General features: G+C 41.8%; 1 protein-coding gene across 2 annotated transcripts; it reads right to left on the bottom strand.

Annotated features, from left to right (window-relative positions):
• Positions 1 to 21264: 21264 nt before the first annotated feature.
• Positions 21265 to 179314, bottom strand: LOC128782892 (nipped-B-like protein). 2 transcript variants are annotated; one of them, XM_053933401.1, is made up of 47 exons: positions 178887 to 179314; positions 146636 to 146779; positions 144805 to 144970; positions 143560 to 143690; positions 136996 to 137095; positions 135893 to 136044; positions 134654 to 134814; positions 128056 to 128149; positions 107351 to 107983; positions 83632 to 85134; positions 68802 to 68984; positions 66273 to 66470; positions 66054 to 66125; positions 65880 to 65969; positions 63805 to 63908; positions 62213 to 62299; positions 59831 to 60062; positions 59392 to 59543; positions 58954 to 59034; positions 57789 to 57889; positions 54653 to 54791; positions 54356 to 54438; positions 53195 to 53327; positions 51233 to 51376; positions 46977 to 47066; positions 46522 to 46736; positions 46322 to 46424; positions 45462 to 45560; positions 45210 to 45356; positions 43318 to 43452; positions 41811 to 41909; positions 40568 to 40621; positions 40155 to 40263; positions 39460 to 39596; positions 38005 to 38145; positions 37585 to 37678; positions 37320 to 37474; positions 36965 to 37055; positions 33528 to 33701; positions 32806 to 32996; positions 30912 to 31019; positions 26521 to 26721; positions 25971 to 26117; positions 24106 to 24401; positions 23607 to 23781; positions 22778 to 22963; positions 21265 to 22215 (listed from the first exon to the last, which is right to left on the bottom strand). In XM_053933401.1, exons 2-47 carry the CDS (start codon positions 146697 to 146699, stop codon positions 21850 to 21852), a joined length of 8316 nt encoding a protein of 2771 aa, XP_053789376.1. In that variant the 5' UTR covers positions 146700 to 146779; positions 178887 to 179314; the 3' UTR covers positions 21265 to 21849. The 2 variants fall into 2 exon arrangements, with proteins under 2 accessions (XP_053789376.1, XP_053789377.1); XM_053933402.1 differs by lacking the exon at positions 21265 to 22215 and having other exon boundaries at positions 22257 to 22963.
• Between the last annotated feature and the right edge of the window lie 85398 nt (positions 179315 to 264712).

The following is a 264712-nucleotide window of genomic DNA, read 5'->3' as shown; positions in this document are numbered from 1 at the left end:
GGGGCTTTGCCGCAGATCGAATGTATAGCTCGGCAGGACGTTCGACCTTACCACGGCAGGGAGACCAAGCTTTCAAAGCCTACTAGTGGCCTCAGGCAGGGGGGCTTGGCCGGAGTTAGAGTGTAAGGCTCGGCAGGACGTTCGATCTTGCCTCGGCAGGGAGACCAAGATTCCCAAGCCTAGTAGGAGAGTCAGGGAAGGGGGCTTGGCGGGTGTTCGAGTGCAAGGCTCGACAGCGAGACCAAGCTTCCCAAGCCTAGTCGGAGAGTCACGCAAAAGCGCTTGGCCGGAGCTCGAGTGTAAGGCTCGGCAGGACGTTCGACCTTACCTCGGCAGGAAGACCAAGCTTCCCAAGCCCAGTAGGAGATGCAGGCAAGGGGGCTTGGCCGGAGATCGAGTGTATAGCTCGGCAGGACGTTCGATTTTACCACGGCAGGGAGACCAAGCTTTCCAAGCCTACCAGTAGCATCAGGCAGGGGAGCTTGGCCGGAGTTCTAGTGTAAGGCTCGGCAGGACGTTCAAACTTACCTCGGCAGGAAGACCAAGCTTCCCAAGCCTAGTAGGAGAGTCAGGAAAGGGGGCTTGGCCGGAGTTCGAGTGTAAGGCTCGGCAGGACGTTTGATCATATCTCGGCAGGGAGACCAAGATTCCCAAGCCTAGTAGGACAGTCAGGCAGCAGTGCTTGCCGGAGTTCGAGTGTAAGGCTCGGCAGGACGTTCGACCTTACCACGGCTGGGAGACCAAGCCTTCAAAGCCTACTAGTAGGGTCAGTCAAAGGGGCTTGGCAGGAGTTCGAGTGGAAGGCTCAGCAGGACGTTTGATCTTAACTCGGCACGAAGACCAAGCTGCCCAAGCCTAGTAGGAGACTCAGGAAAGGGTGCTTGACCGGAGTTCGAGTGTATGGCTGGGCAGGACATTCGACCTTACCTTGGCAGGGAGACCAAGCTTCCCAAGCCTAGTAGGAGTGTGCGGCAAGTGGGCTTGGCTGGAGATCGGGTGTATAGCTCGGCAGGACATTCGACCTTGCCTCGGCAGGGAGACCAAGCTTCCCAAGCCTAGTCGGAGAGTCAGGCGAGTGGGCTTGGTCGGAGATCGATTGTAAGGCTCGGCAGGACGATCAAACTTACCACGGCTGGGAGACCAAGCTTTCAAAGCCGCGTAGGAGAGTCAGGCAAGGGGGCTTGGCCGGAGTTCGAGTGTAAAACTCGGCAGGACGTTCGACCTTACCTCGGCAGGGAGACCAAGCTTCCCAAACTTAGTAGGAGTGTGCGGCAAGGGGGCTTGGCCGGAGATCGGGTGTACAGCTCGGCAGGACGTTCGACCTTACCTCGGCAGGGAGACCAAGCTTTCAAAGCCTACCAGTAGCATCAGGCAGGGGAGCGTGGCCGGAGTTCGAGTGTAAGGCTTTGCAGGACGTTCGACCTTGCCTCGGCAGGGAGACCAAGCTTCCCAAACCTAGAAGGACAGTCAGGCAAGGGGGCTTGGCTGGAGTTCGAGTGTAAGGCTCGGCAGGATGCTCAGCCTTGCCTCGACAGGACGTTCAGCCTTGCCTCGACAAGGAGACCAAGCGTCCCAAGCCTAGTAGGAGAGTCAGGGAGGGGGGCTTGGCAGGAGTTCGAGTGTAAGGCTCGGCAGGACTTTCGACCTTGCCTCAGCAGGAAGACCAACCTGCCCAAGCCTAGGAGGAGAGGCAGGCAAGGACGCTTGGCCGGAGTTCAAGTGCAAGGCTCGACAGCTAGACCAAGCTTCCCAAGCCTAGTAGGAGAGTCAGGCAAGGGGCTTGGCCGGAGTTCGAGTGTAAGGGTCGACAGGACGTTCGACCTTACCTCGGCAGGGAGACCAAGCTTCCCAAGCATAGTAAGCCTGTCAGGCAATGGGGCTTGGCCGGAGTTAGGGTGTAAGGCTCGGCAGGACGTTTGATCTTTCCTCGGCACGAAGAATAAGATGTCCAAGCCTAGTAGGAGAGGCAGGCGAGGAGGTTTGGCCGGAGTTCGAGTGCAAGGCTCGACTGCGAGACCAAGCTTCCCAAGCCTAGTAGGAGAGTCAGGCAAGGGGGCTTGCCCGGAGTTCGAGTGTAAGGCTCGGCAGGACGTTCGACCTTAACTCGGCAGGAAGACCAAGCTTCCCAAGCGTAGTAGGAGAGCCAGGCAAGGGGGCTTGGCCGGAGATCGAGTGTATAGCTCGGCAGGACGTTCGACCTTACCTTGGCAGGAAGACCAAGCTTCCCAAGCCTAGTAGGAGAGTCAGGCAAGGGGGCTTGGCCGGAGTTCGAGTGCAAGGCTCAGCAGGACTTTCGACCTGACCTCAGCAGGGAGACCAAGCTTTCCAAGCCTAGTAGGAGAGTCAGGCAAGGGGGCTTGGCCAGAGATCGAGTGTATAGCTCGGCAGGACATTCGACCTTACCACGGCAGGGAGACCAAGCTTTCAAAGCCTACTAATAGCGTCAGGCAGGGGAGCTAGGCCGGTGTTCGAGTGCAAGGCTGGGCAGGACGTTCAAACCTACCTCGGCAGGAAGACCAAGATTCCCAAGCCTAGTAGGAGAGTCAGGCAAGGGGGCTTGGCCGGAGTTCGAGTGTATAGCTAGGTGAAATGTTCAAACTTACCACGGTAGGGAGACCAAGCTTTCAAAGCCTACTAGTAGGACAGTCATGCAGGGGGGCTTGGCTGGAGTTCGAGTGTAAGTCTCGGCAGGACGTTCGACCTTACCTCGGCATGATGACCAAGCTTCCCAAGCCTAGTAGGAGAGTCAGGAAAGGGGGCTTGGCCGGAGTTCGAGTGTAAGGCTCGGCAGGACGTTTGATCATACCTCGGCAGGAAGACCAAGATTCCCAAGCCTAGTAGGACAGTCAGGCAACAGTGCTTGGCCGGAGTTCGAGTGTAAGGCTCGGCAGGACGTTCGCCCTTACCTCGGCAGGGAGACCAAGCCTCCCAAGCATAGTAAGCCTGTCAGGTAAGGGGACTTGACCTGAGTTTGAATGTAAGGCTGGGCAGGACATTCGACCTTACCTCGGCAGGGAGACCAAGCTTCCCAAGCATAGTAGGAGAGTCAGGCAAGGGGGCTTGGCCGGAGTTCGAGTGCAAGGCTCAGCAAGACTTCCGACCTTACCTCGGCAGGGAGACCAAGCTTCCCAAGCCTAGGAGGAGAGTCAGGCAAGGGGGCTTTGCCGCAGATCGAATGTATAGCTCGGCAGGACGTTCGACCTTACCACGGCAGGGAGACCAAGCTTTCAAAGCCTACTAGTGGCCTCAGGCAGGGGGGCTTGGCCGGAGTTAGAGTGTAAGGCTCGGCAGGACGTTCGATCTTGCCTCGGCAGGGAGACCAAGATTCCCAAGCCTAGTAGGAGAGTCAGGGAAGGGGGCTTGGCGGGTGTTCGAGTGCAAGGCTCGACAGCGAGACCAAGCTTCCCAAGCCTAGTCGGAGAGTCACGCAAGGGCGCTTGGCCGGAGCTCGAGTGTAAGGCTCGGCAGGACGTTCGACCTTACCTCGGCAGGAAGACCAAGCTTCCCAAGCCTAGTAGGAGATGCAGGCAAGGGGGCTTGGCCGGAGATCGAGTGTATAGCTCGGCAGGACGTTCGATTTTACCACGGCAGGGAGACCAAGCTTTCAAAGCCTACCAGTAGCATCAGGCAGGGGAGCTTGGCCGGAGTTCTAGTGTAAGGCTCGGCAGGACGTTCAAACTTACCTCGGCAGGAAGACCAAGCTTCCCAAGCCTAGTAGGAGAGTCAGGAAAGGGGGCTTGGCCGGAGTTCGAGTGTAAGGCTCGGCAGGACGTTTGATCATATCTCGGCAGGGAGACCAAGATTCCCAAGCCTAGTAGGACAGTCAGGCAGCAGTGCTTGCCGGAGTTCGAGTGTAAGGCTCGGCAGGACGTTCGACCTTACCACGGCTGGGAGACCAAGCCTTCAAAGCCTACTAGTAGGGTCAGTCAAAGGGGCTTGGCAGGAGTTCGAGTGGAAGGCTCAGGAGGACGTTTGATCTTAACTCGGCACGAAGACCAAGCTGCCCAAGCCTAGTAGGAGACTCAGGAAAGGGTGCTTGACCGGAGTTCGAGTGTATGGCTGGGCAGGACATTCGACCTTACCTTGGCAGGGAGACCAAGCTTCCCAAGCCTAGTAGGAGTGTGCGGCAAGTGGGCTTGGCTGGAGATCGGGTGTATAGCTCGGCAGGACATTCGACCTTGCCTCGGCAGGGAGACCAAGCTTCCCAAGCCTAGTCGGAGAGTCAGGCGAGTGGGCTTGGTCGGAGATCGATTGTAAGGCTCGGCAGGACGATCAAACTTACCACGGCTGGGAGACCAAGCTTTCAAAGCCGCGTAGGAGAGTCAGGCAAGGGGGCTTGGCCGGAGTTCGAGTGTAAAGCTCGGCAGGACGTTCGACCTTACCTCGGCAGGGAGACCAAGCTTCCCAAGACTAGTAGGAGAGTCAGGCAAAGGGGGCTTGGCCGGAGATCGAGTGTAAGGCTCGGCAGGACGTTCGACCTTGCCAAGGAAGGGAGACCAAGCTTTCAAATCCTACTAGTAGCGTCAGGCAGGGGGGCGTGGCTGGAGTTCGAGTGTAAGGCTGGGCAGGACGTTCGACCTTGCCTCGGCAGGGAGACCAAGCTTCCCAAACCTAGTAGGAGAGTCAGGCAAGGGGGCTTGGCTGGAGTTCGAGTGTAAGGCTCGGCAGGATGCTCAGCCTTGCCTCGACAGGACGTTCAGCCTTGCCTCGACAAGGAGACCAAGCGTCCCAAGCCTAGTAGGAGAGTCAGGGAAGGGGGCTTGGCAGGAGTTCGAGTGTAAGGCTCGGCAGGACTTTCGACCTTACCTCGGCAGGAAGACCAAGCTGCCCAAGCCTAGGAGGAGAGGCAGGCAAGGACGCTTGGCCGGAGTTCAAGTGCAAGGCTCGACAGCTAGACCAAGCTTCCCAAGCCTAGTAGGAGAGTCAGGCAAGGGGGCTTGGCCGGAGTTCGAGTGTAAGGGTCGACAGGACGTTCGACCTTACCTCGGCAGGGAGACCAAGCTTCCCAAGCATAGTAAGCCTGTCAGGCAATGGGGCTTGGCCGGAGTTAGGGTGTAAGGCTCGGCAGGACGTTTGATCTTTCCTCGGCACGAAGAATAAGATGTCCAAGCCTAGTAGGAGAGGCAGGCGAGGAGGTTTGGCCGGAGTTCGAGTGCAAGGCTCGACTGCGAGACCAAGCTTCCCAAGCCTAGTAGGAGAGTCAGGCAAGGGGGCTTGCCCGGAGTTCGAGTGTAAGGCTCGGCAGGACGTTCGACCTTAACTCGGCAGGAAGACCAAGCTTCCCAAGCGTAGTAGGAGAGCCAGGCAAGGGGGCTTGGCCGGAGATCGAGTGTATAGCTCGGCAGGACGTTCGACCTTACCTTGGCAGGAAGACCAAGCTTCCCAAGCCTAGTAGGAGAGTCAGGCAAGGGGGCTTGGCCGGAGTTCGAGTGCAAGGCTCAGCAGGACTTTCGACCTGACCTCAGCAGGGAGACCAAGCTTTCCAAGCCTAGTAGGAGAGTCAGGCAAGGGGGCTTGGCCAGAGATCGAGTGTATAGCTCGGCAGGACATTCGACCTTACCACGGCAGGGAGACCAAGCTTTCAAAGCCTACTAATAGCGTCAGGCAGGGGAGCTAGGCCGGTGTTCGAGTGCAAGGCTGGGCAGGACGTTCAAACCTACCTCGGCAGGAAGACCAAGATTCCCAAGCCTAGTAGGAGAGTCAGGCAAGGGGGCTTGGCCGGAGTTCGAGTGTATAGCTAGGTGAAATGTTCAAACTTACCACGGTAGGGAGACCAAGCTTTCAAAGCCTACTAGTAGGACAGTCATGCAGGGGGGCTTGGCTGGAGTTCGAGTGTAAGTCTCGGCAGGACGTTCGACCTTACCTCGGCATGATGACCAAGCTTCCCAAGCCTAGTAGGAGAGTCAGGAAAGGGGGCTTGGCCGGAGTTCGAGTGTAAGGCTCGGCAGGACGTTTGATCATACCTCGGCAGGAAGACCAAGATTCCCAAGCCTAGTAGGACAGTCAGGCAACAGTGCTTGGCCGGAGTTCGAGTGTAAGGCTCGGCAGGACGTTCGCCCTTACCTCGGCAGGGAGACCAAGCCTCCCAAGCATAGTAAGCCTGTCAGGTAAGGGGACTTGACCTGAGTTTGAATGTAAGGCTGGGCAGGACATTCGACCTTACCTCGGCAGGGAGACCAAGCTTCCCAAGCATAGTAGGAGAGTCAGGCAAGGGGGCTTGGCCGGAGTTCGAGTGCAAGGCTCAGCAGGACTTTCGACCTTACCTCGGCAGGGAGACCAAGCTTCCCAAGCCTAGGAGGAGAGTCAGGCAAGGGGGCTTTGCCGGAGATCGAGTGTATAGCTCGGCAGGACGTTCAACCTTACCACGGCAGGGAGACCAAGCTTCCAAAGCCTAGTAGGAGAGTCAGGCAGGGGGGCTTGGCCGGAGTTCGTGTGTAAGGCTCGGCAGGACGTTCGACCTTGCCTCGGCAGGGAGACCAAGCTTCCCAAGCCTAGTAGGAGAGTCAGGCAAGGGGGCTTGGCCGGAGTTCGAGTGCAAGGCTCGGCAGCGAGACCAAGCTTCCCAAGCCTAGTAGGAGAGTCAGGCAAGGGGGCTTGGCCGGAGCTCGAGTGTAAGGCTCGGCAGGACGTTCGACCTTACCTCGGCAGGAAGACCAAGCTTCCCAAGCCTAGTAGGAGATCAGGCAAGGGGGCTTGGCCGGAGATCGAGTGTAAGGCTCGGCAGGAAATCCGACTATACCTCGGCAGGGAGACCAAGCTTTCCAAGCCTAGTAGGAGAGTCAGGCAGGGGGGCTTGGCCGGAGTTCGAGTGTAAGGCTCGGCAGGACGTTCGACCTTACCTCGGCAGGAAGACCAAGCTTCCCAAGCCTAGTAGGAGAGTCAGGAAAGGGGGCTTGGCCGGAGTTCGAGTGTAAGGCTCGGCAGGACGTTTGATCATACCTCGGCAGGGAGACCAAGATTCCCAAGCCTAGTAGGACAGTCAGGCAGCAGTGCTTGCCGGAGTTCGAGTGTAAGGCTCGGCAGGACGTTCGACCTTACCACGGCTGGGAGACCAAGCTTTCAAAGCCTACTAGTAGGGTCAGTCAAAGGGGCTTGGCAGGAGTTCGAGTGGAAGGCTCAGGAGGACGTTTGATCTTAACTCGGCACGAAGACCAAGCTGCCCAAGCCTAGTAGGAGACTCAGGAAAGGGTGCTTGACCGGAGTTCGAGTGTATGGCTGGGCAGGACATTCGACCTTACCTTGGCAGGGAGACCAAGCTTCCCAAGCCTAGTAGGAGTGTGCGGCAAGTGGGCTTGGCTGGAGATCGGGTGTATAGCTCAGCAGGACATTCGACCTTGCCTCGGCAGGGAGACCAAGCTTCCCAAGCCTAGTCGGAGAGTCAGGCGAGTGGGCTTGGTCGGAGATCGATTGTAAGGCTCGGCAGGACGATCAAACTTACCACGGCTGGGAGACCAAGCTTTCAAAGCCGCGTAGGAGAGTCAGGCAAGGGGCTTGGCCGGAGTTCGAGTGTAAAACTCGGCAGGACGTTCGACCTTACCTCGGCAGGGAGACCAAGCTTCCCAAACTTAGTAGGAGTGTGCGGCAAGGGGGCTTGGCCGGAGATCGGGTGTACAGCTCGGCAGGACGTTCGACCTTACCTCGGCAGGGAGACCAAGCTTTCAAAGCCTACCAGTAGCATCAGGCAGGGGAGCGTGGCCGGAGTTCGAGTGTAAGGCTTTGCAGGACGTTCGACCTTGCCTCGGCAGGGAGACCAAGCTTCCCAAACCTAGAAGGACAGTCAGGCAAGGGGGCTTGGCTGGAGTTCGAGTGTAAGGCTCGGCAGGATGCTCAGCCTTGCCTCGACAGGACGTTCAGCCTTGCCTCGACAAGGAGACCAAGCGTCCCAAGCCTAGTAGGAGAGTCAGGGAGGGGGGCTTGGCAGGAGTTCGAGTGTAAGGCTCGGCAGGACTTTCGACCTTGCCTCAGCAGGAAGACCAACCTGCCCAAGCCTAGGAGGAGAGGCAGGCAAGGACGCTTGGCCGGAGTTCAAGTGCAAGGCTCGACAGGGAGACCAAGCTTCCCAAGCCTAGTAGGAGAGTCAGGCAAGGGGGCTTGGCCGGAGTTCGAGTGTAAGGGTCGACAGGACGTTCGACCTTACCTCGGCAGGGAGACCAAGCTTCCCAAGCATAGTAAGCCTGTCAGGCAATGGGGCTTGGCCGGAGTTAGGGTGTAAGGCTCGGCAGGACGTTTGATCTTTCCTCGGCACGAAGAATAAGATGTCCAAGCCTAGTAGGAGAGGCAGGCGAGGAGGTTTGGCCGGAGTTCGAGTGCAAGGCTCGACTGCGAGACCAAGCTTCCCAAGCCTAGTAGGAGAGTCAGGCAAGGGGGCTTGCCCGGAGTTCGAGTGTATAGCTCGGCAGGACGTTCGACCTTACCACGGCAGGGAGACCAAGCTTCCCAAGCCTAGTAGGACAGTCAGGCAAGGGCGCTTGGCCGGAGTTCGAGTGTAAGACTCGTCAGGACGTTCGACCTTACCTCGGCAGGAAGACCAAGATTCCCAAGCCTAGTAGGAGAGTCAGGAAAGGGTGCTTGGCCGGAGTTCGAGCGTAAGGCTCGGCAGGACGTTTGATCATACCTCGGCAGGGAGAACAAGCTTCCCAAGCCTAGTAGGATAATCAGGCAACAGGGCTTGGCCGGAGTTCGAGTGTAAGGCTCGGCAGGACGTTCGACCTTGCCTTGGCAGGGAGACCAAGCTCCCCAAACCTAGAAGGATAGTCAGGCAAGGGGGCTTGGCTGGATTTCGAGTGTAAGGCTCGGCAGGACGTTCGACCTTGCCTTGGCAGGGAGACCAAGCTCCCCAAACCTAGAAGGATAGTCAGGCAAGGGGGCTTGGCTGGATTTCGAGTGTAAGGCTCAGCAGGACTTTCGACCTTACCTCGGCAGGGAGACCAAGCTTCCCAAGCCTAGTCGGACAGTCAGGCAAGGGCGCTTGGCCGGAGTTCGAGTGTAAGACTCGTCAGGACGTTCGACCTTACCTCGGCAGGAAGACCAAGATTCCCAAGCCTAGTAGGAGAGTCAGGAAAGGGTGCTTGGCCGGAGTTCGAGCGTAAGGCTCGGCAGGACGTTTGATCATACCTCGGCAGGGAGACCAAGCTTTCAAAGCCTACCAGTAGCATCAGGCAGGGGAGCGTGGCCGGAGTTCGAGTGTAAGGCTTTGCAGGACGTTCGACCTTGCCTCGGCAGGGAGACCAAGCTTCCCAAACCTGGAAGGACACTCAGGCAAGGAAGCTTGGCTGGACTTCAAGTGTAAGGCTCGGCAGGGAGACCAAGCTTTCAAAGCCTACTAGTAGGGTCAGGCAGGGGGCCTTGCCCGGAGTTCGAGTGTAAGGGTCGACAGGACGTTCGACCTTACCTCGGCAGGGAGACCAAGCTTCCCAAGCATAGTAGGAGTGTCAGGCAAGGGGAGTTGGCCAGATTTCAAATGTAAGGCTCGGCAGGATGTTTGACCTTACCTCGGCAGGGAGACCAAGCTTCCCAAGCCTAGTAGGAGAGTCAGGCACGGGGGCTTGGCCGAAGTTCGAGTGTAAGGCTCGGCAGGACGTTCGACCTTACCACGGCAGGGAGACCAAGCTTCCCAAACCTAGTAGGACAGTCAGGCAAGGGGGCTTGGCCGGAGTTCACGTGTAAGGCTCGGCAGGACGTTCGACCTTACCTCGGCAGGAAGACCAAGCTTCCCAAGCCTAGTAGGAGAGTCAGGCAAGGGGGCTTGGCCGAAGTTCGAGTGTAAGGCTCGGCAGGACCTTCGACCTTACATCGGCAGGGAGACCAAGCTTCCCAAGCCTAGTAGGAGAGTCAGGAAAGGGGGCTTGGTCGGAGTTCGGGTGTAAGGCTTGGCAGGAAGTTCGACCTTAATTCGGCAGGGAGACCAAGCTTCCCAAGCCTGGTAGGAGGTTAGGCAAAAGGCCAATTAAGCATTTGGGCGGGACTTATTAGGAGTCCAAGCCTAGAAAGTTCATCAAGAAGTTCAAAACTTAAGCCAAAGTGCAAAAGATCAGAAGACAGTAGATGCGAGTGTGACTAGTGATTGTTCTGGCCAAGAGACAATGTAAAGTGCCAAGAAGGTAGGACCAAGAGTGGGAATTTAGTTAAAAGTGATTAAGTTTAGTCAAGTGATTGAAAATACTGAGTTGGGAGGGGCCAGATGAGCTTTAGCTGCCGATCAGTATATTCCATTTTAGGTAGGAGCACCATTTAAGGTCTGTATTTTTTTTCTTTTTGAGGCCTTTAAATGGGAAGAGGTTATAGTAAATGAGCAAATCCTTGCAAAGCAAAGATAATTCCCCCTAACAGGCCCTTGGGGCAACTGTTATACTAATGGGATTCTCGGGAGACCACGAAGGGTCTAGACAAGAGCAAGATGATACATTACAGTATAGAAGTATGGCTGAAGTTGGAATTACAGGGAAAGTGGCCATGCTATGGAACCCGAGATCAGTGGATGTGTAATCAGTTAAACCAACACAAAAAAAACAAAACAAAACAAAAAAACAACAAAAAAAACCACACAAAAAAAAACCAACCCCCCCCAAAAACAAACAAACAACAAAAAAAACCAAAACCAAAACCAAAAACAAAACAAACCAATAATGAGACTGAGAATATGCAAGTTGCAAAGAAAGAGAAAGGAAGACAAAGAGAATAGAGAGGGGGAGACTAGAAAGGAATGGGACTCCCTTGATTGCCTGCCCCCTTCTGCTCCTGTAACTTGTCCAACAGTTTCCCCACTTGGTCCTTCAGCCCCTCCTATTGAGTCCCTGATTCCTTTCCCCTGTTTTTCCACCTCTGTTCCATCGTCCCTTCCCCTAGTTTCCTCAGCCATCTCCCCAACTCCCTCTTCCTCTTCTCCAGCTGGAGTTTCCTTGCCTCCTCCCACTTGGGAGCTGAAGCCACTCTTGCCCAGGGTTGGTTCACCACCCGACATGCCCCCTGGCCTCCAGTGTCTGTCTCCACTACTATTTCCCTGCCTGGTGTCTTAGAAAAAGGGCCGTATTGTAGCACCCAGTCCAAAGCACCAAGGGTGGAGGGGCTCTTTCCCGTTAGAGGGGTTCCTATGGGTAGAGCAGCTGGGGGAGTTAGGTTTGTGGATGCACCTTTCGCAGCTTCCGAAGTCCGGGGATTTGAGAAAGAGCTAAGAAATTTAGTGGAAGACCCCACTGGAATATCTAGCCAGTTGGACCAATTTCTAGGGCTGAGTATTTGTACCTGGGGAGACCTGAGCTATTCTAAGCATTCTGTTCTCTCCGAGAGAGGTCCAGATGATCCGAGCGGCAGGGGTGAAGATATGGGAAAGAGAGGGTGGATTGGGGCCCCCAGAGAACCAGGGGATGCCCTTGGTTGGACCCAAACTGGAGTCCCAGCCAGCAAGAAGGTAGGCAAAATATGAGAGACTATAGGTCCCTCATGATAAGAGGGATCAAAGAGTATCCCTAGGGGAAGCAACACCAAATTGGCCTTTGATGGTACTCAGGAGAAGGATGAGACCCCGGCAATTTGGCTTAACCAACTAAAACGAAAATTCCAGTTATATTCAAATATAGACCAAATAGCCCAGAGGGTCAAGTCCTCTTAAAGGTCTAGTTTGTCACCAAATCCTGGCCTGATATTAGACAAAAACTAGAAAAGATAGAGGACTGGCAAGAAAAGAACATGAATGAGTTGCTCAAAGAAGCCCTAAGAATGTATTTGAGTGGGAAAGAAAAAAAAAAGCCAATAGCCTACCTCTCAAAACTACTAGACCCAGTAGCCAGAGGATGGCCAACTTGCCTGCAAGTAATTGCAGCAGCAGCAGCTATCCTGATAAAAGAAGCCCAAAAGTTGACCCTGCAAGGGAAAATTAAAGTACAAACATTTACTAGTGATCATAGATCACCTCACTCACTGGGTGGAGGCTTTCCCAACCAAAAAGGAAACTGCGCAGAAAGTTGCAAGAATAATCTTAGAAAACATCATATCACGATACGGGCTAGTCAATAACATTGACTTGGACCGAGGTCCACATTTTGTCGCTCAAACTTTACATCAAGTAACAAAAGCTCTGGGGATAAGGTGGAGGTTGCACACCCCATGACATCCTCAAAGCTCTAGAAGAGAGGAAAGGATGAATAGAACTCTTAAAAATGTGTTAATTAATTGAAGAAACAAAGATGAATTGGCTCAGGTGTTTACCTCTCGCTCTCTTGCGCATCAGAACCAGACCTTGGTCTGACATAGGGGTCTCTCCCTATGAAATAATGTTTGGACTCCCTTTTTTTAATCACCCCTTTCAGTACAGCAGATTATCTGGAAGGGGAGGCAGCAACTCAGAAATATTTAGAGGTCATAGGAAAATCTCTAGAAGGCCTCCGAACGAAGGGGTATCTCTCCCAAACTTCCCCTCTGGACGCCAATGCCCACAACATCAGTCCTGGGGATTGGGTGTTGATAAAGTCCTGGAACACTACCACTCCATTAACCCCCAAATTCGAAGGACCTTTCCAGGTGCTACTCACCACACACACTGTGGTGCGGGCCCAAGAAAAAGGCTGGACCCACGTCACCAGAGTCAAAGGACCTGTCCCACCCCCGGATGCCAGACCAGACCCAACAGTGTCACCCGCCTCCTCTTGTGCATGGACAGTAATTAAGAAACCAGAGGACCTAAAATTAACTTTAAAGAAGACTTGCTAGAGACTGATATACAGTAAGGTGTTAATAACTGTTTCTGAGTTAAAGTACCATAGTAAAGGTTTAAGTACTTGGTAATTGTTTAATAAGACTAAGTGTTCTTTAGCCAAAGGAGTTAAGTGAAAAAAATTTAATTAGAATATTATTAAGTCTTACTTGCTTTCTAAAGAACAGGAGAATTACCATCAGACATAAGTAAAAGCATACAAATGCCAGAAGAAGGTAGCCCTCAAAAGCCAAAGACTGTAAGTTGATGTGGGCTTAAGCCCGATCAAAGAAATAGAGGAGGGATTTGTAATGAACAGTTTCCACGTGTTCCCCAGAGATGCGGGCAGGGCCTTCTTAGTTCCCATGGCAACGCTAAAAAAAAACTACTAACTCTAGCTAAGTACCGATATTGAAATACTAATTAGCTAATTGCTCTGTTTGTTTTCTCTAAATTACCTGGAGATAACTGGCCTCCCACCCCTCCACGCTGCCATTCTGGGACTAACATGCAAATAAAAAAACCCTTAAGATCATGGGAGTATTTTTAGGAGATAAAAAGACTATAAATCAAAAACTGAACACAGTAGAGGAGTCTAGACAAATGCCCTAGCTGAGGGCACAGGGAAACACATCCCCTGATTGACTTTTACCCGTCGCCATCACCTAAGAAAGAATAGACTAGGTTAGGCTATGAGAAGCAGTGAGACAGAGACAGAGAGAGAGCCCTGGTGCTGCCACCAGGGAAGGAGCGGGGACAGCTGTTGTTCTGGACTTCAGCAACAGACTCTGCATGCCACGCCTCCTCACCCTCTGGCCACCGGTGTGCCACAAGGAAAGAAGAAGGGACAGCTGCTGCTCTGGACTTCAGTGACAGACTCTGCACGCCTCCTTCCTTTTGGCCATCTGGGAAAGCTACAACCGCGGGGGCGAGCTCCATGTCGAGCCCTCTGCCCAGCTGATCTTTTTAATAAAGAGCTGAACATTAATAAAGGCATTAGCCCTGTTCATTTCAGTGGGGAGGGTGTTTGCTTTAAATACAGAGGATCGCTTGCTGTGTTGTTTCCTTTTTTCTCTCTCTCAGCCATGTGGTCCAGAGATGGGACTCTGCCATCTTGTCTTTTGTCCTCTGGGCCACATGGGCTGCCTGGGTGGCTGCCACCTTGTTTTCTTTGTTTCTGGGGGAGGCACGTGACTCAGCACCTTTGTATAGATTGGTTATTGCTATTTTATTTAAGTAAACTGTTATTTTTTCACTTATATATTTCCACATTTGTCTCTCCTCATTGGTAGAGGAGAGAGGTTGAAAACTAAGGGGAGGTAACTTATTTCAGAGTTTCCGCCTCATAAAATTGTCTAAAATTAAGACAAGAACATAATCTCCCCCCTTCCTTGTGGTGTTTTGGTTTTAAAATACCACTGATACTTTGAGAACATGGCAGACAGAATTTTTGGAGGAGTCAATTATTTCATGAATAAGTTATTTAAGGAATAAATTTCTACCTTTCTAGAAATCCCTGACAACTGGGCACAAGTTTAATCAAATGTGATAAACACATAGTTTTGACTTTCACAAATATTAAAGTGGATGCCATGCGCTGTGCATTATAATATAATGTTAACTCTTGCAGAAGTAGCTATAGTTGTGAAATAATTAATTGTGAAAAATGCATATTTTATGACTGGCTCTTTGCAAATATTAAATTGAATACCATATGTATTATGGAGGGTTATTTTGTAATACTGTATCCATCCTTTTTAAGTAGTGTGTTAAATATAGCTTTAGGTTACAACATAATGTTAAAATAGAAACTCTGCGATGTAAGATATTTTTTTACTAGATCAAGAAAGAGATGAGATAATCAAGAAACTCTTCACACAGAGATAACAGCAACACAAAACCTGAAGAGTTACAGCCTCCTTATCAGAAAGGCAAACATTCTTCCACCTTCTCTCCGTCTTTATGGAACCATGAGGATTAAGGGGAAGAAGTTGACAAAAACCAGAAAAATTCTTAATTTGCAAGGAATTTATGCATCATGTATGAGATATATGAATATGCAACAGGCTATTGCTTTTAAGGGTTATTCCTTTGTTCATAAGGCATGTTTTTGGCAGCTTAGTGCCCAAAAACATCCGGATGTCCGCAATTCTTTGCTTTTTATTGTCTCGTCGTGTCCTAATCCTCATTGTCCAAATTTTTATTACTCTAATTTTATTACTATTTTTAATAACTATTTTATTACTAATAAACTTTTAAGATTTTAAAAAACAAGTGATTGGTGTTTTTCACACTAATGCTTTTATTTTTGTAGCTAACTGGCAATAATTAAAATAACCCAGACATATTTGTAAAGTAGCTGATGTTGATTTAGAGTACTTGTGGTTAACTTGCAATAACTGAAATAGCTAAACTGTCTGCGTGGTCAGATAACATTTGAGGAACGGGCGTGATGAGGGCCCCTGCTACTGACACTTCAGCTATCAACAACTCTCACCTGCTGAAACCATGGAACAGGAGGCCATTGTGGGGGGTGACACATGACCCTCAAAACCACATCCAAGATTACTGCACATGCTCTAAAAAGGCAGCTCAGAGGAGGGGCCATGCTAAAGAGTTCCTGGAACATGTAAACGAGTTCAAAGAAATGTTTTAATATGCATAATCCTTATGAATATGTATTTGACCAATGAAATAGAAAGGGTCTATAAGAAGGGTTGCTATGGTTAGCTGGTGTGCCTCTGGCTACAGCTACGCACCCAGCGCTGTGACTTTTGCTTTATTGATTTTGTCCCCTATTGTCCTTTATTAATTTTTTTAAAATTCAACTTAAGTGTGGACTTAATTTCTCATATCAAATAATCACAAATGGTGATGGATTCTAAAATATTTTTTTTTTGTTAAAATTTTGAGTTTTCTGACCTACTACCAAGCTGGTTGGAACAAAGAATTTTATAAAATGTGTAAATATTCCTATGTTCATTTTTATTTCCAACCAGTAGTTTTGGACAGTGTGGCAGGACCTTTCACCCCCTGATACAGCAAAACCTTATCTCCCCACCACATATGGCTAAAATCAGACTGGAATGGTTTGTCATGTGATGAATTATCTCTGCTGAGAACCTCCTTAGCCAGCAATACACATCCTGACTTGAATGGTGAGAAAGGAAAAACTAAAATTAGTGACTGCAGAACACAAGCATTTTTACAACTATAAAAGACCACTATGATTTTCATGAAATCAGAAATCTCTTCTACACTCTCTGAGTGTTAGAGAATTCTTCTTGATGACAAAGACAGTCACATCAAGTTACTTCCCTGGGGGATTGAGAGAAATTAGGAGATTCTCTGCACACCGCTATCATTTGTTGATAAGTGACATTGACTCTTAATCTATACTATTTCTTTACTAGTTGTAACATAAGGTACCTCTATAATCGTGCACTGTATCTTTACTAGTAGTTCTTTTTGTGCTATCCTGGTAGTAAGTCTGTCTAAGTCTTATGTCCGTTTTCCTTGGTCTATTCAATAAATCATGTTGTAGTAGGCCTGATAAGTCATTATTAAGAACTTGTGAGCAAGAGTGGTTTTGGGGTGCTGGACGCCTCAGTAAAGCTACTGTCTCCTGCCAGAGGCATGGACTTGTCCAAGCTCTCCCGTCTCCCTTCATAACAGACAGCAAATAAAAAGAAGAGATGAGTTATGGGTATTCTCAGTTCAGTCAGAGAGAAAGAGAGAGGTTTCTAACCAGGCTGGGCCTGGGAAAGTGTTTCAAAGGAATGTAAATAATTCTCTATCTCTCTTGTTGTTCACATTGTTTATAGATATGTTCTGCCACCGTGCGTCATTCAGAGTGCACCAATGGTGTGAGATGTTTTTACTTTAAGAACAATGAAATTGGTCTGCACGATGTTCCCTATAAAAGAGCGGTGCATTTGAAATAAATCAGTTCATTTCTTGCCTTCTGAATTGGAGTCATTCTGTTTCCATCCTGCCTCAACGGTGACAATGAGTCATCCAAAACACGGAGAATTTAGTACTACTTGAATCTGACCTATTGTTTTCTATGTAGATTAAGTGGTACTGTTCAGAACTGCAGGGATGCATCAGATGGGAGATGCTCAAGGCTGACATTGAATTTAAAAATTCATCTCCACATAGAACTCTTCAGAATAAAAAAATTCTCATGAATATGAAACAAATTGATTTTCTCAAGGAATTGCACTTTCTTTGCCTGTGCTCAAAGACCACATTTAGTCTAAGCAGGAAGCACAAATCCATTAAATTTCTTCTCTACATATGTATTTCTGGCTTATAGCCATTTAAGTGCCATTCAGGTTCTGTATTTTTTCTGTACTAGCAGAAACCCTTACAAGAGAAGTAAACAAGTAAAAGAGAGATAGAAGGCTGTTGTCCAAATAATGGATAATTCTTCAGTCTGTACTTCTGTACTTATTAATTCAAAATAAGAAAGAGATGAGTCCCTGTATGGTTTCTTAAAACTAACTGTAGTGACAGACATGGGTTATTTCCAACAAATTTTGTAGCCTTCTATAATTGAGTAGAGTACTGCAAATAAGGGAAAGGTAAAAAAAAATGCAGAAGATATTTTGGAGGAAGAGCAAGAAGGAAGTGCTTTGAAAATGAACTGACCAAAAAAATGTGGGGGGGTTTCTATCCAAACCTGGCAGTCAAAGCCATGTGAAATGGTTTAGTGCTCATAACTACAGCTTCCAAAAGACAGGCTACCTTACAAACACAGAAGTAGGATTCTGTTTAATAGTCAATCCCGTGGGGAGGTAGAAATCAGTTAAATCACTGTTCTAGCTTTTAGGAACTAGGATACCTTTTTTTCAAAACAAAAATATGTGCCTTTCAGCACAGCTTCACTAAGTATAGTTATGGAGAAAAGCTCTTTTGAAGTCAAAACAATTTTTTAAAATAGTCACTGAAATACTGATAAAGACTTGCCATTCCATTTTTGTATTTGTCATGTTGATATTTCAGGGATGTTTTCATTATTGCTGAACAGCACTTACACGGATCCAAGGCCTTTTCTGCTCCTTGTACAGCCAAATTGGGGAGGAGACTAGGAGTATGTGGGAGGTTGGGAGGGGACACAGCCTGGACAGGTGACCCCAACTAACCAAAGGGATATTTCAGACCATGTGACATCATGCTTAGTATATATAATGGGGGGAAGAAGGAGAAAGGGGGGGACATTTGGAGTGATGGTGTTCATCTTCCCAAGTCACCGTTCCACAGGATGGGGCCCTGCTCTCCTGGAGGTGGCTGAACACCTGCCTGCCCTTGGGAAGGGCTCAATGAATTTCTTGTTTTGCTTTGCCTGTGTGTGCAGCTTTTGCTTTCCTCGTTAAACTGACATTCTCTCAACCCAGGAGTTTTCTGACTTTTACCCTTCTGATTTTCTCCCCATTACACTCAAGGGAAAGTGAGTGAGCATCCATTTGGGGCTTAGTTAAACCATGACAACGAGGCTCTTCAGTGAGTGGAAGAAAATTTGTGCCTTGGGTTCTTGCTATTTCTATCACATGAGACTTCGGAGTGCTGGGCACATAACAAAAGTGCTTGAGTTCAACTCCATTAATATCTGTCTGTGGGTCAGAGTTAAAATGTTTTATCTTTACAGTAAGAATCAATTGAACTGATCCATTCATTACCTTAGAGCATTAACACCTGCATTTAGGCAGAACATCCTTCTGTTTCACTAACACCAGATGAGTCAGACCCGATCACAATTTTTTTTTGTCATGAGCCACAAATACATTTAAGGACTATTTCAGTCTTAAAAGGTACTTTGTGTTGGAGCTAATGTTTAGCAGAATCCAATTATTTCACAGTGACAATATTCTCACTGGTGACACAACAGCAAAACAAAGGGTGCAGTTTGATTTAAATTTTAAATAGCTTTTTAATGGCCACACCTCACTAAAATACTTATGCGAAATATTGTCCACGCCTACCTTTATACATGTTGGGAGCCGTTAATATAAGCAATAGAGAACTTAAAAAAATACAGAAGGGCATACTGAATCATTTAGAAAAATACTTATTTGTAATTAGTTTTGTCATAATTGTGGTTTTTTAATAGCTGCAGATAATGAAAATAATAATTATTCTGCAATTTTACAGCACTGAAGTGGAAGATTTGAGATAATAATTATTATTTATTTAGATTGTGGAATTGTCTGTCTTTTCTTAAAGAGTACAATATGGTTAGTGTTAATTCTAAAACCTTGAAAATATCCCTTTGTTAGGTAAGCTATTGCAACAAGTTTCCATGTACAGAACTTGTACTCAAAGACAAAAAAACCCAATAATTTTTATAGTTATGTATGTAAAAATCTATAGCCATACAGTGAAAAAAATACTATAAGGCTATGTAAACACAAAGGGGTAAAATGTTATTGTGTCAATTACTGCAATGCAGCACTTTTTTAAAAATCTTTTTTTTATGTTAAAACCCCCCTAATCTTGGTATGTGCTGCTGTCAACAATGTGGTTCATGTTGGTAAAATCCACGACTGCTACTCAGAGACTGAGTGCGCTGCATAGATTACAGCTGCAGCCTTGGGCTTTCTATTTCAAATCTCTGAAAATAATCAGCCCATGTTATACATAGCTAACAGGAATTTGATTTGCTTGCCAAAAATTAACTCTGCTGCATTTTTTTTCCACAGCAAGTAATCTGAATGCTTGTGATAGGCAAAACAAAGTTAGATATTACTCTGGGTAGTACAGAAGGGGAAAATTCAACTCTTAACTAGTGAAAATATTATTCAATAGTCTAGAGTTAATTTTATAAGTTTATATTATTTAGTATAGCTAACAGATACTATCAAGGAGCATGTATGCCCTTTGACATATTACACAATATAGTAATTGTCCAAATCCTTTCAACTAAGACAGCTTTAGACTTCAGGTTTCTATTGTTTAATTATAATTTATTTCTGATAATTTTATTCTAATAAATACCAAACAATTTGAAATAAAAAGCCACTCTTTGCTATTGGGAAAGTCACATGACCAGGAAACAAATTGTTTATGAACAAGGAAACATCTGTATTACCTATTAAAAATAAGATTCTGTAATATAAATAGCATCAGAAATGTCTAACAGACTAGTGACATCATTTTAGACTGCATCTGTTTGAAATTCTTTTTCTTAATCATTGAGTAGTTTCCTTGTGAAGTATTTTTAACTCTTCCTACTAGTAATGTGACATATCATACGACATATTCTCAAAGTATGAAATGCCCACTATAAAAGCCGCTCCTAGCCCTGAGAAATACAGTATTTCATCGTTTGGTACAAAAATGTCCTGCTTCCAGAACTGCAGGGGTAACATCTGTTTTTTCTGCTTCTCCCTACTTTAAGAACCTCCATTTTAGCATAAGATACGGCTTTTTGCATGGTGAAGAAAACACCATTAATTGTGAAAACAAAATGGAGAGAAAATATTTCTGTTTAGAAAAATTTCAGTGGTGAAACAGTAAAAAGGCATTTCCCATGGGGACAATTACTAACTAGATTCTGAGGAGTTATTAATCAATTAGGTTTAATGCTTTTTCTGTACATGAGAATATTTTGGAATACTGATACTATTCCTCACAAATCGAATAATGTATTAGAATTACGCAAGCTAGTTTAATTAAAAGTCTCCTACCACATATTAAATTCATAAAAGAAAATAAACATAAGAGAAAGCTTTACTTAATAAGGAACAACTGTTTTAGATAAACATATTTGAAAACACAGCAGGGTTTATATGTCCCTAGAAAGTTCAGTTGTTTTAGATTTTTTTGTTTGAAAATCTGCTGGTTTTGTTACTCTCTGGATAGGCAAACTGCTTGTGAAAGGCTTGTGGCAACGTAGTCAAAACAAATGCTTCTGAAAGTTTTCAGTAGTACTTTTTCAATTTACAAAATGTGAGAGCATCTTTCAATTAGTAAAAAAAATAGGCTAATATACAAATATTTTTTAAAAAATTCATTTGTGAAGGAATGTAACATAATTGCCCAGACTCATACCCATTCACTCCTCAGATACTGGTAGCTAGCTCTTCTTGACACAAGCCTCTCTATATTAACCCAGAGAAATGCGTACATGGCCAGTTAGCCTAAGCAAAATAGTCATTCAGCTTTCCCCAAATTTAAACTATCATAAATTACCATTTGGACAGCATTAGAAAGAAATTGAAGCATACAAGGAATAAACTATATTTTCTTTTCATATCAAAATGTACTCTTGAAAATGTGTTTGGCACAGTGCTAAATCATATAGTTAATACTAAATACTGCAGGATACAATAAATCCCTGGAGTTAACTTGTGTTTACACCCTTTAAGGGATAAAAATAATAAAAAGATATCAGTTATTAAGAAAGCCTATAAAACTGTGTAAACAATATTTTGTCTTGTTTTGAAAACCACTAATATAGTAAATTTTACATAAAAGACCGCAAAATAATATAAATGGATTTAAACAGATCTTTACAATAAGAAATTCAAATGGAAACAGACAAGTAACAAAGAGAAGTAAAAAAATTTATTGCAGTATGCATTCCACCAGATTTGCTGGGGATCCCTTTTCTTGTATTATTTCAGGGTGACCTAATACATCAAAATCTACATTTACAAAAACTCCTCCTGCAGATAGGTCATAGATACTGCATGCGGGTTTTTTTTCCCTCAACAGAAAAAATTATATATCCGGGAGATTCTGCCAGTTTACAGCCTGTAAAAACAATGCTTCCCTGGAAACTGGGCTACGCTAAAGAAAGCCATCCGCTGCTAGGTTAAACTCCAAGAACACTTTATTAAGAACATTAACAGACTAATTTCCAACATTCACTTGTTTATTTTTTTTAACAGAAAGGTTTTTTTCAAGGTATAAACAATTTTTTAAACTATAATACAGTGGGAGTAAAAATGAACTGAGAAGTTTCTGCTGCACAACAGCGAAGGAAGCTCCCACATAAATGTTTACCAAATATTTCCTTCTTTTTTCTTGCGTCCCAGATTCCATTCTTACTCTTCATTTAACTGATTTCTTTTTTTTTTTTTTTTTGCCAGAAAGTTGATATCTCAAGTTTTTCTGTTATTTCAATTCTTGTAAATTTGGCTGTGTGTACAAATTCATTAGCTGGTAGTTCCATCCTTGGCAGCATACAGCGATCGTAAATTTTGAACAACTTTATTAGTCAGCTTATTAGCACTCGTTAGAGCAATTTTTTTGTAAATAATGTCTGACTCTTTAATAGTGTCTACCCAAGGCACCAGTTTGCGGCCATCACGGCGCTTAGCCTCAGTCCAGGAGCCACTGTAGGAGCCTGCCATCCACTGAACACTGAAGCCATTGCTGGTTTTCTGTACTACTCTTGCAATTTGTGGTCGGTCTTTGTACTTTGGACAGCAAATAGCGATGACATCCATGACATCAACACTTTCATTCATCTGTGCTGCCAACTCTGTAGAGTCTGAATTTCGTTTTGACCTTCTCAATGACTAAAACATTGGGGGGAAAAAAGACCAAGTGTTACACAAAAGAACTTTAGTGAAATTATTGCTTTTATTGCTTTTAATCCCTTGACGCCGGGAGTTGGGATTCCCCGGCACACATTCCATTGCCGGCAATGAGACGCACCGCGACCGCCAGCGCCAAGGGGTTAACATATCCTTGTAAAACCACATACTCTTAATTTGTACCCGTGTCTTTATCTCTTATTGATATATAAAATTATATATACACACGAATCATAAAGCTACATAAAAACTTGGCAACAATAAAAAGGATAACACACAGTACATTCCAAAGGAAAATTAATAAATTTTTATATGGGATAAATCTCATTTTCTAGTTTGTGTTTTTTTTATTGTCTTTTCTGTTAAACTTTCTACAAAACTTGTATAAATGGTTAAGTAGAGAATCTCTATCTACAAAATGCTTTTTTTCATGTTGATTACATTACTTGGTGTACATTTAATATAATAGACTGACATTTATAATCACATAAAAATAATTTTACGTAATACGCTGTGAAATACGTTGACTCCTCCTCCGCCTCACCCCTGAAGTGCCTCCTCCTCTATCCTCCCCATCACTTTCATCATCCTCTGTCTCAGCTGCATTGTTTTTAGGGCTGCCTCCCCCAAGAAGTGAGGTAATTGCTTTGTTCCGAGCATTTGTGCTAGCTGACACCTCTCCATCTTCTTCCTCTTCATCAGGATCCAAATGTTCCATAAGGAGCTTGAACTATTAAATAAACCCCCCAAAAAACAGAGAAGTTTACATTCAAACTTTAGAACCAGACATTCATATCACATGACATTAAATAAAAAACAAATGAAAAGTTAAAGAAACAGTGTAAAACAAATGGCAGAAAATGTCCAACTTCAACAGCTTGTGTTTTGTTCTACAAATATTTTACTTTCATTTTCTAGTAGATATGTAAAACCTTTCTTCCTGTGTTTCCAAAATTGCAAGTTTTCTCTAGTTAATATTTTAAAGAATTGGAAAAGAAAAAAGAAAAAAAAAGGGTAAATACACTAGATCTAGTCTCTGTTCCTATGACAGAAACAGTCAGGGATAAAGTGAACAAGTTATATGGTAGAGTTATACAAGATGGATACCAGAAATTAGAAAATACTCTGCAAAGATAAATATCCTTCAGTTGAAATTAAGTTTTATTGTGTTTAACTTTATTAGAATACTTTGAAAGGTAATACTGTTAAACATCCTGAAAGGAAATTGCGAGTTATCATAGATCCATCACAAAAGATTACCAGAAATGTAACATTTTGAAATCTTCTTCCAATACATCAGCATCTACTTTCAAGTTTACACTGTTACCTAGTTTGAAAGGATTTCAGATTTTCTGCAAAGCAATTTTACTTACATCTAAGTACTGTTTTACTATACTCCTCTTCACTTCTTCAGTGATCTTAGAATTAGCCATATCACTCCGCAGAAAATCCAGAGTTTGTTTTGGATGGAAATGTACTCCTGTCTTCCTGTTTATAGCTTTATCATACACTTTTGCAGATTCAGATGGAGAATATTTCTGAATTTTACTGTTTAAAGAAAACAAAAGGGAAGAAAGAGCTTTTAAGCAAAGTCCAAAACTATTTCAAGGAAAAGTTTTTTAAAATATTCAATATAAGTAGTTATATTTTAACCATTCTGTATGTAATAGACATCCTGGTAAGAAATGAAATCATTACGTTTTCTAAGCCAGTTTCATTACATCCAACCAATTCTATTTATGTTTTTCTCTTATACAAATCTACTGCAATTATTAACAATCAACTAAACACCTCCCTCCAACTTCTTCCAAACTTAATCCTTACGAAGAACTCACTAGATAACAAGACGGCCTATTGTCTAAATATCCTTACCTATCAGAGAATCCACAGAGGTTCTTTAAATGCTGTTTCAGCATCAAAAGTAATAATATGCCTTGGGAGACATTTGCAAATTCAATTAAAGGAGCTGAATTTTCTGGTAAACATTTCATCACAGCATTTATATCATTTTCTTCATCAGAATCTGAATCAGAGTTTACTCGTTTCCGTAACCTCCGAGGCTTAGAAGCTTCCTCCTCACTTTTGCTCTCACTACCACTGTTACTGTCACTGTCAGTCTCCTCGTCTGATGAAGGCTTTCTTTCCTTTTTTTTGTCTTTCACCATAGACTGTGAGACAGAGAAGTTAACACACATTCCAAAATTAGGGTAAGTAGCATCATGTACATTTCTAAAAAATCATTATTGACTTAAATTAGGAAAAATTCCCTGAACAATGTTATTAATTCATAACTTGATTTTCACAACTTTATATTCAAAGATTAAAATAATTTATGACAAAAAAAAAGCTGAATTCAAGGTCCCTGAAAAATTGATCCAAAGTCCACTTTTTTTTGCAAGGTGGTTACAGAAAGAACTGAAGCAAGAAGTACTCCACTGGTATGTTATTCTTAAAAAGACTGCTCAAGTTTGTTATCGGAGACAGTAAAATGAAGTAAAAGCCAAATAAAATAAATCATGAAGAAAATTTCTTTTTTTTTCACCTGAATATAATTTTTGCATGTTACATATATTTCCATATGTACATTGGTACAAACTAGTCCAAGCTGGTTTTAATCCTTCTCTCTGTTAAAATCCTATGACACTAATTACACTGCTGACCAGAGAGCCCCTCAAATCAGCATATACAGTATTAATAATATCCAGTTCTACTACTTGTAGAGCTACAGAATTTCATACCTGCATTATTACTGCACATAGTATGCTTTTTCATAACACAGAACTTAAGATGTCCCAAGCAGGATTTCATCCTCTACATACTGGTCCCCCATTTAAAGGATGTGCTGTCTTTTTCTAGCAAATTAAAAATTGACTTTGGTAGGGTGAGAATTCAAAGCAGTGTTCTTTCCAGGTATCAACTCTGACTTGTACTTACTAGTCAGATTCGAAATTCTAGAAATGGGTTTGTTTCCTGACAGTTTGGACCTTCTACTGTTAAAGTTGTCCAGGAAATGAAGACACTGAAGTCTTTAAGAATCACAGAATAAGGTCCCCTGACAGATGACTCCTCTTGAGGCTGAACAGCCCCAACTCCCTCAGCCTTTCCTCATAAGAGAGGTACTCCAGTCCCTTAATCATCCTCACAGCCTCTGCCGGACCCACTCCAGGAGCTCCATATCTCTCCTGTCCTAAGCAGCCCAAAACTGGACACAGTACAAGAAACAAAGGCCTTTTTCTTACAGGATTGTGTATTGCCATAGCAACAGATGCTATACCATTACTGGGGTTCTTATATGCTACCTTAAGAAAATACATATTGCATACTCTTTTCTTGCAATAAATAATGTATTTAAATTCTCCTAGGTGACACACTTGGCACTGCCATCAGCTACTTGACAACAAAAGAAAAAGAAAATGGGATTTTGTTATTAAAATTATGCATGCAATTATTATTAATTCCAATTCAGAAATATTAGGGAATTATATAATTTAATATTAATATCTCAAAAATTGTCATTCATTTTTAATAACATAAGCAGCAATATAAGGAAAAATTTCAACTAGTGTCTGCCAGATACAGGTCAGAACAGAAAGGGTTGTTTTTTAACTACCAGTTACAAACTAACAATACTGGTCCATATCATAATAATGGTACTGTATTCACTGAAAAATTGACCAAATTATATAGAAGCTTATGCTGCCACCATAATAAATATACTAAAATATAAATGCACATACCTCTTTAAATGACTGTAGTAGGTTGCTACCAGAAACTGATAATGTAATGTCTATATGATGCATTATAAACAGTGGCTCTTCCTGTGTTTGATAAGGAAAACAGGCTAGATTGTCTGCTATATACAAGAGCATATTCACCTCTGTTTTCTGGAAGTTAAAAAAAAGTACATATAAATATACATACAAATATCTTATTATACACTTATCCTGTGTTCCTAACAGTTTAAAACAAAACAAACAAACAAAAAAAATCACAAATTTTATTCTACATTCCCCCCAAACGCACTCTAAACAACATATATATATGTGCAAAATTTAATCATACCTAAAGATACATTATTCCTAAACAACCTAAACTGAGTACAGAAAGATATTGAATGATGCAAAAGTGAGTAATGCATTCTATTAGGTAAATACCTTATATTATAAAGCAAAACAAAGTACCTTAGAGAAATAAAGCTATCAATAATTATGTCATAAAAATATATTACAAAAGGAGAATTTAAGCTTGCAATGGTATTTTTTTAAGTGAAGGAAATGTGGTGCTTACTGCAGTATCATCAAAGAGGTTGAGTAAGGAAATGAGAAATGCTCGTCTGTGTTGACGGTTCCCTCGAATCATGGAGTATAGGTGTGAACACAATGCATTGGATGATTCATCATGTCTAAAACCTCTCACAGGATCCTGTGGGCAGGTATTGATTGCCTGTTGTACCTGGTAAGACATCTTCATACCAGCCACTGCTTTCATCTGAAATGGAAAAGTACTTATTTTTATTTAAATCATTGCTTTCAAGCAGTAACACTGAAAGTGGAAAGTAAACAAATGCCAGACAACAGAAACTTCTAGCCACTTTTTAATCTTTTTTCCCTTTAAGTGGTTCCTCATCTGAAGTTTAACTTTTAAACACGCACTGAGGTGCACTACTGCCTTTTGAGAAAGCATACAGATTTAAACAGAATTTGTGGTAGAGATCAAAATGTATTGTGAACTGCTTCTGTGTTAGAAACATACAGATGATCTGTTTACCAACTACAGCCAGGTACCCAAATTTAAAGAATTTTCAAGAATCATAGATTCATAGAATATCCTGAATTGGAAGAGACTCACAAGGATCATCAAGTCCACCTCCCGGCCCTGCGCAGGACACCCCAATAATCCCACACTGTGCCTGAGAGTTTGTCCAAACAGTTCTTAAACTCTGGTAGTGTTGGGGCCATGACGACTGCTCTGGGGAGCCTGTTCAGTTCCTGACCACCCTCTGGGTGAAGAACCTTTTCCTACTATCCAACTTAACCTTCCCCTGACACAGCTCCAGCTCTTCCCTTAAGTCCTGTCACTGGTCACCACAGAAGAGAGATCAGTGTTTGCCCCTCCTCTTCCCTTAATGAGGAAGTTATAGACTGCAATGAGGTTTCCCCTCAGCTGAACAGACCAAGCGCCCTCAGCTGCACCTCATATGGCTTCCTCTCAAGGCCCTTCACCATCCTTGTGCTCTCCTTTGGATGGTCTCTAATAGCTTTATATCCTTATATTGTGGTGACCAAAATTGTCCCCAGGACTTAAGATGAGGCTTCCCCAGTGCAGAGCAGAGTGGGACAATCCCCTCTGACCTGCTGGTGATGCTGTGCCTGATGCCCCCCAGGACACAGTTGGCCCTCCTGGCTGCCAGGGCACCGCTGACTCATATTCAACTTGTCAACGATCAGGACCCTCAGGTCCCTTCCCACAGCTGCTCTCCAGCCTCTCATTCCCCAGTCTGTCTGTACATCCACAGTTGCCCCATCCCAGGAGAAGAATTTGGCACTTGCCCTTGTTAAACTTCATATGGTTGGTGACTGCCTAGTCCTCTAATTGGTCAAGGTCTCTCTGCAGGGCTTCCCTGCCTTCAGTGGGGTCAACAGTTCCTCCCAGTTTTGTATTGTCTGCGATCTTGCTCAGTATCCCTTCCAGTCCTGTGTCCAGGTCATTAATGAAGATGTTGAAGAGCTCAGGGCCAAGGATAGAGCCCTGTGGAACCCCACTAGTGACAGGCCGCCAGTCTGATGTCACTCCATTCACTATAACCATTTGTGCCCCACCCGTGAGCCAGTTGCTCACCCAACCGCATGATGTGTTTATCCAGCTGGGGTCTGGACATTTTGTCTAGAAGGATCCTGGGAGAGACAGTATCGAAAGCTTTGCTCAAATCCAAAAAGATTATATCAACTGGCTTCCCTTGATCAACCAGGTGGGTTACCTTGTCATAAAAGGAAATCAGGTTTGATAAGCAGGACTTTCCCCTCATGAAGCTGTGCTGGCTGTGACTGATGACTGCACTGTCCTTCAGGTGCTTTTCAATACCTCCCAGAATAATCTCCTCCATAACTCTACAAGGCACTGAAGTGAGACTGACAGGCGAGACTGGAGGCCTCCTTCTTGCCCTTCTTGAAAATCGAGACAACATTCCCCAGCTTCCAGTCAGCTGGGACCTCTCCAGATTCCCAAGACCACTCACAAATCATTGAGAGAGGTTTTGGAATCACATCAGCAGCTCTGAGTAGCCTGGGATGAATCCCATCACACCCCATAGACTTATAGGGATCCAGCTGGAACAGCAGAACCCACACATTTTCAGGGTTGACTGGGAGTTGATCATTCTCACAGTCATGGTCCTTCAGCTCAGGGCACTGGGACCCCCTTAGTCTGTCACTGGTGTTGAAAAGAGAGGCAAAGAAAGCATTAAACATCTCTGTCTTGTCCATGTCCCTGTTTGTGAGGTGACCATTCTCATAATGGAATGGGCTGATGTCATTTTTGCGCTGCCATTTACTACTGACATTTAAAAGGGCTCTTTTTATTGCCCTCCACAATCGTGGTTTAAGCCAAGCTGGAAACTAAGCACCATGCAGCTGCTTGCTCAACCCCCCTCTCCACCCCCACCCTGGTGGAATGGGAAGGAGAATCAGAAGGGTAAAAGCCAGAAAACTCCTGGTTTGAAAGAAAGTCAGTTTAACAAGAAAAGCAAAAGCCACGCACACAAGCAAAGCAAAACAAGAAATTCATTGAGCCCTTCCCAAGGGCAGGCAGGTGTTCAGCCACCTCCAGGAGAGCAGGGCCCCATCCTGTGTGTTGTGGAACGGTGACTTGGGAAGATGAACACCATCATTCCAAATGTCCCCCCCTTCCTCCTTCTTCCCCCCACTTTACATACTGAGCATAATGCCATATGGTCTGGAATATTCCTTGGGTCAGTTGGGGTCACTTGTCCAGGCTGTGTCCCCTCCCAACTTCCCATTCATCCCCAGCTCCCTCCCCAGCGTACAAAGAGCAGAAAAGGCCTTGGCTCTGTGCAAGCTCAGCAATAACAAAAACATCTCTGTATTATCAACTCTGTGTTCAACACAAACCCCAACACAGCCCAATGCCAGCCTCTGGGAAGGAAATTAACTCTACCCCAGCCAGAACCAGCACAACTGTCCAACTCCAGTTGAGCTTTGTCCACAAAGATTTTCTCCCTACAGTGGCGAGCAGCATCTCTGTATTCTTCCCATACCACCTGACCTTGCATCCACTGGGTACACACCTTCCTTTATAGCCTTATTTCCAAGAGAAGATTCCTGTTCAGCCACGCTGGCCTTCTGCCTTGCCTGCCTGACTTCTGACATCTGGGAATTGCCTGCTCCTGTGCCCTTAGGACGAGATGCTTAAAAAGTGAGCAGCACTGATGGACCCAGCACCTGCAAAAGTATTTTCCCAGGGGACCTTACTTGATATTTCCCTGAGCAGCCCGAAGTTTGCTCTCCTCATGACTAGAGTTGAGGTTTTGCTGGCACTTTCCCTCCTGGCAACAGAGATTTTAAATTTGATTGCTGAGTGGTCATTGTGGCCAAGATGGCCGCCAATCACCACTTAATTCACAGAATCACAGAATATGGTGAGTTGGAAGGGACTCACAAGGATCATCGAGTCCAAATCCTGGCCATGCACAGCACCATCTCCAAGAATCACATCATGTGCCAAGAGAGTTGTCCAAATGCTTCTTGAACTCTGTCAGGCTTGATGCTGTGACCAGTTCCCAGTGGAGCCTGTTCCAGTGCTTGACCAGCCTCTGGGTAAAGGACCTTTTCCTGATATCCAACCTAAACCTCCCTTGACACAGCTCCAGCTGTTCGTTCGAGTCCTGTCACTGGTCACAAAGAGATCAGTGTCTGCCCCTCTTCTTCCCCTCACAAGGGAGTTGTAGACTGTGATGAGGTCTGACTTCAGTTAGGTATCTCTTTAGATGCCATGAACAATGCAATGCTCAAATTTCAGTGGAATACAATTAGATTTATAAAGTCCCACAATGTAGTATACACTCTGAACTAAGACTGAGGCCTTCTGAAATAAGGAGGGGGTGCTGCAACTCAATTTCAGATCTTTAGCAGAACTATCGTCACCATGCCAGAACTCCATAAGTCTTCACTTATCCCTCAGATTTTCCTTTCAGCAAGATCCCTCAGTTCTTAAAATCTTCCTATGTTCCTTCTGCTTAGATTATAATTTATAAAGCATTGATGTCTTAAAGTTTTAATACATATATATATACTGACCTCTACTTTTACAAAGTGCTCTCTCTTAATACAGGAAAATCATTGCTAAACATTATGAAACAGCTGTCCTTACCTCTTATCAAATAAATGCTCTTAACATACTATTCAGTGAGGAAAACACTACTGTGGATTATAAATTAAAGGAATTTTTAGACTGGAAGAGATGCTTCAAATTATTATATCCTTTCTATTTCTACAAACAGAAATCTCCAATCAGGGGAAAGAGCTGGGATCTTCTTTACAACTGCTTATAGTTATTGTTATTCTTTGTTATTTATATTATTTTTCTGCAGCTGAGGCCTATCCAAGTGTTGAGTCACCAGAGAATGCAACAGTATTTTGTAAAATGATAAAAGAATTACTTACATGAATGAACCCAGCATACTTTTTGTCTATTTCCACCAATTGCTGGTCAGCTTTGTTTCGCATAGAAGGCTCTGGATCTGTGCCCATAGCAATTAAGTACGGCACACACTTGAAAAAAAACCAAATGAGATTATTATTTAGAGTCATTGTATCTTGTCTTTCTCACTCTTTGCTCTTTTATTACAGTATTTTTTATGTTATATTCTGACTACTGCAGAAACTAGAATAGGAAGCTTTATGCAACTTACTACCTGACTACTTTTTTCAAACAAATAGTACAAAATACACAAAATACCAGTGTTATCATAGAATCATAGAATAGTTTGGGTTGGAAAGGACCTTAAAGGTCATCTAGTTCCAACCCTCTGCCATGGGCAGGGACACCTTCCACTAGACCAGGTTGTTCCAAGCCCTGTTCAACCTGGCCTTGAATGCTTCCAGGGATGGGGCAGCCACAGCTTCTTTGGGCAACCTGTTCCAGGGCCTCACCATCCTCATAGGGAAGAATTTCTTCCTAATAGCTAATCTAATCCTACTCCCTGTCACTTTGAAGCCATTTCTCCTCATCCTTTTACTATATGCTCTTGTAAAAGTCCCTCTCCATCTTTCTTGTTAGCTCCCTTCAGGTCCTGGAAGTTCACAGTTAGGTCACCCCAAAGCTTCCCTTCTCCAAGCTGAACAATCCCAATTCTCTCAGCCTTTCCTCATAGCAGAGGTGCTCAATCCCTCTGATCATCTTGGTGCCTCCACTGGACTTGCTCCAACAGGTCCATGTCCTTTCTCTGTTGGGGACCCCAGAGCTGGAGGCAGCACTGCAGGTGGGGTCTCACCAGAGCAGAGGGGCAGAATCCCCTCCTTCTCTGCTCCCCACACTGTGGGATCAGTCCAGCCCACAGGGGGTTTCTGAGTGCCAGCACACACGGACGAGGCATGTCCAGACTCTCACCAACCAGCACCCCCAAGTCTCTCTCCCCAGGGCTGCTCTCGATCTGTTCATCCTCCAGCCTGGATTAATCCTGGGGATTGTCCGACCAAGGTGCAGCACCAGCACTTGGTCTTGTTAAACCTCATGAGATTCCAATGGGCCACTTCTTGAGCTTGTCCAGGTCCCTCTGGATGGCCCTGTCCTTCAGGTGTGTCACCTCCACCACTCAGCTTCATGTCATCTGCAAACCTGCTGAGGGTACTGTCAATCCCTTTGTATGTGTCATTAATGAAGATATTAAATAACACTGATCCCAATATAGACCTCTGAGAGACACCACTGGTCACTGATATCCATTGAGACTTGGAGGTATTATAAGTGACAGAAGTTGTGTGAAGTTTCAGGTAGTATTTCCAGTTCTCTCAAACTCTAAAGTCAATTTACACTACAAAAAATGCCATTTAAAAAAACCCCAAACCACACACCACCAGTTATGACTGAACATGTACAATGGTTGTGTTATAAACAAATAATTACAAAAATATTATGTAAGCAAAGAATAATGGTGATGATAACTCAAGTTCTGACATTGACTCTGGAATTCCATAGTGTTTGGAGGACATGGGAATTGAGGTGGAGACAAGCTGTCACAGTTTTCAGGATAAAGAATTAAAGAAAAGAGCTTGGCATACACATGAAATTCGTAACAGAAATATGCTCCAATGTACATTTGCACATGCACTTTAGGCACTCGCTGGGCTTTTAGATCTTGATCCAAAGACAAGAAAATACAGCATTTGGAATCTAAATTTCAAAATATGCTTTCTGTAAAGGCCCCTTGCTACAATAAGAGATTACTGTAACATAGCTGCAAGAGAAAAACTAAATATATATCTAGCAAGTGTAAAAAGCCCTGAAACCTGAAGACCAAAAAAAAAAAAAAATCCACATCATAAAAGGTTACCATACCTGAACAGGATGGATGAGACCCTGGTTTAATGTCAATGCAATGACATTTAGAGCAAAGTGGCGTACACTGGACTGGGTATGAAAGAAAGCCTCAAGGACCTGTTTGAGATATAGCTGCATGATGGAACTACTCATCCCTGAGGAAATATCACCCATTTCTTTCAGATCTTCCTGCTTTGCTACTTTTTTCCCTGTAAAAAGGATGAAAGCAATAGCACACTCACCACAGTATAATAATTTACTTTGCTATTATTTGATGCATACTTATCGTTAAGCTTTATAATACGAAGACATTTCAGCCATCTTAGAATGGGTTTATGATCTCATGAAACATAAAGCAGTCTGATAGCAAATATACTTAAAAAAATTAAAGTCACACAAATTTAAAGTCTCGTTCCTCGATAAAGGTTTTATTTTTTACAATTTCTTATTTTGTATCTGCTAATTAACCTTAGAGAATATTTTGATAAAATGTATTACTACCATCATTACAGCAATTATGCATTCTGGATTGCTTTCAGGATTTATACATCCTGAAAGTAAATAATAAGCTACATACCTCAATATACCTATGGACATAATGAATTCTTGAAAATTATTCTAAGATATCTTGTGTACAATATTACTAATTAGATAACAAATTACTCAGTTCATGTATATAGTAATTGTATGCAAGAAAGTTAGATTTTGCCTGCCTCAGCACAGAAGAACTCAGCACTTACAGTCTCTGTCTGCCTGCTGCATACGTGTATCCTCCTCCTGCAAGTAGGTCTGAAGGTTTTTTAACACCTGGATTTTTAAGTTTACTGAACAGTTCTTGTCTGAAAGAATGCTGTTGTACAGGGTCTTCACTTCCTGTTCAAACATTAAACTTGGGTGTTGTATAAATGCAAATCCTAAGGGTGGAAGAAAAAAGGAAATATTCCATATTATTAACTAGAAATTGTATTTCTGCTTCTTAAGTCTTTCTTCAAAATAGAGGTATGAAATTTATCTCCTCCCAAGTGTAGTGCTAACAAACAATATTGCTTTTTCATATGGACACCATTCTAAACTTATAAGGAGTTCTATTATCTGTCTGATAGATAAAGATGGGGTCTCAACCCAGGGCAGTTGAACTAAGAGTTATATAGGTCTGGAAGCATGTCCAGTGTACTGGTCTGCATCTCAATGACTAGGAGGTCTCCCAAGAGCAAGGGAGGAACATTGCTAAAATATTACTCATTGTTTTTCTAACACATTTGGAGAAAAACATTGTGCTGAAGCTATGAAGAGTTATTCATATGGAGACAGAGAAAATGTGGAAAAATTGCTAAATATCCTGGGTATTTAAACAATAAAATCTTAAAAGAAAAAATATAGCAAACACAATAAAATAAAATTTAGACCTCTCGCTGTTATTATTCATAAAGGTCTTGTCTTGAAAATTACCTGAAGCATTCCCAAGACTACATCTGTTAGAAGATACACACTATAGAACTGCTTTTAGCTGCAGCCTTACCCTTGACAAAGAACTGGTTATTCTTAGTCAGGGAAGTCTTTATTTCATAAAAAGTTTGATCTAAATATGTAACAGCATATATAATTTTAGATCACATATGTAGATTTAGGAGTGCTGCCAACAGACTCTTATAGAGTATCATAAAAAACGGTAATGGGAACATAACTTCCCAATTTAAACTATATTTAACTACTTGATTAATTTTTTTAAGACTGTGAGAAAAGCAAATATTAAGTGTATTTTTCATGACCATAGGAAACTAAGATTCTGAATGAACACACAGAAAACATAAAGATAAACATAAAAGAAGAATGGGGGGAAAATGAAAGCAAATAAAATTATGTGAAAGCAATGTATAAAAGTGGGTGTAACAAAGGGAAGACTGAGTCAGGTTTTTAAAACTGGCTCTGTGCACACAGAAAAGACAGTGTAGGTAAAGGCTAAGTCTAGGGCAAGACCTAAGTGCATTTAAGATCTCATTTCAATTTCAAAACAGGAAAAGGAAAGAAGGCAGGGGAGATGGAGGGGAAAGAGGTGAAAGCAAAACGAATGATGCTCCTCTTTGAAGTACGTAGTATAATTGTCCACTCTATACAGGTGTATTTTGATGTTTATAACTTGACCACCTCTGAGAAAGTCCAATCAATTTCTTAAGTTTAATTTTGAAAATGGAAAGCACTTGCATGTATGTGTAACAATCCATAACTCTCTTTCTTTCATTCACTTATTTAAAAGAATCTAAAACCACCAGTACTCTTAGGGAAATTATTATTTTTCCATCCCCTGTAAGCAGGGAAGAAATTTTACTTGGCATAAGAATTTGTCATAGGGGATGGAAAAAAGGCAACTGCTGTGTTCATTTAAGGACTGACTTCACATCTTGGGGCTGCTCTCACACAACTTCTCTTCATACCTTTGTTTTCACTCTGTTAAGGTTAAGCACTGAACTTGGCTGAGTAAGACATTACCTGTTAGCTACTAACAAAATTTTTTATCCTCAATCTGCCTTGCAAGTACACATCTGGAAGAGAAGCATAACCATAACGCTTTATGGTTAAACTCAATCTCTCAACAGCAGTGACACATCCCAAAGCAAAGGTTAAAACTGTTGAGTGTCCTTACTGTAAGGACACACTAATAATTACCAAAAGGAAAGTACACACTCTTCATCTGATGCCTTCAGTGTGTATAAATTTTGAATTAGCTTGTTAGTAATTTTCACCTTATTGCTGCACATAAATGTTGAATGCATTTGACAACTTGATTCAGTATTACCAGCCTGTAAAACAGAGCTTTGCACTGCCTACTACATCTCTGTAAACCCAAGCAGCTACCTTCAAAGTGGAACCAGTACTTAGATGAGACTAATATACCACTGAAAACAGTTGCCTGAGGTTTAATTAAGATAAAGACTGACATGTTTACAGGCAGAGAAAAAAGAATTAAAAAATCTGAAGAATGCCTACTGATAGTCACTTCTGTTTTCTCCTCTTCCCCAAACTGGTCACAGTTCAGTCTGTAATTCAGGAACATTTCTGATGAATACAACACTCAGCCTCCATGAGTAAAGCAATCATGTCTATGGTTAGGAAGGCAGCCCCTATCCCATGTGCAATATTTTGTATAGAACAATTAAATTAGAATGGACTACAGTAAGTGTTGTGCATCTTGATACAATGCCTAGAAAAACCTCCAGCTAGTTGTTAGCACCATAGCACTGTTCCTGCAACAGAGGCAACTCTAAAGCCATTAATCCCACTCAGCTGTCGGCAATGGTTTCCTCACAGAATATCAAATCAAGATTCAGTCTCAGTCCTTATCCTCAGTCCTCCCTAGCCTGAACTGTACCAGGCTATCTAAAAAGTCACCTAAACAGCGGCATAAGGAGGAAAATTAACAGTTAAACCATACAATGCAAGCTCACACACATAGGAGACAACTTTCTTTAGACTAAGCCATAACCATGAACTGAACTCTTCCAGAAACCAAGGCCTACCTGTCCAAACAAGATGCTCTTACATGTACAGTTTTGGTCCTTGAGCAGAGGATGAACATGATACACACCACTCAATGTCAGTTCATGCATTACTGTAAGTCACTGAGATACTATACTAATGCCTTCAGACAAAGAATCTATTTAAAATTGAAATACTGCCAAAGACCCAAAATAAGCCACAATATTTAGACTATGGCATCATCTCAATGCGTCATGAAATTTCACAGAGCATCTCTCAGTTGGTATAAACTGCCAGAGCTTCCTCAATTTCTGTGGAATTTCTGCCCCTGCACTTAAAATTCTCAAAGTTTTTCCATCATTTTTTCTAGTTATTCTTTAACCATACCTTGAGGACTGAAAAACAATATTTGGAGTTACAACATATTTGCATATGGGAAAAAAAAACCCATCTCCATTTACTTTGGAAACTTGATGCTTTTTAAGACTCGGTCATACATCAAAAAGGTATTCACTGTCAAAAGCATCCACTCTGCTGCAGAAGTATGCAACTTCCAAGTATCCCTTTCACTACATTCCTATAGCCAGGTCTCAAATAAAACATGTGGTGAACTTTGATTTTAAACAAACTTCCCTGTCACTACACAAATAAATGCATGGATTTCTACAACAGCAGAATAATAAAAACTATTAATATTTCTTACCAAGGCCAATAATGGCTTTTGTCTGTACTTCTTCATCTGAATGCTTTGTAAAATACATCAGCAGTTCGAGTACTTTATCCTTAATGTTAACCTGAGGAAATTAAAACACAAATAATAGCTATTTGAAGATGAAACAGGTATTTTTAATCTCTTATAAAAAGCATATATATCAAAATGGAGAAGCACAATCTTACTGCATTGTCTTTGCAAAACCATGTATTTACAACCCAAAAATGATACCATATGTATTATGAAGAAATGCATAGCTTTGAGGGCCTAGGAATACTGTGTTCTCAAATTGAAGTGGAGCATTCAATAGACACAAGGCATGGAGAATAAATACAAGTTATTTTACCTTACTGTTGCCCTTAAAATCTTCTTGATCAAAATCAAAATGTCGACACAGTGCTCCAACAGTGAAAAGTGATCTAAGGAGTGCTGGTTTATTGGCAGTAAGTATTGTACTGTTGGGGTCTTCTTGGTGTTGACTTTTTAATTTTGAAAGCGCACCTACAGTAAGATAAAAGTTTTGATCACAGTATTTAATCATGGTGTACCCCTAAAATAAGACTTGTAGGTGAAACTGAAGAGTGACATCTACATCTTGTGATTTTACTTACCATAGTATCTATTAAAACAGGCCCACACAAATTTATAGTTCTGAGTGACCTTGTTCACAACAGCCCCAAGACAGCTCACACAATGCTGAACAACCTAGGTGCAAAAAAGAACAAATGAATTATATATTTAGAATTTAAACCTGAGACTTTTGTGATGTTATGCAGGGAAAAGGTACGTAGAACTAAAAGTAACTATCTAACAGATGCAATGTCCATCTCCTAGACTGCTCTGAAAACATGCCCAAACTTATAATTGTTAAAATATAGCAACAACACATACAAACACAAGTAAACCAAGAACATTGATTTTTCATGGCTCAAAAGTTATCTTCATAATGAAGACAGACTTTCTTTAAAACAAAACTATCTATTTCACAATGTGAAATGGAATTAACCGAATAGTAGCAATTAAAAGCTTACTGTCATGCCATATTTGATGATGAGTTTCATAAGGTCTTCCTCAATAGTGGCAAGAAACGTCTCACTTGGGTGTTCCATTAGTGGCACTACAAGTTCTAAGATTTTTGCAACATTGCAGATCACCATGAAATCATTCTGGGTCTGAAACAACAGCATTTATAGCATTTAATATTTCTGGCTGTGTTACCTCTAAGTATTATTAATATGTATTATGCAATACATATATAATACATATTAATATAATACAATTACATAATAGTATGATACAATTATGTATCTTATGCAAGTTATTTGGTAAAGATTTTAAATAATATATAGTTTACATCTGCTTTTAAGTTACATACTATTTTGAAAGCAAGTTCTTGTTTTCTACAGAACTTTTGTAAAAAAAAAAAAAATCAGTAGAAGCAGAATTCACCTGTCATCAAGGCTGTGACAGACCCGAAAACTTTTGGTCATGAAAATTTTTTGGAGTCCTAAAACAAATTGAGGAACTCTTCCTGACACACACAGAGTAGAGAATGCACAACACCTGGCAACAGGTATTGGCAGCAAGTAAATAATCAGAGAACCTTTTCCTATACTGTTTGATCAGAAGCAGCTCTACGTCTGTTGTAGATATGCCTAGGGAATGCTCTAGGGCTGAAACTGTAAAATTCTAGTCTATACCTGCAAGCTAAGCTGATAACAAGCATTCTCAGGCCTGCTCTTCCCTGGGCAGCTGACCTAATGTAATGGATTGCTGCACCCCACTCAGTCAAGCTCCTTCTTGAGCCATGGCTGCATGATCCTGCTCTGCTCCTGCCAGATGAGGGGTTCATCACAACTTTCACTGAGTCAACTGTGCTAATCAAAATAGAAGAAAGCAATGCAATGTTTCAGAGGAGGGGGCCAATTTCCTGGACTGGGGGGATTCAGCACTGTAGCTCTCTATCATTTCTGTGAGCTAAATTGTCTTACAGAGAAATACAAAAACACCAGAGCTAGGGTAGAGAGAGGTGAACTGCTGAAGAGGATAGAGCAGGACATTTTCCTTCTAATATTTATGCTATATATTAAATCACTCTATCTTATGGAACCATACTTTAGTCTTAAGATTCATTTATTAAATCTTAAGACTTTTAAGACTGTGACTATAAAATAAAACAATTTTAAGAACTTATTTCATAACAGGTGGAAAACTGTGTTTTAGTCTTTAAGAGAAAGAAGTACAGGTTTCAGTTTCATTTGAGTGTAAAATGTGAAGGCAAAGGGTGAGGAACAGCATCTTGGAAGCTATAGAGATCATCAAAGGACCTAATATCTTTAGAAGATATGATCATGAATCATAGAAACATAATTTTTATTTCTCTTTTCCTACCTTCAATTTCATCAAGCATACAAGACAGCCATTAATTTCCATGCTTAATTATCTGGGAGAAAGAAAAGACTGATTTTCTAATTTTCTCTACTTACACTACATTTAGTGGTCAGGTATGGCTGCATGGTCATGGCATGTTTGACCATTAGCTGGGGCCTGATTTTGCTGAATAAGAACAAAGTGGTTATGCAAGCAACCAAGCGACCAGAATTCACACCTTTGTTGTCAGAATCTGCAAAAAAATTAGAAAATACAAAACGTAATGTTTGAGCAATGAAAAACATATAGCAAAAACATCATATGAATATCTCATATCTTTCAAGATCAATACAGAATATTATTATTAGATTAGAGATGAGAACATAATGTGCTAACATTTGTATGTGATCACAACATATGTAAAATAAGCAAAGATGCTTCAAAAATATCACTAGTTTTTAACCTAATTACTGTACACAGAACACTGGCCTAGCCAATGATTCCTATTACAACTGTAGAATGTATTAATACAAATAAAGCTTGACATATTTGTTTTGTTTTTAGTGATCTAGAAGTCTGAAAAAGTTATTTTAAAATTAGCTCTGTTGTTGTGATTAGCTAGAGAAAATTAGGAAAGCTTTATTATTACACAGTGCTCAAAGGTTCACAATCAAAATAAATGCAATAACTCATTACCATCAGTTTTGTAACAGGAATTCTGTAACAGTCACTTTACACAATAGTCATTTGAACCACCACTGTTACAGTATCATAAAATTCAAAGAAGCTACTGGGTTGTAAACACTATTACCTGACAAGGATTCCTCATATTTAAGAATGTGCTCAACCAAATTGTCAACAAGTTGAGTACAGGCTTTCTTCACAGGTTTATATGAGGCATCCTCTTCTGACTTCAACAGCTTTAGCAGATTAAACAGAAAATTATTTAGTATTCAGGGTGCATTCATTTACATTGGATATGTACTGGTTTTATAAAAATTACTACAGATACACAAGGATTTTGCACTACAAAAATATTTAACTTCTCCATAAAAGTTACACCAGTGGAGAATTAAAGAAAGGTCAGATGTTTAAAGGGCATGGATTGAATTTGTTTACTGTAAAGGACTGGTCTTGCAGTCTCCCTCCAATATGTTTTAGTACCAAAAGAATTTTTAAAATTCTTACAATGATTGTGCCATACATTCAAAATTCATTACTTACATTTTGAAGAAGCTGTTCAAACCAATCATAGCCAGTATCTCTACAAGCTGCAACCTAAAAGTAGTTTTGAGAATAAACTGGTTAATAAAGGCATCTGAAGAAAAATTACTTCAATATAGATGCCATCTTAAAAGATCAGTAAACATGCTCAGATATATTTTCATAAATATTTGGTACGATATCTTTGGAGACCAGAAACTTTTTCCTGCATTTGAAAAAGAGTTCTCACCATTTAAATGGTCTCAGAATTTGTATCTCATATAATACAAGGCCTATACATTTTCCCGGAGATTGCTACCTCTAATGACAACCACATTTTTGGTTCATAGAACATTTTGTACAGATTAAAGCACAAATACAAGTCTGACATATTAAAAATGAACATATATATATATATATATATGCATGAGCATATTTTTATATAAACAAACTAAGCCTTCACTGGTATCATGCGTCAGGAACAGCTCAGAGATGCTCCAAGAAAGAATTGGCAGGAGAACTGAGAATTAAACTGAAGTCAAATAAAGTGACTGGTCATTCTGGAAAAATGCACAATACACTACAATTTAGTAAAAATATTAAAAAGCAGTTTTAACTCATATCTTTAAGTCATGAGGAGAGTACTTTTATTTGATATTTACATCTTGATATAATTGATATTAAAATACCTTTTCAGTAAAGTGGCTTTATCAATACATTTTCACTACAAATGCAAAAGCATTTTATTTGAAACAGATTTTTGAGACATGCAATTTAATTTGCTGCTCCTAAAAAGTAGATAACATTATGCAGATACTGGTTTACCTTGGGTGAGAACATGACCTTGCATTTGTTGAAACAGCTTGATAACTTTTCAAAATAAATGTTATCAAGTGCGTAAATTTTTCTTTTAAGAGACTACTTCTTAGTTAGGGTTAATTATATGCTGCTACTAGCATTTCCTGGAAAATGTTAAATATAACAGAAACTTGTGGTGGTTTAACTGAACAAGTATTTTCCACAACCTGAATATAATGTGGTCTCAGTTATCACCGCCAGCAGATTAGTGAGCATTTAAAGTTTCTTATAGCCTGTTCCATCAGATTAATAATTCTAGCATGTATTCAATGTCAGGAGACATATAAAAATTAATCTGATAATTAAATTACTTGTATATTTCTAAAATACTACAGACAATATTCCAAAGATAATAAAAACATAATGAATTTTTACATGCAACTTAATTAAAATTTGTTTAACATACCACATCAGTGATGTTTAGTATTTTCCTAGTCATTGCTTCTTTGTCATGATGTAGAGTTGGAGTGAACCAAAGTTTCTGGAATGTCTCATTTACTAATTTCTGAAGGAAAAAAAAAATTAGCATAAATAAATATTTTTATCTTTTCACATAGGTATTATTACTAATACATCCGTACAATAAATTTTTTTACAATATGTGTCCGTAAGGAATTATTCAACCTATGTGATACTGTTGTAGAGAATGTTATCTGAGATAGATCCAGATTACTATTACAGCAGTTATACTGGTCTCTAAGCAAGCTTCACTAAAATGATCACTGGGAAAGTGATGCTACAGGAAATAGAGTTACCATTTTCCTGCGCTAATCTGCATTCCTCAGGAAAGCATAGTACCCCTGAGAAACTGACAACTGAACACAAGACTACAATTTCTAGAGCAGAATTAGCAGCAATTGTAGATTACTTTGGCATTTTCAGAACAGCTGTGACAAGGCAAAGAAGAGAGAGAAGTCAAGTCTCTCTACCCAAACATAGGAAGTTGGATCCCTGACAATGTTTTTGTATAGAGGAAAAGATGGAATAGAATGAAAGTGAACTATTCCCAAATTACTTATAAAGCATATGCTTGTAGGAAGCATTCCTCATCCATGGAGACTTAAAAAACCCATTGCAGATACTGCCTCATCTTTATGAGGTTGTTGGAAAGGCAAGGGAAAGGTCATCCTCCTTTCCTAGCAGCATCTTAGATCCAGCTGTTCATGTACTTCCTGATTAACAGTCTGCCCTGAAAGCCACTTGGCATTAACATATCTCAAGTGGTAAAATTATATGTTGCAGCTTTAAAGTTCCAGACTTCAAATCCCACTGAAAGTGTGATACAAAATTATTACAGGTGTATTCTTAATTACCCAACAATTTAAAAATTATTTTTGCCAAATCAAACAAAAAACATCAGTGTCAGGTTTATGATTCAACACATAATCTTAGGTTTTTACCCTTCTGCATATACATCACACAAAGATAATATGATGACATAAGTAACATTTTAGGGGAATAACTGATTCATTAAACATACAGAATTAATGCAAAAGTTTCACAGATTAATACTTTATATTTTTTATATGCAGAACTTATAAATCTGGCATATAATAACATCAAGTACTTAATTTTGACTTAAAGTTTATTTTGTTTTCAGAAAGGAATTTTATATACTAATTTTACTTGTTAGAAAAGTATCAGAGACAATACTTGCAAAGAGAAAAAACCCCAAAACTCTAGATAACAACTTTTAAAAATCCTTTGAGTGTCAGCAAGAACTTGAAGAAAATAGAAGAAAGAAAACCAAGTCAGACAGCAATGTAGAAAGCTATTTGCTCTTAAAAATTAAAAATAAATAAAAATAATAAAAATTACAAAGGAGCAATGAAATACTCTTTTGATTGTTTTTGCATCAAAATATAGAAACCAATTATGATAATTTAAATCCTGAAGGATATGTTTCATTCTACCTTAATGCCTTCTTCATCATTGACTCTCCGAATCATTTTTACACACATCTCAGTAATTTTGGGAAATGTTGGTTGTTCAATGCAGATATCCCTAAGTATCTTTATGACTCTTTTTCTGACACTGATACCAGTATCCTGTGAGGAGAAAAACGTTATGCTCTTGAAAAGAAATCAGACATATTATTAATGTATTATATAAATTATATTTGAAGATCACATAATCTGACCTGAAAAATGCATTCAGAAAATGCAGGTAAAATATTCTGGAGTATATTTATATGAAAGGTCAGCATAATTTTATTTGCAACAATCCTAAAGGTTTGGGCTGAGTCCTCAAAACATTGAAACACTTCCTCCATTTATATAATCCCAATTAGGAACTCATGATGTTGCAAATGTATAATGCCATTTCTTAATTCAAGATCTTACAAGCTAGATGCGCTGATGCTTTAGCTACTGTTTATGAACACCCAAGACACTTTGTAAGTCTGGACTGTAATACTTCAAAAGCCTTTGAATAAAGCTTATGGATGATATGTGCAGCAAATATTTTCCATTTTCCTAGGCATCATCTAAGGAGAAGGATGAGTAGCTTCATTTCATATTACTTAATTCAAAATATGTTTAATCTAAATGCCAGGATGAGCGCCTTTATGCATGCTCATATGGACATTTCCAAAACACATTACAAACATGTTTTATCATGTAACGCTAGCAAATGAGTAGTATTTGACTAAAAACCTAACATGAATGCTAAAAGCTAGTGTTATCTTAAATTAACACTGTATTTTATCTGATCATTCAGGCAAAACCCACTTTTTATACAAAAACTCTAATAAAAAGCCTTTTAAAGCACTAAAACATAGCATAAAAAAACAAAGTAGTTTTATCTTTTATTTTCTTTTGGATTACAAATGGCAACTTTAAATTACTATGTTACAGACTCTTTTCATCACCCACACTACTGAACTGCCCTCAATAACCCATATCTGAGACTTCAGAGATGTGGCAAAATTCCTCATTTCATCTAATCTGTGCCTCAATAAAGGAACAAAAAGGAATATAATTCTGGTTCTGTTGCAGTACAACTTTCTATGTATATTTACTTATTGATGTATATGCTGGTTCTGGCTGGGGTAGAGTTAATTTCCTTCCCAGAGGCTGGCATTGGGCTGTGTTGGGGTTTGTGTTGAACACAGAGTTGATAATACAGAGATGTTTTTGTTATTGCTGAGCTTGCACAGAGCCAAGGCCTTTTCTGCTCTTTGTACGCTGGGGAGGGAGCTGGGGATGAATGGGAAGTTGGGAGGGGACACAGCCTGGACAAGTGACCCCAACTGACCCAAGGAATATTCCAGACCATATGGCATTATGCTCAGTATGTAAAGTGGGGGGAAGAAGGAGGAAGGGGGGGACATTTGGAATGATGGTGTTCATCTTCCCAAGTCACCGTTCCACAACACACAGGATGGGGCCCTGCTCTCCTGGAGGTGGCTGAACACCTGCCTGCCCTTGGGAAGGGCTCAATGAATTTCTTGTTTTGCTTTGCTTGTGTGCGTGGCTTTTGCTTTTCTTGTTAAATTGACTTTCTTTCAAACCAGGAGTTTTCTGGCTTTTACTCTTCTGATTTTCTCCCCAGTCCTGATGGTGGGGGTATTAGTGAGCGACTGCGTGGGGCTTGGCTGCTGGCTGGGGTGAAATCACAACAGTGTAACAAAGCCTCACTGACAAGCAATGCATTTTAGAAGGTTGGTCTTAAAAGCATGATGCTCCCCATTAAAATAATAACATATATATAACATACTCTTGGAATCATCATTCCATATTATTAAACATCTAAACTCAGTTGAAAATAAGTTTTCCAATGGCACATCATACATAAGCCACCATACCAATATTCTTTCAATCAGCATATCATAATACTGCTCAGCAAGCTGAGGACGACAGAGCACAAATCGGCCAAGAAGCTCCACTGCTGCTTCTCTTACACTAGTGGAGTTATCCATTAGCCGCCCATGAACTCCTCGTTGCATATCCAGCTAAAAAGAAACAAATAAAACACAAATCCAAAATAAGAATTAAAGATTTCTTTTAAGTGTGACAGAAGAATGCATATACGTGATGGATATTTCAGATTTTTTTACCCTGGCTAGAATACTGGGGTCTACAGCAACAACCTCAGACAGACACTTCATGGCTTTTGTTCGAACAGCAATTGCATTTTCACCAAGTACACGCAGAATCTAGAAAAGAACAAAAACAAAGATTCATTTGCTTTGGGAAGGTAGCAAATTGTTTAACAGGCAACAATGCAGCAGAATAACATGCAAATGAAGTAACTAAAATAAGAAGTCCCTTAATTTTAAACTCTACTTTTGCCATTCACTTGTGGCTTTTCATAGTTCTTTCAATGGAAGAGGTGGATTTGGGCACTATCATTTTAAGAATGGTTGTGTATGCAGATCACTATAAGCAACAGAACCTAAACTAAGCTAAACCAAACCAGTACTGGAGTCCAAACATGCTGCCATGACAACACGTTAGTGCTCTTCTCCCAGAAAAAGGAAAGAAAACACACTGGTTAAACAACAGCTTCCAAAGTGACAGTAACATGCATGGCAAGCAAGTAGCTAAGCTGGCTTGTATTTTCAAATTAAGATCAATTTAATGAGTTAATATCACCAGATGAGCATGCATTTGGCAGAAATTGTAAGAGATTTCAACATTTTGCAATTATTTTTTTACTGTGTACATCTAAGATATTGATTTTGCCATCTACATCCATTAACAAATAAAATAATGCACGTACAATATGACATATAAAATGTATGCAAGAAAAAGAAACATAAGCACTTATGTCATTAATACAGAAAGCACATGGTGTTATCGTGGCCTGTTAAATACCCATGCTCAACAATGAACAGATATGGCACACTACCACAAAAGTGTTTGGAATCAGAAACCAACTGCATTTCACTGTACTAAGACTTTCAGCACAGTTTACCTGTGTCAAATAAATATCGAAGCTCTGGGCAAATGGCCTCATAGAGGCCAAGTAGCGAACAATCAAACATGCATCTTCATAGTCCACAGTATCAGAATTCATCCTGCAACAAATTCAAAGTTTTAATTAGGACATGTTTCATCAAAAACTATTAAAAATGTCAAATGCATGTTTAATAAAGCACCGGTGCTCAAACGTACTTTAATGTACTGAACTGAGATGGAGCAGTTTTAATGATGCTGCGAAGAAATGTTTTGCGGCTTTCCGCTCTATGCATGATCTGCCCCGTGGTCTCAACATCTTTTGCATGATGAGTTCCTTCAGATGAATCCTCATCCTTCTGAGATTTAATTGCTTTCTCTGTCTCCATAGTTGTATCACGGAACCACTGAGCTATATAAAACTTCCGAGAAAACTGGAGAAATACAGCAGGATACACAAAAAACAAAAACAACAGATGTAGAAGAGTGAAATTAATGGATATATGAGATTGAGTTTAATGCATCAATCATATTTCAGAAAACACAACCAACATTATACATTAGGGTGACAATTTAATTGAATCTCTAATATGCATGACCAAAAATAGTTTTATTCAGTACATGTTACTAAAATGATTTTTATATAAATTTGACATCAGAAAGCTGAAATTTACCACTAAGGATGCATCAGTTTCTGTGTTCTCATCTAGATAATCTAGCAAAGCCTTTTGCAGCTGTTGAATTTCATCTTCTCCTCCTGAAACCTATCGGAAATAGAAAGATAGTTTTAAAATAGAATATTGCACAGTGGTGATTATCATCTGAAAATCTGTATGTCCACATATAAAATACACTGAAGTTAATGTTCTGCAATTATAAATACAACTAATAATTTTTTAATCAATTACTTCTAAACTTTATAGAGACTAAACCAAATTAGACTGTAGCTCCAAAGTCAAAAAAATATTAGCAGCAGAATAAGACATGTTTTAAAACAGACTGACTGATTTGATTAATGTTCATTCTATGATCTTGGGTGAAGATCCTCTGTTCCCAAGGAAAAACAAAGGGCTGAAATCACACATAGTAGACTGAAAAAAGTTTTAACCTATAAAAGACATCATTAGCTCTCTCAACAATATTAAACACTGAAACAATTACTTTATAGGTGAACAAGGGATAAAAGGCAAAAAAGTCAAATGAACATAAATATGAAACACAGACAACAGTAAAAACATATGGGAAGTGTCAAAGAAATAAAAATAACTTATCCCTCTGCAAAATATTCGGTATAACTGTTTTCAGGTTTAAAGCATCGATACAGAGAAAGTGCAGCAAGTATGCTCAATTCATTTAGCAAAGAACTTACAGAGGTTATTCCCAAACACCCCTGAACTCTAGCACTAAAGAATCATACTCTCTGAGACTCAATTAAGTTTCTATCAGGTCAAAAACCTTGAGAACAAACATACATTTTATAAAAATTCCACTTAGTGCATAAAGTCTATCTACAGAATAGGACAATATTAATTTTCCTGTGAAGCACTTTTAAGATGCACAAAAAGGATTACATATGAAATATTATTCTGAGAACTATGCATCAGATTTGTAAATATCTAAAATGTATGAATGTTAAAACCAGAATATTTTTACAAGAGGCTATTTTATAGGAAATATGTATATCCTGATCTCTTAAATAATTCTAGCCTATGTAAATTGAACAATGATTTTGTATATGACCATCAGACAATGTACTTTTCCCCATATAGAGGTTAGAGATCAAATCAGTATCAATTAACTTGTTAATGAATCAGAAATTAACTTTCTCAACACCTACAAGACAGCATAAACCCAAACCCATAAACCACTCTTTTTTCCTTAGTATTATACTGAAATGGGCAGGTCCTTGCAATCGCTGATGCTACAGCAGAAAAAAAGGGGTTTTTTTTCCCCTCAAATTAATGAGTTCAAGAATTCAAAACACGTCTACAGTAGACATAATGCTAATGTAGGTTTGGCGGAGTCTTCCCCGGATTTGGGTGACTCCGGATGGTGGTAAAGTCTCTCCTCCAACCCGTGCCTTCAAAGAAAGACTCAGTAGTCTTCAGTCGTCCGGTCTCAAGGCAGTTTATTGCATATTATCTCAAGGCACACAGACTCCCTGACATTGTCCCTGACTCTGTCTGTCCGTCTCTGGCTGTCCCCATCTCTGGCTGTCCCCGTCTCCGGCTGTCCTCGTCTCTGGCTGTCCCCGTCTCTCCTCCCCGAGGGGCTGGTGCCATCTTTTATATCACACATTACGTATTAGGTGTTTATAGTTTTTTCCCAATGCCTACTACCTATGTTGAACAGTGACTTTCTACTCTAAACCAATCTGTGAGTGCCAACACCACCAAGAACATGGAGAATAGGAAGAAGAAAGAAGGAGGACAGGGCACGCCCAAATCCCTCCATCTTAGAACCTCTGACCCCCGTGTACAAAACTCAGACCCCCCTGTACAAGGCCTAAAACCCCCCTGTACAGCACTCAAAAATCCTACCTTTCACTTTGTGACTACTTCTATTATAATATCTAAACTTTTGTGATTTCTTGTTCTTCCTGCAAGGTTGGTAAATTGTTCCATGGGTCAAGCTCAAGACCACAGGGGTCCCTGGCCGCCTGCCAGGGTCTCAGAGGCTTCTGCCCTGGGCCCAGAACATCCAAGAGTGTCTGAGGGACACCTTGGGTTCCGACAGGTTTATTAATTTATATTTGGCGCCCTATGACATGTGCAAATTGTGATTTGAAAGTCTGGCCTTCAACCAATGTTAAATTCTGTGGATAAAAAGGCTGAGAAAGTTGCTTGATGAACCTTAACTGCCAAATTATTTTAAAAAGTAAAAAACCCAGAACAAACAGAAAGAAACTGTGAAGCCCACAACAAATCATATTCAATACTGATAATAAAAGTAGAAGAATCATTTCTGGCTTAAGCTTCTTCAGCTACAAAACATTTTTCTTCTTCAGCAATAAAACCTATAACTTCTAACCATCAACTTCTGTATGAACAGCATAGATTGATAATCTTGTCACAAATGTAGCACACAATATAGCTTGCAAACAACAGCAAGTGGAAAAAGGTACAAGTCCAGAAGATCAGCATATCAAGAGATAAATTAATGAAAACCATGCACAAGTGTTCCAATCAACTTGACAATCTATGACAGATGTCTATGAAAAAAATCTGTTAAAAAATGTCAAAACAGAACAGATTTTCTCTTAAATCTAATTATATAATTCATGAGTCCAAAGCACAACAGACAGAGTCATAAGCACTCATTGATCATTGGGGATTATCCTGGTAATGATATCAGAGGGTAGAAGGAAATATCCAACAGTCGAAGTATTCAATTCAGCAGGAAAGAAAAATCTGTAGAGATATATGTTCATTTCTGAATGAAAAGAATAATTTAAGATATTTCTAATGACTAAAGCGGAACATGTCTACCAATGGATCTTATTTTCTTGCCATTTGAGCAACAAAGTGAAGCTTAGGTGTCATGCACATTTTCAAGTAGTTATTTGTTCGTATGTTACAAATAATTTATAAACAACACAGTCTACCCTGAGTGATTGTACTGTATAATATACACTTTTCACAATGCCATCATTTATCTTAAGCTTCCTGAGTAACTGAAAAAAGCTTTAAGTGCTCAATTGCCCACAGCTATTTTATTTTCTGCGGATGCCAATGCCTAGTTTCTGCCTGATCCTGTAAAAAACTCAAAACAAATAGAAAAATTCAGGTCACCACTCAGGTATGTATCTTTTTAGAATATCTTTCAATATTATTAAATAACTTGTGGAGATAAGGAAAGAGAAAAGGATTCTTCTAAAATATTTCCCTATGAAGTCTAATGTACAATTGTCAAAATCACTGCAAACGGAGAATTACACCCCCTTAGCACAAAGAAGTATAAATTATAATAAGCCATGAACATAAAGATTTGACACTATACATAGTAAAATATTCCAATTGACAAAAGTCATGGGAAGTATCAGCCTCATGGAGTAGATGAATTTTGATTCTTTATCTGAATGCCTGTAAATTGCACGAGTTTTACCTTCAAAATAAGTCTGTAACAGTCACCATAAAATACATATAGTAGATCTGGAGTCTTTTCAGGTTTTCAGGGAAACCAACATGATATGATTACTCAACTTTAGATCTCACCATGCTGAGAACAATTAGTAGTTCAGAAAGAAAAGTATTGCATCCATAAGAAATGTAAAAGTTCACATTTTTAAAAATACCCATAAGGCCCAAGATTTTCTTAATGTACTATAGAGAGCTCAAATGCACATACAGCTTTGTTAATTGCTGCCAATCTTGCAGATTTGGAAACATTTTGGTAAGGAGCATTAACAGAAATGCAAATATGTATTCTCCAATGAAAGATATATGCAATTCCAGTAAAAACCCCCACAAAAATAACAACTCCCCCTACACACACAACCAATACCAGTTCCATCACATAAAAACCTACCTTATAGGCCTAACAGTTTAACTCTCAAAAGTCTCTATATGAGTGCCATAAGCTCAATTACCATTTTGCAATAGCAAATGCACATACATGCATACACACACATATATATTTTAAGGCCTCTTAAGATATAATCCAACTGTCACTCCATTATTTCATCTACATCCTCACCAGAAAATTGGTTTCACCATTTTAATTAACCATTTAAAATGATCACTAGGAAGATGGTGTGAGAAAGACATGAATTAACAAATGTGATAGTTATAAACTGAGTATATTTGATTCAGAAATCTGAACAACAATGAAAACTCATTCCCCATAATGCCAGTTTTTCACACATCTTTAAAATGTTTAGGCTTTTAAATAGATACATCTCAATCCAACTGGCATGGGATCTTTCACACACCTGTTTGAGTATTCTGGCTATAGAACCTTGATCCATTTTGCTAGTGACTGCATCTTTCCTGAGCCTTGCAGCTACAGTTCCAAGATAGTCAAGCGATGCAACTCTTAATGCCATTTCTGTAGATTTGTTACTGAACTGGTGAACCTAAGAAAAGCAGAATAAGCTGTTATAAAAATTATTTATTTCTGCAACTGAGATTCTTCTTACAAGACAGTTTGACCTTATTAAAAAGTCCACCTAATTTCCATGCTGCTTAAAGTTATGTAATTTACTATTACATCACAGATACAGTCCTTACTTTACAATAATGTTTTTTTCCTTTATTGAGTCTTTTGCTTTACAAATATGCCTGTTATAAATATATATATTTTTAAAAAACTAAAATAAACCAGACATCTAGTAAAGCAGATATCCTTTGCAATAGCATAGCACCATAATACATCTTCCTCATTACTCACACAAGTATAAAGAAAGCTACATTTTACCAGGAACACGACCAAACATATTTTCCAAATAAAAAGCTCAAAGTACTGTATTAATTGCATTTTAATACTGAAGAACAACTCTCAAAAAAAAATTACTACAAAAATATTCACATTCTGTAAAATGTCACAATCTGTAAGTAAATGTACCACTTTAAGACCAAACTTATAAAAGACCAAACTACTTAATTGTTTTCAGGTTCTGTGCTAAAGGAATAGTCCAGAGAAGTATGGGACTGGGAGAGCAAAGTCCCTCCCATTCTAAGTGAAGATGAGGCTCATGACCACCTGAGGAACCTGAATGTCCATAAAACCTAAGAGAACCTTCCAGTTCCTGAAGAGGGCCTATAAGAAAGCTGGAGAGGGACTATTTGCAAGGGCAGGGAGTGATAGGACAAGGGGGAATGGCTTCCCACTGCCAGAGGGCAGGGTTAGATGGGATATTGAGAAGAAATTTTTCGCTGTGAGAATGGTGAGGCACTGGCACAGGTTGCCCAGAGAAGTTGTGGCTGCCCCTGGAAGTGTTCAAGGCTAGGTTGGACAGGGCTTGGAGCAACCTGGTCTAGTGAAAGGTGTCCCTGCCTGTCCACTGCAGGGATGTGGAATGAGATGAGCTTTAAAGTCCCTTCCAACCCAAACCATTCTATGATTCTATGAATAATTACAAGTATTAGTCTGACTTTATTCCCAATGAATATGAATGAAACTATTGGATAGCATCCAAAGGAGGGTAATGAAGATGGTGAAGGGTTTAGAGGGGAAGCTGTACAAGGAGTGGCTGAGGGCATTTGGTCTCTTCAGCCTGGAGAAGAGGAGACTGAGGTTAGACCTCACTGTGGTCTACAACTTCCTTGTGAGGGGCAGTGGAGGGGAAGACACTGATCTCTTCTCTGGTGACCAGTGACAGGACCTGAGGGAATGGTTGGAGCTGTGTCAGGGAGGTTTAGGTTGGATATCAGGAAAAGGTTCTGTCCTCAGAGGGTGGTCAGGCACTGAACAGGCTCCCCAGGGAAGTGGCCACAGCACCAAGGCTGCCAGAGCTCAAGGAGTGTTTGGACAATGCTCTCAGGCACAGGGTGGGATTGCTGGGGTGTCCTGTGCAAGACCAGGAGTTGGACTCAATGATCCTTGTGGGTCCCTTCCAGCTCAGCATATTCTACGGTTCTATGAATATATGAACTTATTAGATGCTATAGAATGGCATTTTTTAATGTGGAAAAAGTCATGGAGTATTAGAAGAGGACATTAATGAGAAACTGTATACATATGACCTTTACTAAGTTCCATATCAATGATCTTCTGACCTAAATTTTATTTTCCATGCATTACGTAATAGTGATACATGTAAGAATATCCTTACATGCTGCATGCATGTGTCAACAATCAGAAAGCACTCCCGCAATAGTTTGAGCTGAAATAAATACGTTTCATTGTAATAAGAAATAAATTAATATAATAGTTAAGAACAAGTATCCCTTACCAATAGCCTTCCTAATAAGCTAAGTAGCAACTCTGCAGCTGGCCATTCTGGTTTATTGACTGTGGAAAGAAGATCTTGAATAAAGTTCTCAAACAGTGGTCTGTAATCTTCTTCTCCTTGTTTACTGCCACACCTGTTTAAATAAAAATGCACATTTGCAAGTGAATTTAAGAGGCATTTAAGCTTTTCTTCTGATGCAAAGAGAACTAATCCTATTTTTAGCCAGAAAAACAGTTTTATGCGATTAAAAAAAAAATCCAAAAAATTAGCAGAATTTTTTTTTCCATTTACAGACAAATAGTTCAAACATTTTATCACTCCGAGTTGCACTGCAAGTAAAGCAGTTAATCCAGGGTAGTAGAATTTTGTTCCTAAGTTTTTTTATTTATTGTTTTGAGGTAAAGTCTGCATTAACTTGGCTAAACAAAGAAAGTAAAATTTCAAAGCTCAAGTGAGAGTGGGGTATTTAGAAGGTGTTGTGTCCTTAAACCTGGTCTGACTTAACTCACAGTGATAAGGCATCTCAGTATTATGTTCCAGAAAGGTTAAAATCAGAATGTTAAAAAAATCAAAAGATAACATATGTGATAGTGTTTCACCTATATGTGGCATCCCTAACTTTAATTATACTAGAAGTATGCAGAGAAATGGCTAGATAGCTCATAAACAGCATTTTGACTTAACAACAGAAATCAACATAATAAAAACCTCAGGACTTCTTACAAATCCTTTGGTTATTCAGGTTTGTTGGTTTTTTTTTTCCTGCTGATCTATTGACATTCCTAACTTTATCTAAATGAAAGTAATTTTAGGGTTTTTATATTTTGGTCATTTTGATGACTGAAATAATCTGGTTTCATCACTTAAATATTTACTCAGCCTTCTCCTCCATGTTTCAAATGAGTAAAAGATCCCTGATAAAAGGATCCTATATAAATTATCAGACAAATTCTTAAATGTGTTCTTAAACTCTGCAGACTGTCTGTTACATAATTTTTTTTTCCAGACAGGTAGCTCTCTCAGAGATTTATAAAATATATTGTTATAAGTAACTTTATTAGTAGTTGTTTAGGATTGCAAAGTGGTTTGGTTTGTCTTAAGGTGTGACATTTTATTTGGAGTTGGCTTCATCAATACACTAAAGAATGCAACAGTACTTACTTCTTAAGGAAAATAGAAAGGAAGTTTTGTGCTGTTCTCATGGCTGTTTCATATGAGTTAGTCATAAGCACATCTTGATCCACCTAAAAATAACAAGATGTATTTTTCTAATATTTTAGCATGCACAGAAATATAATTTCCAGACCAGCATTTCTCATTCATCAAATAATTAGAGTTGACATAAAATTAAAAGGCTTGATTAGTAGAGCACCATCATAAAATATTATACCTACAAAGTAATTCCTGTAGCAAAAAAAAAAAAAAAAAATATGGCTCTTTAAAAAAAAAACAACTTACTTTTTTGTTTGATTCCTCCTCTGAATTGGAATCTTTTTCTGTTGATGGCAAATGTACCACACACTGAATAAGCTGCAGAACTAGTGCTGTTACCATCTGAATATACATAGGCTCTCCATCAGTGTCACTGCTGTTTAATCTGTTAATAAGACAGCATTAGCACTAAAACTAAACAAAAAAAAAACCCTAGAATTTTTTTGTCCTAAATAACATCTTTCTAAAATAATAATCAAAGCTAGGAATCTGTGTTATACACATTTATCTTGTCATTTGCTTCTCTCTTATGCAGTGAAAGATTTGGTCTAACTAAAATGGTAAGCAGTATTCTCAGTCCAAAGAGATGAACTGAAACAGCTCACAGAAGGGACATCAGAGTGTCTGTGAAGTTCAGCAGCAGAAAAATCTTCAGAAATATTTAATAAATCAAACACATCCATGCAAAGGCACTTACTAATAGGCTTATTCTATATAATGCCATATCCATTTCCAACACAACATTAAAAAAATAGACCAAGTTTGTAATAATAATTTATTACTTATAGATTATTTAATGTATCTTAAATGTGCAGGAATTTTAAATGAGAAATTAGTGACCATGACCTAGACTGGCTTCTACAAGAGTTATACCTATGGTAATCTCAGGTAGTGCAACAGACAATAAACTTCAGCATGTAAGACTGCCTTTTAAGTTGGTATGACCAGCATGAATACATTCTACATCACATTTCTCCCTTTCCAAGTGATTTAACCTGATAAATAGTGTGGTGTTTACTACCCATATGTACATCAACACAACTTAATGTTGCCTTTAACAATATGAAAAGGTGATAATCTCTGACATCATTCTCCCTAAATTATCAAAATAATAACTAGACACAAAACAGATTGCAATTATTATCTTTATGAAGTTATCTCTAACTACTTGTACAGAGAGAATATTTTCCTATAAAATTTTAGGTAAGCTGCACCCTTCATGACTATAGCCACAGACAGGGAATGTCCTTCAACAAGTTAGAGCTAGGACTCTAGAGATAAGCAGTGCAGTCACGGCCTTGAGACAGTAACTTCCTTATAGTAAGGGTCTCAAATCAAAGAGGGTGTCTACCATTTATGCTCCTATGCCTAACACCTTCCTATTTACTAGGTCTATCTGATGTCTATAAACAAAACAATAGGAAATACTAGGAATAAGCACTCATGTTAACATTAGAATTGCTGAATTCAACTTCAAAGTTTCCATGAATTTATTTTCCTGGATATTTCCTGTTCATCCACCCTGGGTCAGACAACCTATTTCATTGACAACTTGTCTGTCTCCAGGGAAAAGATGTATGGAAGCAAGGAACAAAATCAATAGTAAAACCAAATGTTTTAGAATAATTTGCAGTGTCCAACCTCAATTTTAACTAAAATCCATCCCAGGTCAGGTTCTTTCTCTAATTTAACCTCAATCTACACTATTATTCAGAAGATGAAGTCCAGCTGAAGCACTTAAAAGACAGTTAAAGCGAACTGAGTAGTTTCTAAATGAGACTCATTCAAAAGAGTATTAGACTGATTTCATGGAAAGAGTGCTCTGAGCATGTCCTCAAAGAAATTCAGCCAGAATTTTCCTATTAAGCTTTAGCAATGACATTGTTTAAAATCTATATAAAGAGAACCAAAGAATTTTCCAGTAAAAAACGTTTGAATTCATAATAACATTACAGTCATTTACATACTTAGACAGATAAGATATTGCAATTAGTTTGTCTTGGGGTTTAGGATTCTTCTGTTTCTTTCTCGAGAACTTTTCCCCATATGTGTTGCTAGGAGACAATAACGACCGTGTACTTAAAAGAGACAGAAGAAGTGGCCACAGATCAGGGTAGGGGTGGAGCTGGCTACTCTCTCTTTTTACCTGGGGGTTTCTCTGAAAAGGGTAAGAGATACCGCGAGAATCGGGGTGGGGAAAAGGGGTTGGGTGCAGCCCCTAGCTCTCTTGTGCTCTCGGCATTCGGGGGGGAGAGAGGCTGCTGTTGCTGTGGGGAGAATTCGTCACCACTGCGGGGTTCAGTCTCCTGCTGCCTTTCTTCTACTGTGAGTGGAGCTCTGCTTGTAAGAGTGGCCCCGTTGCACTGGGACCTCATTAACACTCTACTTCACCAAACAAAGGACCCGTCACTATCTGCTCAGGTGCCTCAGGGGAAAACCTGCGATCCCCGAGCCCTTTTCCCCCCCCAAGGGAGCCTGCTGTGCTCAGGAGCGGGGCTGTTGCTGCCCAGCCCCCTGCCGTATCTTTGCCACTGCTTCAGGTTTTTGCTACACTGTAGCCCCCGCATCCCCTGCCTGCCAAGACGTCCCAGCTACAGCTGCGGAGTTTCTGATACATCTCATCTACCACCCCGGGATTTTGCTTGTTCCTGCCGTGCCAACTTGCTACTTCCGAGAGTCCTGCTGGGGCACCGGGATTGACTGCTCCTGGGGGTTTGTAAAGCAAGCCCCTCTCCCATCCCTTCCCGTCTCGGTCAAGCCGCCATTACTCGTGTGGTCTCCAAGCTCGCATCACAGCGCCCCCTGCAGCCGCGGGGAAATCATCACATCTGCCCTGCCCACCGGGAGCCACCAGCGCCCCTGCCGGCTGTGACCAATACTACACCAAAGGGGAAATTGTTTAAAGAGCAGGGAAGAGACAGTTTATTGGGTTTTCTGTTCTTGTTTGTTGTTGTTACCATTGTTGTTGTTTGTTTGCCTTGTTATATATATACATACTAGTAAAGAACCGTTATATTCCTTTTCCCATATCTTTGCCCAAAAGCCCCTTAATTTCAAAGTTATAATAATTTGGAGAGAAGGGAGTCATATTTTCCATTCCAAGGGAGGTTCCCACCCTCCATGGCAGACACCTGTCTTTCAAACCAAGACATTTTAAAAGCAGGCATAAATATGATGGCATAAGAAAGTGATTATTACAAAATACATTTGTCAGACAATTCTGCTCTCACTGTAGAGGTTTTGAAATATCAACCTCTAACAAAACATAGCTCATGTAGTCACAGATTTTTAAAGAACAAGTTAATACTGAAGCCTAAAATCCTACATCTAAAAAACTGTGAATGTTGCTGTCTACAAATTATTAATCTATGTCAGAATTTACCTGAAATTTCTCAAACTCCTCTTGCTGGTTGGTAGTCTTGCGAGGGAAGTGAAAATTTCTTCTAGTATTAGCTGTCTATGTTTTTCATACCTGGAGAACACCTATTTAACAGTATCAGAATTGTTAAAAAACTATTTGTTGTTACATAAAATATCACTTGTTAAACAGATTTTAAAATTATATATAGAAAAATACTGTTTACGTGACATTTAAATAACTTATATTTAATGCATACGTTGCTTTAAATGCATTGCTTTGTTTTTTCAAAGCAAGCATTTCTTTATAAAATACATAAAACCCTTTTCAAATATAGCTTTTTTAATCTTCAAATAGCATAAATGTGTAATAGCTCTTAAAAATATAATGTGTTTTAAATTTTGCTGCCAATAGTACAATACACTGAAAGTCAAACAGTGTAATGCTACACTATCAGACTCCAGTATAGAGCAAAAGTCTGTGGTAACATACATTATATGTGAACACATGTATAGTTTTAGAGCACATTTGAGAAAACTAAGCTTTGATGTTTGCCTAACATGAAATATTAATTCATTTTATGGGGTCAAGATTGTAGAGTTTGCTTCTCCTTCTGTTCAGGCAGAATTACTTTTATAAATACTGGAGTACATAATCCTTACAAAGATGAAAAACTTTCACTTGAACAAACACATCTGTGTTGCACTGCAGTTTTCCTGAAAAAATATTTTATTTGCCCCATGAATTTTTCACATAGCCACCTCTTCTGAGGAAAAGGACTTGTTCTATTATATATTTTATAGAACTATCCTACTAGTTCTATGGCTTATACCATCACATAAACTAATCTTAACAAAGGAGGTAAGAAAAATCACACTGTTAAGATTTCTTAAGACAAGAAAGAACAGGTAAGAGGAAGGGGTTTGTGTTTACACTTTAAACGGCATAATCAAAATTAAGTAAATTCCTTGGCTTATATAGGCTATTTCTTCCTATAGAGTACTCTGCAAATGGGAGAAGCTCAAGTAGCTTTAATATTGTTCCTAGATTTTGATACCAAACTGTAAAAACATGCAAGAATAAAATTAGTTCTAAGCTCCAATTCTCTACCAACAAAAATATAGCCTATGTAAATGCCCTAATAACTCTCAGAAGAACATGAAACTACTGCAAATTAAAAATTACTTACTGCAGTCACTAATTTGATGGCACATAGCTGTAGTTCACTGACATTTTCTACAAAGAAAGGTGTTATTCCCATAGATGATATCTATCAACAGAAACAAGTTATTGTAAGTATATTTGACTATTAAACTGTTATTTATGCATTTTCACAAGTAGATTATTCATTCATCAGGTAAGGTATTCAACAACATGTATTCAATCATATGGTTTACAAATAAAATTATTAAAGGATATTTTAATACGATCAGATTCAACTTTTCTTAAGTGTACAATAAAAGCTATTTAAGATGTGAACATTACTACAGAACAAACTAGTCACTGCTGTTAATAATTCAAAAGTTTGTACTGGTTTCATATTTCATGTCATTGAGACAATTACACTTTACAGTCGCTCTGGAAAAATAAAAAATTCTCAGACAAAATTTTTTCTGATAAAACTTACTTGAAGAATAGTTGTATCAGTGAGAAGCTGTATCTCTAGCAACTCTGACAAACTGCTGACAATGTCACAAACTTTGTTATATAACATCACTATAACTCTTTGCTTGTGGGTGGAACACTTGGCACGTTTTGCTTTTGAACTTAAAACACCACCTGGAAAATAAAATATATCTTCAATTTTTTCAGTATTTCACATCAGATATTAGAAAGATGATCATCTTCTTCAAAAAATGTCTCCAAAACAAGTCCATTACTACAGCTTTGTAAATGAAATTTTTTACAAAAGAAAAACTATTTAGTAAAATCAGCTGGAAATCAAGAATTTCATAATTTCATAATTGCTTTGAATTCTGGATCGAAGATTCTTAAAACCGTTCTTGAATACCTGCACCTCAAGATAGGCATATGACAACAAAATGCAAAACATTTAGCATACTAACCACCATGAGGATCCACTCTATAAACAGGATCATACTGAGGATAGAGAGTGTTCTGCAAATGAAATTTTGTGTATTGAATAACTCTTTCTATTACATCTTCAATATATACAGCTTTTGGCATATTTGGTGATGTCATAATATTGATAGCAGTAAGACAAGCATCAGCAGATTTTGTCACTCTCTCCATAATAAGATCTCTCCATAATCTCTCCTCATCTTCAGTGTCATTGTTCTGTAATAGGTGATAGAAAACAAGACTGTAAACAAGTTAAATTTTTTTCCTTACCAAGTAAAATATAACATTATTTTAATACACTTACACACACACATACAAAATGCAGTATTACCTTTATGATACAAAAATAGTTTGGTTTAGAAATCAACAAATCTTTGTTTTACTAGCAAAAGGTTTGTAACCCTGCTGGGGGTTAGGTTTCTTTCCTTTTGTTCCTTTTTACTTATAGCATTTTTTTTCCGTTGCTAGGAAACACTAACAACTGGGTACTTCAGAAAACAAAAGAAGTGATCAAGCTCAGGGGAGGAGAGCATCTGGTTGCACTTCTCTTATCTGGGAGTTTCTCTCTGAGGGGTAGAGATACTGCGAGAATTGGGCAGGTAAAAGAAGGGGCTGGGGCAGCTGCAAGCGTTTTCTCTCTCTCGGCTTTGGAGGAGGACGGTTGGAGGTGCTGCTTGGGGAAGGGAATTCGCTGCTGCTGCTGGAGCCTCTGCTTGTGAGAGCAGCCACTGAACTGGAACCATATTAACACCTACCTCACTAAAAGAGGGACCTATCACCGTCTGCTCAGGTGCCCGGGATCCTGAGTTCGCCTCTCCCTGCCCTGCTGAGAGCCAGGCTGCCACTTCCCCGCCCCCACTGCTTCTTCGGCACTACTCCGAGCTTTTCGCTGCACTGTAGCACTGCATCCCCTGCCTCCCGAGACATCTTGCGGGCCCAGCTTGGTGCTTCCAAGAGTCCTGCTGGGGCACTGGGATCGGCTGCCCCAGGGGTTTGAGAAGTGAAGCCTCTCTTCCATCCCTTCCTGTCTCGGCCGAGCCGCCATTACTGTGTGCTCCCCGAGCTCGCGCCACAGTGCTCCCTGCAGCCGCATGGGGATCATCACACCTGCCCTGCCCACCAGGAGCCACCAGCGCCCCTGCCGGCTGTGACCATCACTACACCAAAGGGGAAAGTGCCTGTGGCCGAGAAGGCTGTTACTGGGTTTGTGGTTCTGTTTGTTGTTAATGCCGTAGTTGTTGTTGTTTGTTTGCTTTATTATACATACTAGTAAAGAACTGTTATTCCTATTCCCATATCTTTGCCTAAGAGCCCCTTAATTATAATTAATTCGGAGGGAGGGGGTTTACATGTTCCATTCCAAGGGAGGCTCCTGCCTTCCTTAGCAGACACCTGTCTTTCAAACCAAGACAAACCCTAAGTTACAGGTCTTCAATATCTCACTGTGTTCTTCTGGTAAATCACAAAGAACCTTTCTGTGTATCATTGAGAAGCACTATGAAGGAAGACTGTCACATTCTCTACTTAAGAATGATGTACCTTAATCAAAATCTAAACTCATTCATCTAGTGTTTTCTTCAGTGGCCTATACATACCAGTTGCTGCTTTGATCAGTCTAATTTTTGCCACTAGAGAGAATCCTTACACAAAAAGACTGTTAAGTCACACAAAACTCATGAGAATACAACTTTCTCCAGAGACCAACTCATCTATATCAATGGGTTTAAAACATGTCTTATCAAATATGACCATATAAGGACTCCATGATCCTTGGGGGTCTCTTCCAACTCAGCAGATTCTGTGATTTAGATTTAGCACAGGGTATGGAATCTCTGTATTTCTGTGTTTGCACAAGTCATAAAACATACATAAGGTTAATTATGACCACACAGCACTACTGAAATATTGTAATAATGTTATTAATAGCAAAACCAGGTGAAATTTTTAATAACTTCTCTGGTACAGAAAAAAATAATCTTTCTTGCCTGTATAAAAACACAGGCTGTTATATTTCTTCCACTGTGAAAGGAATGTTTTATGGACACGTAGAAAAAAAAAATGCCCAATAGTGCAAGTTACAGCAGTTACCATGAATATTTCAGGATGAAACTATCATATTTAAAATTAGGTCCAAAGATAACCTAATTGCTCTGAATACATGTTTACTATAGTAAAACATACTGAAATAATATAAACAATATAATTTTACTTCAAATCTTAAAATTTGGCAATCTTTTAAGCACATACATATTAAATCGAATTCCTTTCAGACACACGCAGTATTTGAAACTATCACTATATGGGATTCAAGTGAAGAAAACCCTATTCTACACAATGGTGTGAAACGATGTAATTTGAAAACTCACATGGTTAAATAATGTGGAAAGTTTTGATCCATCTTGAATATTCTTCTCCAAAATATTCAAGACTTTTACTGTTTTATCTGTTGAGAGCTAAAACAAGAAACAAAACACATCAAACAACCGTAGGAACATCAAGGCTTCCAAATAGCGGAAAAAAAGTCCAATCTAAGTATTGGATCATGATTTGTCAGGTTTCTGACATAGCATGATTTAGAATGCTGATAATAGAATTAAACTAGTGAAAATATGTTCTAAGACTGCAATCAAACTTCATTTTCAACCAGAAAAATACATAGAAATGTATTTAAAATTGCATAACTGTAATTAATGTTGTATAGTTATATGCTTTTGCATTTGCTTCTAGAAACAGAAATTTACCAAATCCGAGTATCAATCCCAAATTCTAGCTGACTATATAGATCTTTATTAAGACAAAATCCAAGTTCTATGGACAAGCAGAAATAAAATTCCCTGATACTTGAGTTCTAATAAAAAGGAAACATATTCTCAATAACGGTTAATTTTAAAAATTAGCATGTTGAAAAAAGTAGCTCAAATTTACTTGCTGATGTTCTACAGAATTGTGATTCAATAATCTGTAGAATACGCTAAACTCCAGGAGAATCAGTTTAATTCATCCAGATACTATTGGTGCTCACCTTTAGAAGCAACAAAATTCTGTTTTTATGCATACATGTAAGTATGTATGTGAATAAAACAGGTAACAGAGGTTAAGGGTGAGAACTATCAGGAAACAGAAACACTCACGCTAATATCATGCTACAAAGGAAGGTAGAGAGAACAAAGAAAGAGCCATGAAGAACATCTAAATCTCAGACTAAAGAAAACCCTTCAGTGTGACTTGTATAAGTGGCTTCACAGACACTTCATAAACATAATAAATGGTCGTGAGGAGGCAAAGTAAGAATTTAATACAAGACTGCCCAAAGCCAATAGTTCTAGGAAGATAAGGAAAGCAAGAATACTGTTTCTAAAGGTGTGATACCAACAGTTTGTGCCAACAGAAAGTTCCCTTGAAAAGAAGGTGGAAAGAGTATGGCAAAGAAATCACAATATGCAGTATACAAAAAATTAATCTTATTATCAGCTTAAGCATTAAATCTTTTAAGTTTGAAAGGACTCTTAGGAGAGAGGAAGGGAGTGGGCAACTCAGTGTGATGCTGGATGGACATCATATATTTACACTGCACTAATGGCATATATCAGCAAGGGTGGACTTTTTGACTTTGCCAGCAGGTTCTTTACTGTGGTTGCTCAACAGTAGCTGTAAGGAGCAAATTATGTGCTTCTGTGAAAGTAGATTAATTATTAGATTTTACTGCTCAGGCATGTGTTACCTATTGGCATATAGTGCTCCGAGTAAGCCCTAACACAGAAGACCATTTAAGTCTTGGCTTCAGAGACAGTAACAGTTAAGATGTGGGAACTTTTTAAGCACTTCAGCAGAAGCACAACTGTTCACAGTATTTGTCACAGATACACCTGAAGAGGATGGAATATTAGAGGGGGCACAAGTTTTTGTATGTTTAACAAAATTAAATGTTCAAGAAGAGTTAAATACTATGAAGATGTACCTTGTCCATAATTCCCATTGCCTTGATTTTTGCAGATTCACTCCCCAACTCACTAAGCTGATGCTTTCCCAGTAGCAGTTCTTGTGGAATCTCATCATCATCACCTTAAAAGAAATTAATTTAAAAATATCAATCACATTTCTAATAAGACTTCAAGGAAACCAGTATTTTACAGTCAATATGAAAAAGCCAACTGAAGAAAAAGAACTCAGTTTCCAAATAGCTAGCATATCGTAGTTCCATCTAATGAAGACTGATGATGACAACTTTTGGTGGTGCTAAAACGACTACTTGTTAAATACGACTGAAAGTCATAGATTAAAAATATTTTTAATCCAAGGATGTAGACACCATATCTGTAGTGATTTGCTTATTAAGGTGCTCCCTTTGTTCTAGTTCTAAAAAAATTAACAAATGATCTGTTATCCATTTCAAAATAAAGTCATGTTGGTCAACCTGAATTACTTCATCAGACACTTAGGCTAAATTGGCTTAGTTTCTACTGAAATGGATAAGGAGCATATAGTGATTCAGTGCCCCATCCCTAAGAGAATAAGCACTCTGCTGCTGAATTGAATAATCAATCTCTGTCGGACCAAAGGCCACAACAGATGCAAATTTATGTGCCTCAGAAATTACCAGTGTATTTGGTGTATATGTCCAGGTTTTGGTAGCGGGGGGACTACAGGGGTGGCTTCTGTGAGAAGCTGCTGGAAGCTTCCCCCATGTCTAACAGAGCCAATGCCAGCCGGCTCCAGGATGGACTTGCCACTGGCCAAGGCTGGGTCAGAGATGGCAGTGATGCCACGGGGATAATGTAGTTAAGAACAAAAAAAAGTTACTGCGCAGATGTAATTGGGGCGAGAGGAGAGTGGGGTGAGAATATGTGAGAGGAACAACTCTGCAGACACCAAGGTCACTGCAGAAGTAGGGACAGGAAGTGCACCAGGTGCCAGACCTGAGATTCCCCTGCAGCCCATGGTAGAAGACCATGGTGAGGCAGCTGTGCCCTTGCAGCCCAGGGAGGGCCACAGGGATGCAGAGATCCACCTGCAACCTGTGTAGGAGCCCATGCTGGAGCAGGGGAATGCCTGAGAGGAGGCTGTGACCCTGTGAGATGTCTGTGCTATAGCAGGGTCCTGGCAGGGACCTGCAGACATGTGGGGAGAGGAGCCCACACTGGAGCAGGTTTCCTGGTAGGACTTGTGACTCTGTGAGGGACCCACACTGAAGCAGGCTGTGCCTGAAACCAACCCCATATAAGAGTGATCCATGTTGCAGCAGTTTGTGGAGAACTGTAGCCCTTGGGAAGGACCCATGTTGGAGAAGTTCATGGAGAACTGTCTCCCATGGGAGGGACCCCATGCTAGAGCAGGGGAAAGACTCCAACTCCTCTCCCTGAGAAGTGGCAGGAACAATGGACAATGAACTGACCATAAACCCCATTTCTGTTTCCCTGTGCCACTGGGAGGGAGGAGGCAGATCTGAGAAAGTGGGGGAAAGGTGTTTTTAAGGTCTTATTTTACTTCCCATTATTCTGCTCTGATTTTGTCAGCAACAAATTCAATTAATACCTCTAATTCAAGCCTGTTTTGCCTGTGATGGTATTTGATGAGGGATCTCTCTTGGTCCTTATCTCAACCCATGAACCCTTTGTTGAATTTTCTCTCCCCTGTCCAGCTGTGGAGGGGAGTGAGAGAGATGCTTTGGTGGGTGCCTGGCATCCAGCCATCTTACATTAGCATTCTTTACAAAGATATGTTTGACAGAAGATACCCTAATGATGTCCCAAAGAGGTATCCTTTCCACTCCAAGGGACTATTATTTGTCTCATTGTGATTTATGTCCCTTTTGGATTCTGCAGGGAGGAAGGAGGATATTCTTCCTGTAGTAGCAAATTAAATTGGAAAGGTAAAGGCCTCCACTAAAGGTAGAAGCCATATAAATGCGGTATACTGCAGTGTGTTTCACAGGCTATTAAATCACAAAGAAGGAAGTTTGAAAATACGGAGATGCAAATTCCTTTCTTGTGTTTTTAACTGGGGGAAGCATTTTGAAAATTTTTGCCATATTACCAAAAGCTGTAAAATCCATGTCTTCTAAATTTTCCAAAATATTCTCTATTGAAGCAGCAAATCTTTTGAAAGTAGAAGAATCCATCATTTCTGGTGAAAAAGAAATGTATATATAATTATTTTATATACAAACCAGAAAATACAAACTATAGAAAATAAATATTCTAGAATTACCTTCAGGTGTTAGTTTAGGTTCATAAGCTTTCCTCTTCTTTTGTTTTTCTTTTTTCTTCATTTTTCTAGCTACTAATTAAGAGAATAAAGGATTGTTTACACTTTTTATGCTTATATTCAATACTGCATGTAAACATGTTTATTTTGAAATGTTTAACATATCCTTTAAAAATTAACTAGTGTTATGGAAGAAATTATTTTTTTTAAACAATCAGTTACCCTCACTGAGGCTAGGAAGAGGAGAACAATCATCCATCTCAGAGTCATTGGGACTGCGATTACGATAACGGCCACTACCAGAAGTCCTCCTTGCTTCATGACAATAGCCACTTCTCCTATGGTCACCAGAACTTCTTCTATCATGTTCTTCATACTCCCAAGCTTCATCTCTATCCTTTTTATGTCTTTTACGAGAAGCTAGAAATAAAATGCATTTTCATTATAAGGACAAAAATTCTACTTTTAATAGCTAAAATTTATACATCTGCAAGTTAAACACTATCATATAGATGTTCTGTAAAACAAGCAAACACTCTAAAACTATCATATAAAAATCTGTTATGGCATTATTCTAACAATTTCTACAATTCTAACAATTTTGAATTACATGAAAAAAGTACCTAAAACTGGGAAAGATGAGCAAACATTTAAAAATAAAAATTTATAGGGCATTGTCTTTTTTTTACAAAGGAAAGTAGAACAAATCAAAATAAGTTGCATCCTTTCATAAGAGAACACTAAGGTTGTCTAAATTCTATTATCTCGTGTCCATGTTCCAATTCAGTGATTGCCCATCTAACACAGTGAGGTCCAATGAGACTTGGTAACCTAGTTACTTAAAGATATTCTGTTTTGCCAAGACAACTAAAATTTTGTCTTGATATATATTGCAGGAGATTCAGTGTAAAGGAGAAAGATGGAGTCACAATCCTGGGCCAGGCAGCAAGTATATACCACAGAAGGTTATTAAAATCCGTTTTTAGTTAGGATCAAAAAGCCTTGCACAACTGAATGTTGAAAGACTGGGATAAATGTTCTATACAAAACCAGAAACTTGATGGAAATAAAGTGTGTGTGTAGAGGAGAATGGAGATTTCTTTGTTTTCAAATATAGTCCTGAAGGGCAAAGAGTGCTAAGATGTAATAGAAAAAGGATATGGAGAAAGGAGGTAATTTCATCCATGAAATCAGCCAACTCTCCATTATTTAAGGTAACAGGAAAGCAAAGAGATGTCTAATGCAGACTTTGCTATGAAGATCAAAATGGCTCCAAAACATTACATTCTACACTAGAAGAGTTTATTATTCATGTGAACTTGCATATAACAGCCCTGACATCTCTGTGTCTCTACCAAAGCCTCCTGAAGTTTAGAGAGGTATGACTGTACAGTGGGTTGTTTCTGAGTAAAATGGCTCCAAGCATTCAGACAGAACTGGAACAGAATTGACAAGTCCTTTCCACAACCTCAGTTTATTGAGAAGAATAGGAAACATACCAGGATATAGTCAATAGTCAGCCCAGGCTCAGAACTAATGAAACCAATATTAAGAGGTGATAGTAATGCTCTGCACTGCACCCTAGAGGGCTTCCACTTTTGAAAACTGCACAGAGGTGGTTCAAGTGTTAAAGGTAATAACTTAGTTCATGTTTTTGAGGTGTTCTGCTTATGGATCAGACTTGCTTCTGGAGACAGTATAGTCATGTACACAAGGCCTGAGCTACTAACACTCAATTTTAAAATGTTTGAGAGTTAACTGCAACTGAAGAAACAAAGAGCTGTCTGGGATAACTGAAGTGAGCATATTGGAGAAGAAAAGTAGGGGGTTTATGGGAAAAGACTTAACACATTTCAACTGATTCTTTTCCCTCATGAGGCAGTATTTTGTGGAGGTAGATTAAATCTGTCTCCAGAGTTTACAAATCATCAGTATCAATTTATGCTCTGTAGGACAAATTCTGACCCCAGCTATATCTCCATGAGGAAAGTAACTTCCAATATTGCTTTCCAGCAGAAAGTTAAACTGATCCGTTTATCAATGCTGCACAACAAAATAGAACGTGTTACAGTTGTGCTGGCTCTGCAAGGCAAATACCATGAACATGGGAACAGCTATTCACAATCAGTTATTGCTCTACAAAGTTTATTTTGAAGCAGATAAAAATGACTAAAATGTAAGTACTAATAATATTAAATAGTTAGCATTAATTTTTATACGTAAAGACTACTCAGAATATAAACATCCAATTTCCTTCTAAACTTTGCCAAACATTTATGCAATAACGCAGTTATCACTCATTGAATGAGATTTAATCAATTTTTAATTCTCATAATTTAATTTAATGAAATGCCCTTTCTTCATGAGATACTCAAAGAAATTTATCTGCTATAACAATAACTATTCCATATTTTTAAAGTTCAATTTTGGACAACCAAAAGAATTCTGAAATACATATTTGTAACACTACAAATCTATTCAGTGTACTTGTCACAGATCTTTCATTCTCTTAATCATTTTGTCTTGTTTTACCTGAATTCAGTTTTACAGTAATCTTTGAGAAATATTATAATTTATTTTTAACCCAGATGTCCTCAATGAATTGTTTAGAAAGATGACCAGATCTCTTGAGTGGTTGCAATGAACCTAGAATCCCTTAAAGCATATAATTACTGTGAAAGTTTTCCATAATTTACTTTACTCCACATATAAGAATTTCAACAGCCACTGGGGCTTACATGTATTACTTACATTCAAAAGCTTCTTCACTGTCATTGTCTTCATCAGAACTGATTTCGGCATATTTTGGTTTCTCATTAACCGTGCTACGTTTGCGCTTGTTCATTTTCACACGTTCACAAAGTGGCATGGTGGATTCAATTTCTGCCAGGAGATCAGGAGGTAATTCCTTTAACACTGACTCATCTATGCTACCTATTAGTGAAGAGTAAGAAGAACAAATGTGAACCTGAAGATAATAATAAAGGCTCAACACTACAGTCCTTTCTCAGGAGCTGCTTAAAGTATATCCACTAATAAATAATAGTACAATGAGATATACTTGTATGTATTTGACAGCCCTTTCTAAAGTTACATTTATTGTTCACATTGCAACTAGAAATTAACACAATACATTGCATACACATCTCCTTCAATAAAATATTTTGTTAGGCATATAAACAAATTCTAATTGGTGAATTTCCTTTGTAAAAAGACATTCTTGCTCTATTTCCACAAAATTTAGTCTTATTTTGGTTCATTCTCTGAATTCAGCAGGTTTTCTAACAGTGTATGTAATTTAAGGATTCATTATGCCTAATTAACAGTTCTGTTTATTCTCATTCAAATTGTTTAGTGCACACAAGACAGTAATCTTCCTAGTTCCAGCAGTCAGAGAAAATCTATGGCAGAATCCGTGGGGTCTTATACCTAAATACAGACAAAATCATTGACATTTCAATCTCTGCTTCAGATTTTTTTTCTTACCTCTTACTAGTAGTTTTATAATGCAACCCAAATTTTTGCTTGATTTTGTTACAAAGCATAACTGAAATATTTTCATTTAATATAGAAAAACAGCAAGCTGAAACACATTGGGTTTCTTTTCCACAGAGGTAAATACTTAGATATCATCACATGATTCTCAGCACATTTTGAAACTATGATTAGGCCCATTTGGTCACTAAAAAGGAATTTGCAGTCAAAATATTTTACAAGTGACACAAGGAAACCAAATTAATTCAGAAGTATTTATTGGGGGTTTGTTTGATGTCTTTATTTTTCAAAGAACCTATTGCACAGATTTCAAGATTATTGGACTAAACTGTTAACCTTTTTCCAACAACAGAACAAATGTCTTTGTCATAAGTGCCTCTCTCTCCTTCCCAAGAAATAGAGAGAAAATCACCTGCCAATTGCTATACTCACACACAAATTCTCCAAGAAATCATCTTCTGGATGATAATTCACTTTTTAAATTACATTAACTATATCACTAACATAACTTTCTAAAATTTACTTAAATTTTTAGACAAATATTCCATCTTCTAATCCAAGTTTAGTTTCTCCCCCACTTTAAACAACTTAAACTGGAATTAGAAGAGCCTGGATAAGAGAAAATAGTTTCCAGCAATAAAATGTTTTTAAGGTCTCATATATTACTGGTTTCACATATCTCTACAATGAAACTAATGATCAGAACATTATTTTTCTACAATTCTCAGGTATATTCATCAAGTCATCCAATTTAAGTGCATTTTAAAAAGGATTTAACTTAAAATATTGGGGTTTTCAAACTGAGGTAGGAAAAGTTATTTGAGGATAGCAAAAGTTGTTCCTTCTTCCCCCACGCTGTAGTCACTCGTTTATTTGCTTTAAATTTCCATCCTTTGATAGTCACCACCTGACAAAGTTCTAAAATTCATAATATTGCTTTTAAAAATGCTAGAAAACATTTCAAAGTGTGGTTTACCATGGTGCTTTGAAATGATTAGTCTTTGTGGACTGAACACTAGATTGAAGGTCGGCAGAAATAAGACAGCATGGACAGATCAGTTCCTCTGTGCACATCAGCAGCTGACTGGATGCCAGCCAGGTCTAATCTGGATGCTGCGTAGTCATGTCTGAGCAGTGGTATCCCTACATTAATACTCTTTGCATGCCTATGCAATGTCTGAAGAGAGTTAGCATACATTCAGCCTCAGACTAGAGAAAAATTTGCACATACATGTTCAAGACAATTTCTACAGGTGAAATTGCTAGAGGGTCTCAGATTCTGGGTTATTTTAACATGGATTCTCCATGCACTGTTGGTAATTTCATTGAAATCAGGGGGACAATACACAAGAGCATAAAGCCTATAGGAAATCTGACCAAATATACTGCAAAAACCAGCTGCAAGGAAAGGAACAAAAGTTGTGTTATGATTCATACAGATGCTTAAATGCTAGATGGGCTACATGTACTTACACTAGCAGGAGTATTTTTTACAAATATATCTTTAAGCCTTTCCTAGTCTACAATGAAAAGTAAATTTAAAACCAGAATAATTAGTAAGACAGATTGCTTGGAAAGGAAATAAGAAAAGGAAACAAATCAGTAATGGATTGTATACCAATCTTGGCAAGAGTTCCATAACCAAATTCTAATTCAATTCAATTTCAAATTCAGTTTTAAAACTATGCCTGAATGTTTCATGATGTAATTTTAAGATTGTGAACATTTTGAGGAACTGCTAGAACAGAATTCATTCTTATTTTCTTTATACCATGCACAAAGAACATATCAGTAAAAAATTATATATTTTAAGTAAGAAAACCCAAAAAACCCACTAATCAAAACAAGAAGTAAAAAATCACAAGCTACTACTCTCATACCTCCTAGGAATATCTATTCTTGTTTTCCTTATTGATTTTGTTCTGGAGGTAGAACACTACTCAGTCTTTAAGCCAATTACCACAGTGTTAATTATACATAAATGAAAAATAAAAATGCAAGTACTGTAAATATGTGGAAAAATAACTTTATTTCCTTTTCAAAAGTTCTAAGTATTCTATGTTCTCCAATATAATTTAAACTAATGCTTAAACTGTACTCTGTCCTGTTACAGATATTTCAGATGACAGTATAAGCTTCTCCCTTTTTCTTTTATTAGGGAATATGAAAAGCTTTCTGGAATAAAGAAGGAAATAGCAGAACAGAGAACAATAAATTATTGCAAAGAGCTCCATAATCTATCTATAAAGTGTTTTTGTCACATTGCTCCCTGGAATGAGTCTGCTGAATGCCCAGTTTCCTTAGCTGCTGAGGACTGTAAATAACCAAATCTAATAAGTGTTTTACTCATGCAGTACACATGAGTTGAGCATGACTGCATATGTATGAACAATTCTGATATACATGGGAAAGGACTCCCTATCTTTTCTGAAGAATTTCAGGGATACTATATACTGTGAAACTTTAGTCAAGATTTTAAAAATATTTTACTTTATTACTTATGTTATCTTGAGTCAGGGCAACCCAATCTTCACTAGAAACATCTTACTAAATTCCATTTTTATAGCTCCATATTTTATAATAAATGTACTATTTGTACAGAGTAATATAGAAATACTTAATGTATCCAGTTCACCATAAGAATCCAGTCACATGGCAACAAACATTAGGTTATAAACCCCATACTAATGTCTTTTCATTTTACAGGATATTTTTCAAAAACATTTAAAAGACAATAGAACACAAAACCATTTGAAGGCATCTATAAAAACATGTATGATCAACTTAAGTTTTTCAATTTGTTTAATAAGTTTGCGAAGAGCTGGTACCTACTTTCCTGTTACTCTACTTTCTGAAAAATTTTCCTTGTCAACAGAATAACTCAAATTTTTGCAATGTGCGTGATCAGCATATATGGTATGCCTGAAATGGACTATAGGCATCAGTGTTCTTCAGACATCACTTCAGTATACTCTCAATGCTGCTGCTATTATTAAAATAAACAAGCAAAACCCACAAAGAATGCCATCGCAACCAAATCTTTGTTCCACTGTAAGGAATCACAATGCTGATAAACTCCACATTAGTGAAACTGAAGGATGAATCACAGAGTAGCTGTAAGAACAGTTCATATTGACGAACCACGTACATCAACAACCACTTCTTCAGTGCTTTTCTAAACCTATGCAATGCTGTTCATGACTTACTAGCAGCTTGCTGAAGGAAGAACATATGTTTGGTTTTATTTGATTGCTATTATAAAAAGATTTCTTAGAGAAGATATTCTAGAATCTTCAGCTGTTAGTGACTATCCACTGACCATCAAGATGCTTGTTGCTCACCAAGCAATCCTTGACAAAATATAATACAGCTAAAAACCAGCCAGAGAAACTCAGCTAAAAATGAGGTCTGTAAACCTCCTCCCATATTCTATTTTAATCTGGGAAGCTTTTCAAAGGGTTTTGCCATGTACAGTGAAAAGAGTTCTATAAATGTCTAGTGGATATAGTATTTCCCTTCTTCATGTATGGCTTAAAAAAAGAATGGCAAGGCAAGGATCTAATTCAAAGTTCAGTATTGGTTTTTGTTCATAACTTGATGGATGGTTTCAAGTTTGTACAACAGTCTTTATCTAATATTTATGCAAATCTAATCTTTAGAATGATCCAAAATATCTTTGCCTTGAAGTCAAATAGATCTCCCTGATTCAGGCAGATGCACCCATCACCAGAATGCCTTCAAAAGAGGTTGAACATAAAAAAACCCCACCAAAAACCTAACATTATTTTGGACATTTATTAGATCCATTCAGTATGGAAAGCACAACTATATTCTGACATAACAAATAGTGTGTTCATATTAGTTTCACCTGGCTTGATATGGTAACTTCAAACAAGCAGCTATGGAAAAGGGGATGATGTTTAGGTCAGCTTTCCAGGATCAGAGAGGCTGTTACTGCCATAAAATCAAAACCAAATCTTCTCAGTAATGATTTATTTTGCTTTTCAAACTATGGAAAGCAGATGTATGGTTTACATTCTGCTGTAATTTCCTATTAATTGACAAGTCATCAAGATTCATAAATTTTTATAAACCTAAACTCTGATTTGCTACTTCCATAAGAGATGGTTAGTACAGTGGAAACAATCCATATCAGTTTGCTTATATGATTACTTTGAAATAACCATGACATCAAAATTTCCTGTTTGCACATATATCTATTGCAACAAATGAACAAGTGCTTGAAGAAAAACTGCCCCTGAAGTTAATTTAAAAACTAAGATTATGTTAATGAAATCTTTTGTATAAATTAGCTTCCCATAAATGCTCTTTTCTCTTTCTGTGTGCTAATACTTTGTAATAAGCAAAGCTGCAGTTAATGCAATTTCATATTTTTAATCTATATATACCTTGTATTTTAAAGTGCAAATTTTTCCACATATCAAGACATTATAGAAAAGAACACACAAGAGTTTAAGAAGGAACAATGACACCTGTTTGGGGTGTGGATATGAATCTTAATTTTGTATATCTCAGTGTTTAGAAATTTAAGTTTAGCCACTCCCCACATTCTGGAACTTCAACACTAATGAATTGCCACACATCTTCATTTGGACATTAATAATGAAAACTTACATATTACAGCTCAGTTTTGCTTTCCCCTCACTCCTTTTTAGTCACAGAAGACATTAAATGCTTACTGGACTCTTTTTATTTTGCCAATGCCTAGTATATCCAGTCTTGCCGTTCTTCCCAGATACCAAACTCACCTTACATGCCCTCTCTGAGCATTTGATAGAGGATGTTCCAGTGATTTTAGGTCTACCTCTCTTATGTATGACTAGGTTACTGTCTAACTCTTTCAAGTCATTTTGGCTCATCATTATAACTACACTGATAAAACATCCCGTGTCAGACATATATACAGGAAGGAAAGCAGTTTCTTTCTGGATTAGCTCACCAAACCTTCAAACTCTGCTAAATCAAATAAAATATACTCTTACTCCATAACAAGAGTGCCACCTTCTTGTTGTTGGATAGCCATATAATTGTAACTACAACAGCACAGACTCACAGCTTAGGTCTATTACAACCACTTGTGCAGATAAGGTTCTATTTTAGATTAAGAACTAAAAGCAAAACGATGGGATAAAAGTACTTCCCTGCTTTATATAGATGTTTGGAAAATAAACACTCTTTAAAAATAGTTAAGTACTGTTACAGTATAGCACTCAGTGCAAAGGGCCACATGACTACCTGTGATTGATGAATAGCTTACTGGTTAAAGCTGAAAATTTTCAGCTATCCCTTAGTGTGAAAATTTAATTACATCCTTTCCATTGTGCTCTCCCTTAAAATGCTCCATTACGTCTTTACATCTCAGTCCGTGGTGATCAGAGTCCCCTGCTCAACAGCATCACACGACTCCAAATAATTCTGTGCCCTGGAGAGTTTTAAGAACAGAAGGGGAAACACAGGGAAAAAACTATCCTTTTATCAAAATGGAATTTAAGGCATGAGGAAAGTACATCTGCTCATAGGACAGAAGTTACACTTTTATCTCAGTACCATATCATCAGCTGAAACACACCATCAAGATGAATACTGATGAAAATTATCTGAGTAGTCATGCATTTACTTTTCTCTTTTCCATTCTCTGCCTTAAGGATTGTGGAAGGTGTGGAAAGTATGGCAGGAGCATCCCCTGGCAGGAGGGAGAGAAGTACTGTTTGGAAGTATGTCCTATATAATTTCATAGAACCTGCTTGAACACATCTTTCAAAATAATTTTTCCTCATCTACCCTAATACTGACACAAAAGGAAAGCTCTAAGCCTCGAGATAAGCAAAAGGAGAGGTTTAAGCTCTCTGGTTATATTCCAGTCGTTACCTCTGACTTTAAGAAATGGGACACGGTCAGGTTGGTGGGTCAGAGAAGAATCTGGACACAGAAACGGAATAATTCCATGATGTAGTAGATGTCATCATTACCCATGGCTAAGCAGCACAGATTCAAAAAGGATTTTCCAATTGCACAAAGTACTCTTAGAAGAAAGAAATATTTGACAGAGGGAAGAGGTTTCCAAAGAGCACCCTGAAGGATTCAAAGATCAAGGAATATACCCAATACATATTCTCCAAAGATGCCAAGAAGCATGAGAACTCACTTTACATCAATATTAATTATTTCCTCAAACTGATTTCTGCAGCAACTATAGCCACGAGTTATTTTATTCCTTATTGCTATTCCTTGACTTCTCATCTTTATAAAAATTGATAAAAGAAGGCTAGAGTAGTTTTGCAAGATACTTCACAAAAAATATAGCGGTACTCAGCAAAAATGGAGCAAGGTCAACAATTTAAATAAATGCAGTGCTGCACAAAGAACCTCACTTTTATGAATCTACTATTAATGCTTGCAATCTGGAATTTATGACTGATGCATTTTCCCAACCATGTATCTTGATTAATTTAAAAACTGAGATATGGGGCCTCACCTAAGAAAAAAGATCTTCATTAAATATAATCAAATCAAACCTCAATTTTTTTTTCTCATCAAACTCCTATATAATCAATATAATACAACCAAGATCTTTGCAGAGAACAAGCAAAACAAATTCCATTATTTATATCTGTTTTGTGACTATAGGCACATCATCTGTTTTACCTTGCTCTATCATGGAAAGATTCTCATACTTTATCACTGAAAATATCACATCTTGTTTTACTTCTTCAAAGTAACTTAATTATATTAACAACAAGAACAAAAAATTGCTGATATTTTAGATTTTAATATAAAATACTACAGGAAATACTCAAAAGATAATTAAACAATAAGCATATTTAAGCAACCTTTATTTGATGCAAACAACAATTTGGTAATTTGAAGAACAAAAAAGGTCTCATCTTTTTCTTTTCTGTTCATTGGTAATATTACCATGAAGCAAATATAAATTGCAAATTTCAAGTAAATAGTCTAAATTTTCCTACACAGAAACAGCCACTTTAAATGGTTGAAAATGTCGAGCAACAGAAAAGTTCATTTACCAGAAGCAAAAGTGAGGGTTTTCCTTATTTGTATTTTGCCAAATTTACCCTTTGTCTAGAAGAAAATTCATACCAAAAATTTTGATCACATATCCCTGCACATATCCCTGCACATATGCCAAGAAATAACATCCATATTTAGATACTTACTTATGCACATTAACAAATCAAACAAATTGCTGACCCACATGTTTACATATTGCAGTGCATTGTTGCAAAAAATAATTATGCAAAATAGCTTCAGCTTTTCCCAAAAATAAGAGGAACCTGATCAATCATCCATACCCATGAACCAAAGGCAGTTTCAGACTTTCAATAAATTGCTGACAAATTAGACAATAAATTTCTATCACTTACATGCACCAAAATAATTTTTCAAAATTGAACTAGTTAAACAATGCATTCCTAAATCTGCAAACAAAACAAAATATTTCAGATGAACCAAAGAACAATGAAATTATTAGATTTGGTCAAGTTTACTGTTGCTGCTAAGAAGTAGATGTGCAAGAAGTAAATTTCACTCCTAGTATCAAGAGAAGACTTAAGAACAACTGTGAGAGCAAGAATCAAAATATTTACCTTAGTGGCAAAGACAAAAATAGGAAATAATTCAAGCAACTTCCAGGCACAGCAGTGTGCTGAAAACGTCTCCTATTGTACTGGTAACAGATCAACACAAGAAAGGACTCCAGTGTGCAACTGCTAAATTCCTTCTGTCTACCTGATATCAGTTTATGCAACATCTACCAATAGTAGCTTATCCAACATCTACTTCTGAAAAACTGACATCAAAGCCAAAGGCCCCAGAGAGTATGTACAATGCCCACACATCCCAGCACACTTTTTGGAATAGAAGAGATGCACCATACTTGAAAAAATCCCTGCAAGTGGGAACAATCCATGCTAGAAAACCAAGATCTTCCCAGACTATTGGATTTAACTGATGTTTTATATATATATATATATATATATATATATATATATATATACACCTCAAATATTTTTCAAACCATGAACCTATTCATTCCAGAAAGGAGAAAAAAATTGAGCTAAGTGAACAAAGAGTATATTAAACTGGATACTTTGAAAACCCAACATACCTTTAAATAGTTCTAATGTCGTGAGGAACAGCCAGCTTCACTTCTAGACTAGTTAAGTTGAAAAGAGGTAGTCACCAATTCCTCAGAAAACAGGAAAATCAGGAAAATTGTATAATTCTCATGAAAGTGATGTTTATTCTACAAATTCAGTTAAATTTAGAGTTTAAGGGAAGCTTTAAAGACTTCAGCTGTAAACCGTTAAATATATCCTTTACTTCTTTGAAATGTGGCATAATTTACTAGAGAAAATCAAAGAAAGTTTTAACATGCTTGATCCATGTGGTAGTATATGCACATGCAAGATGCCCAGAGAGTTATTCCTCTGGCCCTCCCAAATGCAAATGCAGTTGCTACCAGGAGCTCTAAGAGTGATTCCAAATTTCAGATTTGTGGAATTAGGATGTTCCCAATCGTTATCTTTACAAAAGGACAATCTGTAGTAAGCAATCTGAGTTCCAGGAAATATGCTTTTATTCCAGTTATTTCTTAGCAGCACAGCTGCTTGCCCCACTGATTTCAGTAAGTACAACAGTATGCCTCTTTCAGCATCAAGAGATAGTTATTTTGAAAATAAATTTGAGTTGAACTCTAAAGTTTTCTTGATGAGTTAATATCCATAAGATATTTTTCTCAAAGTTTTGTCAATTTTGTCTTTGTAGAAGTCCTATACATGAAGGATTTAAGCAAATTTTAAAAATTTATTTACACTCCTTTTTTGTCTAGTTTTCAGCTGCACCAAAAGTTATTGGTGAGTAGCTCAGCTGTGCTGTCCAGAGGACTGTAAGAAGCATCAGAAGTTTGCTCACTGAGCCTTTCTTGTCACTCCTATCTAAAAGATGAGGCCTAACTGGTTACTCTGCTTCACAAGTGAGACTTTTCAGCAGTACTAGAACTCAAAGATGGGCCATCACATTACACAAATGCCATGGAACTGCACTGCTACAGCCTGCCACTGACTACAAATTATAGTTACTATAGGCTCTGAAAAAGTATTCTGGAATTAAAAAAAACCCCAAACACACAAGCATAGAACACAGAAATATCTAAAAGCACTGTTTCAACCCTGTGACATAAAGATGATTAAGCAGCAGTAAATTTTTTAGCTGCACTTGAAAAATATGAAGAGGACCTTTGAAGAAATGGCAAATCTTCACTCATATTTCATATTATAGCAGCAGAGAGCACAGAGACCTGTAGTGATCAATGAAAACCTGTGTTTAAAGTTCTGCACTGACAGATAATGAAATACTAGAATAACAATCTACATAAAGAAGAAGTAGCATTCAGCATTCTATTCTGCAGTGAAATTATAACTTTTTCTTTTTAAATAACGAAGCCTTTTCAGGTAATATTTGAAGACTCAAAAGGTGTTTCTGCACAAGTCTTAAAAACACACACTCATTTGTCCTAGAACTAAAATATGCAATTATATATGTGGTGCTTATTTTAGAAAGCTAATCCTTTAAATATATTATAAGCCAACTCAGACATCTCCTTACCACACTTAAATTTTTCTCTCATTCTCTGTGCATGTGTCTACCCGGACCTTAATAAAGCCTTGACACTGTCTCCCAGAGCATTCTCCTGGAAAAGCTGGCAGTCCATGGGTTGGACAGGTGCTCTCTTCACTGGGCTAGGAACTGTCTGGATGGTCAGGCCCAGAGAGTGGTGAAGAATGGAGCTACATCCAGTTGGCAGCCAGACACCAGTGGAGTTCCCCAAAGCTCAGTATGGGGGCCAGTCCTATTTAACATCTTCATTGATGACCTAGACAAGGGGATCAAGTGCAACCTCAGTAAGTTTACAGAGGGCACCAAGTTGGGTGGGAGTGTTGATCTGCTGGAGGACAGGAAGGCTCTGCAGAGGGATCTGGACAGGCTGGAGCAATGGGACAAGGCCAATTGTATGAGGTTCAACAAGGCCAAGTGCCAGGTCCTGCTCTTAGGTCCCAACCCCATGCAGCTCCAGGCTGGGGCAGAGTGGCTGGAAAGCTGCCCACAGGAAAAGGACCTGGGGGTGCTGAGCGACAGCAGCTGAACATGAGCCAGTGTGTGCCCAGGTGGGCAAGAAGGCCAATGGCATCCTGGCTTGGATCAGAAATGGTGTGACCAGCAGGACCAGGGCAGTGATCGTCCCTCTGTACTCGGCACTGGTGAGGCCACACCTCAAGTGCTGTGTCCAGTTCTGGGCCCCTTTCTGCAAGAAAGACATTGCAATGCTGGAGCGAGTCCAGAGAAGGGCAACGGAGCTGGGTCTGGAGCACAAGAAGTGGCTGACGGAGCTGGAGGTGTTTAGCCTGGAGAAAAGGAGGTTCAGGGGGGACCTTCTTACTCTCTACAACTCCCTGAAAGGATGGTGGAGCCAGGTGGGGGTTGGGCTCTTCTCCCACTGAACAAGCAATAGGACAAGAGGAAATGGACTCAAGTTGGTCTAGGGAAGGTTTAGATTGGATATTTGGAAAAAAAACTTCACAGAAAGTGTTATCAAGCCCTGGAAAATGCTCCCCAGGGCAGTGGTAGAGTCACCATCCCTGGAGGCATTTAAAAAACATGTAAATGTGGATCTTGAGGACATGGTTTAGTGGTGGACCTGGCAGTGATGGGTTAATGGTTGGACTTGATGGTCTTAGAGGTCTTTTCTAACCTAAATGATCTTATGAACTGTAAAACTGGTAACATGTTTAATCTGACAATAATTGATCAGTATAGCTATAAGCAGCAGACAAGGTATTCGTTGAAGCTCTGAAATGAAAGCATAGCAAACATGACCTCTTCATTGCAGGCACAAACTTGAAGGGAGAATTTTAATGCATTCCTCAATAACATACATTTACATTAAAACCAGGATTAAAGGGATTCACAGATGTTAAAACCAGAAGCAAAACAAAAGTGTTATAATTAATTCTGACCTGCAAAAAACAGGCCATAAAAATTCAGCATAAGACCCCTTAACAAAAGTACTGTGAAAAAACTTCTGTAACTTTCCTCTGAGCTAGAGTGCATCTTTCAGAAAAATGTTCAAAGATCAGGAGAGAGTAAAAAATGTTGCTTCTTTCTTGCAAATGCCAAAAGGGACTGTTGGGATGGGTCAGTCTTAACAATCACATACTACAGTTTTCCCAGTCATATAATAGCCTAACGAACTTTCAAACCTGTATATAAAATTTTCTTTAAATGCTACTTGTTTTTTTTTTACAGTAGAATGCAAGGCTTATCCATGTGCACAATAACAGGATGATTTTAAAATTTAAAGTTTACTGAAACAATTCAACAAGCTATATAGACTTTCAGTATATGTAGTATTAATTTTAGCTTAAAATAAGTCGATTTTACTGAGTTTTATAATCAATGGGCATTAGTCCCTTAAGACAGAGTAACTATCTAAATGGTTTTTGAACTACCCAAACTAATCTTAGTTTAAACTGGATTTCAGATAAATCACAGCAATGATGTTGTATGTGACAAAGCCGGAGAACACATTTTCTTAGTGAAGGATGAGAAAGGAGAAACAAAGGACAAGAAATACATGGAGGTGAAAGAAGGAGAGATAAAGCTAAATATACTAAGCTACATGGAATGGGAGGGATGCAAGAAGAAATGGAATAATGATGCAAAAAGGCAACCCTAGAAAAGATTTGCTAAAAACTATTAAGAAATATATGACGAACTAAATAAAGAATGTTAATGAAAATTACATCTTCTAGTGTAGTAAAACAGTTATAAGTAAAAATGGCATGGAGTAAAACTGGATGCTATTTCTCTCAATTTGAGTGAGTACATTGTGGAAATGACATGAATATTTTCTATCAGTTATTGACAAATAGACCGTGGCTTATTAAGAGATATCTTTATGAATTATGAAACCTAATTTATGAACACTGGAATCCGCTTAATTATATCCTAGAAAGTAGGCTACCAGGAGGTTGGGCAAAAAAATGTAAAACTAAAAATACACATGAAAAAATCTGAAGTTCAGACACTTTCTCCAAAATCTGCATGGATGAACACTCAAAACTTGATTTGTAAGAGAAGCATAGTTATACTTTCCATGAAACTTATTTCTAGTATCATTGTAAGATTCTTATTCTAGATACAACAGCAAAGAGACTGATATCACATTCAAACTTTTTTTTCCACTTGAAACTATGTCCTAAGTTATTTCAAAATATGTAAGAAATATATGACTTCATAAAACACAAAATACACAAAAACACTGCAGAAAAGCTATAAATCTGAATTTAAAATGAATGCATTGCTCATGTGTGACACTTCTAGTAGAGTCATGCCAACTGGATTAGAGTCAATAAAACCTTTCCGCATTACTAAAATATACTATATAAATAACCACATACAATACAGACTACAAAAAAGCCTACTTCAGAAACATTTTAGAAAGCATACATACACTGTATATAGCTCTGAGGGCTCTAAATTTACCAGTTTTCTGCACATAGAATTGTGTGATTTCAAAGTCTATCCTTAGGAGCTGAACTCCATCAGAAAGTTTTCCATATGCCTTATAATGAACATAAAACTTTCATCTGAAATCTTTAGACTAAGCTGACAGCAAGGATGTCAAATTTTTCTATCTGACTCTAGATACCTATTATTGTTAGAACTGGAAACTTTACCTGTTCTGAATATCAAAAAAGGGATAGTAGTGGAAATGTTCATATTTCCAGAATAGAATATATATATATAAAAGAAAATATTTAACAAGAAGGCTAACATTTTACAAATAAGCAATACTCATGCTGAATTGTTAAGTCTTTAAGGGTCAATACAATCAAGTTAGTAGAGACCAGACATAGCAAAATAAATTCATCATACAGATATCAACTCAGTACACATGCACATAAACTTAGCTATACATTCACAAAGATTTCTAAATCAGTTCTTATCAGATAAACATTGTAAGAAAACATTTTATTCTCAAATTAATGAGCAGTGATATACCCAGAACTGCATTCATAAATAATCCTGTATACAGTTAAAATCCTCTCCTCTGACACTTTATCTGCCTATTTTTGAGACATGACAGCTCTATAAACATAACTACATAAGAAATCTAAATGCTAAACAATAAAAAAGAACCCTGACCAGTTAGTAACATTGATTTCACAATGTGAAATTATCTACTTCAGTCTGAAACCAAAGAAACTAAAATTATAGCACCAAGAATAAAAAGCATTAAATCTGCAGAAGAGACAATCAAATATCAAACCTACAATCTGTTATTAATAAATTCCCATTTATAAGACTAATTTGATAATGCCAGTCTACTGTTTACATTTCTTTACTCTTTCTGCATACACTGGACCATAAGAGACAACACTATCTGAATTCTCCTAAAGATAGAACTTTTTAATAATCTTATTAAACACAGCCTAAAGTATGGAGGCTTCCCAACAGAGCTGTATTTATAGTATAAGAGGCAGATGGGGCTTTGTAACTGCCTTCTTATCTCATCATGTAAAAATATCCCTTAGAAAACCACATTTCATTTCATTTCCAAATAAAAACATAAAGGAATCTTAGGGCTTGTATACATAGTATTTCACAACACTTCAGCTACAACAATTTAGTTACAGTAGTACCATTCCCTTATACAGACACACCTAATCATTCATATCATTGTTATGTTTAGCTAGATAAATTACCAGATTAAACTCATGTAACTGGAGTACATTTTAAGACTATTTAAGTGTTCCCACATTAGGAACTTGCATTGGAATAAACAAATCATTTTAGTTACACTGTAACAAGATTTCCAATGACCACAACCCCATAGACAAATTTCACTGTTTCCCAAAATCACCATATAAGCAAGACTATAAACTATCAAACATATGTGTTTAATTTCTAACCATAGGAGTAGCAAATCTAAAAGAACAGGCATGTACAAGATATAATGCAATTAACATTAAAAAAGACAACTTACCTTTATTAGATTTGGATGACTTGTTCTTGCTAGGTTTAAAACAAGAGCCCCTTGATTTATCTTCTCTATCCTTAATAAATTTCTGCACATCATCCAGTGAAAGTTTTTGAAGGACAACTATAGGCTTAGCTCCTTTATTTAGATCTTCAACTAGCCCAATCTTCTCTACTTTGTCCTGTTCACTTTTAAATTCAGTTTTCCTTGATTCCTGAGTGACATTGACATCTTTATCACGCTTGATTTTTGGAATGACAAAATGTTTCAATGTGCTAGATCTTGCCCCCAACAAATAACTGGGAAACTCTGCTTTACTGTCAGCATGTGCTTTATTACTGTTTACTTTACTCTTATTACCATCTGTCCTTTGTTCATCCTTGCTGTTTTGTGATTTAAAGCCAGGTTTATCAGGTCTTGATTTATTAGAATCTCCTCTACCTTCCTGTTTAATGCGAGGGCTGTCAGGTCTTGATTTCTGATCCCCAGAAGAAAACCTTTCCTTTGATTCACCAGACTCATGTCTATGTTTCCTTGTAAATTTCTCAGGTTTTGAGCCATCAGATTTAATACCATGTTTAGAATCATGATCATTTTTGTTTGAGGATCTCAAATATTCAGGTCTTCTGATCTTGGATGGATCTCCTCTGTATCTCTCTGACTCCTCCCTGTCCTCTGATTTTTGTTTGAGGCTATCATGGTCACGCCTTGGTGTATCAGAAACTGAGCGCCCATCAGGCCTCAGTTTTGTTGGATCGGGTCTACTTTCAGATTTTATCCTTGAAGGATCAGATTTCACATCTATTTTATGCCTAGATATTTCTATTTTCTTATCTGATACTGGTTTACTTGAGTCCCTTCTGTTATCATGTCTATGTTTTGGCATTTCAGGCCTGCCTTCATTCTTCTGTTTCAGTGTTTCAGGCCTCTGCCTTATTTCCTGTTTGCCATTATTTTGTTTTCCCTCATTTTGTTTCATCTCCATTTGCCTGCTCTGGTTTTGTTTTGATTCTGTTTGTCTGTTCTCATTTTGTTTCACTTCCATTTGTCTGCTTTCATGCTTGCTTTCACGTTTAGCTTCTACCTGTTTCTTCTCATTCTGTTTACTTTCCAACTGCTTGCTCACATTTTGCTGAAATTCCATTTGTCTGTTTTCATTTTGCTGGATATCTGTCTTTTGACCCCCAAAGTCTGACATTTTCCTAAAAATCTCAGGATGGTTTTCAGGTTTAAATTTAAGAACTCCAACAGTGTCTTCTTGGGGAACACACACAAACACGTCATTATACTGCTTAATTTCTTCAGGTTTTTTGATGATGTCCAGCTCTTGAGTTACTGTTGCCTGAGAGTCTGCTCTTCCTGCTTGCTGCAGATCAATACTAACCATCAGCGCTGGCCTTGCCTCATTTCCTGCAGAACCTGTCTCCTGAGAAGCTGCTCTATTTCCTCCAGTAGCACCTCCAACCTCCTGTGGTTTGTTTTCTTGTTTTCGCTTCTTCAGAGGCTTATCTACAAATTAAAAGAGAAAAATCACAAATGCTATATATTAGAAATAGGCAAATGTCTAAGCAAAAATGTCCATTCCCCTCCACTCCCACCAATTAATCCTCCTCCACATGTATGTGCACACAAACAACAAAACCCATTGAATTTAAAAACAAGAATAGAACTTCTCTAATACTTTTTAATGTGTTCATTATCAATCTACCATATGTGCCAATTAATCATTAAAATACATCTTCAAAACATATGAAATGAGTTCCTGTACAATTCCCAAGAGAACCATCTAATATAGAAGCTGCAATAATGGCCAAAAAAAATAATTTACAGTTGAAGCAAGTTTTGAGGAATACTACTATAAAAGATTCTCCTTTGCAGATTAAGCCTGGTTCATTATACATGAACTATGCAAGGATCTGCAATGATTAGGAGACAGAGCTTCTCCCTACTTGATTCAGTTGGGCTTTGCATATATTGTAGCCAGGGAACACATGAACAATGAACAAAAATTATTAAAATAAGTCCAACACTCCACGCTTCTCTTTGAAACAAGGAGTATACCAAGAGTTGGAGCCTATACCATAGCACATATGAATAAGTGGGGGGGCCACTACACACTTAAAAGCTTCAGTATTTTCCCCTTGCAACCATAATGCTTTTCATGGATGAAATAAAAAATTCAGTGATAATTTTATGTAGTGTCAAGAACTTGACTCTACAATAATCCTTTCAGTTTACATTAAAAAAAAAAAAAGATTAAAAGTAGAATACAGAAAAATAGAAAGTGAGCCAAGTACTCCCTCCTGTAATTTGGTAGAATTCATAGAAATTAGAAGCACATGAAAATATCTATTCATTTAAAACACAACCTATTTATATTACCAACATGATACTCTAAAATTAATTTCTACCATGAAACTCAAAAGACCTACCTGCACTAAGGCTTATATTCTCATTTTGTAGTTTGTCAATAAAATATTTTCTCTGTAATCAGAGAATATGACTTTAAGTCTAAGTAATGACCAAACACAGGTTGAAAATTCTATCAAAATGTCTAGACCACAAATACAATATAAGAAAAATAACTTATTTTGTGCTTAGATTTATGGTGCCTTTTCACCAGATGCAATGAGTCAGCTCTCCTTTTGGGAGCAGGGGAAAAGTAAGGAGGATGCAATCAAGGAAGAAGGAATTAAACTCTTAACAAAAATACCCCCAACCTCTCAAATTGTAAACCAGAATTATGACTTCTAATTTCCTCTATCCTTGTAGAAGATTCTGATTAAGAAGAATTAAAATTTTTAAGGATCATCTCCAAAATTAACATTAGAACACAGTAACAAGTAGTAAGATAGTCAACTCCAGTGATGTGGAACAGGTTTGTGGGTTTTTTCTGTCATTTTAATTCTCAAATCTATTTGTATATCTCTAACTTCCTAAAACTCCAAAATGATGTATAACATTTAATGTCTGAAAGACAGTAAAGACAAATACAATAAACTCCACATAGAAACTGGTCAACTGCAAATAAGGAACTTTTCAAAGTAGGAACACTTGTCAACTTTATGATAGACATGTGAACCAAAATAAATTTGAGTAATTGAAAGTGCCGCTTTTTAGCATGGCAGTTTTTCCTTTTTCTGTCCAACAACAACAAAAGCTGTTCGATTCATATGAGAGCTTATATAGATTAATTTCCTTACACTACTTATTAAAACAAATGTGGGTTTTTTTTGAAACCTTCATACAATGACAAAAAATATTTTTCTCCCTGTGAGTAAGAGGACTTTGACCTCACTGAGCTTCATGGCAGGTCTTAGGAATGACCATGAAGTAGAAGCTTCCAAACGGAGAGATTTCAAATTTGATTATTTTTTTAAAAACACATATATATTAATATACATACATACACACACATATCACTACCTTATTTCTCAATTAAAACTGTTGAAATTTTGAAACACAAATTGAGAAACTTGTGTTCTTATGAAAAAGTCAGTCAACTTTTTCATTTTAATACAGAAATGTCAGTCACACTGAAAAAGTCCTGTAAAGCTCTGATGGTGGATCTAGCTTTTAAGACATTACTGTTACCAGTATCACCTGTAGCAGAAGGGAACACACATTCACATTTCTACAGGTGTGTTTCATTGTCTAGTGCATCAGATTACAGCACTAGTGAAGATGGTTTGCATTAACCTAACCAGACTGAACAAGCCAGCTAAGAACTAAGCAAAGGTTTTCTTCTGCTACCCCTACTATAGGAGCAAGGCAAATGATAAAAAGATGTGATGCCTTAAACTGGTGTAGCTAGATCAACAACAACTCACCTTTCAGAGCCCTCATGCTGAGGGCTCTAAGATTAAACAACCAAAACAATTCAAGTATGACCAATTTTCTCTCTTGAACTTCCATGGGCTCAAAATGCTGCTGTTCACCATCACCCAAAATGTCAAATTTTAAGTTGAGAACATATAAATAGATGATTGCATCATAATTTGTCACATTCCCTCTAAATACAGAGCTCATTTGATGCACCTTCTTTGCTTGTCTTGACAACTCGGTACTGATGTTTAGTAAGTTATAACCACAACCTGTTGATATTTCATGTGAGAAGAAAGGGGTGCCTTCAATGTTTTCTTTTATTAAATGTCAAGGTGATTGCAGATGGAGTTACAGATTATTCAGAGATCTCTTGATATTTCCAGTGCATGTTGAGGGTGGTCCTCAGAACTAGAGTTAATAATGACAGTTTTGCCTCTATGAAAGTTCTGGACCTAGGACAAAAAAGCTGACCCAAGTATATGAAAAGAAGCAAGTTTGCAGACAATACAAAACTAGCAGGACTTGTTGACTCCCTTGAAGGCAGAGAGGCCCTGCAGAGAGACACAGACAAATGAAGGGGCTGGGCAATCATCAACCATATGAAGTTCAACAAGGGCAAGTGCTGGATTCTGCACCTGGGATGGGGCAACCCCAGATGTACGGACAGACTGGGGAATGAGAGGCCTGAAGAGCAGCTGCGGGAACGGACTTGAGGGTTCTAGTTGATGACCAGTTGAACATGAATCAGCAGTGCCCTGGCAGCCAGGAGGGCCAAATATGTCCTCAAGTACATCAGGCACAGCATCACAAGCCAGTCGAGGGAGGGGATTGTCCTGCCCTGCTCTGCACTGGTGCGGCCTCACCTTGACTACTGGGGGCAGTTTTGGGCACCACAGTATAAGGAAGACATTACACTATTGAAGAGTGTCCAAAAGATGGCACAAGGATGGTGATGGGCCTGAGGGGAAGCCATGAGGAGCATCTGAGGTCACTTGGCTTGTTCAGCCTGAAGAAGAGATTGAGGGAAAACCTCACCAGAGTCTGCAGCTTCCTCCCAAGGGGCAGCAGAGATGCAGGCGCTGAGTTCTGCTCTCTGGTGACCAATGACAGGACCCGAGGGAACAGCTGGAACTCTGTATGGGGAGGTTTAGGTTGGATATCAGGAAAAGGTTCCGCCCTCAGAGGGTGGTCAGGCACTGAACAGGCTCCCCAGGGAAGTAGTCACAGCCCCAAGGCTGCCAGAGCTCAAGAAGCACTTGGACAACGCTCTCAGGAAATGGGTGGGATTGCTGGGGTGTCCTGTGCAGGGCCAGGAGTTGGACTTGATGATTCTTGTGGGTCCCTTCCAGCTCAGGATATTCTATGAAAATATCAGGTTGAACTAGTGCATTAAAGGTAGGATGAGTACATAGTACCACTATCTTCACTGAGCATAATGGAAAAACTCCACTGAATGGGCACAAATACTTTTTTGGTTGCCATCATAGCTGCAGAAATATGAAAGTTGAAAAACACCATTGGGCTTTCTCAAATTCTGAACTCACTTTGAACTATATGAGAATAATCAATAGAGTATCAGAGAAGTGAGGAGAGTAATTAACCTCTGAAAACAGATGCCTTCAAGTCTTCTCTTTTACAATCAAATATATGCAAGTTTGCATAAATCTGTCTTGTTAAGGCATGAGTCCCAAGACCCCATAGGGTCTTAATGAACAGATGAACTTAGGAACTTTAAAATATCCATTCAAATATTCTTCATAATCTTCAAGACGTCAGTATCCAAGCTTCGTACACTTCATTCCGTAGATGACAGAATTTATTATCAGGATCTAGGAGTTTGCAAAAATATCAGACTAACATTTTCTTTCAAATCCTGCAGACCGAGGTTAAGAGCTTGCCACAGTTCTGAACAGGTAGGCTCACATGCTCTTGAGACCAATTAAGTGTGATCAGCATCTTTTTGCTTCACTCTTTACAGCAATTTTTGTAATAGAAGGAATATGTAGTAAGCCACAGAAGAGCTTTCGGACTATATTATAGATCAGGTACCCAAGTTTGTTGTTCTCAGATTATTTTCTTTTTGAAAATATTATTCACTCCTCCCCCTTCCCTGCCTCCCAAGAACACAGATACATCAAAAATGTATCTACATTTTGTTCAATTACTTGAACAAATTTATGACAGTTCAGAGTACAGTCTCATCCCAGTTGTTCTCCTATGCGTGCATTGATTTGTCTTGGCAAATTTGCATGGACATTTGCTTTACATTGCAATATGCTCGCCAAAAGGCAGTACCTTGGTACTCAGAGCAAGATGATAAACTATCTAATTCTAAAAAACAGCAGAGATATTCTGTCAAATTAAATGGGTCACTGTGGTGCAAGAAACAAAATATTACAGGAAGCACAAGTTTGAAATGGATTTCCAAGCAGTTGTGTCTCACCTGTCCTGTTATGAACAGTATTCCTGGAGACAGGTTGTGGCCTTCATCTTTGGAAATATCTGCATGTCAAAACAATGAGTACTTTCAGATTTAAAAATTAACTACTGCAGAACCTCTGTGCAAAAACACATTGCACTGGAATAACCACAGATACCTTTGAATATATTTCTGATGAAACTGCAAGTCAATTGTGATTTGCAGCATATCCATGCTGAAAATGGATATACTTGGAAGCTGATGTATTAGGGACAGTAGCTGGATGAGGGGAGCTGCATTAAAGAAGTATCTGCATTCTTCCATTTAACCTGAAACCTCTCCAAAGCAGCAGCCAGACCACCACCAGTGCTGAAGTCTACGATGTTACTGATTTCTTGCAAATATGATGATTGTCTTAAGTCTCAGATTAAACTTCTTCAACAAATTAATATAATAGGATGATAGCCTAAAAACCTCTAGAACTGCATGTCCTAGTAGATGGAAATGGGTGTTGTGTAAATACTTGTGAAAAGGTAACAAGCCTAAATAAGAACCACATGCATGGTTGCTGAGCTTTGTTTTAACAGAATGGTAACACTCTGTTCTATTAATATTGTTTCGTAAACTTTAAAATCCAGAGATTTCTGATTTATCTTGAAGACACAACATATAAATTACCACTTCCCCATTTACACCTTGTAAGGAAATCAGTTAGACTTCATATCCAAGATGGATAAATGTGAATGTACTCCTCTTCAGAACCACAAAGATTCATCCTCTAATGCTGAATTCTGTGTGAACCATTTTGATGACTCCAGTAAAAAATTTTGCATAACAACTAAGAGTCTAATATTTTAAAGCTCTAACACTCTTCAGAGATTATTGGGATATGCCTCCACTCATTTAAAATATCACTTAATTGCATTATTGAAATCAGCAGTGAATCAATTTATCCCAAATATACCAGTCCTAAGCAGTTATTACTTACTGTCAAACCTTCCATTTTTGAACATCAAAGACAAGTCAGCCAGAGGCAAATTATGAGCTTATCTTATTTAAGCTAACAGTCAAGACTAGGAATTTTCAACAAATAACACATAAGCATATGCCTAAATAACAAACCTATGTTTACTGGGGCCTGAACTCTGCAGCCAGAGGAATGGAGAAAAATGCTTTGGCAATGTCAATAGTGGCATACTACTTCGCTGCCTTGGACTCCAGCTCATACTGGAGCTCCAGCATGTCTGGCACAGCAGTGCTCAATGGTGGAGTCACCTCATTCAAGGCACAGTAATCCACAGTCAATCCCAATTCTCCTTCAGATTTGTGCAGAGGCCAAATGGGACTGTTGAAGGCTCAGTGGGTTTTGCTGACCACCCCTTGGCTCTCCAACTCACGGATCATCTTCTGCCCAGGGGGAGGAACCAAGCATTCCTACCTGGATATAATCTGAGGTTTTGGAACACCACAGGCAGCCTTACCTACTGGATTCCCAGAACACAAGAGCTACAGAACCACCACTGGACCTTCAGAGAAAGACCAGACCCTTCTACAGGATCATCGCTTCAACAGAAGCACATCTATCACTTCAACAGGACTGCAGCCACCATTTAATTGGACTGCTACCACCACCCTGACCAAAAGGGTGTCAGGTTATATCCTGATTCTGACAGTTTAAGCCAGTGTTTTCTGCTTTTATCTTAATTTTTCTACTAAATTATAGTTCTGACTTAGAGTCTCCCACTGGTTTGTTTTCAAACTAACACATATTTTGGCACCCAATGTGTGGCGGTCCAGAGAGAAGTCAGAATTACAATTTTGTATTAACAGAAACCTTATCACCATGATGCTCAACATGTTTACATGGGTATTGTACCTTGCTCTCTATATTTTCCCACACACAGGGTACTATTTGCCAGTCGTGACGCTTCATTTGAGACCAGGGAATGGTATGAAAATTGCTTTATTGGTTTATTATGTCTATTGCATGATAACCTCCGAGGCAATGAACATCATTTGGAATATATACTCAATTTTGTTTGCCTCTCCTAGTCTGGGCTGCTACGTCTGGGGCCTCCTCAACAATTGCACCCATCCCCAAGGGGGAAGAGTAGAGAATGGTTTCTTCCAGCCTTTCAGGCCAGACACCCTACTTTTTGAAAATACTGCGTTCCTTCTGGATATCAAGGATGGCATAATCTTGGTGTTAGCTTTTCTTTGTCTTCTCTTTATGGCCTGCACTGTGTGCACCATGCTTATTGTCAGGACAGTGTTTGGTATGGTACATCTTCAGGACGAGGAGGAGAAAAGACGCAAAGCAATAGGCACCATGTCTATGTGAACCATCACTAAGCCAGAAAGACAGCCCAAGCCGGTAGCAGTTGCCCTCATTCAGAAAAAGAAATTGAAAAGTAAATCAGTCCGCATAGTGACTGATGAAGAAGCGACTGGACCTTTGCACCCAACAGAGGAGACAGAGCCGGAAATCAACACTCTGTCTCGATCCCTGGGTGAGCTGCGTGACCTGTGAAGGGCATTCACCCGCCAGACGAACGAGTCCATCCTGACCTGGCTGCTCCGCATCTGGGACGCCGCAGCTAATGACACCATTCTGGACGGAAGTGAGGCCAGGCAACTGGGATCGCTGTCCCAGGATGTGGTCATTGACCAGGGGATTGGGAGAACCCAGGAAATTCTCAGCCTCTGGCGGCAACTGCTGGCAAGTGTAAGGGACAGATACCTCTGTAAAGAAGACGTCCAGGTGCACCAAAGAAAATAGAGCACAATGGAACAAGGTATCTGATGCCTAAGGGAATTAGCTGTGCTGGAGATAATTTTTTCGGAAGATGAGAGATTCCCTAAGAGCCCAGATGGTGTCCAGTGCACGTCACAAATGTAGTTGAGATTCGTACAGCTTGGACCAGAGATATAGTCCCACTACCTAGCAATGCTGCACTGGAGGGAAGGAGAGGACAAGGTGGACACGTTGGTCAACGAACTGAGAATTTACGAGGACACTGTTACTGCCCTGTTATGCACCCATGTCTCGTCCATGGAAACAAAGCTGGCTGAGCAAGTCTGGAGCTTGATTGAAGAGGGCCATCAGAAACTGAGAAACAAAAATAAGGAAGGAATTCACCACATATCATAAGAACCAACAAGAGTCTCTGCCATTAGGAGCAGATGTCCCCCAGCCAAGGAGAGAGGATACACTCCACAAGGTAACCTCTGTTTTTTCCTTCAGGAGCATGGAGAAGACATGAGGAAGTGGGATAGAAAACCCACCTCCTCCTTAGCAGCCTGAGTACATAAATTGAAAAGAGAAACATCTACCACAAGAAGCTCATCTAGTGTCAGTGCTGCTCTGGTTTCTCATGGAGAGAACTCCAGACAGTATAGGAGCAATAATATGACCTATTCTTTTGAAGGGACCTCAGGAACATATTTACAGGAGGAGAGCAACATGTACCATGACCAGGATTAGAGGGGCCCTGCCTCTAGCCAGGTAGAGGAAAGGGACAATCAGATCTTTTGGACTGTGTGGATCTGATGGCCTGGCATGTCTGACCCACAAAGATATATGGCTTTGGTTGACACTGGCGCTCAATGTACCCTGATACCATGAAGGTATGTAGGAGCAGAATCCATTTCTATTTCTGGGTGACAGGAGGATCCCAGCAGCTGACCATACTGGAAGCTGAAGTGAGTTTAACTGGGAACAAGTGGCAGAAACACCCCATAGTGGCTGGCCCAGAGGCCCCATGCATCCCTGGCATAGACTCTCTCAGGAGTGGGTATTTCAAAGACCCAAAAGGAAATCATTGGGCTTTTGGGATAGCTGGTCTAGAGACAGAAGAAATCAGACAACTGAATATCCTGCCTGGTCTCTCAGATAATCTCTGATGTGGGATTGCTAGAAGTGGAAGAACAACAGGTACCAATCACCACAGCAACAATGCACTGTCAGCAATACTGCACTGACAGAAACCCTGTGATTCCCATCCATAAGATGATTCATGAACTGGAGAGCCAAGGGGTGGTCAGCAAGGCTCATTCACCCTTCAACAACCCTATATGGCCAGGGCGTAAGTCCAATAGAGAATGGAGACCGACAGTAGATTACTGTAGTCTGAATGAAGTCATGCTACCATTAAGTGCTGCTGTAACAGACATGCTGGAGCTTCAGTACAAGCTGGAGTCCAAGGCAGCAAAGTAGTACACGACCATTGGTATTGCCAATGCCTTTTTCTCCATTCCTTTGGCAGCAGAGTGCAGGGCCCAGTTTGCCTTCACCTGGAGGGGCATGCAATTGTCATGGTTTGACACTGGCGCAATGCCAGCGCCCCCATGAAAATGCACCTTCCCTAAATAAATGCTGTGAGATGTTATCAGGAACAGAGCAGAGCAGGCCCAAGCTTAATAACAAAGGGGAAAAACTTTATTAAACTACTACTAATACAGAAAACACATAAACTAAATCCAGGATGAAGACCTTTTAAAACACCCCTCCTCCTCCCAATTTCCAAAAACACCCACCATGAAACATCACCCGGGATTCCTGATCAAATTACCACCCTTCAGATAATCAATACTCAAACTATCAAGGGAGAGAGAAGTCTCTCTTGCACCACAGACCCCCCAGGAAACACAGTTGCCACACCCTGTGTTTCCCTGTCACACATGGCAACCGCCCGGAGAAAATCTGCCAGTGTGACATTCTCCATTCCATGTCACAGTGCTCTCACCACCGTGCATGGTCAGACTGCTCATAGGGCTCCTTTAAGGATGCTTTGCCACGGACCCAAAGATACAACAGTTCAGCTTCTCATCTTGGGACTACCGTCCCCCCCATTTTCCCCTGGGGCCAAGGGTCCAAGAACAGAAAATCATCTTCTTTCCCGAAGACAGAGGGCATCACCATTCCCTCCTCAACTTTCTTCCCTTCTTGCCATTCCTGTGCTTTTAGAAGCTGAAGCAGGTCTCCTTGGGTCATCCCTCTAAAATGCAGTCTCTATTGCAGGAGATTTTGGTTCAGTCCATGGCTAACAAGAAAAGTCCAGCTAAAAGCTACTTCATCATCTCCTCCCACCTAAATATTTCTTCTTCTAACATCTCAGGTCCCGGACTGTCTCTCTTCCACTACAAATCAAGGAGGAGTAATATTTTACAAAGCCCTCATTTCCTGGAAAGGGTTAAAAGTTCAGACTCCCTGGACGGCTGATATCTCGGTCCAGCATCCCATCTCCCACGCTGGGCAACATCCCCCCCCCCTTTCTCCTTCTTCTCTGCGGGCAAATTTCCAGGTGCCGCCAGGCTCTCTGTCACTTTCCCTCTGGGGGGGGGGGGGGGGAACAAAGGCATCTCCGCTTCTCTCCACCCTTCCGTCCAGGAGCTGGCTCGGTTCCAGACCCTCAGCCCCTCGGCCTACCTGGACAAGGCCGCGTGGCTTCCCCTCCCCCACCCAGCCTGAGGCTGGGCAGGGGAGAGTCTGCCCTCTCTGACGACCGGAACCAAAAAGAGACAGTTCCCCTGGGAGTTCTTGCTTTTAACCCCCTGTGTTCTCAGAGGCGTGTCCATACTTTCAGTGGTCACTCCAGGTACCAATATCCAAACCTGACCACTGATTGGTTTGACCCAACTTCCTGGAAAAAAAATTCACTTCCATGTCAAACCACAACACAATACACCTGGAACTGACTGCCCCAGGGGTGGAAGCACAGTCCCACCACCTGCCATGGACTGATCCAGACTGCACTGGAAAAGGGCAAGGCTCTGGAACACCTACAGAATATAGATGGCATCATTGTGTGGGGGAACACAGCAGGAGAAGTCTTCGAGAAAGGAGAGAAGATTATCCAAATTCTGCTGAAAGCTTGTTTTGCCATTAGGCAAAGTAAGGTTAAGGGACTTGCTCAAGAAATTCAGTTTCTAGGAGTCATGTGGCAACATGAACATTGCCAGATCCCGACAGAGGTAATCAACAAAATCACCGCTGTGTCCCCACCTACCAACAAGAAAAAAACTCAGACTTTTCTAGGAGCCATGGGCTTTTCGAGGATACATATCTCGGAGTAGAGCATGATTGTAAACCCTCTTTATCTCGTGACTGTCTTGGGGTGATTTTATGATGATGCTTTATTCTCTGTCTGCTTTACGCCCAGAAAACAACTGCTGTAGCTTTAAGATGGACCAGGGGGGTGGGGCGGGGAGCCTTGGACTCCTGTGCAGGCTCTGTTCAATCTCTCTCTCCCCAGCGTGGTCAGCAGCTACATGGATTGTTACTTCATTGCCTTTTCTTGCTGGTTTCATTTTTGCCAATGTAGGCAAGAAGCTTCTGGGTTTTTTGGTTCTTTTTCCCTTCCCCTGGTCTGGAAGCTTTTCACTGGCAAATCTTTTCGGCAGGTTTGGGTTTTTTTTGGTTGGTTTTTTTTTTTTGTTTGTTTGGTTTTTTGGGGTTTTTTTTGTTTTTTTTGTTGGTTTTTTTTTCTCTCCGGCCCAGGGAGCCTGCGGGGCCACTCTGGCTGGTCCAAACCTCGGAAAGACTGAGCCAGCGAAAGAAGGGACATTAAACTCCATCAACTTCACCGGCTGTGAGAAGACCCACACCAGAAATCCAACAGGTTCCCAGCTGCTGCATGAACTCTGTTCTCCTCCCCTCACAAAGACGGGCGGTCGCCATATTTGCCTCTCAGCCACATGGCAAAGTGGGGGTGGGGTGTAAGGTTCAATTTTCTTTTTTTCCTGTGCTTTGTGGGTATCTTACTTTGTTAATAAACAGTTTTCCTTTTTTTTTTTTTTTTACTTTCATCTCCTGGTATCCATTTCTCTCACTGGCAGAAGACAAGGGAGTTATTGAAGCCCTCTCTCTTTAGAGAAAAACACTAATTTTAGAGCATTCTTCTGCTAGAATTTGTCTCCAAACTGAGACAGTGACACAAAAGAGAAATGATTTCCAGTGGGGCCCTGAACAACAACAAGCATTCAAACAAATTAAGCAGGATATTGCCCATGCAATAGCCCTTGGGCCAATCAGAATGGGGCAGGATGTGAAGAATGTGCTCTACACTGTGGCCGGGGAGAATGGTCCTTCCTGAAGCCTCTGGCAGAAGGGACCCGGAGAGACTTGAGGATGATTGCCCAGGTTCTGGAGTCAGGGATACAAAGGATCTGAGGCCAGCTATACCCTAACCCAGAAAGAGATTCTTGCAGCTTATGAAGGGGTTCGAGCTGCCTCAGAAGTAATTGGCACCAAAGTGCAGCTGCTTCTGGCACCCAGACTACCAGTGCTGGGTTGTATGTTCACAGGAAAGGTTCCTGCCACCGACATCACATGGAGCAAGTGGATTGCGCTGATCACACAGCGAGCCCAAATAGGACATCTTAATCACCCTGTGATTCTGGAAATGATAACAAACTGGCCCGAAAGTGAGACTTTTGAATTATCTTCTGAAGAAGAGAAACAAGTGACACGTGCCAAAGAAGCCCCACCATATAATGAGCTACCAGAGAGTGAGATGGTATGCCCTCTTCACTGATGGTTCCTGCTGAACTGTAGGGACAAACTGGAAATGGAAAGCTGCTGTATGGAGCCCCACATGACAAGTTGCACAACTACAGAGGGAAAAGGTGGATCAAGTCAGGTCACAGAGCTTAAAGCCATCCAGCTGGCTTTGGATATTGTTGAATGAGAGAAGTGGCCGAGGCTCTATCTCTACACCGACTTATGGATGGTAGCTAATGCTCTGTGGGGATGGCTGGATCATTGGAGAAAGGCCAACTGGCAGCACAGAGGGAAACCCATCTGGGCCGCTGAGATTTGACAGGACATCACCACCCAGGTAGAGAGGCTGACTGTGACGGTTCGACACATGGAGGCACACCTACTCAAGAGTTGAGCTAATAAGAGCATTTTAACAATGAGCAAGTGGATCGAGCTGCCAAGGTGAAGATATCACAGGTGCATCTGGACTGGCAGCACAAGGGAGAATTATTTCTAGCTCATTGGGCCCACAATGCCTCTGGTCATCAGGGGAGAGATGCAACATACCCATGGGCTCATGACTGACGGGTGGACTTAACTATTGACAGTATCTCACAGGTCATCCACGGCTGAGACCTGCTCTGCAGTCAAACAGGCCAAGCGGGAGAAGCCTCTGTGGTACGGTGGACAATAGTCAAAGTATAGGTATGGAGAAGCATGGCAAATTGACTACATCACCCTTCCTCAAACCCGCCAATGCAAGCACTATGTGCTGACCATAGTGGAAGCCACCACAGGATGGTTGGAGACCTACCCTGTGCCTCACACTACTGCCTGGAACACTATCTTGGGTCTGGAAAAGTAAGTCTGGTAGAGACATGGCACCCCCAAGAGAATCAAGTTGGACAATGAGACCCATTTCAAGAACAGCTTTATAAACGCCTGGGCCAGAGAACATGGTATTGAATGGATATATCATATCTATTATCATGCACCAGCTGCTGGGAAAGTTGAACTATGCAATGGACTACTAAAGACCACCCTAAAGGCACTTGGCGGGAGGACCTTCAAAAATTGGGAAGTGAATTTAGCAAAAGCCACCTGGATAGTCAACAAACGAGGCTCCATCAATCCAGCTGGTCCGGCCCAGTCTCAACCATCGCACACAGTGGATGGAGATAAAGTCCCTGTGGTACACATAAGAAGTATTTTTAAAATGACTGTTTAGATAAGTCCCACCTCAGGCAAAGGCAAACCCATCCATGGGATTGTTTTTGCTCAAGGACCTGGTTACACTTGGTGGGTAATACAGAAAGATGGGGAAACCTGCTGTGTATCACAAGGAGACCTAATTTTAAGTGAGAGCTGTGTGTAAAGTTTTATTGTGTATATATATATAAAGTTGATTTTAAAGAGGGTATTGATTTTGGTATGATGTAGATGGTAATAGAATAAGGAGTGGATAATGTCTTAGGTTACAGTGTAAGATGCAACCAAAAGTATGTATTCTATCACCATTTTCATAAGCTGTTAAAAACAGGTGGGGCAGTGTTCTTCCATGACTCATCCCTGATAACTCTTTCCAAGGGATATCTTCTGCTAATGGGCCATCAAGTCTCACTGCATGTCTCAAAATTACATCATCCCATTGTGAGAAGCACCGCCCAGGGGGAGGAACCAAGCATTCCTACCTGGATATAATCTGAGGTTTTGGAACACCACAGGCAGCCTTACCTACTGGATTCCCAGAACACAAGAGCTACAGAACCACCACTGGACCTTCAGAGAAAGACCAGACCCTTCTACAGGATCATCGCTTCAACAGAAGCACATCTATCACTTCAACAGGACTGCAGCCACCATTTAATCGGACTGCTACCATCACCCTGACCAAAAGGGTGTCAGGTTGTATCTTGACTCTGACAGTTTAAGCCAGTGTTTTCTGCCTTTATTTTAATTTTCCAATTAAATTACAGTTCTGACTTAGAGTCTCCCACTGGTTTGTTTTCAGACTAACACACTCCCCTTTGAAGGAGAGACTCAGCAAACATAAGTCAAAAATTTTAGTCTCACTGCTTGCTCCCTTACAGAAGAAACTGAGAATGTAGTCATGAACCTGGTATAGGAAACTTTATAGAACAAACATAAATACAAAGGCTCCAAAGTAGAGACCAGAGGGCTTCTAGCTGCTGCAGTTCAGAGGAAGGGATTCCCAAGAATCTGAACAGAAACAGCTGGTAATTTTTAGCAATCTGTCAAGGGACTTTATCAAACTTCTGGTCACTATGCAAAAAACAAAGTCCATCAAGAGGGATGTCCAAACTCATTCAGGAAATAAAACAACCACAAACCAAACCAAAACCAAAACATCTAAAAGGACTACAGGAATCTCTGACATGCCTTAGGGTGTAGCACAATTCATAATCTTCATTTTGGTAAAGTTCTGTTTGTTTTCTTGAGTATGACAATAATGTAATCAGCATAACTGGAGGATAAAATATGAACTTATGAATTTTTCTGCTTAAGAATGTTTGGTAAATCATTATTCCCTGTCAACGATATTAATACAAAAGAAATATTATACTAGATAATAACAAGAATTGAACTACAACAAATTATAATCAAGCATCTCCACTTGTTTAAAGACTGGAAGCTGTAATTTAACCTTCCTGAATTGTTTTTATAAACAATATGATATAAATTTATCTGTGAGAGAGATTTTTCTGAAACAAATTCGTGGTTTTATCCATATGATTGCTTTGTGAAGAATTATAGTTTTGTAAATTCAATTGTTAAAAAATCTGAGAAAAACCTGAAGTGTGAATACTTTTGAAATACATAATGTAGCACCTAACTTTACAAGAAAAAGGCAACACACTAACAGTAGACTTAATAACGACTAATTATTTCATGTATCACATATAGATTAACATTTCCAGTCAGTTTCAAATTCATTTGTAGGAACAACAAACTTTAGAAATAAGGAAATTACTTTAAAATTTATTGGTGAACACTTTTAATCTCCCTTCCAGATGTTGATTTTATTCTGACATCATACCTTGCATTCAAAAGTATTCTCAATTAACTAGATCCAGTAACATTTATATAGGATGATAATGAAAAAAAGTCTGTGTCAACATCTTAGGTTGATGTTGGAGTGAACTTAGTGACTATGAGCTACAGAAATGCTGAGCTTAAACTGTTAATAAAGAACAGTATGTATAATTAACAAAGCTTATCAAAATTTAAATCCATTATAGAGAAGTGACTGTCCCAGAACAAAATAAAGTCATTACTGGGTAAGTAATATTATAAATCCTCCCATCCATTTAACAGGTACAATCAAGGGCATACACTACATGTATATTATGCTTAATTATTTTCTTAGTTCATGCTATAAATAAAAATAAAATACACTTCTTACTAAACTGAGTTTTAGTTATTTCTTACACCTCCTTACAAGAGCAGGTTTTTGCACTACCCTACATAAAGCACAACCTGGATAAATGTGGGAATTCATTTTCATGTTACACAAGAGCACCAAAGGAAAGTAAACACCATTAAAAATACACCTTCTCTTTTTCAAAAAAACGTGCTTTTCAGTATTACATTCTTAAAAAATATAAAAGAAAGCAACTTTCCCTAGATAGCTGGAATCACTGCAACACTTAATTGCAATTTCGCTAGATAGAAGAGAAACTTCTTCCCTTTACTTTTCTTAAAACACGTCTGAACATAAAACAAAAAAAGTCTTTCATCTGTAGGAAGTGGATTTTGCAAATCTGCTTTTTCTTGGGAAAGTTACATTGGGTGCCAGTTTCATCTATTACATAACACTACAAAATGCAGACCTAATGAAAGTTTGCATACACAAAATACATGGTACCCAATTGTCACACCATCCTACTACACAGAGACATAATACTTTGTATTTTACACTGTCTCATTTCATGTTCTGGTATTAAATGTAATCTTTAGCAAGATTACTCTACAAATAACTACACTCATATCTCTATTTTAAAGTAAACAACCCCCCTATAACATATTTTTGAAAATGAATGGTAATATACTGGCTATAATTACACATTCTGTCATTTCATTCATTGGCTACATAAAACTAAATGTAAACAAACTTAATTCTCGATAGTGTTCTTCTATCTCTTTTTTGTGGGACTTTTAGGGGGAGATGGGTAATGGGGGAAAAGGTAATGGAGCTGAATAAGAATTTTAAAGGTAAGAGAAAAAGTTTACTTACCTATAATGTTGTTTTGAGTTTTGCTCCGGCAGATTCACACTCTTGGGATGGGTGTGTCTGCTGCTATGGGCTTGGAATGAACTAAAAAAAGAAGGGCCCACAGCAGGCATCCAAATGCCCCCTAAGTGATCCAATTATTGGAAATAAAATTATTACAGCTTCACTTCTCCCTAATTCAAAGAATCTACAGTAAGATCCCAAAGTAGGTAAAATGGATCCTCAAAGGTAAAATACATAGGGGGGAAAAGCCCAAAGAAATTAGTAAGTTTGTCTCATTTAAAAAATGCTTCTAATCCTTTTAAATTTAAAATATATATATTAGCCTCACAATTAAGTGGTGAGGAATGATTTCATGATTTTTCTTGCAAACACCAGAAAACAGTGCCTTTTACAAGTAAAAGTAGAACTCCTTAATCTGTTAAGATAGCTGCATCATATAAAGGGTCTTTGAAGTAGCCTAAATCTAACAATGAACACACAATACCATGTATGGAAGAGCTCAAAATAAAATTTAGCAAATCCAAATAAAAAACTAAAACAATCTGAAAAAGTCTCTGAAAAAGAGATGGGTTGCTTTCTGTTTCTTCAAGTAATTTTCAAGATTATCTTCCCTTTTCCTCTTTCTAGAAGACTCAGAGCTCCTTTTAACATCAATATCTTAAATATTTTTGATTCACAGTATTTGGGAGTTTTAGAAAAGCATGAAAAATCTTGAGGTAGAAACCTTGAACCTAAGGTAACTAATTAAGTAATAGATCTAAATCTTAATTAACAAGAAGAACTTAATGCAATGTTCTGGAAAAGGTTTAGACTGAAAGTGACTGACTAGTTTTTAATTACTTTACTATAAACAAAAATGTGACTACTGACAGTGATTAGAAGAAAGTGTGCATGAAGCTTCATTATTTCTAATTTCTTTAGAAAGGTATTGTTAAGATAACTTTACTGTCTGACCATTCAGGAGCCACTCTGGGAGTCACACTAACACCACTAGAGACTGTCGCTGATGGGACTGAAGTCCCTTCATAGCAGGCAACTCCAGTTAACCAACGGGTGCCCCGTTTGACTCCCTACCACAACACAGAGTCAGACAAGTTTCCCTCATTGGCCCGGCCCCAGGCTTCCCGCAGCAGAGTCCCAGACACCTGGTTCCTTTGAGTAATTGAATCATGTTGCAGTGATATCATAACAGCTCAAGCTGGAGCCTCCAGGAAGGGACCCCAACAAAAGAATCCCTGGACTTTGGTACCCTCACAGTCTGTGCCCCGATAGTCTGGAGTCTTCCTGCTGAGTCATCTGCTCCTGCTGAGTCTCTGAGTGGCTGGTCACTCGGCTGGCTCGCAGGTCCTCATACCCTTTGTTAGGTAAAGGGTCGGCACCAGTTCACGGCTCCTTACATGGGGCTCCAGTCATTCCCCACCACCCAGAGCACATTCTGCATCTCCCACTGCAGCTGCACACCAAGCCATCAGCAGTAGTGGTATTCCTCAACAGTATCCTCATGTACCTAGGCAGAAGATGGTTTACTTCCTGTCGACTTGTGGAAAAAATAATCCCTTCCTGTATTAATCCTTCTGAATTGCTTTTTTTAAACTCAAATAATCTGAGTCTTGATAAACAATAGAAGGATCTATCTGTGATATTACACATCCTTTCAAAAAAGACCTAGCATTGATTAACAACTTGTATCTGATGAGGGTATAGAGGCCACTGTGAGGGGAGGCAATGGGAATTGAAAACCTGAGCCTTATCATGTTTTATGGACTCATTTGTTCTGAAGCTATTAAACATAATAGATGCATTAGACTGTAACTTTCAGAGCCTTGATCTCCAAACTCTTCAATCATTCCTTTAATTAACAGACACAGACAAATTACTTGCACGTTTAATCAATACAGAGATACTTCCTTGATGGAAAAAGCAGGAAGAGATGGATTCTTGTCCTTCCACACAGAGGACAAAACCAAATTTTCAAATTTTACATCCCTCTATAATGAAGAAAAGACCATATAATCCACTTAATCCAAAATCCAAATAGATCAAAAGGATAAAATAAAAACAGAGTTCTGAAAAGCACTCAGATATGGAGGCAAAAGGTCTATATTTTAAAATCTCTCCTTATGCATATCTGATAGACATTAGATCAAATCTGAGAGATTTTGCATTAGTGATTTTTGCGCTAAGAATTCCTTTTTCAGAAACCAAAGGCATAATAACAATAAGGTTCCAGAAAAATACACTGCTTTTCAAATAAGTCAGCACTTTTCAAAAGCCCTGTATTAGTTTCACCTAAGGGGACTGCCTCCCTACTTTGAGAGACTTTGGTGGGAGCTAAATATTTCAATTGTTTTGTTAGAATCAGGAATTTATTACAGACAGTACTATAATTTCCAAAGGACTGCAATCTCCATTTCCCACCTCTACCAAACATTATAAAGGCATCTCAGCATTAAAAAAACCCCAAAACTTTAGCGTTGCCTTAGGCAAGTGTAATAGTTGTATACATTTTAGCAAGAACCTCTCCCCCAAAAAAAAAAAATCTCTGCCTCTCCTCTGGAATAAACAGTTCCACCACACTAATGGTTCCCAACCTCAGAAAGAACATGTCATATCCATGCAAAGTCTTACTGTTAAAAAAGAAGCATCTGAAAACCTCTGATGAAGCATAGTACTGTAGAGATTTCATGTCAGCCATACGAGGAGCAGCTATAGTCACTTGGCTTGTTCAGCCTGGAGAAGAGGAGACCGAGGTCAGACCTCATCACTGTCTACAACTTCCTCACAAGGGGAAGAGGAAGGACAGGCACTGATCTCTTCTCTGGTGACCAGTGACAGAACCTGAGGGAACAGCTGGAGGTGTATCAGGGAAGGTTTAGGTTGGATATCAGGAAAAGGTTCTTCACACAGAGGGTGGTCGGGCACTGGAACAGGTTCCCCAGGGAAATGGTGATGGTGCCAAGACTGACAGAGTTCAAGAAGCCCTTGGACAATGTTCTCAGGCACATGGTGGGATCGTTGGGGTGCCTTGTGCGGGGCCAGGATTTGGACTCAATGACCCTTGTGGGTCCCTGCCAACTCAGGATATTCTATGGTTCTACAATTCTAAAAACAATGACACAAGAGATCACTAATCTTCTATCAAAACTTGTGAGTACAATTCTACTCAAAGTAATTTATGGAAGACAACAACACATGCCTACACAGAAAGTGTAGTGTGACTGTAATATGTATTCCCATGCCTCAATTACAAAAGCAGCAATGCTTTCAAAAGCATATGCTTTCATGCAGATTTTACCATGTGCTAGCACCTAGAGTAAGATCTTTAGAGGGACATTTGCTATGTACATCATCAGCTAGCACTACACATTCCTGTTCTAATTAGACTGAGTGCATGCTACAAGCATGCTCTTTTCTTGACGTAATGTGATCTGAAGTTACAGTAGATGTACTAAAATGCACAAATGCCGGGCTTTTGCATAAATACAGTAAGCAACTTGACAAAAATGAATGGCATATTTAGGAGTTACTGGATGTTTTTCTAACATATTCCCATAGGAACAATAGAGGAAGCTTCTTCCTGCAGTCACACCAAACCAAATTACTATAACTAGAACAATCCCTGAGCATATGAACTTGTAGACATAGTACAAACTTACAGGCAGTGGCAAAAGTGTTACCAAAAAATAAGAATCATATTTCTCCAAGGTAAGAATTTTTCAGGAAATTTGTCCCAAGACTGCTAAAAATCCTTTTACTCAATATTATTAATTCACAGCTGAAACCTCAGCAGCTAAAGTGAAAAGAACTGCTGTCTGGCATAGGGGCAACTTACTACCAATGAATAAATGGTGGTCATTTGTCCCAATATAAGGCAACAACTCTTGCACCTGATTCACAGCAATTGCAGGAACTCAAGAACTGAGACTTGCCAGAGGATACAGGTGGAAGGAAAGCATAAGGTTGGAATCCTTAACTGGTAAGATGGATATTGAAGAGTGGTGAAAGGGTGACATCACATTCTATAAAAATCACTTCTTTCCCCAAAAGAAACACATCAGAGTCTGCCCATGGCTATGTAATTACGGTTTACAAAATTCACAACTCATGCTCAATATCTCCTGAAAGCCAGAACAAAACAGAAAGAGTGTTTTAGTCTCACTCTAAGTGTTTGAAGATTGCTGTGCATCATCAAAAATACAGTGCATTTTTTGAGATGCTTCTTAGCTAAAATGTGCTGGAGAATCTACTCAATGTATGGGGATATAAAAGTAGCTTTTTAAGTAGTAGAAGACAAACAACAAACTCTCCATAAATAAACTTAAAATTAGTAGAAATATAAGCAAAGTAACCAATTTCATCATTTCATTAAATCAAAATTAAAGGCAGTAGAGATTTCTTTTAAGGTGAGCACCCTTTTTCTTTGTATATTCACAATGTTTTCTAACAAGACTTGATTTAGTTACCAAATGAGAAATACCTAAAAAGTTAACTCTTTTAATTAACTGCAACAAGAACATTTACACACACACACAAACACAACAAACACTCTTTATCTTCAGGCATCTTTAAAAACAGAAAAAAAATTATCTTTGAATGGGGAGAAAACTTGTTCACTCTCTGATGGTTAAACATCCAAACCATGTGTAAATTAAGTTGCCTCCATGCAAGTACATCCAAAATAGACCATTTTTACCTATGAACTTCTAGAATCAGAATTTATGCTGTTTTCCACTCTGCAAATTTTTATTTGGAGTATCTAACAAATTAGCGTTATACTATAATGGATTTTTTTTAGAAGTAGTTAGAATGCAGAGGAAGCTTCTGAAAAAAAATTTATACTAACCTATCACTATCTACTTTAAAAACCACATCTTCAAGATTTACATGTGGGTTTGCATCCACTTTTGATATTTCTGAAGGCTAAGACCTTCAAACCAGCTAACAACAACAACAAAAAAAAAGGGGGAGAAAGAGAAGTAGGAAAAAAAGAAAAATTAAAAAAAAAAAAAGGAAAAAAAATCAAAGAGGATAGATTGACAGATTGAATGCAATCAGTTAAGACAACCAGTACAGCTACTGAAGTGAAGAGCAAACATTTCACAGGCTTATCTGGTTCTGTGCTAGAGCCCATACAGATATATGGTAGATCTCTAAAACTTGGAAAGCTTACATAATAATGAATATCCAGTTGAACAAACACTGGAGACAATATAGTAGTATATATTACCCAATCATTACAGTGCCTTTAAAAGAATAGATATGATTTTAGTCTAACACCTCCTTCTCATAAGGTTCAAATTGGGATATGAATAGAAATGGCATAAAAGAGCTTCCCTTCATTTTCTTAAATTAGTTATTTTTCTTAAATACTTAATACTTTAACCACCAAAATTTATTACAAATTTTAAATTATGGTACTGATAAGATTTTGGAACAACATCAATTGTATTTCACTCAGTCTCATGGTTCAAAATAAGGATAGCTTAAAAAGAATGTTGAAACACAAGACTTTCCCTTTCCATCCATTAAGATCCCAAATAAAGAATGCTAAATATTTTTAAAATGTATATATGAGAGATTACAATTCATTCTTTTAAGGGGAATGGTGATGAATGTCATAGAACAACCTACACTGAGTAAACAGAATTGTACTATGTGACAATGACAGAAAAGTTTATATATGGGGTCTATATGCATATATATACTTTTATAATATATAGTGTATACACACACACAATCCTTTTACCTTTATCTTGCACTTCTTTTGAAAATCGTTCCCTTTCAATAGCTGATTCACGTTCTATCCGCTCAATTTCAGCCAATGCATCCAATTCTACTTCATCATATGACGTTATAGCTCCTTGTTGCGAAACCTGTTGCTGTGTCTGTACCACAGGAGTTTGAGGCTGTTTTGCAGCAACTGAAGTGTTCTGTTGTAAAACAGGCACTTGTTGTGCCTGAAGGAAAGCTGTCTGTTCATGCTGCAGCAAACACTGAGAAGTGTTTAATGGGCGGTTAACATCCTGTGGAGTAACGGGTGTTTTAGAAGTCTGTCCTGGGTACTGCACCTTAAAAGGAATATCACCCTCTGACACACTGCTGTTTTCCAAACCAGAAAGCATATCATCCTGCTGGTCCATATCCGAAGATCTTACACGAGACAGTCTTAATGTAAGCTTAGTGGAGTCCTTGGAAGGAGAGCTAATGATATCATACATTGCAGCTTTTTCAGTCTGGTCTTTTTCATCCTTGCCTAACTTCATTTTCTTTTGTTTCTTTTGCTTTCTTTCTGGAGAATCTAACAATATGTCTGGGGGAACATCTCTAGGTGATGAATAAGGTGGAGGTTGAGATTGTTGGATTAAAGGTTGTCTTGATCCTAGAATAATAATTCAGAGAAACTGAACAGTTATGTTGTTCCATGTTTATATAAAAACACACTAAATATAACTTTGATACTTTTATTATGTATTTGTACATATATCTGTGTTCATAAAAAGTCTAAGTGAGATTGGCAGGAAACACATCATTCCTAGATCAAGATGTAATTCAGATAGTTGCAGTGCATTTCCTAGGAATTTTAGCAGTCTGCTGCAGGTAGATAAGGGATCATTTCAGAGAAGATGAAACAAAAAACACACCACCAAAAAAGACTACATAAAATTGTACCTGCAGGTTTAGAATATCAACTATTAGAAAGTAGTCAATGAAAGCACACTGACTACAGAAAAAAGAAATATCAAAAAGATTCTTAATAAGGTCCAGTGATGAAGATTTAATGTTCAGTGCATAGGCATTAGCCATTTCAGCCACACATTTTCAAGTAACCAAATATATATATATATATATATATATATATATATATATAAAATCAAAACATACACAGCCTCCTTAACTTTCATTCTGACAGTTAATTTTCAACTTTTGTTTTTTTGGGGTTCTTATTAAATTTCAGGTAAACTCATTGCAACCTCCCCCACACATTGCTATCTAAAAAACACTAATTGTCTTAGAATATTTTTTATCATTCCCTGCCTTGTCGCCACTCTTTTTTTTCAACATATGAATTTCTATTCCCACATGCACCCGTTTCAGACTTTGAGCACATCTAGGGAAATTTTTAAAAGAGAACATTTTTTGTTAAAAACAGTCTTTGTCACATCACAGTTGAGACAACCACGATACACAGAGTATCATCATACAGTTTCAGAAAGCTTCAACCCCAGAGTAACACCACCTCAGAAGGTTTCAAGCATCTGCCCTTCTATTGTAAATGCAGGTGAACCCGGTGGGAAAAAATGATGATGTCTGACTCCAGTTCAGAAGGCTGAATGATTTCTTTATTACAACTATACTATAATACATTAATATACTATTTAAAGGAGATACTAAAACTACATACCTACTTTTCTAACTACCATCTCTAACTAACAACTCATGACCCTCTCGTGAGAGTCTAGACACAGGTGGATTTGATTGGCCATCAGGCTCAACCAATCCTCACCAGAATCTAATCAAGCAATCATCTCAGGTAAACAATTCTCCAAACACATTCCACATGGGAAAAACAAGGAGCAGAAATAGAAATTGTTTTTCTCTTTTTTCTCTCTGTGCTCCTCTATGAAAAAATCCTGAGAGAGAGAAGAATGCACCTACTACACCCTTCCTGAGCTTTAGCCCAACCTTTTATACCCCTCATGTTCATGCAATGCACCTGTGTGCCTTCTGTTTCCTTTTGTGATTGGTCAGTACACCTCGGCCCTCCATGTCTCATTGCTTTCAATACTGTTCACCTGCTTTTCACAGTTGTAGCCCATTAGGGATGAGGCTTGGCCACAGCCCCACTCCCAATTACCACAAACTGTGTACCTACAAGTCTTCAATTAATCACATGACATTTTTTGTTCCTCAAATTAAACCAGCTCCCCATAACTGTTAGTCCAGAAAAAGCTTTGAAAAACAGAGAAACTTTTAAACATGTCTCATTTATAACTGAGCTATAGTTTTTGGCTTAAAAAGGAGTACTGGTATGAAAAAAAAAAAAAAAAGAGCTTATTGCCTGGACCAATAGGGCCAGCCTCCTCTTGTTAAACAATGCAAACATTTCTCCAATCTCATTCATCCACTGAGGAATACTGATCTTCAGAAAGCAGTGCCTGAGATTATTATTAGTCATTCTGTTTTAGGTCATCATAAGTCAATACTTCTAACAACACTCAAAAACTAATTGAAATACAAGTCCCCATGTGCTTTATTCAAGATATACCACTAAACAAGAAAGTAGCTTTATTCTGAAGCTCAAATTTCTATCATATATTTTAAGAAATATTAAGAATTATTAAGCAATGTACTGACCTGTAAATGAAAAGGAGAATGGATACTTCTAGCAAAGCTTCAATTCATATAAAAGGTGTGCCGTTACCGATTAATTCTTTGCATAGACTACTATGCTTATTTTCTCTCCCTAGTATGTTCTGTCAAAGTCCTATAACTTCTGTATGTAGAGCGCAGGGTATGAAATGGATTTATCTTACCCTTTTTCTTGACCATCAGCAACAACTCCATATTATGCCAATTAAATCCACAATTTTGGGAAGCCCTGTTTTGTCTCATCCTGATTCCCAAGATCTTTTCACTACTCAATTTCCCCTCTTCAGATTAGATACCACACTCAATCACTAGTACTGAAGACCTGGCTACACCCTGTGAAGATCTCTCACTTGCCTTCAACCAGAGATTCCTATTCTTGTGATGTCCCCTCCACACACACACACTTGTAATTACTGTCTCTTTAGACAATAATTTACATCATCTCAGTATACTGTACAGCAGAAACTGTTTGCTATTAATTTTTTTTAAGGCAATGACTACCACTCACTGGAAATACAGGCTGCATTTTTGTTTCTACAAATATTAGAGGCAACTCAAAACTTTTTCGAGATCTTATTGACATCTTACTCTTGATTTATTTCCTAAATAAATACTTAAGAAGTTGCAGCAATAGAACATTTACTGTTTTTCACAGCTGCACTTCAAATAAAGGAGACATTTGAGTCTCCCTTGTCAAAAACATTTAAGTAAATTTGACAAGATTGTTATTAATTGTGTTCATTTGGTATTTCTCATGCTGAAAAATAACACTGCATCAACAGATAAGGTGGTTTTTTTTTTTATCTTTGTGTAGACTTGAGGAAGTCAGAAGGCACGGTAAGTGGCGACAGCAGGAGCCACAACTTCGGCATATTCACACAGCTCCAGGGAGCCCTGGGAACAGGGTGGGCAAACAGGGCGGGGCACAGCAGTTTGCACGGCAGGATGCGCAGGAAGGGCTCAGTCCCCCTACTAGCTCCAGAGCTCAAGTGGTGGTCAAATGCCCTCTCAGGAGGAGCCTGGGTATGGGTAACCACTCAGTGGGAACTCATGCCCTCTGCAGTCGCCAGAAAGGATGTCGCAACACAAACAAAAACATGCAGCCGTCCAAGTCTCAGGCCCAACTTAAACACCTCTATGCAAACACACACAGCATGGGGAATAAACAGGAAGAATGAGAGACGTGCACACACCTACAATCTTACTGGCATCATGAAAACATGGTGGGATGACTCCTATGACTGGAATGCTGGAATGGAAGGATACAGGCTCTTTAGCCTGTATCAGGAAGGACGGACAGGGAAGACAAGGAGGCAGTGTTGCCCTCTATGTGAATGACCACCTAGAATGTACGGAGCTCGGCCCAAAGATGGATGAGGAGCTGACGGAGAGCTTATGGGTCAGGGTTGAAGGGAGGACAGGGACAGGTGATTTTATAGTGGGGGTCTGCTACAGGCCACCTGACCACAAAGACTGAGCCAATGAGGCCCTCTACAGACAGATAGGAGCAGCTTCATATTCACAAGCACTGGTGCTCATGGGAGACTTCAACCACCCTGACATCTGCTGGAGGGACAACACAACAGGGCACAGGCAATCCAGGAGGTTCCAGGAATGTGTTGATGACAACTTCCTCCTCCAAGTGACAGAGGAGCCAACAAGGAGAGGTGCTATGCTGGACCTTGCTCTCAACAACAAGGAGGGGCTGGTAGGGAATGTGAAGCTCAATGGTAGGGTTCAAGATCCTTAGGGCAGCAAGGAGGGCACACAACAAGCTCACTGCCCTGGATTTCAGGAAAGCAGACTTTGGTCACTTCAGGGAGCTCCTTCATAGAGGACCATGGGATAAAGCTCTGAAGGGACAAGAAGCTCATGAAAGCTGGTTGTTATTCAAGGATCACCTCTTCCAAGCTCTGGAGTGATGCATCCCAATAAAGAGGATGTCAGGCAAAAATGCCAGAAGACACCTGCATAGATGAACAAGGAGCTCCTGGACAAACTCAAACACAAAAAAGAAGCCGACAGAGGGTGGAAACAGGGACAAGTAGCCTGGGAGGAAGACAGAGAGATTGAGCATCCAGGGATCAGGTTAGGAGAGCCAAAGCCCTGAGAGAATTAAACCTGGCCAGGGACATCAAGGGCAACAAGAAAAGGTTCTAAAGGTACATTGGTGATAAAAGGAAGACTACAGAAATATGGGCCCTTTCCAGAAGGAAACAGGACACCTGCTTACACAGAATGTGTAAAAGGCTGAGGTACTCAATTACTTTTTTGCCTCAGTTTTCACTAGCAAGTGCTCCAGCCACACTGCCTGAGTTGCAAAAAGGTAAAGGCAGGGACTAGGAGAATGAAGAACCACCCACTGTAGGAGAAGATCAGGTTCAAGACTACCTAAGGAACCTGAAGATGCACAAGTCCATGGGACCTGATGAGATATATCCAAGGGTCCTGAGGGAACTGGCAAAGAAAGTGGCTAAGTCACTATCCATCCTATTTGAAAAGTCATCTCAGTCCAGTGAAGGTCCCACTGCCAGGAAAAGGGGAAACATAACCCCCATTTTTAAAATGGAAAAGCAGAAGACCCAGGGAACTACAGGCCAGTCAGTCTCACCTCAGTGTTTGGCAAGATCATGGAGCAGATCCTCCTGGAAACTATGCTAAGGCACATGGAAAATAAGGAGGTGACTGGTGACAGCCAACATGGCTTCACTAAGGGCAAATCATGCCTGACAAATTTGGTGACCTTCTATGACAGGGCTACAGCAGTGGTGGATGAGGGCAGGGTGACTGATGCCATCTACCTGGAATTCTGCAAAGCATTTGACACTGTCTCACACAACATCCTTGTCTCTAAACTGCAGACATCGATTTGACAAATGGACCACTCAGTGCATAAAGAACTGGCTGGATGGTCACACTCAAAGAGTTGTGGTCAACAGCTCAATATCTAAGTGGAGACCGGTGACAAGTGACCTTCCTCAGGGGTCAGTATTGGGACCAGCACTGTTTAATGTCTTTTCTGCTGACATGGACAGTGGGATCAAGGGCACCTTCAGCAAGTTCACTGATGACATGGAGCTGTGTGGTGCAGTTGACACACTGGAGGGAAGGAATGCCATTCAGAGGGACCAGGAGAGGCTTGAAAGGTGGGCTTGTAGGAACCTTATGAAAGTCAACAAGGCTAAGTGCAAGGTCCAGCACAGAAACTGGAAAAGAAAAAGACTAGAATATACATATTGCACTCATGGATGGTTGGTGTGTTGGATAAAATTGAGGTGATGACAGATCCTAAGAAACATACACACACTACTGCTAAATAAATTTAAGAGACTTCGAGCTACAATGTGTACATGTTGTTTTGGTTTTTAAAAATTTAATACAATCCTATTTACCACCTTCATATAAACTGAGTGTTTTCATGGAAATGAGATCAGACAAATTCACCCTGGAACCCTGGCTAAATCAGTCTCAGAACTGATAATAATAACATTCAGAATTTGTGACTCCACAGCAGATTCAAAAAGTGAAATACAGTTCCTTCAAAAGGATGGTAAAGTGCTGCCCACAGTATTACATATTGTCTGTATGATTTCAGTACATACTAGAAAAAATATTTTACTATAAGGATTGAGATAATAAAGAGGCAACATTCCAAAGTGAATTTGTTAAGAATAAGTACCACCAAATCAAAACAATTTTATTCCATAGAGCAATGTCTTGTGGATTACAAACTGAGTGTCATGTTTCAAATTTTTAATGACTTTCTATATAGCTTCTCATAACAATTTCACTAACAAGCTGTAGAAGTATGCTCTAGACAAAAATACTGCAAGACTGCAGTATACCCTATTGTAAAACTTTCAAAATATCAGTTGTTCTTGGTAAAAATGGATGTACAGAACAGGGGTGAACAAAAGCAGCTTTCCAGAGCACTGCCTTAAGAATAATACCATAAAGTATTTGTCATTAACAACTTTTTATGTAACATAATTATTTTATTAATCTAATGATCATAATGAGCTTTTGGTGTTGAGTGTTTGAGGCCCACAACTGCTTTTAAAAACAGAATCAAAATTTACACTTTTCTTGAGTAAGTGGAATAATCTTTTTAAACAAAAGAAATTCTGTAAGAAGCAACACAAACTTTTTATTTATCTGAGAAAGAGCAACTGTAACAACATGAGAAGAGAGGTAAACTCTACAGAAAGACAGCAATGTTTATAACAGCTTGCAACACGAATCTAAATTATCACCAAAGGAGCAGCTATATTCATATGACACTAGTATACAACATCATCTACAGTACTTTTCTGACTACTCGTCCTTCTGAGTCTTTAAATAGAGTTGTATCTATGACTTAGGGTGGTACAACATCAAGACAAATGCAGACCAATTAGAATTCACATAAAAAAACATCAAAAACAAAAGCTCAGAAATTACTACTTATACAAAGATGATAGAAAGAAATGGTGCTGTTCAGTTTGTAGAAGATTAGATAGTTGCAAGACACAATAACATTTGATATGTAAATGATTGCTAAAAATAAAAAAAATCTATGTTAATTGTTTGTCCTTTCCCATTGGAAAGAAGTTAAGAAGTGTCATGCCTAACTGCAACAAAATTATTTAGGCTAAGCATTAGAGGAAAACCTTTGTAGCACTAAGAATTTGAACAGGTTTCATGGCAAGAGTAAGGAAACTCCATTACTGACATTTTAACAAAAAAAATTATATGGAAGTTATTCAGAGTGATACTGGTACATCTCATCCAACGTGAGATTAAGAAGATGGGAAGCCCCCAAGCCCTTTACTGATGTATTTTCTAAAATCACAGAATCTTTCTCTGGAAATCTTCCTAACTATTGTACTAGATATAAAGAAATTATTACTTATTTTGATAACAGACTATATTGACATTTATTTTCAAAGAGCATAACTTGAAATTCAAATTTAAAGGGATAGCATATGAGACAAAGAACAACATACATTTGTGAGGTTTTTCAGGACATATTATATTTACTTTCCATACACTCTCTGAATATTTTTCAGGGAAGGGTCCCACCACTTTCTCCAGAGTTTTAAATGTCTCATGAAAAAACTCAGCTTTGGCTGTTCCAGCTTAAAACTGCTGCATTCAGAAGCATCCTTGCATAAAAAATGTTATGACTTAAAGAAAGAAACAAGAATGAATGCTTATTTTGGCCCTGTAAGAAAATATCTTTGAATAAATTTCTTCCACCTTTGTTCTGAATGACAGAGAGTGAGATGTTAATTTTTCTTAACAAGTACCTCTGAGAGCACTGAAGTCTGTACTACAGATTTGAGAAGGTTGCTAATTCTTCTTGCCAACCACTATACATGCAAGGACCAAGTGTAGAGAAATCTCCATGGAGAGTTCTTATAAATACCTAAGAAAATAAAATCAATCTTTCCAAATTATTCAGAAAATAATAAAGTACTTATTAATAATTTCTGGAAGAAATACAACTTATTTCTGGAAAAGAGTACTGTCGGAACCCAAGGTGTCCCTCAGACACTCTTGGATGTTCCGGGCCCAGGGCAGAAGCCTCTGAGACCCTGGCAGGTGGCCAGGAACCCCTGTGGTCTTGAGTCTGACCCATGGAACAATTTACCAACCCTGCAGGAAGAACAAGAAATCACAAAAGTTTAGATATTATAATAGAAGTAGTCACAAAGTGAAAGGTAGGATTTTTGAGTGCTGTACAGGGGGGTTTTAGGCCTTGTACAGAGGGGTCTGAGTTTTGTACATGGGGGTCAGAGGTTCTAAGATGGAGGGATTTGGGCGTGCCCTGTCCTCCTTCTTTCTTCTTCCTATTCCCCATGTTCTTGGTGGTGTTGGCACTCACAGATTGGTTTAGAGTAGAAAGTCACTGTTCAACATAGGTAATAGGCATTGGGGAAAAACTATAAACACCTAATACGTAATGTGTGATATAAAAGATGGCACCAGCCCCTCGAGAGACAGAGACAGGGACAGAGACGGAGACAGAGAAGAAGACGAAGAGAGACGCAGAGAGAGACGCAGAGGGAGAAGGAATCAGGGACAATGTCAGGGAGTCTGTGTGCCTTGAGATAACATGCAATAAACTGCCTTGAGACCAGACGACTGAAGACTACTGAGTCTTTCTTTGAAGGCACGGGTTGGAGGAGAGACTTTACCACCACCCGGAGTCACCCCAATCTGGGGGAAGGTTCCGGCAGAGTACAAAATCATATAATTTCATAAGGGTTGTTACTATTTCTTACAGATGTTTTCCTAGAAGAAATATATGGAAACAGGATGGTAAATATATGAATTCTTCTCTTTGGAAAGCAATGGACTAAAAATATTGTGGAAGACTTTTCTCCATATAGATCTTTAGAAGTTGTCTTAGGCTAAAAAAAAATTCCAATATTCCAGAGTATTGGGAAAGTAGAGCAAATGAATAAAGGATTTTGATAAGTAATCGGTCTAGGGTAATGGAGACCACAAAATATTTTATGAGCTCAACAGAAGTAAAATGCATGTTAACTTCTTGTAGAGGAATTTATAGAATATTTTTTTTTATGAAAGGAGATGATAGCAAGAAAACAGAGCAACTATTCTGTTTGCATATCTAAAAATATAACAATTCATAACAAAGAAAGGATAAAGTCCAGCCAAGAACTTTTGGATAAAACTTCAGCTGCTCTGGTACCTTTACTGGAACAGAAGTCAGGGAAAAAATTCTGTAGCAGGGAAATTTTACTCCGTTGAGTAAGTAAATAACCAACCAAAACAAAAAATATACCTTCTGTCATCTCTCAAATAATTGCCCGAGTTGCAAACAAAACTTCCTCTTTCAGATTCTGTTAATCAGACAGGTCTCATCCATAAAATGTCCTGAGTTGGAAGAGACCCACAAGGATCATTGAGTCCAACTCCTGGTCCTGCACAGGACACCCCAACAATCCCACCCTGTGCCTGAGAGCATCATCCAAACACTCCTTGAGCTCTGGCAGCCTTGGGGCTGTGACCACTGCCCTGGAGAGCCTGGTCCAGTGCCTAACCACCCTCCATGTGAAGAACCTTTTCCTAATATCCAGCCTAACCCTCCTGACACAGCCACAGCCATTCCCTCAGGTCCTGTCACTGGTCACCAAAGAGAAGAGATCAGAGCTGCCCCTCCTCTTCTTCTCAGAAGGAAGCTGTAGACTGCAACGAGGTCTCCCCTCAGTCTCCTCCACACTGAATAAACCAAGTGACCTCAGCTACTCCTCATTAGTTTTGCCCCCAGGGTCTTTCACAGAATCACAGCATCATTAGGGTTAGGAGGGACCTCTGGAGATCATCCAGTCCAACCCCCCTGCCAAGGCAGGGTCACCTGGAGCAGGTGACACAGGAACACATCCAGATGGGTTTGGAATGCCTCCAGAGAGGGAGACTCCATGACCTCCCCAGGCAGTCTGTTCCAGTGCTCTGCCACTCTCAATGGAAAGTTCTTCTGCATATTGAGGTGGAACTTCTTGTGTTTTAGTTTATGGCCATTGCTCCCCATCCTGTCACTGGGCACCACTGAAAAGAGTCTGGCACCATCCTCTTAATGCCTACCTTTGAGATATTTATATGCAATAATGAGATCCCCTCTCAGTCTTCTCTTCTCCAGACTAACCAGGCCTAGCTCCTGAAGTCTCTCCTCATCAGAGATGCTCCAGATCCCTCATCATCTTTGTAACCCTCCACTGGACCCTCTCCAGGAGCTCCTTGTTTTCTTGTACTGAAAAGCCCAGAACTGGACACAAGCACTCCAGATGTGACCTCACTAGGGCCAAGTAGAAGGGGAGGATCACCTCCCAGAGCTGCTAGCCACACTCTTCCCAATGCACCCCATGATACCATTGGCCCTCCTGGCCCCAGGTTGGACTACCAGCTCATATTCAACTTGTCATCCACCAAGACTCCCAGGTCCTTCTCTGCAGAGCTGCTCTCTGGTAGATCAGCCCCCAACCTGTGCTGGTACTTGGGGTTATTCCTCCCCAGGTTCAGGACCCTACACTTGCCCTTGTTGAACCTCATTAGGCTTCTCTCTGCCCAACTCTCCAGCCTATCAAGGCCCCACTGAATAGCAGCACAGCCTTCAGGTGTATCAGCTACTCTCCCCAGTTTTGTATCAACAGCAAACTTGCCGAGGGTACGTTCTATCCCATTGCCCAGGTCGCTGATAAACAAGCTGGATAATATTGGACCCAGTATTGATCCCTGGGGAACACCGTTGACTACAGGCCTCCAACTGGATTCTGCCATGCTGATCACAACCCTCTGAGCTCTGCCAGTCAGCCAGTTCTTGATTAACCTCACTGTCTGTATTGGGTCTGACTGAGATAGAGTTCATTTTCTCTTAGCAGCCTTCACAGTGCTGTGCTTTGCATTGGAAGCTGGAAAGGTGTTGAGAACACACCAGTGTTTTGGCTGCTACTGAGCAGCACTGGCACAGCATCAGTGTTGTCCCTCAACATTCCCCCCCCCCGCCCCCATCAAGGGGCTGGGAGTGAGCAAGATCCTGGGAGGGGACACAACCAGGCCAGCTGACCCAAATTAACCAAAGGGATATTCCATACCATGTGACATCAGCTCAGATATAAAACCTAAGGGAGAGAAGAGGAACAGAGGGACATTCTTTATTCTACAGTGTTTGCCTTCCAGAGCAACCACTATGTGTGCTGAAGCCCTGCTTCCTGGGATGTGTCTGAACATTGTTCACTGATGGGGAAGTAGAGATTAACTTTTCCCTTTGCTTATGCACACACAAACTTTTGCTTTTCCTTTTTTTGCTTTAGTAAACTGACTTATCTCAACCTACAAGTTGTTCTCCATCTTATTTCCTTGCCTTTGTCCCACTGGGGAGTGATAGAACAGTTTGATGGGTACCTGGTGCCCAGCCAAGGTCAAACCACTACACTATCCATTCATCCAACCCACATTTCCTGAGCTTACCTACAAGGATGTTATGGAAGATAGTGTCAAAAGCCTTGATGAAGTTGAGGTAGACAACATCCACTGCTCTCCCCTCATCGACCCATCCTGCCACACCATCACAGAAGGCTATTGAATTGGTCAAGCTTGATTTCCCCTTGGTGAATCCATGCTAATTACTCATAATGACCTCCTTTTCTTCTACAGGCTTGTTGATGACCTCCAGAATGACCTGTTCAATCACCTTTCCAGGGATGCGGGGGAGGCTGACTGGCTAGTAGTTTCTTGGGTCCTCCTTCTTGCCCTTTTTGAAGATGGGAGTAACATTGGCCTTCCTCCAATCATTAGGCACCTCTCTCATTTTCCACAACTTTTTCAAAGATGATGGAGAACCACAGAGTAACAACAGTAACAACATCTGCCAGCTCCCTCATCACCCATAGGTGCATCATGGGCTCATGGATTTATGGGTGTTGAGTCTATTTAGCCAGTCTCTAATACAACCCTCTACGACCAGGGGAAGTTTCCTTTCTCTGGCCTTCCTCTCTTACCTCTGAGGTCTGCGACTCCTGAGAGTCATCCTCAGCAGTGAAGACTAAGGCAAAGAAGGCATTCAGTAATTCCGCCTTCTCTGTATCTTCCATTACCAGGACACCCATTGGATTCAGCAGAGGCCCCACATTTTCCCTAATCTTCCTTTTGCTGCTGATATACTTGTAGAAGCTCTTCTTTTTATCCTTGATGTCCTTTGCTAAACTCAATTCCAAGTGGGCCTTGGCTTTCCTTGTTGTATCCCTGCATACCCTGACAACATTCCTATAGTCCTCCCACATGGCCTGTCCCTTTTTCCACATCCCAAAAATTTCTTTCTTGTGTTTGAGATTTGCTAGAAGCTCCCTGCTCATCTGCCCCCTTTCCCTGATTTCTTGCTCATGGGGGTACATTGGTCTTCATCTTGGATGAAGCAGTGCTTAAATACTGACCAGCTCTCTTGAACTCCCTTCTCTTCTAGAGCCCCATCCCATGGGATTCCTCTAAGCAGGTCCCTAAAGAGGCTGACATTGGCTCTCCTAAAGTTTAAGGTTCTAGTCCTGCTGTTTTTCTTCCCTCACGCAGAATCCTGAGTTCCACCATCTCATGGTCACTAAAGCCAAGGCTGCCCCCAACCTTCATGTCTTCAACCAGTCCCTCCTGGTTTGTAAGTACAAGGTCCAGCAACACACCTTTCCTTGTTGGCTCCTCCACCACTTGCATCAAAAAGTTATCATCAATGATCTGCAGGAACTTCCTGGACTGTGTGTACTAGGCCATGTTGACTCTCCAACAAATATCAGAGTGATTTAAGTTCCCTGGGAGAACCAGGGCCTGTGAGTGTGAGGCTATTTCCAGTTGCCCATAGAAAGCCTAAACAACTTCCTCCTCCTCCTGATCAGGTTGCTTGTAGTAAACACCTGCAACAGTGTCACCTATATCAGCCTGTCCCTTAATTCTCACCCATAAACTCTCACCTTGTTCATCTGTCCCTGGGTAGAACTCAATACATTCCAGTTGCTCTCTCACATAAAGTTCAACTCCACCACCTTGCTTCTCTGACCTGTCCTTTCTAAAAAGTACATACCCATCCACAACATTCCAGTCACGTGAACTGTCCCACCATGCCTCTGTCATTGCAATGAGATCATGGCCCTGCAACCGCACATAGATTTCCAGTTCTTCCTGTTTATTACCCATGCTGCATGTGTTTGTATACAGACATTTCAGAGAGGCAATCAGGCATGCAGGTTCCCTAGAAGGGGTATAAGAGGATTCACCATAACCATAACCACCTTCAATGTGGTTTTTCCTTTGATCCTTACCTTGAGGGGCAGTCAAGGAACATCATTCACTGCAATGCCTGGTATGACCTACTCCCCAGGAGGAAGCAATGGCATGAGTATTGACACTTTGGACCATATCCCCAAGTCCTTTGGTTTAAAGGCCATCTCACCAAATTGGCCAACCTGCTGCCAAAACTTCTCTTGCTCTTTTAAGACAGGTGGATCCCATCCCTCCCTAACAGGCTGCAATCATTAAAGCACAACCCACTATCATAAAAGCCAAAACCTTCTTGATGGCACCAGCCACAGAGCCAGACTGATCTGCACTATGTGTCTGCTTCTGGCAATCCCCATTTCTCTGACCAGTAGGATAGATCAGAAGATGACTTGGGCACGGATGTTTTTCACCTGCCTCACCAAGGCTTTATAGTCTTCCTTGATACTACCTACTTTTTGGCTTGCAGCATCATTTGTACCCACATGAAAAAGTAATAGCAGGTTGTCTGTACTCTTGACAAGTTGGGGCACTCTTGGCAACATCATGGATATCAGCCCCCAGTAGGCAGCATACCTCTCCCAGCTCTATCAGGCTGGCAGATGGGGCCCTATAACAGTGCCCTGTAACAGAGTCACCCACTATGATCACTCAAAATTTCCTTTTACGGTAACTACCATGCACTGCTGCTGCAGGTTCCCTTTGTTGGCCTTGCTCATGGACATCTAGTCTTTACAACATCATATCTTTTTGGGACACCTTCCACTAGATCAGGTTACTCAGGGCCCATTCCAACAGTCCCAACTCTCTCAGCCTTTCCTCATAGCAGAGGTGCTCCTGCCCTCTAATCATCTTGGTGGCCTCCTCTGGACTTGCTCCAACAGGTCTATGTCCTTCCTATGCTGGGGACCCCAGAGCTGGAGGCAGCACCACAGGTTGGGTCTCACCAGAGCAGAGTAGAGGGACAGAATCACCTCCCTCAACCTGCTGGCCACTCCTCTTTGGGTACAGCCCAGCACACAGGGGGTTTCTGGGTGCCAGTGCACATGGACAGGGCATGTCCAGCCTCTCACCAACCAGCACCCCCAAGTCTCTCTCCCCAGGGCTGCTCTTCACTCCCTACAACTGCCTGAAAGGTGGTTGTAGTCAGGTGGGGGTTGGTCTCTTTCTCCAGGCAGCAACTGACAGAACAAGAGGACAGAGTCTTAAGCCACGCCAAGGGAAATATAGGTTGGATGTTAGGAAAAAGTTTTTTACTGAAAGAGTGATAAAGCACCGGAATTGTCTGCCCAGGGAGGTGGTGGAGTCACCATCCCTGGATGTGTTCAAAAAAAAGATTGTGTGTGGCACTCAGTGCCATGGTTTAGTTGAGGTGTTAGGGCATGGGTTGGACTCAATGATCTTAAAGGTCTCTTCCAACCTAGTGATTCTGCGATTCTTAATCTGTTCATCCCCCAGCCAGGATTGATCCTGGGGATTGCCCCGACCCAGGTGCAGCATCAGCACTTGGTCTTGTTAAACCTCATGAGATTCCAATGGGCCACTCCTCGAGCTTGTCCAGGTCCCTCTGGATGGTCCTATCCTTCAGGTGAGTCACCTGCACCACTCAGCTTGGTGTCATCTGCAAACCTGCTGAGGGTGCCCTCGATCCCTTTGTGTCATTAATGAAGATAACACTGGTCCCAATACAGACCCCTGAGGGACGCCACTGGTCACTGATGTCCATTGAGCCTCAGAGCTGTTGACTACAACCCTCTGGATGCGACCATCCAACCAATTCCTTCTCCCCTGAAGAGTCCATCCATCAAATCCATCTGTCTCCAATTCAGAGAGAAAGATGTTGTGGGGCTCCATATCAAAGGCTTTACAGAAGTCCACAGAAAGGACATCTGTAGCCCTTTCCTTGTCCACTGATGTAGTCACTCCATCAGAGGAAGCCACTGGGTTGGTCAGGCAGGACTTGCCCTTGGTGAAGTTGTGCTGGCTGTCCCAAATCACCTCCCTGTCTTCCATGTGCCTTAGCAGAGCTTCCCGGAGAGTCTGTTTCATGATCTTCCCAGGCACAGGGGTGAGGCTGACAGGGAGGTGGTTCCCAGGGTCCTCCTTTCTACCCTTTAAAGATGGGGACAATATTTCTCTTTTTCCAGTCACCTGGGACTTCACCTGACTGCCATGCCTTTTCAAATATCATGGAGAATGGCTTGGCAACTACATCAGCCAATTCCCTCAGGACTCTGGGATGCATCTCATTGGGTCCCATAGACTTATGTACATTCAGGTTCCTCAGATGGTCATGAGCCTGATCTTAAAGTGGAAGGGACTTTTCTCCCCCAGTCCCCATCCTGCTGTCCATCCATTTGACAGGTGTGGGAAGAGAGGCTAGCATTGAAGACTGAGGCAAAAAAAATTGTAGAGTACCTCAGCCTTCTCCTTGTCCATTCTTAACAGTTTTCCAGCACTGTTTATCAGGGGGGGTAACACCTTTGACTGCTGACAGACCAGTAGAAGTCCTTCCTGTTATTTGCATCTCTTGCCAGGTTCAGTTCAGCTTTGCCTTGGCCTTCCTGACCTCATCCCTACACAACTGGACTGCATCCCTATACTCTTCCTAGGATACCTATCCTTGTTTCTATGGCCTGTGCATTTCCTTCTTACCCTTTAGTTTGACCAGCAGGTCCCTACTCAGACATGCCCATCTCTTGCCTTCCTTGCCCAATTTCTTGCTCCTGGGGATCACTGGCTCTTGTGCTATATGGAAGGCTTCCTTCAACATCTGCCAGCTCTATTCTGCTTCCTTGTCCCTGAGGGCAGTTTCCCAGGGGTTCCTATTGACTGACTCCTAGAAGAGTTGGAAGTTTGCTTTCCTAAAGTTCATTGTCCCAACTTTACTCTTCCCCTCCATAATTCTACCAGGCACTCAAGTGAGCCTGACAGGCCTGTAGTTTCCAGGATCATTCTTCTTGCCCTTCTTTAAAATTGGGACGTTTGCCAGCTTTCAGTCAGCTGAGGCCTCTCCAGATTCCCAAGACCATTCAAAAATCACTGAGAGAGGCCTCGTGGTGACATCAGCAGCTCTTTGAGGAGCCAAAGATGGAGGCAAAGAATGCATTAAACATCAAAGAGATCACTGTTCAGCTATGCCTGGCTTTCTGCCTCACCTGCTTGATTTCCAACATGGGGCAGTTTCCTTCTCCTGTGCCCTTAGGAAGTGATGTTTAAAAAATGACCAGCACTGATGGACCCCAGCATCTTCAGAAGTTTTTTTTCCCAGGGGACCTTACTCACTAGTTCCCTGAGCAGCCTGAAGTCTGCTCTCCTCATGTCCAGAGTTGAGGTTTTGCTGGCACTTTTCCTCCTGTCAAGAGATTTTAAACTTGATCTCTTCATGGTCACTGTGGCCAAGATGGCTGCCAATCACCACTTTGCTCATGAGATTCTGTGTTGACCAGCAGCAGATCAAGGAGGGCGTCTTTCCGAGTTGGCTCCCTTAGGACCTGTTCCATGAAGTTGTCATCCAGGTGTTTTAGCAATCTTCTGGACTTGTTTGTACCAGCTGTATGATATTCTCAGTTAACAACTGGCAAGTTCAAGTTCCCCATAAGGACAAGGGTGGCTTATTTAGAGGTGTTCCTCAAAGAATAATTCATCGGTGTCATAGTCCTGGCTAGAAGGTCTATAAAAGATTTTCACAATGACATCCTCATTATTTGTTTGCCCCTTGATTCTTACCCAGAGGATCTCAACCATGCCGTGGCCAACTGTAAGCTCCACACATTTCAGTCCCTCTATTACATAGTGCCACACTCCCCCAACCTTACCTGCCCTTCCTATCCCTCCTAAAGCGACTGTAATCATTCATCATGACGAAGTAATTCAGAGCTGTACAATCACAGTCTCCAGAAGTCCTTGCTACTTCCATCTCAGAAGTACAGAAATGCAGTCTGTAAACATACCTTCAGTAATTGTCTCACATTTCTATGTTATATAAGAAAGATTAGATATAACATCCTTCCTGTGTTTTTTCTCTGGACTGGCGTCTAGGGCCATTTGTTTTGTCCTCCCAAGCAAACAGTTAGTTATTTTGCTAACTTTCTTTATCAAAGTTTGCAATTTGTCAACCAAACTTTCAAGGACAAATGATAGTAGCAACAAAAAGCTCAGTGTAGATACTTGCTGTTTGTCACTGGAAAACTTATCAGCATAACCAATCGCTTTCACTCCAAATTATAGGCAAAAAACCTCACTGTCAGGGATCACATATTCTAAATAGCACTAATTATCTATACCTCTTCAATACATTTCTAAAATGCAAGATTAGAGGAAGTACACATCTGGCAGGATTCTTGCAGCATCAAGAACTGGTTCTCTCAATCAGGGTTTATTAATTTCTTGAAGAAGTCAAAATGGTAGCACCATTAGTAACAGTATTTCAGTTGTGTGCTTTATCAATGAGAAAAGTAAAGCTAACATACAGGTGAATCAAAAAGCTCCTCTTCCACCTTTTCAGCCTCTCAAATACTGAAATGTTACAATCTGAATTGTACGATCAGTTGTTTTCAGAAATATTCATGAAAGGTATACCTTCAAAACAAGTTCCAAGACAACCAATTGAAACAGCAGCAACTTTAACCAGAAAAATAATTCAAATATTCTTCTGGCTGAGTGGTTACCGAACAAGTTATATTTCTTTAAGAATAAGTCTATGCAGCAGTGGAGGAAGATGTCAGAAAATTCTTTTAAATTTAGCACAATACTATGTGATCCCTATATTAGTGGTTAATGTTTAGTTTTGTACCATACAGTGCTTAGTACAAATGCCAGAGATTCCTGTGGCCTTGTGTTAACTCCCTACATCTGTGACTAATAAGTCTTATGCCAGCTAATGCTTTCTTGTTTACTTATATCAGTGATTAATATGTACTAGCAGATATCTTAGTTTTGAGAACAGAGGGAGAGTACTGGAGTAAAGAATGATAAGGGAAGTGCATTGTGACCTGACCACATATTTGAGATACTCTCAAGGAGGAAAGATTCATCAGGGGAACATAAAAGGGAATTTAAAGGAATGGGATGTTCCCAAACGACCACCAAAGACCCTCAAAAGACCCCTATTCATATACAAAGATGTTTGTGGAAATAACAAGCATGTATGCACGTATTTGGGAAATGTGATGAAAATGTAATAGACATATGATGAATATATATTAGTTTCAGAATATAACCTGGTCTGTTAGGTTACTGGACATGCATGCTTTGAGGAGAATTCCCCATGCATCCAGTGCTGCTGATAAAGCAATGTTTGCTTCCTAACATTAAAAAATTGTTTTGAACGTTTATTTCCCAGTTTTAGGTGACAATGGTAATTATATATTTGAGTGGAAGTAGCTTAGATTCAAAGTGTTGTTAAACTGATAAGCTCAAACATCAATTTTGTGTAAAGAGTTAAAGAAAAACAACCACATTTAGTCTCTGCCATTTACACAAGTCTCACAAGTCCTTTAACACAAAACCTCCTAAAATACTGATGCTGGCATGCTATACAATTACTTCTCACTTGCATTTGAGCCACATTTCTTCTATCACTATTTACCACAGTATATGCCTGCAGAAGATGAACCACAGTGATCATTTAGCAGTCACAGGATCATAGAATAATTCAGTTAAGAAGGAACCTCAGGAGGCCGTTAGTTGATCCTTGCGATCAAAGCAGGGTGAGCAAGGCCATGTGTCCTGGTTCTGACCAGGACAGGGTTAATTTTTGCAGTAGCTGTGAGGGGGCATGGCCAAGACCCAGAGGTTATTCTATAGTACCTCACATCATTGCTGGGGGCAAGGGGAAAGGGAGTGTCTTCTGGGGAGAAGGGGCTCCTTCCACTGGAGTAAGTGGGGCAGAGGAAGCCATCCAGCCATCTGCTATTATAGGGGGATTTCCATGTGAATAATTTCCTTTCTTGTACCCTTTGTCATTAGTATTGTTGCTGTCACTGTTCCTTTTCTTATCTCATTGCTGTTTCCAGTAAATTGTTCTTATCTCAACCCATGATCTTTGCCCTCTGTATCTCCAATTCTCCTACCCACCACCCACCATAGCAGGAGGGGGAGAGGACAATGGGAGAGCAAGAGAAGGGCACATAGTTTGGGAGAGTCTTGGTGGGGGCACTGAATTGGGAAGTATCACTCCTAAACCAAGGCACCATGTTATGCAGGGCTAATCCAGCCACGTCTTGAAAACATCCAAGAATGAAAAATGCACAGATTCTCTGGGCTTTTCCAATGCTTGACTGTCCTGATAGTGGAAAAGGTTTTTCTTATATCTAGTCAGAACCTCCCATTTTAATCTAAGTCCATTGTGTCTCATCCTTGCTCCACAACACTGTGGAAAGCCTGACTCAGGTCTTCCTGATAATCTCATAGGTATGAGGAAACTGCTCTAAGGTCTGTCTGTCCATTGTGTGTCATCCCATAGGTGTGCCCCTGTCATCATCATCATCTACATCCACCCTCAAAGACTTGTTTTATCCAGGCTGCACAACCCCAATACCCTCACCTTCTCTGGAATCTCTCCTATCTCCTCTTCTCCCTCTCCACCTAATCTGACCACCCATAAAGATTTAATTTTGTTTCAGGATTAAAGAGAAGAAAACACTATTGCTTCTTTTTATTATTGCCATGTAAATACATCAGCACTGAATACTTAAATTAACAAGAATATGCCCAAACCCCTACCTTACTAATCTCATCTATCTCAGTCATTGCTTCTTAGGGAGAATATTAAAAACAGCAGTGTGCATTACATATTTTAGCATAAAGAATTATTTTCTCAGCTGACTCACAGTTTACCCTATTCCTTCTCCACAGCTAAGGTTTTCAGGCTTAATTTATGCTATATATATTGTGTTCATTGAACTACTTTTAATTTCATGTTCATAAAATTTGATGATTGCAATCAAGAAAAGCATTACATGTTAAAACACTTTTGAGCTGGTTAAGAGTTCAATACTTGTAATGCTGCCTTTAAATAATTTCTTATGTAGAGCAACTGAAACCATTCCTTTAAAGAATTTAATCCTCATATTGGAAAGGATTTAAAATTATTCTGTCCTTCATGAATTTGAGCTTTGTTTTGAAGTATGATTAGTCAATTTTTGAACATTCAGAAATTTCTTCTGAATCAGGGCTCAAAATAATTTTGTATCCAAAAATTAATGACATACTCTTTAGTGCTATTGGAATACAGAAGTTGGGAGAACTAACTTTAAACTCTGTGTTTTAAAACTGGAAAAAAAAATACATTTATATATATGACTGCTAGATTACCTTTAAGGGTTCCATCACTTCCAGATGGAGAGCAGACTGACTGTGGTGACCTCAAGGAAAAAGATGCAGCATTCCTTACTGAAGGATCGCCATCCTAAAGTGACCATGATAAAAAAAAAATCATGAACACTTCATAAAATAAAGACTGACATTAGTACATATACTGATAAAATGGACTGGATGAAAAAGTATAGAAAAATATTAGAAAAATATTTATTTATATAAAAATTTTGTCATTTGGACTGCTATTAGACTACTATATAGGCAAAATTATAAAAAACAATCAGCCTTAAGAATTTAGAACCAGAACATGCACACAAAAACAAATCCATGTATGTCTTCCAGCTAAAAAAGCACTTTTGGTTGACATTAAGATTTCATTTAGAAGTTTTTTGTTACATATAGTAAAGACCTGAAAAACAGAAATATGAACTTTCTACAATACCAACTGAAAGAAATTGAGTATAATAAGTAGATTTTTCTCATTTTTAAACAAATTGAGCATTTTTAAATTAGCCTACCCTTAAAGTTTATTAGAATGCCATCTTACTTTTACAGTTAAGCAAACCAAAACTTTGTATTCATACCCTCCAACATAAACACATCAGGATTGAACAAAATCTGTAGCACAACCATTGTGGCAACTGAGATACATGGATGTCAACTACACACTCCCTCTGACAATGGCCAAACAGCCAATTTCCACACACATAGCAGTAGATCAGCCACTGCTTAAGGATAAAGAAAATAGTTTGATATTTATGGACTGAAAGTGCTTACAAGGCAAAGAATATAAATTCATAAGAAACCAGATTTCATCAATTTCATCATACATAGGCATTTACAAAACAATTATATTAGATTTTTTTTCCCTCCCACAGCAAAATGAATCAAAAACTCATGATGTGCTATTAATTACACTTATTTTTCTAACTGCTTGCAAAAAGACTTGTTGCCTGGTGAGAAAGCCTCATGTATAAAAAAATCTAATATTCTGATTCGATGCAATAAAAACAACTATACCTTAAACTAACATGCTTTTTATTGCAAGACAAAATGAATTAATTTGCTGATGTAACAGTTACTTGTTTATTTAATACACTGAAAGTAAGGAGATTATTTTTTCAAACATGAATTATCTTTGAATTATAATAAATCTCAAACCCACCAAAATACTGGGGGGAACAAAAGCTTAGTAACTTTTATAGATATATTTTTTATTAGAACAGGAGAGGTCCTCTACCCATGGACTGCCAAGGACAAAGGCAAAGATGTCTTTTATTATATTAACTGAACTAACTAACTAGGTAGATGATCTTTCAGGTACACACGTGCCATTCCTTAAAATTTGTCAGCTACTGAAGAAGTCCTCATTTACTGTTTTCTAGATGAGAACTTCATCAAATGGTGAAATGTAAGCACAAACTTGTATTCTGGGCATGTTCTCACATGCACATACAGCCCAGAAAGCCAACTGCAGCCTGGGCTGCATCAAAAGCAGTGTAACCCAGCAGGTCAAGGGAAGTGATTCTGTCCCTCTACTCTGCTCTGGTGAGACCCCACCTGCAGTACTGCCTCCAGCTCTGGAGTCCCCAGCACAGGAAGGACATGGACCTGCTGAAGCAAGTCCAGAAGAGGCCACCAAGATGATTAGAGGGCAGGAGCACCTCTGCTATGAGGAAAGGCTGAGAGAATTAGGACTCTTCAGCCTGGAGAAGAGAAAGCTCCAGGGAGACCTTAGAGCAGCCTTCCAATAGCTGAAGGGAGCCTGTAACAGTCAGAGGACTCTTTATCAGGGAGTGTAGCAATAGGACAAGGAGCAAGGGCTTAAAGCTGAAAGAGGGTAGATCTAGATTAGATGTTAGGAAGGAAGTCTTCCCTATGAGTGTGGTGAGGCCCTGGGACAAGTTGCCCAGAGAAGCTGTGTCTGCCCCATCCCCAGAAGTGTTCAAGGCCAGGTTGGATGGGGCCTGGAGCAACCTGGTCTAGTGGAAGGTGTCCCTGTCCACGGTAGGGGGTTGGAACATGATAGTCATTAAGGTCCATTTCAACCCAAGCCATTCTATGATTCTCAGGTTTCTCAAAAAATGGTCCTTTACTTGAGTATGAGCACAGTGAGCCTTCAAGTATATGCTTGCTGATTTAGTAGAATCAAATATTGCAAACACACAATATCCTGCAGACATTCATAACATCTAAAGAAGAAAATCCTAAAGCTAAGAAAAAAGATAAACAGTTTTACATTTTATGATTTAATATTCCTTGTTCGTAACTATTTCTGCCAATGTTAACACTGTTTTTTAAAAAGGTGCAACATTATGATTAACGTGATTGTTCATATATAAATGCAAAACTTGAATTACTTCAACTTGTTCAAACTGTTTTCTGCAGGATGGCTACTAAAATCAGTTTTTAAAGGTATACTTACTTTTTACCCTTGGTCTTTTTCCCATTAAACCCAACCAATGCTTTATGTTTTCATAGTCGGCCAGTTTTGAATGAGTTTCATAGAATTGTTAAGGTTGGAAAATATCTTTAAGATCATCAAGTCCAACCAATAACGCAGCACCACCATTATGTTGACCATTCAACCATGTCCCCAACTGCCACATCCACACATTTTTTTGAACACTTCCAAGGATGGTGACTCAACCAATGCCCTGGGCAGTCAGTTCCAATGCTTAACAACTGTTTCCATGAAGAAATTTTCCCTAATATCCAATCTAAACCTCCCCTGGAACAACTTGAGGCCATTTCCTCTTGTCCTGTCTCTTGTTCCCCAGAAGAACCCAACTCCCACCGGGCTCCACCCTCCCTCCTTTCAGGGAGTTGTAGAGAGTGAGAAGGTTATCCCTGAGCCTCCTGTTCTCCAGGACAAGCCCCCTCAGCTACTCCTGGTGCTCCAGACCCCTCCCCAACTCCATTGCCCTTCTCTGGACTCGCTCCAGCACTGCAATGTCTTTCTTGCAGAAAGGGGCCCAGAACTGGACACAGCACTTGAGGTGTGGCCTCACCAGTGCCGAGTACAGAGGGACGATCACTGCCCTGGTCCTGCTGGTCACACCATTTCTGATCCAAGCCAGGATGCCATTGGCCTTCTTGCCCACCTGGGCACACACTGGCTCATGTTCAGCTGCTGTCGCTCAGCACCCCCAGGTCCTTTTCCTGTGGGCAGCTTTCCAGCCACTCTGCCCCAGCCTGGAGCTGCATGGGGTTGGGACCTAAGAGCAGGACCTGGCACTTGGCCTTGTTGAACCTCATACAATTGGCCTTGTCCCATTGCTCCAGCCTGTCCAGATCCCTCTGCAGAGCCTTCCTGTCCTCCAGCAGATCAACACTCCCACCCAACTTGGTGCCCTCTGTAAACTTACTGAGGTTGCACTTGATCCCCTTGTCTAGGTCATCAATGAAGATGTTAAATAGGACTGGCCCCCATACTGAGCTTTGGGGAACTCCACTGGTGTCTGGCTGCCAACTGGATGTAGCTCCATTCTTCACCACTCTCTGGGCCTGACCATCCAGACAGTTCCTAGCCCAGTGAAGAGAGCACCTGTTCAACCCATGGGCTGCCAGCTTTTCCAGAATGCTCTGGGAGACAGCATCAAAGCCTTTACTGAAGTGCATGTAGTCACACACACAGCCTTTCCCTCACACACTAGGTGGGTCACCTGGTCATAAAAGGAGATCAGGTTGGTCAAGCAGGACCTGCCTTTCCTAAACCCCTGCTGGCTGAGCCTGATCCCCTGGTTGTCCTGCACATGCCACATGATCACACTCAAAATGATCCGTTCCATCTTCCCAGGTACTGAGGTCAGGCTGACAGGCCTGTAGCTCCCCGGATCCTCCTTCCGGCCCTTCTTGTTTATGGCTGTCACACTGGCACCTCCAGTCACTTGGGACCTCCTCAGTTGTCCAGGACCACTGGTAAATGATGGACAGTGTCTTGGTGACCTCTTCTGCCAGCTCCCTTAGTACCCTTGCATGGATCCTATCCAGCCCCATAGACATGAGGGGGTCTAAGTAGCATACAAAGCCTTTTCCTCATCGTTTGTCACTATGTTTATCTCCACATCAAGTACAGGATGGAGATTCTGCTTGGCCCTCCTTTTGTTGCTGATGTATTTGTAGAACCACTTTTTGTTGTCTTTTACAGCCGTAGCCAGATGAAGTTCTAGCTGGGCTTTGGCCCTTCGAATTTTCTCCCTGCATGACCTCACAACATCCTTGTAGTCCTACTGAGCTGCTTGCCTCTTTTTCCGGAGGTGATGCACTCTCTTGTTCTCCCTGAGTTCCATTCAAAGCTCTCTGTTTGGCCAGGCCGGTCTTCCCTGCCAGCTCGTCTTTTGGCATATGGGGACGGCCTGCTCTCCTGCTCCTTTCAGATTTCTTTTTTAAAGCACATCCAGCTTTCCTGGAGCCCTTTGCCCTTCAGGACTGTCTCCCAAGTGACTCTCTCAACCAGGCTCCCAAACAGGCCAGTCTGCACTCTGGAAGTCCAAGGTGGCAGTTCTGCTGATCCCCCTGCTTACTTCTGTGAGAACAGAAAATTATCATTTCATGATCACTGTGCCCAAGATGGCCTCCAGTTATCACATCCCACACCAGCCCTTCTCTGTTCACAAACAGCAGGTCCAGTGGGGCACCTCTCCTGATTGGCTCACTCGCCAGCTGTGTCAGTTCTTCCACACACTCCAGGTACCTCCTGGACTGTTTCCTCTGCTGTGCTCTATTTCCAGAATAGATCTGGTAAGTTGAAGTCCCCCACGAGAACAAGAGCCAGTGATCGCAAGACTTCTCCCAGCTATTCAGAGAACATTTTGTCTTCTTCATCCTGGCTGGGTGGTCTATAGGAGACTCCCTTCAGGAGATCTGCTCTGTTGGCCTTCCCCTTGATTCTTACCCATAAACACTCAATCCTACCGGTACCATCATCAAGTTCCAGACAATCAAAACACTCCCTAACATACGAGAGGTATCTAAAGCCTCTCCTTCCTTGCTGATCCCTTATAAAGAGTTTATAGCCATCCATTGCAGCTTTTCAGTCATGCAATTCATCCCACCATGTCTCCATGATTGCCACTGTCATAGTTTCCCTGCTGCACCATGGCTTCCAGTTCCTCCTGTTTGTTGCCAATGCTGCATGCATTGGTGTAGATGCACTTCAGTTGCATGTGCTGATGATACAAAACTAGGGGGAGTGGCTGATACACCTGAAGGTCGTGCTGCCATTCAGGGGGACCTTGATAGGCTGGAGAATTGGGTGGAGAGAAGTCTAATGAGGTTCAACAAGGGTAAGTGTAGGGTCCTGCACCTGGGGAGGAATAACCCCAAGTACCAGCACAGGTTGGGGGTGACCTACTAGAGAGGTAGTAGTTGGGGGATATATGTTCATTTAATGCCAAGAACAGCTTCTTATTTTGAAGAATTTGCATTGCTGAAGCAGAGACTGAGAAAAATACCTGATGAGATTGTGTATTATGATAGATTCCTTCATTACAAAACTCTCTTGTTGAAGATATCACTTCTTAGCTAATAGTTTTTCATCAGCGCAATTCTTTCATTTAAAAAGAGAAGACTAATAAAACTAATAACTCTCTTAGAGTTCCAGTGTACTAATCCCTGTAAGGAATTTAGGTAGTCTGGTGTTACCAATACACTTGTTGAATACAACAGTTTTTTGCTTCCACAAGCTAATTTAGGAAGACAGGAGTTGCCCCTAGTTTTCATAAGGTAAATTAAATACATCTTTTAAAAAAAGGTCAAAAAACGGCCTGCTTGTCACCAGGTTTTGATCAAGTTTTGTAACTGTTGTAGGCATCACTAAGACCACATAGTTCAAACAACTAAAAGCAAAAAATAAAAATTAAACTTAAGTGCTGTCTCCTTAAGAGGTGTTAAGAGACTGTGTGCCAAACTTGTAAAGAAGAGTCACAACATGCTTCATACAGAGGATGAAATGCTCATTAAGAAAATGAAGAAGTTGAAAACACCATGGGAGAAAGTTGCTGATTTTTTTTCACTTATATTCAATACTTTAGCAAAAATTTCTCCCACGTGAACTCAAGTCACTAGGAAAACATATTATAAATAAACCAGGCCATAAAAGCACATAACAGATCTGTAAGAAAAAATGCTAAAAGCAATTTTTGCCTTTGACAACACTACTATATTACTGAATAGGTTATGCAATTGTCTCATCTAATTGACAGTTAGGGGAATCTTCAGAAAGACACGTTAACTATAAACCTATTTAGAATCTAGTATTGTTTACATCAATATATTGATACAATAATTGCAGAGAGACTCTACCATCTCTTTATAATAAACTCACATGAGTAAGATTTTTTACTTTTCATACTTTCATCAGAATCAGTGTTACAAACTGTTCCAAAGGAGAGAGATCTAGAAAAATCTTAAAACTTGCACATTAAAGTTGCACAGTTGAGTGCATACATCTGAAACCGAAATATATTTTCAGTGGTTTTATTCATCAACAGCATCCTCATAAAATATCTGACCTTTAAGGCAGCTAAACACATACTTGGTTTATCACAGTGAATATTTGTTTTATCATCATAAACTGATCTAGGTAACATACATCACTACTTATCCTGTGCACCATCTGTAGATAGTCTTCATTTGAGCCATGTCTAGAATTATCAGCATGATGATTAGCTGAATTTCCAGACAATTGACTTGAAACTTTATTTTCATGGAGATTTCTCATCCCAGCTGTGACAATGGGACTGGATACTGAAGCTGAAATACAGAAAAATAAAAATAATTATACCAATATATTCACACAATCATTAACTCTAAAAAAAATCTCACAGAAAAGGCCCTAATATTAATGAGTTGGGTGCAAGAGGTCTAGGATTGGAACAAGAATCCCAACTTTCTTCAATTAATCCTTTTTCCACAAATACCTTGAATAAAATTAATATCTAAGTTTTAAATTTTCAAGAGACTCTTAAACCTAAATTCCATGTACAGATTAGCCAAGCTTCACTCCACATCTATCCTAATTACAGTCAGCATCATACTCATAGGTTATAGAAAACTTTATTTTCCTCTATATAATATGCATTCACTACCTATAGTAACTTCCAAGGTATTCATGAGACACACAACATTACACACTGAACAGCTATATAAATTCTAAGCACACTGCTAAACTTTAGGAACAGATTATTTAAAAGAATCTAACAAGAATTCTACTTCCAAGAAAGGATAATGCCTAGATACTTAACAGTGTTCATGTTGTTCAAGACTGTTTTTAGAAAAGGGAAAAACAAACAAATCCATTAATTCTGAAGGTCATCTCTGCCAGTTACTGCATACCTTGAGAATAATTCTAGCCAACTTAGCCTAGCCTACACTGCAAAGGTTTGGTAAAGTTAAATAAGCTGGCAGCAAAATTTACATTACACTGGCAAAAATTATGTTTTTGCCAGTACAGATAAACAATTGCCATAGCTAACAAATTAAAAGTTTTAGGGTTTTTTAAATTTTTCTCTTGTCACATATATGTGACAACTATGCAAAATCAGTGTACATAGAGAAGCATTAATGCCAAGGTCACTGGTTCAATCCCTATATGGGCCATTCACTTAAGAGTTGGATTCGATGATCCTTTTGGGATTTTTTGAAATAAAATAAATACTACCACTGTACAGTCAGGAAAGCAAAGCTTAAGCATACCCAAAAAATCCCCTACCAACTCCAAAATTTGCATTAAGCATGTGACTCCTTCAAAGAAATTAGAGAGCTGTGAAACACACACATGAAGGTAAAGCTGACATGAGATAGGAGAATAAAATAAATATCAAAGACTTACCTTGCTGCATCTGAGGATGTGGTGTATAACTTGGAGGATGTGAATATGGCATGTATCCTGCAGGACTTTGAGGAGCATATGGACTAGGCACTGGACTGTTCTGTTGTGCCAAAAACCTGTTACCAGAGCTTGTTTGTGGTGGCACAAACCGGCTAAAAATAAAATGAAAAAGTTTGAAAAAGTTGGAAAAGGAAATTTATACAAATTTCTTATTTCTTTTAGAAGACTGAGGGAGCAGGGGGTGTTTAGTCTGGAGAAAAGGAGGCTCAGGGGACACTTTATTGTTGAAAGGAGGTAGCAAGCAACAGGACAAGAGGAAATGGGCTCAGGTTATTCCACGGGAGGTTTAGATTATATATCAGAAAAAATTTCTTTACCAAAAGGTTTGTCAAGCACTGGCACACGCTGCCCAGGGAAGTGATTAAGTCACCAACCTGGAGATATTTAAAATGTGTGTACATGTGTCAGGGACACGGTTTAGTAGTGGACCTGACAGTGTTAGGTTAATGGTTGATGAGACTTGATGATCTTAGAGGTCTTTTCCAACCTAAATGATTCTATAGGTACATGCTACTTGCTGACACTCAAAGTTTGAAAAAGAACCTGAAAGTTGATGAGAAAGCTGATGGAAGACTGGCCAAATTACTAAGCCTATCCTCCTCTGAGCAGCCTTTTGTATAACTGTTACAGCAGTATTCCATGTTTTTACAAGCCTTCTTTCCCACCCACCCTTCTGTCACATTGGTAATGTTATACATGCTGGAACACATAGCGTCTTCTCTCCTGTTCTCCTGCCACAGGTAGAAAATAGCTGTAGGGGTGTCAGGAGGCAGGGGTATTATTTTAGCACGAAAGAAAGTTTGCCAAAATTATGTGAGGGAAGGACAGCAGGGAATCCTGACTAATCAGAATACAAAGATTACTCACTAGCAAAAACATGTTGCTTTGCCAGCTGAAGAAACTCACCCTGCTGTCAGACAAATGCAAAATAGATCCTGACACTGATCACCTTCCATTCACATACTTGCAAAAAGAATTGACTGTCACTGTAGATAGAATTTCAGTTTGCTGCCCATGCCACCCCATTTAAAAGAGAATGTTACCTGGAAGGGCTATGTGAGATAGTGGTTTGTTGATAATTAGAAGATGCAGGACTACCTCTCATGGAGTTCTGAGAAATATTAAACTGCGACATCATCATCCCTATTAAGAAGATAGCAGCATTACTTTATATGCATTTCCTTTTTAATCAATGAAGTCTCTCATTTCAGAAATTATATACAAAGAGATGATAAAATTTACAAACATTGACATCTTCTACCTACAACTGTTAGAAAACATTTTAAAAATATTGATTTCATGTAAGATATCCATTTTACACCATGACATAAAAAGAATGTTCCCTAAAGGAGTATTAATTCAATAATAAATATCAACGGTAGTTCCCTCCTCTGTTCCTTAGCCAAAAACCTGCTAGTAAATAGTAACATTTTATAACAGGCCACATACTCTGCACCCCAGACTTGTGTGTGGAGTACTTCAATGTGCCAATAAGATTTGAAAACTTCACAACAACTCAGAAGAACACAGAAAATTTATCTCCCATTTTTAGATCAAGTACAACAAACAATCATCTTGGGCTGAGTGGTGCACGATATTCTCCCTGCTCCCCTAATGCCCTAGTGGTTCCTTTCTACCCAGGGACAACAGCTTTCTATTCCACCTCCACCACACTTAAAAGGAATGTTATCAAAGAAGGTGCTGAAATATTTTCAGTTGCAAAGAACCACCAGTATCCCATCTGTAGTCTCCAACAGTCTGTAGATTCCCACAGTCATGCTTTGAAAATTCAAGAGTTGTACTAGATGGCAAGCCACAAGTACCAATGGGCCTGGAACTAACTTGCATCTTTATTAGGGAGAATTTAAATGAATCTTTTTTGTTTTCTCTCTTCCATACAAATATAAAGAATTTCTAAACACCACATAACACTAGAAGTTGAAATGGTACAGGTACACAAGAACTTATGACTTTTAACCAGGTGATTTTAATGATAGAATTTAATGTCTTGCAGCTAAAACAGCATCAGAATTCACATACACACTGCAGCTTGGGAAGCCACAGCAAGTGATCCAAAGCCATGGGTAAAAGCACATCAGCAATGCAAATATTTAAACCTAAATTCAGATAGACAGCTAACTAATCCAGAGTGTTTGGGAGTCATCAATCTTTGTATTACTATCACTGATTTCAATTACTGCAATATTCACACAAACAAAGCTAGTTTCAGAAATCCTTCCTGTCATCCTCTTTTCTCTTCCCCTCTCCCCAACAAAGAAGTGATGGAATAATCCCCCAGGAATTAAGCCATTACTACCTCCTGGTAGGTATGAAGTGCTGCATTCCAAGTATATTAGCCCAGACAAACTAGCCCAGAGCAGGAGTGAAATTCTCATATTGTGCTGAAAAATAAATAAATAAATAAAATAAGAGACCTCCATACTTTAGTACAGAGGACATTTCATTGTCCAGAGTAACAGAAGTGGACTCCTCAACTCCTGCAACATTTGATTAAATGAACACTGGTTGCCTTGCACAGAGGCAAGTGAGGAGGAAACTCCAGAGGTGTTGGAGGCAGCATCTGGCATGCTCACTGCCCACTCACCTCTCACAGGCACTCTCACCACAGCTAGGTAGTAGCTAGTCAAACTACTAACCCTTAACATTCATGTACAGAAAGCTGACAGAATGTGCCAGTATGAGTATGAACTATGCAGAAGTTTCATTTTATGCTCAAAACAAAGACTGCACTTTTAAAATACTTGAAAAATATATCTCTTTTCTCCTCTGTAAATTTAAAACACACTTTTGGTTTAAAAAAAGTATGACAGAAAATATAAAAAGTAATACATTTTAATGCCATTTTAAAAACCTTAAAACTTATTCTGTGATAGGCAGTTCTCACCTCTTTATCTCTGTTAGGGGAGACAATCTAAACTCCAAAAAGCCAACCAAACAAAACACCCTAAGTCCCCAGTGCCCATCCCCCTCCCCTCACCCCACTAAAACCCCCCAAGCAACAACAAACAACCAAACAAAAAAATCCCCTACCACAACAGTGTCTGTCTAATAATAATGTAATGAGGAGGGAGTAAAAATAAGCCCAAACATTTAGTCTAAAAAGGAGCTGAAATTACTCTGTGGTCATTAACACTAAAATATCTTCTAGTACATTTTTTACACTGTTGTTCATATCACTAAGCAGCAGATTTATGGCTACACTGTGCATCTCCATACCTTAAAATACTTAAGAATTTCTTTTAAATGCAACTTTAATTTTGATTGTTGGTAATGCTCAGTTTTGAGAAAATATCATCCTAGTAATAACATTCACACAATCACAGGATATGGGTCAAGTTGGAAGGGACCACAGTGGGTAATGTGGTCCCACCTCCCTGCTCAGAGTCATCCCAAAACACACAGCACAGGATTCTGTCCAGATGGGTCTGGAATATCTCCAGTGAGGGAGACTCCACACCCTTTCTGGGCAATCTGTTCCAGTGCTCGGTCGCTGCACAGAGAAGTTCTTCCTCAAGTTCAGGTGGAACCTCCTGGGCATCAGTTCCTGCCTGTTCCTCTTGTCCCATTGCTGGGCCCCACTGAGCTGAACCTGGTCCATTCTCTGACCCTTCCCTGTAGACACTGACAGACATGGATGAGGTCCCCTCTCAGCTGTCTCCTCTTGAGGCTGAACAGCCCCAACTCCCTCAGCCTTTCCTCATAAGAGAGGTACTCCAGTCCCTTAATCATCCTCACAGGCTCTGCTGGACCCACTCCAGGAGCTCCATGTCTCTCCTGTCCTGAGGAGCTCAGAACTGGACACAGCATTGCAGGTGTGGAGAGGGGCAGGGTCACCTCCCTGACCTGCTGCCAATGATCTTTCTAATGCATCCCAGGATTCCATTTGCCTTCTTCGTCAAAAGGGCACACATTGTCCATCAGGAGCCCCAGGTCACGCCCAGCCTGTACTAGTGCCTGGGGTTGTTCTTCCCCAGGTGCAGAACCCTGCATTTGCTTTTGTTGAATTTCAGACAGTTCTTCTCTCCCAGCTCTCCAACCTGTTGCGGTCCTTCTGAAAGGCTGCACAGCACTTGGGGGTATTGGCCAGCTTTGTATTCTTAACATATACTCCCAGTCTTGAATGTAATTTTGGCTCAGAAAAAAAGGGATATGCGTAAATCCATTTTATCATTCCTACTGCCAAAGAATACAAAATCATGGCTCCAGATCACAGAAAAGGTCTTGTATGATTAAACTGTATTACAGCATCACGCATGCTTAAGCAAGGATTGCTCACCAACAGGCAATTTTTCAGTTAAATATACACTCTTATTGAAAGCATATGTCTACAAAGTTTTTCCCGTTTATGCATTAAAATGTGCATTTTAATTCTTCTATAGATGAAAAAAAATCAAAGCAACTGATGCTTAGAAAAATATGCATAAGATTTTAATCCTCAAAAATGCACAAGTAAATAGTTTAAAGTGAATTTTAAGTCCTTTCTACATCCTAAGCTATGCTATGAAGACTAACCTATTGCAATATGGTATTTTAGCTGATCTTCTAACAGATATCTGCTGAAAGACAAAGCCAGTGTTGAGAAGAGAAAAACATATTATGGAAACTGAAATTAAATAATAGCCTAATTTTAAATAAATAATTATTATAGCACCCAGAACTTTCTCTGTCATTTGATTAAAAAGGTCTATAAATAAAATTAACATGTTGCCCTTGTACTGATGCTGCACAGTGATGTGATGCAGTCTGTTCAGACAACCGAGTAATACAAAACAGTCTAAAAACTCTAATTAAAAATCTTATCTGTATGAACTCTGTTTCAACAATGGAGCTATTATTAAAAGACATGGAATAAAGGTTTGAACACTGCTGCTACTTTACCTGAAACAAAATATGCCAGCAATTTGGGGGGGGGGGGGAGGGTGGTGCACCCAGGATACAAAACAAGTATTCAGATAATACATCTTTCTTGCACTATTTGTTAATCATAACTAAAAACAATTCTTGCTCTAAACTTAGTGTTGAGCTACAAATCAATATGACTGTGGAAAAAACATCAGCACAGAATTTTGCTTGTGCTTTACCTTATATTCACATGTATTCAACACATAATATTTAGCTTTCTGAAGAGGCCTTTTTTTCCTGATAAATTGTACTGAACCAAGACTTTTATTCCACATTTACTGTAATTCTTTAGCCAGGTGGTCTTTCTGATCTTGCATTAGAAAAGAAGGCTGGAAGAAATGAATTTGAATTCAGTTTGTCCATACTAATGCTGGAACTGACGCTCAAGGGATCATGGTGTAGAGGCCCACCCCAGGCAGAGTAAATTGATATGGGGTCCCAGTGCCTTCTTTCCTTCTCAATTCTGGGCATTACAAATACTGGATCACAGTACCCAGCACTGACTTCACCACATGCTGGACTCAACAGAAGGCAAAAGGACAATATTCAGAAAGAAGACAGTAAGGAAAACAGAAGAGATGAATTTGAATTACTAGAAAAGAACCTAAATTTCATTCTTATGGCTGGCAAAATGCATTACATAAGATCTCTACCAAACTCTCAAGTATTCTACAAATCATGACTTCACAGAGATTACAAAATATGTTCAGAAAGCAGAAGAAAGCCCAACCTTTACTGCCAGAACACATCAGTATACGCTCCTTTGGCCTAGGAGATCTGAATGGGATGTACTAACAGCTAATATGGCTGCCACAATTTGCCAACATCTAGCTTAAAGATCCTCCTATTTCCAGGTAAGAGTATGGCATAGAAATGAATAAATTAAAAAAAAAAAAAAAAAAGGCACTTCACCTAGCTTTTCCAAACATTCATTACAGAGCCTTCTTCCTCTCAAAAAACTTTGTGTACAGCTATACTTTTCTCCTCTTCCCCCTTTCTTTCAATGTTTCCAATTTCACACTTACATTGCAATGTTTGCACTGGTACAAGTATTCAGAATTATGTAAAATAAAATTAAATATTCAAGGAAGATTTAAAGTCTGATCTCTTTTGGTTCTCTGAAAGCACTTTGTTAACTTTATTAAAATAGCATCAACTATTCTTTTATGTTTAATCGTTTTTTAATTCCGTACTAGTACCTCCCTTTAAGCATAGGCAAAAGCACATTAACTAAAGATAGGTGGTTTTATTTCAATAAGGATTATTCTTAATCTATCGAATCAAGCAGCAAAAGTGTTTCCCCCTCTGAAGCACATAATTAGCAAAAATTAGAAAGAAACTACTTTATCTTCTTTCTTTCAAAAGCCTCTGCTGGAACAAATAATTTCATAAATAATGCCTCCCTTTTGCACTGGAAAATAATTATTTTACTCTACAAAACTGGTAGGAAAATGTGTGTTATCAACATTATTCTCATACTAGATCAAAAAATCACACCACTGTACCAGCTATTAAGAAAAAAATGAACTCTATCCAAACCAAAACCAGGACAAGTATATGTTCTTTGAGAACCACTAAGCAAAAACTGTCAGGACAGTCACAACTCTTCCAGCAGCTGGAAAAAAATTATACTCTGCAACAGCTACCTCCAAACCCAGAACCTGGAGACCCTTTTCATAGTTTAAATTTCAGGATATATGTATCAATGACCTACAAAATATTTAGCATTGCCTTTCACATTTTCATTTGTGGAAATTTTTGCATTCTTTCAAGGAACATTATGTGTTCAGTCCTTAGCAAGTTCTTTTCAAATGTTGTATTGCTTTTTACTCATTAGCCTAGGTGAATGAACTTAATAATCAATATTTTTTTCCCCTTCCAAAAACACCCTAACACTTTCTGTTCCCTGTGGACTCCAGTAACACTTCTATTTATATCTCTACAATGCTAGCGAAGCTTTATCCTCACATTGTGAAAACTCTGAAAACCCCCCTACTCATTTCATAGTTTAGTATTTAAAGAATATATTTCAGGTGCAAATGAAGAAGTCTCCAGATCTACAAGTAGAATCTGTCCGATAAATCCTGTGCTTGGTCTCTCCACTTCTCCATCTTTGCTATCCAGCAGTATATCTCACTAAACCTCAGAAAAGAATTAGCTATCAAAACAGTAAAATCTGTAGGGCATGACAAATTGCTGAGAAGAGGAATGGCAAGGAGATGATGTTACATATGGTTCATTCAACCTTATTCTTTACCTCAGGACTATCAAAAACTACCACTACAGTGATATACTTTAATTGTACAGATTTCCAATAGAGAACAAGGCAACTTTTCCCAACTTCAATTTACTAAAACAAACAAATAAACCTACCTATAAAGAAATTCAAATAAAATTACTTAAAAATAAAACCCAATCACTTATCCTAGAAATTAAACTTTGTCGAGAAATTCAACATTATTTTTTACAAAAACACCTAGTAGAGTGTCTTTCTGTGCTTATTCTAATACTATCACTCTTAGAAGATGTCATGACACATAGCTTTTTATCATTATCAAATACAAGATAAGGCATAAATATCACAGTTGTGCTCCCTACATATTTGTGGTTAGCATCAGCCCCCCAAACTTACAGAACAACATAAAAATCAATCAATCAATCAATAATCAATCAAAAATCCTTACCGCTTTGCACCCCATATCTGTTTTGCATGCTTTTCTCCCTGAAAACATTAGGATTCCTTGCCAGGACAGCCTGCAGTAAGACTGGTATATCTCCCTCTGGATCATCACTGCCAAGGTTATCTTTCAATTCTCTGGAATTGTGGAAGTAAGTAAATAAAGAGGCAAATGCAATTTCAAATTATAAGAAACCATGAGTCAAGTAAAAAAACCCAAACAACCACAACCAATCAAAACCAAACCAAATTACAGCATTTTACTGTTAAAATACAGGAAAAAAAACCACCAAATCTGCACTGCACCACTGTTCTCTAAATCTACTTTTTTCCTCTCATGCTAAAGGAATGGTAGAAAAGGTATTCCTACTAGTCTTCAAAATTATTTTCTGTTAATAAACACTTATATATACATGGCTGTCAGTTTCAGACTATGACGCTTCTTATGTCCATTTCTGTATTGTGATCTTCTCCATAAAAGAAGAATGCTTTGTCATAACATCCAGAAAGTACTATTGTAGAAGTGAAAATAAGATAAGCATAAATGCATAACATTCACATTGCAGCCCAACATTTTGAAAATCTTTTATTTTAGAAGGGGAAATTGGCATATCTTTGACATCACAGGATTCCCTTTGAACCTTCAAAAAATTTCTCTAAATGCATCCATATTTTCACTTTTTCTTTGCATTGATGACTTTGAAGAGCTACTTTCATTTGATCAAAATAACAGATTGGAACACATAGGAAAAAGACAGGGCTGTACACATAAGACAATTCAAAGAATACCAGTGAAAAATGAAAAAACCAAAATACTTGCTGGTTTGATTCTTAAATATTTTAAGTTCAATATCTAATCAGAACTTACATAGATCTTGCATGGGTGTCTCAAAAAAGTATCTTTTTGTGTAATACTGGGTATAAAATTTGTCAGTGCACACAACTAACGAAAGTGAAACACAAATGACTTTTGCACAATCAATACCACAAAGTTTGCACTCCTAACTAGCAAGAATAGAACAAGCAGCATACCTATTAAAAACAAAATTAGTTATGCATAAGGGCTGTCAGACAATTACTAGCATTCCAACGGAAACAATTGATTCTTATACTGCAATAATCTGCTAAGCTAGCCTAATAAAAAACCTGCACCTTCTAATTTTCAGATACTAACACCCTTCTCAATTCAGTTCAGTTTAATTTAAAGTAATAAGGATGGTGATCTGATATAGTTGAAGTTCAAAATACATACATATGATCTGTTGACACCTGATTGAGACTGTGGATGAGCTGTGAAATCAAGTTTTCATCCCTGCAAGCCAAAAGGCAGTTCACCTCTTCAGCTATCCGTCCATTGAAAAGCAGGCTTTTTGTTGTGGTAGCAGGTAAAGGTGATGGAAGAGGCAGCTGGTTCAAAACTGTTATCAGAAAATAGAAAGGGGTTCAGAATTATTTCATGAAACACAAGCATACAAAGATGGACACCTTCTTACTCCCTCATGTGATTAAGAAAGAAAATCTGACAACTACATTATTTGCATTAATTACCTTGAATGTGCCTTGAAACTTGGAAAAATTAGCAAGATCAGCAAAACATTTATTAAAACAGTATAAATTCAGCTAGTTAATTGAGCCTATTCTACTGCCTCTACTCATCAAATCCTCCATGTTTTTAGGGCAACAGGACTTGTCAATTCCAGTACCACCTTCTCACACAGAGAGAAATAAGGTGAAGCAGTGACATGCCTTTCTCTTTCATGCACTCCTGACTTTCTGAACATCAGAGAAATATGACAGAGAAAGAAGCAAACACACCTAACACAAGGGCTAATCCCACCAAAGGTAATCAGTGTTTTAAGAAACTCTTGCACCAGAAGTCTGGCCAGTGACTTCTACTAGTTAAGTATTTTGACTTGAGAACCATACCTGCAAATAATTAGTGCTGGAAAACTGTCCATAGCCCAGAAACTTATGATTTGCATCCTGATGGACCATTATTATACACACATAATGGTACATATATACACATATAAATACATAAGCAGCATCTTCCAGTTTAATAATTCAGAATATCAGAAAGACATGAAGTGGTTTTTTTTCCCCCCATAGAATACATTTGCTTTTTTTTTACTATAGGCAATTAAATTCATTTGCTGGGTATATACTTTCAGTGTCTCTTGAAAAGTCTTCAAATTTCAACAGCATAATAATAAAACAAGAGCTCAGAATAAGCACTTGGATCACTGAGTCCAGTTATCCTCAGACAGACAACTGAGCTATAAACTCTTGCTTACACTTTATAAAAAATATGCATCTTTGTCCTGATTTCTCTTATTGAAATGGCTGTTGTAGGACTTCATTATAGCAATGATAAATCCCCTCTAAGTTTCCACTAGAAATTTATTTTTGGTCAGATTATAACCATTTGGTTTTGTGCCAGCATCAGCTTTTAATGTCAATAGTTCTTTTTCTTTCTTTGCATTTTGTCTTCCTGACATATTTAAAGACAGTACACACACCTCATTTACTCACAGCCAAGAAACAAGCCTCATAGGTTCAGCTGCTTATTTCCATTCTAGCAGCCACTCTTTGCACTTGTTAATTAGAGCAACTTTTTTGTACTTTGTCCAAAACTAAGGAACTAGGTTTCAAGTATATTCAGAACATTCCACAACTCTCTATCTGAACATCAGTCTAATCATCTCTCTCTCTCTCCAGTGAAGATGATGATATGTATGTTTTAGAGAAGTATTTCATCATCTATATGTTTTACTTTATTTGTGGGGTTCGCAGATATGTTACCAAATGATATTCCAAACAACAAATTCCTATATTTTTTTGTTTTGGGTTTACTTAAAGGTGTTTTTTTTTTAACCTACGTGTTTCAATTAGCATATTTTGTTTGAATATATTTTTAAAATTCTAGCAAGGACAAGAAATGTTTTAATACCAAATCTGATTTTGAACAGATTTACTTTTAAGAATTTTAAAAATAAAACTATTTTTAGTATTTTGAAAATGCAGGTATATTTAGTGAAGAGGTAGAAGGGAACATAGCAAAGACAAAAAAAAAGAGTACTTACGGTCTGTAAGACTGGCAATCCCTGCAAGAGTAGTGATGGGAACATGAGGCATATCCCCATTCATCCTGAAGTTCTGGGATGGTAGCGACTACACAGATATTTTAGTTCAGGTGCCAGCTATCATTACTTCCCATCTCCCAAGCACTAAAAAAACCAAACAAAAAAAACAAACAAACAAAAAAAAAAAACAAAACACAAAAAAACACACACACAAAAAAAAAACACAAAACCAAATTAAAACTCTCAGTTTACTTAAAACAATTTTAAATTCAATAACATAAATGAAACATAGACCATAATCTCAGATGCATAGTAAGCAAATTTTGTCAAAAGTTGGCGGAACAATGTAGAATTAAAATATCAAATAGCATTAAGCAATCAAAAGGCAAGCTTCTGGTTTCAGAAGCAGAGTCCGCCACCAAAAAAGATGCAACATAAGGCAATCAAAAGACAATTTGCTCAGGTTATACAATACCAATGCAAAAATTGGCAACAAAACTTTTTGGCTCATAATGCAGTGGACAGCACTTAATCCATAATCAGTTTAAGCAATTAGCTGCTATATTCACTTCCCAGTTTTGGAGGAGATATTTTTCATATAAGAAGTTAGCAAACACAAAAGGAATAATTTACAGGTGCAAATGTCAAACAGTAAGCAAAGTGACAAATGCAAAATCTTAGTATATTTTTGTCATGGTTTAACCCCAGCCAGCAGTTGAGTGCCATTCAGCTGCTCATTCCCACCACCCACCCACCCCAGGTGGGATGGGGAAGAGAATCAGAAAAAGGCAAAAACCCATGGGATAAGAACAGTTTAATAATTTAAATAAAGTAAAATATACTACTACTGCTACTAATTGTAATGAAAAGGGAGATAAAAAAGAGGAATAAAACCCAAGAGAAACAAGTGACGTGCAATACAGTTGCTCACAACCCACTGACCAATGCCCGGCCCGTTCCCGAGCAGAGATCGGCCTCTCCCGGCCAATTCCCCCAGTTTATATACTGGGCACGACATTCTGTGGTGTGGATTATCTCTTTGGCCAGTTCAGGTCAGCTGTCCCAGCCATGCTCCCTCCCAGCTTCTTGTGCAGCTCCTCCCTGGCAGAGCATGAGACACTGAAAAGCCCTTGACTCAGGGTAAGCAATACTCAGCAACAACCAAAACACCAGTGTGTTATCAGCATTATTCTGTACTGAATCCAAACCACAGTGCTGTATCAGCTACTGAAAAGAAATAAACTCTGTTCCAGCTGAAACCAGGACAATTTAAAAATTTGCAGTATTTCAAAATTTATCTGAAAATATCTCTCTAATATTAAACACACTCTGGTCAAACTATTACCAGGTACTGTTTCACCCCCTCCGCAGAAAGAAAAGGTTTAGTCACCACTGAACTAGTTTATTTCCTATAAAACAGCATAGTTTATATTCAACTACTGAAAAGGAATTTGTTAATCTAGTTTTTACTCACTATAAAGATCCCAATTGTAAGGAAGTCCACACTATTTAAAGCAAACAAACAAAAGAACAAAAAAAAAAAACCCAACCACCACCAACCCCCTCCAAAAAAAGATCATCACAAGAATTTGAACTGTGTTTCCAAAACAACAAAAATTTACAAATACCATACATTACAATCCACTATTGTTATAGTAATGAAATGAAAAAAATTGAGCATGATATCTTCTGAGGACAAAATAAATTAAAGGAACTTGTTGTATATACATTTACCTATAGTAGACAGGCTCCTGTATTAACTCATGAAATAGTAAGACTTCTTCTGTCAGCATTTATGTTGTTTACTTAAGATTTGTTTATACTTACTTTACAAGTCAAGTTTTGCAAATTACATATACAATACATATAAACCAAAATATCAGTCATTTCCTTAATAATCTTTATCTCATTCTTTCTTATGCCACACCAATGACAATATATAATACCACTGCTAATACATTTGTACAGATTCTAAGCAAAACAAAGAAGTAATATTCTAAGTATTTTTCCTGCACAAAGTTTTCATGAACCAGTGAAGTTAACTTTTCAGTGTTTCCCTATCTACACACAACTAAATTATTTTGGGTGGGAGTGGGGGTGGTATGGTGTGACAAGGGACAACACAACCAATACACAAAAAACTGCCACCCAACACTGAGTTAACTTCCTTTGTTGCACCTGCCACAGGCTCATTCCCACCACTAAATTACATTTGCTTGTTAAAAATATAATACATTACAGGTGCAGAAATCTAGTTAAGGAAACTGCTGCAGATAGATATATGCTGTGTGGGTTGCTGTGTTTAGGGTTTTTTTTAATCCAGGAGAAAACAGCCTTCAAACACACAGAGTGGTTTCAAATGCTACTTGATACTGAAGCTTCTTTACCTGAAATGAATACCAATATACAAAGAATTTCAGTTGTTTCTTAGTTCCATAAATAAGCAATTCGTAAAGAAAAAAAAGGGACCTAACTTTTACCACAATGAGTCTGCAACAGCAAAGCCACAAGAGCTAACAACCCTTTTAGAACTTAAATTTTCATTTAAAGGTAAGAAGTTAAAGAACACCTTTCACACATAAGTTGTACATACAAGAGACTGTGTCAAATGAGCTCTCCTCTCCTGACTTAAACTGCATCAAAAGTGATTAAGGTCACATAACTATTTAGTATTATTGGAAATTCCATATGTAACACAAAGACAAGAGGAGGGAGGGGGGGGAATTTGTTTACTTTCCCTTCCTGTTCACCTTGGAAAGCTGTAAACATCAGAGGCAGTCACTAATAATGCAAGTTCTTTCCTGGTATTACTGCTACACTAATTATACAGATATTAAATGGAAAAAAAATCCCTCCAAAAACAGACACTTAAATTAGATACCTTCTCCACAGATACATAAGAAACATGAACTGGCAAGACCCAGATCCAAGAGTGGAACAAGTGCAGACAGCTAGCTAGGATGGTCAGGGAAAGACTAAGTTTTCCAAGAGGAGAGTAGAAGGGGTTGGTTTGTTTAACTAACAAAACCAAGGTCAGGAGGGGATGTGGTTGCTATGTCTAGGGCAAAGAAGGTTACAAAGGAAGAATGCTCAAAATATCGAGCAGTTAGAGAAGAAAATTGACAGCTCAAGACATGTTATTTCACACAAAATATCAAAATATCATGCAACAATTAAGGGCTTGACAAGTCAGACAAGTCAAAACAAACAAGTTTTGTTGTGCTTTGGTTTTTCATTCCCAACTCTAATAAGTCATTTATCAATATTTAGAAACTTTTGTATTATCAACTTTGTGCAGCAGCTACTACCAGTAGTAGTGCGGCATTTCTACCTATAGACTGAAAAAATAAATCTGTTACTTTATGTCTTGGGGATAGTTTTAATCCCATATCCATTTGTTTGTTTGTTTGTTTTGTTTTGTGTCCGGAATGGTCACTGCCGCCTCCTCCACCCCACCCCCCCCCGGCTCCAGTAGTATTGTGATGGGTGAGAGGCAACCCGGAATCCTGTGATGGTTGGGGACCAGGGACTGCTGCTTCCTTCCAATGGGGTGATAGTCTCAGCAGCCATGTGGCACAGACATCTGACTGGATATCCTGTTGCCCTGTGTTTTTTGCATGTTTCTTTTTTTTTCCCCTTTTCCTTTGGCACTGTGATTGGGGCTTGCCAGCTTGCTTCTCTGCTCCTCTGCTTGCTTGGGAGCCCAGAGGCAGTGCGTGCTAGGCCGGGAGCCCTCCCTGCCGGGCTGGCCCGACCCCAGGACCAGCCATCACCAGTGAGCTATCCAAGGGATCGATCCCCTGCCAGCCCCGCCGTTTTCTGCCACTGTATCAGGGCTTTTTGCTATACTTTAACCCGACACGCCGTGCCCGCCCAGACACCCTGTGGCTTCTGACACGGCTCTGGAGTCTTTGCTACACTTTGTTTGCCACCCTGGGTGTGCTCGCCTCTGCTATTCCAGCCTGCTGCTCCGAGGTTTCCTGTTGCAGTCCATTCAGCTTCCTGAATGGCACTTAGACCAGCTGGTTTTTGTGAGTTTGCAAAGGAAAGCCCCTTCTCTCTCTTTCCCACCGGCTGAGCCACCATTAACCATGTGGAGAGGTGGCTGAGCTCGCACCACAGCACCCCCTGCAGCCGCGGAGGAATCACTGCACCTGCCCTGCTTGGCCAGGAGCCAACAGCGCCCCTGCCGGCTGTGACCATAACTACACCAAAGGGGAAAGTGCTTGACAGCCAAGAAGGCTGTTTTTGGGAGTTTTTTTTGTTTGTTGTTGCTGCGGTTGTTGTTTGTTTCTCTTGTTATACATATACATGCTAGTAAAGAACTGTTATTCCTTCTCCTATATATTTGCCTGAAAGCCCCGTAATTTAAAATTTATAGTAATTTGGAGACAAGGGAGTCATATTTTCCATTCCAAGGGAGGTTTCCGCCTTCCTTGGCAGACACCTGTCCTTTAAACCAGGACACCTTAATATTAGCTGAATTAAGGAAATCAAAGAACTGTTGCATTGAAAAGCTTTTAAATGATGCATCATTGTTGCAGTTCAAAGAGAGAAGTAGAAACCCAATTTACATATATGCAAAGAGAGACTTGCATATTCAGTATATACATATACTCTTTCTGCTTTATAAGAAAAAAACAGATATTGTAAAAGACATTCCAGGGAGGAGGAAACTACAGTGCACAAAGGAAGTGATACAAAGAATCCCTTTGAGATAGGGAAACAGTGAAAGGGCAGCAGATACTGAGAATAATGTATTAAAAACTATAATCATAACATAATATACAATAAAAAAATGTGAAACCAAGATAGCAAGGACAGTAATATTGAAAATATTATGCTACAGGTAATAACTACACATTTAAAGCACTACTTCTGTATGTTATCTTCTTCCCTTTTTTGTTGTCAATTATATATATTCTCATTTACTGCAAATTAACATTCCAAAGAAAATTCCTACTGAAATGTTAAATTTTAAATGTTGTTCATTGGTTGGGGTTTTTTAAAGCGTATTGTGGTTTAACCCAGCTAAGCACCATGAAGCCAGTCCCTCACTCCCCCTTCCCCAGTGGGATGGGGGAGAGAATCTGAAAAAAGGTAAAACTCATGGGTTGAGATAAAGCATATTGGGTCTGGCTAAACTGGAGTTCAGCTATGCATTGGTAACTAGAAAGGTGTTGAGAACACACCAGTGCTGAGCAGCGCTGGCACAGCATCAGGGCTGTCTCTCCAACATCCCCCCCAGCTCAGATAGAAAAGCTAAGGGAAGGAATAAGGGAGGGCATTTGTTGTCCTACAATGTTTGCTTTCTGGAGCAACCACTACATGTGCTGAAGCCCTGCTTCCTGGGAAGTGGCTGAATATCACTCACTGATGAGAAATAGAGAATAAAATATTTTGTGCTTTTTTCCCTTTGCTTGCACACAGGACCTTTGCTGTTGCTTTAGTAAACTGCCTTATCTTGACCTACAAGGGGATTTTTTCATCTTATTTTCTCCCCTTTCTCTTTCCTCTTGGTTGAAATACATTCTTGTCCCCTCAACAAAAATGCCAGTTCTTCCATGACTTAGCTATGGACATTCACAAGAACATTGGAAAACAAAATAAAGGGGAAAATCTGTTTATGTGCAGTAATACACAGGCTCAGTAGCAATGGAAAGATAAGTAACACCTCAGGATTCAGAAATTTAGTATTTACATTTCAGTGTTTCATTCCCCATACTCCAGAGTATTCTTTAAGTTATATCTTTAGATTTAAAAAGTAACTTTGTAGTGGGTTGACCTTAGCTACCTCAGATAACTAACCTAATATATTTCTGAGAAAAAAAAAAAAAGATAAAAATAGATGAATTAAAATTAAATTTTAAAGAACTGCTAAAATATCATGTCTCTATAGCTTTATTTTTCTAAAACATTGTATTAAATAGAACATGCTAAAGACAGTTCTGTTTTATGTAGTTTATATTATGAAATCTTTAGTTTCGATGAAACTACTTTAAAAATTGTTTTAATTTCTTATATGTTGAATAGCATTGTACTGCTATAACCACAGCACTATGCTCAAAGTTGAATTCTGCAGCTGCACAATGTAAACCAGTACAACTCATTTATTAGCTACTTTATAATTTAGGTAAGCAGTGAACTCTTCTTTTAAAACATAAAACATGCTATTATAAATTCAAGAAGACTTGCCTCAACCAGTTTTAAGCTTCCACATTTTAGAATAAACTACTACTCTTATTAGCTATTACATGAAGCTATGCTAGTTATCAGTTCATAAACTGTCCTTAAAAAATTTTAAATCCCCACACTTAAAGAATGAGAGAGGCAGAAAGAGAATGAATTATTATCCTCTCATTCTCATTCAAATAAGATGCCATGATTGAGTACATCAGACAGATTTAGGTACAAGAGGGCAAATTTCTGGTTTCTATACCAGAGCTACAGTTTGATACAATGGCAGTACTTTTGCTACAAGTTTCCTGAATTAAACGCTTATAAAAATACTTTTAAAAATACTAAGGAAGGAGATAGGGTTGCCAAAACATAGTCTAAAACTTAAGTTACACAGAAAAAAAAAGCATAGGCAATCACAATATAAAGCATTTTAACATTAAATCAATCTCAGAAAAAGTCAGTATTGGAAGTGAGCAGTAATCAATCACCAATGCAGCTGCCTAAGGTAAAAATAGTAATGCAGTGTTATGTGTAATATGGATAATTCGTGCCTATAGGGTGATACATGGGTAAAGTTTTATATGATTAAAATATAGACATAAAGCATGCGAGACAGAGCCAGGGGGTAGCCTCACATATGTTGAAACCATTGCCGATAAGGCTTCATTTACAAGTTAATACATGTAGCTCGTCATTTCTCGAGACGATCTAGGAACTCCCAGGCAATGATGGACAACTACCCGAGATTGGGATCACTGGAACCACCAAAAGATACATCTCAATGCCGGGTTCCTGTAACTCCATCATCAATGTACATCGCTTCCCAGACCTCGAATTGTTCAACTCAGCGCAGAGAAAAGAGACTTAATGAATATGTGGGACTTGGAATGGAAAGAAAAGGCTGATCGCCGAAATCCCGGCCTCGAGCAAAATAAACTGTATAAGAACCGCTCGCGAAGGACGGTTGGTGTGAAGCATAGGAGACCCTCTACTGGAGCGGTCAAACCTGTGTCTCACCCAGCGCCGATCCCGGGCTCGGCACTGTCCTTTTCTTTGTGGCTGGCTCAGATAGAATTTGATCACTATAATAAAAATTGGTTTTTTTCATTTTTAATTTGGCTGGGTCAATTTTTACCTATAACATGCAGGAAACCTGATATGAAGCTAACTTGAACAACCAAAAAGAAGGGCAGCATGTGGGGGGAGGCTGAGAGAAAGGGGGGGGGAGTATTATCAGAAATCAAGAAGAATCATTATTACTGATAAAATCCCATGAAACACATCAGCATTTATAAAACCAGAAAGTTTATGGCATATACAGAATAGTCTCACCTACAATACTGGCTACAAAAAATTAAGTTTGAAAAGACAGATACAGAAATCCCAGAAGCACAAAAAATGAAATTCAGTGTACTAGTGAAATTAATATGTTTAGTTCAAAAAGTGATCAGCCAACAGACTGAATAATGCTGACAAAGTAAGTGAAAAATTGAAAAGCTTGAGATAAAAATTATTTAGCATAACTTCTAAACCAGTATTAGCATAATGTTTTTTTCCTAAAGCTATTCCAATAGTAGCTGCTCAAATCACTACAGCTACTGTAAGAAAAGAAATTTTAGTGAAAAGTACTGTACTGGACCAAGTGAGAGTTGCTTCTGAATATAAAGCAACCTTTAGAAAAAAATTTTAGAGCAACCAGCTTCTTCCTCTGTGGCTATTGTCACACTGCTTTGGCCTCTGCTGTTCTATTCGATAACAATGACACTGATGCCTCTGCTGCCTATGTGCTAGTAGTGTCAGTGACACCACAGTAAATGGGAAGAGAAGCCACAATAAAGGTGGTGGAAGCATACAAAAAATTAGGTCTGTGGATTCAAGGAAAGATGTCCCCTAACACAGATGTGCACCCAGTTTCTACAAGGGTAGACTAACATAAAGCATAATTGTGCTTTGTACCTGTAATAACCCTTCCCTGAGGAGGTAAGGAATTGTCACGAGCAAACAACAACAAACAAAACCAAACCAGACTAAGTCATGTGCAGAGAGCAGATACCTACAGGTAGTATGCAGCTTCCCTGACCTATACTACATGAATGTCTAGCAGGAAATGTTTATTTTTCTTGTTACCTTGGAATCACAAAGGGTAAAACTTCATTAGAATAGTTTCCCGAAAAGAATGAACAGCATTAGCATCTTTTTCTGTTAAAGCCATTTCCTTCTTGTAAGCACAGGAAGCTTTTTGTTTTTAATTTTATTTTCTATAAAAAATAAAAAACACTTATAAACAATGTTCTCCATTTTAAAATAGCATCTCAAATATTTAGTTCAGGTGCCTTAGCACTAAGAACTATTTAAAATGAGGCCATATCACATCCTTCATACACAAATCAGTTATGCATCAAGAAAAAGCCTATTCATTAAAGCAACACAACCTGTCTCAAAAATTTGCAGAAAATGAAATTATATTTACAAAACATTGTGATGATCAGCAAGTGTACATTATTTCAGGCAAAGAGGAAAATGCAAATCTTAGAATTACTGATTTTCAAGGTAACTGCCCAATGCATCATTGAAGCTATACCAAAAAAAAACCCAAAAAACCCCACTGTTCTACGGGAAAGTGTATTTCCTGCTATTTCATTAGAGAACTAATGCAAAACAGAATCTGTTTTAGGAGCCTTACTTTTGAGACAGCTCAGCTGTTGCCTTAAAACATGGGGATTAAATTTAAGCAAATGGAAAGAAATCTTGCACCTGGTTTCAAAATAAAATACTACTGGCTACTTCTCATTAAAAAAGGGGTACCAGATCAACTGATAAGGTAGCAAAATCTAAACCAAAAATTGGTATGTTTCAAAAACTTAAGCTATATAAAATACACATTAGTTTTGCAGTTATGTTCACCAGTTCTGCAAAAGAAAGCAACTAAAACTATCAAGGAGAATCGAGTTATTCAGGAAATTTATTACTGCTCCTTTATATATTTTTAAACAATAAGTATCTTCTTTATGAACCTTTCAATATCAAAGATACTGATACTACTGAGAGCTACTGAATTATTTTTGTTCTGCAGAAGTGAACATAGAATTAAACTGTAAAATCATAACTTTGCTTGGAAGCAGTCATGATACTAAGCTTAACTAAGAAATTCAAACATAAAGGGAAAACCCCAAGCTACTTCAGCAGTTCATACATTTATTATTTCCCATCTGTACTACATATTCTTCATGCAACTTCCATTGCAACAAAAATTATATCTATAATTATACTCTTTTTGGTGAGCACAGCCTTTTCAATGTTTCAAGCAGCAGCTGATATTAGATACAGTCCATTATATTCAAAAATGTATAGAAGAGCATGAGCTATTAAAAGGGTTTGGTAGGTCAGCTCTGTCAAATGGAAAGCATTTTAAGTTGCAACACGCATCTTTGTTAACAAAATAGTGATAGAGAGGAAGTAGTAACTTGAGTTTTTTTCAAATTCTTGACTGTCATTTGTTAGCTGGTAATAGCATTACCCTTTTCTAAAAGAAATTGTGTACTTAAATTACTTACATTTTAAAGGCTTTTAATTAGGTTGGATCTTAACCAGGCTGAAAACTTAGTGACTAAACACTGGACCAAAATCTATTCAATTCAGGAGTCTTTTTCAACTTTTAATCTTGCCCTTCCGTCTTTGAACATTCTCAGGTGATTCCTAACCTTTATAAAACAAAATTGGCAAGAAATATACCTGTTGATTAAATAGCCGATTTTGCACAAAACTTGACATCACACCATTTTTGCCTCTTTTTTGGATTTGAAAAACAATTAAAACACCTCTAAACTTCTTTAATACACACTAAGAAAACCGATGCACAAATGTAACATTTCTTTAAAGATCTACAATAAATGCCAATGGAAAATTCTGTATTTCTGAATATCTCCAATGATGGAAATTCACTGAGAATTTTTTTCCCTTTAAATCCAATCAGTATTTCCCTTACTGCACACAGCAACTGTAGCTTCTTTTGTTATGCACCTCAGACATACTTGTCTTCATCCTCTGTATAAACACTCATTAGCTAGTTAAAGGCAACATTTCAAGCCCTCTTAGCTTTTTTTTCACCAGGGTAAACAAACCCAGCTACCTCAGATTCTTCTGTCACCCTAAGATACAAAATAACTCATGCACTCACACTAAGATCTAAAAGAAGAAAAAGAGGAAGTTTTATTTCTGACTTTGTAATATATAGAATTCTAAAAGTGATAGTGGATTGGAGGGTGAAATTGCCACCTCTCCAACTACACTGGTTAAACTAACAGTCTATCAATTTTCTCTTTCCACAAAGAAGAATGTAAAATAATCATTATTTACATGAACAGTGCATGAGAACTCTAGTAGAAATATGTAAACATTAGAAGGCATAGAAAACTTTTAAAAGAACTTTAAAACTTTCAAAAGAACAGAGTAAAATTCTTCCTCTACATTTCATGCTCCAGCCCCCTAACCATTTTGGTGTCCCTCTGTCACAGTCCCTCCAGTTTGTCAGCATCTTTTTTTTTTTTTTTTTTTTTTTTTTTTTAACTGATCATGTCATTAACATTCTGGTTTCAGACCATTTTTGTCCTCACAGGCTACAGCATACTTCATTGTTACAATTGTCTTCTCGGCATTTTGAGTCCATTTTTTCATATTTTCCCTTCAACCAGCTTCCATTTCTACCCCACTATCTTACAGCTTTAAGACTTGGCATAGCTTTTTCCCCACTTGATACTACATATCACTTACACACTGTCTCACAACATGCCACATTCCACCTCCTCCATGCCATCAATAAAGCCAGTTCCCTCTGTGATCAGCCCCCTTCACACTAACAGCCAAAAGCTTTGTTCTATCTTCTGTATACAAAGTACATTTCCAAGATTTACCACAAGTCCTTTGCATCCTTGTTGTGGTTTAGGAATGGCACTCCAAAACTACAAGCCACTCATCCCCCTGCCCCTCCAGTGAGAGAGACAAAAGGCAGAAATTATGGGTTGAGATAACAATTTACTGGAAACAGAAATGAGATAAGAAACAAACTGTAACAGCAACAATATTAATAACAAAAGTATACAAAAAGAGGGTGATTTACCTCCAAAAAATTCTCACCCAGCCTAAACCCATGAAGTGGGCCCCAAGAGAATAAACAAAATGGCAGAGAGACCCTCTGTACCCATACTTTTTCTCCCAAGCACCAGCCACACACCCTTCTTGTAGGTAAGAATTCCTTACTTCTGCCCCCCAGTGATGATCTGAGTGGTATAGAATAACAGCCTAGACATGCCTACATGGCTCCAGGCTTTGCCCCCTCACAGCTACTGTGAAAAATTAACTCAGTCCTGGCAGAAAATCAAGACAATCCTCCACCCTGAAATCTCTTGTGAACAATATTCTCTTTGAAAAGCATGGAACACTTGTTGATTGTCATACACAAGGTACAACTTGTATACCCTACTTATATAAACTTGTAAACATAACTATACTTACCTACTTCATGTATCCACAAATTATCCCATCTTTCCTGAGACTGAAAGGTTATTGCAGCTTTCAGTTTAAAAGGCATTTACACAGCTGAAGTAATGATCTACTCTCTCATTATTTTTGAGAACTGCTAAATTCAGGAATTGATTTTATTATTTTCCTGAAGAATTGCTGAATGAGTTTTAATTTAGCTTGGTACAAGAACTGTGGTCATCAAGATTTTCTCTATCCATATATTGTCAATATTCTAGCTTAGAGCTGCTCTTCAGGCTACTGTGCATCAGGTAAGCTAACTGCATGTGACTTCCTGAAGCTTTGCAACTGAAAAACAGAAAAAGTAAAAATACACCTCTATCAATATTCAAAACTATTATGCTATCACACATTGACAATGGAAGTTTAGCGCTAGAAAACATCTGCTTTATACATCAGCAAGCTTTCCATTTCATTTACTTTATGCTGCCCCCCTCGAGGAAGCTGTGGACTGTATGAGGTCTCCCCTCAGTCTCTTCCAGGCTAAACAAACCAAGTGACCTCAGCTGTGACTTGTAAACCTTGCCCTCAAGGCCCTTCACCATCTTGGTCTCCCTCCTTTGAATGCTCTCTAATGGCTTTATATCCTTTTTATATTGTGGCACCCAGAACTGCCCCCAGGACTTGAGGTGAGGCTACCTTAGTGCAGAGCAGAGTGGGACAATCCCCTCCCTTGACCTGCTGGTGATGCTGTGCTTGATGCACCCCAGGACATGGTTGGCTCTCCTGGCTGCCAGGGAACACTGCCGACTCATATTCAACTTGTCATCGACCAGGACTCCCAGGTCCTTTTTCATGGTGCTGCTCTCCAGCCTCTTGTTACCCAGTCTGTCCATATACCTGGGGTTGCTCCATCCCAGGTGCAGAATCCAGCACTTGCCCTTGTTAAACTTCATATGGCTGGTGGTTGCCCAGCCCTCTAGACTATCTAGATTGCTCTGTAAGGCCTCTCTACCCTCAAGGGAGTCAACAGCTCCTCCTAGTTTAGTATCAATGGAAAGCTTAACATACATTCAACTCCTGTATCCAGATAATTTATAAAAACATTAAAGAGCACCAGCCCTGAAATATGTATTTCATATTGTAAGTTTGGATTTCATAAGAGACACGGGAATCTGAATCACCTCACTGTTATTTTTAGACCATTCACAACATAAATTAATTGAAATTTTCTAATATATTGTGTACATAAACAGAAAAGTGGGAGCAAAAGTTGTATGATCAGTTGACAAAAGTTAGTCCCAAGACTTTCTCTAAATTAATGCATCAGGAAATAGGAAGAGCAAACAGAAAGTAATATAAAAAACAATAAATGCAGGACAACCTGAGAGTCAGAGATGCTGAGTGAAAGTAATAGCACTACAGGTGCTGACACAAAGCACAGCAAAAATTCAAAGTAACAGCTGAACTGTTTGAGTGGCTTACTGACACTGAAACCTATGGTTTTCACACCACTCTGATTTGTTATTCATTTCAATGAGAAAGGATAATATAGTAAATAAATAGGAGGGTTAGGAGATGGCCTAATCTTATTATGAAAGGGGGCACTCAAAAGAAATCTATATATTAAATTTCTCATGCAAGTAAGGGTTGTATTGAGAAACAGGAAAAAACACTAATAATTTCTTTATTTCCCTTTGCTGCTTCCTGTGCATTTGCAACTGCTAAAGCAAGAACAAATATGCCTCCTTTCCTACTACTGTTGCTACTGCCAACTGTTCAAAAATAGTATTTTGCAAAAAACTTTCCTCAAATTCACATATTCTGTCTTACTGATTTCCTTTTCTCTCAGTTCTATTCATTGGCCAGGTTTCTTTCTATACTATCCCCACTGCTTCATGCAAAGATCAAGAAGAAACTAGGATTAATCCTGCTCCTTCTGCTCTCTCAGGACAAGAGGGCAACACTCTGGTTTACTCAACATAAGTATTAGTAGAAACAGTGGTGACAAAGTGATGAAATCTTTGAGAGCACAGATGTGCTAAATTCTACTGTCCAGCCTGCTAGTATTTCCAAATTCCTAAATATTATACAGTAATAATTTAAACTTGAGATGTGTACCTGACTCCAGATATACATGGGCAAATAGCTACAAAGAAAAAGAAAAAAAAAATAAGGGAAAAAAAAAGACAAGGAAAAATCATGGGAACTTGATCGTCAATGATGAAAATTATTCGTTTATGAAAGGCATCTCATCTCCAAGTACTATAGAGACTATTTGGTGATCTAAAGTACATTTTTTTGTTTCACCTGTTGCTACCATCTTATCAAGAGTTGGTCTACATGGGAAAATTGGTCACTTCAAACACTCACATCCAGATTTTCAGTCCACTGTTAAGAACCCTGCTGGTCCCATGTACCAGACAAAAGCCTTCAGCTATTATAGCCCAATCCTAGGGATACCCATACCTCTAGCAGGATAATTTTATAATGACAAGCATCAAGATGCCAAAAATCACATGCAACAACAATGTAAAATAAGCTGAATTTTAAATAAAACCATATATGATATCCACTTTAAAATAAAGATATACAGTTACTATTACATCCACTATTCAAATTGACTTAAGAATTTCTAACACATTGTTGTGCAGTCCACAAAACCTTACCTTACACCTTCTGCAATACAGCAGCATAACACTGGCAAGCTCTGGCTTTTTTCCCTGGTACTACTGCAGAAAAAAAAAAACATCTAAGACTTAAACAAGTTACTAATATTTCTATTTTTATACTGTATACAAAACACCCCCGTTGGTCTCTGGAGAACCAAACTCCAGCTGATGTTTCAGTTGCCCTCAAACCCATACCAGTAAATTGAAAGTTTTGGTCTACTGAATACACTGACTGAAAAAAAAAACAACCTCACTAGCTGACCTCTAAAATATCTGTATATATGTAGATGGTTAACCCATTACCTAACACTGTATAGACAGCACTCATGAATACATAGCATACTTCAAATTGAATCCTCACTGTCCAATGAAAATGGTTCATTTTGTACAGGCTCCTATTTCAGATATTAAGGGCAAGCTCTTCTCTAACTTGAATTCTATTTAGTGAACATCCTGACCTCCTAATCCAAATTATGCATACATGCCTTCAAAGCAGTAAGGGCCTCTGGGTGAAACTTCAGGAATATTTGGGCAATGCCTCCTACACTGTCAGGTAATCCTTTTCAAAAAGCTAAATGACCCAAGATGATTTATGACTCATGAATAACATCATTAGTAAATACTAGAAAATAAGTAGCACTTCTATGAAGAGGGCCAGGCTTCTGTAGCAGTACTTCCCAGAAATATTTATGGGTCTTGCAGACCTGTTCACTGGCCTGTCAGGGAATAGAGAGTTGTCTGGGTTTTAGAAGGTAACAGGCAAAGATGCTCAATCAATATAAAATGTAGACAGGGAGAAACACTTGTCCATTAAACTGCAGTAGTTGTTTCCAGCTTTTAGCAAAATGCTTGAATTCTGTGAACAAGGAATAAGGTTAATACAATGACAGTATCCTTAAAACTCTTTTTCCTTTCCATCTTTTTATAAATTACCTTCACAAAATTAAACGTATGATCAAATTTCTGAAGAACAAGCAGTTAAAAATTCTATAATTTCTGACGTGGTTTGGTTTTGCTGCCTTTCTTCCACTCAATTACAAAGGGATAATTTTTGAACATAACATGCTAACTGAAAGTTGCAATATAGAAATATGAAAAAAACTTCTAATTCTTATAATTAAAAAAAGCCGTAGAAGACATGACATCACCATGTCAATAAGGATAGTAAAGGGGGGGAATCAAATTTAAATATAGCAATGACAGGAAAAGCCAAAGAAATATGCAAGAAATTAATATTATACATTCATAACAGAAAATTTAATGTGTCTAGGTTGTCTATTTATATTCATACCTTTTTTTCTTAAAAGAATTTTTACTCGCATTCTCTGTCTAAAATCATCAAAGCTGTAAGCCACACTAGTGGCAGAAGCAAGAATAAGCTATTTCAAGTAAATAATTTATTTCTAGATTTGTCACCCCACCTAAATAGCTAAGTGGTCTCACATTTGATAAATGATAGAGCAATCAAAATTAAATGATCACACCCTGCCTTAAATGACAGCAGCCTGTCCATACCACTAAACTAAAAATTACCATATGATTCTGCCCCACTGGACCTGCTGTTTGTGAACAGAGAAGGGCTGGTGTGGGATGTGATAACTGGAGGCCATCTTGGGCACAGTGATCATGAAATGATAATTTTCTGTTCTCACAGAAGTAAGCAGGGGGATCAGCAGAACTGCCACCTTGGACTTCCAGAGTGCAGACTGGCCTGTTTGGGAGCCTGGTTGAGAGAGTCACTTGGGAGACAGTCCTGAAGGGCAAAGGGCTCCAGGAAAGCTGGATGTGCTTTAAAAAAGAAATCTGAAAGGAGCAGGAGAGCAGGCCGTCCCCATATGCCAAAAGACGAGCTGGCAGGGAAGACCGGCCTGGCCAAACAGAGAGCTTTGAATGGAACTCAGGGAGAACAAGAGAGTGCATCACCTCCGGAAAAAGAGGCAAGCAGCTCAGTAGGACTACAAGGATGTTGTGAGGTCATGCAGGGAGAAAATTCGAAGGGCCAAAGCCCAGCTAGAACTTCATCTGGCTACGGCTGTAAAAGACAACAAAAAGTGGTTCTACAAATACATCAGCAACAAAAGGAGGGCCAAGCAGAATCTCCATCCTGTACTTGATGTGGAGATAAACATAGTGACAAACGATGAGGAAAAGGCTTTGTATGCTACTTAGACCCCCTCATGTCTATGGGGCTGGATAGGATCCATGCAAGGGTACTAAGGGAGCTGGCAGAAGAGGTCACCAAGACACTGTCCATCATTTACCAGTGGTCCTGGACAACTGAGGAGGTCCCAAGTGACTGGAGGTGCCAGTGTGACAGCCATAAACAAGAAGGGCCGGAAGGAGGATCCGGGGAGCTACAGGCCTGTCAGCCTGACCTCAGTACCTGGGAAGATGGAACGGATCATTTTGAGTGTGATCATGTGGCATGTGCAGGACAACCAGGGGATCAGGCTCAGCCAGCAGGGGTTTAGGAAAGGCAGGTCCTGCTTGACCAACCTGATCTCCTTTTATGACCAGGTGACCCACCTAGTGTGTGAGGGAAAGGCTGTGTGTGTGACTACATGCACTTCAGTAAAGGCTTTGATGCTGTCTCCCAGAGCATTCTGGAAAAGCTGGCAGCCCATGGGTTGAACAGGTGCTCTCTTCACTGGGCTAGGAACTGTCTGGATGGTCAGGCCCAGAGAGTGGTGAAGAATGGAGCTACATCCAGTTGGCAGCCAGACACCAGTGGAGTTCCCCAAAGCTCAGTATGGGGGCCAGTCCTATTTAACATCTTCATTGATGACCTAGACAAGGGGATCAAGTGCAACCTCAGTAAGTTTACAGAGGGCACCAAGTTGGGTGGGAGTGTTGATCTGCTGGAGGACAGGAAGGCTCTGCAGAGGGATCTGGACAGGCTGGAGCAATGGGACAAGGCCAATTGTATGAGGTTCAACAAGGCCAAGTGCCAGGTCCTGCTCTTAGGTCCCAACCCCATGCAGCTCCAGGCTGGGGCAGAGTGGCTGGAAAGCTGCCCACAGGAAAAGGACCTGGGGGTGCTGAGCGACAGCAGCTGAACATGAGCCAGTGTGTGCCCAGGTGGGCAAGAAGGCCAATGGCATCCTGGCTTGGATCAGAAATGGTGTGACCAGCAGGACCAGGGCAGTGATCGTCCCTCTGTACTCGGCACTGGTGAGGCCACACCTCAAGTGCTGTGTCCAGTTCTGGGCCCCTTTCTGCAAGAAAGACATTGCAGTGCTGGAGCGAGTCCAGAGAAGGGCAATGGAGTTGGGGAGGGGTCTGGAGCACCAGGAGTAGCTGAGGGGGCTTGTCCTGGAGAACAGGAGGCTCAGGGATAACCTTCTCACTCTCTACAACTCCCTGAAAGGAGGGAGGGTGGAGCCCGGTGGGAGTTGGGTTCTTCTGGGGAACAAGAGACAGGACAAGAGGAAATGGCCTCAAGTTGTTCCAGGGGAGGTTTAGATTGGATATTAGGGAAAATTTCTTCATGGAAACAGTTGTTAAGCATTGGAACTGACTGCCCAGGGCATTGGTTGAGTCACCATCCTTGGAAGTGTTCAAAAAAATGTGTGGATGTGGCAGTTGGGGACATGGTTGAATGGTCAACATAATGGTGGTGCTGCGTTATTGGTTGGACTTGATGATCTTAAAGATATTTTCCAACCTTAACAATTCTATGAAACTCATTCAAAACTGGCCGACTATGAAAACATAAAGCATTGGTTGGGTTTAATGGGAAAAAGACCAAGGGTAAAAAGTAAGTATACCTTTAAAAACTGAGTTTAGTAGCCATCCTGCAGAAAACAGTTTGAACAAGTTGAAGTAATTCAAGTTTTGCATTTATATATGAACAATCACGTTAATCATAATGTTGCACCTTTTTAAAAAACAGTGTTAACATTGGCAGAAATAGTTACGAACAAGGAATATTAAATCATAAAATGTAAAACTGTTTATCTTTTTTCTTAGCTTTAGGATTTTCTTCTTTAGATGTTATGAATGTCTGCAGGATATTGTGTGTTTGCAATATTTGATTCTACTAAATCAGCAAGCATATACTTGAAGGCTCACTGTGCTCATACTCAAGTAAAGGACCATTTTTTGAGAAACCTGAGAATCATAGAATGGCTTGGGTTGAAATGGACCTTAATGACTATCATGTTCCAACCCCCTACCGTGGACAGGGACACCTTCCACTAGACCAGGTTGCTCCAGGCCCCATCCAACCTGGCCTTGAACACTTCTGGGGATGGGGCAGACACAGCTTCTCTGGGCAACTTGTCCCAGGGCCTCACCACACTCATAGGGAAGACTTCCTTCCTAACATCTAATCTAGATCTACCCTCTTTCAGCTTTAAGCCCTTGCTCCTTGTCCTATTGCTACACTCCCTGATAAAGAGTCCTCTGACTGTTACAGGCTCCCTTCAGCTATTGGAAGGCTGCTCTAAGGTCTCCCTGGAGCTTTCTCTTCTCCAGGCTGAAGAGTCCTAATTCTCTCAGCCTTTCCTCATAGCAGAGGTGCTCCTGCCCTCTAATCATCTTGGTGGCCTCTTCTGGACTTGCTTCAGCAGGTCCATGTCCTTCCTGTGCTGGGGACTCCAGAGCTGGAGGCAGTACTGCAGGTGGGGTCTCACCAGAGCAGAGTAGAGGGACAGAATCACTTCCCTTGACCTGCTGGGTTACACTGCTTTTGATGCAGCCCAGGCTGCAGTTGGCTTTCTGGGCTGTATGTGCATGTGAGAACATGCCCAGAATACAAGTTTGTGCTTACATTTCACCATTTGATGAAGTTCTCATCTAGAAAACAGTAAATGAGGACTTCTTCAGTAGCTGACAAATTTTAAGGAATGGCACGTGTGTACCTGAAAGATCATCTACCTAGTTAGTTAGTTCAGTTAATATAATAAAAGACATCTTTGCCTTTGTCCTTGGCAGTCCATGGGTAGAGGACCTCTCCTGTTCTAATAAAAAATATATCTATAAAAGTTACTAAGCTTTTGTTCCCCCCAGTATTTTGGTGGGTTTGAGATTTATTATAATTCAAAGATAATTCATGTTTGAAAAAATAATCTCCTTACTTTCAGTGTATTAAATAAACAAGTAACTGTTACATCAGCAAATTAATTCATTTTGTCTTGCAATAAAAAGCATGTTAGTTTAAGGTATAGTTGTTTTTATTGCATCGAATCAGAATATTAGATTTTTTTATACATGAGGCTTTCTCACCAGGCAACAAGTCTTTTTGCAAGCAGTTAGAAAAATAAGTGTAATTAATAGCACATCATGAGTTTTTGATTCATTTTGCTGTGGGAGGGAAAAAAAATCTAATATAATTGTTTTGTAAATGCCTATGTATGATGAAATTGATGAAATCTGGTTTCTTATGAATTTATATTCTTTGCCTTGTAAGCACTTTCAGTCCATAAATATCAAACTATTTTCTTTATCCTTAAGCAGTGGCTGATCTACTGCTATGTGTGTGGAAATTGGCTGTTTGGCCATTGTCAGAGGGAGTGTGTAGTTGACATCCATGTATCTCAGTTGCCACAATGGTTGTGCTACAGATTTTGTTCAATCCTGATGTGTTTATGTTGGAGGGTATGAATACAAAGTTTTGGTTTGCTTAACTGTAAAAGTAAGATGGCATTCTAATAAACTTTAAGGGTAGGCTAATTTAAAAATGCTCAATTTGTTTAAAAATGAGAAAAATCTACTTATTATACTCAATTTCTTTCAGTTGGTATTGTAGAAAGTTCATATTTCTGTTTTTCAGGTCTTTACTATATGTAACAAAAAACTTCTAAATGAAATCTTAATGTCAACCAAAAGTGCTTTTTTAGCTGGAAGACATACATGGATTTGTTTTTGTGTGCATGTTCTGGTTCTAAATTCTTAAGGCTGATTGTTTTTTATAATTTTGCCTATATAGTAGTCTAATAGCAGTCCAAATGACAAAATTTTTATATAAATAAATATTTTTCTAATATTTTTCTATACTTTTTCATCCAGTCCATTTTATCAGTATATGTACTAATGTCAGTCTTTATTTTATGAAGTGTTCATGATTTTTTTTTTATCATGGTCACTTTAGGATGGCGATCCTTCAGTAAGGAATGCTGCATCTTTTTCCTTGAGGTCACCACAGTCAGTCTGCTCTCCATCTGGAAGTGATGGAACCCTTAAAGGTAATCTAGCAGTCATATATATAAATGTATTTTTTTTTCCAGTTTTAAAACACAGAGTTTAAAGTTAGTTCTCCCAACTTCTGTATTCCAATAGCACTAAAGAGTATGTCATTAATTTTTGGATACAAAATTATTTTGAGCCCTGATTCAGAAGAAATTTCTGAATGTTCAAAAATTGACTAATCATACTTCAAAACAAAGCTCAAATTCATGAAGGACAGAATAATTTTAAATCCTTTCCAATATGAGGATTAAATTCTTTAAAGGAATGGTTTCAGTTGCTCTACATAAGAAATTATTTAAAGGCAGCATTACAAGTATTGAACTCTTAACCAGCTCAAAAGTGTTTTAACATGTAATGCTTTTCTTGATTGCAATCATCAAATTTTATGAACATGAAATTAAAAGTAGTTCAATGAACACAATATATATAGCATAAATTAAGCCTGAAAACCTTAGCTGTGGAGAAGGAATAGGGTAAACTGTGAGTCAGCTGAGAAAATAATTCTTTATGCTAAAATATGTAATGCATACTGCTGTTTTTAATATTGTCCCTAAGAAGCAATGACTGAGATAGATGAGATTAGTAAGGTAGGGTTTGGGCATATTCTTGTTAATTTAAGTATTCAGTGCTGATGTATTTACATGGCAATAATAAAAAGAAGCAATAGTGTTTTCTTCTCTTTAATCCTGAAACAAAATTAAATCTTTATGGGTGGTCAGATTAGGTGGAGAGGGAGAAGAGGAGATAGGAGAGATTCCAGAGAAGGTGAGGGTATTGGGGTTGTGCAGCCTGGATAAAACAAGTCTTTGAGGGTGGATGTAGATGATGATGATGACAGGGACACACAGATGGGATGACACACATGGGAGGAATGGGACAAGGCCAATTGTATGAGGTTCAACAAGGCCAAGTGCCAGGTCCTGCTCTTAGGTCCCAACCCCATGCAGCTCCAGGCTGGGGTAGAGTGGCTGGAAAGCTGCCCACAGGAAAAGGACCTGGGGCTGCTGAGCGACAGCAGCCAGTGTGTGCCCAGGTGGGCAAGAAGGCCAATGGCATCCTGGCTTGGATCAGAAATGGTGTGACCAGCAGGACCAGGGCAGTGATCGTCCCTCTGTACTCAGCACTGGTGAGGCCACACCTCAAGTGCTGTGTCCACTTCTGGGGCCCTCATTGCAAGAAAGACATTGCAGTGCTGGAGCGAGTCCAGAGAAGGGCAACGGAGCTGGGTCTGGAGCACAAGAAGTGGCTGAGGGAGCTGGGGGTGTTTAGCCTGGAGAAAAGGAGGTTCAGGGGGGACCTTCTTACTCTCTACAACTCCCTGAAAGGAGGGTGGAGCCAGGTGAGGGTTGGGCTCTTCTCCCATTGAACAAGCGGACAAGAGGAAATGGCCTCAAGTTGGTCTAGTGAAGGTTTAGACTGGATATTTGGGAAAAAATCTTCACAGATAGTGTTATCAAGCACTGGAAAAGGCTCCCCAGGGCAGCGGTAGAGTCACCATCTCTGGAGGCATTTAAAAAACATGTAGATGTGGATCTTGAGGACATGGTTTAGTGGTGGACCTGGCAGTGATGGGTTAATGGTTGGACTTGATGATCTTAGAGGTCTTTTGTAACCTAAATGATACCATGATTCTGCCCCTCTGCTCCACTCATAAGACTGCACCTGGAATACTGCTTCCAGTCTGGGGCCCCCAACATAAGGACCTAGACCTGCTGGAGTGACTCCAGAGGAGAGCCATGAAGATGTTCATAGGGCTGGGTCACATCTATTAAGACAGGCTGAGCGAGCTGGGGCTGTTCAGCCTGGAGAAGAGAAGGCTCTTGGGAGACCTTAGAGCACCTTCCAGTACCTGAAGGGAGCCTACAAGAAAGCTGGAGAGGGACTATTTACAAGGGGATGGAGTGAGAGGACAAGGGGGAATGGCTTCAAACTGAAAGAGGTTTAGATGGGATAGTGAGAAGAAATTCTTCATTACTGGAGTGGCGATACACTGGCACAGGTTGCCCAGAGAAGCTGTGGCTGCCCCATCCCCAGAAGTGTTCAAGGCCAGGCTGGATGGGGCTTGGAGCAACCTGGCCTAGTAGAAGGTGTCCCTGTCCCTGGCAGGGGGTTGGAATGAGATGGTCCTGAAGGTCCCTTCCAACCCAAACCATTCTATGATGCTATAAAAGTTTAGTATAATAGAACAGATGATTCTAGGAATTGCTTATAACTGCAAAATTTTCATAGGATATACTGAAGTTTTCTATATTACAGATTATGCCTTAATAACAGTTTTTAAGGAACCTGCCAGGAATAACAAATCATCACTGGGAATACTAGTAGAAAAAAAAAGAATCATTACCTTTTATTAAAAAAAAAAAAAACAGAAAAAAAAGCCTAGCATGTACTGTAGTAAAAAAAAAAAAAACAAACCAACAAAAAACCAACAGTCTCAGTTTGAACTAGGAGTTTAACAGACAAATCATCAGGCAGATTTTTAATTTTCTCTTCAGGAAAAAAATATAAAATCAAACTGATTTTAGATCTGCACAAGGCACTGTCCATGAATTCTCATCACAGTCTTATTAGTCTTATCAAAATTTTCCCAGCTTATAGACTGCAAAAAGAATGTTTCAGCATATTTTTTCGACACATGCGAAGGTAGTTACTGTATGCAGCATCCAATGAAGGATCTCTAAATTTTCACCCATCCTAGTTTCTGCCAAGGACTGGCAAAACCTGGAGTCGTGTGGGCGTGTCTAGGTTGTTATTTTATACCATGCACATCATTGCTAGGGGGCAGAAGTAAAGGATTCTTACTTCCAAGAAGAGGGCGTGACTTTGGGGAAAGAAAAAGGTGGCACAGCAGGTCTGTAGCCCTTCTCTTCCTCTTCCAAGGGAAGCGAGCAGCGAATGGAGCAGTGGGGTAATGCTGGACCTGACCAGAGGGTTAGTCAGCCATTGTTTTTCATTGTCTCAGGCTTGGGGGAAAAACATGCGTGCAGAAGGTCTGGGGGCAATTTTGTTCTTTGTCTCGGGGGCGTGCAGTGCCGGGTCAGCTCAGGCTTGGTGAGCATTTTTTGGATGTAAATCACCCTCTTTTTGAAAACTTTTTGTATACTTTTGTTATAAATATTGTTACTATCACTGTTAATTTTTCTTATTTCATTGCTGTTCCCAGTAAATTGTCCTTATCTCAACTCAGAATTTCTGCCTTTTATCTCTCTCACCTGGAGGGGTGAAGGGAGGGGAGCAGCTTTGTGGGGCTTAGTTTCCAGCTGGGCTTAAAGCACAACATCCCCTATCATTAATATCCAGAAAGCATATCTGGAGAAAAAGAGGAAGCAACATAATTAAATGGAAAATAACACACAAGACAGTGGAACAGTCTCTATCAAAACCTAAGATCTGAAAATAAAATTTTAAAAACAAAGTACTCATTACCTAATCCTCTCTGAGTGCCTGGTCAACACAGAGGAGAGATTGTTAGCTCAAACATGAGAGATAGTGCAACCCTTATCACAGATGTGTTTACATTCAAGAAGCTTGATAAATTACATTCTTTTTAAAAAGATAGAAAACAATCAGAACTATAAAACCAAGCACTCAAGTATGAAGAAATGTGAAAATTATGGTTACTTACACCTACAATTCAGTCCCTTGTGCATTATAATAGTCATTCCCTCAATGATCATATATTGGTTTTGTTATTCACAGGATCCCTGCCTCATATATGGCATGACATATATATCATTAAACAAATCAGAATTGCACAAAAAAGGAGATGCTTTCTTTGGGACATTACATTTTTTTACTAAGGAAATTGAATAAAATGGTTAACAGATCAAATAAATTTTAAAAAGATTTCTATCCAAGAGAACTTTTGCTGGAAACTGACAATTTGTAAAAAAATAACTCTTCTTAAAAAAAATAATTTTCTATCACAAGGAAAGAAACAATTTAAAATCCTACCTGTTCCATAATATACCCACAGCCTCTGGGTCATGCCTGGAGCACATGATTAGAACATAAAAAGACAGATGGTGGAAGAAAAGCTCAACAACTTCTCTGTCTGATACAGATTAGACATTTGGACCTGATCTTCCTACGTTCCAAAAGCAATGTTCTGGTTAGGAACATGCTTACTATACCTGTGAACACTCTTGCTTTCCTAAAAGAGCCATACAGCAGCTGGACAACAAATTGACATCAGAATGAAATAGTCTGACCACTAGGCTGCAGAAGTTTCCATTCAACCAGTTTACAACAACTACAACAACTATTTGTTTAAGAGGATGAGTTCTGTGGCAGCCGCTCTCTGGCCACAGAGAGCAACAGGCACAACTTTCCCAGGCATTGTCCTGGGGCAGGCTGTGAGAAGATCAGAGAAAAGAATGATAAACAAATCTTGTCTTCACTTGCTGCACCTGTTGTTGTGAACATGTGGAATGTGTTATGGACACTTGCTTACCAAAGGGTGATTTCTTAATTGGCCAGTGGTGATGGTGTTTGGATTCAAGGACCAATTAGGTAAAACTGTATCGGACTGTCTGTAAGGGCAATGGGTTTCTTAATATGTATAGTATAATAAAGTGACTGATTAGCCTTCTGGAATCATGGAGTCAATGCTAATTATTACCCGGCTGGGGACGCCCTGCTACAACAAGTGGTGAACCCCGATGCTTGGTGCAGCTTTGGCTGAAGAAACAGGACCCTAATGGATCCAGCCGAGTTCGCAGCCGAGGCTGAACACGGGGGGTCTGCTGAACCCTCACAGAAATCGCATCTGGCAACCCTTCGTGGAGTCGCAGGATGGGCGGAGTCGCCTCGGGACCCCGCCAGGACTTCATTGGGATTTCGCCGGGACGTCATCGGGCCCCCGCTAGGACCCGCGGTGCCCCGCGCAGCCTGCTCATAACCAGACACCTGCTTCCCCGAAAAGGTAACATTAACCTTTCCTTGGGTCTTCCTGGAGAAGATCTGTCCCTTGGGACCGCGTTTTGGCCTCGTAGCCTGAGGGCTGGGGCGCGGAACAGATTTCCCAACAATAACACTGCCTGCGACCCGGGGTGGGCTTGCGGTTGGGAAAAGGTGTCTGCGGAAATGGGCATCCAATTTTCTATGTCAGATGAGGAAACCCTTGCGGTGTGGAAACTTATGATGATTCGTCATAAGAGACTCCCTATGTCAGAAGAGGCTCTCTACAAGTTTTTCAGTTGGGCAAAAGTTCATGGTTTCCCCGTGGATGTGGAGACCTCGCTGGATCCACCGGCCTGGGACTCACTGAGTCTTTGTCTCTGGGAGGGACTCAGGAGGGGAGATGCGAGTGTACCTCGACTACTACCCATTTGGTCAATGCTTTCCAGAGCACTAAGGGGCCGGACCCCATTGGAAAGAGAATCCACCTCGGTAGGCACGTCCCAATCGGACTTGGAGGAGCGCCTCCCCCCAGGCGGGTAGCCATCGGCCTCTCCACCGCAGCCAGCCGGGGAACGATCCTTTCACGGACGGCCGCCGTTGGTTCCTTGCCTCTCCGCACCGCGGGGGTGGGCGGCATTGCCCACAGGGGACCCAGAGCAGCTATTTCCTGGTTTCCTGGCGCATGCGCAGGAAGGACCGAAGCCTTTAGCGGCTCCGCTTTTACGGTCAGCAATTGCTCCGACAGGAGCTGCGGTCGCTCCTGCCCCTTTGTCTTCACCAGCGCAAACGGGACAATCGCCTCGTCCTCCTTCCCCCCCGTGTGGCATGTGGATTGGCCCCGCCGCTGGGTTTCCCCCATCGTGCACCGCAGGAGAGGGTGGAGCCGCCTCCGCAGCCCACAAGGGAGGCAACCGGTTCCACGACAGCGGCCAGCCCCCCCCCCCCCCCCCCGCCTCCCCCCCGCTGGAGAGCACATCCAGCCCCCCTGCACCTCAGCCTGCAGCCGGTTCATCAACAGCGGTGCGCGCAGCGCCGGCCGAGGATGCTTCCCCGCCGGCCCGGCTCCCATCCGGGACGCGAGTTGTGGCGCTGAAGAAGATCCCCAGCTCGCCTCGCCGCTCCCTTCAAGTTGCCAGGGAACACGGACAGGGACAGCAACGAGCACCAACAGCCTGTCCCTCAGCAGGGGCGGCGTGCCCTCGCAGCTGGGTGCCGGCCCGACCGTGCCGCGAAATCTGAAGATCAACATTCCTCTGGAATCAGCACCTTCCCTGCCATGCCTTGGGGCACCCCGTGTGTCCCGCTCCCATTCGCGGAGCGGACGGAGCGGGGTCCTGAGAGGCTGTGGCTTGGCCACTGCCCGGGAGGGGCGAAGGAAGGGCGAAACGCCGGGGGAATTGCCGAGACATTGGCAGCTCGGTGGGGGCGGGCGGTGAAGGAGAAGGCGGAAGTGAATCGCTCGTCCTGGGACGAGAACGGGCTGTCCCAGGGACCCCAGATGACACCAGTGCAAAGCTGAGGGAAGGGAACAAGCCGAATGAATCTGAATCTGGGCTCGGCAGCGGCGGTGTCGCCGTCCCGCCCGCCGGGTCTGGGTCCCTTGGCCCGCCCACTGGGGCTGGGTCCTCTGGCCCGCCGCCACTGCTGGCATTCTGAAAACAAAAAAAAAAAAAAAGGGAAAGAGCTACCGTCTTCACTGACAGCTCAATGTGCTGGAAGGCCACGAGTCAGCCTCGGCCCAAGTGGTTGAATTAAAGGCTGTGGCCATGGCATTCCAGAGATTTTCTCAGTACCCCTGAATTTGATAACAGTTTTACACAGAAATATATATAGAAGTAAAGGATATCTCAACCATTTATTCACTCATAACGGTTTTTCTTAAGAACCTTGTTTAGGAAATGTGTCAAATGACACTCTCCAGTTAGGGCTTGGGCTGTGGCCAGGTCCTTCCTCTACCTGGATGGGGATGATTGACTATCAACCCAGATGTTTTCTGCAGCCAAAGGATTCAAGTCATATTGGTTTGGCAATTTGACCACATATATATGTGACAGCTGAGCCTACTTTCAAAGGAAGTTTGGAAAATCATGATCCAGACATGATTTCCAATTCTGCTAAGTTGAGGTTTATCAGCTGTTGCAGACTCTGGGATGACAGTCAGTGCTATAGTGCCTGATAATTATATAATGTCACATGTGTTACTGATTATGTGCATTATCTGATTGATTTCTAATTGTTGTTAGTAACCTTCTTCAGCTGTTCTCTGTTTCAGGACCAAGAAGGACATTCAGTGATGTCAAAGACCAACATCTCCAGTTAATGGACCTTCTCCTGAAAGCTGTTTGGACTTTAAAACAATGATCATTCAGTGCATTGTTGTTTGGTTTTCTAATATTGTAAACCTTGTCTCAATTATATGATAGAAATAGATATTCTACAGGTAGAGAATCTCCCTGACCATTCTAAGTCAGCATCTGATTGAGGTTCTGATTGACAACCAGCAAATTGCCAAGGGAACCTCTCAAGCTGTGTTTGTTCTCCTTCCTGCAAAGGGCCCTGCAGAGGACTACAAACACCGCCTTTTTTTTTTAAACACAAAAGGGTGAATTGTGGCAGCAGCTCTCTGGCCACAGAGAGCAACAGGCACAACTTTCCCAGGCATTGTCCTGGGGCAGGCTGTGAGAAGATCAGAGAAAAGAATGATAAACAAATCTTGTCTTCACTTGCTGCACCTGTTGTTGTGAACATGTGGAATGTGTTATGGACACTTGCTTACCAAAGGGTGATTTCTTAATTGGCCAGTGGTGATGGTGTTTGGATTCAAGGACCAATTAGGTCAAAACTGTATCAGACTGTCTGTAAGGGCAATGGGTTTCTTAATAAGTATAGTATAATAAAGCGATTGATCAGCCTTCTGGAATCATGGAGTCAATGCTAATTATTACCTGGCAAGGACCCATGCTATGACAGAGTTCTTTTCCTAACAGCCAATAACCAATGCTTAGGATTCTCTCCAGGGTTGCTAGTTCCTACTGGAAATTAATTGCTTTCAATATTGCAGACACACCATTTAATTACTTGTGAGATTTGGGTCACTATCTAGTTCTTGTCTCTGTTCTTACTGATAAACTTTAAGAAATTTTGGTTTCTTCACAATATGGAAGATGATTCTTTTTAATTTTTCAGGACAGAAAATTTATTCTTGTCCAGCTCTTGACATGATCAAGACAGCTGAAACTGAATAGATGTTTTAAGGCCATTGGCAAAAACCCCATTCTCTACTTCTTAGGAATCCACCATGAGAAACAATGAGCTTGATATGTTGAAATGCAGGGCATTCACAACCACTAAGAAACAATGCTATGAACTTCCTAAGTGCTCTAAAGTAACTCTACAAATCTCAAGAATAAAGCATATCAAATTGAAAATTACTTATAAATCTTGTGTTAACTTGCTATTTGACTCAGTTTCAGTCTTCCATCTGTAAAATGAAAATATTTAACAGATGTGAAAAAAAAACCTCCAATGTTTCTAAAGTACAGATATGTATTTTGAGATCATTCCTACAAATTCATAGATTGAAACACTTCAGCATTCGTGAACTATTTGTATGGCATACAGCAGGTAAAGCAGTAGGCTGCACAATTATGAAGAAAAAAATATATCAAGTGGGTTATAACAGTATACCAGTCAGCTATGATTTCCCATGCACTGTATGAAGCACTGAACTGGGACCAGAAGGGTAAGGGGGAAATACAGTAATGTAGTTAAAAGCCCAGAGTACAGGGAAGAGAGCTGAATTAAGTGTGTTTCTGCAATTATAGTCTGCTGTTTCCTTATCAGAGTCCCTGACTGCAGCCCAGCATTTTTTAACTGCTCCTGTAAAATACATTGCCTGTCTACACATACACATGCCTTCAGGAAATAAAGTGCTTCAAATCAAGACAGAGAAATAATCGGAAAAAGAAAATATCTAACCACTTAAAGAATTTTGAGATCTCCAATTGGAAAACCACTTAGAACCAACTGATACACATACTAAAAGCAATAATTTTTTTTCTATAATTTTTCTCAACTTAGAGAGTTTAATATGAAAAAAGATTTTCAATGTTTACTTTTTTAGTTATTTAGGAGTATAATTTTGCTTCTCTAATGCCGTTCTGTTTCGCCAAAATCAAAATGTTAAAAAATTATTTTAAAAAAGAAGTATAAAAACAGCTTTAAAACAAAGTTTTAAAGAAGTAAAGAAATAAAATCTGTACACAGGAAACATTCAAACTGTACACAGTAGTCAAAAGCACAAAATAAAAAAAGCAAGAAGAAAATATTTTCCCTTTCAATTGAAATAATTGCTACAACTAACACCTCGAGAATAATTCATTTTGTATTTCCATAACATGAATAAAATAACTACATTCTCCTTAAGCAGTTCGCTTTTGTGATAAAGAGTAGACCAATATAAACTCCTAACACTAGGGCAAAAGGAGTATGAAAATGATGGTTCTTGCTTCGCATACACACACTCTTTAAATGTGCTAAAAATACGATCTAAACAAAAAAAAAGTCATCTTATAAACATTTCCACATCAAGTATTTCTGCATGCTAAATATATTTTTATGACAAAAAAATTTACAACTACATAAACTGTGATGGTGCAACTAATTCAGGATTAACCACACATGACTCAGAACAAATAAACCAAAAAACCTCATTACAAATAGGCTTCATCTTAAGTTTCCTTCTATAAATACACCTATTTTTCATACCAGAAAAGTGCATGTTTTCTGATTTAAGAAAAAAAGAGCACATCATAAACACAACCCAGGCAAGATAAACTTGACAGGAACTACATAACTACAGTAGGTTATTTCCTGCTCTTATATATATTTAAAGCAAACCTCCTTAAATAAGTCAGAAAAGCTCAAACAATGGCTTAGCTAACCCATTTTTATTAAAATGAAGGGTGGACAAAAGAAACAAATGAGTTCATGTCCCTTCTTGATAATGAAACTACCCAAGAACTAAAACTACTTTCTGTCCTGCAACCAAAAGAAAACAGCATTGAGGCTACACACAGAGGCAGTTAGAAATAACTAATAGCTCCCTCTGCAATTCACAAAGTTTAAAATTAAAAAGCTGCTTTTTCAAAGTGTAAATGGTTCCCCTCCACACACATAGGCCTGAGGCCCTGTTGTAGTGTTCAACAGGACCAGGCAGCACAAAGACAGGAATGGGAGATGGGAGGGAGGAAGGAAGGAATTGGGGCTCAGCAGGATCTTCAGGCTTTTTAAAATTCAAACTGCTCTCTGACCAATACAAATCACAGACACGCTACTGAGTACTACATGGATTTACAGCATTAAAAACACAACTTCTACATGACAGCTATATTGACTTCACCCTTTTAAACAAGTATATGGGTACTCAAAGACACGATAGCAGAGTTTATAAGACTCTAAACACAATATACTAGAAATTCATTACCACTTATTATTACAAGATCTGTCTAAACAACTAAAAAAATTACTGAAAAATAGACAAATTCTGTTATGTTGATACTTGTTTGCCATTTACAAATTTCTTTTCTATATGGAACTTGGTATCTTAAAATTTCCCTAAATTATGTAATTTCTGTATGAGTATTTTTATTAGTTCACAAGGTGTTTATTTTAAATCTACCTCAACTTTTAATAACACTCTGAACTGTACCACACAGTAAGTCCAAGATTTACCTTACTCTAAATTAGCTACCATTTATAAATAAAGAGCTGACATTTACTCAATCGTCATTTACAAAACACATTTGACCTGTTCAAATGACAACTAATTACATACTTAAACATCATGGACACAAACAGCCAATAACGACCTCAGGATCTCAAAGGAATATGGCCTGATAAGAAATGATGACACTTTTTAAACGTTCCTCACTTTTCACTTAATTAAATTTACTATTGATTCTCAAATACTTAGGCTAAGATCTCATCTTCACCTTGACCCCTGAAACGTCATAAACATAGCACTCTATACATGACCCCTCTCCCATTTTCTGTTTGTTCAGAGTATAAAATAGTATTTCATCTGCATTTAATATATATGCCTGTAATGTATACAGCACGTGCACATGGAGATTGTGTGGAGTACCAGACACAATATGCTTGTCTATCTGTATTTTCTAGGTCTGCGGGCATCCGTGTTATGTCAATCATGTCACAAGCGCTAGCTTTATGCTATAAATAGTCAGTGATTAACACACTAATCAATTGCTATATTATGAAGAAATTAAACTTCTACATTATAAAACCATGTGCCTTCGAAGTTTTAAATGTTCAGAACAGAGTTGGTAAAAAAGAGAAGGTAATAGGGAAAAGAACTGGTATTTTTGTTCCTGGGTATTTACATTGTCTCTCTTTCCCTACTCCTCCACTTACTTCACCCCCGACTTCAGAAGTTGTAAATATGGCAAAGGATCAGTGCACATTTGCGGCTAATTGTATTGTTTCCTCCTCCTGCTCCTCTCCAGATTGAGGCCTGTTACTGAGAAACTGCTTCGTCTTTCTAATCCCCGAACTGGAGTAAATGCGCTGGCCGTCGGGCCTGCGCCCTCCGCCGGGCCTAGGCCTCCCGGTAGCCCGGAAAGAACTAATCTCCTCCGCCAAACCCGACGGAGCAGGAAGGGGGGCTGCTAAATAAACACCTCCGGTCACCACTTACTCCCCTCTATCCCGGATAGCAGGTAATCCCCTTTGCTCCAGGCAGTGCTGGGCCGGGAGGCCCGGCCTGCTGCTAGAGAAGGCAGAGAGAGGAAGGGGAGATGAATGGGGATTACCTGAGCAAATCGGCGTCTGAATCCGACGAGAATCCGAGAGAGGGGGAGAGAAATCCGCCCCTTCCCTCCTCAGAGGAGCTGTCGCCGCTGCTAGGCCGCGGCCGCCGCCACCGCGGAGCAAGAGGAGGATGGGAGATAATATAACAACAATAATCCGGGCCGGGAGGGGGGCTGTCTCCTCTTCCGTCTCCTCCTCAGTGCAGCGAACATGTAGAGCCAGGGGGTGAGCGGCCAAGACAAATCCCCCTTTCCCCGAGCCTGCTTCACAGCATCAACACGGGCCGAACCAAACCGGTTCCGAGACACATTCCAAGCCTCCGGGTAGGGGTGGGGGAGGGGAGGGCAGGGCAGCTGCCAAGGGGCCGCTGCTCCCTCCGTACATGCGAGTGCAGGAGGATGGGGGAGGGAACGGCCTGAGCGGAGTAAGCCGTGAGTCGGTACCGGGGGGGGGTGGGGGGTGGGGGTGGGGCGGGAAGAGGAAGAAGAAGAAGAGGAGGAGAGGGGGAAAGAAAAGGAAAGGATCCCCTGTGTGTGTCTCTCGCTCCCTCTCAGAACAAAATGCCGACCGGAAGTGCAGCTGCAGGAATTACTCCCTCCACCGGCGCCAAACACCAACAACTTCCCCTTTCTTACTCACTCAACTAGCGTCGCTTCCGCCGCCGTTACTGCGCTGCTCCCTTCGTAGCTCTGCTACAGCTGGAGTGATTCCCTCCGCCTTGCCTCGCCTAGCAGCAGCGGCCACAATTGAGTCTCTGCTGCGTGACTCTCTCCCCTTCCCCAGCACTTCAACTACTGCCTCAGTTTCTTTCTTCTCTCCCCTTCCAGTGAAGAAGACCGGAGTTTATGCTTAAGCCTGCGCTGAAAGGAAGGCAGCTAGTGCTTTGTGATTAATTGACCGTTGAAAAGAACACGTTTTAGGTTTTATTTTTGCCTTCCTTAAGGATGATAGGAAGGAGGACTGCAAAATAACACCTCCTAGGAGGCGGGCTTAAAAAGGCGTCTTAGAATGAACTCACAAAGGTGGCAGTCCCGTCCTCCTTTACTTCCCTGCCCTCGTGGATGAGATATGTCAGATATGAAACGCTTCCTGGAGTTACTGTTACCGCTCGTGTTCATCTGTGTGGGTGTAATTAGGCCGCATCGCAGGAACTGAAACACCCGATCCTGAAAGCGTTGCCGGGGTGAGGAATTTACAAGTGGACGTACCGAAGTGGAGTGGCTTTGAAAAACAAGCTTTTAGGACGAGCACGGGGAGAAATGCTGATGTTTGGATGAAGGGCCCTTTGCTGGAGGCTGATGCTCTCTGCCATCAGCAGACTTACTGGAAATATTTTAATTGTGGATTATGAAGGAGTGTTTGGTGAAAGAGAATGTCCTAGTCTGAAAGTTTGTCTGGTTTTTCTCTGTACAGATAAAACTGTGAACAATCACAGAACAGCTTAATAGCATTTCTATCTGATGAATTAACTATGTCTTTTCCTACTCGTTTTGCTCATCAGTACTTGGACAAAAATCTTTTGATTTTTAGAGGAAGCCTTCCTTGTCTGTGGACTTCAGGATTCAGCCATACAGTTGAACACAGCTAGCTTTAAATATCCTGTGACATATAAACACACTCTTTCAGCACTGGATGGATATTATTTGCACAAAGGAAAAATATCTTGTACCAATGCACTTAAATCTTTTCAAGTCTTAGGATTTCCTGAATAACACCATCTTTAATACAGATTTAAAATGCTTCCCTCAAACTTAAAGAGCTATTAAATCTATAATGTTGGATGAATCAAAGTTTGTTTTACAAGTGTATGTGGTTTTGTTTGAAAGTACAGAAATGAAGATGGTACTAGAGAATGCAGTATTTCAGTACTGGAGATATTAATATCTAATGGGTACATAGTCATGTAAGTTTAATGAAGACAGAGTAAACTAGGCTCTGAAAGAAATGTATTATATACTTCTGTTCCAAGTTAATACAAAAGGTCCAAATCCTATAATTGTTTATTCATTCACAACTTCAAGCTATCAATTTGCAATAAAGATAAATAATTAATGTAGTAAATGAAGTACGTTCTTAAGTCTTTGTGCTTAATTTAATACAGTGCAACTCTGTAAGTCAAGGGGGAAAATATCATATTTTGATAACAAACTGAAGTTTAATAAACTACCATTTTAGGATTCACATACCCATATGTGTGTGGACATATATACCTATGAATTCAAAGGAAAATGGAATTCTAAAATTACAAAGTTGGCCTAGGAATACTACTTAATCTGCTTCTGATTGTTACCAATTCATGTTGATGGAGTCCATAGGTGATTTTAGTAACTTTATATAACTATTTTTTTCCTTAATTGATGATTTAGTGTGTAAATAAAATGTAAATACTGAAATTTTGCTTTTCAAATGCTAGATGTCTTCTAAATCTGTCTTGGTTTGAAAAGACAGGTGTCTGCTAAGGAAGACAGGAGCCTCCCTGAAATGAAAAATGTAAACCCCCTCCCTCTGAATTCTTATAATTTTGAAATCACAGAATCACAAGGTTGGAAGAGACCTTCACGATCGAGTCCAACACATGCCCTAACACTTCAACTAAACCATGGCACTGAGTGCCACATTGTTGTGGGTTGACAAGGAAGTGAGTTTTTCTCGGGAAGTTATAGTCAAACCAATCAGTGGTCAGATTTGAATATTGACATCTGGTGTAATCACTGAAGATATGGATATGCCTCTGAGAACACAGGGGGTTAAAAGCAGAGAACTCCCAGAGGAACTCTCTTTTGTTCCGGTCAGTGAAGAGTTCAGACCTCCTCTGCCCAGCCACAGGCTGGGCGGTGGAGGGGAAGCCATGCGGCCTAGGCTGAGGTAGGCCAGGAGCCCGGACAAAGAAGGGGGATGAAGGGAATGGAACCGGGCCGGCCCCTGCAGGATGGAAGGGTGGAGAAACACTGAGATGTCTTTTGTTCCCCCCCACAGAGGGAGAGAGAGAGAGAGCCTGTGCCACCTGGAAATTTGATATAATTTTTTTTCCTTTATTTCTAAGCTTCAGCCTGCTCTGCTCTGTTTCTGGTCACATCTCACAGTAGCCATTTGAGAAAAATATATTTTCATGGGTGCATTAGCACTGTGCCAGCACCAACCCATGACATACATACAGTCTTTTTTTAAACACATCCAGCGATGGTGACTCTACCACCTCTCCAGGCAGACCATTCCAGTACTTTATCACTCTTTCTGTGAAAAACTTCTTCCTAATATCCAACCTATATTTCCCCTGACGCAGCTTGAGACTGTGACCTCTCGTTCTGTCAGTTGCTGCCTGGAGAAAGAGACCAACCCCCACCTGACTACAGACCCCTGAGGGACACCACTGGTGACTGGCTGCCAGCTGGATGCAGCACCGTTCACCACCACTCTCTGGGCCCGGCCATCCAGCCAGTTCCTAACTCAGCAAAGAGTGCTCCTGTCCAAGCTCTGGGCTGCCAGGTTTTCCAGGAGTGTGCTGTGGGAGACAGTGTCAAAGGCCTTGCTGAAATCCAAATAGACAACATCCACAGCCTTTCCCGCATCCACCAGGCAGGTCATCTGGTCATAAAAGGAGATCAGGTTGGTCAAACATGACCTACCCCTCCTAAACCCATGCTGGCTGGGTCTGATACCCTGGCCATCCTGTAGATGCTGCATGATGACACTCAGTATAAATTGCTCCATTATCTTGCCAGGTACTGAGGGGTTCTCAGGCAAAGATATGGGAGCAGGAATAAAAGTTCTTTATTAGGGAAGAAATTAAAAATAAAATTGAAAATGCAGTAATATAAAGAACACTGACAGAGTCAGAATACGATCTGACACCTGGTTGATCAGGGTGTTGGTAGCAGTCCAATTAAATGGTGGTTGCAGTTCTCCTGGAGTGACAGATGTAGTTCTGTTAAAGCAGTGATCCTGTAGAAGGGTGTAGTTTTCCTCTGAAGGTCCAGTGGTGGTGTAGATGGGCCTGGCCTTGCTCTGAGAATACAGTGGAGAAGACAACTGCTCCTCTGGGAATCCAGTGGTGAAAGGCTGCTGTGGTCTTCCAAAATCTCAGCTTATATCCAGGTAGGAATGCTCGGCTCCTCCCCCAGGGCGGAGCCTCTCACAATGGGATGATGTAATTTTATCAGTCATGCAGTGAGACTCAATCTTAACAGAAGATATCTCCCTGGAGGGAGGATTAGTTGTGGAAGAGATAAAGAAAACTGCCCAATTAACAGAAGATAACTGCTCCACCTCTAACAGATGATAATAGAATACACACCCTCACCCACATCGTGCAACCCAGGACAATATAAAATATGCTTATCCAGTACAAACATCATGGTAAAACATAACACATTTGACTACTTTTTTTCCCAATGAAAACCTCACTGGACCATTTTATGTTTTTAAAGTCTTGTTCAACTAAAAGAATTTGTAGAAGTGACTATTTTGTTTGAGTATTATATTATTACCTGCACAAGAAAACAACTAATTTAAATTATTAGTTGTTTTAGAAGTTGGTGTTGTAACACACATGAGTAAATTGGGATTTTTTTTTCCATTAAATGAAATTAAATACTTAGTGTGATTTGCTCCATTAGGTATTACTGTAATCCACTTTTAAGAAGCATAGTGCAAATTCTTCACACCTGACACCATGCTTTCTTAGAGGTTGCTTGTTTCATAAGGACTGATATAATATACAGGTACCTGTAATTTTGTTAATGGGATGCACAAACACTGTTTTATTTGCCTGTTAGTAATTTATAAGCAGTATGTACTTCTGTGCAGAATTTTAAAATAAAAGTGATGTGTCAGTAAAATATTTTTAAAAATTAAGATCATGATGGTATATTTTTTCAAAATAATTGAAAGGAAATCAGCTTCTTATCTGAATGTAATATAGTAATGCAACATATAACTATCATCCTAAATTTAAGTATTCAAATGATTGGGAATCTGGTGTTAAGGCTGAGCTACAACAGTGAATAGAAAGAATGTAATGATGAATGCTGTATAACAAAATGAAAGTTATGTTCTCTGCATTGACTTTAGTTCAAAGGAACAAACAATAGCACCTTGTAATTAATACACCAGGTAATAGTCATCATTAAAAGTAAGCCACCTAAGTATCAGATGAAGCCTTCAATGGTAGAGGTAAAATAAAATAAAAAAAAAAAAAAAAAAAAAAAAAGCTGAGGAAGCCTGAAGGTTGAGCAAAATATTTGTATAGGTACTTGCTCTAAGTTTACAACTTGATGGTGACTATGGATTTTTTTTTTTTCCCCGGTAAGCAAGACAGAGTTTTGTGGAGTTTTTTCTTATTCTACTAATTTAGCATATTTTGCCAAAAATAATTTAATATGGAATGAAATTATACTATTTAATTCATTTTTTTCTAAGTGATAAACTTGCATTATCTCTACTATGTTAAAATGTGCTTCTGTTTGTATGAAAAAGGGATATGAATTCTATGTCAGCTATATCTTTTAAAATGTATACTTGTAAAAAACAGTTCTCTGGAAGAAAAATGATAGAAGGCAAAGCTCTAGTATTTTCATTTGAATGTTACAGTCAGTTTTTGATTATGCAAGACACATGGGATTCTGAGTAAATTTAAAATATAGATAATTTGAAATATTTAATTTAGGCTATAAAATATATATAACAATGACATACATTATATAACAGGAAAATAAATCAGTGATAGATTACGATTACTCTGCTGGACAAGTAGATTGTCCCAGTATTGTTATATTAGGGCTGTAAGAACAGACCTAATAACAGTTGTTTTTGTAGGGAAGATAAATGATGAGTTATATATTATCATTGAAAGAAATTTGAAATCTGGCTAAAGATGCTCCTTGGGCTCTTTTCTGTAGGTCCACTATTGGTGAACTCCAGAAAGGAAGCAGGAACTATTCCTGCTATAACTTCCTGAACTTCCCACAATAATTTTTGCATTTAAACTGAGCCTCATATGACTTTATCCTCTCAAAAGTCTTGTTTTGGACAGATACTGGGAAAGCAACTTACTGTCATGTTTTATAATAGAGATATAGAACTGCATGTCAGTTACATAACAAATGCTGTGCAATTTCATACAAGAGCTGGGAGGACCGCTATGGATTAATTTAGGAGATTAATATAAAAGCATTTGGGCATTTTTAATTTTCACTTTTTAAGGTGCAAAGGTAAATTGATATAGCTTCATAGGCCAGAAAGTTAATTTGGACATTCTTCTTCTGGCAAAGGACAGAAATTTAAAAATGGACTAATGGACTGTTGTATTCAGCACAAGCTGATGAAAGCCACACTTCTATGGATTAAAGAAATCTGAAAGCATCATATCGTACTTTAAATGCCTTGCCACTCCCTTTTTAATGGGTTTGCCAGTAAAAAGATTTAAGACTGAGAGAGAATTATCAAAATCTTGTATGTTAAAAGAGCTTCTTGGGCTTATGCCTTTTAAAACAGCTTCTTTGAAAAAAAACCCAGAACTTTTCCATTCTTCAGATACTTAAATGTCAGCCATCTCAGCTAAAACATTCAATGGCCACATATAAACAGTCCATACCTAGGACTGTTCTCTGGCACTGTGGCTGGTAGTCACACAATATTTTATGCCTTTATTCTTAAAGCCTTTTATTCTTCAAAACAGGATAGTCACATGCATCTACTGCCTATTAGGAATGGTTCCTGACTCACACTCCCAAGCTGTGTCCAGAAATTGTTTGAGAAAGTGGTAGCTGGCATGCTTTTAGCCTGTGTCAAGGTCTGTTTGAACATTTTAATGCACAATTTGTAGACAAATTATTTCCATTTGTCTGTGAATTAAACCATCACAAAACATTTGCATTGCATTTTACAAACACACCTAATACAGTCTTCTTGGAGCAATTAGCCAAAAGGAAGGTAAGTAAGAGGAAACTGTGGTCCTCTACTGTTGCAGTTGGACACCAGCCAAACGCCAGGCACCCACGAAAGCTGCTTGCTCACCCTTCACTGCCACAGCTGGGCAGAGGAGAGGAAAAAATTTAACAAAGGGTTCCTGAGTTGAGATAAGAACCAAGAGAAAGCACTCCAAAGGCAAAACAGGCTCAGCCTAAAGGTACAAAGTGAATTTCTCACTAACAGAATCAGAGGAGGATAATGAGAAGTAAAATAAACCCTTAAAACACATTTTTTTCCCCCAGCCCTTCCCTCCCTCCCTCCCTCCCACTGACAGCACAGGCAGACAGGGTGTGGGGGTTTGGTCAGTTCGTCAGTCGAGATCTTCTTCTGCTGTTCGGGGAGAGGAGTCCTTCCCCTGCTACACCATGGGGTCCCTTCCATGGGAGACAGTTCTCCATGAACTTCTCCAACGTGGGTCCACTCTCACGAGCAACAGTCCTCCCAAAACTGCTGCAGCATGGGTCACTCTTCCACGGGGTGCAGTCCTCCAAGGACAGGCTGCTCTGGCCTGGGAGCAGGGGCCCCCTCTCTCCACCGGGTCTCCCACTGGATCACAGCCCCCTCCAGGCATCCACCCGCTCCTGCATGAGTACCTCTCCCATGGGCTGCGGGTGCATCTCTGCATCCCCTGTGGATCCCCATGGGCTGCAGGGGGACAACCTGCTTCACAATGGTCTTCACCACAGCCTGCAGTGGAATCTCAGCTCCAGCGCCTGGAGCACCTCCTCTCCCTCCTTCTCCACTGACCTTGGTGTTGCCATGTTGTTTCTCTCACATGTTCTCACCTCTTCCTCTTCTCTGACTAGAAGAAAAAAACTGTGCCCACTTCGTTTTGATTTTCTTCTTAAATATGTCATCACTGAGGCATTACCAACCTCTCTCATTGGCCCAGCTTTGGCCAGCAGCATGTCCATCTTCAAAGCCATCAGGGATTGGCTCTGCCAGATATGGTGGAAGCTTCTAGCAGCTTCTCACGGAAAGCCACCTCTGTGGCCGCCCCGCTACGGAAAACCAGGCCATGCAAAACCAACACACCTACTTAGAGATGAATTGTCATAGCATGGCATCCCTGGCTGGGTAATAATTAGCATTGACTCCATGATTCCAGAAGGCTGATCAATCGCTTTATTATACTATACTTATTAAGAAACCCATCTCCCTTACAGACAGTCTGATACAGTTTTACCTAATTGGTCCTTGAATCCAAACACCATCACCACTGGCCAATTAAGAAATCACCCTTTGGTAAGCAAGTGTCCATAACACATTCCACATGTTCACAACAACAGGTGCAGCAAGTGAAGACAAGATTTGTTTATCATTCTTTTCTCTGATCTTCTCACAGCCTGCCCCAGGACAATGCCTGGGAAAGTTGTGCCTGTTGCTCTCTGTGGCCAGAGAGCTGCTGCTACAATGAATCACATTCATATTTCAAATTCAATCTTTATTAATGCAATTAGTCACCTTTTTTTTTAAACCAGAAACCTGAAAAAAAGAAAGTTGATTGGAATTTGGCTTATCAAGTTAGATATTTTTTCATGTGAAAGCATTTTAGAAAGTCCTATGTAGTGACTAAACTAGCCTTCTAACCTGCAGCAGATAGCCCTCTTAGACATCCTGTGGCCCTCATGAAAAGACAGTACAGTGAGAACAGAAAATACATGTGCAATAAAATTAAATAAACACAAGTAACTCTTTAAATTATAGCTGTTAACATAAATTTGTAATGAAATGGAAAAGGAATAAGGATAAATATATCAGTGGATGTTTTCTAAATGCTGAGTACTCATAACTTAAAAAAAAATTCTCTTTTCTACCTGGACACATATTTGCAACTTGCTTCTCAGTGTGGTCATAGGGACAAACATCAGTCTATCTACTTTGTCAGCACTTCAGAAGATGTTTGGATGCTCCATTACTGAGCCAGAAACCAGTATTAACTTGTTGTGATTTCATTTCTTACAGACTTGCAATAGCATGTATTCTGATGCACAAAGCCTTTTTTTAAAACTTTTGATGTGGACAATAACTGGTCCATAAAATTGAATTATTGACTCAGAGAAGCTTCCCATGGTTTTACAGTGCAATTAAGTGCAGATAAATGTCTCTGCCTGGGTGATGCAACTCCGTTATAGTGTAAAAAAAAAAGATTGAGTCAAGAATACACCTTTTAGGAATGCTTAACATGAAATTTTCAAATAGCCATATGTAGGGTGTGAGATTTGTTGTGGTAGCTCAGGATAGTTCACCTCCCCTGCCTGAGTATGTAAGAGTCCTGAGCACATCCTATCTCATCATCACGGTAACCCAAGATAGTTCGCTTTCCACCCCACCACAATTGCATATATCCCTGTATGGGTGCCAACCTGGCAGCCAGCTGAGGATCTCAGAATTCAGACAACAATACCTGCATTACATCTGAGTTCGCTAATGAACAAAACAAGACATTGCATATATATTATATGTTAATCAGTGCAAGTTTTATTATCCACCCCTGTGATTTCCTTTGAGCTTCACTTTCTAGCAGGGCTCCACTGTGTCAGGTTCCCATTTGATTGGAATCGGTGTCCCAGGGCTCCCGCCATGGTAATGCTGCACTTTCATTAAAGCCAATGATTTCAGTTGCTGAGTGTTATGCCTCATACCTGGGGAAACTGCACCTGCTTTTTGCTCATAACACCATAACTTAAAAATCAAGTCAAAATTATCTATTAATGAAAATTAACCTTTTCTGTACTATGATGTATTTAAATTCTAGGTTTCAATGTTTAAATTTCTCTATTTGTCCTCCCACTGTTTTAAAATCCTACATGACTTCCCTCACATTCCCTAAACATAATTACCCTTTGAAGACAAGAACAGCATAGAAAACCTTGGCCTAAGAGGTATATATTTTGAGAAATAATGGAATAAACCTGAGCAGTTTTCTTAAAGGTTTTGGATAGGTATATGGAAATTGTTTACAAATCTTGACTAAAAAAAAACACTAGTGTGCACAGCATTGTTAATTTATGTCAATTTATAGATTAGAGTTACTATTGAACATTTTATAGGTTTACCAACTTCCTTTACTGTATTCCCAGTAAATATTTCAATACAGTGCAAGTACTCATGAAAGATCATGTAGTGACTCTTCTAAAGTGACTCATGTAGTGACTCTTCTAAAGAGGCCTGTGCTTTTGCTAGTACGTTTTCCATGCAGAGTTCAATGTATTAGGATGGCCTGTTATCCATAATTTTGTTGTTAGAGAAAACATATTACCACTAGTTATCATTGACAATGTTCTTTAAAATCACTATAAATAGTTAAACTTTCTGGAACAAGAACAGCCTTCATGAGAACATGAATACATGTCACCACCCAAAACAAAGGCACATGTATGTGTCATGTGTATTATTGAATATTTTGAGGATAGGCATGTGTGAGAAAAAAAAGAAATAACATGCCATAGAAACAGATGCAGAGAAGATACTGTCTTGGTTTGAAAGAGAGGTGCCTGCCAAGGAAGGTGGGAACTTCCCTTGGAATGGAAAATATTACTCCCTTGTCTCCAAATTACTATAACTTTGAAATTATGGGGCTTTCAGGCAAAGATTGGGAAAAGAAATACAGTTCTTTACTAAGACAGATGATATAGATATAGATATAGATATAGATGTATAGCAAGACAAACAACAACAACGGCAGCAACAACAACCAAACAAAAAACTCCCAATAACAGCCTTCTCTCGGCTGACAAGCACTTTCCCCTTCGGTGTAGTTAATGGTCACAGGTGGCAGGGGCGCTGTTGGCTCCCAGGCAGGCAGGGCACGTGCGATTTTTCCCCCGTGGCTGTAGGGGGCGCTGTGGTGTGAGTTTAGCCTCCTCTTCACGAGGTAATGGTGGCTCAGCTGGTGGGAAGAGATAGAAAAGGGGCTTCCTTTGCAAATTCTCAAGAAGCAGCCGGTCTCAGAGCCCCTCAGGAAGCTGAATGGACTGTAGCAGGAATCTGGGACCAGCAGGCTGGAACACCAGAGGTGAGTGTTATATGTAACAGGTATAATTCGCGCCATTTTTTTGCATGATATATATAATATTAAATAGTTGTTAGAATGTACCCTTTGGCATTAGAAGCCCCCTCTTCTCAGGCAAAACCAGGTGTGTGTTGAAACCCGATTCACAAGCAAAAGGATGTGGCTCGCCAGGAGATGGGCCTTATCTGAGGCGATATGGAGACACCCAGGCGCTGATCATCGCGTGAACGACCCGAGATGGACATCAGGAACATCCCCCCCTGGCCGAGACGTGAATACTGTGTTCCTGTAAATTTCATCAAGAGTTTCAACGACACCGGACTTCGAATTGTTCTGCCTTGTCGCCGAGAAGGAAATCTCATCAACTTATGGGACTTTGAATGAAACAAAGGACTGAATGCCGAAATCCTGGCTTCAGGCAAAATTTTCCCTATAAAAATCGCTTGTACCAGGATGGTGGGGTGGGAGCATAGAGTGAAACCTCTGCTGAGGCTGATCTCTGTGTCTTGCACCCAGCGCCGATCCCGGGCTCGGCACTGTCCTTTTCCTTGTGGCTGGCTAAGTTAGATCTCTATTGCTAAAATAAATTTTTAAATTTTTTTTTAATTTGGCTGGATCATTTTTCATTTATAACAATCTTAGTGACCCCGACGTGATCTGGTTTGGGGTATCCAGGGGGTTCCCTATCCTCGATCCAGGTGGCGCCTCGCTGAGTTCAGCAGCCGGACGGGAAAGAGGAATCCCACGGAACCAACCGGATTACGAAAAGCCGCAAAAGCCACGGTAAGGAAAAAAAAAGGTGGGCCCAGAGCTCTCGGAATTTGGAGCCTAAGTCTCCGAGGCTGCAGCAGAAATTTTTTCACTCATAAAATCAACGTGCATGAAGAATCCACACGGGAAAAGGAGCCGTAAGTATCGCGTGGTTGAGTGAGGCGTGAGTGGGTGTGTGTGTGAGACGTGACCTTGTCACGGGGCGAGAGCGGACCCAATAAACCGCAGTTTCACTATCCCGCGAGGGAAGTGGTCGGCTACGGGGGAAGCGAAAGAACTTGGGTACACTCACAACACGCATATGACCTGAAACTCAGGGGAGTTACGGGGATCCACTCACGGACAGGTCGGGGGAAGGAAAGTACGTTCTCGTGGGTTCGAGAAATTGGTAAACCTCATCGACTTCTGGACTCGGGGAGTCCAGGGAAACAGGTAAAAGAGAGCTCACCCTTCTTCCAACTGAAAACCCACAGAGCGATTCACTGTGTGGCTACTAAGTTGGCAAGGCTCGGTCGGGGACAGACCGGTTTAAACATTTGGTAAGACTCGGTCCGGGATAGGACTGGAGTATACATTTAGCACACAAGTAACTGACTTCTTGGAACGGCTTGCAGACACTGACTCGGAAACACGGTAAGGAAAAACTTTAAACATGGGACAAAGGAACAGTAAAGTCCAGGGGAGAACTCAAGAGAAGAGTTCTAAATCTGAAAAAGGTAAGAACTTAAAATCAGGGAAAAATAAATCGGGAGGAGGGAAAAAGGACGGGTTGCCCGAAATTCCGAGGGAAAGTCCCCTGGGCTGGATGTTAGAACACTGGGAAGACTGCTCCTTGAGGCGGAGGAAGTCCAAAGAAAAAAATGATACACTACTGTGTAGAGGTATGGGGAAACAGGGAAATTGGAAAATTCCTATACTGGCCCATTTTTGGTACCTTTCAAAGTAAGTTTTGCCAAGCACTCTCTGAACACTTATACGAAGAAGGGGAGTGGGATGATGAGGAGTTGGGGTATGCCAGGCTGTGGGAATATGCTAGCGCGCGGCTGTTCCCCATTAAGACCTCCGGCAGCAAGGTAAGTTCAGGTAAAACTTGGGAACCCCTGGAAAACCTACCACCCCCATACCAAGTTCCTCCATCACAAGCACAGGTCCCGGCCGCCCCACCAACAGCACCTCCAGCTCAGTCTGCATCGCCACCTAATGCCCAAATGCTAGCTGCAGACGCACCGGGACCTTCTCAACCCCCCTCCCCACACAACATGGGGACACACACACACAGCCACTTCACACTGGGGAAAACTCATCTCCTCCTGCCAGTAGAACTCGGCGTAAAGCAAGGAGAGAAAATATGGAGGATAGTGATGATGAAAGGGACAGACCTAATCTATACCCTTTAAGGGAAGTCCCAACCGCCCCTGGAGTCATCGGATTTGTAAACATTCCCATCAATACGGGGGATGTAAGGGCTTTTAAAAAGGAGATGGGGAAACTAATGGATGACCCATTGGGGGTGGCGGAGAGGTTGGATGAATTCTTGGGAAATAGTATATACTCATACGATGATATCTCAGCCATATTAAGATCCTTGTTTAATGCAGAGGAACAAGATATGATAAGGCAGGCTGCCATCAAGGATTGGGAATTCAGAAACCCCCAGGGAGGGAGCGGGGCGGAGAAGTGGCCAGAACAAAGACCATCATGGAACGCTCAGGCAGAGGAGGATCGGGCCAAAATGATCAGACTAAGAAATATGGTAATACAAGGTATCCGGGGAGCAGTCCCCAAAGGACAAAATATTAGTAAAGCACTAGGGGAGTGCCAAGGGAAGGACGAAACTCCCACAGAATGGTTGGAAAGGCTCAGGAAGACCCTTCAAATGTACTCAGGTACTGATCCCGAATCCCCTGTAGGGGGAATCCTTTTAAAAACGCAATTCATTGCAAAATCATGGGAGGACATTCGGAGAAAATTGGAGAAAATAGATAATTGGCAAGAGAAAAGCCTACAAGAATTGTTAAAAGAAGCGCAAAAGGTATATATGAGGAGGGATGAGGAGAAACAAAAGATACAAGCCAACGTGTTGGTAGCAGCAGTCAGGGAAGCAAACAAACAAGAGCAAGTCCAAACAATGGGAAGGCCGGCACAGGCTCGAAAGCCCCAGGGAAAGCAGGGACCTACACAAAGGAAGGACAAACAGGTAAGTGTCCCTGAATGCTTTTACTGTAAGAAAAGAGGACACCTCAAGAGGGACTGTAAAAAAAGGATGAAAGATGAAATTATTTTTCAGGAGGATTAGAGGTGTCAGGGGCTCTATAATTTGGGGTCGCGAACATCTGGAGAGCCCTTGATAAAATTAAAGGTTGGACCCCAAAAGCAGGAGTTGATTTTTTTGGTTGATTCAGGAGCAGAAAGAACCACAGTCCAGCAACTACCTCCTGGGTGCACAAAATGTAAGGATTCTATGACCGTAATTGGGGCAAAAGGGGAACCCTTTCAAGTCCTTGTCTTGAGGGATGTAGAAATAGAATCTGAGAATAAAATCTGTGTGGGGGACATCTTATTACTAGAAGAAACAGAATACAATTTACTGGGAAGAGACCTGATTGTAATGCTAGGAATAAGCATAATTACGAAGGACTCAAGACTCATGGTAAGTTTATATAAGCTGACCACCGAGGATGAGGAAAAGATTGATCCCAGGGTTTGGCACACTCCGGGGGAAGCTGGAAAATTAAACATGGAACCAATCCACATCAAAATTGAGAGACCAGAAGATCCCATAAGGATCAAACAATATCCCATCCCTTTAGAGGGAAGAAAGGGATTGAAACCAATAATTGAGGATTTAATAAAGAGAGGCACATTAGAGCCTTGCATGTCAAGACATAATACACCTATCTGGCAGTTCAGAAACCGGATGGTAGTTACCGATTGGTACAAGATTTAAGAGCAGTAAATCTAAGAACAAAAACCTTATTTCCCACGGTCTCTAATCCATATACTTTATTGAATAATATCTCCCCGGAAAATATATGGTATAGTGTGATCGACTTGAAAGACACCTTCTGGACTTGCCCCCTAGCCGAGGGGAGCCGGGATTTCTTTGCCTTCCAATGGGAGGACCCGGACACACTAAGAAAACAGCAATTGAGGTGGACTTCCCTCCCTCAAGGGTTTATGGATTCACCTAATCTTTTTGGTCAAGCCCTTGAAAGACTGCTTAGTGAATTTGTGCCAATTCCTGGGACCAAACTGTTACAATATGTAGATGATTTATTGGTAGCTGGTTCTAATGAAGAGGAGGTACCAATGGGAACTATAGCTTTATTGAATTTCCTGGGAAAACGGGGGTTGAAGGTATCAAAGTCCAAATTACAATTCACAGAGCCCAAAGTGAAATACTTAGGGCACTGGTTAACAAAAGGGAAAAAGAAATTAGATCCAGACCGGGTGGCCGGAATAATTGCACTGCCTCCCCCAAAAACAAAAAGGGAGGTTAGGCAGTTGCTGGGACTTTTGGGTTATTGTAGGCAATGGATTGAAGGATACAGTGAAAAAGTAAGGTTTCTCTATGACAAACTTACCACGGATAGGCTCAAATGGACCGAACAAGATGAAGAAGGCTTCAGGGAATTAAAGGAGACCCTTATAGCAGTCCCTGTATTGAGTCTCCCTGATTTAAAAAGGCCCTTTCAGCTTTTTGTAGATGTTAGCAATCATACTGCCCATGGAGTTCTAACTCAGGACTGGGCAGGGGCCAAGAAACCAGTCAGATACCTATCCAAGCTCCTGGATCCTGTCAGCAGGGGGTGGCCCACTTGCTTACAAGCAATTGTGGCTGTGGCAATATTGGTAGAAGAAGCCAAAAAGGTAACATTTGGGGCTTCACTGACCATCTACTCCCCCCACAATGTAAGGAGCATTTTACAGCAAAAAGCTGACAAGTGGCTGACAGACGCTAGGCTTCTGAAATACGAAGCCATTTTAATTCATTCCCACGACTTGGAGCTAAAAATCACCCCAGCACAAAACCCGGCCCGATTCCTATTTGGGGACGCTCCAGGTGACCTGTCTCATGATTGTGTTGAGATGGTGGAGCTACAAACCAAAAAAAAGACCAGATTTAGAGGAAGAAGAGCTCGAGGAAGGGGAAAAATGGTTTGTGGACGGTTCTGCAAGGGTAATAGAAGGCAAAAGAAAGTCGGGATATGCGGTCATTGATGGGCAAACGGGAAAAGTGATAGAGTCCGGACCCCTGAATGCAGGATGGTTGGCTCAAGCCTGTGAGCTATATGCCGTATACAGGGCATTGCTGGGACTTGAAGGGAAAAAGGGGACGATTTTCACTGATTCCAAATATGCATTTGGGGTAGTACATACCTTTGGGAAAATTTGGGAAGAAAGGAGACTGCTAAATACCCGGGGAAAGGGGCTAATTCATGAAGAAATAATTAAACAAATATTAAAAGCTATCAGAGGGCCAAAGGCAGTTGCTGTAGACCATGTAAAAGGACACCAAGCTGGGATGCACTTCCGAACTCGGGGGAACAACTTAGCCGACAAAGAGGCAAAAAGTGCAGCTTTGTTAAAGGTAAGTATCCCGGAGGTTGAAAGGGAGGAAACCCAGGAACCGTCCCCCCAACCCTCCAAAAAGGAGATAGATTATCAGAAGATTGGGGGGCGTCTGGAAGGAGGTAAGTGGAAGTTGCCAGACGGGAGGGAATTATTATCGAAAGAATACAGTAGGAAGATTCTAAGGAGATTACACCAACAAACACACTGGGGGGCCCAAGCACTAGCCGAGCAAATCCTGAGATTCTTTGGCTGTAAAGGGATATATGAACTGGCTAAGCAAGAGGTACAGGGGTGCATAATCTGCAAAAAAATAAATAGGGCAAACTCCTGGAAACTAACACTGGGGAGTCACCCAGCAGCTTACCGACCTTTTGAAAGAATCCAGGTAGATTTCACTGATCTACCTAAGGTTGGGAGATACAAATTTTTACTAGTCATAGTAGACAAACTAACCCACTGGGTGGAGGCTTTTCCAAGCTCCAGGGCTACAGCCCAGACAGTATCAAAGTTCTTATTGGAGGAAATTATACCTCGATACGGGTTAGCAAGCTACATTGATTCGGACCAAGGAACACATTTTACTTCAAAAATTATTAAGCAATTGCCAGATACCTTAGGTATCAGATGGGATTATCACACCCCGTGGCACCCTCAGAGTTCTGGGCAAGTGGAAAAGATGAATCAAACATTAAAGGCCCAACTAGCCAAACTAATGTTAGAAACAAAAATGTCATGGATAAAAAGTCTCCCATTGGCCTTATTAAACATAAGAACTATGCCTCATTCTGAAACGGGGCTTTCACCTTTTGAAATGTTATATGGGATGCCTTATACTCATGGTATGCCTGTAGGGCATCTGAAATTAGAGGATGAGCAAATACAACCATACCTGATAACATTAAATAAGAATCTCGAGGAATTGCGAAAGCAGGGTGTAATCATGCAGCACAGCCCCCTTGGCTTCTTGATACATAAGATACAGCCTGGGGACAGGGTTCTCATAAAAACATGGAAGGAAGTTCCACTATCCTCTCATTGGGAGGGACCCTATATCGTCCTTTTAACTACAGACACTGCTATACGCACTGCAGAGAAGGGGTGGACACACGCGTCAAGGGTGAAGAAAATTGACCTTCAGGACCAAGCCCCGGAGTGGAAAGTCACCTCCTCCCCTGGAGATTTGAAGATAACTTTGCGCCGGCCTAGTAAATGACCGAGAGTAACTTGGTCAGATGTTCTGTACCAGATTGTAACTGTTACCCCTTTGCATATTTCATTTGCGAATACTGTTATAAGAAGTGGGTTGTTCACTGTCGGAGAGGAATAAGACCTAGTGGGCTGTGTGCAAAGTGCTTTAAACAAGAACAAAACCTGACTAGCCATTTTCTGGTATTGGCCACCAGGCTGAGACTGATTCAATTGTATTCAATAATTTGGTTTCGTCTATATCAGAACGGATTGAGGGGGAAATTACAAACAAAAGCTAAAATCATTACTGTTGAGTGCCATAGGTTGAACAAGGTACCCTGCAGTGCAGATCCTGTTGAATTACGCTGGTGGGACACCTTTAAGCGAAGGTATGCAGCTCGGTCTTGGTACGAAACCACTGACGAAGATTCCTGCTGCCAAGAAGATGGTCTACCCTGCCGCTGGAGGCACCCCAGTGGGCGCAGGGAACGGCAGAGGAATCCTAGCAGTGGGAGTAATCCTGATGAGCCTCAGTCTAGCCACGTGCCTCAGTAACCTTCCTAACCCTGAAACAGGGGAACCCGCTGGCAGGTACCCAGGAGGTCCAGTGCCCCTGACCCCATGGAACTGCAGTAAGGGCAAGCCTAATAAACCTTGTTCTAAAATTAACACTCAACAGGGGGCATATAAATTCAAGGAAAAATTAAAATACCTCGAAAATGGACAGTCAGCACATAAATTGCACCGAAGGAGCCCAGGGGAAATTTCCATTCCAGTCTGTAGCAAATGTAACCGTACTGTATGGATTGGTGGGAAGCAAGAGTCAGTCTTTGTTGCTTACTTTCAAGCTAATTCACTGTGTTATAACCCCGATGAACTAGGTATGTGTGTGATGGGGGGAAAAACCTACTGGGTGGGAAATAACCTGAAGTATGAAAATAGGATACCTCTAAAAACTGAGCCAATTATCCTGGACCTTTTAGAGGACCAGGACAACAGGGTTTGTTTACAGTATGACAAGATATTCTGCTTCACAAAGGACAAAGAGGGAATGGACCCAGAAAATAGGATGAAACAGGTAATGCAAGAGGTAAAAAGACAGGAGGCTGAAATGAGAAAAAGAGGGTGGAGCAGGAAAGATTGAAAACTCTAAGTGAGCAATATGACCAATTGGAAAAACAATACACAAAATGGGGATTACCTGCTTCAGATCAGAATCTATTTGTGGATCTGATGCAGGAAGTTGCCGCGGAACCAGGGTTGTCAAATTGCTGGATCTGTGGGGGGCTAAAATCTGCTGAGAAATGGCCTTGGAAGGGCAAGGGTTTGACTCCTGAACAACTACTGAAGTGGAAGGCCAACTGGACCCCCAAAATAATTCAAAGACCAGAGGGGTGGGTGTTGGATAAACAGGTAATTGGAACTTTCTGTCTCAGCAGAGAAGGTAGAGAATACTCAGAAGTTGTAGGCTACACTCCATGCATATCCACTTTAACCATTAACTCTACCAGCAAAATTAAGACCTGGCAGCCCGAAAACCCTACTGGGTATTGGAGCCAGGAGAAAAAGGATAAGTGCGAATGGAGTGATAAAATCGGGCTTTGCTGGAACAAAAGCCCTGGAGTCAACCCATACCAGTCAATCAGCGAGTTAAGTAAGTACTGGGATGAACGGGAGAACATAAGGAATAGATGGAAAGCACCAAATGGGTTGTATTGGATCTGTGGGAAAAAGGCCTATAGTGAGTTACCTCAACGCTGGAAGGGATCCTGCACGGTAGGACTAATCAGACCTGTTTTCTTCACTTTACCCAGGTCAGAAAGTAACTCACTGGGGGCCCCCTTGTATGAATCTCTACATCGGGAGAGGAGAAGCTTAAAAGAAAAATTCCCTCCCATTGGTGGGGGACAAACTTGGGGGGAAGACGAATGGCCCGCTGAAAGAATTATTGAATACTATGGTCCAGCAACGTGGGCACAGGATGGGTCATGGGGATATAGGACCCCCATCTATTTGCTGAACCGCTTAATAGGACTGCAGGCTGTGGTAGAGATCGTATCCAATCACACCTCAGATGCCCTCGAATAATTATCCAAGCAACACTCTCAGATGAGGGCCTTTGTATACCAAAACAGGATAGCCCTCGATTACTTACTAGCCGAGGAAGGGGGTGTCTGTGGGAAATTTAACGAATCTCAGTGTTGTGTGGAGATAGACGATTACGGGGAGACTATTAGAGACCTGGCCACAGAGATTAAACGAGTAGCCCACGTCCCAGTACAAAAGTGGAACTCCCAGCTCCAGTCATCGTGGTGGGACCATTTGTTCGAGGGGGCCTGGTGGAAAAAGGTAATTTTCTTCATTTCATGCTCGGTGGCAGGGGTCATATTCCTACCCTGTCTCATCCCCTGTTTTATAAGGCTCATACACTTAGTAGTACAGGGGATGCAGATGGCAGCATTACCCACAGATCCAGAATCTGCTCTAGGAAAAATGAACCAGGTATCAAAACTGATGGCACTAGAAGAGGAGACACCACATAGCAGGGCAGCTGAAGCCCTAGCCAGATTTGAAAAACAAATAAAGGGAAGAGAACAGATACACAAATACTAGCACGAAATTCCGGGAGAGGGCTTGAACATGGGGAAGAAAGGAAAGAATATATATATCAAACTTGTTGTAGGCCCTGTGACCACAAGATAAAATAAAAACTATAGAAACTAGTAGAAATAATAAGTAGGGCGCGAATTAATGGGTTAATATAAAAGGTGGGGGATTGTTATATGTAACAGGCATAATTCGCGCCATTTTTTTGCATGATATATATAATATTAAATAGTTGTTAGAATGTACCCTTTGGCATTAGAAGCCCCCTCTTCTCAGGCAAAACCAGGTGTGTGTTGAAACCCGATTCACAAGCAAAAGGATGTGGCTCGCCAGGAGATGGGCCTTATCTGAGGCGATATGGAGACACCCAGGCGCTGATCATCGCGTGAACGACCCGAGATGGACATCAGGAACATCCCCCCCTGGCCGAGACGTGAATACTGTGTTCCTGTAAATTTCATCAAGAGTTTCAACGACACCGGACTTCGAATTGTTCTGCCTTGTCGCCGAGAAGGAAATCTCATCAACTTATGGGACTTTGAATGAAACAAAGGACTGAATGCCGAAATCCTGGCTTCAGGCAAAATTTTCCCTATAAAAATCGCTTGTACCAGGATGGTGGGGTGGGAGCATAGAGTGAAACCTCTGCTGAGGCTGATCTCTGTGTCTTGCACCCAGCGCCGATCCCGGGCTCGGCACTGTCCTTTTCCTTGTGGCTGGCTAAGTTAGATCTCTATTGCTAAAATAATTTTTTTTTTTTTTTTAATTTGGCTGGATCATTTTTCATTTATAACAGTGTGCAAACAAAGTGTAGCAAAAACTCCAAAGCTGTGGCAGAAGCCTCGGGGGTCTGGGCGGACACGGGGTGTCAGGAAAATTAATGAACAAACACCAGAGGTTTATGTCCAAAAAGGAGACAAAGGAGTCCTGTAACTTCATTCAAATAAAGGGAGCAGCCATGGGGCATTTCTCCTGGGATCTCTTAAATTTTTAGAGAATGCAGTCTCCTTTTTATCCTAATTTCCCAGCCGCATGTCCCTCTCTCTTTCCGCATTGGCTGAGGTACTTGAGAGGTACAGACTTCCCAAAATGCCTAATACCTAAGACCCCCTTCTAATGTATTCCCCCCTCCCCATATTCTTTTGTCCCTGTGGCTCTGTTCTTATTTTCTAAATCCAGATATTTAGCACAGTCTTGAGTGAGTAACAGTCTGTGTCAATTAGTGGAATTCCTATGGAATTTAGGGTTCCCCCTGTGAAAAACACGTTCACTCTCCTGTGAAAATGTGAAAAGTTTAATAAAGGACAATAGGAGACAAGGACCATAGAGCAAAGGTTATTATGGCTGGATGCATCTTAGCACTCAGCCAAGACCTCCCTGTTATCTTCGTGGATACCCCTTAAATACCTTTTCTCTTACATCAGCCTATTGCATATTCATAGACCCTTATGCATAGTAAACTTTTCCCCCAAACTAGTTTACATGTTCCGAGAACAATTTAGCATATGTCCTCCTTGGATCCACCTTTTTAGAGCATGCATATTCCTTGGTTGTGGTTTTAGTCCTTTTTTATCATCATCTTCAGTTTTGGCCCTGGCGGTAGGTGCTGATAGCTGGCATATCTGTAGCAGGTGTCCTCTTCTGTTGCAGTGTGCAGCTACGCAAACGGAGCAAAAGGGCTTTGTGAACTTGAAATGGCAGTTTCTGTTTCCTAAACCTAAAGCTGGAGTTTCTATTCTGTATTTTTACGTGTATTCATCCTTCCCCCTGGAGTTATTCCCATTGGATTTTACCTATAATGTATTCACACTGGGCATTGTTCTATTGGTTTCACCTTATCTCTTATTTTCCCCTATAAAACCTTTGTCCGGACCCCTGATCGGGGTCACTTGTACGTGCGGCAATTGAGCAAATACAACCTACTTTGGACTGCACAACAAGTGTCCAATCTCTTGAGTCTCTTTATCCCGGTCTTGATCGCGCTCTCTAAATAGCTCTGCCTGTATCAAACAAACCCACAAAGGTGTTTGTTGCTTCTCTCCAGCTGCTCCCGGAAGCACCTGGCCAGCGCCCCGGGAAAGAGTCGCCGGGTGAAAACAAGGAAGTCGGAGAGAGAAGAAAAGAACGAAAAGGAACAAGTGGCGCCCGAACGCGTGGCTTTGATGCGGGAACTGTTTTTATAGCGCGGCAGATAGCGCTCCGGTTTGGGGCTTTTCCAGACGCTGATTTCCACCGCCGTCACTGCGGGAGACACGGCCACTGGCGCCGCCACCATTGAGCCACCAGCGCCATAGTCCGCCCGGCGGGAAAAGCTGCTTGGACCACGGCGAGTCCGAGGGGGTTTCCGCCCCCTCCGCTCAGCCCCGCAGCACTGTCGCTGCTGAGAAACTCTCCTGGCTCCTGCCCGGATCCGGGTTTCCAGCAGAGTGAAGTCGCAGCTTCTGCACACCCCAGAAGACGACTTCAGACTGGGAACTGCTGTTGTTTTTTGTTTGCTAAGGGTCGACGGATCGGTAAGATTCAAAACTAATGCGGGAAGGCCCCGGTTAGTGGATCTGGGTGGAGGTACCCCGTTCCCACGGAGGGAAAGGGCACACAAGCGCGCTGCGTGCGGGGTGCTGCCGTCGGGTTTTAGACTTTTTTAGGGTTTTTTTCTTTGTTTTTTTAGCAGCAGGCGGGTGAGGCTTGCTGGTGGGCAAAATGGGTGTGAAGTTGTCCAACCAGCAGAAAGAGATTTATTACCAAGTAAAAGGAACCCTGACAGTGTCAGGAGAAAGTTTTTCTAAAAGTTTTGTGAAAAAGTTTATAAAGTGGTTGATTTTAAAGTTTCCAAACATCTCAGCTCAAGATGTGAGGCAGAAAGTTTTTTGGAAGGGGGGTGGCACAGTTTTAACAAAAGGCACAAGAAGGGGGATCCTTCAGTGAAAAAGGGTTTCATGAGGATCTTTTTGTTAGTGTATGACATTGTTAAAGAGGGTGCAGACAGTCGGGAAACGCCGGAAACTGAAAACAGTCCATGAGCTTTATTTCCCCCGTCTCCCCGACCCCCACAGTCTGAAAATGCTAATTGCTCTGTTGAAACTTCTGTTCCTAAACCTTCTTCTGATTCTTTTCACAGTTGTGGCTGTTCCCAAAACTTCTGTGCTCCTTCTAACCCCTTCCCTCACCTCCCACGGGACAAACCGCCACAAGATGGCGGCAGCCGCGTGGCAGGGGTCTTTGTCTCATCACAAGATGGACAAAGAAGCACGGTGGGAACTCCTCCTTCCCAGGTACCCCCCCACACACCAGTCCCTGACCCTCCTTCCCCTTGTCCTGACCCCTCCTCCTCCTCTCTTGCGGCAGACGAAACCCCTCCCAAGTGCTGGTGCAGGCCTCTGCCCACAGCACCGCCCCTCCAGGTGGTTCCTTCAGCTCCACCCCTCGAGGTTGCACCACCCGATCCCGCCCCGCTCCACACGGCATCACCAACCTCAGCCACTCCCACACAAACCTCCAGGCCTAAGCCTCCAGACCCTTCCCCCGCCTCTCCTGTTTCCCGAGGCGACGGGAAAGGTGGGGAAGCCGAAGCCGGGAAACAGAAAGCGGAGCCATGCATGGATGTTTTTGATCGAGTGAGAGACACGGTCGAGAAAAAGGTGGAAGGGCAAGAAGCACGAGACGAAATCACATTAGAAATTGTCACCACAAATGCAAATGATGCCTGTCAGTGAGTCATCATGGCTCTTCCAGCGTCTCCTCCACCTACGCTGGATCGGCTCATCGAGGAGTGCACAAGAAAGGCCACCCTGATGGCAGAGGACTTGGTGGAAAGTCCTCAGGAAAAAGTGGTTGCTCCGACATCAGCAACCCCAGAAACTCCAACATCGAGTTCTCCTCCTCCCAAACGCAGGTGTTATTACTGCAATGAGGAAGGCCATTTCACCAGCCAGTGCCCCTTTCGAGGGACAGCGCCTCCTCATGGGGGGAGGGAGGGGGGGGGAGAATTCTCCAACCAGCAAAAAAACTAAGTGGGGAGTGCAGACCTGCCCCGTGTGATGATACAAATGGGGTGGGTCAGGGGGGTGTTGGAGACCCCACAGATGATGCAATTGCATCAAACAGGAAACGCCGCAAGGGAGGAAGAGAACCCTAATTCCTGTTTTTCCTTTATACTAGCAGAATTTTTATAGTTAGTTTACCCTGTTGTATGGTTTCATTTTTCTTTCAGATTAGCAGGATGTCAATTTCTACGTTCCTGCTCCTCGTTTGGCTCCAGAAAATGACCTTCTACCTGTCCACAGGGGACACATGGATCGTCCCTCAGCCACGGAAAAATGTGTGGTTCACCCTTGCCCAAGCTTTGAAACAAGAACACCTGTGTTTAGCCACTGCCTCAGCAGAAAATCCGATGTCCACATGCCTGGTAGGGATTCCGAGCAATGGGCAAGGATTTCCAGAGTCCTTGATCCATTTGCAAACTGAATTAAATGAAAACAATCCACCGAATGTTTGGGCAGAGTTCTACAAGCACAAGGATGTTCTAGAACATGTTAAAATACCTGTTCAGAATCCCCTGCTCCTGTGGCAAAAGTTTGTTCTAGACTTGCCCGCTGCTGATGGGGAGCCCCAGGAATTAGAACTACTGGGCTCCACAAAAGCTGAATTTTATGTTCAATTTAATTTTTCACCAGATAAAGAAATAAAATTATATGCACAGGTCAGACAATACAAGATGGAATTCAGAGCGGGCCAATGGTGCACAGCTGTTGCTGTTTTAGAGGTCCCTAGCACCACGGATTTCTATCCCCGCAAGCTGGAAAAGACAATGTTTTTCATCTGTGGGGATAGAGCATATCCAGGAATCCCTTCTCGTCTGGTTGGAGCTCCATGCAGCCTTGAGTGATCTCCTTGCAGATGAGGAAATTACCAGGAAAGCCACCCTGCAAAACAGGGCAGCTATCGATTTCCTGCTGTTGGCACATGGGCATGGATGCAAAGAATTTGAGGGATTGTGTTGCTTTAATTTGTCATCAAAGGGCCAAAGTGTTCAATCGTTCATCCAGGAAATGAGAAACCTCATTGACAGCGTGAAGCAGGAGAATGAGGACTGGTTCAAGGGCATGTTTAAGGGCTGGGATATTTCTGGGTGGGTGTTGTCCCTTCTAAAGGACATTTGTTATTTTCTAGTTGCAATCTTTTTAGTTTTGCTATCATTTGAGATTCTCAAGCGAATCATTTTTAGCATTGCTTCCTCCAAGTTTGCAGCCTCTGCACCTGTTGTAGTTGATGCTGCCACCACGGGAGGAGAATGGTGGGAAGATGGAAAACAAAACAACATTGCAGTTTGATAGCCGCAGTTTCTCCTTCCCCCAAAGCTCCGTTCATTTTATTAAACAAAAAAGAGGGAGATGTTGCAGTGTGCAGCTACGCAAACGGAGCAAAAGGGCTTTGTGAACTTGAAATGGCAGTTTCTGTTTCCTAAACCTAAAGCTGGAGTTTCTATTCTGTATTTTTATGTGTATTCATCCTTCCACCTGGAGTTATTCCCATTGGATTTTACCTATAATGTATTCACACTGGGCATTGTTCTATTGGTTTCACCTTATCTCTTATTTTCCCCTATAAAACCTTTGTCTGGACCCCTGATCGGGGTCACTTGTATGTGCGGCGATCGAGCAAATACAACCTACTTTGGACTGCACAACAAGTGTCCAGTCTCTTGAGTCTCTTTATCCCGGTCTTGATCGCGCTCTCTAAACAGCTCTGTCCGTATCAAACGAACCCACAAAGGTGTTTGTTGCCTCTCTCTCTCCGGCTGCTCCCGGAAGCGCCTGGCCAGCGCCCCGGGAAGTAGTCGCCGGGCAAAAACAAGGAAGTCAGAGAGAGAAGAAAAGAACGAAAAGCAACACTCTTCATATGTTCATTGGATGTTATCCCACCCAAGCAGGCATTTTAACACAAGCATGCTTATATTGAAGCGATACGCAGAATAAATAAATAGACTCCACAACCTGGGGTAGTTATGAAGTGGGTATGTATGTCAGCGCTCGACACAAGTGTTTGGATTCAAAACTAGTGTGCCAAGCCTCAGTCTGACCCACACTTTTATTCCCAAAGGTGGTCCATATGCAATACATTGCACAACTTTTCTATGCATATTCAACCCCTGGCCCCGCCTGTCCTCGCCTCTCATGCTAAATAGGTCCACGCCCTTCTGGGTACGCGTGGTTTGCTGTGGTGGTCGTACGGGGGTCTCTCGGTGGTCCTGAGGCTGAAGATTGTGGTCTTCCTCATGACTTAACTTTTGAACTTTTCCTCTCTGCGCGTGCGCTTTCGATTCTTTGGTATTTATCTGAGTACGTCTGTCAGTCTTGATGGGCTTGGAGACAGAGGAGCTTCTTTATCTGGGTTCTTTGCCTCCTCTGGTATTGTTCTTTATGCAAGAAGCTTCAGAATTTTGCATTTTCTTATGCCCTTTGTACCAGGCAGAGGTTTCTTAAGTAAAAGGTTAAAATTCAATACATAACTCTACAAGCTAAAATATAAATGCTTAATTCATATTGTTAACTTAAGTGAACTCCAAAAATCTCTATTTCAATATCTGTAGCTTCTTTTCTCTCCGACTTCCTTGTTTTCGCCCGGCTCCTCTTTCCCGGGGCGCTGGCCAGGCGCTTCCGGGAGCGGCTGGAGAGAAGCAACAAACACCTTTGTGGGTTTGTTTGATACAGGCAGAGCTATTTAGAGAGCGCGATCAAGACCGGGATAAAGAGACTCAAGAGATTGGACACTTGTTGTGCAGTCCAAAGTAGGTTGTATTTGCCCGATCGCCGCACGTACAAGTGACCCCGATCAGGGGTCCGGACAAAGGTTTTATAGGGGAAAATAAGAGATAAGGTGAAACCAATAGAACAATGCCCAGTGTGAATACATTATAGGTAAAATCCAATGGGAATAACTCCAGGTGGAAGGATGAATACACGTAAAAATACAGAATAGAAACTCCAGCTTTAGGTTTAGGAAACAGAAACTGCCATTTCAAGTTCACAAAGCCTTTTTGCTCCGTTTGCATAGCTGTACACTGCAACAAATATCAGCTATTTCACTAAGCTTAATTAGCAACAGACATAAAAACTATATCTTTATAACAGTTACTTTAACATCACACATATAGAATCCATTTTAATATTTGCAAAAAGCCAATATTATAATATGCATCTATAACACCCCCATTGCTTCTTTCACTTCTCCTATCTGGCCTTATCTACCATCAGGGCCACAGTTTGTTTGTAAAGACACCTCCTTCTCATTCCTTTCAATCCCTCCTCTTCTTGTTTACTCAATAACTGTCTTTACAAACCTTAGTTATCTTTGACTTAACTTTCTGTTCCTGGGTCCTTTTTGGTTTTGCTATTATTTGCAGTGACATAATTTTCTGTTCTTTAGTAGCCATTTCTGGATCTGTAGGCATGGCTACTACCTGCATCCCCTTGATCGCATGTTGAATATGTTGCACTAAGCAAGGGATCATGCATGGTTGTTGGCCGTTAGGTTTTTTCTGGTATTTCCTTGTTATCTCTGGAATTTTGTTCCCATTGTGTTGCTAAGAAGCACTGATTGTGGGGAGGGGGAACTTCTTTGGTTTTTTAAATGGGGGCAGGTAAAAAAGGATATGGGGTTGAGGGCAGCCGTCTCTCGTTTTCTGGCATCAGAGGAGGACAGCCAGGCTGTCGCTTACTGCGAGGAGAATTCTCCAGCACCGCTGGAGCTCAGCCCTGAGGGACCAATCACTATTTGCTCCTGTGCCCCAGGAATCCTGAACTTCGCCTCTCCCTGCCCTGCTCAGAGCCGGGCCGCCACTGTTTCTTCAGTACTGCTCTGCATTTTCTCCAAACCATAGCCCCCACCCTCCTGCCTGGCTGACACGTCCCTGCAGGTTCCAGCTATTTGCCGTGGAGTTTTGAGACATTCTCGTTCACTGCCCCAGGATTTCTGCTCATTCCTGCTGTTAAAAATGGGACCACACTCCTGGTACTAAAAGGCATTTATTATAATAAAAAGAAAGGCCTAAAGCAAGGGGGCTCACGGGCTGAGCAGGACCGTTCCCGTCAAGGATGCTGCAGCGCAGGCGCTGGGTCTTCCTGAGCAGCGATGTCCTTGATGTTCATTGTTTCAAGTGGAGCGGCACTAATTCAGTGGGTCAGATGCCCCTTTTCATCCTGTTTTTTTGTCCCTTTGGATTGGTTTCTTTTTGGATCCTTCATTTGCATGAAGGTTTAAGGCGCTTGATTGGCCCATTACAGTTCTGTCCAGGCTGGCTCGTTTCGCTTGGGGGGTGGTGCACTTTACTTAGGTGTAATATGGTATGTTGAGTACAGTATTTCTTATAACTACCCTTTTAACCCCTTTTACCACAACCAAACTAACAGTACATGCTTAACAACTATCAACTATTTTACAACCGTTTCTAACCTATTTTTTACACCTGCCATTCCAGCCTGCTGCTTCCGAGAGTCCTGCTAAGAGCACCGGGATCGACTGCCCCAGGGGTTTGTGAAGCGAAGCCTCTCTTCCATCCCTTCCTGTGTCGGCTGAGCCACCATTGCCACGTGCTCCCCGAGACCGCGCCGGAGCACCCCCTGCAGCCACGTGGGGATCACCGCACCTGCCCTGTCCACCGGGAGCCTGCCAGCGCCCCTGCCGGCTGTGACTGTAACTACACCAAAGGGAAAAGTGCCGCAGCCGAAAGGCTGTCACTGGGTTCCTGGTTCTGTTTGTTGTTAATGCCATAGTTGTTGTTGTTTGTTTGCTTTATTATACATACTAGTAAAGAACTGTTATTCCTATTCCCATATCTTTGCCTGAGAGCCCCTTAATTTCAAAATTCTAATAATTCAGAGGGAGAGGGTTTACATTCTCCATTCCAAGGGATGCTTTTCTGCCTTCCCTAGCTGACACCTGTCTTGTAAACCAAGACAATGGTAAAAAAGATTAGAGTTGCTACAGCACATAAGAGGAGAAAAAACATTCATTTAACCCATAGTCCACCAGGTAACCACAAAAACATGTCCCATTCCCATCCTTTCCATGTTTGGACTGGTACATGAGCTAACTTTCTTATTCCCTTTATTTGTTTCACCACTTTTCCATTGTCCTCTATTTGCAAACAGCAGTTTGAATACTTTAATTTTCCATACGCTCCCCTTTCTTCTGCTAATAGATAATCTAATACCATCTGATGTTGAAATATTGCATTCCTCATCTGAGTGGATTGGTCAGCAAGGTCAAGAGCTGTAGCTGTGTGGTTGGTTATTATTTCAAAGACAGCTTGTAACCTAATTATCTGATTTAAATTATAAATGGGTTCTCTGGCACCTGATATCAATTCATTAGGGATTCCATGTGGCTGGTCTGTAGTGTTGTATGATTCTCTCAGGTGGCCGTTCATCTTTTCCCCACTTTTGGGTGCTCCCTCCAGCCAGGGATGCATCAACTGACTGCTTTTTTTTTCTAATTAGATAATTATATATCTTGAATCCTAACTGATTTCCCTGAACTTGTAGCAAAAAAGAACAATGGTTTAATATACTTTACATAACATATTCCTGACCAATTTCGAGGTAACCTGCAATAGGCATATTGGCTACCCATGGCCTGTTGTCAGATCCTCCTGGCCTTCTGCAGATCCAACAATTGCTAAGGTTAAAGGTTTTTGCTACTGTAGTGGTTTTGGTTCGCCATCCGAGTCACAGCACCAATTTGATATGGTGGGTTGAGCGCTGGCCAACTGTCAGCGCACTTAGTGGAATTATTTGTTCATTTTCTGCTGTGAGATAAGGATTAGGAGAAGGGCAAAAGCAGGCTCAAAACTTTGAAGGGTATAAAGAAAGCTTTATTAACAGAACTAAAAGAAAAATAATAAGAAATCAGACTAAATTTCAGAACACTTTTCCTCCCCCCAACACTTTTTTTCTTTCCCACTGACAACATAAAGAGAAAAAACTTGGGACTGTCAGTCAGTTTACCACCTCTAAAATAGTCTTTTTTCAGTTCACTTAGGGAGAGGAGTTTCTCTTGCCATGCCATGGAGACTTTTCCACAAGAAACAGTTCTCTTGTGGCATCAATGTCACAGCGAATCAGCTGCCTGGGAAAGGAAAATCTGTTTGCAGTGAAAATCCCTCCCTTCGACTTACAGCTTTCCCCACAACTGTTTTTGAGGGCTCAATCTTTAGCTAATGGGGTACACTTTTAAGGATGAGCTCTTCAGAAGCAAAGGTTCTCTTCATACATCTCTGAAATTATCTTAATCTCTGGGAACAGAAATTTTCCTCTTCTTCCCTGGAGGCAAAGTGTCTTCATCATTTTTTTCTCTATTCAAACTTTTCATTGGATCACAGCTACTTCAGCATCTGCAATATCACAGCTACTTCAACATCTGTTTGCTTCAGCACAAGTGCCTTTGCTCATGTTTGCAATTTGAATGCTCCATCCCCCTGTGAAAAACGCCAATCACTTGGTTTTTAAAATTTTTAAAGTTTAATAATAATAAAATGGTTATAAAAATAGTAATACAATTAGAGTAATAAAAATTTAGAGTTAGGACAATTACAAGACAATAAAAAGCAAAGAATTACGGACGTCCGGATGCTCTCAGGCACTTAAGCCACGACAAGCATGCCTTGTGAACAAAGGAATAACCTTAAAAGCAATAGCCTGTTGTTCCCAGGCGCCTTCGAGTCTAAGTCAGGCTTGAAGAAGTTTGTTTCTGTTGATAAGGAAAGCCATAAATTCCTCTCCTCTGGAAAATTTAGGGATTTCTGTAATTGTTATCTTTGTGCGAAGAATTCTTTGATTATCTCATCTCTTTCTTGAGCTAGTTAAAAAGTATCTTACATAGTATAGTTTCTATTTTAACATTGTGTTATAACCTAAAAATACATTCAACACACTACTTGAGAGAATTAATACAGCATAACTTTCCAACATTACACATATAATATTCATTGTAACTATTGCGAAAAGCCAATCATAAAATACGCATTTTTCGCAATCCCTCCTCTTATTCTTTATAAATCATTTGGCTTGAGCAATATTTCTTATCCACTTGCATTCTTTGGACTCTGTTGGTAATTAAATAAAACATGGGATTAAACAAGGAAGAAACATCAAAACAGTTGTAACACATAAAAGGAAGAATCTTAATCCACCATCCCATTCTCAATACATTACCCCACCAGTTAGTTTTTGACCTTGTTTTCCTATTTTTTGGACTGATACCTGGGTTATAATTTTTTTATGATATTCTTTGTTTTTCCCAGGATGACCTCCCTATTGTCATCTATTTTCAACAATCTGATATATTAAACTTTCCACAAACACCCCCTGCTTTAGCCAATAAATACTCTAAAGCCAACCTATTCTGATACATTACAGTTTTTGTTTGGCTTTGCTGACTCGATACTAATTCTAATGCCTGAGCGGCTTTGTTTGTTATCATCTTTATAACTACTTGGAGTCCCATAATACGATTCAGTATATAATTTGGGGTCAATATAGAGCTAGATTGTTGTGCTGGTATCACCTTTTTTTTTTTACTAATTGCCTTTTTACCGAATCTTGGACTATATCTCTGAGATCAAATGTAAAACAAATCCATCTCTCTCCTTTTGGACATTCAATGCCCCATCTATTACCGCTTTTTCCTAAGTTCCTTGTAATCTTGTATTTTTCCCCATTTTGCCTGCAGGTACTTAATTTGGATGGGTCATAACAGTGGCTGTTGACATGGGGGTGTGTAACAAAAAAGGAACGCTGGTTTCTTTCCATGTAATACTTTCTGTAGCATTTGTGACACAATCTTGCTGGTATCTCGAAAGGTAAAAGACAACAAATGAGAGACAGAAACAGGAATAACAGAGGTCTGGTATGGCTTATACCCCCACCTCCCCTGCCTATGGAGTTGCTTCCTATAGCAGGTACGTGTGATCTTCTCGGTGGCGAGTACAGTGGGCAATCCAGGCTTGCCCTCTGTTTCCCTTGTCACTCCTTTTGACTAATTTTTTTTTTTTTTTTTAGACAAGTCCTTTTTTGACACTCTTTAACTGTGGTTTCCTACCGTTCCTCAGGTTTCTCTCAGTCAACAGGCACGGATAATTCCCATCTACAAAACAAAGTTTTTACTTCAGTTGTTTTGAGTTCTATCTGTATAGGGGATAGATTCAGTACTCAATACCTCTTGCAACGAGAACATAGATTTTGTGAGCTCTAATACCAATTATTCCCATAATTTGAACATTTACTTATAACCCAGTTAACGTGTCCAGTATTGGGATGAATCAAATAAAGTATACAATATAGTACTAATCGCAATTTCCCTTCTTCCCTGTACAAGTCCCAGGCTAAGGCCAGAATATAAGAACTCTTTGACTAAAACAGTCCCAATCTTCCTGTTTGAAGTGGCAGTATTCCTCTCCTAAGGAGGTGTCGGAGACGTCTCAGGGCTTATTCAGGCAGTGCTTAAAACTAGTGATGTAAGCTTTGCCTTATTTCTCAGTTAGGTGTTATTCTTTGTACCTTCCTTGGATCATTTGGGTCTTCCCAAACCGTTACCACCCAGTCCCAGTTGAAAGTCAATTTGGTATCACCCGGTTTAGATGTGATGGTCCATTCCTCAAGTTTCTTCACAAGTTCTTTGATTTTGCTGGCATGAATTCACCCTCTTTCTGTGATTCGGATTTCTGCTTTAGTAGTACCTGGAAAGGACTTCTTAATAACACAGTGTTAAAAGAAAGACAGTACTGCATTAACTTTTACCATTAGTTTCCTTCAAAACTTCTTGGGTTTAACTAAAACAGTTTTTCTACAGCTGCTTCTTGTATCCAGCTGTGTTAATAGCTGCAGAGGCCAATGAAACACTAGGCCAATTCTAACACGAGATGTATCACATCTCTTGCTTTTTACTTTTTGGGTGACATTTAACTGTTTTAGCCTTACAGACCCATTCTTTAGAACAAAAGCCTCCTCTTCTTAACAACAACAAAAAATAAAACAGAAAGAAAAAATCTTGTCAAAAAAACCTGCTTTGTGAGGTTTTGGAGTGCCAACTATTTTTGCTTTAATCCTTATCTCTTCTTTTTCACAGCTTTGTGTTTAACTCTGTTCTTGGCCTCTCCCCCTACCTTGTTGTCACTCTAGCAGGGGAGAACTTAAAGACAGCCACGGGCATGGTGACTTTGAGGTCTTATTTCACTATCTCTTTCGCTCTCTCTCTCTCTCTTTCTCTCCCTTTCTCTCTCTTTCTCTCTCTTTCTCTCTCTTTCTTGACTTACGTGCCAGGGCAGAGGCTGATATACTGGACTCGGGACCCTGGCAGGCTGGGAGCTGCCCCTGGCAGCTCTGCCACTGAGCCAGCCCACTCCTGGGCGGCAAACCCGCACAACCTACGCCCAGCCCCGCTACTGGGCCGGCGAGCGCCTCTGGCAACTCTTCGCTCTCTGGGATCCTGGCACAACTCAGCCAGCCCCAAACCCCAGTGGCACCTCGTGTGTTATAAATAGAGGCGAATAATTTGTTCAGCCTTTCAAGAGTCAATCAGAAATTTATTGATTACAGCAAGCGATGGCAAGCAAACAGAGCTGGGTGCAGCCGGGGAGTCCCCGCTCCTCAAACGGCCCACCCCGTTTCCCCCTTCCCACAGTCTTTTTATACTCTTTTTCTCCGGGGCCGCGGTATCTCTGGGTGTACTCTGCGCTTGCGCCCTCTGTTGCTAGGGGGTCGTCTTCTACTCTCTGGTGGTCGCCCGAGGGAAGCTCCTCTCTTCTTCCCCGGCGAAAGTCCACGGCCCTGCAATGGTCTTTTCCATATGCACCTAAGTTCTAATTACACAACCAGCTTAAGTAATCAACATACTAACTAGTTTCTGTCTGGCGGTTTTCTGTTATCTACACAAGGCTTCTCCTTTGATTCTCTGTTATCTACACAAGGCTTCTTCTTTCTGTCTTGATGAACAAAGAGTCTTTTCTAACTTATCACAATCCCCCCTTTTCTTTTTCTTTATTTTGTTCATCAAACCTTTTTAGTTCTTGTAAGCTAAGGGTTAAGGTTTCATTAGTCTCAGGATCCTCCGGTATGGGTTCATATTTGGCCCTTATTAACATGAGGTGAGCAGCCTCCAATCTCCCCTTTACTATGTCTATGATCCTATTAAAAATGCACGGGCCAAAGGTTAGTCGCAAAATCAGCAAAATTAGGGGCCCTGCCATTGTGGACAATAGGGTAGTCAGCCACGGGGAACTGTTGAACCAGGTTTCATACCAACCTTGTTGGGCTTCTCTTTCCCTTTTTCGTTTCTCTAATCCTTCCCTTAGTTTTGTCATTGTATCCCTGACTACCCCTGTGTGATCTGCATAGATACAACACTCCTCTCTGAGTGCTTCACATAGCCCTCCTTGCTGTAGGAGCAGGAGGTCCAATCCCCTCCTGTTTTGCAAAACTACTTCAGATAGAGATCTCACTGATTTCTCTAAGGCTGATATCGATTGCTCTATTCGCTCTAAGTCCTTGTCTATTGCTACCCTTAGAGAGTGAAATTCTTTCGTTTGTTTTACTAAGGAGGCCACTCCCGTGCTTACACCTGCTCCCCCCATGAGCATTAAAGCAGCCACTGTAAGTGTAGTAAAAGGTTCTCGTTTTTGTAGATGGTGTGCTGGGGTAGTTTGTAGGTTATATACATAGTCTTGAGGGTGATAGATAATTTTTGGGATTATGACTACTTGTATGCAGTAATCTGTGGTCTCATCGAAAATTTCCAGGGAGATGCAGGGTGTGAGTCCTCCTTTTGCACAGATCCACTTTGTGTTCTTAGCAGGGAGTAACCACTTGGCTGGCTTATCCTCTCGTTTTGCTGTAGTTATTATTTCGCACAGGAATTCCATGCGCTGGGGCACTTGGCCAATGCATCTCCCCTTCCCTGTTACTGAGGCCAATGTGATTCCTTGCCCCCGCGGATCTTTCCAATTACATGAAGGGGGGTTACTGCCATTTGCACATCTCGCCTTTTCTGATATTCCAATAGCTTCATAAAATGGGGGTTTAACATCAAAGCAGAGCCAACAATGCTCTGTAAGCCGGGGGTTAGTTACATTCAAGACCCGGTATGCTCCCTCTACCAGCTTCCAAAGGGTGTTAAATCGAGAATCCTCGCTAGGGGGTGCTATTGTCTGGGTGACAACAGTTGAATTTTCCATTCCTGCGTTACTTTGATTATTGATTATTTCAACATGGCTTGGCTCTCCATCTTTAGCTATTACGGGGTTAGGGCCTACTGGTCGGGTATCTGGTGAGATAGGCTCCTTCTTTATGGTGAACATGTTGCCTCTGTCCTTACCAGGTTCCACATACCGAAAACCCCATGTCCGTCCCACTGTCCATCCTGGATCTAATGGTTTAGTTACATTCACGTACATAAATTGACAATTCCCCTGATTGACTATGCCGCCCGACCAGTCCTTCTGTGGAGCTTTACAGCCGTAGGGTCCCCAAGAAACAGTAAGCCATTGATCTCCTTCTACTGACCAATCCGATGCTATAGTTTCACAGCCCCAATACCCACAGAAGTATTCCCCAGGGTAATTGCAATATCCCTTTCATGGATTTGATGCTGCACACATATAGAAACCTATTTTATTTAGACATGGTTCGATGGGGGCCAGTGTGCATAATGACAGTGTAAAGCTAGGAGATCCGGATGATATCCGAGTTTGGATTTCCTTCCCATCTACTCGGGTTAGTAACCACTTAAAGGGTTGATGTGAAAATTGAGAATATCCTCCTGGCAATAACATAATCAGAGTTACAATAATGATAACTTGCCAAGGAGGATGGAGTCCTGTTTTTGCATTTAACTCATAATTTCCTACTATTCCCCTTTTAGTTTGTTGCCCTTTGTGTCTACCCAGGGTGTTTGAGTCGGTACCTTTGGGGAGATTATCAATACCCAGTTGGAAGTATTTCTGCATTATTCCACTTGGGATTGGGAAGAGCCTGGTTCTTTCCCCTCTGCCTCGCCCTCCGACTCGGGTGCTTCGAGCCACGGGGATTACCATCTTCTCGGCAGCAGCAGTACTCTCCAGCGCATCCATTCCCTTTTCCCCTTCTAGCCTTATACTGCTCCCAGTTCTTATCCTTGACCGGGGATGAGTTGCACAGGATTTCTTTCAGCTCTTTCCGACAACACCAGTTTACAATATGGGCAACAAAGGGGGCAGGTTCATTCAGGTGGAAACAAAAATTCTCAGGGTTAAACCCTTTTCTGTAAACCTCCCACCACTCTTCTGATTTGAACCTTACCCACTTATTCTCTAATTCTCCTAAGTCTAATATGATTCTTGTTAATCCTCGCTCTAGCTTGCAGCAGCTGGAGCAAATCCCAGTAGGTGGCTTTCCTTTGCAACAATGGACCCACCACCGTTCTTGGCAAGTTTTACAAACAAAGCACACAAAAGGATAACAATCACCACGTATTTCTTTAGATACTACTCTATAATCATCAGCCGAGGGGTAAGTGTATCCTTTCTGTTCCCCTTCTTGGTCTATTTGGATTACCCACACTGAGTCCGTTAGTTCTTCTTCAAGGTGACCTTCAGGTTTCCGGGTTGGCTCGTTACTCTCCAATGGTCAGCCGTAGTGATCGGTCCTTTAACTCGGCTTGCATGGGTCCATCCCTTCTCGGCGGTCCGAATTGCAGTCTCTGTGGTGAGCAAAACAACAAAGGGGCCTTCCCAACGAGGTGTTAAAGAATTTTCTTTTCATGATTTAATGAGTACTCTATCTCCAGGTTTAATCTTATGCATTGCTAGGTCTAAGGGAGGTCTCTGAGTTAACAGCCCCTTTTCCCTCAATTCTCTCCTTCTGTTCATAATTTGCACAATATAGGTATTGATCTGAGAATCTTTCAAACAAGGGTGATCTACAGGGGCCTCCATATCATAGGGCATTCCGAATAGCATTTCAAAAGGGGATATCCCCACATCAGTGTGGGGTTGAGTGCGGATATTTAACAGAGCCAAGGGCAAACACTTGACCCAAGACATCTTTGTTTCTAGCATTAATTTAGTTATCTGTTTCTTGATTTCCCCATTCATCCGCTCCACTCTCCCAGAACTTTGCAGGTGCCATGGAGTGTGATACTTCCACTGGGTCCCCAGGGCAGTGAGAACATCTTTTGCTATTTTTGAAGTAAAGTGGGGGCCCCTATCAGAATCTAGGATCTCTATCATCCCGTATCTAGGTATGATTTGTTCTAAAAGTATCTTAACCACTGCATGAGACGTTGCTCTGGCGGTGGGGAATGCTTCTACATAGTGTGTCAAGTGATCTATCAATACCAACAAGTACTTGTACCTCCCTATTTTGGGTAGTTCAGTAAAGTCTACTTGTATATGAGAGAAAGGTCTTTGTGCTAACTCTCTCCCACCCATTGGTCTCTCTCTTTGTTGCTGCTTGTTTACCTTTTGACAGGTCAGGCAGTGTTGGGTTACGTGTTTAGCCAGAGTATAGATCCCTATACACATGTATTTGATAGCAAACTGATCGACTAAGGCCTGAGTGCCCCAATGGGTTTTATCATGTATAGCCTGCAGGATTCTCATGGCTACTCCTTTCGGGAGTACTTCTTGACCATTGGGTAATACCCACTTGCCTTCCTCCTTTTCCCGTATTCCCATTTGGTCTAATTTTTCTTTTTCTTGTACTGTGAATGTTAATAAATATTTCTTTGAGCCATGATACCAGCAATGTTTCTTTTGGGGGTTACCACAAGCACTTCTGATGGAATCATCTCCAAACATTTTACAACCTGACCAACATGGTGTTGTTCCTGAATCATCTCCACAAGCAGAGCAATCCTCCCTTTGTGTAACCTCAAGCTTATGTTTTAAAGTCAGTAGTGCAGCTCTCTTGGCCTCTTGATCAGCTAAATTGTTTCCCCTAATGGAGGCTCCTATTCCTGTCTGATGGCCACGGACATGCACTACTGCTATCCTTTCCGGATATCTGAGAGCTTGTAAAACTCGTCGGATTAATTCCTCATGTATTAACCCCTTTCCTTGTGAGTTAATTAATCCTCTCTCTTCACAAATTTTACCGAAAGTGTGTACTACCCCATAAGCATATTTAGAGTCAGTGTAGATGGTTCCGGATTTTTCTTTTAACAATTCTAATGCTCTGAGTACTGCATATAATTCACATGCTTGTGCTGACCAGCTAGGGCTAAGGGGGCCAGATTCTATTATCCTGAAGGTTTTTCCATCCACCACAGCGTATCCAGATTTTCGTTTCCCCTCAACAACCCGGGAGGATCCATCTACATATAACCGTGCCCCTGAGGCTAGTTCTTCCTCTTCCAAATCTGGCCGTATTTTGGTTTGTTCCTCAATTTGTTGGAGGCAATCATGTGCCAGCTCAGTAGTTGGTTCCCCATATAGGAATTGAGCAGGATTTTGTAAACTGGTAGTTTCTATAGTCAATTTAGGGGATGATATTAGGATGCCCTCATATTTAAGCAGCCTGGCATCTGTTATCCATTTTTCAGCTTTTTGTTGCAAAACTCCCTGGATGTTATGAGGAGATAAGACCCGCAGCTCACTTCCAAAGGTTATTTTCCCTGCTTCTTCTACTAAGAGAGCAGCAGCTACAATTACTTGTAAGCAGGTGGGCCACCCTCTACTAACAGGGTCTAAAAGTTTTGAGAGATACGCCACTGGTTTTTTGTTTCCGGCCCAGTCCTGGGCCAGCACCCCATATGCAGTTCCCTCTTCCACATTAATAAATAGGAAGAATGGTCTTTTTAGGTCAGGGAGACTGAGGACTGGTGCATTTACCAATTCAACCTTTAGGGCCTTTATCTTCAGGTGTCCACTTGAGTAATCCTTTCTTAGTTAATTTTTCATTCAGGAATTTAACTTTCCCACTAAAGTTCACTATCCACTGTCGACAGTATCCAAAAAGTCCTAACAACTGCCGTATCTGTCTCTTATTCTGTGGGGCTTGTAATGAGAGTATACCTTGGACCCTTTCAGCATCCAATTTCTTAGTTCCTTTGGTTAACTTATGTCCCAAGTATTTAACTTCTTCCTCTACAAACTGTAGCTTAGACTTTGAAACTTTAAGTCCCTTCAAACTCAGGAAGTTTAGTAGCTTTATGCTTTCTTTACTTACTATCTCCTCCTCCTTGCCTGCGATTAGTAAATCATCTACATACTGTACCAAAGCTGTTCCTTCACCTAAGAAATAATCTGCCAATATTTGCTCTAATGCTTGTCCAAATAAATTAGGGGATTCTGTAAATCCCTGAGGGAGGACAGTCCATCTTAATTGTTGCTTTCGATGGGTATCCGGGTCTTCCCATTCAAAGGCAAAATAATCTCTGGAGGCTTCTTTAAGAGGGCAGGCCCAGAAAGCATCTTTTAAGTCTATTACACTGTACCATTTATTTTCAGGGCCTAATTGACTTAAAAGTGTATATGGGTTAGCTACTACAGGAAATCTTTCAACAGTTCTTTTATTAATTTCTCTTAAGTCATGAACTAGCCTGTAACTACCATTCGGTTTCTTTACAGGTAAGATGGGTGTGTTAAAAGGAGACATGCATGGTTCGAGGAGACTTTGTTTTAAGAGTCTCTCAATTTCGGGTTTTAACCCTTGTCTCCCTTCTTGAGACAGAGGGTATTGTTTTATTCTCACAGGTATTTCAGGGTCCCGGATGGTTACTTCAAAAGGTTCGATATTCAATCTTCCTACAGTATCGGGGGTGTACCACACTTCTGGATTGATTTCAGCTTCATCCGCGGTCCGTAGGGGACACAGTTTTACGCTCAATTTCTCCTCTATTACTTCCACTCCTATTCCTAGTTCAATCATCAAGTCCCGTCCGAGTAGATTATAATCTGCCTCGGGAACTAATAAAAAGGATCCCACCCCCAATTTAGAACCAGTCTCCAAAAAGACATCTTTTATCACAGGTACTCCAAAAGGCTCCCCTTTTGCCCCAATTACCTGTACCGTGTCAGATGAAATTTTACACCCCCGGGGAAGGGTCTGGACGGTTGATCTTTCCGCCCCCGAGTCCACAAGGAACTCGTATTCTTGCTGCTGGGGACCTATCTTTAGCTTTACCAGGGGCTCCGTTCTTTCTCTTGTCCCCAGCAGATAGAGCCCCTGACACCCCTAGTCTTCCTGAAACTGTTTTTCATCAGCTATCCTTTGTCGGCATTCCCGCTTAATGTGACCCCTCCTCCCACAGTAAAAGCAGGCAATTCTTCTGTCCTCCTTCCTCTCATCAATCCCATCAGTCCGCCTTGGAATTCGCTTACTTCCCCGCACGGCTGCCCCCTTCTGTAAAGGAGAGGGGGCAGTTTTCTGCCCTTCCCGAACTGCCACTACCATCATCCTAACTTGCTTTTTATGAGTTTCATCCTCCCTCCTTACATAAACTTTCTGCGCCTCTCGCAATAATTCATCCAATCCTCTTCCTTGCCAATCCTCCAATTTTTCTAACTTCTTTCGAATGTCCACCCATGAGTTCGCTACAAACTGTGTTTTTAGCAGGGCCTCCCCTACTGGGGTATCAGGGTCCACTCCAGAATATAACTGAAAGTTTTTTCTCAACCTTTCCAACCATTCTGTGGGGTCTTCATCCTTTTTTTGCTGTTCTCGAAAAGCCCTGTGAATATTCTGTCCTCGAGGGACAGATCTTATTCCTTGTATTATAATGTTCCGCAAATCTGCCATATGGGCTCTGTGTTGCGGATCCTGGTTGTTCCAGTCAGGGCGTTGCATAGGCCACTTGGTGTCTGCGAGGGGCCCTTGTTGGTGTTCATCATCCCATATTCTCATCCCTACATCTCTAATCATCCTCCTTTCCTCAGAGGTAAATAATATACCTAAAATAGATTGCATCTCATCCCAAGTATAAACGTTCGGACCCAGAAATTGGTCTAATCTTTCGGCGACTCCAAGGGGGTCCTCTAAGAGATGTCCCATTTCCTTTTTGAACTCCCTCACATCTCCCGAGTTCAAGGGTACAGACACATATCCAACTCCTAAGATTTGGGCTGGTTGCCCCGGTTGCCCTGCATTAGGGTTAGGGACCATCCCCATTCCTGCTTCTCGGAGTGGGAACAATCCCAATTCCTCCTGCCTTTTCCTAGTCTGGCTTCTAGTTACCTGCTGGTTATTCCCCTGGAGCTCAGCATTCAACTCATCCTCCTCAGAGTCATCTTTTGCTGAGGCAGAGGGGTCAGGATGTTGTGGTGAATGTGGAGGCAGGGGAGGGTAAAGGTTCCAGGGAGGAGAACGGGGGGGAGGGGTTGGTGGTAGAGGAGGTGATGGAGAGGGAGGCGGTATGTAGGGTGGAGGGGTGGAATCGGGTAGGTCTGTATCCTCTTTCAATCTTTTCTTTTTCTCCTTAGTACTAAGTGTAAACAGCTTAGTGCGAGTTTCCCCCATTACCCAGAGGGAGGCGTACTCGCTCTCCTCTGAGTTCGAGGGCTCTTTAGAAGTCACGTAAATATTTAAAGCCTGACATATCCAATCCTCAAATGAGCCAAACACTGGCCAGTACAAATGGTCCCCTCTTATTTGTTTCCCTCCCCAAACCTCTATGCAGTAGTGCACCATTTTCACCTTGTCCTTTCCTTTCCTGAAGGGTAAGGAATCCCAACTTTTAATCATTAGTCCTAATGGACTATCTGGAGGAATCTGGGGAAGATTTACAGGGTTTCCCCCACCCATGGGACCAGAGGGCTTGCTTTTCCTCTGTCCCATCTTCCGGAGTGCCTTCTTACACACACACCTCTTCGCTTCCCTCAATTTGTGGCCCAGCCCATCGCTGGGTGTGGGAAACGCAGTACTATGACGTCCACACTCACGTCGTCTCACAGAGACGTCTCACTCACTACACTCCGGGATCCCAACCCCAACCGAGTGGGCCCCGTCCCCTTTGAACGGAGCAACCTCAGTAGCCCTGAAGGACCACTGAAAGGTACTTACACAGTCCTGTGTCTTCACCCGGGACTTCGTACACAAAGATTAAGGGGTTGCCGGCTATTCTTTGCTTGCCACCGAATTTGGGTTCGTCGGTAAGGGTCCCAGAGGGGGACTCCTGAGCGGGGCTTGCTGCCAAAGCAGCGAGGGCGCCTCCCCGGGAGGAGTTTCCAGCGGATAGCCCTTATCTGAGTCACGGCACCAGATTGTTATAAATAGAGGCGAATAATTTGTTCAGCCTTTCAAGAGTCAATCAGAAATTTATTGATTACAGGAAGCGATGGCAAGCAAACAGCGCTGGGTGCAGCCGGGGAGTCCCCGTTCCGCAAACGGCCCACCTCGTTTCCCCCTTCCCACAGTCTTTTTATACTCTTTTTCTCCGGGGCCGCGGTATCTCTGGGTGTACTCTGCGCTTGCGCCCTCTGTTGCTAGGGGGTCGTCTTCTACTCTCTGGTGGTCACCCGAGGGAAGCTCCTCTCTTCTTCCCCAGCGAAAGTCCACGGCCCTGCAATGGTCTTTTCCATATGCACCTAAGTTCTAATTACACACCCAGCTTAAGTAATCAACATACTAACTAGTTTCTGTCTGGCAGTTTTCTGTTATCTACACAAGGCTTCTCCTTTGATTTTCTGTTATCTACACAAGGCTTCTTCTTTCTGTCTTGATGAACAAAGAGTCTTTTCTAACTTATCACATCGTGGTGTGCCACTTCTACCTGGTGGGCGAAACACTGGGAGTTGCTGCGCTGGGTAATCTCTATGAATCTGCTCCTGCCGCAGCCCCTGAGAGCAGCCAAACACTTTTCAACTTCGACAACTCTAAACCTGGTGTCCCCAGGTGTTTTTGGCATTCTGTTTCCTTAGTCTACATATCATTTAACAACTTTGTAACAACCATGTGCTAAGACACTTCTCTGCCCTTTATGCAGAGACTGCATTCAAACACTTGTCCTCTTCTAGCATTAAGACATCATCACTCTACATTCCAACATCTACATTCCAACATTTACATTCTAACATCACTCTACATTCCAACATCCCGGAGAGGTGAGTCTGCCAATCACCCCTCCCCCCTTTTTCAACTTCTTCTGCAAGCATGCAATTCACAGCACCCTCCACCAAGGCTACTAGCCACTCACAGCTGACACAGTGCCAAAACGAAAGACTTGCTTTGCTATCACCATTTTTTTTTTATTCACAAGCTTGAAAAGGTGGCAGGAACAAGGTAAACTACAACTTACTTCCAAAGTGACCTTGCCTGCACTAAAAAAATTGAGGCAATGCTAGTTAGTGCAATGCAATTTGCAACCAGAGTTTTTCCATTCACAGATTTCCAGCCACAGCTCTCAAGAAATACCTCACTACCTCCGTTTTACTGAAACAGAGGAATTCAAGGAACTCTATCACTAAAAGGCAAAAGAAATGGTTAAACATCAGAACAAGCACCTCTTCTATCACCAATTGCTCAGGACACTATGAACTCACCCCTGGGCAGAAACACTAGTTCTGATGACACCCTTGCATCAACATCCTAGGTCCTCTGAGGTAAAAAGGTACTGAGGCACCAAATTCAATGGATTGAAAACATCCCTCCATAAGGCACGGAGTGGAGTAATAAAGCCAAGGTTTGATTTGGGAAGGGCATCTGAGGACACAGAGCATGAGTCTTACAAATCCATATTTTGAAGAGGGAATGGACAAAATATGAGTACAGTGGGGGGACAGCAAGTAAGGAATTCGTCTCTGCAATACCCTCCCTTTGACTGCTAGGAAACACTGTCTAAAGAGGTTCCTGTGGTACAAACAATAACTGGATGGGAAGAGGCACTCTTGAATTTCATAATAGGAAACAGCACTTGAGCACTGCAGTGGTGAAGCACCTTGCTTGCAAACTCACCAGAGGCAAGCAACTGCTGCCACGCTGCAGGGCTACCTGCAGCACAGAGGGAATTATGGCCAAGCCCTCCCTGCAGGCCTGGATAAACCACACAAGGAACCCACAACTTCCTCACAGCTCTCTAACTCACTCAAGAAATAAAACTACAGCAAGCAGATATCTCCCCCCACTATCTTTTTTATGTGTGTGTCACACACCCACAGTAATGCTGAAAGTAACAAATTAACAGCTTACATTAGAAGATACTGAAACCTTTTCTTCGTCTAGCTTTGTAGGTTCCCTTTTATATATGTAGTCACCTCCAATTCTGGGTAAAAAAATGAGCCTTATTTTTCATAAGTGCTATGCATGCACAACTCTAGCCGCTGTTCTAGGTGCACTGCAAGTAATCAGTACTTCTAGAAAAACTAACAAACAAACAAAACAAAAACTAAAAAAGCAAAACCACCTTTGGGTACTTGAAAAAGGATGGCTGGGAGGAAAAATGTTTCTCATTGACCTACTAATCAGCTGGTGCTACTTTTAGTTTAACTTTACACACTGAGAACTACTTGATTGAATAACCTGGCCTCGACTTAAAATAAATTAAGACTAGGTTTTGCTATGTCACAGCTGTAAACTAGTTTTTCAATCCTAGAGTACGGCAAGTTACGTATTTGAAGATGAAAAATCACGATGCAAATTGGAATAAATAGTTTAAACGACTTGTACACAGCAAAGGGAAAAGAATTAGATGAATCAACAGCTCAATGAAGCCATCTGCTCTGTATGAAGCATCCTCCCCTATTTCCTTCCCCAGCCCAAACTTCCTTGTTAATTTTTCTTTATCTTCTTGGCTTATTTTTAAAACTCTGGCTGTCATCTTCCCATCTTTTGGGATAACCCCTATTCTTAATTTCACTTGTAAATCTTGTCCTAATAAGTTGCTACCCTCCCCTGGGACTAATAAGACATCCCTTATTTCAAATTTAGTTTTACCCTTAATTGCTACATTTTCAATGATAGCAACTGTGAAACTCTCTTCTCTTGCTCTTGTTACTTTACAGTATTTTTGCTCACACTATAACTTTTAGGAATATTTAACAGACAGGTTCTTTCTGCCCCTGTGTTTACCACAAATTCCAATTCTTCTTCTTGGGGACCCACTTTTAAAGTCATCACAGGCTCCAGATGGTATTTGTCCCCTAAAAATAGAGCCTTTGACACCCCTATTCTTCTTTAGTGTTCATCTCTTTGAAGATTTTCAGATCTTTTGCCCGTTTAGGACAGTCCCTCTTATAAAGTCCTTCACCCTGACAGTAAAAACAGACATTCTTAGAATGCTCCTGAGGCTTGTTTGTATTGGGGTTTTATTCTTTTCTGTTCTCTTTTCTCTACGACTGTCATATCTAGGAGTAGTGCCTGTGTGTTTTTGGTTTTTCCTGTAATTGTTTTTTCTCATGGTGACTGTCTTTCTAATATTTGGCCAAGCATTTGTAACTGTTATGAACAGTTTCCAGGTGTTCCCCAGAGACGCGGGCAGGGCTTTCCTAGTTCCCATGGCAACACTAAAAGAAAACTACTAACTCTAGCTAAGTACCGATATTGAAATGCTAATTAGCTAATTGCTCTGTTTGTTTTCTCTAAACTACCTGGAGATAACCGGCCCCCCCACCCCTCCACGCTGCCACTCTGGGACTAACATGCAAATAAAACCCCTTAGGATCATGGGAGTATTTTTAGGAGGAAAAAAAGAATATAAATCAAAAACTGAACACAGTAGAGGAGTCTAGGCAAATGCCCTAGCTGAGGAAGAGGGAAACACATCCCCTGATTGACTTTTAACTGTCGCCATCACCTAAGAAAGAACAGACTATATTAGGCTCTGAGAAGCAGGAATACAGAGACAGAGAGCCCTGGTGCTGCCACCACGGAAGGAGCGGGGATAGCTGTTGTTCTGGACTTCAGCAACAGACTCTGCACGCCACGCCTCCTCATCCTCGGGCCACCGAAGGGAGAAAGGACAGCTGCTGCTCGGGACTCCAGTGACCAACTCTGCATGCCTCCTTCCTTTCGGCTGCCTGGGAAAGCTACGACCGCGGGGGTGAGCTCTGCGTCGAGCCCCCTGCCCATCTGATCTTTTTAATAAAGAGCTGAACATTAATAAAGGCATTAGCCCTGTTCATTTCAGTAACCAGGTTAATTCTTAACAAAGCTTTTCCCACATCAGTTTCAGGATCTATTCTGGAATATTGTTTTATATTTCTCCTGAGTCTGTCTAACTATTTGGTTGGGGTCTCTTTTTTTTCCTGTTGTGTCTCAAAAGCCTTTTTAGCATTTTGCCCTCGAGGTGCTGCCCCTTTTATTCCCTTGATTATCAAATTACGATACTCATTCATATGTTTTCTCCCCTCTTCATTGTTTTGACCCCACTCAGGAGGTGCAGTGGGCATTTTCTCCTCTCCAGGAGGCCCTTGTGGATTTTCTTTATTCTAGGATTTTATGCCTGCAATTCTGATAAATTCCCTTTCCTCCTGAGAAAATAGTATCTTTAGTATAGACTGCATTTCTTCCCAGGTATAAATGTTTGGACTTAAAATTGGTCAAGTTGTTCAGCTGTGCCTATGGGGTCCTCCAAAATCCCTTTCATTTCCTTTTTAAAATTCCTGACCTCAGGAGAAGTCAGGGGAGTATTCACAAATCCAGTCCCACCCCCTCCCATTTGGACCTCGTTCAGTGGGAATAGACCAATTTCTTTACCCCTGTCTTTTTCTGTAGCCTTATTTTCGTGTGGTGAGGAAGAATCAGGAGGAAGTTGTCGCTTAACTGTACTTCTAGTACTTTTATTAGGAGCATCTTCTAAGGACAGGGAGTTCCTTTGAGCCGGAGCTGCGGTTTCTAAGGGAACGGACCTCCGGGCAGGGAGAGGGGTGTGAGAAGGGCATACTATCGAGACTTGGTCCTCCAGAGGCGGGGCATGGGCAGGGTTTGCTGCTGGAACTGCTGAAGGGGAGATCATTTCTGGGAGGTGCTGGGCGTTAGCGCGGTCAGCCTCCACGTGGCTAATGGCGGCAGAGCCAGCCGCTCCCAGCAGAGGCAAGGCAGCGGCGGCAGCACTCAGCGTAGCCGGAATGGGCAAAGCCGCTGGGGATGGGGCCGAGAAAACCGCTGCGGGAGAAGCGGCTAAAGACGGGATGGCCGGGACCGACGGGAGCCCGCCGGGCGCGGCTAGCGGACCAGCCGCGGACCGGTCGGGCAGGATGGGGGCGGGGCCCGGTCGGGCAGCCGCGAGCAGCGAGGCGGGTGCCGGTACCGAAGCGGCGGGCGGCGAAAGAGGGAGAGGCGGGGGGGGGGGGGGGGGGGGGGGCTGCTGCGGGCAGCGGGGCGGGAGTCTGCAGAGCCGTCGCCGCGGGCAGCGAACTCGCGCCTGGGACGGAAACCGGGGTAGGAGCATGCAGCAAACCAGGACCCGGGGTAGGCGCTGGGACCGGGACAGGCACCGACACCGGGGCCGGCGGAGCTGAAGGGAGCAGCTCGCTGGGACCTAAAACTGGCAGTGGGGCCGCAGGTGGTGCAGGCGCGAATGGGAAGGGAGGGGGTAAAACTTGTAAAGGATCCCATTCTTTTTCTTTTCCGCTTTTTTCCTCTTGCTCCCCTCCCTTCTCTTTCCCTTTTTTCTTTTCTTGTTTTGTTTCGGGGATTTCTGATACCTTAAAGATTTTTATTTTCCTAAAATCCCCTGTCCATCATGTGGCATATTCTCTTTCTTCTGGATTAAACGGTTCCTTTGAGTTTACAAATACATTTAGAGCCTGACAAATCCATCTTTCAAAAGGACCATATCTAGGCCAATAAACGTGGTCAGACCTTATTTCCTTTGTTGGCCATTCAAGCATACAAAATTGTATCATCTTTACTTTGTCCTTTTTTCTTGTACAAGGGTTTTTTTCCCAGTTGGCTAACATAACTCCCAGGGGACTATCCTGGGGTATCTCTGTTGATAATTTCTTACTCCTTTTTTTCTCTCCTCTATTCTCCTGACTGGATTTCTGTCCCATTTTTCAAGATCTTATCTATTCACCCCCTGCCTCTGTTTTTCACTTTCCTCTCACCACCTAAATACCACTTTTCTTTCGGCTATATTCTCAAAAAACCTCCTTTTTCTCACACTACTCTTCAATACAACACTTTGCTCCGAGGAACTATAATAAAGCTTAAAATAAACAATCTACATTACATATACTTTCATTCGTCCACATTTGCTCCACTTTATTTTTCACTTACTCTCACACACAACAAAGCAACCACAACAACAAGGTACCTTTTATTTTTCAACACACCTATTACACTTTTAGATGTCACTGGCCAGTCCCGGTGTTCTTGGATACCCCTCAATCCAGCTGTGTTGTTCCCAACCCCAGATCCTCTCAGGCTTATCCTCAAACCGGCAAAATTTTTACTCAATCCTGGGTGCTCTCGAATATTAATCTCAACCCAGCAAGCTTAATTCTGGGTGCTCTCGAATAATATCTCAACCCAGCAGGTTTGAATCAACCCTGGATGCTCTTGGAATGTTAATCCCTCAACCCAGCAGGTTTGAATCAACCCTGGATGCTCTTGGAATATTAATCCCTCAACCCAGCAGGTTTAATCCTGGGTGTTCTTGGGCATTCTTATCCCTCAATCCAGCAGAATTTTAGGGGCCCCTCCCACACATTTTACCTTTTATTTTTCCCCAATAGATTATGCCAAGAAAGCCCTCTTTTTACCTTTTATTATTTTTTTCTTCCAAATTAATTACCTTTTATTTCCCCGCCCCCCACCAAGGGGTCCCACTCTTTCTCTGAGACCCAGTCCCGGTTTCCCCGGGGGGGATTCTCTCACTCTTTTTATCACTCGCTTCGTCTCTTTACTGGCCGCTTTTCTCGCGAAAAGGACGGAAACGCAGCATGGGAGACTGCCGCTCTCGCTTAGCAGGTCTAGGATAACCAGCCCGCTTCTCATTCACACACATTCATCCCCCCTTTATCCGCCCCGTCCCAACAAATACTTACCTATCCTTTGTCCTTGGTCTTTGTTCTTCGTGTACACTTTAGTCTTAGGGGCTAATTAACGCAGTTTTTAGGGAATCTCTTTTCTTTGTTTTATTGTCTCTTTTTGTCTATCGGATCCTAACCTGCGTTTGTCGGTCACACCAGGGGAGCACAGTGAGGCTGCCTAACAGGGCAGGACGCGTCTCCCTCACTCTGACTCTCCTAAGGCACCGGCAGAGAGGTGTTAAGAACCATCCTCTGCTACCATAATTGTGAAAAAACGCCAATCACTTGGTTTTAAATTTTTTTTAAGTTTAATAATAATAAAATTGTTATAAAAATAGTAATACAATTAGAGTAATAAAAATTTAGAGTTAGGACAATTACAAGACAATAAAACGCAAAGAATTACGGACGTCCGGATGCTCTCGGGCACTTAAGCCACGACAAGCATGCCTTGTGAACAAAGGAATAACCTTAAAAGCAATAGCCTGTTGCATATACAAAACACTTCATGATTATGCATATATTTTATTTAAATCAAGAAATTCATCTGGTACTTGTCAAAAAGTTTCTGTTAATTCCCAGGCACCTTCGAGTCTAAGTCAGGCTTGAAGAAGTTCGTTTCTGTTGATAAGGAAAGCCATAAATTCCTCTCCTCTGGAAAATTTAGGGATTTCTGTAATTGTTATCTTTGTGCAAAGAATTCTTTGATTATCTCATCTCTTTCTTGAGCTAGTTAAAAAGTATCTTGCATAGTATAGTTTCCGTTTTAACATTGTGTTATAACCTAAAAATACATTCAACACACGAGAGAATTAATACAGCATAACTTTCCAACATTACACATAATATTCATTGTAACTATTGCGAAAAGCCAATCATAAAATATGCATTTTTCACACCCCCATGCATTTAATGAATTATAGGGAGATTTTAGTGTATGAAAGTCCATTACCATGGCCTTAAAGTGAATTTCATCCCAAGATTAAGGTGTCTCCTCATTCTCCTTCCATCTGGGATTTGTCTCTTCCTTCTTCACTGACATTGGTGTCGCTATGCTGTTTTCTTCACTTGCCTTTACCTTTCCTTTTCTCTGACTCGGGAGAAGTGGTCCCCGCAGGTTTGTTTTTAATGGAATTTTACAGCACTGAAAGAGTTAATCTTACCCGGGCCTTGCATTAGGTAATGGCCTCTCGCTGTTGTTCACATGATTTGAGTTGGGCGGCGGCCGCGAGGCTCGCAGCGTTGATTTCGGCTGCATAATTTCCCACGGCACCCGGATGGTTCATTTAGCAGTATGATTCTGGCGGCCGCGCTGAGGGGGCTGCGCAAGAACTCAGCGGCAGCAGGAAACGGCCAGGCAGAATCTCAGCAGCCCGCGCTGCAGCCCAGTCCGGCCCAACCCGGCCCGGAACTGCTCCCGGGGTCCAGCGGATGCCGACTCAGCCCGGCCCGGTGGCGGGACAGGGCTTAGTAGCGGCAGGATGTTAGCAGCTGTGGCCTGGCCCAGCCTCGGCCGGGGCCCCGCGGCCTCCCCTCCCCCGCCCGGCCACCGTGCCGGGGGCGAGGGGGAGCTTCTCTCTTCAAAAGTGAATTGCGGATAAAAGATCAAACTTCACAACTTGTAAAGTTTGTAAAGCCGGTATGTTTATTGCAGCGCTGGACGCATGTAGGGATCATTCCCCTTCAAAGGACATGCGTGCCCCTGAGAACTCCCGATCCCTTTTTATTCCTCCTTACTAGTTTACATATGCATAGAGTTTCACAATAGGTTCATGCATATTCATTCTGCTGATTTCGCGTTACACTTGCAGCTACTTACACTTGCAGCTAGTTACCCTTTTAGCTAGTTGTTTTTATCAGAAAGTACAGAAAGAACTCCTGGGTCACCCTGCCCTGTCTGTTTCAAAGTTTGAGGAGCCTCTCTTATCTCTTCAGCTTGGAAATTCGCATTCTTTCTCCTCAGCTGGGGCAGTTTTTACTAGTGCTGCAGAGCTACCAGACTAAACAGCATATTTTACCTATGCTAGCAAGCTACTAATAATTCAAAGCAGCACATTTCACCTAAATCCAAATGGATTTCTAACCTGTTAAATTTTCACTCTGTTTCAAAAGCCAGAAGCAAGAGACAGCTTTTCTCACTCCTCTTTTCTTAAATATATGGATTCGTCGGGTGATTCTAGCTGGTTATTGGTTCTGTCAGCCACGGAAGAAACTGTAATATTTCCACAGGGAAGGTCACTTCTTTTTCCTTACCAAAAAGACTCAATTAAGGCAAACCCAAGACAGCTACTTCTTCTAGGACTAGAAAACAATTCTCCCACCTCTGGCCCAAACCTAACTAGCAATAAAAACGTGAGATCATTAAGAAAAACATTCTAATGGTGTAAACTGATTTCCTAATCTAATTCTCACGTTGTCTTCCGCACCACCTGTGGCGAGTGAAGGCAGAGAAACAGCTTAACATAAAGAAAACAATGACAGCAACTATTAGCCCCTCAGTGACTGGAAATCTGAAAGGAGGGATGCCCATACAGGCTATTTCAGCAGACAGTCTGTGGGTAGGCACACGAGGCTTCCCCAATGTCGACACACTGGCTACTGCTCCAGTCCACTCCTCCAGAGTGTCAGTCACGGCCTCCCATCCTTCTCCTCCAGCTGAGATGTTCAAATCTCTGGGGCTTTAGAGACCTTGACTCAAGTGTGATGGGTCCACCCATGCTCAGCTGTCTTGATGGATGTTTCTGTGGTCAGCAACACCTGGAAAGGTTCATGCCACTTTGCCACCAGTGGTGCTTTTTTTTTTTTTTTTTTTCATTCCTTAACTATGACTCAGTCTCCTGATTGGATATTGTGAACAGCAAAGTCCAAAGGCAGAGTCTGTGCCAGCTGAGCTTCCTGTCAGAGAAATTTCACAAGAAACAGTATCCTGGCCACATATTGTTTTAAATATACATCACTTATTTCCACCCCTCCACTAGGTTGAGAATTATAAGGGTAAGAAATTGCAAACATCAATTCAAAGGGAGATAATTGAATAACTCCTCTTGGTCTGGCCCTTATTCTTGCCAAAGCTAATGGCAAGAACTGTACCCATGGCATCTTAGTTTCTATCACCAGCTTCAAAAGGTGTTTTTTTTTTAATTTCTCCTTTCATTCTTTCAACCTGGTTCGAGCTCTAGGGGTGCCAGGGGGTATGGAGATTCCATTGTATTCCTAAAGCAGTCATAACCCCTTGAAGAATTTTTCCTGTAAAACGAGTTCCCCTATCTGAGTCTATTGTTTCCACAATCCCATATATTGGAACTATTTGTTCCAAAAATACTTTAATAACTGATCCTGTAGTTGCTGAAACAGTTGGAAATGCTTCTGGCCACCCTGTTAGTCGACATACTATTACCAGAAGATATTTAAACCTTGCCACTCAGGGCATTTCAGTAAAATCCACCTGGCATCTTTGGAAGGGATGTACAGCCCAAGGCCTCCCTCCCCTGGCAATTTTCTTTGCAACCCTGTTATTGGTTTTAGCACAAATCAAACAAACCTCAGTAGCTTGCTTTGCCAAAGTAAAAAGACCCACAGCAACATACATTTTGAGGAAGGCTTCTGCCAGTCCTTGAGACCCCTAATGGCTCCCTTCATGAAGTTGTTTTAATATCTGTAAGGCCAGAACTTTTGGTATCCACTGCTTACTATCCCTTGTAAATCAGTTATCCCCTCTTTCCTCTGTCCCACTCTTTTTAATTATCTCAAGGTCTTCTGGTGGAACAGACAGTTTCTCTGGCAGTGGTGGGGTTACTGGGAGCAAAGGGAGGATCTTAAAGATTTCTGGCAACAATGCAGCTTTCTAAACTTCTTCATCAGCCAGTCAGTTACCTACTGCCTCCTCTGAGCACCCTGCCTGGTGTCCCCTAATGTGTATTATTGCCACCCCTTTTGGTAAATACATCACCTCCAATAGGTGAGAAATTAAGCTCTCATGAACTAACATTTTTCCCCTGCAGGTTAATAAAGCTCTTTCTTCCCATAATTTCCCAAATGCATGTATCACTCCATATGCATATGTGGAATCATTAAAAATATTCACTATCTTGTCCCGATCTAATTCACAGGCTCTCACAAGCACATACAGCTCCACTGTCTGAGCTGACCATGTGGGTGGCAATCTCCCCCCTTCCTTTAATTCCCTTCCATTAATGATAGCATGCTGCAGTGTCCACCAAGAGTCTTCTTGGTGCTTCCCTGCTAGCTCTGACACAGCGGCTGCAGGGGACACCCTTCCGTGCTCAGGAGTGCGGAAGAGCGGCTAAGGGTTATAAGCCCTTTCTTCGGAAGACACTGTCGGCGATGGTGAGGGAACTGGGAGGAGACAATCCAGGTTGTATAAATCCAAGGTTTATTGGTAGCTCTGGGGGGCTCCTGGCCTCAGGGAATACAACGCTGGAAAAGCCCCCGAGGAGACTGGAGCAGCCCCTTTTCTTAGGGGGTGGAAACAAGGGAGGCGTTTGGCTATCCACCAATGGGGGGGATAGAGGGGTGTGGGACATGAAGTAATTGACAAGCAGGATAACATATCGGGGAGCTGAGATGGGGAGACCCCTGGCCCTTGGCCAATCACTCGTCGCCCTTCGTGGAAGCTTCTAGAGAGAGGGGCTGGAGAGTCGAGTGACAGACAAGGTGCCAGGGAGGAGATATGGGGATTGACAAGGAAATTTCTAGGAATTTGGGAGGAGTGGGGATGGGATTGACATTTGGGGAAGGGGAGACAACTTGGGATGAAACTATAAATGAGGGAAAGACAGGGACAAACCAAATAACACAATACAACAGATAGCTATCCTGTGAATTGCTTCCCTTCTACCACCCTTGAAGACCCAGCAATAAACATGTTTTCTCCCTCAGGCCAGGGAGTGTCTCGTAAATCTTCCCTAGCCTGGGTCTGGAGATCTATCACCTGAATACAGTCATGGGTTTCTTCCTAGCCCCCCTTTCCAGGGCCGTTGAGACAGGAGGCTGGGTTAAACCCTTCCCCACTTGTCAATTCTAAATCTTCCTGTTCCATTAAACAAGATTCATACTGTAATAACCAAGCGCTGCTCATCCACTTAGAGGGTCTTTCAGTTAACAAAGCTTTAACTTGATGTGAAACTTTAGGAATCACATATCCTCCCATTGTCAGTTTTCAGGCCTCAGTTACCATCAAGGCTGTGGCTGCACAGTTCTGCAGACAATGAAGCCAGCCTCTGGCCACTGGGTCTAACAGCTTAGAAAAATAAGCAACAGGCTGCTGTGTTCCCTCATGCTCTAGTACCAAAATTCCTTTAGCATGGCTCTGTTTAACATCCACATATAACTCAAATTCCTTTTCTGAGTCTGGCAGAGCTAAGACTGGGGCATTAATGAATTTGTCTTTTAATTTTCTAAAGCTTTGCTCTCCTTCTGGTGTCCATACCACAACATTAGGACTGTCTTGGGTTAAAAAGTCATATACAGGTCTGGCCAAAAGAGAAAAATCCTCAATCCATGCTCTGCAGTACCCCACCAACCCTTAAAAACTGTTGTCACTCCTTTTTTGTCTGGGGTAATGGGACTTGTAAAATCCCTTGTATTCTTTCTGGATTGATACACCACAACCCTCCAGTCAAAATGTGTCCAAAATATTTAACCTTTTTCTCTACCAACTGCACCTTCTTTTCAGACACTCTAAGTTTCTTTTTAGCAAGAAAATTAAGCAACAGTAGCCTCTTCAACCACATTTTCTTGTTCCCCTGATAAAAGCAAATCCTCCACATACTGCACCAACCTAATTTCCAAGGCTGGAGTAAACTCTCTTAATATTTTCTGCAAGGCATGCCCAAATAAAACTGGTGAGTCTGTATATCCCTGCAGGAGGACTGTACATGTCAATTGCTGTTTTACCATCTTCCTTCCTTCCTCCTGTTCCCACTCAAAGGCAAAATACTGTTTACTGTCCTTGGTAATCGGACACCCCCAGAAAGCATCCTTCAAATCCAGTACTGAATAATACTGATGCGTATAAGGGATTTGATTCCAGATGATTTAGGGAACCAGAACTGTGAGATGCCTTGGTTTGACAATTTCATTTATTATTCTTAAATTTTGCACTATTCTGTAGGTTCCATCTGGTTTCTTAACTGGCTGGATAGGGGTGTTATAGGGAGACATACATGGCTCCAAAAGACCTGCCTTTAGCAGGGTCTCAATGACAAGCGGTAACCCATTCTTTGTCTCCCTTGAAATAGGGTAATGCTTTTTAGACACCACTTGTCCTGGTTGCTTCAAAGTAATTTGGAGAGGCTCTGTGTCTAGTTTTCTCTATTTCCCTGGAGCTGCCCACACTTCCAGGTTTATTTCAGCATAAGCCTTCTCAGACATTTTACACAGTTACCAAAGTGTTAGATACTGTATCATTTTTCACAATACTAACTTCCTTTTCCACTTTAGTCATCAAATCCTTTCCCAGTAAATTACAATCACAATTAGGAACAAACAGGAATTCATGCATTTCAAACCTATCCCCCACATCTACTAACAGCAGTTGAATAAAATGCACTTGCTCATCCTTTCCACTCACCCCTTGAATAATCAAAGATCGTTGTGGTAGATAGGGACAGGCGAACGGAAAATCTCGGGATGTGACGGAAAGCAAGACCCTTCCCCCCTCATCCTGTAATAGGTAATCAATCACCCCTGTAGCATGCAGCCCCTCCTAACTCCAGTAGTTTTCCACTCCTTACCAACCCTAGCCGAACCCACCGTCCCCCTTTGACGTAGTAAGACCCCCTTGACTATTTAACCTCACGAGATGAGATAATAAACGCCATTTGACCATCCACCACATTGGTGTCTGTGCATGTCAGTGGCCCGAGTGACCCGGGCGAGGCCGGGTCGCCGTGCTGTGTCTTGGAACCAGGTCGCCTGCCTTCTCCGCGGAAGGCAACAAAGTGGTGCCGAAACCCGGGAATGAAAAATTCTCTCGGGTAGCGGGTATCGCCTGGACAAGAGCAGCGGCCGGAGCGGCGGGACCGACTCTCGGCAGGGGAGATGTCCCCGGACCAGCGGTTGCCATGGAAGCCATCACGAAGGTCGTGAGTTCAGTTTATAAGCAGTGGGGAATTAAGTGCAGGCTCAAGGATTTTTATCTCGCTATTGCGAAGCTCTTAGAGCTTGGGGTGATTGAACGTCCCGTGGAAATATTACACCCGGAGGTGTGGGAGAAATGCACGGCCGCGCTGGCCGAGGATACTAAATCCTCAGGCAGCGGCAAAAGCCTCAAGGCGTGGGGAAAAGTCGAACAAGCCCTGCGCAGGGCGCTAGAGGAACAGGAAACATGGAGCGCCGCACGCACATGTTTATTAGCTACACCCAAGCTGGGGGTAGGAGCGGCAACGCAAACCGCCCCTGAAAGCGGTTTGCCCGGGAGCGGGGATCCGGGGGGGCCGGGTGCGTTCCCCCCCTCCCCGAGCCAGAGTCCAAACCCCCCCGCGGAACCTCCCGAAAAACCCACGGGTTCCCCATCCGTCCCTTCACCGCCGACCAGCAGTTCGGTGCCGGGAGCGCAGCAGCGCACGCAGTCCTTTTGGGAGGAACTGGCGAGGGAAGCCAGGGACGCGGAGAACGCAGCTCGGGAGGAGGCGCGGGCGGCGCTGCCGCCATACCCAGCCGAACAGGGCGCCGACGACCAAGGGGATGGGCGGGGCGCGGAGGCTCTCGGCAGGAAGAGCCCGGAGTCGCGGGTTCTTGCTAATGCGCATCCGCGGGAAAAAGAGAAGGAGGAGAGCGGCAGAGAGCGCACGCCTAATCGGGAGCCGCGCTCAACGCTGCTACCATTTAAGGGAGAGACCTCCCCCTGCGGGCGACAGGGCAAGCCCAGGGGGCGGGAGTGGCACCACCCCCGAAGGGAGGGGCGGGGCCAGAGCCGCACAAAAAGGCACCGAAGCCCGGAAGTGCGCTGGCATTCGACTTCCAGCACTGAGTCCGGCGACAGCAGCTCCACCAGCTCGGGAGAGCTGACGGAAGCCGACTGGGACTCAGAAACGGAAAGAGCGGAGCTAACGCGGTTTAAAACAAAAACGAATAAAGCCTTAAGCCACATCGAAAGGCAATCACAATGCGAACCAGCCCAGTTTACCGACTGGGCTAGGATAAAAATAGCCTGTGCTGAATGGGCCCCCTCGGCTGCAGTTCAAGCCTTCCCGGTGAGAGCCACCGGGCCAGAGGGGAACCAACAAAGAATATATAGTCCGGTAAACTCCAAAGACATACAGGCAATTGTCAAAGCGATCTCAGAGAAAGGGATCAACTCAGCTATGGTCTCCACCCTCGTGGACGGCCTTTTTGGCAATGTCGACTTGCTCCCCTTTGATATCAAACAAATAGGTCGCATGATATTCGGCGGTGCAGGAATGATCGTGTTTATGCAGGAATGGGAAGATAATTGTACAAAAGCGCTAGCCCAGGCTTCTGGGGCGGGGCAGCCACTGCACGGGTCGAGCCTATCCAGGCTGCTGGGAAAACATGACGAGATGGTTACACCTCAGCAACAAGCCGCACAGATGCGGGCCGAGGATTTTAGGGTCACCACTCGAGCTGCTAGGGAGGCTATTCAGGCTGCCTCTCTGGTTGTGGCCAAGCCATCACCGTGGTCCACCATAAGACAGGCAGAGAGCGAAAGCTTCACGCAGTTCGTAGACCGCCTGCAGGCAGCAGTAGACTCCTCCACCCTGCCTGCGGAGGCAAAGGGCCCTGTGGTGGCGGAATGCTTGCGCCAGCAATGCAACTCCGTCACCAAGGACATCCTACGCTCCCTGCCAGCCGGAGCCAGCCTAGCCGACATGATCAGACACGTCGTAAGAGAGGAGCACCTGACGCCTATTCAAGCAGCCGTTCGCACCCTAACCAGTGCAATGGCGTGCTTCAAATGTGGTCAGGCAGGCCACATCGCAGTGAGCTGTCCCCAGCCAGCACAGCAGTCCGCGGCGGTGCCCCCACCCCAAGCACGCCCAAGAGGGCCCTGCTGGAGCTGTGGGAAGAAGGGGCACTTCGCTAAGGACTGCAGGTCCCGGCCCCAGGGAAACGGGAAAGGGAGGGGGCGCACAGGCCACACTCAGCCTCCTCCCGCTACGAATGCGAAGCGGCCCATTTATGTCAACCCCCAGTGGGGCGGGGGGCCCTCATACCCCATGCCCCCACAGGAGGCAGCCAGCTTCGCACCCCCACCAGCGACAGAATTGCAGAGTTTTGCAGCACCGCCAGTGGCACCTTCGTATCCGCCACCGCCACAAGCCGCGCCTGTGCCACAGGGCCAGCAGGGGACGCCCCAGAGCGGAACCCCTGGGTGGCCCTGGCCATGAAAATAGGGAAGGAGCCCCTGATGGTGTGGGGGACATGCCGCCTTTATGGCAGTCAGGATCCCCACGTCATAGGGCTTCAGTTCTGGGCGGACATGGGATCAGACTGCTCGGTTTTTCCCCAAGCGTTTTGGCCTCAGCATTGGCAATGTAAAGAGGTCCCCCCAGTGAATGGAGTGGGAGGGCCATCCCGGGCGTGGAAAAGCACCCAGTTGGTGGCTATAACACTCCACACGAAAAAGGGACCGGAACAGATGGTGGCAATCTACCCCTACATTCTACAAAGCTCTCCACCCTTGATAGGAAGGGATATCCTTGCTATGTTAGGAGTCAGGATCACAAATTTATCCTGAGGGCCACTGCCGTACACCCACCGCTGCCAATCGGACTGACTTGGAAATCATCAGACCCCATATGGGTCGAGCAGTGGCCCCTGTCAAAGCCTCGAATGGCAGCCTTGCTGGAACTGGTCAGCCGCGAGCTGCAGAAGGGTCACATAGAACCCTCCACCAGCCCGTGGAACACCCCTGTATTTGTCAGGCACCCCATCCTTCGTGTTCCACATCGCCGACCTGTTTCCAGGACGACCAAAAATACGACCCCATCACCCACACATCATGTACATGTACCTATCCTACTGGTGTCCAGCTTCCAACCCAGGGAAGAAGTACTGTAACTACCCGGGGTGGGGATATTGCAGACACTGGGGCTGTGAAACCATTGTCACAGATACCAGACCATCAGGAGAGGGGTGGGAACCGCAGGAGCCCGATAGATTTTTACAGTTCACCTGGGCACCTACCGGCTGTAAAAAGCCCGCCATTGCAAAAGGGGTCTATAGCAACCATTATACACAGCCCAAATATCGGAAGTGCACAGACATGACGGTTTTGCAGCCAGAACACCCTAGTTGGGCCACAGGCAGAACGTGGACTGTAGTCCTCAAAGGGCCAAAAGAGTGGGTGAATGTGCGAATTATCAGGCTCCAACCACCAGCACCCCGACCGGTAGGACCCAATAAGGTTATTAAGGACGTGCTGAAAGGGAGAAACATAACCCATCCCAAAACATTACCCACAAAGGCCACTGATATCCCGACCGGCCATGCAGATGCCTTCCAAATAGGCCGCTTAGCCGAGTCAGACTCAGACCCAATCTTCCACATGCTAGAGGCTACCTTTCTATCCTTGAACGAATCCAACCCAAACCTAACCAATTCCTGCTGGCTTTGCTACGATGTTAAACCTCCTTTCTACGAAGGAGTTGCTCTAAACACCCCCTTCAGTTACTCCACAGCCGATGCCCCCACCAGTGCAGATGGGACACTCCCCGTAGAGGAATCACCCTGAGTCAAGTCACAGGCCAGGGCAAATGCTTTGGCAATGCAGCCTTGGCAAAGCAGAAAGGCAACTTCTGCACCGAAGTCGTCAAGCCCAACAGAAAGATCAACAAGTGGGCGGTCCCATCTGCATCTGGGATGTGGGTTTGTCAGAGATCTGGGGTGAGTCCTTGCGTGTTCCTTGCCAAGTTCAATGACGCTATCGACTTCTGTGTCCAAGTTCTGATTGTTCCTAGGGTTCTGTACCACTCAGACGAAGAGGTATACCACCTTTTTGAGGAACCCGTCCGACTTCACAAAAGAGAAATAATAACAGGAGTGACTATCGCAATGCTGCTCGGCCTGGGAGCAGCTGGCACAGCCACGGGTGTCTCAGCCCTCGCGACCCGACACCAAGGGCTTGCTCAGCTGCAAATGACCATCGATGAGGACCTGCAGAAGACTGAGAAATCCATCTCCTTTCTAGAGAAATCAGTCTCCTCGCTTTCGGAAGTGGTCTTACAGAACAGGCGAGGACTGGACCTCTTGTTCATGCAACAAGGAGGACTGTGTGCCGCCTTGAAGGAGGAATGCTGCTTCTATGCGGACCACACAGGAGTTGTTAAAGACTCCATGGCAGAACTCCGAGATAGACTGGCTCAAAGAAAGAAAGACAGGGAAACCCAACAGAGCTGGTTCGAATCCTGGTTCAATCAATCGCCATGGCTCACCACTCTAATTTCCACCCTGATAGGTCCGCTAGCGATACTGCTTTTAGCCCTTACATTCGGACCATGCCTGCTAAACAAGCTGGTCTCATTTGTTCAGGCTTGCCTAGAACGGGCCAACATCCTGTTTATAGGCCAGCAACAAATGCTGTGAACCAAAAACCGAGAACACTGCCAGTCGCAAAAGTTTTCTAAACTTGCCTTGCAAAGATTACTCAGGTTTACCAAAACCCTTTTTCCCTTATCAAATTATAACTTTGTACCTCACCTTAGTGCCTATGTTTATAACTACCTCATTCATTAGTAAAAAAAGGTGGGGGGAGATGTGGTAGATAGGGACAGGCGAACGGAAAATCTCGGGATGTGACGGAAAGCAAGACCCTTCCCCCGCATCCTGTAATAGGTAATCAATCACCCCTGTAGCATGCAGCCCCTCCTAACTCCAGTAGTTTTCCACTCCTTACTAACCCTAGCCGGACCCACCGTCCCCCTTTGACGTAGTAAGACCCCCTTGACTATTTAACCTCACGAGATGAGATAATAAACGCCATTTGACCATCCACCACATTGGTGTCTGTGCATGTCAGTGGCCCGAGTGACCCGGGCGAGGCCGGGTCGCCGTGCTGTGTCTTGAAACCAGGTCGCCTGCCTTCTCCGCGGAAGGCAACAGATCGTTTTGACAATTTTCCTTCCTTAGGTATAAAATTCAAGGTGGGTCAAAGGGCCCCTGTGTCTACCAGGAAACACACATCCTCTCGATCTGGACCCACCTTAAAAGTTAGCAAAGGCTCCAATGTGGTGGGCCCTGGTATAATGGGAGCCCCTGACACCCCTAACAGTCCATCTCCATTAATCACTGGACTTCCTCCTTCTGAGGATCCAGCCGTTTCTGTGGACATTCCTGCTTCCAGTGTCCCTCTGCCCTGCAGATAGCACACTGATTCTTTCCCTACCACTGTTTGGGTTGGCTCTCCCCTGCTGAGGAAGGAATGCCTCTGCCACTTCCTTGTGGCAGACCCTGTCCTTTCTATCCTGGGGAACCCCTTGGGTCCTTCGGTTTATTCCTCCAGGGCTCTAAAAACTCTGCCATCACCTTTGCCTTTGCTTTTGCTTTTTCCTCATCCCTTCTTACATACACTTGCTGTATCTTTCTAACCAGTTCATATAGGGACTTATTCTGTTCTTCCTCTAGTCCTGCCCCCACTACTGCCTGTGGGTACTCATTTTCCCACAGCTTAAAATAATTCATTTTTCCACTGAACTTAACAAAATCCTTAAAAGAAAATCCTAATCCTTCCACATACAATCTGCATTTCCCAGATAGGTCTTCCTCCTACTCCTTGTTCTCGCTCTCTATATCACACACAGTATACCAGACTGGGTCTCTGTCCTGCCGCAGTGTCCAAACAGCTCCTCCGCCACTTGTGCTCCCAGCAGGCACAGCCCGGCAGCACCACAGGCGGCCGGGGCATCCCGCAGCCTCATGAGGGCCAGAGGCCACTGCCGCCCCTGCCCGGGGGTGGCAGGGTCAGGCACTGCCCGGCACTGAGTCCAGGCTTCCCCACAGTCCCCACAGGCCCCCAGCTCGCGCTCCTGGTCCCGCATCTCCACGCCCAGTCCTGCTGCTCCTTGCCTCAACCATATCTCTCTACATTCCCCTTCAACTAATCTTTTCTCAACATATCAACACTATTTGTCCATCTCCTGTTGTCAAGACTCCTTCTTGACTCCCCTTATTGCCCCCCTGTGCATGGATTGTTGAGACCCTTTCTCGACTTTCCCTTTTTGCCCCCCTTTGGGCATCCATGTCCTTAATTACCTCTGGGAGAATGTGTAAACCAATTCCACATTCTTCCAAGGGATTCTTCTGAGATATTTTGGGATCGTCATCCCTATGAGAAACATGTCTCACTATTTAAAATTAGCCTAAAACAATGTTCTCTATATACTGTTACATTACAGGGGGTACATGCATATTCATAAGAGTATATACATATTCAAACATTCTTTTGAGTTTAGGTGTTCTATGAATTCTTTTGCTTGGTTTTAACCTTTGACTTGTCTTCATGCCATCTTTAGATTAAATCAATATATTTTATTCCTTCTCATGGTTCCATCCTGTTGTTTTTACACTCCCTGATAACAAAGAGTCAGTAAATAATTTTCTTGGTGTTCTGGTTTTTGTCACTGTTATCTTATCATCCAGATAAGATAGTGCACAAATGCAAGGAGCCACCTAATAATCTTACACCATTCTCTGAGTTAGTTACATGAATAAAAGCATTTTAACATCACATAGTCTCTATTTCAATATTATGCTACAGCCTAAAATATATTTATCACACTATTATTTATATAAGCTATACAGTGCATACATAAACCGACAGATTACACTATACCAAAAAGCAGTTAAAAGGAAATATAAATTGTACCATATCAGAATCTTTGTGATTAATAATAATATGCAAAAGCTAATACATCAGTGCGAAAGCCAATACTATATTGTCATTTATAACAATCCCTTTTGCCAGGGCTCCTTCCCAGCTTTACCTTTGCAACCTTCCACGGGTGCCTTGTTTTATCTGTGCTACCCTCCATGGGTGCCCTCCCAGGATGGCTCCCTGAAGATCCCATTTTACTAACCAGTGAGATTTTCAGTAGTCCTTCCCTGTGGACTCTTCATAGACCCCTGTGAAAAACACCAATCACTTGTGTTAAAATTTTAGAAGTTTAATAGTAATAAAATAGTAATAAAAATTAGGACAATAGGAATTTGGACAATCAAAGTTAGGACAATAAAAGACAATAAAAAGCAAAGAATTACAGACGTCTGGATGCTCTTGGGCACTAAGCCACAAAAGCATGCCTCGTTAACAAAGGATTAACCCTTAAAAGCAATAGCCTATTGCATATTCATATATCTCACACATGATTCAAAAATTCTTGTCAAACAAAGGGTTTTTTCTGGTTATTGTCAACTTCCCCCCTCATCTTGTAAATCAATGGTTTTGGCTTCTCGAAGTCTGGAAGAAGTCTGGTTCTTCCCAATAAGGAGGCAATAATCCTTCTCTTGGAATTTTTGGTGTCTTGTTGCTGTTATCTCTATGCGAAGAATTTCTTGATTGTCGTATTGTGTTTTTAAGTTTCATTTTTTTGTACCAATTCTGTAATGGTTCATCCATTTACCCCCCCCCCTCCCCCCGCCATGGTTTTACCCTGAACTACCCCTTTCCTTGTATGTCAAACCCCTCCTCCTTCCCTGATGTCAATCTCTCCCCAGTTTGTTGAATCATTCCCCTGTCCCCTCCCTGGTGCCTTGTCCATCACTTGACTCCCCATCCCACTCATCCAGAACCTTCCACAAAGGGCGCCGAGTGATTGGACAGGGGCCAGGGGCCCCTCCTACCCACCTCCCTGATTGGATTCCCCACCTGTCTGTTTCCCCACCTTCCACTCCCCCGAACATTCCCATTAGTGGGTGGGTGATCTCCTCCCCTGTTTCCACCCCTGTTTATATTGTGCTGCACAGGCCAGTTGAGGGGCTTCTGTCAGTTGGTTCCCCTGGGTTGTGGATCTCCCGGGAGCTCTCCTCAATAAACCTGGACTTAACCCCCGACTGAAGTCGACTCCTTACTTCCACCATTGTCACAAGTGTCTCACCCCGCAAGGCCAAAAGCCTTAGCTGCCCTCCCGACCTCCCGAGACATGGGGGAGTGTCCCCCGCTGTCCGCTGTGCCGGAGCGAGCTGGGAGTCCCCGAGTGGACACAAGGAGTGGCACAGCGACACTTGATTATCTTATCCATTCCTTGAGCTAGTTAGAAAAAGTATCTTACATCGCATAATTTCTATTTTAATATTATGTTATAGCCTAAAACTATATTTACCACACTACTTAAAAGGATTAATAAAGCATTACAAAAAAATTAATACAACATAATTTTCCAACATAACACATATAGTAGTCATTCTAATATTTGTGAAGAGCCAATCATATAATATGCATTTTTCACAACCTCCCTGGTCCGCCACTCATCTGTCTCCCAGACTGTCTTGGGAACCTAATCAATCACCCAGTGCTGGCCGCCACTAAGGGGAGCTGATCACCCAAACTGGGTGAGGTGTGGCCCGGATGGCGGAAATATCCTGGACAAGAGCCCCCAAATTGTCAGGAAAATTAATGATCAAACACCTGAGGTTTATGTCCAAAAAGGAGACAGAGGAGTCCTGTAACTTTATTTGAATAAAGAGAGAGGCGATGGGGCATTTCCCCAGGGGTATCTCAAGTTTTTAGAAGATGCAGCCTCCTTTTTATCCTAATTTCCCTCTCTCTTTCCCCATTGGCTGAGTTACTTGAGAGGTACAGACTTCTCAAAATGACTAATGCCTAAGACCCCCTTCTAATGTTTACCCCCTCCCTTTTTCTTTTTCCCTGTGTCTCTGTTATTTTTTTCTAAAGCCAGAGATTTAGCAAAGTCTTGAGTGAGTAACAGTCTGTGTCAATTAGTGGAATTCCTATGGAATTTATGGTTCCCCCCCACATTGCTTCTTTCACCTAGCCGTATCTGGCCTTATCTACCATCAGACCCAGTTTGTTTGTAAAGACGCCTCCTTCTCATTACTTTTGTTATGAACAGTTTCCAGGTGTTCCCCAGAGACGCGGGCAGGGCTTTCCTAGTTCCCATGGCAACACTAAAAGAAAACTACTAACTCTAGCTAAGTACCGATATTGAAATGCTAATTAGCTAATTGCTCTGTTTGTTTTCTCTAAACTACCTGGCCTCCCACCCCTCCACGCTGCCATTCTGGGACTAACATGCAAATAAAAACCCCTTAGGATCATGGGAGTATTTTTAGGAGATAAAAATGAATATAAATCAAAAACTGAACACAATAGAGGAGTCTAGACAAATGCCCTAGCTGAGGAAGAGGGAAACACATCCCCTGATTGACTTTTAACTGTCGCCATCACCTAAGAAGGAACAGACTATATTAGGCTCTGAGAAGTAGGGTGATAGAGAGACAGAGAGCCCTGGTGCTGCCACCATGGAAGGAGCGGGGACAGCTGTTGTTCTGGACTTCAGCAACAGACTCTGCATGCCACGCCTCCTCATCCTCGGGCCACCGGTGTGCCACAAGGAAAGGAGAAAGGACAGCTGCTGCTCGGGACTCCAGTGACCGACTCTGCACGCCTCCTTCCTTTCGGCTGCCTGGGAAAGCTAGGACCGCGGGGGCGAGCTCTGCATCGAGCCCCCTGCCCAGCTGATCTTTTTAATAAAGAGCTGAACATTAATAAAGGCATTAGCCCTGTTCATTTCAATTTGGGGGCTCGTCCGGGATAGCCACGCCCGAAGAGGACCCCCGGACAGCTGGACAGCTCGACCACCTGCTTCGAGGGACCCTCGGGAGTTGCTGGCTACCTTCGGACCCTAGGATCCACGTGAGACGAGCAACGCAGAGGAGCATCGGATGGGTAAGAAAAACCGGGAGACGAGCGAATGAGTGAGTGAGTGAGACGGGGGCCGGCAGCTCGGACCGCCGAAGCGAGAGGGACCCGCTAGTACCGCGTTTCCGGACTCCTGCGAAGGGGCCGGCCGGGAACGGGGGGAAGCGAGTGGAATAGAGGAACGACTGAGGCGTCTCCTTAGAAGTAAAGCAGGTCCTCCTCCGAGCGTGTGGAGGTGCCCAATAGGCAAAGTAAGTCCCTGGCAATCAGGGCAAGGGGAATATCCACAGCAGGGCAGGTGGGATGTGGAGGTCCTGGAGGACATGTCCCCGGCGCTGGCAGGATGGGATAGGACGGCAGGTGGGATATCCCTGGCAGGTAGGGCGGGGTGTTCTAGCAGGCAGGAGTGACATGTACCTGGCAGACAGAGAGCATGTCCCTGACAGGCAAAAGGCATGTCCCTTGCAGGCAGGACAGGATAACAGGGCAGGTAGGATGTCCATGGCAGGCATGGATGGAGGTCCCTGTCAGAGCAGATAGGGGAATGTCCCTGGAAGGCAGGGCAGGCTGTCCCCGTCAGAGCAGGCATTAACCTGAGTAAGCAGAAAGGCAGGAAGGCAAGCAAGCTAAGCCTAGTAGGAGAGTCAGGCAAAGGGACTTGGCCGGAGTTCGAGTGTAAGGCTCGGCAGGACATTCGACCTTACCTCGCAGGGAGACCAAGCTTCCCAAGCCTAGTAGGGTCAGGTAAGGGGGCTTGGCCGGAGTTCGAGTGTAAGGCTCAGCAGGACGTTCGACCTTACCTCGGCAGGGAGACCAAGCTTCCCAAGCCTAGTAGGGTCAGGCAAGGGGGCTTGGCCGGAGTTCGAGTGTAAGGCTCGGCAGGACGTTCGACCTTACCTCGGCAGGGAGACCAAGCTTCCCAAGCCTAGTAGGAGAGTCAGGCAAGGGGACTTGGCTGGAGTTCGAGTGTAAGGCTCGGCAGGACGTTCGACCTTACCTCGGCAGGGAGACCAAGCTTCCCAAGCCTAGTAGGAGAGTCAGGCAAGGGGGCTTGGCCGGAGTTCGAGTGTAAGGCTCGGCAGGACGTTCGGCCTTACCTCGGCAGGGAGACCAAGCTTCCCAAGCCTAGTAGGAGAGTCAGGCAAGGGGGCTTGGCCGGAGTTCGAGTGTAAGGCTCGGCAGGACGTTCGACCTTACCTCGGCAGGGAGACCAAGCTTCCCAAGCCTAGTTGGAGAGTCAGGCAAGGGGACTTGGCCGGAGTTCGAGTGTAAGGCTCGGCAGGACGTTCGATCTTACCTGGGCAGGGAGACCAAGCTTCCCAAGCCTAGTAAGAAGGTTAGGCAAAAGGCCAAGTAAGGGTTTGGGCAGGACTTAGCAGGGGTACAATCCTAGAGAGTCCATCAAGAATTTCAAAACTTAGAACAGAAGGCAATAGATGAGAGTGTGACTAGTGAGTGTCCTGGCCAAGAGACAATGTAAAGTGCCAAGAGGGTAGGACCAAGAGTGGGAATTTAGTTAAAAGAGATTAAGTTTAGTCAAGTGATTCAAAATACGAAGTTGGGAGGGGCCAGATGCGCTTTAGCTGCCTGTCAGTATATTCCATTTTAGATAGAAGCACCATTTAAGGTATATATTTTTTGTTTTTGTGGCCTGAAAATGGGAAGAGGTTATAGTAAAGGAGCAAATCCTTCCAAAGCAAAGAGAATTCCCCCTAACAGCCCCTTGGGGCAACTGTTAGACTAATGGGATTCTCGGGAGACTATGAAGGGTCTAGACAAGAGTAAGATGATACATTACAGTATAGGAAGTATGGCCGAAGTTAGAATTACAGGGAGAGTGGCCGTGGTATGGAACCCAAGATCAGTGGATGTTTAATCAGTTAAACCAACACAAAAAAAAAACCAAAAAAAAACCCACAAAAAAACAACAACAACAAAAAAAAAAAAACCAAAAAACAAACAACAACAAAAAAAAAACCAAACCACAACTGAGAGGGCCTTGATATAGAACAACTATCTCATGCAGCTTGCTGGCTGGAGAATTCTATAAATAATGAGACTGTGAGAATATGCAAGTTACGAAGAAATAGAGAGGAAGACAAAAGGGAATAGAGAGGGGGAGACTAGAAAAATAAAGGAATGAGACCCCCTCGATTGCCTGTCCCCTTCTGCTCCTGTTACTTCCCCAACAGTTTCCCCAGTTGGTCCTTCAGCCCCTCCTCTTGAGTCCCTGATTCCTTTCCCCTGTTTTCCCACCTCTGTTTCATCGCCCCTTCCCTTAATTTCCTCAACCATCTCCCCAACTCCCTCTTCCCCTTCTCCAGCTGGAGTTTCCTTGCCTCCTCCCACCTGGGAGCTGAGGCCACCTTTGCCCAGGGTTGGTTCATCACCTGGCATGCCCCCTGGCCTCCAGTGTCTGTCTCCACTACTATTTCCCTGCCTGGTGTCTTAGAAAAAGGGCCGTATTGTGGCACCCAATCCAAAGCACCAAGGGTGGAGGGGCTCTTTCCCGTTAGAGGGGTTCCTGTGGGTAGAGCAGCTGGGGGAGTTAGATTTGTGGATACACCTTTGGCAGTTTCCAAAGTCCGGGGATTTGGGAAAGAGCTAAGAAATTTAGTGGAAGACCCCGTTGGAATATCTAGCCAGTTGGACCAATTTCTAGGGCTGAGTATTTGTACCTGGGGAGACCTGAGCTATTCTAAGCATTCTGTTCTTTCTGAGAAAGGTCCAGATGATCTGAGCGGCAGGGGTGAAGATATGGGAAAGAGAGGGTGGATTGGGGCCCCCAGGGAACCAGGGGATGCCCTTGGTGGACCCCAACTGGAGTCCCAGCCAACAAGAAGGTAGGCAAAACATGAGAGACTATAGGTCCCTCATGATAAGAGGGATCAAAGAGTATCCATAGGGGAAGCAACACGAAATTGGCCTTTGATGGTACTCAGGAGAAGGATGAGACCCCGGCAATTTGGCTTAACCAACTAAAACGAAATTTCCAGTTATATTCACATATAGACCCAGATAGCCCAGAGGGTCAAGTCCTCTTAAAGGTCTAGTTTGTCACCAAATCCTGACCCGATATTAGACAAAAACTAGAAAAGATAGAGGACTGGCAAGAAAAGAACATGAATTCGAGTTCTCAAAGAAGCCCTAAGAATGTATTTAAGTGGGAAAGATTAAAAAAAAAAAAAAGCCAATAGCCTACCTCTCAAAACTACTAGACCCAGTAGCCAGAGGATGGCCAACTTGCCTGCAAATAGTCGCAGCAGCAGCAGCTATCCTGATACAAGAAGCCCAAAAATTGATCCTGCAAGGGAAAATTAAAGTACAAACATATACTAGTGATCGTAGATCACCTCACTCACTGGGTGGAGGCTTTCCCAACCAAAAAGGAAACTGCAGGAAGTTGCAAGAATAATCTTAGAAAACATCATACCACGATATGGGCTAGTCAATAACATTGACTTGGACCAAGGTCCACATTTTGTCGCTCAAACTTTACATCAAGTAACAAAAGCCCTGGGGATAAGGTGGAGATTGCACACCCCATGGCATCCTCAAAGCTCTAGAAGAGTGGAAAGGATGAATAGAACTCTTAAAAATGTGTTAACCAAATTAATTGAAGAAACAAAGATTAATTAGCTCAGGTGTTTACCTCTCACTCTCTTGCGCATCAGAACCAGACCTTGGTCTGACACAGGGGTCTCTCCCTATAAAATAATGTTTGGACTCCCTTTTTTTTTTTTTTTAATCACCCCTTTCAGTACAGCAGATTATCTGGAAGGGGAGGCAGCAACTCAGAAATATTTAGAGGTCATAGGAAAATCCCTAGAAGGCCTCCGAAAGAAGGGGTATCTCTCCCAAACTTCCCCTCTGGACGCCAATGCCCACACCAGTCCTGGGGATTGGGTGTTGATACAAGTCCTGGTACACTACCACTCCATTAACCCCCAAATTCAAAGGACCTTTCCAGGTACTACTCAACACACACACTGCGGTACGGACCCAAGAAAAAGGCTGGACCCACGTCACCAGAGTTAAAGGACCAGTGCCACCCCCAGACGCCAGACCAGACCCAACAGTGTCACCCGCCTCCTCTTGTGCATGGACAGTAATTAAGAAACCAGAGGACTTAAAATTAACTTTAAAGAGGACTTGCTAGAGGCTGATATACAGTAAGGTGTTAATAACTGTTTCTGAGTTAAAGAACCATAGAAAAGGTTTAAGTACTTGGTAATTGTTTAATAAGACTAAGTGTCCTTTAGCCAAAGGAGTTACCTAAAAACTTGGTTTCTAAAGAACACTAGAATTACCCTCAGGCCTGAGTAAAGCATACAAATGCCAAAAGAAGGTAGCCCTCAAAAGCCAAAGACTGTAAGTTGATGCGGGCTTAAGCCCGATCAAAGAAATAGAGGAGGGATTTGTTATGAACAGTTTCCAGGTGTTCCCCAGAGACGCGGGCAGGGCTTTCCTAGTTCCCATGGCAACACTAAAAGAAAACTACTAACTCTAGCTAAGTACCGATATTGAAATGCTAATTAGCTAATTGCTCTGTTTGTTTTCTCTAAACTACCTGGAGATAACCGGCCCCCCCACCCCTCCACGCTGCCATTCTGGGACTAAAATGCAAATAAAAACCCCTTAGGATCATGGGAGTATTTTTAGGAGATAAAAATGAATATAAATCAAAAACTGAACACAATAGAGGAGTCTAGACAAATGCCCTAGCTGAGGAAGAGGGAAACACATCCCCTGATTGACTTTTAACTGTCGCCATCACCTAAGAAGGAACAGACTATATTAGGCTCTGAGAAGTAGGGTGATAGAGAGACAGAGAGCCCTGGTGCTGCCACCAGGGAAGGAGCGGGGATAGCTGTTGTTCTGGACTTCAGCAACAGACTCTGCACGCCACGCCTCCTCATCCTCGGGCCACCGGTGTGCCACAAGGAAGGAGAAAGGACAGCTGCTGCTCGGGACTCCAGTGACCGACTCTGCACGCCGCCTTCCTTTCGGCTGCCTGGGAAAGCTAGGACCGCGGGGGCGAGCTCTGCGTCGAGCCCCCTGCCCAGCTGATCTTTTTAATAAAGAGCTGAACATTAATAAAGGCATTAGCCCTGTTCATTTCACTTTCACAGGGTGTCAAGTTAAAATGTAGTAGAAAACCTGAAGCAGCGGCAGAAAACAGGGGGGCTGGCGGGGGATCACTCCCTTGGATAGCTCACCGTCGGTGGCTGGTCCCGGGGTCGGGGGAGTGGCACGGCGGGGAGTGCCCTCGGCTCCCGGCTCAAGCTGCAGAGGAGTAGAGAAACAAGCCAGCAAGCCCCAGTCACAGTGCCGAAGGAAAAAAATAAAAGAAAGAGACAGGCAAAAACCACGGCAACAGGATATCCAGTCAGATGCCCGTGCCGCGTGGCTCCTGAGTCGATCATCCCCAGCGTAAGGAAGCAGCAGCCCCCAGCCCCCAGCCCTCGCAGGATCCCGGGCTGCCCCTCACTCATCATGATACTCCCGGAGCCGGGGGAAGCAGTGACCATTCCGGACACAAAACAAAACCAAAAATGGATATGGGATATAAACCATCCCCAAGACAGATACAGAAAGCCATGCACAAGCCTGAGCAATCAGTGGGAATATAGTTCTAAGGAAAAGGGTGCAAGAGAAATTCAAGATTAGTCTCAAGCACAAAGAACTTGAGACTTCGAGTTAAATTTTTCCATAGTTTCAGAGGAAGAGAATATATGCAGTCTTTATAAACAGATTTCATCAAAATATCTGATGCCATCATATACTGTTTTCTGACAGAGACTATCCACAAGCCATCCAAGCCAAAGGAGGTAAAAATATATTTCCAATTTTAAAGACAGTTGCCTTCTAGATAGATCTGTAAATAAAAATAACCTGTCAGCATTCAAAATATTAATTTTCCTAACAGAAAAATATATACGCATGCCCTATAAAATATTTTTATACTTTCATTCACTAGATATTTTCCTGAAGTTACTAATTTCTTTCATACCTTCCATGGTGAGGTGGTTTTAGTTTGAAACTGGGTAAAAATACTAATTTTGTGTAGTGGTTTTGGTTTGTTAATTTAAGACTTTTTTAATTTTGAGATTTTTTCGGCTAACGCAACAAAGAATGTGGGGAGTTTGGTGTTGGTTAATTACTAATATACTTATTTTTTGTTGTGGGATAGCATTAGGAGAAAGGTAAAGTAGGTTTAAAATTTTAAAAGGGTATAAAGAAAATTTTATTAAAAGTAACTAAAAGGAAAAAAAAAGGAGTAAGAATTAAAATAAACTCTTTAGAATACTTTTCCTCCTACTACAACTTTTTTTTTATTGATAATTTAAAGAAACTAAAGATTTTTAGTTAGTTTACTACTTTTAAAATAGGCTTTTTTTAGTTTATTGAGGGAAAGAATTTTTTTTTGTTAAGGTTATGGCGACGTTTTATAAGGGGAAAAAAAAAGTTTTTTGTGGTTTTTAATTTTGTTACGAATAACAGCTGCCCGGGGAACTTTGTTATCATGAAATTTTTCTTATTTTTACAAGCTTTCTTACAGCTTGTTGATGGGTTATGTTGACTTATGGGGTATTGTTTTAAAGATGAGCTGTTTAAAGGTAAAAGTTTTCATTACCTATTTTTAAAATCATCTTCACCCCTGGGAACAGAGATATTTTACTTTTTTTTTTTGAAGTATAGGACTACACTTCTCTCTTCTTCTGTTTAAATTTCTTATGGGATTACAGTTATTTTAACATTTTTTTATCTTAGTATGGAGGCTTTTGCTTGATATTAATTTGAACACTTTCATCTCCTTATAGTTTTATGTGTTATAAGGAAAAAGAGGGGCTTTTTATAGTTTATGTTATAAATGAAAAATGATCCAGCCAAATTAAAAAAAAATAAAAATAATTTATTTTAGCAATAGGGATCTAATTTACCCAGCCACAAGGAAAAGGACAGTGCCGAGCCCGGGATCGGCGCTGGGTGCAAGACACAGAGATCAGCCTCAGCAGAGGTTTCCCTCTATGCTCCCACCCCACCATCCTGGTACAAGCGATTTTTATAGGGAAAATTTTGCCTGAAGCCAGGATTTCGGCATTCAGTCCTTTGTTTCATTCAAAGTCCCATAAGTTGATGAGATTTCCTTCTCGGTGACAAGGCAGAACAATTTGAAGTCCGGTGTCGTTGAAACTCTTGATGAAATTTACAGGAACACAGTATTCACGTCTCGGCCAGGGGGGGATGTTCCTGATGTCCATCTCAGGTTGTTCACGCGATGATCAGCACCTGGGTGTCTCCATATCGCCTCAGATAAGGCCCATCTCCTGGCGAGCCACATCCTATTGCTTGTGAATCGGGTTTCAACACACACCTGGTTTTGCCTGAGAAGAGGGGGCTTCTAATGCAAAAGGGTACATTCTAACAACTATTTAATATTATATATATCATGCAAAAAAATGGCGCGAATTATGCCTGTTACATATAACAATCCCCCACCTTTTATATTAACCCATTAATTCGCGCCCTACTTATTATTTCTACTAGTTTCTATAGTTTTTATTTTATCTTACAGTCACAGAGCCTACAACGCGTTTGATATATATATTCTTTCCTTACTTCCCCATGTTCAAGTCCTCTCCTGGAATTTCGTGGTAGCATTTGTGTGTCTGTTCTCTTCCCTTTATTTGTTTTTCGAATCTGACTAGGGTTTCAGTTGCCCTGCTATGTGGTGTCTCCTCTTCTAGTGTCATCAGTTTTGATACCTGGTTTGTTTTTCCTAGAGCGGATTCTGGATCTGTGGGTAATGCTGCCATCTGCATCCCCTGTACTACTGAGTGTATGAGCCTTATAAAACAGGGGATGAGACAAGTCGCTGTTGAGCAGGACGGGAACAGAGAACTCCAGATCAGAAGGCAAAGAAAATGAGCTCTGATTTATTTCAAATATACCGCTCTATATATAGAGAACATTGAGAAGACTAATTTCATTGGTCTTAGAGTGAAAACATGTCACACCATTGGTGTGCAGTGAATGATGCACAGTGGCAGAGCATATCTATAAACAATGTGAATAACAAGATAGATTAGAGAATTATTTACATTCTTTCCCAACTGTTTCCCAGGCTCTTGCCTGGTTGTAAAACCTTTCTCTTTCTCTCTGACTGAGCTGAGAATATTCACATTTCCCCCTTTTTGTTTAAAGAAGGAGGCGGTGCCCATCATCTTCCTGCGGGGCCCCTTGCAGGAAAGAGGACAAACACAACTCCGAGTTTTATCAGTTGATAATCGAAACCCCCATCGGACATTAGCTCAGTTCAGTCAAAGAGATTTCCACTTATTCCTACATTATAACTTGCTATCAACTTAACTACTAATTTCAAGAAACTCATCACCAACTCCAAAACATTGTTAGTCTGCGTGTTACACAGGCAGCCTAACTCGTCAACAGTCTGTTTCCGGAAACTAAACAAATGTTCACTCTCCACTTGTGGAGGGACCAGCTGGCTGATGGTCGGTGTCTTGGTCCTTGTCTGAAGACCGTGATGGGTGGTCAGCACCATGGTCACTGTCTGAAGGCCATCTGCCGACCACCTTCTGTTTCTGCTTTCGCAGGTCAGGGCACACACACTTCGCAGGTATCCATCGTACCCCGGTACCTGTGGAGACACATGCATACCCGCGGCCCCAAGTGATGAGGTCGCACAGGCCTTCCCACTTGTTTGCGGCAAGGTCCCGCACCCAGACCTTTGCTCGGGGCAAGTGCGCCTCACCTGCTGGATGCAATGAAAGAAAATGATTCAGGATAACAGGAATCTCTGAATTTTTCGGCACTGTCAAATGGTTGATTGTATATAAAGCTTTCTCCAACCTACTGTGTGGGGCCTCCCCTGGCATTCCCCCTTTTTGTTTTTCCAGAACGCACTTTAGAGTACCATGAGCGCATTCAACAATGGCTTGACCAGTTGGCGAATGTGGAATGCCAAATTTGTGAGAGATTCCCCACAAGTGTAAAAACTGACACGTCTTCTGTGAGACATAGGCAGGGCCATTGTCAGTTTTCACACACAAAGGTATTCCCAAAACTGCAAAAGCCATCCTCCGATGGGCAATCACGTCGCGACCCTTCTCCCCTGTGTGAGCAGATGCCCACATGGCAGAGGAGAAGGTGTCAATAGACACGTGCACATACTTGAGTTGACCAAACTCGGCAATGTGAGTGACATCCGTTTGCCAAAGCTGCAAGGACTTTAGGCCTCTGGGGTTCACCCCCGCCGGTAAAGGCGCAGCAAACCCATGACAGTCAGCACAAGAACTGACAATGTCACAAGCTTCAGTTGACGTCAGATCGAATTGCTTCTGCAAAGTATGTGCACTTTGATGAAAGAAATCATGTGATGCCTTGGCTTGCACAGTTCTGTCAAGCTGAGGCGCCACCCATGCCGGGTTGGCCAACCTGTCAGCCCTGGCGTTACCTTCTGTGATAAAACCTGGTAAAGTGGTGTGACTCCGAATGTGGAGGATGTAGTACGGATGAACCCGGGCCTGAATTGCGCACCACAAGGCTCTCAACAATTGAAACAAAACTGCATTGTTGACCTCTTTCAGCAGTGAGCAGTCCAACCGCTGGGTTATGTCTGCAACATAAGCAGAGTCAGTGACCAAATTCAAAGGCATCTGAGAAAATCTCTGAAACGCCATTGCAACAGCTTTCAGTTCAACCAATTTAGCTGAACCGGACACAGGGCCTTCCAACACTTGCCATCCGGACTCATCCTTCCAGGTCACAATGGCATTTCCCGTTTTCCCCGAACCGTCAGTAAAGACGGTGGGTCCCCACACTGGCACTCGACTGTTTTTTGGTCTTAAGGACAGACTGGTAGTTTTTGCCAGTTGCAGTAATTTATGACTGGGCAGATGGTAAACAATTTGCCCTGGAAAATTTTGCAGCGCACTTTGCAAGGGAGCGCTGTTAATGAAACACCATTCAAAAGTGTTCCGCTCCACTGGAAGAACGATCCTCGCGGTATCAGCTGCCATCAGTTGTAAACACCGATAACGACATTTGATTATCAATTGGGCAAATAAATCAAGCAGCAAAGACGCTGTCTTTTTCAATTGATGGGGTAAAAAGACCCATTCCAAGATGTGCAAAGGATCAGGCCATTTGTCATTCCACTGGACAATGACACCTGTGGGATGAATGTCTGGACAGGTAATGAAAACAGTGATATCAATGGAAGGGTCTACTCTATAAACTTGACGAGCAGACAAAGCCTGTTGGACCTCCTCCAACGCTTGTTGCGCTTCAGGAGTCAATTTCCAAGGTGAATTCAGATCTGGGTCCCCCTTTAAAAGGTTGAACATAGGGGACATCCGCTCTGTGGTCAGTCCCAAATAGGGACGGAACCAATTGATGACCCCAAGCAATTTTTGAGCATCATTCAGGGTTGCGATAGACTTTGGGAATTGCACCTCTTGATGCTGAATAGTTCGTTCAAGAATTTTGACTCCTAGGTACTTCCAAGGAGGATGGCTTTGAACCTTTTCCGGAGCCACTTGCAGTCCATAAGAATGCAAGGCGGCGAACAACTGAGGCTGTACCCTCAGCAGTTCCTCCTGAGTGGGCGCCGCCACCAGGATGTCATCCATATAATGATAACAATACACATCAGAGAACTGCTCGTGGACTCCGGACAAGGCCTGAGCCACATACCATTGACAAATAGTCGGACTGTTCTTGCAGCCCTGTGGCAAAACTTTCCACTGATATCTTCGTACAGACTCTGCATTGTTGATGGCAGGCACAGTAAAGGCAAACTTTGGCCTGTCATCAGGATGCAACGGGATGGTAAAGAAACAATCCTTCAGATCAACGATTAAGATTTTCCATCCTGTGGGGAGCATGGTAGGTGAGGCCGTACCAGGCTGCAATGCCCCCATACTCTCCATGATTGCATTAACTTTCCGGAGGTCCTGTAACAGCCTCCACTTCCCCGATTTTTTCTTGATCACAAAAATGGGAGTGTTCCAGGGACTGGTAGAAGGTTCAATGTGTCCCTGCCGAAGCTGGTCCTGAACTAAATCACGAAGGGCGACTAACTTCTCACTTGGTAGGGGCCACTGGTTCTCCCAGACAGGTCTGGTCACCAGCCACTGTAAAGGCAGCATAGGATATTCTGCGCCCTTCTGCGCAGTGGCCCCTAGCAAAAACCCGTTCCGATCCGTACCCCACAGGCCGCCAGCACATCCCGCCCCCAAAGAGTGATTGGAGCTGCAGTAACATAGGGCCGAACCTTAGTGGTCTGCCCTTCTGGATTTTTGATCAACACGGCCTGCCGACTCAGAAATGTCTGCGCCGCACCCCCAACCCTTCAATGGCTGCTCCCACAGAGTCCAAAGACCACTTAGGAGGCCACGCAGAAGAAGAGAAAACTGTCACGTCGGCTCCGGTGTCGATCAAACCTTGCAGCTGAATCCGAGGTGGACTGGCACCTGGTAGAATCATGGAGCACGTCATTTGCGGATGGTCGGCAGAAATGACCGCAGACCAGAAGATCTGCAGTGGTCCAGTGGATCCAAAACCACCATCCCCGCGCATCCGTTGATCTGCCCTGGGAACACATGACTGGAAAGGCACAACTTGAGCAATGCGGGTCCCTGCCAAAATAATGACAGGGGGGGAGGGCATGGAAACCATGGCACAAATTTGGCCCGTAAAATCAGAATCAATGACACCCAGGTGCACAAAGATTCCCAAAAGGGTAGCACTAGATCGTCCTACCAACAATGCACTCAATCCATGGCCTAAAGGCCTGAATGCATTCAGAGGAACCTTATGCACCTTACTAGAATTTAAGATGACTGCTGCTGCGGTGTGTACATCCACCCTGGCAGAGCTGCAGGTGCTGGCACTGAGTTGGCTGAGACACCCTGTGCTGGTGCTGTGCCCTGGGGGACCACTTGTGTTGGTGTGCAGTTCCCCTGTGTGCTCTTTCCCCCATTTCCCGAGCCTGTCAAATGATTACCATTGCCATGGTAAGTAAACTTGCATTTGTTTGCAAAATGACCTGGCTTCCCACACCTGGAGCACAAGAAATTAGAGTCTGGCCCTTTCCTTACTTTCGTCCCCTGTGCCTGCTTGCCTTTCTTTTTCCCCTTCTTGCGTCGACCAGTCCCTGAGGACGGCAGACCTCCGGTATTGTCCCTAATATGTATTTTTGCAGCAGAGGGGCACTGACCAGAATAGCTATCGGGCTGGGCTTGGTTGTAATGGCTTGTAGGAAGTTTATGAAGGTACTGGAGTCTATTCCAGGAATGTATGGTTCATAGGTATGATTATGCACCCAGTTTGTTTGAGGAGAAGCAGGGGATGAGGCTTTTCAGCCTTTGCTTTCCTTCTTCTCCTCTGAATCTTTTACAACCCTATTGGAGAATGTTCAGTTTCCCCTGAATGTTAAAGAGACCATCTTTCTGGTATTAAATCTGGTAAACTTCCTCTATACACTCTGCAGCATCTCTAGAATGAGGGCTGAGATTTCTAGAGGGGCTGATGAGACCCCTGACCCAGGAGTAGACCCAGGTGTGGAAAATCCTGAGTGGTGTGGGAAATGGGAGGATATGGGCCAAATCCTGAAGGAATTTTCTGACCCTATAGTCTGGGACTTTCCACGTGAACAAATCCAGAACCCAGCTGAGATGGGGAAATACCTGAAAGAAAAGTGCCATGATGACCCTAAAGAGAAAAAGATCATTGCAGTGAGCTGGGCCCTGGCCTATGCTTATCGCACACTGCTAGATACTGTAGGGCAGCAGACAGAGGAAGGGGGGCAGGGAGATAAATCAGCAGCTATCCCAGTCACTCAGGCTGCAGCCAACACCCCAGGCTCGAGGCCAGCAGCTAAACCAGACAGTAAGCCTCAACCAATGGCTGTTTGTCGTGGTTTGACATGGAAGTGATTTTTTTCCAGGAAGTTGGATCAAACTAATCAGTGGTCAGGTTTGGATATTGGCACCTGGAGTGACTACTGAAAGTATGGACACGCCTCTGAGAACACAGGGGGTTAAAAGCAAGAACTCCCAGGAGAACTCTCTCTTTTGGTTCCGGTCGTCAGAGAGTGCAGACCTCCCCTGCCCAGCCATGGGCTGGGTGGGGGAGGGGAAGCCACGCGACCTTGTCCAGGTAGGCCGAGGGGCTGAGGGTCTGGAACCGAGCCAGCTCCTGTGGACGGAAGGGTGGAGAGAAGCAGAGATGCCTTTGCCCCCCCTCCCCAAGAGGGAAAGAGACAGAGAGCCTGGCGGCACCTGGAAATTTGCCGGCAGAGGAGAAGGAGAAGGGGGGGGGGATGGTGCCTAGCGTGGGAGGCGGAACATCGGACTGAGATATCAGCCGTCCAAGGAGTTTGAACGTTTAACATTTTCCAGGAAATGAGGGCTTTTTAAAAGTATTACTTCTCCTTGATTTGTAGTGGAAGAGAGATAGTCCGGGACCTGAGATGTTAGAAGAAGAAATATTTAGGTGGGAAGAGATGATGAAGTAGCTTTTGGCTGGACTTTTCTTGTTAGCCATGGACTGAACCAAAATCTCCTGCAATGGAGACTGCATTTTAGGGGGATGCAGTGGTGACCCAGGGAGACCTGTTTCAGCTTTGAACAGCACAAGAATGGCGAGAAACGAAGAGAGCTGAAGAGGGAATGGTGATACCCTCTGTCTTCGGGAAGAAGATGAGTCCTGTTTGGACCCCTCGGCCCCAGGGGAAAATGGGGGGGACTGTAGTCCCAGGATGAGAAACTGAACTGTTGTATCTTTGGGTCTGTGGCAAAGCATCCTTAAAGGAGCCCTATGAGCGGTGAGAGCACTGTGACATGGAAAGGAGAGTGTCACACTGGCAGATTTTCTCCGGGCGGTTGCCATGTGTGACAGGGAAACACAGGGTGGCAGCTGTGTTTCCTGGGGGGTCTGTGGTACAAGAGAGACTTCTCTCTCTCTTGATACTTTAAATATTGATTATCTAAAGGGTGGTAATTTGATCAAAAATCCCGGGTGATGTTTCATGCTAGGTGTTTTTAGAAATTGAGAAGAGGAGGGGTGTTTTAAAGGGTCTTCATCCTAGATTTAGTTTATGTGTTTTCTGTATTAGTAGTAGTTTAATAAAGTTTTTTCCTTTGTTATTAAGCTTGGTCCTGCTCTGCTCTGTTCCTGATAATATCTCACAGCATTTATTTAGAGAAAGTGCATTTTCATGAGGACGTTGGCATTACGCCAGTGTCCAACCATAACACTGTTGCTACTAGCACACGAAGTGGAAAGTGCACAGACAAGACTGATCGACCAGTGGATGATGATGATGACCCAGGAGAAGGACCCTCAACGCATCCTGACATAAAATCAGAAGTCAAAGCAACAGGCACAAGATCAAAAGCTAATATTGAATCCTTTTCCCTGAAGGACCTTCGTGGCCTAAGGAAGGATTACACTCGGCGATCTGATGAATCTATAATCAGTTGGTTAGTGAGTCTGGCTCGCAGAGGCCACGGGATGGAGGTTCGCTGACTAGCTGTCCCGCTTGTGGCCGGAGGGCAAACACATGAGTGGCCGCCCTCGAGTCTCTGCCGAGACTGTTACGGATGGCGGTGATTGCTGCGGCATGGGTAGCACAGCAGAGGCACAGAGCATGAGGAAACCGAGGCAGAGGAATAAGGGAAGGACACTTGTCTGACGCTCCAAGGATTTAATTCCCGAAAGAGGGCAGAGCAAGTGACAAATCTGAACATGAAAGCACTACTTTTAAAGGGTAGAGGGAAAATGGAGAGGACACAACCTTTGACCAATAGGAAGGCATTAGGGGAGGGGTGCAGGGTAAGGGCTCCCCAATAGAAGCCAACACGGGGAGGGAGCAAACCTTACAATCCAATTCTGCTTCGAGGAAGGGATGAAAGACAGGGAACACTCCAGAACCAAAGGAGTGTGCTATCTTTGACAGACAGGGGTAAGACAAGGGAACAAGGGAGGTATACAAGGAGACTGACAAATGGATTGACATACATTTTGGTGGGGAAAACTGTGGTAAACAACTCAGGACTGAACCATTAGGGAAGCCACATGGGGTACATAGAATGAACCATTACAAACTTATAACAAGGAATATTAAAACATACTACAGAAGAACAAACTGTAAAATAACAGACTACCACAGGTTAGTCCGTCTTTGGGATGCTGCAGGTGAGGCTACAATTCTGGACTGCACTGAAGCGAGGCATTTGGGATCCCTGTCACATGATCCTGTCATTGACCAAGGAATGATGAGGGGGGCTAATCCTCACAGCCTCTGGGGACGGGTCCTGGACAGTGTAGCACAAAGATACCTGTGTGCAGACGATCTCTATATGCAGTAAACCCAGTTGAAGACTATAGAACAATGAATCCACCGCATGAGAGAAATGGCAGTGGCAGACATTATCTTCTCAGATGAGATAACAACTAGGAATCCAGACTTGGTACCATGTACATCTGTGATGTGGCGAAAATTTGTATGGCTTGGGCCACATGAATACGCTTCTGCTTTAGCAATAATGAAGTGGGATGAGAGGGATGAGACCGTGTTCGATATGGCAAAGAAGCTCCGAGCATATGCAGATGCTGTACATGGCCCAACACATGCCAGAATCCCAGCGATGGAAACATGTCTGCAGAAATTAGAAGACAAGAGAGAGGAGAATCATAAGAAACTCAGGGAGGAGATTAAAGAAGACCTTCTGCAAATCTCGGCAGTACAGATCAGAAGTTCCGGTATCTAACGCAGACGTTCCCCAGATGGGGAGACAAGGTACACCCCTCGAGGGGAGCTGTGGTCCTTCCTGCACAATTGTGGAGAAAACATGAGGAGATGGGATGGAAAATCTACTGCTGCTCTGGCACAAGGGGTGCATGAATTGAAGGAAGACAGGGCTCAGAGAGGAAGTTCCACCAAAAGGAAAGCAGCTCCAGTTGCCCGTAGCCGAAATGCCAGGTATGATGATGATGATATGTCCGATCCCCTTGAAGGAACCTCCAAGACATATGCCCAAGGAAAGAAGGATAACCAGGCTTAGAGGGGCCCTGCCTCTAGCCAGGGAGAGGCCAGGGAAAACCGTGTTTTCTGGACTGTGTGATTTCGTTGGCCTGGCACATCTGAACCACAGGAATATAAAGCTTTCGTCTATACTGGTGCGCAATGCACATTAATCCCATCAAGACATGTGGGGGAAGAATCTGTCTCTATCGCTGGTGTGACAGGGGGATCACAGGACTTTACCTTAGTGGAAACTGATGTAAGTCTGCCTGGAAATGAGTGGAAGAAACACCCTATTGTGACTGGCCCAGAGGCCCCATGCATTTTGGGCATAGATTACCTCCGAAGTGGGTATTTCAAATACCCAAAAGGACTCAGGTGGGCATTTGGGATAGCAGCTGCAGTGACAGAGGGCATCCAACAATTGAACACGCTGCTTGGACTGTCCAAGAATCCAACTACAGTAGGACTTCTGAAGGGAGAAGGGCAACAGGTACCAATTGCCACTTCAACAGTGCCTTGCTGACAGTATAGGACAACTTGAGATGCTGTGGTTCCCATCCATAAGATGATCCGAGACCCGGAGAGCCATGGGGTGGTCAGCAAAACCCACTCAACCTTCAACAGCCCCATTTGGCCTGTGCGTAAATCTGAAGGCGAATGGAGATTGACAGTGGACTACCGTGCATTAAATGAAGTGACTCCACCACTGAGCACTGTTGTGCCGGACATGTTAGAACTCCACTATGAGCTTGAGTCGAAGGCAGCAAAGTGGTATGCTGTCGGGATCTGTGATATTTAAATGCTCCCAAGATTGTAGAAAGTCTCTGTCTTTCAGCCCTGCTGCCAAAGAATGAGTTGTAATTCATCTGTGCTGGTTTTCAAGGTTGTTTATTTCTTCTTATCTAAAATATTTTCTCTCTGACCTGCTGCAGGTCTGTCTTGCAGGACAGCGTGCGGGGCTCTGCCCTCAGTGGGATGTTACAAACATTATATACTAGAAACTACGTGTGCTATTGTCATGGTTTGACACTGGCGCAATGCCAACGTCCCCATGAAAATACACCTTCCCAAATAAATGCTGTGAGATGTTATCAGGAACAGAGCAGAGCAGGCCCAAGCTTAATAACAAAGGGAAAAAAAACTTTATTAAACTACTACAACTACTAAAAGACACACAGACTAAATCCAGGATGAAGACCTTCTAAAACACACCCCTCCTCCTCCCAGTTTCCAAAACACCCACCATGAAACATCACGCGGGATTCCTGATCAAATTACCACCCTTCAGATAATCAATACTCAAACTATCAAGGGAGAGAGAAGTCTCTCTTGCACCACAGACCCCCCAGGAAACACAGTTGCCACCTCCTGTGTTTCCCTGCCACACATGGCAACCGCCCGGAGAAAATCTGCCAGTGTGACACTCTCCTTTTCATGTCACAGTGCTCTCACCACCGTGCATGGACAGACTGCTCATAGGGCTCCTTTAAGGATGCTTTGCCACGGACCAAAAGAGACAACAGTTCAGCTTCTCATCCTGGGACTAGAGTCCCCCCCATTTTCCCCTGGGGCCGAAGGGTCCAAGAACAGAGATCATCTTCTTCCTGAAGACAGAGGGCATCACCATTCCCTCCTCAGCTTTCCTCTGTTCTTGCCGTTCCTTTGCTGGTGGTTGCTGAAGCAGGTCTCCTTGGGTCACCACTGCATCCCCCTAAAATGCAGTCTCTGTGTTGGGGAGATTTTGGTTCAGTCTATGGCTAACAAGAAAAGTCCAGCCAAAAGCTACTTCATCATCTCCTCCCACCTAAAAATTTCTTCTTCTAACATCTCAGGTCCCGGACTGCCGGAGCCTTCCCCCAGATTGGGGTGACTCCGGGTGGTGGTAAAGTCTCTCCTCCAACCCGTGCCTTCAAAGAAAGACTCAGTAGTCTTCAGTCGTCTGGTCTCAAGGCAGTTTATTGCATGTTATCTCAAGGCACACAGACTCCCTGACATTGTCCCTGATTCCTTCTCCCTCTGCGTCTCTCTCCGTCTTCGTCTCATCTTCCTTCGTCTCAGTCTCTGTCTCTCGAGGGGCTGGTGCCATCTTTTATATCACACATTATGTATTAGATGTTTATAGTTTTTCCCCAATGCCTATTACCTATGTTAAACAGTGACTTTCTACTCTAAACCAATCTGTGAGTGCCAACACCACCAAGAACATGGGGAATAAGAAGAAGAAAGAAGGAGGACAGGGCACGCCCAAATCCCTCCATCTTAGAACCTCTGACCCCCATGTACAAAACTCAGACCCCTCTGTACAAGGCCTAAAACCCCCCTGTACAGCACTCAAAAATCCTACCTTTTACTTTGTGATTACTTCTATTATAATATCTAAACTTTTGTGATTTCTTGTTCTTCCTGCAAGGTTGGTAAATTGTTCCATGGGTCAAACTCAATACCACAGGGGTTTCTGGCTGCCTGCCAGGGTCTCAGAGGCTTCTGCCCTGGACCCGGAACATCCAAGAGTGTCTGAGGGACACCTTGAGTTCCGACACCGGACTGTCTCTCTTCCACTACAAATCAAGGAGGAGTAATATTTTACAAAGCCCTCATTTCCCGGAAAGGGTTAAAAGTTCAGACTCCCTGGACAGCTGAAATCTCTGTCCAGCATCCCGTCTCCCACGCTGGGCATCATCCCCCCCCTTTCTGCATCTCGTCTGCCGGCAAATTCCAGGTGCCATCAGGCTCTCTGTCACTTTCCGTCTGTGGGTGGGGGGACAAAGGCATCTCCGCTTCTCTCCACCCTTCCGTCCAGGAGCTGGCTGGGTTCCAGACCTTCAGCCCCCTCGGCCTACCTGGACAAGGCCGCGTGGCTTCCCTTCCCCCACCCAGCCTGTGGCTGGGCAGGGGAGAGTCTGCACTCTCCGACGACCAGAACCAAAGAGACAGTTCCCCTGGGAGTTCTTGCTTTTAACCCCCCGTGTTCTCAGAGGCGTGTCCATACTTTCAGTGGTCACTCCAGGTGCCAATATCCAAACCTGACCACTGATTGGTTTGACCCAACTTCCTGGGAAAAAAAAAAATTCACTTCCATGTCAAACCACGACAGCTATATTTACAATAACGTGCCAATATCTATCACCCATGTTGAACAGTGTGTCCCCAGCCTAAACCAATAGAAAAATGCCAACGCCACAGTGAAACATGGAGGGCATGAAGAAGGAAAAGGACAAGGCACGCCCAATTTCCTCCATCTTGCCTCCTTTGAACCCCTTATCTATAATCCTAAAATTCTTCTTTTGCACCTGTGCCACACTAATTACTACTTATATCAAACACTCAGAGCTTGTAATTAATCCTGTAAGATTGAAAACTCTTTTCCATGGATAGAGATCAGAGACAGTGTCTCTCAGGGCTCTGTATGGGGGGGCTCCTGACCCCTTGTCAGGGTCCCAGACCTTCCAGGGCAGCCAGAGTGGGATGCCCTGGATTCCCACAGTATGCCACTATCGATATTGCCAATGCATTTTTCTCCATTCCTCTGGTGGCAGCAGAATGCAGGCCTCAGTTTGCCTTCACATAGAGGGGAGTGCAGTATACCTGGAACCGACTGCCCCAGGGGTGGAAGCACAGTCCTACCATCTGCCATGGACTGATCCAGACTGCACTAGAAAAGGGTGAGGCTCCGGAACATCTACAGTATATTGATGACATCGTTGTGGGGGGGGAACACAGCAGCAGAAGTGTTTGAGAAAGGAGAGAAAATCATACGAATCCTGCTGGAAGCTGGTTTCGCCATCAAGAAGATTAAAGTTAAGGGACCAGCTCATGAGATCCAGTTCCTGGAAGTCAAGTGGCAAGATGAAC

The sequence above is a fragment of the Vidua chalybeata genome (assembly GCF_026979565.1).
Source record: "Vidua chalybeata isolate OUT-0048 chromosome W unlocalized genomic scaffold, bVidCha1 merged haplotype SUPER_W_unloc_4, whole genome shotgun sequence".
Classification (NCBI taxonomy): domain Eukaryota; kingdom Metazoa; phylum Chordata; class Aves; order Passeriformes; family Viduidae; genus Vidua; species Vidua chalybeata.
This window is presented reverse-complemented; position numbering and strand designations above follow the sequence as displayed.

Bases quoted from the DNA above. Each gene is read 5' to 3' on its own strand.
- LOC128782892 (XM_053933401.1), bottom strand. From the start codon at position 146,699: ATGAATGGGGATATGCCTCATGTTCCCATCACTACTCTTGCAGGGATT. The intron at 66,126-66,272 runs GTAACTGATTGT...TCTCTTAATTAG, and splicing joins TCTTCCTAGCCTCAGTGAGG to TAGCTAGAAAAATGAAGAAA. The intron at 40,264-40,567 runs GTAAGTAATGAA...AATCTGCTAAAG, and splicing joins TTGAACAGCTTCTTCAAAAT to CTGTTGAAGTCAGAAGAGGA.